This window comes from Callorhinchus milii, unplaced genomic scaffold (assembly GCF_018977255.1).
Source record: "Callorhinchus milii isolate IMCB2004 unplaced genomic scaffold, IMCB_Cmil_1.0 Scaffold6, whole genome shotgun sequence".
NCBI lineage: Eukaryota > Metazoa > Chordata > Chondrichthyes > Chimaeriformes > Callorhinchidae > Callorhinchus > Callorhinchus milii.
The window spans coordinates 15435559-15723916 of NW_024704747.1; the positions used below are offsets into that span (position 1 = coordinate 15435559).

At 42.3% G+C, this 288358-nt stretch overlaps 5 protein-coding genes across 12 annotated transcripts in view; all 5 read right to left on the reverse strand.

Moving 5' to 3' along the window:
* The window catches only part of LOC103176853 (UDP-glucuronosyltransferase 1A1), a 15410-nt gene extending 7090 nt beyond the window's left edge, over positions 1 to 8320 (reverse strand). For 2 of the 4 annotated variants that reach the window (XM_007890648.2, XM_042336038.1), the window contains exon 1: positions 1 to 340. This exon is cut by the window's left edge and continues 865 nt beyond it. Coding sequence is in view for 2 of the 4 variants with exons in the window: in XM_007890649.2 (XP_007888840.1) it covers positions 2863 to 3151; positions 4534 to 4753; positions 5443 to 5530; positions 6964 to 7095; positions 7363 to 8208 (1575 nt within the window). In the remaining 2 variants the exon portion in view is untranslated. Of the gene's footprint in view, positions 341 to 2422; positions 3152 to 4533; positions 4754 to 5442; positions 5531 to 6963; positions 7096 to 7362 lie in introns of those variants that run through there. The other 2 variants (XM_007890649.2, XM_007890650.2) reach the window with 2 other exon arrangements.
* A 23072-nt stretch (positions 8321 to 31392) lies between these two features.
* LOC103176851 (disco-interacting protein 2 homolog A) lies at positions 31393 to 153413 on the reverse strand. 4 transcript variants are annotated; one of them, XM_007890642.2, is made up of 40 exons: positions 153124 to 153413; positions 107553 to 107624; positions 102603 to 102653; positions 87718 to 87855; positions 86636 to 86755; positions 82607 to 82816; positions 71049 to 71180; positions 70436 to 70555; positions 69950 to 70147; positions 65835 to 65926; positions 65322 to 65432; positions 63275 to 63398; positions 61775 to 61884; positions 60725 to 60827; positions 60187 to 60251; positions 58014 to 58107; positions 56090 to 56209; positions 55824 to 55938; positions 53901 to 54040; positions 53011 to 53147; positions 52323 to 52403; positions 49977 to 50104; positions 49664 to 49778; positions 49013 to 49214; positions 47564 to 47673; positions 45904 to 45984; positions 45261 to 45384; positions 44349 to 44470; positions 42578 to 42689; positions 42361 to 42470; positions 41853 to 41983; positions 39642 to 39810; positions 39109 to 39279; positions 38193 to 38222; positions 35921 to 35982; positions 35102 to 35159; positions 34625 to 34699; positions 34115 to 34289; positions 33671 to 33794; positions 31393 to 32950 (listed from the first exon to the last, which is right to left on the reverse strand). In XM_007890642.2, the coding sequence occupies exons 1-40, from the start codon at positions 153200 to 153202 to the stop codon at positions 32698 to 32700; spliced, it is 4764 nt and encodes a 1587-aa protein (XP_007888833.1). In that variant the 5' UTR covers positions 153203 to 153413; the 3' UTR covers positions 31393 to 32697. The 4 variants fall into 4 exon arrangements, with proteins under 4 accessions (XP_007888833.1, XP_007888835.1, XP_007888834.1 ...); XM_007890644.2 differs by lacking the exon at positions 102603 to 102653; XM_007890643.2 differs by lacking the exon at positions 38193 to 38222.
* Positions 153414 to 159900: 6487 nt separating this feature from the next.
* On the reverse strand, positions 159901 to 194646 carry LOC103176852 (integrin beta-2). The gene is made up of 16 exons (XM_007890646.2): positions 194562 to 194646; positions 184464 to 184527; positions 183171 to 183265; positions 180311 to 180506; positions 179538 to 179708; positions 178673 to 178914; positions 177385 to 177543; positions 176608 to 176703; positions 175503 to 175592; positions 174774 to 174911; positions 172655 to 172845; positions 171033 to 171265; positions 168226 to 168445; positions 166188 to 166393; positions 162377 to 162543; positions 159901 to 161882 (listed from the first exon to the last, which is right to left on the reverse strand). The coding sequence occupies exons 1-16, from the start codon at positions 194619 to 194621 to the stop codon at positions 161823 to 161825; spliced, it is 2388 nt and encodes a 795-aa protein (XP_007888837.1). The 5' UTR covers positions 194622 to 194646; the 3' UTR covers positions 159901 to 161822.
* Positions 194647 to 201344: 6698 nt separating this feature from the next.
* On the reverse strand, positions 201345 to 217470 carry fastkd2 (FAST kinase domains 2). Of its 2 annotated transcripts, none has more exons than XM_007890639.2 (12): positions 217414 to 217470; positions 214352 to 215205; positions 213973 to 214076; positions 213709 to 213817; positions 213138 to 213261; positions 210738 to 210877; positions 209722 to 209894; positions 207666 to 207829; positions 206795 to 207016; positions 205392 to 205473; positions 204173 to 204287; positions 201345 to 202466 (listed from the first exon to the last, which is right to left on the reverse strand). In XM_007890639.2, the coding sequence occupies exons 2-12, from the start codon at positions 215120 to 215122 to the stop codon at positions 202389 to 202391; spliced, it is 2082 nt and encodes a 693-aa protein (XP_007888830.2). In that variant the 5' UTR covers positions 215123 to 215205; positions 217414 to 217470; the 3' UTR covers positions 201345 to 202388. The 2 variants fall into 2 exon arrangements, with proteins under 2 accessions (XP_007888830.2, XP_007888831.2); XM_007890640.2 differs by having other exon boundaries at positions 217301 to 217455.
* A 6300-nt stretch (positions 217471 to 223770) lies between these two features.
* On the reverse strand, positions 223771 to 254367 carry LOC103176849 (thrombospondin-type laminin G domain and EAR repeat-containing protein). The gene is given in 12 exon segments (XM_042336530.1): positions 223771 to 223924; positions 225320 to 225421; positions 230307 to 230494; positions 236593 to 236822; positions 239505 to 239691; positions 240443 to 240675; positions 243256 to 243387; positions 244532 to 244688; positions 245509 to 245598; positions 247143 to 247370; positions 249546 to 249766; positions 254286 to 254367. Coding segments are annotated over 12 exon segments (2004 nt in total).
* Positions 254368 to 288358: the final 33991 nt, after the last annotated feature.

The following is a 288358-nucleotide window of genomic DNA, read 5'->3' on the forward strand; positions in this document are numbered from 1 at the left end:
GACACTCTCCCGACTCCGGTCCCTCAGCGCTTCGGCTTTTTTTTTTATCGGCTCTCGAGTGCCTCTGTTTTTAAACTCTTCCCCTCTCATGGGATCCGCATCGCGTTTCAGTGCTTTGCATAAACCTGTGACCTTTGGAGCTGTGGCGCTGTTCGGCGGCTCTCGGGGCGGAGCGCGCGGCCGAGCGACTGCTTTCCGCTCCTCTCGATGTGCGCTTCAGCGGTTTGAGGTCTAAGGTTCAGATCTCTGCGGATTACAGGAGCGGTCCCTTTGCCGCCATTTTAGGGGGAAAATGCAATCTGTGCATTTCAAACAACAACCACCACAAGATTTCATTTACAGAGCGCCTTTCACGTCGGGAGGACGTCCCAAGGCGCTGCGCAGTTGGGTCAGGACCCGAGCGTTGGGGGGAAATGGTCAGGGTGAGGGGAGGGAAGGGAGGGGAGGGAGCGAGGAGAGGGGTAGAGAGTCGAGAGCGGAGCTGAAGGACAGTCAAAGAGAAAGGTCTTGAGACCGGCCTTGAAGGAGGAAAGGGAGGAGGCGGCGAAGGCACTGGGGATAGAGTTCCAGAGCCTCGGGGCTGAGAGGCTGAAGGCCACCGATGGTAGGGCGGTTGGGGCGGGGGATGTGGAGCAGACCGGAGCCGGAGGAGCGGAGGGTACGGGCGGGTAGGGAGGGGGGTGGTAGGTCGGAGAGGTAGGAGAAACGCGAAAATACCTCAACATTGGGGACTGTGTCAAAGTCTGAGTTTAGGGGAAGAGGAGAAACCCAATAAGAGACTGAGCTGTTTATCACAACGTGGAACAGAACAGTGATCCGCAATTGATTATGGTAAACAGTGAATTAAGAGTGGCCGATATATACCTCATAACACATTGGGACTTGTCTCATTCTTTTGATAGAAACCTACAGCACGAAAAACCCTTCAGCCCATCCAGTCCTCCTGGGCTCACAGAGCAAAGATATCACCTCAGCCCCTGTTCCATACACCTCTCTCCTTCCCTCTTGAAAGCTAAAATGGAACTGTATCCATCAACCAACTTGGAGGGGGTTCCACATCCTAACGTCTGTCCCTCTGGGGGAGGACATTTCTCCTTGGTTATTGTCTCACTATTGTGATTATTTGTAGAAATATGAGCCCTGGTTACATATCAATGGAATCTTCCATCTCAGATGATCAGTTTCCAACAGACCAAGGTTTAGACTTGACAGGATATTTTGTGGCTGAAATGTGGTAACCGATTATGCACCAATAGCTGATGGCCAATTATAGCCATCGGCTATAATACTCCAATCTTCTGTGAACTCTCTTCCCAAAACCTCTGTGCCTCACTTTCTCTCTCATTGCCTTCCAAACGGTCCTAAAACACATTAGTAACCGTGCCCTGTGTTAGCATCCTTAATTCTCACTTCAGACCTTCAAAACAGTTACGCACTTTGCTGCATTCATTCTGCTGAAAGGTGCACATCATTGCTGATTCTGTGCAGACGAGCTTTTCAACTGACCTCTTAACAGCAATTCCCTCAGATAGATGTGGCTCTCCATCCAAGTTAACCTGTTCCAAGTCACATGGGATCTAATGCTTTATTTCTAGAACAATGAGTGTGAGTGTTTCTTGTGCGTACAGGCTGGCGACAGTGTTATATAATATCTGAAAAGCAGAAGAACTCCTGCCTTCTTTGAAGGACCAGTGTAGCCAAAGGGTCCCTTGTTCATCCATGGTAAATCTTTTGGTCTGAAATCGTACAATTCAGAAAAGGCACATGGTCAATTCTTCACAGGTGCCATGTGTTGCTACTTGACAGCAGTCACCTGCACAACAGCAAGCTACTCTGCATTGTTGCCAAACAGGATTCTGACCATCAAACCCTTTTAGTCTTGTCCCTCTCTCACTCCCAATGCAATCCCTTCCAAACTTATCTCCCACTCATACCCTTCTGGACTATTGCTCGTCTGTCACACTTTCAATACCCCCTTCGGTGATTGAGCTTTCCGACTCTATACTCCATTCCACTTGGAACTCTCTTCCAAAATCTCTGTGTCTCACTTTCTCTCTCACTGCTTTCAAAATCCTCCTAAAACACATTTTCAATCATCCTTTCATTTGATACAGTGCCTGATCACGTCTTTGAAAGGTCTCAAAGTGCTTTACAGAATATGCCGTAAAGTGTAGTGACTGTGAGTAAAATGCGGCAGCTAATCAACCACATTTTTCATTGATGTTAATTCTCCCTTCAGCCTATCAAAAAGTTTGCCATATTCATTCTACTCGAAAGATGCACACTTTTCCTGTTATTACTATCAGATATCTATGTTGAGGTACCGTCGTTGTCACCTTGGACTGTTGAGGTACTATGTTGAGGTACTGTTGTTGTTACCTTGTAATATTGTCACTTCGGAGTTTTGAACAGCTGCAACAAATATTGTTCCACNAAAAATGTTTTATTTAAAAACTGAAAACATTCAAAACATTTATGTTGCTGGACACTCCAGTGTTATCAATCATGTGCAAGTAATAATAGTAATAATAATGCATTTGATATAGCATTTTTCACATCTTCTAGACGTCTCAAAACACTTCACAGAATACTGTAAAAATGAATTGACTGTATACTTGTGGGCGAAATGTGACAGCCAATTGTGCACAGTGGTGTCCCACAAACAGTTGTGGATTGAAATCATCAATTTGTTATTTTTTTGATGAATTATTATCAGGCATATGGAGTAAGGAAACTTGCCCAAGGTTTCACCCTGCAGTGAGTCAAATCCAGGTCTCTCATTATCAAGTTATCAAGTTACAACAGTCCAAGGTTATCATCAAACCAAGCCGCTACAAACCCAGGTAATAATTGACATCTGATTTAATCTGATTTATTCCTTTTCACATTCCTCGTTCTGCACAAACACTTCCTACAACAAAATGAGCAACACTTAGCCATGAAACCCACGGAGACCAGCACAATGGCGAGCAGGAACCCACCGACATCCAGACATTGATACTGGATCCAGTTAAGCTCATGGGCTGCTGAGCGTAAATGTTCTGCCCCTTTGTGTTTCATCACAAACTCCACCCAGTGGACAGAGAGGTCCAGGGGCTCCACTGGCCGATCGTTGTGCAGTGACGACAGCCTCATCATATTTTCTTTGTACCTACAAGGGAAATAAAATTAGATCAAAATTGTTGGGAAGAAGATGACCACATGTTGAGAATGGGAGAAGCCTGTGAGTTGTGAGAGGACAGGAACAATGCTAAGTGAATGATGTAGCAGACTTCCTTTGAACCTTCCCCAGAGAATCAGGCATTTCACAGTGTAGTTTTAGGGAGCTCAAAATAACTCAACATGATAACAATGATGAGGCTATCAATAATGTAACAGGCTAGGGATGGACTGAATGGGCCATCAATAGGGCAACATGATAACCCAAGTGAAATAATTGTGGGTTACATTTCTTGAAATAAATATGGCTTGAGTAGGTTCACAGCAAGACTGAGAATTTCATGAAATTCCTGTGCATCAAAATCAGATAGCTTTCAAGAGGGAAGAGGGATATCCTGTATCCTGTACTGAAACAACATCTGATTGTACAGAGCACAGAGTGCCAACCACTTTTGGATCTGGGCAATTAGGCACAGAAATACTGATCCAATCACCTACATGGGGTGACTTTGATCTCAGGCCTATGCTGTTATCATGTTATTGCAGATATTGCAGATTAATTTGGACCTGGATCCTGGCATTGTATCAGATATGCAATAATAAATATAATAATCCTTACATTTGATATAGTGCTTTTCGCGTCTTCAAGACATCTCAAAGCGCTTCATAGAATATACTGTAAAGTGAATTGACTGCATATTTGTTGGCGAAATGTGGCAGCCAATTGCACACAGCAGTGTCCCACAGACAGTCATGGATTGAGTGACCAAATTATTATTTTTTATTTATTTATTCTTGAGAGATTATTATCAGGCGTGTGGAGTAAGGAAACTTGCCCAAGGTTTCGCCCTGCCGGGAATCAAACCCAAGTCTCTCGCTTGCGAGGTGAGTGCTCTAACCACTGACCTACAAGACTCTGTGACACACCTGCCACTGTTAAAGTTACTAATTTATCAACCAGAAGTATTGCTGATGGGCAGCAAAGATGCAGGAGGAAGCCAATGGAGAAACCCAATGGACTATATAATGCCTGAATCTCAGAAAACTTACTTCACACAGGAATCACCACAGCAACAAATAGTAGGCGATAAAGTAATGGCCCAGTCACATCCTTTGAGAATAATTGCTGCAAGCAATGCAGTGGATGTTCAATACCAAATAAACTTGTGTATAGAAGTCACACACTGGGTTGTATCCGAAATCATACTTGAAAAGTTTCAATCAAAATAAAAGTAACATATATCACCTTAGCTTCACACTGCTAGAATTTGGAGCGCTAATATTTTCAGAACAAACGAGATGTATGAAAACATTCAATTCAACCTTAGAAATTTCACACAACCTGGAGTTTGGGGCTGTGCGAGTTTTACTCACCTGGTATCATTGACCACCACATTTATGGCATCAAGTAGATCATCGGAGCTCATCTGATGGATGTTCAGGGCGACACCAGCACCACGATCCACAATATGTGCCACATTATCTGGTTGATCCCCAAACAATGGTACCATTACCATAGGAACACCATTGCAGATGGCCTCATAGATTCCATTGATTCCTCCATGAGAGATAAAGGCTCGTATTTTGGGATGACCTGATTCATAGAAAAATAAAATAAAGCAAATTATTACCAAGAACCAGTGAAATCTTCACGTTCGATTGCACTTGCCACTGAATGGAGGCAGTTAATAGGTGCAATGCAAACCAGAATACAATAGATTTTCATTTAATGCAAAGCCTCTTATGAAAAATATAAATTTCCCCAAACAGGCAGCCACTGGTACGGCAGGTTGCATAATTCTTCATTTCCATGTGAAGAATAGTTTGCTTGGAAAGTTGGAAAGTTATTAAATTGGAATGTTATGAATCTTCTCCCTCCCTGACTTCTGTATATGATCAAATACAAAAATGCTTTGTTGGCCACTGGATTGCATTAGAATCTGACACAACTGTTGATCCATGGGTGGAGAAATCATTAATGATTTCCACAAGCTATAAGAATCAAAATTATGTTCAATAATCAGTTGGTAGCACTGGGTTCTACTATTAACTATTAAATGTTTGATTCAACAGTGTTTACATAATGTACATACTGGATAATCAAACTATTAATCTCTTTCCCAAACACTCAGACTCCCAAAATAATATTGTCATCATCATATATTTTATATATACTGGATATAAGGGACTCTGATCTTCTGCTAGATCTAATTATTGCTAAACAGCTAATTTGATTTTTCCATACAAATAATTGTTACAAATATCACCAAACATAAATCTCACCCAGCAGATCGTTCTGTGGCATCCAGTCTATCAACTTTGTATTTGGGGCCAGTGTGGATGGTTTCTCTCCAGTGTGTCTCCATAGGACCTTTCAAAAGAGGGAAATATTTGTTGTGAGCTAGCAGATCTTCTGGAATATCATGAAAATATTCCAACATTAAATTACTAAATTATTTATTTTATAATAATAATAATCCTTGCATTTGATGTAGTGCTTATCACGCCATTGAGATCTCTCAAAGCGCTTTACAGAATAGATTGTAAAGTGGATTGACGGTGTATTTTGTGAGTGAAACAGCAGCCAATTGCACACAGCAGTGTCCCACAAATAGTCATGGAATAAAACTTACTCCATGCAGCACAAATTGCAGCTAGTAATACAAGATTCTATGCATGTTTACTTGTTTTAGGTATAACATAATTGTGTCCACAAAATGTTTCTTTTAGCTTCACAAACATCACGTTTGCCATTTGTAAATAAGTCATCTGGATTTTAGATTAATTACTGGATATCCTTATGAGCATTACTGGAAATGGACTGCCAATGTTTTAGTTACTAGATATCCTATATAACCATTCAGATTTAATCTGGACAGCGCATAATTGAAGATAATTGCTCAGATGCAAGAACTACAGTTTCTTCATCCAGATTTTAACCATATTTCTCACTTTTTAAGACATTTTTGAAATGGTGTTGTGCATACTAAGTGTGTGTAATAAGTTATTTGATGCCTTCTAAATTTTAAAATGGAAACAAATATTGACCTTAGATGATTTTTTTGCTTTAAGTTCCTATTGCTCAGCATTATATACAATAAATAATGCTTGCATTTGATATTCAAAAGGTCTCAAAGCTAATTACAGACTTAATCCTTCAGATTTAATCAGGGCATTTTAAAATATAAAATACGTTATTTCTTAAGATAATTTACCTGCACCTGTTTAGAGTTATGAAATAGAGTTTTATTCTTTAAGAGAACATGCTAATATTATTGATTTGCTGAAAAATAATTATATTTTCATACTGGCAGCTTACCCACCATGTCAGAATGTCTGTTTTAATCCCAAGAAAGCATTCAGTCACACCCTAATGGAGGTTTAGTCACATTAAAAAGATTAATGTATACAAGTTTTGTACGGAATAAAATATTAATCTTTTGATTTCTATAATAATAATAATCCTTGCATTTGATATAGCGCTTTTCACGTCGGGAGGACGTCCCAAAGCGCTTCACAGAATATACTGTAAAGTGAATTGACTGTATATTTGTGGGCGAACGCGGCAGCCAATTGCGCACAGCAATGTCCCACAAACAGTCGTAGATTGAAAATGACCAATTTATTATTGTTTTTGGTTTTGGAGGGATTATTATTAGGCTCTGTGTGGAGTAAGGAAACTTGCCCAAGGTTTCACCCTCTGCCGGGAATTGAACTCAGGTCTCTCACTTGCAAAGCGAGTGCTCTAACCACTGAGCTACAGGACTCCACAAATCATAAATCATCTTCAGTGTTCCAACTCACCTTCTGGGGGATTTGCCCCAAAGCAGCTGCGATACCATTGGATATCTCAACAGGTAGGTCTGATACCATGGACCCGAGAGAGAAGAGCAAAACCCCGGGATCTCCAGAGCTGTTCACAAACTCTTCAAATTCCTGACAAAGGACAAAAACAAAACGCAACTTCAGACTAATTATATAATAAAAAATGATGAACCTTACATTTGATGTAGTGCCTTATCACATCTTCAAGACATCTTAAAGTGTTTTATAGAAGATATTGTAAACTGTAACGACTGTGTGTTTTGAGGGCTAACGGTAGCAGCCAATGACTGGATCCTTGTTGCTATTTAGAGACATTTGCTCTACATTTTTTTTATTACAAAAGACAGTTAAAATTGGAGAAATGTTCCTGTTAAGTACCTGAGGTAAGGGGTTTCTCTTCTTGCAGTTCATACCCCCCACGAGGATCATGTTTGGCATCAGAGGTCTCGGATACTCGAACACAAAGTCAAACCTCAGTAACCAGATGGCGCCGCGGCTCAGCAGCTCCTTCACCGTCACCTCCTTCTGCAGGAACCTGGCGGCCAACTCGTCAAACGGGGAGTAAATCAAATAGCACAGCAGTGGCTCTGTTACACTCATCAGAAAGTTTGCAGTCCGTTGTAGGAAGTTCATTCGATCGCTATTTCCTGTAAACATTCTGGGAACGTATGAGACCGGTCTGGGACACTGTGCGGACGTGTAATCTAAACCACATGGAAGTCCGCGCAGTATGTGCACAGAGGGCAGTGACAGAGACTCAGCGACGATAGCACCACAAGAGGTGAAAGGATCGGTCAGTAAAGCATCGAACGCGCTCTCCGCCAGTTCCCGCATCAGCCCCGTGTTGTACAGGAGGCTCTCGCAGGTGACCAGAAGGAAGTGTTTGAGTTTATTGACTTTCTTAAAAGTTGTGGTCACTGTGTTATAGAAAGTCTGTTTGACGAGCACGTGCGGTTTGACGGCCTGAATGTCGCTCTGGTTGTAGGGCACCGGGTAAAGCTTCGTGGTGTAGTGCGGTCCGGGACTAATATTCATGTTCACTGCCGGAGCGACCACAACGATGCTGTGGCCTCTTCTCCCGAGTTCTTGTATCAGAGTTCGGATGTTTAACCAGTGACTTCCATCCACGGGCACCACGAGCAGATTCCCACTGTCGGCCACGCTCCACAGCGACGGGAGACAGGCGAGCAGACACACCACGGGATGGTTCAGGCGAAAAGCCATTGGTGCAAAGAGTTGTTCTCCGTCGCGAACTCTCAATGCAAAACACAGCGTTTATTTCAGAGCGCATTGACTTTTGATCAGAAGACAAAGAGTTCAGACTTTGGCACTCGAAGTGTCAGAGGTCAGAGAGTTGCAGTGTCAGCGGGAATCCGACTCCAACATCACTCCGATTGTCTGATTAGATTATCTATTAACACAGCGATTGGTGAACCGCGTGTATTGACACATCCGAACATCAATACTCTGCATTGAAACTTCTGTCTGGAATACAGCGCTCAGCGCCCCCCCGAGTGATGCAACCGCTCACGTATTGTACCGTTTATTTTGCTGAAGGGAATGATATCCTCATTTACAACTTCTGCAGAAAATTTCTCCAGACAGTTGCTGAACTTTTGAATCTTCCGACTCAAGAGCCCAGAGTACTGCAACCTGACCAGGCTTCTGAAAATATAATAAATACAATGGAGAATATAGCAGGAAAGGCCCATTAAATTGAAGCAGAAGAGGAAGAGCCATGTAGGATTGAAAATACTTAGACTGACATATCGAATAGGGAATGCATATGATAGAGAATAGGATCAAGATTGTAAAGAGAGAGAGGCATATACAACTACAACAGTTTACATTTATTTAGTGGCTCTTAAGCTCAGGAGAACCTCTGAGCACTTCACACAGCTGACTAATCTCCGGAGCTGGGGGAGGGAGTGCAGTTTATGCTTGGATTGATATGGCTCCAGTGCCTTGTACACTCGATCTGTCCTCTCTTTCTTCCAGTATCAGAAAATATGCAACTGTTGCAACACACATCTTATAATAATAATAATCCTTGCATTTGATATAGCGCCTTATCATGTCTTCGAGACATTTCAAAACGCTTCACAGGATATACTGTAAAGTGAATTGACTGTATATTTTGTGGGCAAAATGCGGTAGCCAATTGCACACAGCAGTGGTCCCACAAACAGTTGCGGATTGAGTGACCAAATTATTATTACTTTTTATTTTTTAAAGAAATTATTACTCCAGAAAAGTGATCCACCAATTGACTAACAACAGAGGCTTGTAGAGTAATAATAATATAATAATAATAATCCTTGCATTTGATATAGCGCTTTTCACGTCTTCTCGACATCTCAAAGCGCGTAAGGAAAGTTGCCCAACATTTCGCCCCACCAGGAATTGAACCTGGCCAGGTCTCTCGCTTGCGAGACGAGTGCTCTAACCACTGAGCTACAGAACTCCACAAATCTTAACTTTATTTGAAACAGCATGGTAATATGTCATGATGTTGGCCAACAATTCTGAGCCATAAGTTACCCATAAAAAGAAACTCTTACGATGTGAATCTACTTACTTTTGCTGCATTTAAAATGTACAAATTAATGCAAATTGTCTATCAGCAACAAATGCAGTAAGAATATTTACCTCATTTCCCTTTCATTCCACTATTCTCCCTCCAATAAATCCAAATCACCCATTGCATATATGGGTAGAAGTAATTAAATGCAGACCAACCTGGTAACTGACTGACAAACTCCAAACTTTGGCCCACTTTCTAGTGCGTGAGTGGAAGATGACAAACTGCACCCAGATGTTGAACAATTTGTAGTGGAAAGAATTTTAGAAAAACTAGCTGCAACATTCAACATACTTGAGATATTGAACTCATTCACAGACAGCAGTTGCAAAGTAGATCCTGTAATTCCTCCTTTTTACATTCTATTTTCAATTGTTAAGTAAATGAACTTTAACAAAATAATTCAAAAGTTTTGTAAAATCCTGTCCAGTACTCTTTGTTGAGGAGTTTTTCTCCCAAACTATTTTTCATGCCAAGTCTGCTTCTTAAATAATATCATACTTTGACTGCAGCAACTTAGTTGAACTTTATTATGATCTTGTTTTTGTGACTTTTCAGTTCTGCTTATGTTTTCAGAAATGGCAAAGATATACAGATGTTAACAGGGAAACATTTACCGAAATTCTCAAAGTGAAAGGAAAATACAGACAACAGCACAGAAATTACATCCTCCAGTGGCACCTCAAGCCTGCAAGGAGTCATTGAACAAAGGGTCAGCATCTAGGTCATGTTTGAGCTCATCATCAAGAGCTGTAGCCAGGAAGATGTCCAACTTGGTCGTAATTACTGAAGTAATTACTTAAGTCTGAAACATTTTTGTATAAATCTCACAAGATGAGCTCCTCTCCAATAGCACTGGATAAGCCCTTCTGTTACATCATATAACCTTAGCTGACATTGGTCCTTTAGTTGGGTTCAGATAATAGGAAAGAAGGTTGATTTTCGCTTCACACAAAAATTCTTTTGGAAAACCAAGGCTAATGAAATGCTCAGAAATCCACCTGCCTCACACTTTCAAAAGAAATAGAAAAATCTTCAGACATAACAGAAAACAATCTGTATTCACAAGTGGAAACTGAGATATTCCCAAAGTGACAATAAGAACTTGCAATTATATAGCGCTCTTTAGATGGAGCAGCATCTCAGAATGGTGGTGTTTGATGCTGATATGGGGTAAGGTACCCGTAAACACGGTTGAAGAGTAAGGTCTTCAGGTGCGATCTGAAGATAGGCAAGGAGGAGGGCAAAGCAGAGGGTTTGAAGTAAGGAATTTGATGCACGGATCTGTATCAACAGGTGATTGCCACACGGTTCTGCCTCACAGTACAGCAACAGAATTTGTCTGGTCGACAGAGTATTGAATGGATGGGCGACTGTGAAATAGGAGGCATCAGGTTTGTGCATAAAAACAACAGACATCTTGATGCTATCCATAAGTATAATATAATGCAAATTTACATCTATATATTGTTTTTCAATTGGGAGTATGTTTCAAATCGGTTAACAGTACTGGCTGGGCATCTAAGCTATAAAAGTACAGGCTGGCAGCTGAGATGGCGGGGAGGGGAAGATGACTGAAAGCATGGTCACAGAGGTAGGTCTTGAACAAAGTGAATGAATTAACATGAGTAATAGAAGAATATTTGAAGGCAAATAGTCACTGAAATGCTTATGTGCCACTTATGATGCAGTGCAATGATTGGGGGTCCCCTGCGTTATCACTGGACAATTTATTATTTCTCTTCTCTTTCCAGATGAAGATAAGAGTTTCTGGCTTTGGTAGAAGTGCAGTCAATGGACTCAGCTGGACACACTTCCACCACTTGCCTTTTCAAAAGTAAATTCTTACAGTAAAACTCATAAATCTTATCTGTATAAATCATATATTCGCCTAAGTCGTACATCCAACAGTCCCGTTTAATTTCCTATTAAATCCACTTAAATTTATATGCACTAGCCATCTCGTAACTTGTAATGCCACTGTCTCACTTACTAGCTGCCGTGTCTAAACTTTGTTTCCCTAGCTGCCTCAAAAGGAACACTGCACATGCACACCCAACACACTCTATGCCTTCACTCCTGGGGGCGTAACATTAACTTCATTACGCACGCTAGTGGGGGGAGAGGGAGCTATGAGAAAAGAGCGTCACCTGATCAAGTGGTGAGTGAGGAGGTGGGGAATGCTTGATCACATGGAAGACGAAGGGGACCCCTCACTGCATGCCCACTTATCAGCCTTGAATTAGCATGTGCAGTGCTCCATGTGAAACAATTGTGGGAACTTAAGTCCTGACCCGTCATCGCATGTGCACTTACCAGCTACATTGCAGAAGGACTGCATGAGCATTACAGAACAGTGATAAGTACGGAAGACGAGGTTTTGACCAGTCATTGTGGCATACCAGTCATACGTGGATACCCCAACTAAATATATTTAATATATTCTTATAAAACAGATCTGTTTTGAAACTTGTTTAGTTGTGCCATATACATTGTACAGTATATTTTCTGCACGTGAAGTACAGTACTGTACAGTAATGTATGCGGAAAGAATCGGCTACCATGGCTTTAATATACATATGTTAAATATGGTAGAGAAACTTTGCCTTAAGATCACGAGCCAGTACACAGTACTTGTGTATTTGAAATTTGTTAATCATATAAAATCCGACATATACATAACTTTACATATATAATGCAACAAGTTTTCTGTATCTCATACTTTGCATAAGTCATATTAAATGTTATGGTCATATTAAAAATCGGTAAGTTCCTACAACAGTCCTCAGTTGAATGTGTAGAATTGAAGGCTAGGATATCCAGAAAAAACCCTTTCTCTTTTTGAATAATTTCATAGATTCTAATGTACATCTGAGGTCCAGTAGATAGGACCTTATTTTAATATCTAATTTGAAAGGCAATATTTCTCACTATTCAGTCATGGAAGGTTTACCATTCAACCATTTACAGACACAGGGCATGTTACCTTCCAATCAGCTCCAAATCCAAGTATAATTAGCATCCTATTTAATCTTATTTACTTATTTTCATATTCCTCATTCTGAAGAAACACCTCTTACAGCAAAATGAGCCACACTTAGCCATGATGTCCATGGAGACCAGCACAAAGGCGAGCAGGAACCCAGTGACCTCCAGACAGTGATACTGGATCCAGTTAAGCTCATGGGCTGCTGGACCTAAATGTTCTGCCCCTTTGTGTTTCATCACAAACTCCACCCAATGGACAGAGAGGCCCAGGGGCTCCATTGGCCAATCCTTGTGCAGTGACGAGGTCTCATCATATTTTCTCTGTACCTAAAAGAAGAAATAGAAAGAAAATAAAACTGGATCCGAAAGGAAAGGAACATAATGACTGTTTTAGGAACAGAAAATGCAAACAAAAATGGCTAGTAAGAGGACATGATGGAACAATCTTCCTCTGTAAGCCGATATAAGTGAAACATGTCCGATATACCACAGCTGCCAAACAGACAGCCTCACCTCTGAGGCAGTTTTGTCAAGATAAAAAAAAATGGCATAAATGCTTCAGCACTTCCCTACCTCTCTGACTTGCTCAAACTCCAATCCTCTTCATTCAGCTGGCACAGGCCTGACTCCAAAGGTGGCTGAGCCTTCAATGCTCCTAACTTCTGAAACTCACACCTCAATCCCTCTACCTCACCCCCCTCTTTATCCATTTTTAAATCACACCTTAAGACCTACCTCTTTGACTATGCCAGTGATTACCTCCCCCCGTCCTCCCACCTCAGCCTTGTTCAATGTCCACCCCACCACTATACTCTGGTCCAAGATGGTATCCCGCATGAAGGGTGCTATATAAAGGCAAGTTGTTCTAATTACAAGCTGTTATCCTTGTCCAACAAAATCCTTTAAGGAAAGAAAATAAATTTCACACAGACTCAAGTTGGGTGCACATTGTGTTTGCCTCTAGGGTCAGCCTCAATTGTGAGCTCAAAGTTCTGACATAGAGCTTGACCCTTCTGAATTTCATTACTTCATTATTGGAAATAGAGACCACATAACTTAGATAACACAGGTCCACCCATAACCTAACAATAATCAAATATGCACAGTGAAATTAACACTATCCAGAGAGTAATGGATCACCATGGGTTTATGCAATTTATTATATTAATCTCCTAACTGCTTTATTAACCAGATACTAAAACATCTAGTTATAATGGTAAGATTTTTCATCTTGGAATAACTTTTACCACTATAAAGATTAGACATTACATGGCAATATCAGTTCTGAAAATTAGTATATTATTATTATAAATGTTTTATCATCATAGCAAGTGGATTTTTTAAAAAGGCAATATATAAACACCATCTGCACTTATAATAATCCTTGCATTTTGATATAGAGATTTTCACGTCTTCTAGACGTCTCAAAGTGCTTCGCAGAATATACCGTAAAGTGAATTGACTTGATGCTTATGAAAAGTGCTGTATCAAATCCAAGGATGATTAGGACACGTTCACAAAAATATTTACATATACTGTATTTACCTTTTCCTATTAACTTATAAAAGGCAGTTAAAATATGGAAAAAATTTCCTCTGTCAAATACTGTCCATACCTGAGGTAAAGCTTCTCTCTCCTTGCAATTCACTCCTCCTATTGGGTTCATATTTGGCATCAGAGGACTCGGATACTCAAACACAAAGCTAATTAGGAAGGCTAATAGCATGTTAGCATTTATTGCAAAGGGGTTAGAGTACAAGAGTAGGGAAGTTTACTGCAATTGTATAGTGCTTTGGTGAAACTGCACCTGGAATATTGTGTGCAGTTTTGGTCTCCTTATCTAAGAAAGGATATACTGGTCTTAGAGGGGGTGCAACGTTGGGTTCACTAGGTTGGTTCCTGGGATGAAGGGGTTAACCTACGAGGAAAGATTGAGTAGACTAGGCCTATATTCTCGATAATATAGAAGAATTAGAGGTGATCTTATAGAAACCTATAAGATTCTCAAGGGTCTTGACAGGGTAGATATTGTGAGACTTTTTCCTCTGTTTTGGAGAATCTAAAACTGGGGCTCTTAGTCTCAGGACTAAAGGTCAGCCTTTTAGAACTGAGTTGAGAAAACATTTCCTCACTCAGAGGGTAGTGAATTTATGGAATTCTCTACCCCAGAAGGCTGTGGATGCTCAGTCATTGAACATATTCAAGACTGAGGTCAATAAATTTTTAAAAACTAAAGGGATTAAAGGATATGGCGATAGGTTAGGTAAATGGAATTAGGTTAGAAGATCAGCCATGATCTTATTAAATGGTGGGGCAGGCTTGAGGGGTCAAATGGCCTACTCCTGCTATTTCTTATGTTCGTATATTCTTAATATCAGATAGCTTATCAAAGCGATGCTCACCAGAGAGCACTGATCGGGCCGCTTGTCTAACTAAAAACCTATCCATTAGGGCTTTGGCTTTCAGGGTAAACAACAACTTGCATTGATATAGCGCCTTCACGCTGAGTAGCATCTTGAAGTGCTTAACAGTGACGGAGCCTGACGCTGAGCTGAGTGAGAAGAATCCCTGCTCCCATTGACCATATACCACTGTCTTTTGGAAAACAGATAAACATTAGTCTTTTTTTATATGATCAAAAATGACCAATTTCCCATGAATTATTTTGGGTACACACCTGTCTGGAGAGAAACAATGCAAACCGATAGGAAGAAAATTCAAACCCTGGCACTTCCAGTGTTATCAGATTTCAGCAATGGCAGCAATACAAGAACAACTTTACACTTACATAGCACCTTTCACTTTGGGAAAATATTAAAGACCTTCAGAGTCAACTGGGAGCTTGAGCTGGTGGTGGGGAGTTGGGGGGGGGGTGTCTGAGGAAGGTGTGGAGAGGGGGAGGATGGTAACCAAAAGTGCAGTCGAAGGGAAAGGTATTCAGGAATGTTTAAAAGTGGGAGTGAGGGGAATGGAGTTCCAAAGAGCAGGTGCAAAATGGCTGAAAGCTTGCCTACTGAAATAGTAGGGTAGGACAGGCAGGGGACATAGAGCAGGTCAGTGTTTGCTGAGCAGAGGGAGCAGAGATGTAGGTCACAAAGGTAGGGTATGGAAAAGCCATGGAGGGATCTAATCACAAGGATCTGGAATTCAATCCACTGAGGGATGGGATCTAGTGGAACTGAGTGAGAATGGTGTGAATAGGCCCTCAGCCTGATGTGGAAGATGACATGAGCTGCAGAGTTCTGGATGGTCTACATCTTGTGTAGGGAGCAGCTGTCTAGCACAGTCTATGGGTAAATATTATAGCCTACAGAGCATAGAATATTATAACAGGTGGTATAGTCTCTGACATATCTGGGTTCAGTTGGAATACACTACCTGCCAGGTTCTGTGCTCTTGCAATAAATTGATTAGTCTCTGTATTGTGTAGTTATTTTCCTGTATCATAGTCTCTCCTCATATAATTTACCCCCAGGTTCAAAAGTAATTGGTTACTCATTTTCTGATTCGATTCGATAACAGCTTTTGCCGATTCGATTATTTTGGGAGGACAAGTTTGCAGGGCTATGGGGAGAACGCGGAAGAGTGGGATTGAATTGGTTAGCTCTTTTCAAAGAGCCAGCACTGACACAACGGGCCAAATGGTCTCCTTCTGTGTTGTATAATTCTATGATCCCATTGTTGTTTATGAGAGACTGCTGGTGCAGGTTGGCTGCTGCATTTGCCTGTATTGCAACATTCACTTAATTTCTATTTGTTTATGTTTTTTGAGATTTATATAACATGCATTTATATAACACGTGAAAGATGTTGTATAAATGCAAGTCACTATTGCCCATTAACCCATTGTCACAAGGGTTACAATGACAGAATTTTAAAAGATCATATCTGCATCATACTTTAAGCCTCATTCGTTTAAATATGGCAACATGCTATCGAGCAATGAGACCTGCCACACCACTGTATTATTTGAAAGCTTTTGTTTACAGTAGTACATTTCGATTTAAAACTTGTTTTATGATAAACTGCTTCATATGTGTCTTTCAATTTTCTGTTGTCAACCAATAGGCATAGTAATGATTCCATGTAATTTGTAATTTGTAGTCTCATGTGAGCACAGCACCCTCCGGTGGGGAGCATCACCCATATTTTGTTAAGGCACTGGTACTTTCCCCAACATTAAGCTTGCACTCTTCAGAAAACCAAATGCATAATGCAAAAACTTATATTAATTAATCAATAATTGTACAAAGCATGGTCTATTTTTAAGATTTTAGAGTAGGGCATTTCCAAATGACCAGTTTAAAGGGTGTGAAGTTTTCACATTCAACAAATATGCAAATAATTTCTCTTGTACAGTAATGTGCAATGCAATACTCACTTCTTTCAGAGAACTATGACAAGATAATACTGATAATAATATTTTTATAGGGTTTTCTAACAAGGATCTGCTGGCTCACAACAAGCTTGAATATTCCATTAGGAGTGTTGAAATATTTAATAGGATTCGAAGGTTAATCCCAATTAGGGCATATACACTGTGGGTTTCACTATAAATAAATATGAAGCAATCATTTACTCCATCCTCATGGATTGACTGTCAGTTCTTCGTCAGCTGGAGAAATGGACACAGAACATACAAAGCGTTAACCCAATTCTTATGATATAGCAGTCCTTATATATTAATCCAACCTGTGGCATTGACACTCTTCATAACCCCCTTGACTCATCTATTCATGTAAAAGCAGTTGCTAGTAACCTCTGTGGTTATATTTTAGACCTAAACAAAGGAACAATTTGAAGTTTACTTAGACAAACCGCTTTGTCTACCAAGAAGTGGACAAATATACACCTGTGAGAACTGATGCTCTTATAACAGAGTTGCCATGTATTTATTTATAATGAAAAAAAGCAAACTGTTCTGCGCATTTCAACTACAGGGTGACAGAAAAGCTGTGAAGCTACCCTATCATCTAAAAAAAATCATTTCTTTAAGACTTATTAGATATTGTAATAGTATTCTAACTTTTTGATGACCCTGAATTTGCAAAATCTCAGCTGATGATTCAGAGCAAGCAACCTGAACTAAAGAGAATAAAACAATATTCAAAGCAACTCCTGATCATTCAAATAAGACTCAACATTGTAACTATAAGTTTGACATTCACTGGTTAATAGGTATGTCACCAGCATGCAAGAAGGCAGTGGAATTCGTGGAGTCCTGTAGCTCAGTGGTTAGAGCACTCGCTTTGCAAGTGAGAGACCTGAGTTCAACTCCAGGCAGAGGGCGAAACCTTGGGCAGGTTTCCATACTCCACACACCTAATAATAATCCCTCCAAAACCCAAAACAATAATAAATTGGTCATTTTCAATCTACGACTGTTTGTGGGACATTGCTGTGCGCAATTGGCTGCCGCGTTCGCCCACAAATATACAGTCAATTCACTTTACAGTGTGTTCTGTGAAGCGCTTTGGGACGTCCTTCCGACGTGAAAAGCGCTATATCAAATGCAAGGATTATTATTATAATTCCAATAGTCCATCATTTATAGTAGGGAGGATGATGAGGTACAGTAAGGGAAAGAGATTGTGCAATATGTGGATTCAATAAATTCAATGTTTGTGATTAAACAAGATACTGTTTAAAACAGACTCATTTTGTTAAAATATACATTAGAACACACCTTAGATCCACACAGTCACCCCTTTTAAGAACTCCCATTTTTTAAGTGAAATTTCATCAAAAGATCAACAGTATCTCTGGAATTTCAAAATTTCTAATAAGTCATCTTTACTTGATATTCACAATTTTTTCTCATTTCTCTCCAACACTGTTTTGGTGGCAAACTTCACCTCTGTGAATCAGGGAAGTGAAGTGGTATAAGGCTGCCACTCTGACCCAAGGTGTGCTTCTGCTCGCAAAACTATTGTTCTAGAACTGGAGATAGGAGATGCTAATTATAGGATATACTAAATACCTAAATTTGCTGACAAGGCCACTATATTGTGAATCATAAAACATTTCTGGAAGTAGTGTGGAATTTCTTTTGGAATGAGAAAAACATCCAATAATAATAATCCTTGCATTTGATATAGCATCTTATCACGTCTTCCAGATGTCTCAAAGTGCTTCACTGTAAAGTGATTATACTGTAAAGTGAATTGTTTTGTGGGCGAAATGAGGCAGCCAATTGTGCACTACAGTGTCCAACAAACAGTCGTGGATTAAATGACAAAATTATTATCATTATTTTCTTAATTTTATTTTGAAGGGATTATTACCTCTGGAAAAGCAATCTGCCAATCGACTAACAACCGGATTCCTACTTACTGCTAGGTAAACAGAGGCATGTGGAGTAAAGAAACTTGTGACATGGATTAAGTAACCAAATTCTTTTTATATTATTAACAACAAAATTACATTTGTATAGCATCTTTCACGTCGGGAGGATGTCCCAAGTCGCTGGATAATCAGTGTTTCAGACCCGAGCTGGGGGTCGGGAACAGGGAGGGTGGAGGGCAGGAGCGAAGGAGGGTGACTGAAAGCAAAGTCGAAGAAGAGGGTCTTGAGACAAGTCTTGAAGGAGGCAAGGGAGGAGGCGAGGCGAGGGACTGTGGGATGTAGTTCCAGAGGGTGGGGGCAGAATGGCAAAAGGCCCGTCTGCGAATGGTAGGGTGGGCAAAGTGGGGGACGTGAAGCAGGCCGGAGCACGCTGAGTGGAGGAAGCAGGCAGGTTGGTAGGGAGTTAGAAGCAAGCAGAGGTAGGGGGGAGCATGGCCATGGAGGGCTTTGAAGGTGAGGACCAGGATCTTGGAATTGTATCCACTGTGTGATGGGAAGGCAGTCGAGTCAGGCGAGGATAGGGTGAAAGGGTTGCAGAGCCTGGTATGGATCATCTATGTGAAGGCCATCCCTGCAATAACATTGCAAACTCTGCTATAAGCCAATTCTGTAAAGTCTGATCCTTCCTTAAAGATATGCCAAATACAAGTGCAGCATATCTAACAGTACATCATGCAGCTGTTGCAAATCCTTGGCATGACATTTGCATGGTCCTAGCAACTCAGGTACCACATCCACATCATTGAATGATCTGGGTCCACCTATTCCCACTATTCTCAATCCCTTTCCTAAACACATATTTATCCATCTCTTTTCTTAAAATAAAACAATTAACACAGGATTAACTATTCTTTCTGCACATCTACTTCACACATATCCAAAACCCTGTGGAGGGGGAAAGCGAGAGAAATTCTCAAGTTTTCCTGGAGCTATTAGTTTTGCACTCGTAGTCTCAAATTCTTAGGTCGCTGTCCATGACAAATTGGTGTCTTAATCTAACGTATTCATTAATATTTTATAAGAAAATTGGATCATTCCTCTTGTCGATCTACTTTTCAGTTCTGCAAGTCACCTTTTGATCCATCATCATCACTCTTCTCTGAGACCGCTCTAAAGAATGAATTGTAGGCAGGGTGCCACACAGGCTAATCTCTTTGTGATGAAATTAATGCACAGGTCTGCTGGCTGTTCCCTCGCCCAGAATAGATTAGCCAATTAATCTGTGAAGAAAATTACCCTGTCGTGAATCCTCTTCCCATGCCTGTACAATGAAGAATATTGCATTCTACTGCACTATCGTAGTAATGCAGTACATATGGCTGCTCTGGCACATCCTGCGGTGTCACCAATACCAACTTGGAGTATCCTGTACATCATTGTCATGTAACGTGCTACTGTGTTGATGGAAGTACTGCTGCAACTTGAGTTATCAATACTGGATAGAACCTGTTCAAAATTCTCAATGTTAAAGATGCAGAAGTCTTTCACATCATGTGGCCAGATTCCATTGATCTTAGAAAGTGGTTAATGATGGCAAAGGGAGTATTCGTAGTGGCAAGATTTTTATCTTGTTTGCTCAGTAAATGTTTATAGCATGTAGACCATGGAATGACCTGTGCTAGATCCCACTCTAGCACAGGTCATTCCATGGTCTACATGCTATAAACTTCCTCTAATCCTACTTCCCTGCTATATCTCTTCATACATTGACTCTACAAGTATCCTCTTTCCCTTAAATCCCTGAACTGATTTCTTACCCATGGCTTTCTAGGAAAAATATTTTTCCACAATTTGGTCCGAACCTTATTTTAAGGTTATATCCTTTTGAAAAGTCACTCACTGATTATTTTGTCCAGCATTTTCATAATTTTAAACACTTCAATGAAAACATTCCTCAACCTGACCAGCCTTTCACTATTGCTTAGCCACGCGTCCCCACTCCATTCCTGGCATAATTCTCATGAATTTAGCTGCAGGCTTTCCAAACTCAATACAGTAGAAACTCGGTTTGGAGTCACCTCGGTAATCCAGTCACCTCACAATTGAGGGCACATTTTCACAGTCTCTTCCATGGTCTATATTAAAAGACTCCACTACTAACCTGTACAGAGTGTGCTAGGCCTCAGGCTTTTCACACTATTTGCTCAACACTGATACTGTGGGAGGAGTGGGCTCCGGTCCCATAGGCTCGGTGCAGGGAGTGTTGGGATCACAGATGAGTCGCGAGCGGAAAATTGACTTCACCCGGCACCCGCGGCCTATACTGCGCTCCTGCGGCCAATTCTTGGTTAGTGCTGTAAACATGCCATCACGGAATGATTTGTCCTTACATGAGAGATTGGATTTAATCAAAAACAGTGAGGGAAAAAGTTATAGACAGTTAGCTGTGATCTATGGCATTGGCAAAACACAAGTTGGATGCATTCTCAAAAGGAAGGCTGAATACATGACGGCTTTGAAGAAAATCAATAGCCTGATAGAAAATGTGTGTGTTTGAACTCTCAGTATGAGGACATTGATAAACTGACGTGGGAGTGGTTTCAGTGTGCCCGTGGTCTCGACATGCATGTGTCTGGCCCTATGATACAGGAGAAAACACTCAGCTTTGCAGCTTCACTTGGCCAGACTGGCTTCAAGGCATTAAATGGCTGGCTTGGCTGTTTCAAGTCCAGACAGAACATTGGGTCTGCAATTGTATCTGGTGAAAAGGGTGACCTTGAGCTTGCTATCGTTGACAACTGGAAGGAGAAACTCCCTGAGATTACAGCTGGCTATGCACCCAAGGACATCTTTAACATGGATGAATCTGGTTTTGTTTTTACGGCTCTCCCTGACAGGAGCCTTTCAGTTTGTGGTGATGGCTGCACTGGTGGAAGAAATCCAAACACCACATCACCATGTCTTTGACAGTCAACATGGAGGGAGATTTTTAACGGACAGTTGTGATAGGGAAGGCTACCAAGCGCCATGCTTTTAGGAATTTGAACATCAAGACTCAGCTTCCCGTCATGTGGTACAGCAACAAAAAGTCATGGATGACCAGTGCCATTTTTACAGAGTTGCTTTAGACCTTCAAGAGAAAGATGCAGGCACAGCAAGCATGTGCTGCTGTTTCTGGACAATGCCCAGCCCACCCTCACAGCATTTCCCAGCTAACACCACATCCATTCTCCAGTCTCTTAACCAGGGCATCATCAAGAATGTCAAAATGCACTACAGAAGGAGTCTTCTATGCATAGTTCTTGGGGAGAGATGACCTCAGGTGTGCAGGCTTCACAAGTCGCAAAATCCATCAATGTTCTTCATGCAGTCACCTGGATTCATTCAGCAGTCAACATGTTACGTAGATCAACAGTGCAGAAATGCTTTGCCGAAACTGGCTTTAATGTGCATGAGCCTGTGGAGGAGGACCCTGATGCTGATCTGCCTCAATTGTTGTTTCAGGCCAGTCAGTGCCTGTCACTGGACACCCCTATCCTCACTGCCGAGGAGTTATGCAGCCATTGACTGTGAGGACTTGATTGAGGGACGGGAGGAGAGTCTAGTGGAGGAGTTTCTACCTGGGATACTGAGGAACAAGACAGAATAACAACTTGCACTGATATAGCACCCTCCATGCAGGGTAGCTTCTCAGAGTGCACAGGAGAAGGGACAGGAAGACACACAGGAGAAGGAACAACCTACAACATCAAAGCCCCCGCTCCCACTTACTTATGCTGATGCACTGGGTATGTTGGGACAAGCACTTTTGCCTTGCTCATGGACTCCAGGTGTGGCAGACTTTGGCTGATGCTGAGGGTCAGCTGCAGATCAAGGCAGTGCTGGTTAAATCAGCAGCCAGGCAAATAACATTGGACTCTTTCTTCAAGAAATGAACATCTTGTTTGATTTTAACTTCTCATGTGAACTTTAAATAATGAAGCCGAAGATCTGATTTAAATGTGTCAATGCCTTTATTTTAATTGAGATTGCAAAGTTTGGTTGTTGAATGTTTATCACCCTTACCCATCACCATGCCCTAAATGTTACATCAGTGACCTGAATCATCTGACCTGTTTCAGTAATCAGGTTACCTCACTAAGTTGGTCACTTTTGCTCAGGAGTGACCGGATTAGTGAGGTTCTACTGTTCCTGTATTGAGGCACTTACTATTGCTGTAGAGTTAAAACATTATATACATGTTTGTACAAGTTTTATCAGCAGTTATGAAGCAATAGCTATTTTTAAACATGTTTTGGTGAATGTTTAAGCAGGTTTTAATAATCTTATTATATGGGGACAGATATTACAAGGCACATATCACAGTACGGTGCTTGAGTTTGTCAAAATTATGGGACAGACAGTAACTTAGTTAGCATTATGTGGCTGTCATTACTCTATTTGAGAGAATAGGTGTTATTGGTGCAAACACAGCTTGCAATTGAGGAAGTGAGTGTTATATAAAGACATTATTAACTGTCAAAACATGAGTGGTGGATTTTATCAACTGAATATTTAATTCAAAGCAAATCTACTGCGAATTCCAGGGATACTAATACAGTAATTAATCTGGTGTTAATTTTTATGGAGGTTAATTTTTATGGAAGAGAAAGAAGTTTCTCCTAGTGTACTAGGAACAACTCCCCAAAATAAATTTGGTCACTCACTGATGTGGGACACTGCTGGGTCCAATTGGCTGTCACGTTTCGCCCACAAAATACATAGTCAATCCACTTTACAGTATATCCTGTGAAGCACTTTGAGATATCTCAATGACACGATAAAGGTGCTATATCAAATGCAAAGATTATTATTGTTAGGATATAGATGCATTTATTTATCACTGAGCAATTACCAGTTATTGAAATAAACAATTCTTTAAACACAACCCCTTACAGAAGCACAGCTTTAACTGTTAAGACCAGGGAACTAACATTGTTGTAATCTTCACTCACCATTTGAATGTCTTTAGCAGGTCTCACTGTCAGATTCAAGAGCATTTTAAAAGGTTTAACAAACTGGATATTCTCTGCATTGGAGTCCACCTGTCTTGGTAAAATCACCATCTTCAAGTTCAAAATAAATGTATTGAAAAGATTGTGTTTTTATACATTTTAGCATTCACTAATGCTACATACTTATAGTTCTCTACTTCATTAACAAATTGAGATTGTTGGCAGGAAACAACAGAGAATGATAATGCCTATAAACTTTCCTTGCTAGCAGATAACATGTTTTCATTCTGATCCAGCATCAGAAAATAGCAATTAACAGGATTGCTAACAGAAAGTTGCTTGTGGAAAGCCCTGAGTTTCAGCGTTGCAATAAACTGGTCTGTCTCTCTGTCTGCAAACTCCCTCCCGAAGATTGAGAGGCACCTTCAAAGACAGCCACTTTTCTGTGACGACTTTAACAGAGCACAGCATTGCCAGATTCTTCCCAAAATGACAGCAACTCTCAGAACAAGATGCGGTTCAATACACATAAATGACCGATGAAGACAAACGTGTTTTTGAACCCGTTGTTGCAAATCAATCTCGCTCACACCTCTCCCTCCATTCCCTACTCAAACCCCTCCAGTCCGGTTTTCACCCTACCCAAAAAGCACTCATCAAAGTAACAAATGACATCCTCTCTCTCTCTGACCAGAGCTCCCTCTGTCTCCTCATTCTCCCAGATCTCTCCATCGCATTTGACACAGCATCCTCCTCCATTGCCTCTCCTCCCTCACCCACTTTAGTGGGACCGCACTCGCATGGCTTGAGTCCTACCTAACCGACCACCAACACTTCATCTCGGCAAATGTTTTTTCCTCCCACCCCCGCCCTTTCACCTGTGGGGTACCCCAAGGCTCCATCCTTGGCCCTCTTCTTTTCATCATTTACATGCTCCCTCTCGGCGATGTCATCCGTAGACACGGGGTCAACTTCCACACGTATGCGGATGACACCCAAATCTACTTGTCTTCCTCCAGTTGCAACTCTCAGTCCACTGATGTCCGGTCAGCTTGTTTGAAGGATATCAAGGCCTGGATGAGCGCAAATTTCCTGCAGCTGAACGTTGGCAAGACGGAAACCATACTCTTTGGCTTCCATCAACGTCTTCTCTCCTGTGGGTCTGAACTCCTCAACCTCCCTGCATTCTCCCTCACTCACCAAGTCCATGCTCAATTTAGATGTCAGGCTCGATCTCCAGCTTTCCTTTCTACCCCACTGACCAGGACCCCGTTTTTTCACCTCCATCACTTTACCTGTCTCCATCCGTAACTCACAACCAACACATCCAAAACCCTCATCCACATCTTTGTCACTTCTTGCCTGGACTATTCCAATGCCCTCCTTGCTAATCTCCCCAGCTCCACCATACACAAATTTTATTAATTTAAAACTCCGCCGCTCGGATACCAAACCGCACAAAACTCTGTACCCTCATCACACCAGTCCTTGTCAGGCTCCACTGGCTCCCAATTACCATAGGATTGATTTCAAGATCCTCTCACTCATTTTTAAATCCCTTCATGCCCTTGCACCTCCCTACCTGTCCAATTTACTTAACCCCCACTCCCTGGAACTCTCTCCCTCCCTACTTTCAAATCCTGCCTAAAGACCTTTTTGATTGTGCTTATGGTTACCTCCCCCATCCCTCTACCAATGTCAGACACCAGCACTGTCAAGTGCTTTGGGATGCTACAACAGCTACAACAAAATTACATTTATAGAGCGCCTTTCACGTCAGGAGGACGTCCCAAAGCACTCAGCTACCCTGTGTAAAGGGCGCTATATAAATGTGAGTTGTTGTTTGATCAAAAATGCAATGATGGGGAATAATGCAATCAAATGTTAACGTAGGATCAATATGGTAAAATGTAACTTTACTCCCCTAGCAAAATAACAATGAAACGTAGGTAAAGTCTCAGTGAAATCACAAAACCAATAGCAAAAAATAAAGTACAAATAATTTGTGGGGACAAGAAAAACAGCCTCAGGCAACAGACGAGGTCAGCAAGAAATAAAAGATAAATTGAGGTCTTTGTGGAAGCCTCCAGGGAGGCACCAGACTGAGCCTGGTCACAACTCACACATTGAATCCCTTTAATTAAAAGGAGGAAGACAGTGAATTTTCTGTTACTGTAAAAGCTTGGTACGATTTCCAACCATCTTATTACTTTTTATTTCCCAGCATTAAGTATGGCGATCATCAAGGGCATGTCACAAGCTTAACTCTTGAGTGGCAACTTAGCATAAAAGCCTATTGAGTTCCTGTCCAATGAATCAAGGCATGACTGCAGGCAAGAAAGGCCCAACAGGGGTGCCCATCTGATAGCAATGCATTTCAGTAATGTAATTCCATCACAGTGATTTCTGGATTATTTTAAAACTCCCAAGGACACTGCTGCAAAAACTACAGGAATGTTGGTGCTTACTGACATAAGGAACACATGCTGGATACTGACTTTTTAAACTTTTGGACCACAGTGGAGTTGAATACAATTAAAAATATACCCAGTTTTAAAAACAAAATAATGATCACATTTTAGGTTGGCAATTCTGAAGTCTCCCTGCTGGATAAATAACACATTTATTTGTGTCTTATATAAAAGTAACAACTGTACTTTCTATTTTGCATTATTCTGTTATTCTTTAAGCACTATTTTTCTGTAATCTTTCATTATTTTAAATTACTCACTGTAAAAGTTCTAAAAAGTAGTGTTTATCTGCATATTGTGTTCAATACTACATTTACTCAAATAGTTATCTTTTTATTTTATAAAATCCTGCTGTTACTTTTATTCCTCCTTTCATAGAGCCATCCAACACACTACCTGCATAAGGTGTGCTACATAAATGTAATTTGTTGTTGATAGGTGTCAATCTGGCTCAGTGTGTGAAGCACTTTAATAATAATCCTTGATTTCATATAGCTCCTTATCACGTCTTTGAGACTCTCAAAGCGCTTCACAGAATACACTGTAAAGTGAATCGACTGTATACTTTGTGGCTGAAAATCTGCAGCCAATTGCACACAGCAGTGTCTCACAAACAGTCATGGATTGAATGACCAAATTATTGTTTTTTCAAAAATTTTTTTTTGAAGATTGTTACTCTCCCAGAAAAGCAATCCGCCAATCAACTAACAACCAGGTCCTACTAACTGCTAAGTAGGCGCTTACCCAGCGTCTTGGGACGTCCTCCTGACATGAAAGACGCTATACAAATGTAATCTTGTTGTTGTACTGCTAGGTAAACAGAGGCGAGTGGGTTAAGGAAACTTGCCCAATGTTTAGCGCTGCCGGGAATCAAACCCAGGTTCTCTCACTTGCAGGTGAGCGATCTAACCACTAAGCTACAGGACTCTGAAATATTGTAGCATGTGAAAATGCCATGTAAGCATACATTGTTAGTACATTAATTCATGGTAATTTAAAATGCGGAACTAGGGAGTCCTGTAGCTCAGTGTTTAAAGCATTCACCTTGCAAGCCAGATACCTAGGTTCGATTCCCGGCAGGGCGAAATGTTGGGCAAGTTTCCTTACTTCTCACGCCTCTGTTTACCTAGCAATAAGTAGGAACCTGGTTGTTAGTTATTTGGCGGATGGCTTTTCTGGGGATAATAATTCCTAAAAATAAAAATTGGTCACTTCAATCCATGACCGTTAGTGGGACACTGCTGTGCGCAATTGGCTACCACGTTTTGCCCCTAAAATACAGTCAATTCACTTTACAGTATACTCTAAAGCGCTTTGAGATGTCTCGAAGGCATGATAAGGCGCTATATCAATGCAAGGATTATTATATGAGACACAAGTCTGTCTGTACTTCAGGTGGATTTTAATCTTTAATTTTAAATTCAGCTAATGGCTTTTTGTGGGATCTTGCAAATGCTGCTCATCTACAAAAACATTCATTAATTGTGAAGTGACATATGAGGTGACATAAAATTGCAAGATCATACTTACATAGAATTAAGTTAGTGAACAGGACTCAAGTGATATACCTTATTAATATTGCTAGCTAAAGAAGGACTAACTGGTCCCATTTAAGAATACAGAGTATCAATACCAACTGGCACCAACCTATCCCTTGGTGCTAACACCACTCTTCACTGAAGTAGAACTGAAGAGTTAGCTCCAATAAGACTGTGAGTCCAAGTTTCTCATGTTCCACGTTATGTTAAACGTATCAATTACCCAGGACTTAGCACTTCAAGTCTCACTTTTCTTGCAGATAATAATCCTTACATCTGATTGCAGTACCTTTCTTGTTGCAGGATGTTTCAAAACATTTCAAAGGTTTCACTGTTTTGTGATAATTTTTGTATAAAAATATGGCAGCCAATTTGCGCTCAGCAACGTCTCACAAAATTGGACATTCTCTTCATGGCTGTTTATTTAGGAGGATTGTTGGCCAGGACACACTTCTCTTTTTGAAGAGTTTAAAAATTCTCCAAGTCCTTAAAATCCACCTGAAGAACAGACAGAAACTCCCTTTTTTTTGACAAGTGCCCTGGGATCTTCAACAAGACACCTGAGCAGATACAGGGCCCTTTTTAACATCTGATCTGAAGGATGGCACCTCAAATAATGCAACAGTGCAACCTTAACACTATATTGGAGTGTTAACCTAGCCTGTTAATTCAAAGTCATGATGTGGGGCTTGAACCGACAACCTTCTGACTCAGGAGGCGAGTGCTACCTACTGAGCTAGGCTGTGGTCATTCACTGTTGCTTCCATTGCAGACCTGTCAGTACAGATGGAGAAGCCCATGACCAATGGAGTCTGGTACAATATTGGACTTTGAGTCACTGATGGTGATAATGATGAACATTTGTCCACCATCTGAGATTACTTGTAGACTTAACTTCTTGGTTTGAGCACCTAGCCTACACAAGGTAGTTGGAATGTGGGATTACCCACCCACCCAAACGATTTTTGAAGCAGAGTCCATTAATTCTTTTAAAAAGCAATTCATTATATGCTTGAAAAAAAAGTAATATTAAAGGATATGAGAGCAGAGCAGGAAAATGGGACAAGACTGGATAGCTCATGTGGCGAATAACATAAGTACAGACTGGAGGAACTCAAAGGCTGGGTTGTATGTTATTTTTGTTTCTGTGTTGCAGCATTCTACAATTCTGGTTTATGAATGAAACTGGGCCCCCACGTAAATAAGATCGATAAACAAAATTTGTTTTAATTCAATTTTTAATCCTGCACGCACTCAGCCCTGCTCCTTGGCTGGCATTACTGAACTTTGAAATCGGCTTTGCTTAGTCAGTTTCATTGACGAGAGCAATGAACCAAAAGTTCAGAAAATGTTTGTGGTAAATTTAAATTTACAGATTTATGGGAAGTGTGAGTTCCAGTGAAAATAAATTTACCATGAAACAAATTCATTTTGCAGTATAAAGCTTAATTAAATTCTGTGCTTTTAGCTCTTTGAGCATTGTAGGCCTCAAGCAGCAGCAAAATAAGAATGCAAAAAAAAATCAAAACCAAAAATAGTGAACTCCAGAAACTCGACTCTGGCTTAACTCATCATTTCTGTAATAGTCTTAGATTGTTTAAGTTCACTCATTACTTTTAAGTCATCATTTTGTCAATATGCCAGCTATATTTATTTATGCATTTGTATGTATGTATAACTCGCCACTCTAGATAACTCATCACTGAGCCTTTTTCTCTTGAAGTGTCGAGTTATCAGGAGTTTACCATACCTCCAGGTCAGCAAAAGGATTGGGGAGCAAATTGAGTGGAAAATTTGTACCTGAATCTTAAAAAAAAATCATACTTATAACAATTGATATTCATCATTCACACAAATTCACACACAGTATACAGTAAGACGTTTTACAGAAATTCATTCTGTATTAATGTTCTGTATGAATCACTACGACTAACTACCTTGTGGTATTTGCACCTAAGCAGCTCCTAAGATGGTCACCGTGATTCTCCTGTTGTATTTCTATCTTAGCAATTCCTACATGGGCCTCCTTCACTACCATTATTTGATAGTCAGATTGGATGAGATCATTGCTTTAATAGTGTACTGGAACACAGACTGTGGAAACAAAGGGTACAATAATAACTGACTTGATATATGAACACACCAAATCACAGCCTTAAATTTCTCTCAAATACAATCTTATGCTTTAAATGGCTGAATAGCACAGGAATATATACAAATTGTTTTTTTTGAATATGCGTCACTCTGAAGGTCTAAAATAATGTTGAAAAGATTCATATTTATAATTCAGTATATATTTAATATAATTTATATTTGCATTACCATTTTTTCAGCTGGAAAGGGTTCACTATGTCCCACTCCCATCTCATGGATAGTGCAAGGCAATTGTTGCCAAAATTCGCAAGGTAGTGAGAATCATAAAAATTACAGCAAAGAACTCAATGCTAGTTACTCTAATGGAACAAAAAACACTGAACCCAATTCCCCATCTTCTCATCAAACGCTGGTTTTGTTTCTCTTGAAATACTTATCCAATTCCTTTTTACATGTTTTGTATTCTTGGGTTCAATAACTGCTTGCAAAGTATTAAATATTCTAATAACTCACATGCATGTGTTTTTTCTAATTTCCCCCTTAACTCTTCCAATGACAATTCTGAGATTATAGTTATTTACACAGAAGGTGGAAATCTCTGCCACAAACATTTGTTGAAGCAGAGTTCATAAATTGTATCAGGAACTATGTTTTTGAATAAGATGAATATTAAAGAGCATAGAGAGTGTAAAGGAAAGTGGGATTAATTTTGTCAGCTCATGCAGAGAAAAACCCAAGTACAGACTTTGATGGGTTATTTCTATGCTGTAATAGTCTCAGATTGTTTACCTTCCTTGTTACTGTTTACCAACCAACAAGAATTCCTGGTCATTATTTATGCTCAAAGCCATTCAGGATTTTTAACACTATATTATATTATGTGTAACCTGTGTTCAATTGAAAATAGATGGATTTGTAATAGGGAAAATTACACTGCCTTAGTCAGGTTGAAGTAGGGCGAGTCGCAGCTTGCCCCTCTACTATTTTAGTTGTTCCTAACAATTTCTATTAGCTCCAGTACAGTCTCTTGGTTTCTTCCACTCAGTTTTGCCCATAAGTAATCATGTAACTTCTGGGCAAAATCACGGTTCCTGCAGGAGGCCTTTAAAATCCAGGATGTCTCACCATGATAAATCACCAGCCGTACTCCTAGATGTATTGCCATTGTTCAATCTGAACAATGGTCAAACACAGCACATGCAGGGATAAATGGCAAAACGAGTACTTTGACCATCACACATTTAACATTTCTAACGTAATAACCACTATCCCTTTCTAAAGTGCTCAGTAGGCGATACTCATTTATTGTGATAAAGAAGTGAGATAGGGTGAAGTGAATTGGATAGCATAAAAAGTTGAATTTCCAGGGAGGAATCAATAAACCTGATGTGAGATACATGGAACTAATCATAAGCTTTTGTCACATTTGGAATAAAAGGAGTTTAGCAAAATCTGGAAACATTAGCAATAACTTTATTATTTGTCTAATCACCACATTGTGCTGTGTTTTGGGCCCCAGACTGCAAGAAATGCTGTGGTGTGTGAGTGCAAGTTAGCAACAAGATGGAAAATGCAGCAACTGACAGGATTTGTGTTTGGCAATCACATGAAAAGATCTTGGCATCAATTCAGTCATGGTGGGACTTTGATTAAAGCTAGGTCAGACTGCAGGCCCTCTGAAATATTTTTTAAATTGAGAAAGTGACCTTCTTCTACACCCTTGTGACACTTTCAGGCCTTAATCATGAAATTATGCGAGGAAACAGACATTCAATGACAGAGTGCTGCAAACTAATTTTGTGGATGATATGGCAATACTTTATAAAAAGTATCACAACATGTTGATCACAAAAATTACAGTTTACTCGTTTTATTTGCCTAGGAATATAATCTCTGAAGAAAAGGCTTGATCATGAGCTTCTGTTGCTTAGGGTGATTATCATGGTTTCTTCTCAACACAATAGTGATATAGATGACATGATTCTCACTGAATATATTGGTTATACCACTCGTCAGGCTAAGAACTGCCAACATCTCCACTCCTAAATGATTGGGGCACCCATCCAAGTCCAGGATATGACACACACTTGGTCAGGACTATTTCCGTTGCTTCTTGCTCAGGTGAACAGTAAATAAAGCTTCAAAAGGAAGCACAATTGGCCTGACCATTCATCTAGGCGCCAAGGATGAATCCATGCGGTCTGTTCCGAGTTATATCCATTAAGAACAGTTTTGATTTAAAGAACCTCCAAATGCATTGTCACACAAAGATAGTGCGGCTGCAAGAGAAACTTTAAGGACTAGCAGTAATTTATGAAAAATAAAAATGGTGACTCAAACTTTACGATCGATTTGATGTCCATTCAACTGATTCAGCAGATAGTCCGATGCCACACAGTGAAGATACTTTTATCTTGCCCCTTGTATGGTTATGCAGTCTCCCTATGTATCGTGATACAGTGACACTCCTAGAATACTACTTCACATTTAATATGGTGCCAGCAGTATGTGGCAGGCCAGCCCATGGCTTCTGTGATATGGCAGGTGTTGGAGCTATGCAAAACACATCATAAGAAATTGCTGACTAAAGATCATATGCAACAGTGTTGACCTTCAAATACACACCATTCCCAGAATCTGCCTTGTCAGCATGGCTGGTTTTCTTTGCTTTTCTTCCAATTGCAGCATATAAGAACAATACGGACATTCAGGGTGCTGGCGAACACCTTCATTGATTCAGCATTAGTTTCAGAATACTGAGTTCACATATTATAGGCCACATATATAGGATCGAGTTGATCGGCTAGAAAGCCATCTCGAAGGTGCATTCGCTGTTTTTCACCACGCGAGTTAATGGGAATGACCCCAGGGTCCACCACAACTACCACTCCCACAATCAAGTAATGTTCTTCTAACACAACATTAGTAACCAAGGCAACCAGGTCCAGTGCTTCCTGTTCAGAACCATCCAGCTCGACCACCACGACAAGCAGATTAGTCCAAGTGAACACGGCACTGCAGAAGGAAGAGAAAAAACTATTAGTGAGCCAGGAAAACACCTCGGCAACAGAACAGTGCTCAAGATGGAGAACTTCACGCAGCAGAAGTCAATCAGATTATTACAGTGCACAAATGAAAACCTGTCTTGGAAAGTTATTTTGGTGTTGCTGGTGATACATACCAATTGTATTAAATTATTAGTTATGCCATTATTCCTGGCTCTAGAATCACACTGAATACTTATTTTTTCTTGCCTCTATTTACATTCCATAAATTAAAAATTCTAGGAAAGTCTTATTAAATACTTAACAGTCAATAATAATTCCCACCACAAGTTTAGAGATAATTAAATCCCACAACATTCAAAATACAGCCCAAACAAATTTCTCTCTACTATTTCATCAAGCTAAACATTAGATATTATCATATGGACTTTGCTGGAGGGGAACAAGTCTGAAGGTTGGTTGTAATTTATGTTCCAAGTGTTCCCCTAGCTTCTGAAAAATATGAAAGTTACAATATACCTTTAGGGTGAAACAATTATAGTGGCTGGAAAAGCCAGCAGCTCCTGAGCAATCCAAACATCGTTGATGGCTCACAGATCAATAGGAACTTGGGATGCAGACATATTCTCAACCTGAGTTGAAGCCTTTGATGTGCAGAATCATCTTAGCTGGATAATTACCATTTATTATTAATCTTAGAGTTTGGTAATGTAAAGCATGCCGATCTTACCATTCAGCAATACTCTTGTGTGCTCTCAGCACTGAGATCTCAATATCAATTGGGTGGTAACGCATTCCTCTCAACTCCAGTGTTTCATCCAGAGATCCAACCACATACAAGGCATCATGGCGTTCTGCGTGAAAAATGGCAATGAAAAACAGAAAGGTCAATATAAATCTTGCCAACAAAGAGGGGCTGAAAAGCATCACCTGGGAATAGTCCTTGCTTTGCCACTGAAGATTAATCCAATCAACCCCAATGTACAGACATTTGGCATACGTCATGAAAGGCCCTTATAGCACAACACACCTTAAAAATAAATTTCCTCAATAAAATAAAGATTACATTAAATGTTACTATTTTAATAATTGAAACTCAATTTGGAGGTTAATATTAAAAACATAATTAACCAAATGCTATTTTATCTACTTGTTAATATGCGCGACGTCTTACCTCCACTTGCATCAGTCAGCTCTGTTCTACGAAGAAAACCCAGATAACCTGTCCGTGCCCACACAATCTGTGTGTCACCAAAACTAAGCCGAGCATTAAAATGGTCAGCATGTAAGGATTCTTCACCATAAACGGTGTAGTACCCAGTGGCATTGTGCGGACTGCTCACCCAGATCTGTAAAATAGACACGCAACAGTCAATTATAGATTAGTTTTCTCTACATCTTTTGCTCCCAGCCACGAACAAGACTTCTGTATACCCAGGACTCCTGATTTTAATTGTTTTAACCAATAAAACACCTTAGATACAAAAAAAATGAAATGCCCTGTCAATCTATGAAGGATTACTGATTCATGCTCATGGTTATTGCAGGAGTAATCTGATAAATATTGTTCTGAGAATCTGTACCTCCTCTTACAATTTAGGGCCTGCTCTGTTCCCATCATACCTAGTACATATCTAATGGTAGCAATATTGTAATGATGTGTTAAATCACCACAAGAACTCACCTCTCCTAAGTGGGAATCTCCCAGAGGGCCTTTAGTTTCTGGATTTGCTATGATAACCTTTACTCCAGGGAGAATCTGGAAAGCAGATGAAATTTTAAAAAAAGCTGAAGAGCTGTGTAAGGTAGCAGGTTTAACGATTCCTCTATTCCAAAGAATATTATAAGTGGATTAACACTTGTGCACCCGCAATTCCTGGAACAAGTGATACTGTATACAAAATGTAGAACTTACTGCAGTATTTAAATAATCAAAATGATAAATATATAATGTTGGTTTGTCTGTGGCCAGTTGAAACATTCATATTATTTTGTACATACTACAGAAGAAACATTATTACCTTCCTTATACAGACTTTCTATATCCGCTGTGTAGCAACTCTTTGCAAAACAAAATCAGTGTGTGCAAGGCTAAATCTAAATCTGGGAGGTACATTTGTAAAAACATTTTTTCTCCTTTGTGTGCCAATGCCCCACTTACCTTTCCTGACTCAGTTAGTGGAAGACTATGGGGGGAACCTCTCTCCACCAACCGCACCCTAAAACCACAGAAAGAAGAATTATTATGGAACCGATATTGCATATAAGAGAAAATACCAGGAAACAGAAAAATGGATGAGATGTTAATCCAAGGTCCTGACTCTCTGTTCAGCTGGATGTAGATGTTAGGAGAAGGGAGCTTCTCTCTCTCAGTGTCCAAGCCAACAATCCCTCAAAGATAATTGGTAATTTGCTTCATGGCTGTTTGTGGGACATTGCTGGGCACAAATTAACTGCTTCATTTGCCCACAAAACATAAGAACATAAGAATTTGCTAGGTGAAAGAAGAACAAGGTCCAATCTAGTTCACCTTCCACTACCCTGGCAATCACTTGACATGTCCTATCCCAAACTATACACTGTATCCCGAGATATTATTTTCTAGCAGAAATCTATCTAATTTGTTCTTGAAACAAATTAAATTTTCTGCTTCCGCTGTCTCTCTAGGGAGCCTGTATTGAAACTTCCCTGTAGTATTGCACCGGAGAATTATAGTACAATGAGTTGAATGTACAAGTTACAATATTGTGAATCTTTGGTATGCAGTTAAACGGAGACATAGAATGGATGCCCCTGGAGGTGCAGGCGAGTTGATCTAAGCTGCCACTCGTATCTCGGTTGGTGATGGGCTTTCATAGAGCCTTGACCCGAGTCTTGGGCACAGCAGCGATGGTATGGAATGGGATAAATGCATAAAACAGGAAGAATTACCTGACACAAACAGAATGTCATTAATTTCAAAATGGTTGGGTATGCATACCTGTCATGTCGAAGGGCTCTCATATCCACAAACACTGTTGTTGGGTCCGGTCCAGATGTACCCTAAACAAAACAAGCCAATGATGGTCAGTCTCTAAAGATATTATGGTTACACATCCTATTGTTTTCAATTGGATCAATAAAAGATGACAGACAAGACTTTTAGAACAGAATATACAAAATTATTGAGTATTATTAATACAAAATACATGCAAGATTACACAATGGTAAAAAGCATACTATGCACATTTGCCTTTACAGATCACTTGGGTGTGTTTGTTACAAAGTTTCTTCTTTTTTCCCCATGACTTAATTATTTGAGAACGTATTTTTGTGTTTGCTCACAAACAATGGGAAAACTATATAAATTCAAGCATAATCACACTGTGCACAAGAAGGAGCTAAAATGTCTGTCTGGCACCTTTTGTCATATAACCCATGGGAAAATTAAACCAAAGATAGAAAAAGATGAATAATCACCACATTGACGTGTCAGTTACTGTATTAAGAATAAACATTCTCAAGGGAGCAACACATCATGAGGTAGTGAGAATAGTTCAAACTTTGCTACTGCCTTTTATAAACTTTAAAAATTACTTTGTAGCACAGAATATTAATTATTCTTCATATGGCCATATGAAACAGGATGCTGCTGGTGAGCAATGCAATGCAAACAGGAGTCGCACAAAATAACTGAAGGGGTATTAAAGTGATCCATGCTGAAATAAAGAGACATGGTTACAAATATCACATCAGTACAATTACAGGTGTGACATGGACCAGCAACAGCCGGATAGGTTGATGCAAAGCCTGGAGATTCTGATCCATTACGAGACCTCTGCAAATCAGAGGTTCAAAACATCTGCACTATTGTCTAGTTTTACAAGAACATGGAGCGGTTACAATATCTGAATAATACTCACATTTCGAGATAAGATGCAAGGGATGTAGGATTATTTTCTTTTTTTGGTCAGCTGGGTGTCTGACACATGCAGAAACCTATTACCATGCTTAAGAATATCCGAAACGGACAGATTTGCCTGCCCAGGTCCTGCCAAACTGGTCTGCCTTTCAGATCCTGCCAATGAGCTAGGCTGGGTGTGCTGTCATCAGCAGTGCCCTGGAATACTGCAGACCCGCCTGGCTCAGGAATCAGACTACCGAGACGGCCACAGAGGGCTGGCTCGATTCCAACAGTCCATTGCCAGGCATGTCACCCTGGAGCCAGTTCAGTTTCAAGGAAACTGCCCTTACATCCCCCCACTCCCAGGAGGATACAGGATTCTGGTAAGGGCACTTTGCCAATTTACAGAAAGACAGGTTTCAGACTAATTCCTTACCATACCATAGTGCCGTATAATAAGAAAACATTCCCAGGCATTGAACACATTAAGAATTTCCCATCAGATTCACCAGTTCCATTTACTAATTCTAAAACTTAAGTCACAGGGAGCAAGAAATTTTACTATATTTGTAAAGGATATATGAAATTGGTGCACTGGAGTATGATTCCACTTAGCAAGCTGTGTGAGATCATATTGAGAAGGCAGACTTGTACCACTTTGAGTTTGCACAGGTAGTAATATAAATGCTCTTTGCTAACATTAAATAAATTAATCTGCAGTCCGGTACCATGCTTACAGGAAGCGCAATGGTGATCAAGGTTGCACTGCTCCACTAAACCATATAGTTACACAACGCAACAAGGTGAATTTCCAAGATGTCTGCCTCTTGCTGTGTGTGTGTGCAGTAGCAGGCCCCGAGAGGCAGGAAGTGTTGTTCCACTGCAGCCCCGCAGTCAGGACACTGGCGAGCATGCCAAGCAAAGCTGATGTTCAGTGGATCTCTAAGCTTTCAAATGTAGTGCAGGTTGGAAACTGACCATTCGGCCCTTTGGGCCTGCTCCCCCCCACCACCCCCGAGTGGGCCACACAGTTTTTATGAAGAAAGTATTCATTTTTTTTGCAACATCTATTATGTGTTATTTCTTTATCTTTTAATAAAGTGAAAACATGTAGATTAGCAGTAAAATGTGCCTCTCAATAGCACCAATCAACCCCCTGCTTTTTTTCCGCACAATTTGACACCCCTCCCCCGCAATTTTGGCAAATATTTCCACAATTTTTCTATTGGCCCTGTTCATCTCCCTGTTAATTGACACTTTTTTATTCAAGTTAAACAATCATCTTCAGCATTATATTTTAGGTTAAAATAAACATTTAGCCACAAGCTAAGAAAGAAAGTGGGGCAGAATAAGACCGAAATTACTCTACCTGTTCAGCCAGTTTGCCCAGCCTGTGTGGCTGAGAGCACGAGGGAGAAGGAAGCGAGGAATTGAGACGGCAGAGGTCAGCCCAAAGAGAGGAAGGGACAGCCAGATTTAAAGAGACAAGAGGCAAAGGCAAGAGACAAATAGAAACAGCAAAACAGTTACTGGAAACAGTAGCACAGCTTTAGCAAAAATCACATAGCTGAATTTATATAGGGCAACTCAGGAAATCCGAAACAAGGGCATGCTGCATCAAAGCAATTGTTACACAAAGCATAAAGAAATAACTATAGATCACTTTACATCTTTGACTGTTCCCAATTTCAGTTCATCTCAAATACTTCACATTGCTCTCTGGTAAAATATCAACTTTATGCAAAGTACAACGATTTTTCCCCAATCGCTTGCGATATAAAGTGGGCCCTTGTAATTCCAAACGTAAGACTGTAATAATGTGGGCTAAAGTATCAGGTAATTGTCCTAACTTGGTCAGAGTACTGTTCAGGGGAACATTAATGGAAATATTTTATTTATTTATATTCGTTTTACTTATGTGACAGGAATGGTCAAAGACCATTAACACTTAGTTGAAACCCCTAGAGTAAATTAGAGCTATTTTTGGCTTTGCTTTTTTACAATGCCAGCATTTCTGCCAAACATACAATTCTCTCCTCCACTGACAGCAGCAATTAAACACTACCAGTGAAGAAATGCCAGTATCAAAATTCAGCTGGGCACGAGGAAAGGAAAAGAATGAGAATAGAAGAACACAAAGAGAATCAAAGTGAAATAGGAAAGGTTAGTGGCAATGTATTTTATGCTTGTGGAATGTGCAAATATGCAGCACAATTCAAAGAAGGAGAATACTATTTCAATGTTTTGTCATCTTTGAGACAGTTCCCACAGGACAGCACTCTCACCTGTAAACAAATTGCCACATTGACCCTGCAGCCAAAGGTTGTGCTCACTGCCCTCAGTGACAGACCCAGGTCCTTGAACAACTTAGAGAAGGATTGTGTAAGTGCTATTCTTGGTCGCTCCTCTGCCACAACCATGCAGGTCCGTACACAAGACAAGTTCAGGCCTTTTGCCTGAAAAGAAGAAAAATTAAAATATAAAATGAATTCAGAAACAGACTCCTGTAATATATTGAAAAGGAGGGCTGTCTCGAGGACAGCAATCCAGAGACGTTAAAAACAGAAACAATACTAGTTTCACTGTATTCAATGTGTTGCCTCACTTATAATCCTGAATGTTGACAAGGAGCATAGCATTTGAAAAAGAAACATCAAAAATAGTTTTCAGCAAATTAGCAGCTTCAACAACAATAAATTGCATTATATAGCACCTTTTGCGTCAGAAGGAACTTCATGTATATAACCCAGGGTTCCGACTTTACAGTTTCACAGATTACTTCCTCCAGGAATAATGAAGCACACATGGAGCCACTTACCTTGAGTGCCTCTGTCTGTGAGCCAAGTCCTTTGGTGCACATCTCCATCACGGAGTAGGAACAGAAAGTGACACGCACTTTGTACTGGCTGACTGCAGAAAGCCAGAGGGAAACGTTACTCTCCAGCTCAAGTGGAGGAACCAGGATTGACTGGTGTCCTGAGTAAACGCTGGAAAGAATTAAAAAAAATGTAAATGCATATACAATAATAATAATCCTTGCATTTGATGTAGCGCCTCATCACATCTTCAAGACGTCTCAAAGCACTTCACAGGATACGCTATAAAGTGAATTGACTGTGTGTTCTGCAGGCGAAACGCAGCAGCCAATTACACACGCAGGGTCCCACAAACAGTCGTGAATGAAGTGACCAATTTTTTATATTTTTTGAAGGAAAAACAATCCGCTAATTGACTAACAAGCGAGTTCCTACTCACTGCTAGGTAAACAGAGTCGTGTGTGCGTGTGGAGTAAGGAAACTTCCCAAATGTTTCACTCTGTCCCGCCCGGGAATCGAATCCAGGTCCTCTCGCTTGCGAGGGGAGTGCTCTAACCACTGAGTTACAAGACTCCACAAAAACAGCGAGAGAGAGCCAGAGATAGATGGGGAAGGGAGGTGGACAAAACTGCCATTGGATTTAAATGTGCTGGTTACAATCTCTTATATAGGAATGGAATATGTTGAAGAGTGGGCATTTAATGCAATTTACTAGATTAGTGAATAATGCTCAAGGAAATAAATATGAATAAAGTATATGAAGTGAAACAGAAAATAGGAATTTCATTTATCCCTGTTTTTTTGAAAATCCAACAATGCCTTGTAGGATACATCTGTTTAAGAGAGACTACTGAAACATCTGATGCACGATTGTGTTTATAGTGCGCTACAACTTTTATCTTGGAACAGGTTAAATTCCATCGAAGCATTGCTTTGATTCTAACAATGTAGATGTGGCCGTTTCTTACATCATCACCAATATCACTTTGAAACCAGCCCTGAGGGAACTGCAAGAACAGGAATTCTGCAGTGGGAAATAATGTGCATGTGAACCCACATAACACCACATGGCCATGCTGTGCAACAATTCTTACACTTCTGTGCCATGAAATCCCCATATCCCACAATGTTTAATACACTTTAAGTAAAAAATAATCTGAAGAGAGAAAAAAAAATCTACAAATATCTGTCCAAGGAATGAGATAAAAATATCCCATCTCCTCCCCCGCCCCGGTTGAATGAGGATACACTTGGAGCACAGTCCCAGTGCTATAAAGTGTCTGACTTATGTATTATCCAGGTGCTACTGACAGCACTTCTTTTGCTATTGTTAAATTCTGAGGCTGCATAATCCATGTTCTGCATAGGAAGCATAGCTAACATCACTTTTCGAAGTAAGTGATGTCAGCAGTTTCTTGCACATAGCACAGCCTGCAGTTTGTGACTCTTCTTGCATAGGAAGTGATGGTCGAAGATACCAGAAGTCAGCCATTTTTCACTCTTTACTTATAACAAGAGGCCTGAAATAAAGACCTAGACAACTGTGTTATAACAGGATTGCCCTGTAGCATATATGACCATTACCTGAGATTGAAGACAATCATACTACTTGTGAACCACTTGTGAGTCACAACACAATCAAAATACAATGTGCCAGTAATCGCGCATCTTTAACAGATACATTTCCGATTTACAAAGGTAGACATACCAGTCATGACAGTTTTTGTCTCACATACATAATTACCATCTCCACAGATAAATATTGCTTCCAATATTGCTTCCAACCATCCACACTCTTGAGACATTGTGTATGTAGGAGGGGTTGGAAGAGAGAGGAAGAACTAGATTTATACATTATAAATAATAATTCTTGCATTTGATATAGTAGCTTTCATGCTGGAGGGACATCTCAAAGCACTTTACATAAAATGTAGTGACAGTATATTTTGTGGGTGAACCTTATAAGAAGACTAAATAGATCAATATTAAATGCGGAAAACTAAAAACAGAGAACTGTCTGTATAAGTTACTCACAGATTATACAGAAAGTGTATGCACAAAGTGGAACTGGATACAGTCATGTCGATGGAATAAGGTTGAATCTCCTAGAAACTCAAACTTGTGAAATGAATGTATGCTTATGAATGTGCAAGAATGGTCATGGGGTTCAGTTTGTATTGTTAGGATTGATAAGTTTAATAAAACTGTCCTACCTGCAGAGACACCAGAGTGCAAAACCAAGGCCGCAGTAAGGGTCTAGACATATTGCAATCTGTCTGGAAGGGTAGAGCTCACACTGTAGCTTGATAGATCGACACAAGGCACTCGTTGCTGCATGCGACATCTATTAAGACACAAGAACATCGCCTGAGTCAACAGGCATATCTTTGTTTATATCCACTGTCAATTATCTTTTAAAATGATTATGTTTTTCAGTTGCAGTGTTAACAGTCAGGTCTTACTTTCATCCCATTACCAGTTTTGATCAAGTAAATTTGTGAGCAGGCTTGAACTTCTTCAGTCTTGACATGATCATCTGTTGCTTGCTGGATGACTAATGAATTTACCCTACTCATGACAGATGCAGAACTTTGAATTTTTTTTGAGAATGATACGAACGATTGGAAAAATCCATCCAGGGTAAGCAATGCAGTGCAGGAGTCAAACCTGCTATAACCTGCTATAACAGTGCACACAACCGTCACATTATTGACTGCATACCTTCACTCCTGCTAGGATTCCAGTGGTGGATACACTAAAGTCCAAATATGCCAACATTTCAGGTGTTGGTGCTTTGTAAATCTGAGGAGGCTTCCTTCGGGGCAGGTCATCTATTAGAAAGATGACAAAAAAAACAAAAATAAGTAGATTTTGTGAAAACATGGCTGATAAACTTCTAAAGAACAGTAAAACAGTGATTAGTAAAAAACAAATCTACCTGTCTCTAAAACTGTAGGCCAGGTCTTGATATCCACAGCTGCAGCTGCCTCCTTTGACCGGAGCAGTTTCAATATTGCTTGTGTCGTGAGTATACAGACAGATTTGCTTACCTACAATCAAGAGACAAAAGCAACTGGAGCCAGTGACCAGAGGCCAAGCAGAACCAATGTAGACGTTCAATTAGAAGCTTCATGGTTTATGAGCTTGCAGAATTTATGCCACAGGCAGCTCCAAGAAACAAGAAATACAAAATCAGAATAAGCTGTGTACACTCCCACCATTCCAGATCCAGACTCATCCACTCACTGAGCATTTTTCGTCTTCACAATTTAGTTTTAGTGTATTTGTTACATAAAAGATACAGTAATATAATCCAGATGTGTACATCTATTGGCAAAACCTATCTTTCTATTAATTTGCTGTAGCAAAGACATAAGGAAGCTAAGGTGCAGGATATTGAGTCAGAGAGTAAAAGCATGGAATTCTTAGGGTCTGCCTAACAATATAACTCTTCAATAACCATAATCCTAGTGATAAAATCCATCTCTGGTTTGTGATCTGAGTAACTATTTGAATGCAGAATCTGACACATTTAGAGTTGCAAAAATAATCAAGATTATTTTTGCTATTATAGCTATGGTACAAGACGCATGATAACCCAGCCCCTTCAGCAAAGAAGTAATCTTGAAATCAAACTGTTAAAATATTATCTGGCAAAAGATGCTTTTATCCACTTCAGATGCTAGTTTGTGAGATATCTCCGTTTAATAATTACAATAATAATAATCCTTGCATTTGATATAGCGCTTTTCACGTCGGGAGGACGTCCCAAAGCGCTTCACAGAACACACTGTAAAGTGAATTGACTGTATATTTGTGGGCGAACGCGGCAGCCAATTGAGCACAGCAATATCCCACAAACAGTCGTAGATTGAAAATGACCAATTTTTATTATTGTTTTTGGAGGGATTATTATTAGGCTCTGTGTGGAGTAAGGAAACTTGCCCAAGGTTTCGCCCTCTGCCTGGAATTGAACTCAGGTCTCTCGCTTGCAAAGCGAGTGCTCTAACTACTGAGCTACAGGACTCCACAACAGTATAGATATAGCTCGGAGCCTTTATATGAGAACCTGGATTAAGCAGTTAGCTGATGTAACCTGGACCACAGCATTGGATTTGTACATCAATAACATGAAGGTGGCTGGCACATCACAAGCTGTCCCATATAGGTTTTCCCACCACCCTGAAGGAGATGTCTGCCAAATAGCTGATTAGGAAACTGAGGCTTGGGATGACGGCTGCTGAACAGGGCTACCTGGAGTCTGGGTTCATGAACACACAATCCTACATCAATGGCTTGGTATCTGCCTTGATTCATATGCAAAGTGGTAAGCGACTGCTACTCAAGCGCTGTATTTCCAACTGATGGAACATTGCTGCTGATAACAGCCATCCTAGTTTGTTTGCAGGACATGGAGCAGCAGACCAGTCCCACTTTGCTCCTCTTTCGCCCACAAGACATACAGTCAATTCACTTTACAGTATATTCTTTGAGATAACTCAACGACGTGATAAGTAAGACACTATATCAAATGCAAAAATTATTATTATTATTAACCTTGCAAGCCAAAGTCCTAACGGGTGGGGTGGTCCTACCCGAACAAGCACCCAGATAAAATCATACAGTACAGGATCATAGCTCAAAAGAAGTCGATTGGGATCACCAAATTCTACAAAAGTAAAGAACTTAAAACAGTTTGAGTATCATACCTCGACAATCATCTTGACAGTGGGTAAAGTAGTGGCAAGGTTCTGAGGGTGAGGTGGTCGGACAGTGACAGGAACACAGCCTGCATACAGACAGCCATAGAAGGTCACTATGAGGTCAACGCCTTTGAGGGAAACAAACACGAAGCATTTGTTGTAATACCATGATTCACGGGGGTACGTTTAATAATCTGCATGCCTCAAGGATAGAGAAATCACCCCTTATGTAAAAAAAAACTCCACAAGGATTAAACTTGGTTAACCAATTGATTCAACAGACAAATTGACTTTGAATTCAACTAAATTTGTCCTTTAAATGTCTACACTGATTCAGCAAAAGTTGGTCAGCAAAAACATTTAAGTTAGTCCTTTGGGTAAAATAACAATCAATAGAATTTACTGCCTTTTTTGAATCTGAACCGCAATCCATCAATCTGATCTATTCACAATCACCCCAACACACAGTGCTTTTCAGATATGTCCTTTCCACCTTGACAGGATATTACTGCGCAAAATCGCTAATAACCTCAAAGATCATTTGTGCTTCTCAAACTAAATCTGAAGACTATTCACGTGAATCTTTCATAATCTCAAAACAGAGCAAATAAATTACATTTAATAAAAAAGCTAATTTACCAGCATCAGTTCCAGAATAAAGAGTTAGCATGAGGCATTATTACCTTAATAACTCCCTACAGCTGTCAATTTACAACCACTGTGAAATTGGAGTCAAATTAATTCAAAAGCAGCCCTGCTCTTTTAAAAAAGCCCTGTTCTTTCTCCAAAAATCCCTGACTGTCCAGCGCCCTTTGACATGAAGGGCACTATACAAGTGTAATTTGTTGTTGTTGCTCTTACTAAACAGGTTAGTTCATATAAAGAATTTCAAACAAATGTCGTTCTATCCTTTTTTACCTGGTGGATAAACCAAGGCCACATGGTCTCCAGTGTTGAGACGTGCTTTTTCTAACAAGGCCGCAGCTATCCTTTCTGCCCGCTTATGCAGTTGTATACATGTCGCAGTATTGACAACAGTGCCCTATTTGTAGGGGAAGAGAAAAAAAATACTTAGTATTCATAAAACTCAATCATTTCATACATTTAATACTAAAACTAAAATATATTACATCTACGTCTTACCCCGAAAGCAACAGGATGATCTAATTTCCTATATCACATCATTCTATAGGGTCCATTTCCCCACACTCACAACTTATCACAAGGGTTCAAGATTCTTCATAGGGTTCACACCGTCTATTGGTGGTGCGTACATGTGCCACCCGGGTGAGATTAGGCTCGGCTGTGATGCTTCCTAGACAAGTGGCTTATTCACACTCAAATAAGTACCCTAGAGCGGAGTACTAGAGAGTAACCAGCATCTGTGGATCCGCAACGAGCTGAAGAGGCTGGGGACCAGGAACAAAGGCATACAGCAATGGGGAGAAACATCAAAAAGAATTGGACACTTTTTAAAAAAAATGCATTTAAATACATTTTTATATATATATATAAAAAAAATAAACCTTTTTCTGGCAATCTGGCTCACTGTTTAACCTACCTTGGCATTGAGAAGAAGAAAAAGAGGGTGGTCTGGTGTGGTCTGAGCCCGCCAAAATAGAACATCTGCCAAGAATAGAAACTGAAAAAAGAAGATGAAATCTAATTAATAAGCCCAAGTTCAAGGAAGGATGAATTTACTTACCAGGAGGTAATTGAACCATCTCCTTCCCCCAACATACTTCTTAAATGATACTTAGAAACATAGGCTGAAAAGATTATTGAGTCCATCTGGCTGGTCTAAAAGTAAAAAAAAACACTAAACTATCTTTATATCCTTCAATCGATTTGTCGAATAACGATTTAATTCTTGAATTTACCTACAATATACTGCATTAGTCAGCAAAGAGAAGTACCAGTTGCAAAACAATTTGCATAGAGATTTTAGGTCACCGAGAAACAGAACAAACTAGTGCAATCAACACAATCAACTGGTATCCTTCTATGTTGGGGCTAAAATTAATGACCTGTCTAAAGCAAGAGGAATAATAAAAATAATTCTTGCATATGATATTGTACCTTACAGTCAGGAGGACATGTCAAACCGCTTCATAGAATTCACTGTAAAATCTAGTGCCTGCAGCAGCCAGTCAATTCTCTCCATTAGTATTAGCTCACTGATGGGCAAAGTACACAGTTAAACTAGAAATTAAATTCTTTATTAAACAAATCACTTTCAGTAGTTGGGGATATTACACTGACTTTACTAAGTCCCTGAGGGGACATCTTTGTTGACATTCTTCATTTTCTCTTACAAAACAAACACTAGCTCTGAGGTTCTCAGAGGCCAAAGCCACCTCTGAGTCTCACTGTTAGAGATGGTTTAGATTGAGGCAACAACTGCTCCCAAGAAAATCACCAAGAATTAGAATCAATTTCTATATATTTTTAAAAAAATGCTGTATGGAAACATCTTTTGTACAGAGGAAAATCAGTTACAGCTGATAAAGTTACTTTAAGGACCAACTCCTGCCTTTATTTTAAACCTTTGCACTTAATAAAAAAAGATAAATCATGTTTAGTGCAAAGTTCTTTGAGGATAGTACTGCTTAAATCAGTTCCCCTTGTTAACGGCAAAAGATCTATCTGCACATGGATGTGGAACAAACGATGAACTAGTAGAGTTTTCTAGGGGGTTAGTAGTTACTGATTCTGTTGAAATAACATTTAATTTCAACTTATTTATTATATTTAATATTTGAAAACATACAGAATTTCTAGAGGGTTTCATTAATTCCAATCAGCGCCCGTCAATGGGATATTAGCATCAAATAAAATACAACTCTACAGATTAGTTAATGGATGCTTCAGTGTTTGGTAAAGATTGACTGTGAAATTTAGTTTAAACCAACGTTTTTGAAACAATAAGAAATAATTTAATACTTGCAATTCACCCTTGGAGGAGTCCTGTATTGAAAAAGGTGTTTTTTTTTAAATGCTCTTTGTAGTTTCTTTACACCACCCACACAGAAACTGCAAAACTGTTATAAATAGTTCTCAATACAATTACATGGTATATACCTCAAAAGATCTTGTTGTCAACTAGCTTTCTAACTATACAATGCGGCACAGCATAATGTTCCATAACAAGTTCAGGAATAAAAGCAACATCTAAAAGTATTATTAAATCATTTATGTTGCAATATATAGAACGGTCATACCTTCCGAGCCTGATCATTGTCTTCAAACTGTGAGATGTCCCTCCCTGAAGCTTGTGCAATTCGCTTTCCTGCCACCAGGTTCCCTACTATCATGGAAGCAGGTCCCACTTCTGCAATGAACAGAAAATAGATGGGGCAAGTGAAAGGAAAGGTTCGGTTCGTTTGTTGAGTTCCACACTTCAGGACGTCTGTGACAGCATGTTGGCTCAACCTTGTTTTCAAACTGTTCACCAACCCATTCTTCCGCCTTGGCTCCTTTTAACCCTGGAAGCCAAATCCCCTATCAGGTAGGGTGGGCGTCTGATAGACAGACAGCAGGCCGCTGTCTCAATTCTCAATCACAAACCATACAGTTTTAGATGTTTTAAATCCAGCAGTTATCCAATTGCACTTTGGGGCCCCCAATCCTTGACACTCGCCAACATGTGCCTAATAATCTCCGGAATTACGTAAAAGGGTGTGTTCCTCCAGGGAGACAGTGTGAACTGTAGATGTACAGAAATTTCCACATGTAGATTTATGCACACATATGGATTCTGTCTGATTTAGATTCTCTTAAGCATGGTGATGGATATTTGCCTGCATCACCACATCTGGCTATCAAACATCCCATTAATTTAACTGATAATCTCCAGTAGCTAGGAAGAAACGGATAATAAGAGTAAAATTCAATCTAGGAATACATTTATTCCAATAACAGCATTTCAGAACATACAGAATTTGGCACATTCTTAAATATAACATTAATTTTGAAGCCTTTTTTCAGAATTAAAGATTCAAAGTTAAGACTGAATTCAATAATTGCACAAAGTCTGGAATCTCTGAAATGCCTCGTAAAATAGAGTGACTCTAGACCGTGGTGGAATTTTGCCTCAAATGATAATAATCCTTGCATTTGATATAGCACCTTACCAAGTCTTCGAGACGTCTGAAAGCACTTCACAGAATACATTGTAAAGTGAATTGACTGTCTATTTTGTGGGCGAAACGCGGCAACCAATTGCGCACAGCGGTGTCCCACAAATAGTCGTGGATTAAATGACCAAATTATCATCATTATTATCATTATTTTCTTAATTTTATTACCCCCGAAAAGCAATCTGCCAATCGACTAACAACCGGGTTCCTACTTACTGCTAGGTAAACAGAAGCATGTGGTGTAAGGAAACTTGCCTAACGTTTTGCCCTGCCAGGGAATCGAACCCAGGGCCTCTCGCTTGTGAGGTGAGTGCTCTAGCCAAGAGGCTACAGGACTCCATATATCAAAGGAGTACTACTCACAATAAGACAGGCAGGTATACAACTTGGGAGAATTTGCATTCAATAAAACACCCACATGTTTAATAGGAGGCTTATTAAGATGAAGAAGGATAGAACGCCATTTGGACAAACCAGCTTCAATTGACAAGTCCTGGTCATACACCTGGCTGCTACAAATCTCATACTCACCTGGTTGTTTCTGCCTAGGCTTTGGGAGGTTGGTGACACAGGTGTGGGGGCACATTAAGACATTGCACGGGTGCAGCATGCCCTCCAGAAAGCGTTGTTTGGTCTCAGACAGGTGGATGCCACCCAGTGGAGTCTTGGGTAGTGTGTTAGCAGGTACCAGTGCCAGGCAGTAAACTCCTACCTGATGAATACTGTCGATAGCCTGGGAGAGAACAGCAAAAGATTATTATATTGGAAATCTGAAGGCTCATCACAATAAATCTTCAGTAGAATTGGAAACATTTCATTTATTGGCTTTGAACCACATTTCAATTTGTATTCCATTCTATATCAGCAGAATGTGTCAATATTCCACAACTAAATGAAGAATCCAACAATGTAACTTCCAATACTATATTCAAATTAAGGTTTAACAGGAAGGAAATAAGAACAAAATACAGTATGAGAACTGTGGAGTCTGTACTTAATTTGGTATGGATCCCAAAGAATCAGTTACTTCAGCAACATCTCCCATTGCCTTAATTAGATAAGCACAGCATATTCAAAACATGAATCATGATTTGGGTTTCAATATTCTTCACATGGAATTAAACTTTGTAACAAGTAAAATAATCACTTCAAGACACATCCTAACCATAACCCTTTGTTTACCTGAAGGACTCGACTCATCCACTGAAAACTGTCCTCCTCAGAAGCATCTGGTCGCTGTTCTGCCACCAACACAATACGCTCATCATGGAGTACATTCACTGAGAATACAGCTATCCTAAAATAGAATAAAGGAAATCTAATCTGAAGGTTCATTACAGAATACAAAATTGACACAAGTCTCTTCCCTGTGTAAAGGGATGTATAGCATCTGAATCATAAATGGGGACAGTGGAATTTAGAGAGATTAAGAAGTTCAAAAGTGGTCTTGCAACTTTAATCAAAGGCACAGCTATGTTATCTGTCATTTACGCACCTCCCTCTGTACACAAACTTCATTGGTTCCACCGCTAAGGCTGTTGCCACAACATCATCTGCATTGTGTCTCCGTCCGCTCACCACCATCAGTCCATCCATCTTGCCCACAACAAATACTTGCTTTCCCTTAGGCAAGAAGAGTAAAATTAAAACAAATCTTCATCAACAGCTATTAGTCAGAAATAGTGTAGCTCAAATGCATATTTCTGGGATTTATCACCTATTACAGTTTTGGGTTTGCACAAACAGCTTTGTTACAAAAACACTCCACTGAGTATTACATTTATATCTCTAATATTAACCTCCCATTCCTCTCCAAGGTCCTGGAACGAGTCGTCGTGTCCCAACTTTGCTCCTTTCTTTCTCGCCATTCCCTCTTTGAACCCCTCCAATCCGGCTTCTGCGCTGCCCACAGCACGGGAACAGCCCTGGTCAAAGTCACTAATGACATTCTGAACATCTGTGATCAGGGCTCCCTCTGCCTCCTTGTCCTCCTCGACTCTCTGCCACCTTCAACACTGTCGACCACTCCATCCTCATACACCGCCTCTCCTCCTTACTTAATCTTCGCAGACCTGCCCTTGCCTGGTTCAATTCCTATATCTCTCACAGTCTCCACTTTGTTGCCTCTAACAGTTTCTCCTCCAGTCCCCGCACTGTCACGTCTGGTTCCCCCTGGGCTCTGTCCTTGGCCCTCCCCTCTTTAATATCTAAATGCTCTCCCTTGGTGACATCATCCGCAGACATGGGGTCAACTTCCACATATATGCGGATGACACCCAACTCTATCTTTCTGCCTCCACCTCTACTCCAGGACCACTGCTGTCCTAACAGACTGCCTGTCGGACATCAAGTCCCGAATGAGGGCAAATTTCCTACAGTTGAATGTGAACAAGACTGAGGCCCTTCTGATTGGCTCTGCACCTCAAGCAGTATCAACCTCCATGGTCACCAAGCCAGTCAGGAAACTAGGTGTCTTGTTCGACCCTCAACTGTCTTCTTCCCCACATCCAAGTCATGACCCGCTCTGCCTTCCCTCAGCTCTGTAACATTGCCCGATTCTGCCACTACCTCACCCCTCAGGCCGCTGAAACTCTTATTCATGCCTTGATCATCTCCAGGCTCGACTATGCAAACGCCCTGCTTGTTGGCCTTCCCAACTCCTCCCTCCACAGGCTGCAGATAATCCAGAACTCTGCAGCCCGTGTCCTCTCCCGCACCAAACTCCATGACTCCATCTCCCCCAGTCTCGCCCGACTCCATTGGCTTCCTATCCTTCAGAGGATCCAGTTCAAGATCCTGGTCCTCACATACAAAGCCCTCCATGGCCTCACCCCACCCTACCTCTGCGACCTCCTAACCCCCTAGCAACCCGCCCGCTCCCTCCGCTCAGCCGGCTCTGGCCTGCTCCACGTCCCCTGACCCACCCGCCCCACCATTGGCAGGAGAGCCTTCAGTCACTCTCCTCCCAACCTCTGGAATTCCATCCCCCAATCACTCCGCCTCACCCCCTCTTTAGTCTCCTTCAAGTCCTGCCTCAAGATCCTCCTCTTTGACCACCCCTTCCCCTCCCCTCCCTTCTCCCCCCGACCCCAGCTCGGGTCTGAAATGCTGTACACTGTCCAGTGCCTTGGGACATCCTCCCGACATGAAAGGCGCTATACAAATGTAATCTGTTGTTGTTGTTGTATATGCCCCAAACAGGCTCAGAAATTAGAATCTCCTGCCCTCATTATAACAATCACAATCACCAATAGACAAAGCATAAATAATCGAGACCAGTGGGAATTCAAGTTTACTTCCCTCACAAGAAAATCCGTTTAATGGTGACAACAACTTGCATTTATATAGCGCCCTTCACATAAGGTAACATCTTGGAATGCTGTACATTGGTGGGGCTGGACGCCGAGCAAGGGAGAAGGGTAAGGGCAAGGTGACCATAGGCATGATCGAAGAGGTAGGTTTTCAGGTGAGATTTAAAGATAGATAAAGAAGAGGCAAAACAGATGGATTGAAGCAGTGAATTCCAAAGATTACTGGTGTAATGGCTGAAGGCCTGGCCACTGATGGTGGTGTGGAGGTGACGGGGATGCGCAGCAGGCCTGTGTTAACTGAGCAATGGGGGGTGGGGGGCAGAGGAGTGAGGTACGAGCAGGTTGGAGAGATAGGGAGTTCTGTGCTTGGGGTGAAAGGATATGTATATGAGAAAGTATGTGACAAAATCATGCGCGAGTTACAATGGTCTTCGTGAATGGAATAAAATCTGTATCCCACAATTCCTCAGTTAGTATCCCAAAGATTAAATCAAAGTAACAGACACTGTAAATCAAATAGGTTTCCTTACAGATCCAAGGAAGCCAAGTAAGTTAGTCCTGGTGAAGACATCTTCGCTGATGGGGACTCCTCCAGTATTCACTGGCACAGCCTGAAAACACAGCATATATTAACCAAATACCATACAAAAAACCCTACCATACATAAAGCAAATCCATAATCTGGAAAATTCAAAATAACAAGAAAAAGCTTGGAAATTTGACTCAACTCTCAATAAACTGAATGCAATACATGCTCAACATAAAAACTAATGCTGCTGAAGCAATTATAACACAGATCAAAAAGGCCTCTAAATGCTGAACCCTAGCATTGAGCATTGATATGGGCACTTCCATAAGTGCTAAATATAATACTGTCACTCAAATATTACTGCGCTCTAACATATTCCCTCAAATTACTCATCAACTACATTACTGCTGCCAGAGGGAAACATTTTGGCTCCCAGTAGTTCAACAATGTGCAGTGGAAAAATAGACATACACTCCCCATTCCATATTACTGTGAAACGTGGCCAAAAAAAGGCAACTCATTGAGGCATTCTGCACATCTGCACAAAACTGCTTTTCAAAAGCTGCTTGTGGGAATAGAAGGAATTCCTACTCTTAAGTGAAATGAATGTGGAAGAATAAAAATATAATCTTTATTCAATTTGCTGAACAACTCTCATAGTGCATTTCAAATCATTTCTGCACACTTACTTCAAACACAGTCTTTGTCATTCCTGGGAGCCCATAGTACGATGTCCCTGATGCTGGCGAGCTCACACAGATCTCACCAATCTCATCTGTCTTGCAGAGATGTGGGACGCCTTCAAACTTTACAACACATACCAGCGCTAAAGTGGGGCAAAGAGGGCAGAGAGAAAAGTAAAAAAAGTATACCAATTCAGAAAGACAGATGTGACAAAATCATGCGCGAGTTACAATGGTCTTCGTGAATGTATTGCAATGGGAACAAACAGCATGGAAAGTTAATGGTCAAATGACAAGATTTTTTAAACTAAATCTTGTTGTTCCCATGTTACCATTAGGCCATTGAGACTGATCTCATGCATGCAAGGCAGCCCTTCATCAATCAATCCCATTGCAATACATTTAAATAGGATTCTGATAAACAAGCAGATAATTTGGTTTCTAGATTACATCAAATGTTTTTCAACATGTATTGTATTATTACAATTGGTTAAGAGGTGGTGCATTTATTCCCCTATTTCTTTTTACATTTCCTTCAGTTAGGGCCCCACCATGCCTACTTCACTTTGTTTAGTTGAATGGACGGATATCTGAATAACTCTATTGTTGTGTGCTGAGTTAACTGATCTCAACTAGCAGAAGGAATGATTCTGATTGCTATCCAGTCACTTCTGCTGCAAAGTATGTGTGTGAGGATGTTGGATGGAAATAGGACTGGGCTTGGCTATAGCCTGGTAATCATTTGCAAAATAATAAGCTTATATATATGTCCCAGTTAAGCAACTAGAAATAAATGTGCAAAGATAAGCATCCAAATAAAAGACACCTGAAATTAAAGAGATGTGCTGGACTCTGGAGATTCATATTAATGAATAGAATTAGTAGAAAAGTCCTACCTCCAGGCATAACAGCGCCAACATCTTGCACTGTCAAAACAGTGAGCTTCTCCTCTGTATCCATGCGCAGCACTCCATAACTTAAGCCGTTCATGGACAACACCATTTTCCCTGGAGAAGGCCCTCCCAAGTCACTATGTCTGCAATGAAGTGAAGCCATTAATGTCATCAAGCTCTACAGGGACACTGTTTTACTTTGAATGAGATGTTAAATTAAAGCTCTTTTTTTAAAAAACAAACTCTCACTATTAGAAAGAGATGGGAGTTTCTTCCATGTCCTGTCCAACAATCCAGAGAAAATTGGACATTTAGTTCATGGCTATTTGTGGGACATTACTGTGTACAGTCCATGGCGCTGAACGCACCTGGACTAAATCAAACCTAACAGTCCATCGGCAGATCAGGCTTCTCCACATTAAGACTTACCACTCTACCCTTGCTTCTGCCAAATCATTCTTTTACTCCAAGATAATCTTGGAGACCAAGGACAATCCCAAGCTCCTCTTCTCCACCACCTTCTCCGTTAACCTTCCTGCACCTCGCACATCCTCTCCTCTAATTCCAACTGCGAGATGTTGGACTTCCTGTCTCACAACGCAGGCAACCGAGACCCTCATACACACATTCACAACATCTAGGCTTGACTACCCAAACTCCCAGCTTGTCGGCCTCCCCAATTCCTTCCTCCGTAGACGTCAGATCATTCAGAACTCTGCAGCCCGTGTCCTCTCAAACACCAGGCTCCGCAACCCTATCACCCCCACCCGACTCCACTGACTTCCCATCACACAGAGAATATAGTTCAAGATTCTGGTCCTCATCTTCAAAGCCCTCCATGGCCTTACCCCCCCTTACCTCTGTGACCCCCTAAGAACCTGCTCACTCTGTTCATTCAGCCTGCTTCAGGTACCCCACCTTGCATGCCCCACCATCCGGTAGGCGGGCCTTCAGCCACTCTGTGTCCACCCTCTGGAACTCCATTCTGCAGTTCCACCACCTTGCTCCCTCCCTTGCCCTCCTTTCAAGACCTGTCTCAAGACCCTTCTCTTCGACTGTGCCTTCGGTCACCCTCCTTCCCCCCCTGCCCTCTACCCTCCCCGATCCCTAGCTCGGGTCCGAAATACTGATTGTCCAGCGCCTTGGGATATCCTCCCGACTTGAAAGGCGCTATACAAATGTAATGTTGTTGTACAAATTAGCTCTTGCGTTGGTCTGCAAAATAGTCACCACACTTCACATTAAATTCTATGAGGTGCTTTGAGATCGACATAAGGCTTTACATCAAATACCAGGATTATTAATACAATTTCAATAGTATTCATGGCACTTTGCACAATTTTGCAGAGTTCACACTAAAACAATGAACTATATATTCAACAACAGGTCTGCCAATATATTCCAGAAATATCAGCATAGAATGCGAAATGGATAAAGAAATCCAATGTCAAAACAACTCTATTGGGAACCAGTGATTTCAAGATTCTCATTGTGGGAAGAGTACTTTACCTTGATCCTTCTCTCTCCCCAAAAAGCTATTCTAAACTATTCATTCAACTGTGCTTGTTAGTCAGCATTAAAATGCATTTAATAATAATAATTATAATAATAATCCTTAGATTTGATATAGCACTTTTCACGTCTTCTAGATGTCTCAAAGCGCTTCACAGAATGTACTGTAAAGTGAATTGACTGTATATTTGTGGGCGAAATGCGGCAGCCAATTGTGCACAGCAATGTCCTACAAACAGTCGTGGATTGAAAATGACCAATTTATTATTTTTTTTTGGAGAGATTATTACTCCCTGTTCCTTACCCACCAGTATATTTGTCAAGCACCTTGAGATATTTTTAGGTGAAGGACTATATAACAACAATTTGCATTTCATACGGAGTAATGTCTCGGATGCTCTTAATATACTGTACCTGCGAATAGCCACTGTCATGGCTTCTGATGAACTCGCACATGGGCAGATCACCTCAGGGCGCAAACCACGTGATTGAAACACATTCACAAACGCATCACAAGAGGATATTGACCCTGAAACAAAATACGCCATTTTAACAAGTGCAGAATCAGCGCACGTAAATTTTATAACCTTTTTACATAGGTAAAGAATCCCCATTTGACCATTATCATTGAGAAACAGTTACTATCGGTAGTCAAAGGCATAAACTAGCTCCATACTTACAAGGATTTGCACCATCTGCTACAATCAGCATTCGTAGAGAGCTGAGGTTTACATCTCTTTGATCCCGCTGAGCTAAGAGAGACCAGTGCATGTCCCGAGACTTTACCACAGCAACATGGGCTGCAAGGAAACAACAGATTTTTTGTTTACACTCTACTGGTAAAAAAATCTCTTGAAATAACATTTTATAAATGATTGGACTTTGTTACAATTGATGGTGGAAGAAATGGGATGCGTTCCAAACAGTGGAGCATACATCTCAGAACTCTGATCACAAGTCTGGTGGCAGCTGCAAATGTAGGTGTTTAAGGAGACCAAGAAAACAACTTGCTTCTTTGGAGGGAATTACACATGGTTATTCACTCCCCTCAAAGATTAAATGAATTAGGGAGGATGCACTTACGTGAAAATGGAATTAAAATGAATAGCTTTTCAAAGGAGGAGGTGTGGCACTATTCAAACACATCATTATTGAGTCACAAATAAGACAGGATATAAAAAAGGAAAGGGCAGATACAGAATCACTTTGGGTAGAATTAAACAATTGTAAAGCTATGTGGTAGATTGCAAAGCTGAACAAGATAGGTTACAGGAGGATTTGAACATACTTGGGAATTGGGCAGATCGGTGGCAGATGAAATTCAATGTGGAGAAATATAAAGTACTTCACATGGGGACTAAAAATCCTGGAAGGGACTTAATATTTCAGAAAGATAACAATATGTATGAAAACTGAAAAGGATCTGGGGGTACTGATTGACAATGAATTGAAGCTCTTGCAACAATGCTCTGTGGCAGTGAATAAAGCAAACCAAATGTTAGGATGTATCAAAAGATCAATAGAAAGCCAAAATAGTGGGCTCATCCTGCCACTGTATAAATCATTAGTGAGATTGTACTTAAGAGTACCGCGTACAGTTCTGGTCACCGCAGTACAAAAATAATCAAGAGGATCCAGAGGAGGGCAACCAGGATGATTGAGGGAATGATGGGACTGGACAGGAAAGACTAAGTAAATTGGGTTTGTTCAGCCTGGAAAAGAGAAATTTGAGAGGAGATATGATTGCTTTCTTTAACATTTTAAAGGGTTGGACAATATAGATCATTACAGGCTGTTTCAACTAGTTCAAAATAGTAAAACCAGAGGAAACGGCCTGAGATTGAAGGGGCGGTAAATTCAGAATGAGTCTACGGAAACACTATTTCGTTGAGCGAATAGTAAACCTGTGGAACAGGCTCCCTAGGGAGATGGTTGAATCAGGAAATGTTGAAACACTGATTAGATAGTTTTCTTTTAGGAAATAAGATCATGGGATATAGTATATAGGTAGTTTGGGATATATGTGCATGCGACTACCAGGCAGGTGGAAGGCGAACTAGATGGACCTTGGTCTTTTTTCACCGAGTATGTCTTATGTTCTTATAACTGATTTTGTTTTTTCTCAGACAGGTGGATATCCATCACAATGCTTAAGATTATACAACCAGACACAGTTCCACATATATGTCACCTACGTATCAACATTTCTTTCTGTCTGACTCGAGGACCCTAGAGTGCATTTTGGAGTACTGCTGGAGTTTAATCAGCTAAAACCACCTTAATATGCAGAGCAATGTCTAGGAAGCTTCCTGCTCCTTGTCCAACTTGGACCACCTGACCCGATAGGGCTTGTAGGGCTCAGAGGAGCCAAGAGGGAAAAATTCCTGCCCCCAGTGTAGTCTGCCCTGACAAGCTTGGCTAGCTGGTCTATCAGCAGTGCCTTGGAGTATGCAACCTCAGTTCTGAGAGAGTCCTACTTACCTGATTCTCCAATACCCCAGTTTACCAGCATATTCATCTACCTCCCTCTTATATATTTCAATTGACTCATCATTGCCTTGAAATAATCTTTTTTTATTTCATGCTATATTCAAAAAACGTTACCTTTGTAGGCGTAAACTTTCTGTATCCATGAAAGAGGATTCACCTTCATCAATGAATATGGGATGTTGATCACATGCATCCGGTTCATGACACTCTGTCAATGAGATGCACAAAGAATTGGTGACAACAGCAGCAACAAAATTACATTTATAGAGCGCCTTTCACGTCGGGAGGACATCCCAAGGCGCTGGACAGTCAGGGGTCAGGACCCGAGCATGAGGGAGGGGTGGGGTAGGGGTGAGGGAAGGAGGAGAGGTGGGAGAGCGATTGAAGGCATGATCGAAGAGAGGGTCTTGAGAGCGGCCTTGAAGGAGGCAAGGGAGGAAGCGAGGCGAGGAGACCGTGGGATGGAGTTCCAGAGTGTGGGGGTAGAGAGGCTGAAAGCCCGGCCACCAATGGTAGGACGGATTGGGCAGGAGACATGGAGCAAGCCGGAGCCTGCCGAACAGAGGGAGCGGGCAGGTTGGTAGGTAGTCAGCAGGTCAGAGAGGTAGGAGGGAGCAAGGTCATGGATGGCTTTGAAAGTGAGGACAAGGATCCTGAATTCGATCCTGAGGGATGGGGAGCCAGTGGAGTCGGGCGAGGGTGGGAGTGATGGGGTTGCAGAGCCTGGTGCGCGAGTGTACACGAGCTGCAGAGTTTTGGATGATCTGCAGCTTGTGAAGTGAAGAGTTGGGAAGGCCGATGAGGGTGTTTCCATAATCGAGCCTTGATGTGATGAATGTATGGGTGAGGGTTTCGGCAGCCTGAGGGATGAGGCAATGGTGGAGTCTGGCAATGTTGTGGAAGTGGTGGTAGCCATTGCCGGTCATGGCACGGATGTGGGGGAGAAAGGACAGCTCAGGGTCAAACAAGACACCCAGGTTCCTGACTGGCTTAGTGACAAATAATTAATAGTTTAGCTACACTTTTCCTAACAATTGAGGCAGAGCTGAAAAATAGTTATAGTTATCTTGTAGATTTTTTGAATGATGGCATCATCCATCAATTGGTGAGCCAGAACAGGTACAGGAAAAAACACACTTGCATTTTGACATATTTTGATCCTGATGATTTCAATGCCCATCAATTTTGCACAACATAAATAAGCAAAGACTGTCATCTCAAGACATTTCATACTGTTGCGGTCACCCCTATTTTATATCTTCACCTTGTGTTAAAAATGCCCTTATTTGTTTTTGTATTGTTAAAAGCTTCTAATAAATCAGTGTGCTATTACAGGCTTGATGTTCTGTAACATCAAATCTGTAACATTTTGGTTACACTTAATTCACTGCCACTTCTCTTCTAGGAATGCCTACCTTGAAAACTTCTGCTCTTCTCTTCGACCTGACTTTCGTTCTTCCCTTTTACCCTGCTCATCTTCTTTCCTACCTGTTTCCCTTCTTGGGTTTGATGATGTGTTCACTAAAACCCACTTTCATAGCCACATCTCTTTCCTCAGTAACTATTTTGCGTTATGGCTATCTAGTGTTTTGCACTCACCAGCAAGTGGAAACAGTCTATTAATGTCCACCTTATTAAATCTTTTCATAATTTTAAACACCTCCATTGGGTCACCACTTGATCATCTCATCTTGAGAGAAAAGATCTAACCTTCCTTGGCTAATCTACAACACACTCACTCCATTATTACAATATCCTTCCTGTAGTACCAGCAACCAGAACTGGATCCAGTACCTCAAATAAGTACTAACCAAGGTTTTATCTAAATTTAACTGGGGCTAGAATCTAACAGGTGAATCAAGTTTGGCAACAGTAAAGTAGAAACATAAAGCAACTTTAATAGTCAAATCTCTCCACAGAAATGGTCAGCAAGATTTCTTTATTATTACATTTTTTGTGGCATTTACATAATCTTCACTTTCATTATAGTCATTCTATTTAATGGTCTATTCTGTAAAGCGCTTTGGGATTTTCCCTGCCATGAAAAGCTCCATATCAAATGTAAAGATTATTATTGTGATAAGATCGAAGGCCACATTTACAAAAAAAATCACAGCTGGAAAGGTTTGTGTGAAGTGAAAACACTATAGGCAGACACCAAGAGGAGAACAATAAGTTGTGGACATAATGAGTTCCTCATTCTGCATGGATGTTACATTTGCTTTACATGCAAAGAGTGCCATTGTTACTCAAAAAGTGAACAAACCTATAATCAATAATTACTCACGGTTAAAATTCCATGCCAGAGCCCAGCATCTCTCTTAAAGTCCAAAACATTTGTTACCATCTCCCCTGAAATGTAAATATAGAATAAATATCACTGCTCAGGCTGGTCGACTATAATCTGTACACTACCTCTTACTGATATTGTGTTAATCTCACTGTAATAAGTGTAATAAGTGTTAAGAAGTACAGTACAAGCCTTTTCTAAGGCACCCCCTTATAGTGTTTGTTTGCTTACAAGATCCCAAAGGATTTAGTTTAAGCAATGACCAGTTGGCTACACTTGCAGGAAGCAACATTAGTGATGACTTGATGGCTCCAATTTTAGCCTTTGCCACCCAGGAAGCCCCATATGCATGCCATCTCTGCTCATGTGTTTAGTGAAATAACCAGTGATTACGCCCCATTATAAAGCAAGTGAGAGGTTTTATGGACCCCTTCCCCAACTACTGCTTCATCATGGAGTTATGTTGTAATTCTTTTATATAAATAAATGTTGGTTAGAATAATAGGTGAACAGCAGTTCAACTTAACTAACTCACCTTCAGTGTAACCACAAGCTTGGGTCAGGGCATGACAATGTGCAAGCATGGCAGTCTGAGATACAGTGATGCCCATTGAACTGCCCTCTTTGCTGGTCTTATACTGAAACAGGAACAAATCAGAAGAGTTGAATGTACTCAAAAATCTAAAAATCTACACATTTCAACCTCAACTGACACGCCCAAATAAATTTGAGGTCAGATATGATTCTGACTGTTTTCAGCTAGAATCCACAGTTAAGACTTTCCGACAGATTGAGATAATATTCAGTTTGGGTCCTGACTGATGCTCCAGGTCAGTTTCTCTAAGGATGATGTCATGGATTAATGCTGACCGGAATATCAGCCGATAAATGAATATAAGACTGAATTCAGTTTTCGTGCTTAATGTTTGAATAACCTAACTTAAGTAAGCTAAAAATGTAGCTCCCTTGAAACTGTACCCCAGAGCCTTCAAGAGTGGGGAGCCAATAGAACTCACCCCCTTCTCAACTCCCCACCCCCCGGAAAACTTTCTTCGGAAAGGTCTTTACACCAGTGTACAGAACATATAATAATAGTTCTTGCATTTGTTATAGCGCCTTACCACGTCTTCAACACTTCACAGAATATACTGTAAAGTGGATTGACTGTACATTTTGTGGCCAAAACTTTACACCATAGTACAATTTTGGACCAAGTTATGCCACTTGACTCTACTCCTATGAGCTGCAAAACTACTTCAGATCCTAAAGAAAATTGACAAAAAGAAATTGAAATTTTAAAAATCCAATGGACTAAATCCTTGGTGCTACTTGCTGCATCCATAGTCATTTGATGTGATTGCATCATGAATGTAGCTGAAGACAGCGCCTTGGGTTGTCATCCCGACGTGAAAGGAGCTATACACATGTAATTTGTTGTTGTTGAAGACGACTCATGTATTACTTTCGTATAAAGTATTATTTGCAATTTGCTGAACCAATAAAAAATATATGAACTAATACATGTTGGTCAGACAAAATTGAAGGCCAGTAAAGCATTAAATGGTGGAATTAGTTTAGAACATACCTCAATGTAAGCAATATTGTTGATGGCATCTCTAATCACAGGGTACCAATCTTTAGGAGGTTTCGATAAATGTTTAACGTCTGTAACAAACCAACTCAGTCGAGGCCAACCTAAAATTAGAATAAACAGTTTTGTTGAGAATTATAGAATGTTCCAGCACATAAACAAGCCATTCAAGACCATCAATTCTGCATTGGTGTATTCAAAATCTAATCCCACTCTACTGCTTGTTCCCTGTATTCCTCCTCTAAAAAACCTTTAATTTATTTTTTTAACAACAACAAAATTATATTTGTATAGAGCCTTTCACATTGGGAGGATGTCCCAAGCTGCTGGACAATCAGTGTTTTGGAACCGAGCTGGGGGTCGGGATTGGGGAGTGTAGAGGGCGGGAGGGGGTCGAAGGAGGGTGATTGAAGGCACGGTCGAAGAGGACGGTCTTGAGATGGGTCTTGAAGGAGGCAAACGAGGGGGCAAGGTGGAGGAACTGCGAGATGGAATTCCAGATGCTGGGTATAGTGGCTGAAGGCCCATCCGCCAACGGTGGGGCGGGTTCGGCAGGCGATGTGAAGCAGGCTGGAGCCGCTGAGCAAAGGGAGCGAGCAGGTTGGTAGGGGTTTAGGAGGTCGCAGAGTTAGGGGGGAGCAAGACCATGTAGGGGTTTGAAGGTGAGGACCAGGATCTTGAACTGTATCCTCTGTGTGATGGGAAGCCAGTGGAGTCGGGCGAGGATAATAATAATAATCCTTGCATTTGATATAGCGCTTTTCACGTCTTCTAGACGTCCCAAAGCGCTTCACAGAATATACTGTAAAGTGAATTGACTGTATATTTGTGGGCGAACGCGGCAGCCAATTGCGCACAGCAATGTCCCACAAACAGTTGTAGATTGAAAATGACCACTTTATTATTTTTTTTTTGTTTTTGGAGGATTATTAGGCATATGAGTAAGGAAACTTGCCCAAGATTTCGCCCTGCCTGGAATTAAACTCAGGTCTCTCACTTGCAAAGCGACTGCTCTAACCACTGAGCTACAGGACTCCAGGATGGGGGTGATAGGGTCATGGAGCTTGGTGCAGGAGAGGATACGGGCTGCAGAGTTCTGGGTGATCTGCAGCCTATGGAGGGAGGAATTGGGGAAGCCGACAAGCCTGGATGTTATGAATAAAAGTTTGTTTTGTAACCTGCCCTTTAGTTTTACTTTTTTGATTATTTTAACATTTATTTAATGAATGGTCAGCCAATGAAAATAATGTTGGTTTACCCTATCAGAACACTGAAAACCTCTACCAGCGCTTCAGGTTCATATTCCTAAAAACTGCCAAAAATTCTCAAGCCTCTCTTCATAACAGGAAACCCTTCATTCTTGGTAATATCCCAATCTAATAATGTAGTCTCTTCAAAAGGGTTCAAACATTTATCACATTGACAGATTTAAAGATAAAATCAGGTATTTTGCTCACCAAACCATTGGTTTTCTATCAATTATTCCGATATTACCTTTAAACTGAACCACTTCCCCAGTTTGGGCTTTTGGTAATCCTTTGTGACAAGCGTCACAAGTGAGAGCAACCGATACGCCACAGCTGCCAAGTAGGAAGCCAATCTGCTGACTGCCAGCATCCTACCAAAAGCAAAAAGAATGTTAACATTTTCAATGAGAAAAGCCAGGTAATGTCATGAAATCGGTCTCAATATTCAATACTGGTTTATACCATGTTGCCACTGCATGAAGAGTGCCACAAACGTGGCAATGCTGCGAACTCTTTGCGTTGTCATAGGCTGGGCCAATAGAGAATTGCGGAAATATTTGCCACAAATTGCAGGGAAATTTGAAACTTTGCGGGGGATTGTGGGGAATTTGACAAATGTTGCAGAAAATTGCAGGGAGTTGGTTGGTGCTATTGAGATACATTTTAGCGCAAACTTACATTTTTTTTCATTTTATTGATAAAATTTAAACATGAGAAAATAACACATTAGGCTATTGGAATTTGTTAAAATTAATTTCTTCTTTAACAAAATCTGGGGGGGGGGGGGGGAGAGAAACACACTAGCGCAGGCCCAAAGGGCCTGGAGATCTGTCAAAAAATAGACACTCAGGACCAGTGTCCTGTCTGCGGGACTAACAGGAACTCACTACCTTCTGCATCTCAGGGCCCAGCACCACACAGACAGATAGAGACCCAGAGAGAGACACAAACACACTCAGAGACACAGAAGGAGAGACACATACTCAGACACAGAGACACAGAAGGAGAGACACATACTCACATTCTCAAGAGAGAGAGAGAAACACAGACACACACACACAGAGGAAACACACATACATATTCACAGAGACCACTTCATAAACACAAACACATAGAAGAGACAGACACATTCACAAACATACATACATAGAGGAGAGACATAGACACACTCACACAGAGAATCACAAACAGACATATATACAGAGGAGACAAACTCTCAGACACTCACAAACACACAGAAAGAGACACAGACACACAAACACATGCAGAAGAGAGAGACACTCAAACACATAGAGAGAGCCAGACAGACACACACACACACACACACAATCTCACCAGCGGAGCCTTCGAGGCGAGTGAAGCCCATTTCCGCACCGCACATACGCAGCTGCTCAACCAACAGTAACAGCAGGTAAACAGAGTGAGAGGCCTGGGACCTGCAACTTCATTTTTTAAGTGGGTGTATAGCGGACTCCGCTGTGTATAGCGGATTCCGCAGATGAATTGCAGCCTCACGTTTCTATTGGCCCAGGTCATAGGTCTTACATTTTAAAAAAAGCAGCTCTTTGCTGGCCTTGGTTCTACACGTACAAAGAATCATCGATTAATGTGATGACACTTTGTTCAACTGAATTTGTTGGAAATTTACCCAATGAGCTAAAAAAAAGCCATATATAAATATCAGGTGATTTTGCTCCCAGCTTTTTTCCAATTTTAAGTAAAGGCTATTGCTTTCTGTATTTGGCCAGGCATCTTACATCATCAAGCACCCCACTTCACAGAATCTTGATATAGTCCCCCTTCCATCCCACCAGCCTCCACGTTCAACAGATAATCCTCTGCCATTTCCACCAATTTCCAGGGTGGTCCCAGCACAAAACGCATTTTTCCCTCCCCACTCAGCATTCCAAAGGGACCGTTCCCTCCGTGACTCCCTGGTCCACTCCTCCATCACCACTAACACCTGCTCTTCTTCTCCTGGCACCTTCCTATGCCAGCGCACAAGATGCGACACCTGCCCATTCACCTCCTCCCATAACACTGCCCAGGGACCCAAACACTGTTCACCTACATTTGCACAGAATCCATCAACTTAAGCTGTTCAGTTATCAACAGTAAAAATGGTAAGTGAATCCATTAAAACATATCCAGCAGTAGAACTGGTTCGGGTGCGAGCACTTCAACCCAGCATCAGTATCATAAAGACAATCTTAGTGACAATTCATTAACCTGAGACAGGTGCTGCAGAAGCTGTGCCATCTGGGTTCGAAGATTTAGATGGAGTTTGGTATTACCTTTCTGGTTAGTGGTACTTCAATGGGCACAGGGACAAGCTCTGCTAAAAGACAGCCATAAAATGCAACAATGAATGCCACAGGGTCGTTGTTTGGATACACCAAGGCCACCTGCAAGTGGACAGATAGACATCATTTGAAAATAATCTCTGAAATACATTTGATGAAATCTCTGAACCTGTATCCGCATTACCAAGTCTGAATAATTTAAATAATGCAGTTGACAAAGGAGCCCTGACTATTTGTGTTTTTAAGGTCAGAGCTGTCTCTCACTGGGGAAGTAAAATGTCATCATTTTGTAGGACACCACTGCACTCATCTATTTGCCAAGATTTTGAATGTTTTATGTTTTTGTCAGCTGTTTCATCTTTACAGGAGTAAAACTCAAAACATGAGACATTTTCCCGCCATCAAAAACTCAAGTAGTGCTATGAAGGAAAGACAGATCCATTAGTGTTTATTCAATCCTTTTAAATATTTTTGATTTGCTAGTCTCAGGTAAATGTGACATACTCTGTCGCCAGGTTTCAGCAGAGGTTCATTCCTTGTGCTCAGTTTGTTGAGGAGTGTGTAGGCCAGTTTGAGGCTCCGAGTCCACAGCTTGCCTAAAAGAGAATTTGAAGTGTTCAACTATTTAGGACGTATACTGAAGATCAAACAGTTCATTGCTAAATTCTCCATATGAATCCTAGAATCAGAATTATATGGCACAGAAGGAGGCCATTCGGCCCATTGTGTCCGCGTCGGCTCTTTGAAAGAGCTATCCAAATTAATCCCATTCCCCCGCTCTCTCCCTACAAATATCTATCTTGAAAGCTGTTATCGAATTGACTTCCACCACCCTTTCAGGCAATGCATCCAAACAACTCGCCATGTGAAAAAAAATTCCTCACCTCCCCTCTGGTCCTTTTAGCAATTATTTTAAAATCTGAGTTCTCGGATTACCGCCCACCCACCCCGCCAGGAGAAACAGTTTTTCCCTGTTCACCCTATCAAATCCCCTCATAATTTTGAAAACCTATTAATTCTCTGCTTAACATTCTCTGCTCCAAGGAGAATAATCCTAGCTTCTCTACCCTCTCTTCATAACTGAAGTCCCTTATTCTTGATACCAACCTGGTAAATCTCCTTTGCACCCTCTCCAATGCCTTGGCATCTTTGGGGCCCAGAACTAAACACAGTCTCTAGCTGAGGCCTAACCAGTGTTTTATAAATTTTTATCATAACCTCCTTACTTTTGTATTCTATGCCCTTATTTATAAAGCCGAGTATCCTGTATGCTATTGTTTTAAAAAAAGCTTTATCTACCTGTCCTGCCACCTTCAAAGATTTGCTTACGTGGATCCCCAGGACTCTGTTCCTTCACCCCTTTAAGATTGTATCATCAGCGAATGTCGCCTCTCCTCATTCTTCCTCCAAAAATGCATCACTTCACATTTCTCCGCTTTAAATTTAATCTGCCCATTTTACCAGTCTGTCTATATCCTCTTGCAGTCTGGCACTATCCTCCTCACAATTTACTACATTTCCTAGCTTTGTATCATCTGCAAACTTGGAAACTGTACTCCCTATATCCAAGTTATTTACATGGATCAAAAAGAGAGGTGGTCCTAATACCGACTCCTGGGGGACACCACTGTATACTTCCCTCCAATCAGAGAAACAACCGTTAGCACTACACTGTTTTCTGTCTCCCAGCCAGTTTTGTATCTATGTTGCTACTGTCCCTTTAATACTGTGGACTTCAACTTTTCTAACAAGTCTATTATATGGCACTTTATCAAAAACCTTATGAAAATCCATATATATACACCATCCACCCCGTTGCTTCATCAAAAACCTCTATCAGGTTTGTAAGACATGATTTGCCTTTAACAAATCCTTGTTGGCTGTCCTTTATTAACCCATATTTTTCTAACTGGCCTATTCCTTGTCCCCCCGAGTCCTCCGCTCCGCTATCGGCAGCCGTGCCTTCAGTCACTATGCCCCGAGGCTCTGGAACTCCCTTCACCTCGCCCCCTCTCTTCCTATTTTCAGGTCTCGGCTGAAGACCTTTCTTTTTGACCTTTCTTTTTGGTCACCTTCCTCGGCCCCGGGATCCGTTACTGTGAAGCGCTCTGAGACGCTGTCCGGGTGGAGGATGCTATATAAATCCAAGTTGTTGTTAACTGAAAATTTATTTTGTCCCGGATTATCGTCTCTAGAAGTTTCACCTTTGCTCCTTGTCCCTTTCCATAAGTATTCCAAACCTAATGATGTTGTGATCACTATTATCCAGATGCTCTCCCACTGAAACCTGCTCCACTTGCCCCAATTCAATCCCTAGGACTGCTTCCTTTCTCGTTGGACAGGAAAAAACAGCTGAGAAGCTGAAGGCCCGGCCACCGATGGTAGGGCTGTTGGGGCGGGGGATGTGGAGCAGACCGGAGCCAGAGGAACGGAGGGTACGGGCAGGTAAGTAGGGGGATAGTAGGTTGGAGAGGTAGGAGGGAGCAAGGCCGTGAATGACCTTGTAGGTGAGGATGAGGATCTTGAATTCGATCCTCTGGGGGATGGGAAGCCAGTGGAGGCGAGCGAGGGTGGGAGTGATGTGGTCACGAAGCCTGGTGCGGGATAGTACACGAGCTGCAGAGTTCTGAATGACCTGCAGCTTGTGGAGGGAGGTGCCGGGAAGGCCTGCGAGGAGAGAGTTCCCATAGTCCAGCCTTGAGGTGATAAAGGCGTGGACCAGAGTTTCAGCAGTGTGAGGGGTAGTTGTTGCCATAGTCTGGCGATGTTTCGGAGGTGATGGAAGGCGGTGCCAATTGTGGCGCGGATATGAGGGAGAAAGGACAGCTCAGGGTCGAACAGAACGCCGAGGTTCCTGACTGGCTTTGAGAGGTGGAGAGTGCAGCCTTGGATGCTAATGCTGTCAGCGCCTGAGGTGCGGAGGCGCTGACACCAACCAATCAGGAGGGCCTCAGTTTTGCGCACGTTGAGCTGAAGAAAGTTGTCTCTCGTCCAGGACTCGATGTCGGACAGGCAGCTGTCAGGACATCGGTTGTCGTGGAGTTGAGGGTAGAGGAGGAAAGGTAGAGTTGGGTGTCATCCGCATACATGTGGAAGTTAACCCCATGTCTGCGGATGATGTCACCAAGGGGGAGCATATAGAGGGTGAAGAGGAGGGGACTGAGGACAGAGCCCTGAGGGATACCGCAAGAGACAGTGCGGGGGCTGGAGGAAAAGCCGTTTGTGGAAACAAAATGAAGACGGTGCGAGAGGTATGACCTAAACCACTCAAGGACAGGGCCTTGAAGGTTGAGGTGGGAGGACAAGCGGTGGAGGAGGATAGCGTGGTCGACCGTATCGAATGCTGCCGATAGGTCGAGGAGGACGAGGAGGCAGAGGGAGCCCTGGTCACAGATGGTCAGGATATCATTGGTGACCTTGACCAGGGCAGTTTCTGTGCTATGGGCAGCACGGAAACCTGACTGAAGGGGTTCGAAAAGAGAATGGGTGGAAAGGAAAGAGCGCAGTTGGGAGGCGACAACTCTTTCCAGGACCTTGGAGAGAAAGGGGAGGTTGGAGATGGGCCGGTAGCTTGATAGCTGCGACGCATCAAGGGAGGGTTTTTTCAGGTGGGCGTGATGGTGGCAGTTTTTAAGGGAATGGGGACAGAGCCAGAGGAGAGGGACAGGTTGATGATGTCTGTGATATGTGGGGCAAGAAAGTGGAGCTGGGAGATAAGGAGTGGAGTGGGGATGGGGTCAAGGGAGCAGGTGGTTGGTTTTAGGGATAGGATGAGGTTGGTAACAGAGGGTGGGGAAACGGGTTCGAAGGTGTGTAGGGATGGGTAGGAGTCGGAGTGTGGGAGGGAAGGGGTGGGGGTGGGTGGAAGTTGGAGGGGCAGTGACCGCGGAGCGGATTCCCTTAATTTTGGATTCAAGGAAATCCAGCATCTCCTCGCAGTGAAGGTTAGAGGAGATGACCTGCGCGGGGTGGCGGGGGGGACGGAGGAGTCGAGATGTGATAGAGAACAGAAACCTGGGGTTGTTCTTCGCCTCCAGGATTATCCTGGAGGAAGAGGACGACTTGGCCGAGGCTAGAGTGGAGCGGTTGGTTTTGAGGAGGTCCAGCCAGATTTGCCGGTGGACCGTTAGGCCAGATTTGAGGCAGGTGCGTTCATAGGCCCACACCTGGCCCTTCAGTGAGTAGAGGTGGGTGGTGAACCAGGGGGAGGAGCGACAGTAAGAGACAGTACGGGAGGTGATGGGGGCAAGAGTGTCGAGTGTGGAGGAGAGGGTGTTGTGGAGGAGGGTGAGAGCAGAAGAGGGGTCAGTGAGGGATGAAGGCTAGAGGTATGCTGAGCAGGGGAGAAGACGGAGGCTACCGTAGGCACCATCAAAAAGGTAGGTCTTAAGGTAGGATTTGAAGATAAAGAGGGGGCGAGGTGGAGGGAAGGCATGGAGTATGCACAGCAGGCCTATGTTAACTGAATGAAGGAGGCAGGGAGAGGAGTATATCTGAATATGTCAGAGAGGTAGGGAGGTGTTAGGGTGAGAAAGTTTTTTTTAAATATGAGGGCGACGATCTTGATCTTTGAGATAGGGAGCCAATGGAGCCTGGAGAGGATTGTGACAGGTACTTACCATAAGTGAGTGTATAAACTGGTTTCCCTGTAGTATCCAGTGAGGTTAGACAGGAGGCTTTGGGCTGCATGGTCCCCCACCTTTGCACAGCAGCTAGCAGCGATGGAGGCCAATTTGTCACCACTCCTAGCGGCTCTCCCACTGTTGGTGTCATATGTAAGCCTTCCGGCTTTGGCTGGTTTGGATCTGGTTGTGAAACTAAAATAGAAATCGGATTATGTAGGGAAAAGAAATCAAATTTAGATAACTCACAAGAGGTGTGGTAAACTTAATTTTTTTCAAATGAAACTGTACTCTAAACTGTACAGTTTAGTCCTGGTGGGGACAAGAAGACTTAGATTGTTCCAAATTTTCTGAATGGCTGGTAATGTACATTGGTGAGAAATTTAGAAATCTGATGTCGTAGTGAGAGAACTGGATTGAGTGAAACAGAAATAACACTCCCTTTCACGATAAACTGTTGCACCTTCCTCTTGGCTTGTATACCTTCCAACTGTTCTTCAAAATCATCCACAAAGAATTCTTTTAGTGGTGGCCTCTTGGGTCGCTTAAGCGTGTTAAGGAGCTGCTGAATTTTTGAGGATACTCTGCTATTTACAGGTACACCTGTGAAGTATACAAAGGGTTATATGTCAGAATTATATATTGTTTGTGGTTTGACACACAATCTTAATTTCTTCGGACATTAGGTCAATTGAGTGTTAGCCTGGCTCAGTTGGTCACACTCTCTCCTTTGAGTCAAAAAGTTGTGAGTTCAAGTTCCACATCAGGACTTCAATCTCAATCTAGGCTAACACACCAATACAATTTACATGTATGCACATTGTCATTATGAAAACTATTTGGTATGGTCACTACTTGCCCAGAGAGTATTCTATTCCACAAAATCTTTAATCTTTATGAGCAGAAAAATTCTGCTTGAAGAAAAAATTGTAGAAAACAATATTGCTGTATGTAAATTGCTGAATTGGATGCAGATTACGCTCATCATGTTCTGAAGCACAAGATTACAAGAACAAATGTTTCTTAAGTTGTCACTTTAAAAGGACAAAGGCAGAGTTTTGAACACAAGCACAAATAAAGCTGATTAATAACTCACCATCAGCTGTTTCCATTACACTACTGTTGAAGCCACGAGGAACCCCACGGACTGAGGAAACCTGCGGCCGTTCAAAGTGGTGAGGACGCTCTGAAGCACCAGTGGTTACATCTGGCGGGGCAGAGTGGTTATCTGAATGGAAGAAAGAGAAGCTTAAAAACTAGTTTACTGTCGCAGAACAGAAAACATCAGGAAATGATGATTTATGAACGACCCTGAGGTACATTCAGATCCTTACAAGTAGGAAATAAGCCACTTGTTTTATATTCTATTTAACGTTCTATTAACCTCTGGAATTCCATCCCCCAATCACTCCGCCCTGCCCCCTTAGCCTCCTTCAAGTCCAGCCTCAAGACCCTCCTCTTCGACCATACCATCGGCCACCCCCCTTCCCCTCCCCTCTCCCTCCCTGACCCCAGCTCGGGTCTGAAATGCTGTACACTGTCCAGTGCCTTGGGACTTCCTCCTGACGTGAAAGGCGCTATACAAATGTAATGTTGTTGTTGTTGTTGTTCCTGCACACATTTAAAACAGTATTTCAGCTGATTTGAGACCTGTCGCAAAACTGGACATGGGTAGAAGAATCAGCAGTATGTTTACAAACTTAGGTTTCCACCTCTTTCTCCTTTCAAAAAATGCATTCCAACTAGAATTCTAGAATTATCAAAGTTAATAGAAAAACAGAGATAAAACTATTCTGTGGGTGGCCACATTCACAACCATAATAATCCTTGCATTTAATATAGCGCTTTATCACATCTTCGAGACATCTCAATACGTTTCAAAGAATATACTTTAAAGAGAATTGACTGTATATATTGTGGGCGAAACGCGGTAGCCAATTGCACATAGCAGTGTCCCAGAAACAATCGTGGATTGAGTGACCAAGTTATTATTTTTTTTAAAAAGGGATTTTTACACCTGGAAAAGCGAGCTGCTAATCGACTAATAGCCGGGTTCCTACTTACTGCTTGGTAAACAGAGGCTTGTGGAATAAGGAAATGTGTACCACGTTTCGCCCACAAATCTTTGCTTTGATTTCTGAGAGGTTTCTACACCAGCACGAACATTTATATTCTTGTGCACCATCAAGCTCAACACTATTAGAATTGTTGCCTAATCGCTATTTGAAATGCTACTCACATTCTCTTCATGGCCACTGAGCACTCTGTGCTCAATCCTTTCATTTGGAATTGTAGTCAATACACGCTTCACAAATAGAACTTCAAGCATTTTGTGTTTATTTATAACATGAAAACAGCAACAACTGCAGTGCAATGTCATATAACTATCAACAACCCCCAAAATATTACCTCATCTGGCTGTTAGCATATACAATCAATTCTGCAGTATGCAAGGACAGTATGAGGGGAAATCCTCCAAAAGCTAAAGTAAAGCCAAAGTCAATCTGTTGTGAAATTCAAAGGAGGGGCTCAATGGCTAAGGCAGGACTCTACAGCATCATAATTTGTGCTTCAGTACACATTGGTACTGGGAACATCAAGTACCTGAAAAGTGGTTTGAACAGGGACTTTTTCTTCTCCTCAAATGGCCTCTCCCAGCAGCCAGAGTCTCCTTCCTCAGCTGGAAAAGGGCATGAATGCCATTTTTTTTACAATTATATCTGGCATCACAACTTCTCTCACAATCCTTGCATTTAATATCATGTTGGGACGGATGTCTCAAAACACATTCCTGGATTTATTGCAAAGGGTAGTGACTGCTATTTTTTTTACTAAAAAAAGCGATCAGAATTTGTTTTGGTCAGCCCGGTGTTTGACATATGCAGAAACCTACCTTCAGGAAAAAACAGTAAACATTCCATAAGATGATGCAATTCTCTTACTTATTTTTATCCTTTTGTTATTAATTCTACATTTTTCAAGAGGCAGAGATGGAATTTAGTAATGAAAGCTACTCGCTGTGTTCTAAAGAATTCTCAGAGTAATTGCATCCAGAAAATCGACAAGAAGCTTAGGCTACTGTAATTTAAGGTGTCCATATTTTGTAAACCAAATCTAGGGACAAACAAAAAAATGAACTCACCACAATTCCTGATGTTAGCAGTACTGGAGAAGCTTGGTGGATCAATGGCTGTATTTCTCTGAGAGTATTTGTTTTAGAGTTTTATTGTTCTCAGTTTGTTGCTGAACTCAAGTCATGACAAATTTGACACAATATCTCATCTGACTATCCTCCGGAAATTGGAGATGTATGGTCAGAAGTTTCTACACAAGCTACTACAGAAAATAACATCAGTTCCTCTTTCCTGTGCATCAACTAGCACCTTTTCACTTGGTGATGTGTGAATTATACAGAAATAGTATTAATTTCATTGTGAAGTTGACCGTTTAATTTGGTGTGTTTAGCTTTGAGTGGGAATGTAAAACAAAAGCAGTCTGTCATTCAAGCCAAATGAAAATGTCCTTTGACATTTTTGATTGATGAGTATTCATTTTGGGTTTTTCCACAAAATTACCAGTGCAGATTTCCTCACAAAATAGACCATTGTTGCATAATTAATACATTTTGCCCCTATTTTTGTTGACAGGAAAGAGAGAAATTCAAAAAGTGGTTGTGGCCTCTACCAAAATTATAGCCAAAAATACCTATAAACAAGGTAAAATAATCTAAAGCATATTTGGAGAGAAATTCCACCTATGTCTAAACTTGCATTATTGTTCTTAGTATTCAGTGTGCAGAACATGACAAATTCTAAATTAGTCTTAATTTTGAAACCTTGGTCCTTGAGTGTACAGAAAATTGGTTTTGAAATGAAGATTGGATGGGGTATCACCCTGGGTTCAAGGATAGCACTCATCTAGGAGTTACGATTTTGAGCTCATAGCCAAGGCTTCAATACACTTGGGGAGCACTGAATTGTTGAATGTGCCAACCATCGGATGAAATATTAAAGTGGATGTTAAAGATCCAATAGCACTATTTAAAAAGAGAAATGAGTTTCTCCTGGTGCCCTGGCCAACAATCCCCCAGCAAAATTTATCACAGCTGTTTGTGAAGCATTGTTGAGTGCAAGTATTTTTTTGCACACAACAGCCAATCGTCTCATTCAACAACCAATACAAATAACAAGTTGTATTTATATAGCGCCCTTCACACAGGATAGCTTCTCGGAGTGCTTAACAATGCCAGAGCCTGACTCCGAGCCAGGGGGAGGTAATCATAGGTTTGGTCGAAGAGCAAGGTGTTCAGGTATGATCTGAAAATGGGAAACGAGGTGGAAAAACCCAGAGGGATTGAGGTAGAGAGTTCCAAAGTTTCGGGCGTAGTGGCTGAAAGCCCGGATGCTGTTGGTGGAGCGTAGAGGACAAGGCTCAGGCAAATAGCCGGAGCAGCCGAACGGAAGCGGTTATTATTATAGTGAAGTGGGGAGTAAGCAGGTCGAAGGTAAAAAATACATCTAAAACAAAGCCTTTTGAAAGTTAGCCAATAACACAATTACTATTTAACAGAAAATTCACTCTATGAGTCACTATGGGCATATTCGCCACAGCAATACTAATTAGAACCACATTGCACACAAATCGTAAAATGACATTCACCTAGTGAAGGAGGGATACATGTCAACCTTTCACACAATAATGATGATACCTTGAAGGACATGATTTTTTTTAAAGCACATCAAACAATAGTCACAGTACATTAATTTTAACATAATAGGAGCAACCCTCATCCCAATAACACAAAACACTTTTTGTTCCATTACATTTGCTTCATGACTGCAAATTCACAATTATAGGAGCCATAATAGATGTACATATTTTACAGCAAAACTGCCTGCAGGAAGCACACTACACTTACTTCATGAGTAAACCCAAGATGTCAAGGGCTTGAATCAGTTGGCCTGGCTGGCTAGACATCTGTGGGCACTTAAGATTAGAAACAAAAGGCTGACTCCTAATTTGCGACAAGATCTCATGAAATGGGACACAGAAAGCTTGTGAAAGTGACAAGTCGGAGAAAAGAATCCTGATATGGATCTATGAGACAGTACATCTCAGGAGGAGCAACTGTTTAAAGTGTGGATCTTGTGTCTGGCCTTTACAAGGGAGAATATTACCTGCCTGTCTGCCACACAGACCGCATCACAGAAGGTATCCAAACTATATTTGTAATTCCACTTAAAGGTAACTACACTGAAACCTGCGATGTCAAACCACAGGACTTGCCCTCATGATTTTATACCTTGGTAGGCTCTCCCACATAGATTTTGGTTCCCTCAACTACCATCTCAAAATAAAATGTTCTACGCATTTTTGAAATATGCATTAATCACCACAGGGAAAGAAGAGGTTGAATTAAAATGTAAATTGGAAAATTGATGGATCCTGGAGAACTGTTCTCAAGTTACTGAAATTATTCACACAATTCCTATTACGTAAGTTTATAAAAGATATTTTGTAATAGCTCTACTGCTCTGCATTTTAACTGTCTTTTTAGCTTTCAAACACTGAGGGGAAAAGTGCTATTTAAAGCCGTTTCCAAACAAAACACTTTAAATGGACATCAAGATTTACACAAGATTGCACAAGTACCTGGAAGGAGGTTCTAATCTGCCTTTAGCATTTCCTATAGCTACTCCAAAACAATTTACTGTCTGATCTGATTCTATTTATTGACCTGTAGTGCATTATTAGATGTGAACCTAGCTCAGTTGGCAATATTCTTGCCTCAGATTCAGAAGGTTGTGAATTCAAGACCCACATCAGGACTTTGGGTTCAAAGTCTAGGCTGTGATTACAATATTTTGCTGGGAGTGTGCTACATTGTTGGAAGTGCTGTCCTTTGGATGAGAGGTGATACCCATCTGCCTGTGCAGAAGGACATTAAAGATCTCATTATTATTATTATCGCCCAAGGCGTCCAGTCATCCGAACCCCATTCATTTTCACTTAGATTTCTTTGCACTACTCGTGTTAATCACCTCTTAACTTGTAATGCCGCTCCTCTATCCTCCTTTACTCCCGCACTTACCAGCTACATGAATCGGGGGAGATGATGTCTCGACCCGTTGATGCATGCGCACTTACTAGGCAGTTGCACAGAATCATGGGAAACTGAGTCTTGATCCGTCAACACATGCGCAGAAGAACTTCATTTTTCTTGACTCAACGCAATTCCAATCCTTGCCAGTAAGTTTGAAAGCGGCAACGACGAGTGAAGATGCATTGAATCGTAGGAATTGTAGCACCTTGACCAGCGCCTCAAATGCGGACTTACCGGCTGCATTGATACTTACCAGCTTCATTGCATTATGCATGTGTAATGTAGATTATCAATTAAATCAGATTTATACAGTTTGTCAGCAACTAGGACTTCATGTAAGTCATATTAAATATTATGGTCCCGACTGATGCAATGTATGCAAGTTTTACTGTATCACATTTTGTACAGGGGGATTTCTCACCCATTTCTTGACTTGGTAGCAGTAAATCAAATCTTAAATCCATCTATCTCTTTAAATGTCCTTATGTGTCATGAACAGAACCACAAGTTGTTTTCCACAAAACAGTGGTCTGATCAAACTTCACCAAAAGAACTCAACTACACTTTTAGTAATCAAAATAGATTTTCAAACTAAATTCTGATTGCATTATGTATAACATTAGTTGTTGATTCGGACCTGTAGTGATGTAAGTCGGAATTGGGCGATTCAAGCTGTGGTCATGCATCATCCAGATTTGCCTGTATTATTCTGGGTTACTTAGCGTGCAACACAGATTTAATTTGCTATCCTCGGCTCCTAAAGGTCTGATATGATATGCTGTGATTTCAAGCTGTGTGCTATGTAATACTAATTTGTTCTGTTATTCTGGGCTATGCAACACAAATTTGGCACATTATTTTGTCATGCTGAATTAAACATGAATCAGGCAGGCACGCAGTTCTCCATCAATTTGCTGGTATGGGATAAAGATCCATGGTTTGTGGAGATAATCAAAACTATAGAAACAAGCAAGCACTCTCCTAAAATAATTTATAGAAAAACTCACTAGTATTAGAGTTTATAGGGATAATAGAAACGATGATAGAAAGACTTACCCAGTTTACGTTATACATAATGAAATTCATAGTATATTTCACAACCCAAATATATCAGTACCAAATCCCCTGAACAGAATCTTACCACTGGGTGGCACTGCATTAAAATTAAACATTTAAATTGTACAGTAGTCCCAGACTCCTACCACTGAGCAGCACTGTGAGGAAATTAAATACTGTATTGAAAGCTATACTGTGATGCTATTAATTAATTCCAAGAATGCTATTATGTAAAAGAGGACCACAAAACATCTAGATCTCTATTGCGAAAAGAATAATAATAATATTTGTATTTGATAATAGCGCCTTTCAAATCAAGAGGATCTCAAAACACTTCACAGGATATACTGTTAAGTGTAGCTATTGTGTATTTTGTAGGTGAACATGGCAGCCAATTTGCACATTACAAAGAGCCATGAAGTGAACAAGCAATTTTGTTGGGGCAATGTTGGCCAGGACACTGGGAGAAGCTCTCTTCTGAATCGTGGGATGAAGACTTAGGACTCAGTGGTAAGAATGCTACCAACTGTACACAATCAAAATTAAAACAAATGGAATGGGAAGCAGATAAAAATAGAAAATTTAAATTGAAGCTTTGGTAAAGCAAATGGAGAAAAAAAAATACAAGATGCTGGAGCAGCAATGGGATAATCTTTGTTAGCCCTTAAAAGCCTCTCCCTCCCAACATGCCCCAGTTCTGATGAAGGGTTGTGGACCCGAAACGTTGACTCATTTTCCTTTCTCCTTAGATGCTGTCTGACCTACTGAGTGTTCCCAGCGACTTCTGTTTTTGTTTCAGATTTCCAGCATCTGCAGTATTTTGCGTTTTGTTTATACTTAATTGCCACTTCTTTTCTAGGAATGCCTATCTTGAAGAAGTTCTGCTCTTCTCTTTGATCTGACTTTTGTTCTTCCCTTTTACCCTGCTCACCTTCTTTGCTATCTGTTTCCCTTGTGTTTGATGATGTGTTCACTAAAATCCGTTTTCAGTCATATCTCTTTCCTCAGTAACTGTCTTAAGCTGCAACTAATTTCATATGGATTCCATCTTAAATTCCACCCTTCTTGCTTTCAATCCACCCACGATCACAGATACCTCCGTGAAATTCAGCGCTCTTCTGATCACTGCTCTCACCACCTCATGAGATCCACCGTCTCCAGCATGCACTGACACATGCATACTCTCGACCTTTTCCTTCAGCAGCCACAGCACACTTTATCTCAGAAATGCCCTCATCCTCAACTCTATTTTATCCTTCGTCTCATTCAGCACAAAAAACAGTTTTTCTTTCTTTTAGATGTCAAGGATCACAAACTTCAATGACTCATGGATGCCAACCCCTCTCCTGACCCCTCCTCCCCTTTGCCTTCCTCTGACCCCATCCCTCCCCTCAATCCCACTCCTTGCAGTATCTTCACTATCCCCTCTGACCTCGAACGATCTGCCCTCAGTAAAGGCCCCAATGAACTAATCTCCTCATATCTGGACTCCATTTTTGCTCCTCTTGTCCAGGTCCCACCAACCTACATCCATGACTCTTCTGATGTCCTCCGCCATTTCAACAATTTCCAGTTCCCTGGCCCTGACCGTCTCCTATTTACAATGGATATTCAGTCCCTCTACATCTCCATCCCCCACAAGGATAGGTTGTAGACACTCTGCTTCCACCTCAAACAGCAGCCCAACTAGTCTCCATCTACCAGGCTGAACTTGTTCTGACGTTGAACAACTCCAACCACTTCCTCCAAGTAAAAGGTGTCGCTATGGGAACCTGCATGGGTCCCAGCTACGCCTGCCTATTTGTTGGCCACCTGGAACACTCTTTGTTCCGGGTCTACTCAGTTCCGATCGCTGACCTGTTCCTCAGTTACATTGACGACTGTGTTGCGGCTGCTTCCTGCTCTCGCAGTGAGCTGGAAAAATTCACCAATTTCGCTTCCACCTTCCATGCCTCCATAACATTCACATGATCTATCTCTGACTCTTCCCTTCCTCGACTTCACCATTTCCATCTTGGGGCATAGATTATCAACAGATATCTTCACAAGCCCACCAACTCCCACAGTTACCTAGACTACACCTCCTCCCACCCCATTCCCTTTGCCCAGATCTCCAGCCTCCGCCGCATCTGCTCTGACGATGCCACCTTTCACGCCAGAGCAGCTGAAATGTCTTCCTTTTTGCTAGACCGAGGATTCCCATCCACTGTGGTAGGCAGGGCCCTTGACTGTGTCCACCCTATTTCCCTGGTTCATTCCTCCATCACCACCAACACTTATCCTCCCCCCGGCATCTTCCCACACCAGCGCGGTAGATGCAATACCTGCCCTTTCATCTACTCCCATATCACTGTCCAGGGCCCAAACACAGATTTCAAGTGAAACAGCGATTTACATGCACTACCACCAATGTAGTTTACTGCATTCGCTGCTCATGATGCGGTCTCCTCTACATTGGAGAGGCGAAACGCAGATTGGGCGACCGATTTGGCGAACATCTCCATTCTATCTGCAAGCACAACCCTGAGCTTCCGGTTTCTTGCCACTTCAACTCTCCCTCCCACTCGCACTCTGACCTCTCTATCCACGGTCTCCTACGCTGTTCCAATGTTCCAAGAAACAGCACCTCATCTATCTGCTACAACCTTACAACCCTCTAACCTCAATATTGATTTCAACAATTTCAGACTATAGCAGTTCACCTTCCCCTCCCCTGTGACCATTACCACATCATCTGGATTCCAGACACACCTTTTTTCTCTCTGGTCTGTCTGTTTTGTTGCAACGCCCCCCACCCTTTGTTTTGCATCATTAACACCTCTTTAACCCATCATCCCCTGTCCTCTAACCCCATTTTCTCCTTTGTCTTCCTTGCCCTGCCTCCCCCTTCTCTGTTAGCCCTTAAAAGCCTCTCCCTCCCAATATGCCCCAGGTCCGACGAAGGGTTGTGGACCCGAAATGTTGACTCACTTTCCTTTCTCCATAGATGCTGCCTGACCTGCTGAGTGTTCCCAGCGACTTCTATTTTTGTTTCAGATTTCCAACATCTGCTGTATTTTGCATTTTATGGGATAATCTTTCCTTTTCTTGCAACTTGGCGACCCCATTGACCATGAAGTCAGGACCGGCAGCCTCAGGACGCGTGGCCCTAACTTAGTGAGAAATAAGTAATTACAGTGATTATTTAAGTGATTATGGCCAATGAGAGATAGTGTGGAACAGTTATTTAGGGAGTGAACAAAGAAAAAAAGGTCGCTCAATTATTCATTTCCTTTCAAATAACATGATTATGTTTACTCACAGGATTTCTTTCACTACTTTGAAGCAGTCAACATTTGTCCCAGACTCAGACAAGAGAGGCTCCCACCAAGATTAAAAATACTGTTAAATGCACGCAGAAATTCCACTGCATACTCTGGTGACAGAACATTGGTAACAGATCCTGTGAATCGGGATATTTTTCACCCTTCAAGCAGCTACGAGCTAATTGCAAGAGAGCACTTCTTTATCCCGCCAGGCTGAAACCTTGGGCAAGTTTCCTTATTCCACACGCCTGATAATAATCTCTCAAGAAACAAACAATAATAAAGTGGTCACTTCAATCAACAACCGTTTGTGGGACACTGCCGTGCACAATTGGCTGCTGCGTTTCGCCCACAAATATACAGTCAATTCACTTTACGGTCTATTCTGTGAAGCGCTTTGAGACATCTAGAAGACATGAAAAGCGCTATATCAAATGCAAGGATTATTATTATTATGATGTGCACTGCTTGCTTCCCCGAGGTGCACAGTTGAGTTACACAAGCATGTGGAATGGTAGCCAAGTCATCCGCTATAATTTTTGAAAATTTACAGCAGATAATTGTGAAGATAATCAAAGCTAAACTGGTTACTAGTTAAAATAATAATAATCCTTGCATTATTATTATGATTAGTGCTTGTAGAAAGTTGTTCAACTATTTTCCCCATACCTATTGTAGGCAACAGGGATGTTGTAGGATGGCCAACACAAATTATTCCCCGGGACAGAGTGCCATTTAATTCATCAGCAACTACTGAACTAATAATACTGAAAATCTGGCACAAAAGTACCTTCTAAACATACAAATAAGAAACACAAATACTGTATCAAGCAATTGAATAGATTGGGAGGTGTGGAAAAACAAAGGGCATGACAAAATGAACACAATTTACATTTATACAGCAGCTTTCACGCCTGGAGGATATTTCAAAATACTTCACTTCTGGTGTGGTACCTGAGCTGGGGAGGGGAAAGATGATTGAAAGCGCAGTCAAAGAAGAAAATTGTTAGGTGGACTTTGAATGTGGGGAGGGACGGGGCAAGTAAGAGGGAATCCAGGATGCAGTTCCAGAGATTGGGGTCGAATGGCTGAAAACTTGGCCGTCAACGGTGGGGCAGATGAAAAATGAGATAGGAAGCAGGCCAGTGTTCACTGAGTAAAGGACGTGACTGGGTCGATAGATTTGTAGGAGGTCATAGAGATCGGGTGGTGCAAGAATTCGAGAATTTAAGGATGAAAATTAAGATCTTAAATTTGATCTGCTGTAGCATACAGAGGCAGCAGAACCAAGTAAATAAACAACAACAAAATTACATTTATAGAACGCCTTTTACGTCGGGAGGACGTCCCAAAGCGTTGGACAGTCAGGGGTCAGGACCCGACCATGGGGGAGGGGTGGGATAGGGGTGAGGGAAGGCAGAGAGGTGGGAGGGTGACTGAAGGCATGATCAAAGAGGAGGGTCTTGAGACCGGTCTTGAAGGCAAGGGAGGAAGCGAGGCGAAGGGACTGTGGGATGGAGTTCCAGAGCGTGGGGGCAGAGAGTCTGAAAGCCCAGCCACCGATGGTAGGGTGGGTCGGGCGGGAGACATGGAGCAGGCCGGAGCCCGCTGAACGGAGAGAGCAAGCAGGTGATAGGCTTCCAGAGCCTTGTGCGGAGAGAACATGCTGCAGTTCTGGATAGTGTGCAGGGTGCGTAGGCAAGAGTTGGTGGGTCCAATAAACAGGACATTGGCAAAGTCAAGCCTGGATGTAATGGAATATGAATCAGCTTCTTGGCAACTCAAGGGAGAGGAAATGGCAGATATTACAGTGGTGAGAAAAAGAAGTTTCATGCCCAATATAGCTTCAATTTGCAAACCAGTGCTAAGATTTGGTGATCAGGTGATAAACATATATATGCTCTCTCCCCTAACTTTTTCCAAGCATGCTTCTTCTGCATCAAACAATTTTGTTTGAGCAGCCACCATCAGACTATATTATATGCATTCCATCTGAGTCTTATGACAGCAAATTTTTCTTGCACCCCAGTCTCTTCTTGACTTTCCACTCCCCCAAACACTGCATTTTTCAGTTGTGATTGAGAACAGTTATGACAATTAAGACGATACCCCTGGATATTTGTCAAGTGTTTACTAAGGAGGTTTATTTTCCATCATGCTACAGAGAAAATAAAATGAAGGTTTACTGACCTAAATGGGTATGCGCCATGAGGTCAGCGAGTGAAGCAGTAGGTTTCCCTCCTACATGGGATGAGGTGGACGATGCAGAGGATGAGGTGGAGGAGCTCTGGATAACCTTGTTAAGCCAGTGCTCTACGTTCAAATGGCCCTGCTTTGGAGTGGAGGTGATCCGGCCCTGGCGACGCAGTGAGCCTTCATCTTCCGATGCTGAAGATGTGTCTGTATTCAATACAACACTGATGTTAGGACAGTGCAGAATCTAATCTATTAAACCCTGCAACATAGACACTCAAGAGTACCTCTATCCATGCAGTGTAAAAACCAATAACTTGCATTTATATAGCGCCCTTTACACGGGGTAGCATCCTGAAGCTAGTGGCAGAGTCTGACCCCGAGCCAGGGGGAGAGGGAAGTGGGAGGTGACCGTAAGCACATTCCAAAAGGAAAGTCTTTAGACGGGATTTGAAAGTGGGGAAGGAGAAGGTTAAGGATTGAGGGGGTGAAAGCATGGGAGGTAAGCAAATTGGATAGGTAGGGAGGTGGGAGGGCATGAAGGGATTTGAAAACAAGTAAGAGGATCTTGTAGTAGATCCATTCAGTAATTGGGAACCAGTGCAGCCAGGAAACAACTGGTGTCAGGATACAAACTGCATCCCATGAGCAAGGTGATATGATAAATAGAATTCAATCTTTATTTCTACAGATCTCAGTTTATACCATGAATTAGGTACGGAAATTGTATATAATTTCATAAATTACGACCTGTAAAGAAGAAGAATGCAAAGTAGTCCACAGTGAGTGAAACATTTTTCCACAGGGTAATTTTTTTCTCCACTAGATCACTTCCATTAAATATTTAGATAGTTCTTTTAAAAGAGCCGGCACAGACACGATGGGCTGAATGGCCTCCTTCTGTGCTATATAATTCTATGAAACACAAATATAGTTAATGATGATAATGTCAACTCATGTGATTAACTAGATTCAAGAAGTGAAGGTATCAAAATATGTTGGGATTAATCCTCAATTTTGTCTCCTTGTTCAAAGAAAATGGTGTACCTCTCTTAAATGAGTACAACATGCATCATTTTGAAAGTTTCTATCAGATTTATTATTATCTTGTTGGTTTCAGCCCAAACAGTCCCAACTTTTAAAGTCCGTCCCCACAAGTATATCCTCAAATCCTAGATATTCTCTTCTGTATCCTTTCAATTGCTATATCTTTTTTGAAATGAAATGTCTAAAATTTTACACAATGCTCTATCTGCAGCTAAATCAATTCCTTGTACAAATTTATCATTGTATCCACTGTGTTGTAATTTAGTGCCCAAATAAAACCTAGAATTTAGTTTTTATTAAAAAAAGTTACTGTCCACTTGCATTCTTACTTTTAAAAGCCTGTAGTCTGTATTCCTATGTCTTTCTGCTCGTTCACTGTGTTAGGAAAGTTTCCCTTTAGAGGTGATTTACTTGCTCTTTTTCCCCAAAATGCACTTATTCATACTTTTTTACTTTGAATTCCATTTGCCATTTTATCTACTCACTCCTCCAACCTGTCGATACCCACCTGCAGTTTTCTGAGTTCTCCAGCTTGCCATGTCCCCTAAGGTAGTGTAGGCAAGAGCCAGGGAGTCTAATACGCAATTTTGAATTAGCAGTAAATTAAGATACTTTGTCCTCAAAGTCCTAGCTGGAACTATTATTCATAAAAAAATAAGAGAGCCTAATGTAATCTGCTCACAACTACTCACTACCCTCAGCTCCCACTCTCCGCTTGGATGCCAAGCCAGCCTTGTAAGCGCCTTGGGATGTCCTCCCAACGTGAAAGGCTCTATATAAATGTAAATATGTACTGGAAAACATTGGGGGCCCATCATCACATGGTACTCTTCTGCAACTCCAAACCATCAGCTCAATGGTATCATTAATGGAGGAACAAGAGAAAAAAGCATCAATTTTCTTGACCAGGATGCATTGCTTTCCCAGAGGAAAAACAATATATAGAGGAAGGAGATGTAACATTTTAAAAAAACATGTTCAAACCAGAATTTATAGAATGGAGGAACCCAGTACATTTAAGCCCCAGGACTGCATCATTGAAGTCCATATTTTATAGTCAGAGTATTCATATCAATTCTGACCAAGTCCAAAGTATGTTTCAACACAATGCATCAGACAAACATATTGAGAGGAGTTTCAAATGGCAACAAATCAGACATTTTCTAGTTATCATTATTATATAGAGTCTCAGTGGACCTTTCCATTTCCAATTCACTGTCAAAAAGTAATTTGTTTGATGTATCGGATCTTCCCGATTACCCCGTCCCAGTTACTTACAATATAGGTCAGAATACTCTATGTCGGATTATAAAATATGATACATCACCAAAATTGAGAAAACAGTAACACAAGTTTATAGAATGCTTCCATTGTTGTTTTTGAAGTATAGAGATTTGAAACATTTTGGGTGCTCAGAACTGGTGCTATATTAGACTTTTTACTACATGGAGCGTCTATTTCATCAACAGTATAAATTAAAGTCATGCTATGTGCATGCCAATCAGTAATTAGATTACATTCAAGTTTCATTTGCATCGTTCACTCTTGAAAACAATATATCTTAAGACACATGCTCATCATACAAAACACAGCTACAGCATACACATGACGCACTCATAGTATAAATTATACTGGAAGACAATGTTAGCCATCTCTCTCCACACACATGTACACACAATATATGAGTCTTCACAAACACCCAAATGAACAATGAAATGTGAATACCTGCTCATATAATATAGTATGCAAAATGTAACCAGATTATGTTCGAAGGGCATTACAAACTCTAGGATCATTCCTTCTTCGCATCCATAGGAAATGAAACGGCAATACCCAAGATCCCAAATTTATGGGAATATGAGTTACATGCAGCATTAGTCTACACAGATCCCTGCCACGTGCTGTGATTGTACAATTACACTAAATCCTTTGCTCAGGTTTTTTTTCGGGGAGTGGGGGTGGGGTGGGTGAGAGAGAAGAAAGCGGGTGCCTGATCAAATTCAAGACGCGTTGTGGTTGGATAATAATATTCCTTGCATTTGGACAAGTGTTAATGCCAATAATAAGCTCCTGATTTCAATCATGATTTTTGAAGAAATTACTGGACAAATACTACACAAGAAAAAAAAGGAAAACATAGAGTCCATCAACACGTGGTACTCTTATACAGCTCCAACCTGTCAGCTCAATAGCATCATTAATGGAGGCCTAAGGGAAACAATGCATACATTTTCTTGGCCAGGATGCATTGCTTTCCCAGGGAAAAAATAAAAAAGGGAAGATGTAACAGTTTTAAAAACCCATTTCTAATGTTTTTCTTTCGATTGATGTATACCATTACTTGGTGATGGCCTGCCTGAGTCAATCTACAACCAGGCCTCTGCTAGTTCCATTAATGTATCAGCCATCAAATAGGTGAGGAATTCCATCACCCATTAATTCCATTTTATGAACTCCTATTGCGATTGGCCATCACTCATGGTAATTGTAACATATTCCAAATTAGATTTTTTCTCATCATTCCTGAATTTAGAAATGAAATAGGAGTCTATCAAATCTACTGGTTACTACCCCGTCCACTGTAGTTAACTACACTAAATTCCTTGCTCTTTATTCATATATGTTCAGATTGTTCCTCTCAAAATGTATCCAATTTCCTTATAAATGTTATGGGGTCAGCCCGAATAGTCATTTATTGCAAAGCATTCCATATTCTGATAATCTGTGTGAAACAGTTTCTTCTACTCTCCCTCTCAATTCCTCCACCAGAGTAACTTCTTCTCACGTAATGCAAACATACATCTTCTCTATTTTGGGTGAGCAATGCAAAATAGAACTACTACTTGAAAGCCCATTCCATCTAGAGCAAGTTTACCAGTCAGTGGAAGATAATGTATCAAGTGTACTGATAGAATTAACTGTAGAATTCACAAAGACTTTCTTAACAATAGCAGGTCTGCTATCCTGAAATCTGTGTACCTGGTGGAGTATACGCATCTAGCGATGAATGTACAAGCACAGATCGCCTCTTTGAAGGCATCGGCATTTTTCTCTCTTTGTATTTGGCAAGTGCTGCTTGGACTGCTTCAGTGTGCAAATCTGTGGAGAATAGGAAGACCAAGAAGCAATATCATGAAACATGCATCGGAAAACTACCATCAGAATAGAATCAAATGGCTTAAAGGACATTTCATTTGCTAGAATGAAGGCATAGTGGTTCAACACAACAGCACATAGAGTCCTTGAATGGTGGAACAAAGGCATAATCCTATAATTAACTAAGTTCTCACCTTCATGTTACATTGCTTTGGAGAGGTAAAGGACCAGGTCCATCCTGCTTTCTAAGTCAATTCAACTTTGAGACGTCTCGAAGACGTGATAAGGAGCTTTATCACATGCAAGGATTATTTATTATTAACCCAATAGAGATTGTGCTAAACTGGTATCCCTCATTGGTCACATCTCTCTTTTCCACCATCAAGAGGAAGAGAAACAACAACAACAAGATTACATTTGTATAGCCTTTCACATCAGGAGGACGTCCCAGGGCGCTGGACAATGTACAGCATTTCAGACCCAAGTGAACTGTGAGGAGCACGTAAAACTACTTTTGTTCTAGGAGTTGGCAGATTATAGGTTTAACGGACCGTTTCTTGGCCTTAATTGTGGCAAAACCCATGTGTTTTGGGACTTTCTTAAGATTATGTTATTAATTTAGTCAATTGCTGTGTGGAATATCCAAGGTCATCCTATCCAGAAGAAAGGCAGTGGGGAAGAACCTAAGGACACCATACATTAGGGCCTTACACAGGGTCAGAGGAAGGAGTGTGGAAGAAAAGGCCTGGACAATTCCAAAGAGAGGGAAGTGACCTGAAAGTGAAGGTTAAAAAAAATTGTTTGATAAATTAATTTATTGATGAGTTAGTTTATGTACTCTTTTTGCAGCCGACAATTGTTAAAATATGCAGGAAATTTCTGGATTAATGGTATCTTGTCAAACACAGACACACCTTCAATGGTTAATACTAGATCAGAAAACATTACATTCCTATTTCACTTACCTGATCGATAGCGCTCATCCCTGGAGTTGGAGGAACGGGATTTTGGCTGTCTGGATGCAGCAGAAAAAGCAGCAGGGGAAGAAGAAGGTTGTAGGGGAACCTGAAGTCTGGTCTCAATCTGAAAAGAGGGATCTACACCTGTTTTTTTTAAAAAAAAGATTTAATCTTTAAACACTTGTCTGTGCTAAAATGTATGCAATTCCTGTTATTCAACATGCTACAGTAAGGGACACTCACTATTCAAATGAGTTGCATTTTACTTAGCAGTAAAAATATTGAAGTTAAGATTCAAGTTAATGCATCGGCCCTTGATTCTTAATTTTTTTTCAAGCTTGAAGTAGTACTATTTTGACCATATAAGCTGCACCTAATATTAAAACCAGGTTTTTAGTCTCTTGTTACAAGTATGGCATGACTGAAGATATATTAAAAAAGTCATAACTCTGGAGATGAAATGACTTCATCCAATTCAACTGAAGCATTCTATTGAATATCCATTTAATACTAAAACTTGACTGCTATCAACTAAGTAATGGTTATTCAGTTCCCTTCATGGCAGTAACATCTTGAAGGGCTAAAATATACCCCTGTAAATTCACCTAGGCCTGAACACTGTGCTATCTATTGCTGTCTTTAAATGATATCCATTAATTTAACTACCCTGAGAAATGTCCGATGTCTGACATAAACCACAATTACAGTATAAAGAACAGTGACTTTAACCATGGCACCACCCATATTTCTGATATGTTTGTGAAACTTGATCTAGACAATGTCTACATAAAATAGCTGCCTTGACCCCCCTCCCCACCCAGCTACTGGTCGCTCAACTCCCCCTCCTCTGCCCATTGCTGGCAGACAAGATACATCAGCCCTTCTCCTCAGGATCAATACTACTCCCATTCAAAACAGCTGTCATCATTCCTTTCCTTAAAAAAACGCAAATTTCCTGCAGCTGAATGTTGGCAAGAGGGAAGCCATACTCTTTGGCTCCCATCAACGTCTTCTCTCTTGCGGGTCTGAATTCCTCAAACTCCCTGGGCTCTCCCTCATACTCTTCAAACCCGTGCGCAACTTAGGAGTCAGGTTCGATACCCAGCTTTCCTTTCAACCACACATCCGTTCATTGACCAGGACTCCTTTTTTCCACCTCTGCCACATTGCCTGTATCCGTCCATACCTCACAACCGACACAGCTGAAACCCTCATCCACGCCTTCGTCAATTCCTGGCTGGACAATTCCAATGCTCTCTTCGCTGGTCTCCCAAGCTCCACCATACACAAAATTCAATTAATTCAAAACTCCGCCACCCGGATACTCACCTGCCTGAAACTCCGTACCCCCATCACATACGTCCTCGCCAGGCTTCCTAGCTCCCAATCACCGAACGGATCGATTTCAAGATCCTCTCACTCATTTTCAAATCACTTCATTCTCTTGCACCTCCCTACCTATCCAACCTGCTTACGCCGCACTCCATCACCAGCTGTCTCCGTGCGGTTGCTCCAGCCTCATATTTGTCCCTCATGCCCTCCATTCCACCATTGGTGGCCATGCCTTCAGCCACTATGACCCAAAACTCTCTCTCTCAATTTCTCCACCTTGCCCCCTCGCTCCCACCTTCAAATCCCGCCTTAACACCTTTGTTTTTGATCGTGCTTATGGTCACCTCCACCCTCCCTCTGGCTCATTGTCAGACTCTGCCACTGCTGAACAACAACAACAACAAGATTCCATTTATAAAGCGCCTTTCACGTCAGGAGGACGTCCCAAGGCGCTGCACAGTTGGGTCATGACCCGAGCAGGGGGGAAATGGTCAGGGTGAGGGGAGGGAGCGAGGAGGGGGGAAATGGTCAGGGTGAGGGAAGGGATGAGAGGGAGCGAGAAGGGGGAAGAGAGTCGAGAGGGGAGCTGAAGGCTCGGTCAAAGAGAAAGGTTTTGAGACCGGCCTTGAAGGAGGAGAGGGAGGAAGCAAGGCGAAGGCACTGGGGGATAGAGTTCCAGAGCCTCGGGGCTGAGAGGCTGAAGGCCCGACCACCGATGGTAGGGCGATTGGGGCGGGGGACGTGGAGCAGACCGGAGCCAGAGGAACGGAGGGTACGGGCAGGTAGGTAGGGGGATAGTAGGTTGGAGAGGTAGGAGGGAGCAAGGCCGTGAATGGCCTTGTAGGTGAGGATGAGGATCTTGAAATCAATCCTCTGGGGGATGGGGAGCCAGTGGAGGCGAGCGAGGGTGGGAGTGATGTGGTCCCGAAGCCTGGTGCGGGACAGTACACGAGCTGCAGAGTTCTGAATGACCTGCAGCTTGTGGAGGGAGGTGGCGGGAAGGCCGGCGAGGAGAGAGTTCCCATAGTCCAGCCTTGAGGTGACAAAGGCGTGGACCAGGGTTTCAGCAGCGTGAGGGGTGAGTTGGTGCCGTAGTCTGGCGATGTTCCGGAGGTGATGGAAGGCGGTGCCAGTTGTGGTGCGGATGTGAGGGAGAAAGGACAGCTCAGGGTCGAACAAAACGCCGAGGTTCCTGACTGGCTTTGAGAGGTGGAGAGTGCAGCCTTGGATGCTGATGGTGTCAGCGCCTGAGGTGCGGAGGCGCTGACGTGAGCCAATCAGGAGGGCCTCGGTTTTTCGCACGTTGAGCTGAAGAAAGTTGTCTCTCGTCCAGGACTCGATGTCGGACAGGCAGCTGTCAGGACATCGGTGGTCGTGGAGTTGAGAGTAGAGGAGGAAAGGTAGAGTTGGGTGTCATCCGCATACATGTGGAAGTTAACTCCATGTCTGCGGATGATGTCACCAAGGGGGAGCATATAGAGGGTGAAGAGGAGGGGACCGAGGACAGAGCCCTGAGGGACACCACATGAGACAGTACGGGGGGTGGAGAAGCCATTCGTCGAGACAAAGTGAAGACGGTGAGAAAGGTACGACCTAAACCATTCAAGGACAGTGCCTTGAAGGTTGAGGTGGGAGGACAAGCGGTGGAGTAGGATAGCGTGGTCGACCGTATCGAATGCTGCCGATAGGTCGAGGAGGACGAGGAGGCAGAGGGAGCCCTGGTCACAGATGGTCAGGATATCATTGGTGACCTTGACCAGGGCAGTTTCTGTGCTATGGGCAGCACGGAAACCTGACTGAAGGGGTTCGAAAAGAGAATGGGTGGAAAGGAAAGAGCGCAGTTGGGAGGCGACAACTCTTTCCAAGACCTTGGAGAGAAAGGGGAGGTTGGAGATGGGCCGGTAGCTTGATAGCTGCGACGCATCAAGGGAGGGTTTTTTCAGGGTGGGCGTGATGGTGGCAGTTTTTAAGGGAATGGGGACAGAGCCAGAGGAGAGGGACAGGTTGATGATGTCAGTGATATGTGGGGCAAGAAAGTGGAGCTGGGAGATAAGGAGTGGAGTGGGGATGGGGTCAAGGGAGCAGGTGGTTGGTTTTAGGGATAGGATGAGTTCAGTGACAGAGGGTGGGGAAACGGGTACAAAGTGAGTAGGGGAGGATGGGTAGCAGTCGGAGTGTGGGAGGAGGGGGTGGTGGGTTGGTGGATGTTGGAGGGGAAGTGACCGCGGAGCGAATTCCCTTGATCTTGGATTCAAGGAAATCCAGCATCTCCTCGCAGTGAAGGTTGGAGGAGATGACCTGCGCGGGGTGGCGGGGGGGACGGAGGAGTCGGGTTGTGGTGGAAAACAGTAGCCTGGGGTTGTTCTTCGCCTCCAGGATTATCCTGGAGTAGAAGGACGACTTGGCCGAGGCTAGAGTGGAGCGGTAAATTTTGAGGAGGTCCAGCCAGATTTGTCGGTGGACCGTTAGGCCAGATTTGACACAGGTGCGTTCAGCAGCCCGCACCTGGCTTTTCAGTGAGCGGAGGTGGGTGGTGTACCAGGGGGAGGAGCGGGAGTAGGAGACAGTGCGGGAAGTGATGGGGGCAAGAGTATCGAGTGTGGAGGAGAGGGTATTGTGGAGGAGGGAGAGAGGAGAAGAGGGGTCAGTGAGGGTTGAAGGCCAGAGGGAGAGGAGTTCAAGGCGTCAGGGATTGTGGGGGTAACTTCTTCCAAGCGTTCCAGGACTGCACCCCGCGTGAAGGGTGCTATATAAATGCAAGTTGTTGCAGTTGTTGACACAAATTTGCATTTCCAGATAATAAAAGGAATCAGAACAGCTATTCCACTATGGGATTGAATGCCTTTGCTCAGTGAGTGTTCCAGGTTCCAGTTGTATTTTTACACTGGAATAAAGAATTATAGGATTTTAACACAACCGATGGTTTACTCCAAACCCAGAATGAAAGGTCACTCTGCCCTGATTGAGGTCATGCTTCTCCATCGTCCATTCAGTCCATGGTGTCAATTTAATCAGAGCTTATTGATTACACTCATCTTGAAAATTGAGTACAATTTGTAGATACAATGACAGGTAAAATGGAAATATCCTACTATGGGTCAAAATTAATGTTACAAAGGAGTTCTAAAAAGAGGTCCTAGGAAATATGAAGCCATTTGTGAGATTGGATACCAATTGCTATCAGATAACATTTTTCTGTTTAAATCCTTTTTTATTTATAAACTAATTAAATCCAACACCAATAATTAAACTATATAGTGTAACACTTTAATAGTAACTGACACAAAGTACATTTGAGAATATAATTTCTGTTTAGCACTTGTACAAAGTGATTGCCTTCAAGTAAAATGACCAAATCAAATTACACAGCTGCTATTTAAAAAAATATATTTTTTAAATAAAACATTGTTGGTGCTTTGATTTGCTGTGTAATATTAAAATATTTCTGGTCAGGACATCCATAAAGAATCGGCCACAGATATAATTCTAAACATAATGAAGTATGAATCTCGTATTGATTCGAAGGTGGTAGTTGAAATAAAGGGGTTCAGACACAGAATTGACCCTGAACAGCCCAGATCTTAGCATTGCATTCCTTTCCCTGCAGTTCATTACTCTGATCTTAGACTTTTTTTTCCCCAAACATACTACAAACATTTCCACCAGACTTCCTCTATCTAGTAATGCCTATCCTTCCATCAATGATCATGAAGAGAACAGTATGGAGAAACAGCACACCCAAACCATCAACTGACTGGTTCATGACACAAAAAGTACTAAGTTGCAATGATGATTCAATTCAATAGAGAAGGTCTGTAGAACATTTCTAATCAAAGGCCCAGTGACTATGCAAGGGAAAATCAGGTTTATAAACAGATCAAACTATAGCAACAAAATTGCTCTCTGTTGTCCAGTTCATAATGTGTGTTGTTTCAATTGAATGTGGACCTTCTACTAATTTTCAGTTTATACATTGCACCATCATGTCATCATGGTCAACATTGTTCATGTCCACATTGAAGTATCCAATTACTAAACAATTCCTAATGGAATATTTGAAAAAATGATGTACAACTGATTAAAGCAATTCTAATTGTTAGATATATTTCAATGTTCTGTAAAAATATTTTGACCTATATTTTCTAGCTACTCCTTTCTCTGACAAAACTGAATAATTTTACTTGTCACAACGAATGTGAATACTATATTTTGGAACATTTATTATATGTTCTTGCACATAAATGATCATTAAATATTTAAATCAAATCAGATAAGTTCTTTGATTCATTTAAAATACAACATTGGCATGAGGTTATATATGTTGATGGAAAACATTTTTCACTCACAAAATAAACAGTCACTACACTTTACAGTATATCCTGTGAAGTGCTTTGAGACGGTCTTGAAGATGTGATAAGGTGCTACATCAAATGCAAGGATTATTATAATAAAACAAGTGGATAATTTAGTAATTAGGCTTCAATTTTGGGTTTGATAAGATATTTAAACTCAAATTGGAAGTTTCCACCTGCTTTTGAGTTCACTGACACTATCAGATGAAAGCAGCTTCAGGTACCACAAAAGCTTTGCATTTTTGTTAAGGTTGAATTGCAACATACAGTAGAGGAATTGTGTATTGCACTGAATGTTGTGGCCCAATGGTGTGCAGTCATAATAATATCATAATTTATCACCAGTCAGGGTGAGGATCTATGCAACCAGTGATCTGTTTAGTGATGTTGAATCTCTGATATTACTCTTTGTAATTTTATCACTCAATTTTGGACTCAAGTCAAGACAAAGTCAGAAATGAAGTCAATGTTTCAAAATAGAGATACTAGTAATTTTAGTAGTAATGTGAATTATTTTTTTTTGAAAAAGAAGGCAATGTCAACTAGTTTTCCAGATGCTGTTCTTCCTCCAAGCAATATGTACGTTAATCATTCTTTTCAAAATACTAATGTACTAGGATCAAACGCATTCGGAGCATTCTGGCTGTGTATGTGTCAACAAAGAGTAATATCAGAGATTCAACATCACTAAACAGATCACTGACAACCTGTGCCAGTTTGGACTAAAGGAAATCCAAAGATTATAAGCTATAAGTACTGTAGTTAGTGATCCTCAGTAAAATGCACTTCATGACATCTCTAAATATGCAAATTAATATGTTCAAGAAGGTTCTTGCATAGCTCAGTAACCATTTTAATGGAGTCACTGATGCTTCATGCTTTTACTGCTTAATATAGCTCACATTGGAAAATTGGGCCAGATTTGATTTTGAACAATGGTGTCATGCAATGATGTCCCATATACATGCGAAAACCCCTGGGACTAATTGGATGGGGGGGGTGGGGGGTAGTCAAGCCAGAATTTCTGGCTAAGTGTAATTGCAACACCAGGACTTGCATTGACTGGCCNTTTTTTTACTGCCGAAAAATGCCAATACTGGCATTGTAATTCTTTGAATCCCGTGAGCAGAAGATAATGAAAAAGCTTCTGCTAGCAGGATTCAAACCGAGTCAAAGTCAAAACCCCTGGCCATTGTGAGGATAGATCGCTGGGGTGCATCCATCAAGTATGGTTTGAGTGCTCACTAGGTTGATAGCAGGCACCAGAAACTACCTGTAAACGTCCTGGTGAGCAGCTCAGCATGAAATGCACAAGAGCACTGCCACCATCCTTTTGTCCACAGCTTGAACACACATCCCTACTCATTGAACAATTCCTACAAGCCACACTTCCAGAGAGAGAAAAAAAATCAGGCAGAGTTTTAAGTTGCAGGCGTACAAACCCAGATGGAAACAGTGAATAACTACTGAAACCGAGGTGTGTTTGGACCAGCATCGCCTTTCTTCCTGGCACCATGTGGTGAAACAGTCAAGACCATATGTCAGTACTTTCAATCACCATCTGAATCTATTTAAATTCCTCATAAAGCCTGCAACATCATGGCTACACATAGGCTCAATATTTCCTTTAAAATTATTGGTTGTAATAATACTCAAGTGATAATTGAACAGTTACATACATTATGCCTCTTATTATTAAAGGATATTCTCAATCAACTCCCAGCAAATGTCACTTCCAATCATTTTGCTTTCTCTTACTTTCTTCCTTCCCCATTAACTTTGCATCAAGTGCATAAAGTTCTCCTGTTCAAATTCCTTCTTTCACTCTCAGTAGTTTCTTTCTGGCTTAATGTTTAACAACTAAAATATCTGATTCCAGTACAGGCCCTCACTATTTCCAGCAGAACATATGTTGGTGGATTTAAAGTAGACCAATTTGACATTTACAGAAAGCAAATTTGTGACAAGATATACAGAGGGAAATCTAGAATATTTATGTAGTTTCTGCTCAGTAAATAGAAGACATCCCTGCAATTTTGACTCCCATATTCTGTAGTATCAAACAGATCCTTGTAGTCTAGCGTTCCTAACTGCAATTAACTCAATATGCTAAACAATTAAAATTAATTCAATAAGTAGTGCAACACTATTATTTCATTCAATTGCACTAGATGTGAATTTAAATATATGTTCACTTCGTATATATAATATACTTACACAAGTTAATTTGATTTATTACACACAAAGTTGACATACTAACTCAAGAAAAAGCACCATAGTACTGATTCAATGCCTGAAATAGGAGCAGGAACATAGGTGTGTGTCTCTCTCTCTGTATTTGTGAGTGTCTGTGTGTCTCTCTCTCTCTTTGTATTTGTGAGTGTGTGTGTGTCTCTCTCCTTGTATTTGTGAGTGTGTCTCTCTCTCTGTGTTTGTGAGTGTGTCTCTCTCTCTTTGTATTTGTGAGTGTGTGTCTCTCTTTGTATTTGTGAGTGTGTGTGTCTTTCTCTCTCTTTGTATTCGTGAGTGTGTGTGTCTTTCTCTCTCTTTGTATTTGTGAATGTGTGTCTCTGTGTTTGTGTGTCTCTCTCTCTGTGTTTGTACAAGTGTGTCTCTCTCTCTGTGTTTGTACAAGTGTGTGTCTCTCGCTCTGTGTTTGTGAGTGCGTGTCTCTCTGTTTTTGAGTGTGTCTCTCTGTGTGTGTGTGTTTGTGAATCTCTCTCTCTGTGCTTGTGAGTGTCTGGGTCTCTGTGCTTGTGAGTGTCTGGGTCTCTGTGCTTGTGAGTGTCTCTCTGTTTGTGAGTGTCTCTGTTTGTGAGTGTCTCTCTCTGTTTGTGAGTATCTCTCTCCCTCTCTGTTTGTGTCTCCCTCTCTCCCTCTGTGTTTGTGTCTCCCTCTCTCCCGCTCTGTGTTTGTGTCTCCCTCTCTCCCGCTCTGTGTTTGTGTCTCCCTCTCTCCCGCTCTGTGTTTGTGTCTCCCTCTCTCCCGCTCTGTGTTTGTGTCTCCCTCTCTCCCGCTCTGTGTTTGTGTCTCCCTCTCTCCCGCTCTGTGTTTGTGTCTCCCTCTCTCCCGCTCTGTGTTTGTGTCTCCCTCTCTCCCGCTCTGTGTTTGTGTCTCCCTCTCTCCCTCTGTGTTTGTGTCTCCCTCTCTCCCTCTGTGTTTGTGTCTCCCTCTCTCCCTCTGTGTTTGTGTCTCCCTCTCTCCCTCTGTGTTTGTGTCTCCCTCTCTCCCTGTGTTTGTGCCTCCCTCTCTCCCGCTCTGTGTTTGTGCCTCCCTCTCTCCCGCTCTGTGTTTGTGTCTCCCTCTCTGTTTGTGTCTCCCTCTCTCCCTCTGTGTTTGTGTCTCCCTCTCTCCCTCTGTCTTTGTGTCTCCCTCTCTCCCGCTCTGTGTTTGTGTCTCCCTCTCTCCCTCTGTGTTTGTGTCTCCCTCTCTCCCTCTGTGTTTGTGTCTCCCTCTCTCCCTCTGTGTTTGTGCCTCCCTCTCTCCCTCTGTGTTTGTGCCTCCCTCTCTCCCGCTCTGTGTTTGTGTCTCCCTCTCTCCCTCTGTCTTTGTGTCTCCCTCTCTCCCTCTGTGTTTGTGTCTCCCTCTGTGTTTGTGTCTCTCTCTCCCGCTCTGTGTTGGTGCCCGTCTCTCTCTCTCTCTCTCTGTTGGTGCCCGTCTCTCTCTCTCTCTCTCTCTCTATCTGTTGGTGCCCGTCTCTCTCTCTCTCTTGGTGCATGTCTCTCTCTTTCTCTCTCTGTTGGTGCGTGTCTCTCTCTCTCTCTCTCTCTCTGTTGGTGCGTGTCTCTCTCTCTCTCTCTCTCTCTGTGTTTGTGTGTCTCTCTGTTTTTGTGAGTGTGTGTCTCTCTCTCTTTGTGTTTGTAAGTGTGTCTCTCTCTTTGTGTGAATGTGTGTGACTCTGTGTGTCTCGCTTTCTCTCTCTGCGTTTTTGAGTGTCTGTGTGTCTCTCTGTGTTTGCGAGTGTCTATGTGTGTGTATCTCTCTCTCTGCGTTTGTGAATGTGTGCGTGCGTCTCTCTCCCTGCATTTGTGAGTGTCTGTGTGTGTCTCTCTCTCTGTGTTCGTCTCTCTCTCTCTGTGTTTGTGAGAGTCTCCGTGTGTGTGTGTGTTTGTGAGTCTCTCTCTGTGTTTGTGTGTCTCTCTCTCTCTCTCTCTGTGTTTGTGTCTCTCTCTCTCTCTCTGTGTTTGTGAGTGTCGATGTGTGTCTCTCTCTGTTTGTGAGTGTCTGTGTGTCTCTGTGTGTGTCTCTTTCTCTGTGTTTGTGAGAGTCTCTCTCTGTGTTTGTCTCTCTCTCTGTGTTTGTGAGTGTGTATCTGTGTTTGTGAGAGTCTCTCTCTCTGTGTGCTTGTGAGTGTCTCTTTCTCTCTCTGTGTTTGTGAGTGTGTGTCTCTCTTTGTGTTTGTGAGTCTCTCTCTCTCTGTGTTTGTATGTCTCTCTCTGTGTTTGTGTGCGTCTCTCTCTCTCTGTGTGAGTGTTTGACTCTGTGTGTGTCTCTCTCTCTCTCTCTCTCTCTGTGTTTGTGAGTGTCTATATGTGTGTGTGCCTCTCTGTTTGTGAGTGTCTGTGTGTGTCTCTCTCTCTCTCGGTGTGTGCCTGCGCGCGTCCCTCGCTCCGTGTGCCTGCGCGCGTCCCTCGCTCCGTGTGCCTGCGCGCGTCCCTCGCTCCGTGTGCCTGCGCGCGTCCCTCGCTCCGTGTGCCTGCGCGCGTCCCTCGCTCCGTGTGCCTGCGCGCGTCCTCGCTCCGTGTGCCTGCGCGCGTCCCTCGCTCCGTGTGCCTGCGCGCGTCCTCGCTCCGTGTGCCTGCGCGCGTCCCTCGCTCCGTGTGCCTGCGCGCGTCCCTCGCTCCGTGTGCCTGCGCGCGTCCCTCGCTCCGTGTGCCTGCGCGCGTCCCTCGCTCCGTGTGCCTGCGCGCGTCCCTCGCTCCGTGTGCCTGCGCGCGTCCCTCGCTCCGTGTGCCTGCGCGCGTCCCTCGCTCCGTGTGCCTGCGCGCGTCCCTCGCTCCGTGTGCCTGCGCGCGTCCCTCGCTCCGTGTTCGTGCGCGCGTCCCTCGCTCCGTGTTCGTGCGCGCGTCCTCGCTCTGTGTTTGTGCGTGTCTATGTGTATCTATTTATGAGTGTGTGTGTCTCTATCGCTTAGGTGTTTGAGTGCGTATGTCTATCTCTATGTGAGTGCATTTGAGTATGTGTCTCCCTATATGAGTTTGTGAGTGCCTGAGTGAGTGTGTCTGCATATCTTTCTTCTGTATGTATGTTTGTGAGTGTGTTTCCATGTGTCTGTGTGTGTATATATATATATCTGAGAACACGTACCAGGCGGCACCCCGCCCCGAGAATGCATCTCGCTCTCTGTGTCTGCGTCTCTCTCTCTCTGGGTCAACTTCCACATGTATGCGGATGACACCCAACTCTACCTCTCTGCCCCACCCTTGACTCCAGGACCACTGCTGTGCTGACAGAAGGTCTGTCAGACATCAAGTCTTGGATGAGAGCTAATTTTATTCAGTTGAACGTAAACAAAACCGAGGCTCTCCTGATTGGCTCCGGTCAGTGCCCCCTCACCTCAGGCGCAGATAGCATCACCATCCATGGTTGCACACTCCACCTTGCTAAGCCAGTCCGGAACCTTGGCATCTTGTTTGACTCTCAACTATCCTTTCTACCCCACATCTGCGCCATGACGCGCTGTACCTTCGCCCAGCTCCGCCACTGTCTCACATCGCAGGACTCCGAAACCTTCATACATGCTTTCATTATATCGAGCCTTGACTATTAAACTCATTGCTTGTCGACCTCCCAACTCCTCCCTCCATAGGCTGCAGATCATCCAGAACTCTGCAGCCTGCGTGCTCTACCACACCAGGCTTCGTAAGCCTATCAACCCCATCCTGGCCTGACTCCACTGGCTTCCCATCACACAGACGATACAGTTCAAGATCCTGGTCCTCACCCTAAAGCCCTCCATGGTCTTGCTACCCCCTACCTCTGGGACCTTCTAACCCCTACCAGCCTGCTCGCTCCCTCCACTCAGCGGGCTCCAGCCTACTTCATGGTCACCTCCAGAGTACCCGAACAATCTATCCTCTCCTATTTGTCATCTATGTGAAAGCTGTCAAGTCCTGTAGCTTAGTGGTTAGAGCACTTGCCTCGCAAGACCTGGTTTTGATTCCTAGCAGTGTAAAATGTTGGGCAAGTTTCCTTACTCCACATGTCTCTGTTTACCTAGCAATAAGAAGGAACCTGGGTGTTACCCAACTGGAGGATCGCTTTTCCAGGATAATAATTCCTTCCAAAAAATAGTTATAATAAATTGGTCAATTCAATCCATACCTGTTTGTGGGACACTGCTGTGCGCAATTGGCTGCCGCGTTTCGCCCACAAAATATACAGTCAATTCACTATATTCTGTGAAGTGCTCACGAAGACGTGATAAGGCACTATATCAAATGCAAGGATTATTTTTATTATATGATGCCCATTGGCATCATCCACAAGCATCGAGTTCAGTTACATATGTACCAGGAGAAACAACTCAACTTATCTTCTGCCACTCTTATTTGATTGTTTGCCTGACTTCATCAAGTATTAGATGACCCACAACTTTCTGCAGCTGAACATCAACAAGATTGAAGCCATGCTACTTGGCATCTGGAGGCACCCATCTCAGATTCTACTAACCTTTCTGGTTGCTGTCTCAGACCAAAGTGGGTCTGCTTGACCTTAAATTAAATTTTAAACGCCACAAATATTCCCTCACCAAGATAATTCTTCCACATGTAATACAATATAATCCTTGCAGAATACACTATAAAGTGAATTGACTGTATATTTGTAGTCAAAACGCAGCAGCCAACAAACAGTAGTATCAACAGTGCCAACAGTTGTAGTGCCAACAGCAGTATCCCACAAACAGTCGTGGATTGAGTGACCAAATTATCATTGTTTTTTTCTTGAGGGATTATTATCAGGCTTGTGGAGTAAGGAAACCTGTTCATAGTTTCGCCCTGCCGAGAATCGAACCCAGGTCTCTCGCTTGAGAGGCGAGTGCTCTAACCACCGAGCAAACACTACCTGCATTCTTCTTCGCCCCATCCATGCTTTCAGTATATTGATAGGCATTGGATTCTTTCCTGAACTCTCATGCTCTGCTCTTCAATAACTTCGATCCATAACACAGCACTACAAGTTCTTTCCTGCACAAGACTGCATATTCATTACCCCCACATACATGAAGCTTCCTTGACAACTACTACCTCAAATGATTCAATTCAAGACCTTTGGAACTATTCATTCAAAACCACTTTGCCTCACAATTTCTCAGCCTCAAAAACCTCCTAGATATTTATTTGTGCTTTTTTTTCAATAGATTGGTCAACTCTCCCTGCTTGATGTGAACATTTATAAAGTTTTTTTTTGTAAATGGTGATATAAAAATACAAGTTGATATAAACTGTACATTCTTAGCTACTAAAGTCACCAAATGTCAAAAGGCTGGTGACAACATTTGGCCTGCTTAGCTCTGGGAAAGGTCAACAGAAAAGGAGTCCAGTTGTTTTAACTGGACAAGAACAAATAGCACTTTTTTTATGAAGGTGGTCAATTGTGAGCAAAAAGCTAAGACTCCATAATAACTGAAATGTCTGAAAATCACATTACAAAGCAATCCGTTCAGTTATCAACATTCCTTCATGACCTCATCTGGATATGTAAACCTCACATAAGAACACCAACATTATGCATCACCCTCAAGGAATTTTCACAATGCCATCTTCAAAGAAACTACCACTTTGATGGCATGCTTCTTAGTAATGATTTAAATATTTAACCATCTCTCAGCACTATACGTCATTTTCCCTTAATTGTTTGCTGAGGATTGCTTTTCACAATGCCTAAATCTAAGCAATACTTTTCAGAATGCAGAAACGTGGTTAAAAAAAACACATCCTAACCTTTTTAGTTCTATTTAATTTCAGCGTCTGCACCACACGTTAGGTAATGAAACAATGGGTTTCATCTGATGAACAGGCAAACTGTTTTGTGAACAGGACTGCAGAAAACCCTGAAACTATTTGGGGTCATCTTATTATAATTGGCATAAATTATTAAAATAAATGTTGACCAACCTCATACTAATTCCTACAATTCTGACAAGTACAAGCGAACCCAGATACAACATGCTAGCTTGAGGGGGATGGGGAGGGAACATAAAATCCCAACAGGCCTCATAACCAGGCACAATCTTTGGTTAGTGCTTCTGAAGCCAGTCAAAGATCCACATAAGGTCCTACCTTATTAGATAGCCCTGTTATAACAGCACTTTACTGAATTTTAAACCTCATCAGAAAATACTGAAATATTTACATTTCAGTCAAAGTAAAGTCACAACAGGGGAACTTGCTTATATAATACAGGATTATTGACTCCTGCCAGCTCACTTTTAACTCCCACCTCCGCCTCACCGTCCTTGCTGGCCTTCAGTGGCCAGGGATATCAACTTTGAAACAGGATTGAATACCGCGAACAGAATATAGCTTATTCACTATCATCTACTTGTAGAATTGAAGAAATTACAATGCCAGTACCGACATTTTTCAGCACTGAGAAAAGCTGGCGCCAAAAAATGCCGGTATTGGCAATGTAATTACACTTTAGAAATTTTGGCTCGCAAGACCAGATTTCCTCCCCACCCCCCAATTGGTCTTGACAGCGCAGGATTTAGTGTAGTGGGAAGAGTTGCTCTGAAGTGTGGAATCATATTATAATGATTTTTGCATTTGATATAATGTCTATCATTGAAAAGTCTCAAAGCACTTCGCAGGTAAATTGCTTTAAAGTGAACATTTATCGTCAAATGCTGATTTTGTCAATTTGTTTGGAAGACATCAGAATAAACTTCCTTCTCTTTTCAAATAAGGGAATTTCTCCAAGTGTCCTAGCCAACAATCCCTAAAATAAAAAATGACTGTTTGTGGGAACATTGCTGCACACAAATTGGTTATCGAGTTGTCCTACAAATTACACATTCATTACACTTTACAGAATATCCTGTGCAATTCTTTGAGATGTCCTCTTAACATGAAAGGATTATTTTATTTAAATAAGCTTCATAGGATCTTTAAAATCCTTCTAAACAGTTTAGGTCTCATCCAAAGGACAGCAACCGACAATGCAGCTCTCCCCCAGGACAGATTATGAGCTCGGTGAAAAAGTCACCTGATAAGCATGCCTTGATCAAATTATCCCTCTGTAGCTCCTTGATTATGTCTATGTTGGGGAGGAAAAGGGGGAGAAAGAGAAATGACAATGTTAAACATCTTTTGTTGATTTATATTGGCAACAAGGTCATTTTGGATTCTGTTATTTATTCCTTTTTTAGACTAAACAAATTGTTCCACTTTCATGGCATTCTGGAGGAGAGAAAATGCTAAAATTATAACAGCAGTAAAGCACAACAACAATGATTTAATGTTCACTTAGCTAAAAAGAAACTACTACGAAACTGGAGTATGATTTTGTTTGAAACAGATCATTGAATTGCTGCATTCGCCCACAAAATATACAGTCAATTCCCTTTACAGTATATTCTGTGAAGCGCTTTGAGAAGTCTCAAAGACGTGATAAGGCGCTATACCAAATCAAGGATTATTATTCTCAACCAGTATAAATAAATCAATTTGCATTTATTAACAAATGTCGAACCACTTTGAAATAGGTTAAATATCAGAAAGAAACTGGACGTAAATAAAATTTGAAATAATCTTCCAAACTTTGCAAGATGATCACTTTTCACAATGTTATTTGTAGATCCAATAGAAAGTTATTACATTTGTTCGGATATAAATATTTTATGAAGAATGTCAAAATCAGACAACCCAATGTAATTTCATTTATACATTAGGATAACATTCATGAGGATATTATTAATAACAACTTTCACTATTTATATAGCACCTTTCAATTAAGATGAACATCTTGAAGTACTTCACAAAAACGATGCAGATCTCAATAGCAGGAAAGAAAGTCAGGGAAATTTAAGGCAGTTGATCAAAGGTAAAATCATCAAGCAACGTTTTAACAGGGTTTTTCAGGCAGAAGAAGGTGCAAGATTAGCACTTTTGGGAAAGAATTCCAGAGGCGGGGAAATATTGTCTGAAGACCTGGCCATCGATGGGACTAAGGGAGTAAAGAATGAACAGTAAACAAGAATTAGAAGTGCTACAAGCATGAGTAGGAGAGTATGGCTGGAGATTGCAAAGCTTGGGAGGGGCAAGATCATGAAGGAATATGATGGTGTCAGAATGAGAAATTTGAAACTGATGCCCTTGGAGTCAGTGAATTGGGAGCCAGTGCAGCCTGATAAGATGGCGTAATAGATATGCAAAATCTAGCTGGGGGAGTGGAGGGGGGAAAAAAACAGAGAATTTACAGAGTGCAGACTTAGATGAAGAATGTCAGGTGTTATCAACTCACAAAGGGCTTTCCAAAGACTGCATTATCTGTAAAAAAAAATTCCATCCGCATTCACTTTCTTTCAATAGCTGCAAAGTTATAAGCATAGTACTTTTTAAAAAGTCTTTTCTTAGAATTCAAAATGGTTACAAGTTGTACGTACTATTCTGCTGTAGAGAATTTAAGGACGTTAAATCACACCTTTGATCTTTATCCTCAATGTTGTTATTTGCTTTCAATTGAGTTCTGTAGTTAATTGAAGAACTTAATGCCTTCTAAGCAACGCAGGGCACGTCTATGAATATAAGTGGGAATGAGTAAAAATAGAGGGGAATTTTGAAAAGCTTCCTGTCATTGGAGGACACCAGGAATCTGCACATCAATGAAAACTATAATGTAAAGCAGGTTCACATTAGTGATGCACAAAATCCAGCACAAGGTCATAAAAAAAATTAATAAGATCCACCAAGCAGACCTGCTGACACAACATTAGTGGTCAGTGATGAACAAGTTAAATAAGGAAGAAAATCTGAAAATGTGGTGAATTTACTTGTGTAGTGTTTAATAGCAGTGGCAGCACATGAAAGCAAATCAGCAGGAACCTTTTTTTTAAAGAAAATGAAGCAATATCACAAAGGAAATCAAACGTAACATTCAGCTAGTTTACTCTGGACTGCTAGACAGCAGTGGAGGTGCGCCAGTGTAACTTGTGTTATCAATTTGCTGACAAAGACGATGCTGGGCCAGAATAATTTTTACCAATACAATCAACCTTATTTGAATTTGGACACGATAATAGCAGGTAGGTTACAGCATACAGGGTTTTGTCAGAAATAGAAGACACAGGACTGAAAATGTTCAAAGAACTTGATGCATGTCATGAAATCAGAGCCTGATACTTAAATAAAACAAGGAAAAGTATCATAATAGTAATCCTTGTATTTGATATACAGTCTTATCAAATCGTCGAGACATCTCAAAGCGCATCACAGAATAATACTGTAAAGTGGAGTGACTGTGTATTCTGTGGGCAAAACGCGACAGCCAATTGTGCACAGTAGTGTCCCACAAACAGTCATGGATTGAGTGACCAAATTCATTCCTTTTTTTTGGAAGGGATTATTACCCACAGAAAGCAATCTGCCAATTGACTAAAGGCTGGTTGCTACATACGGCTAGCTAAACAGAGGTATGTGGAGTAAGGAAACTTGCCTAAAGTTTCGCCCCTTCCACATGCAACACAACATAAATCTAGAGAAGCAGTTTGTAGTTGAAGATCAAGGGTAAGAACCAGAAATCCCCAATGCTTTTATTTTGTCTACACCCAAGAGGACTTCTCTAAATTCAAAATATCTTAGAAGTGTTTTTTTCTGTAACTCTCCCCATTAACATTTATTATCCTACTGGCATATGAAGGATGAAGGATGCATTGTAGCTGTGGGATTTGTATTGCATCATCAGCCCTCAAGGACTGGAAGATTGACCCTGAACAAGCAGTGAGGACAAATACTTTAGAGAACAGCAAGATCATCAAATAGAACCTTGTGTTACACTCACACAAATAAAATCAGTTTTACTTTGAATTGTTCCATTTTAGATAGATGCTTTCTACAGAGACGTTAATCCATAACTGAAGGAAGGAAGCAAGTCTGGATTAGCCAATCAAGATAGTATGAATGTATATAAAAGTTGTGATCACTCAACGCATATTAGCTCCTTTTGAATACTTGTCATGAAATTTTATCCAGTCACTACCCATTCACAGTGTATCCTGTGAAGCAATTTGAGATGTCCTCTTGACATGAAAGGCGTTATATCAAACATAAGGATTATCTTCAGGCAACCCTGTCATAGACCACTGGGCTGTCTGCAGTAAAATATTGTACACGTGATTGTACTTTATCCTTGCTCAAACCATTTGCTCCACTCACTTAAAGCACAGGTGCATGCCGCTGAACACACCTGGCTTAAATCAAACTTAACAGTCCATCGGCAGATCTGGTTGGACCTTAACAAATCTTACCGCTCTGTCCTCGCCTCCGCTAAATCATCGTTCTACTCCAAGACAATCTTGGAGGCCAAGGACAACCCCAGGCTCCTCTTCTCCATCACCAACCAGCTCCTCTGCCCACCCTCTTACGCCTTGCCCATCCTCACCTCAAATGCCAACTGTGAGGCGATGATGGACTTCCTTGAATCCAAAGTTGAGGGGATCCGCTCAGCTGCCACTGCCATTCCGTCTGCCCCACCCTTCCCATCTCCCCGGCCCCTACCCATCTCTCCCTTCACACCTTTGAACCTGTCTCTCACTCCTCTCTCACCACGACTAAAACCTGCATGAAACCGACCACCCTCAACGCCATCGCTAACCCTCTCCTTACCTCCCAGCTCCACCTCCGTGCCCCTCTACACAGACATCATAAACCTCTCCCTGTCCACTGATCCTGTTCCGATCTCATTAAAAAACACCGTCATCACTCCTATCCTTAAAAAGCCCTCCCTGCCATCTCTACTCTCAAACTACTGCCCCATCTCAAACCTCCCATTCCTCTCCAAGGTGCTGGAACAAGTTGTTGCTTCCCAGCTTCATCTCCCACCATTCCCTTCATGTTCCCCCCCAATCGGGTTTCGACAGTACACAGCACAGAAATAGTCCTGGTCAAAGTGCAAAATGACGTTCCGTCCATCTGCGACCAGAGCTCCCTCTGTCGCGTCATCCTCCTTGACCTTTCTGCTGACTGTGACACTGTCGACCACTCTATCCTCATCCACCACATCTCAACCTTCACAGCTCTGTCCTTGACTGGTTCAGATTGTACCTCTCACACCGCTTCCACTTCATCTCCACAAAAGGCTTCTCCTCTAGCCCTCGCACGATCTTGTGCAGCGTTCCTCAGGGCTCTGTCCTTGGTCCCCTCCTCTTCAATATCTACATGTTCCCTCTTGGTGACATCATCCGCAGACATGGAGTCAACTTCCACATATATGCGGATAATATCCAACTCTATCTCTCTTTCAAAGCTCTCCATAGTCTTGCTCCCCACTACCTCTGTGACCTCCTAACACCCTACCATCCTGCTCGGTCTCTCCGCTCAGTGGGCTCCGGCCTGCTTCACGTCCCCCGCCTCGCTTGCCTCACTACTGGCAGGTGGGCCTTCTGCCACTCTGCCCCCACTCTCTGGAACTCAATCCCGCAGTCCCTCCACCTCGCCCCCTCCCTTGCCTCCTTGAAGACTCATCTAAAGACACTCTGCTTCGACCGCTTTCGATCACCCGGCTTCCTCCACTGTCCTCCACCCTCCCCAATTCCGACCTCCAGCTCGGGTCCGAAACTCTGTCTGTCCAGTGCCTTGAGACGTCCTCCCAACGTGAATGGCGCTATACAAATGGAATTTTGTTGTTGCTGCAATATTCTATACCTAGTTAGGTTCAACGTCAATGCTATAGCTACACACATCCAAACAGATGGGGCTGAACTCCTTCCCTAGTTATGTTTCTAAATAGGGATGCTCTTGATCCAGAAATATGCCAATTTAGGACAGACTTTTCTATGGAATAACAGCAAATTATCTATACTATTCAACACTCTTCATGCAATCCTAGAAAATACAGTGGAAATGCTTAATCCCACTTATTTTTCCACTGTTCAAGTGCCTGGATTTCAAAGGTAATGAATTATACTCTCAACATTTCTGCTGATCATGTTCACCTTACCTACAGTCTGTGGGATGTATGGAGCCAGAAGCTTGGCCCTTTTCTTTTCATAGCCTTTCTGAGTGATATCACCTGAAAAGAAAGAAAACAGTGTTGGTGGAACAATAACAATATTCTATCAGTAAACCTTATACTCAGAGAATAACATAGCAGTCCTGGTAATCACCGTACAGTAATGAACTTGGGGGACTGGATTGATTGGCTACATAGTTGACCAGCACATCCAGAGTTCACGTTCACTGTGTACTTGGGACTGCAAAGCAGCATCAGATCTCAACAGCAGACTCAATGGTGTTATCACAATGACACCCGTCACAAGCCCGAAGATTCTTACGGCAAGTCCCGGAACAGTTGAAAGGTTTAACAGGGAACTTTGATTACTTCAGCCAGCGATCGGACAAGTACCCAATAACACAGACACAGTTCAAGTTTTCCTTTGAGATGGAATTCATGGGCAAGCTAGGAGGCCCAAGGTCACTTTCTGGGGAGCAAAGGAGAAGTTTTAATCTATACCTGATCAGGTTCGTCCTACATCTGATCTTGGACAATTCAATATTGACCCTAGATAAACAATGTGCAATGAGATCCCAATTCTCCAGAAGTGACATTGAATTTTAAAAAGGATGTAAATCACCGACATGTTAAATCAGATCTGACAGGCCATTCGCATGCCAATGTAAGTTGCGATAGTATTAAATATACCCATTTCTCTGTAGTAAGCAAAGTCACAAAATGCAGTTGATCACTGCCATTCCAATCACATAAGATAGTAAATAGGAACCTATGATTTGCAATGAGGTTTACTAAAAAAAGGTCAAAATGGAATAAAACTTGCACAATTTGAAGCAGCAACACTGGGATTCAAATTACAATCATTAAAATGTTTGAACTTCCCTATATAGTGATGAGATCACTTGAACATCCAGGTTTGTTATTGCTTTGCAACATATTCCAACATAAATCTTGTCCTATATATAAAACTGATTGACTTATAATTAAAGATCTTGGGTATATTTCAGCTAGTGTTATAACTGAAAGCTTATAGAGGATTGGGCGTAGTTAAAATTAAAGGCTTTCAGAGCCAGACCAAAGACAAGTTACTTATTTTATTCAGTCAAGAAATGGTGAAACATAAGAAAAAAAAATACTTGCATTACCACAAGGCAGCAAAATGGATGTGCCAGTCATTCAATAGACATTCACAATTGGATCTGGTTATGGCGCATTGCTGGTCATTAACATTTAAATGAATTACTCAAAGCTTCAAAGTCTATTTCAAACAAAGTCAAATTACCATCTACCACCAGTGTTACATAGAATTTAGTAGTGTGCAATATTAGTAACAGATTTAACAACCAAAAACCTTAATTGGATGAATGGTGACTTCTCCAGTAAACATCGACATTGGTCTCCCATACTTCCTTCTCAGAAAGTAAAGGCTATAGATATCTATGTTCCAATATGAACAGTCCTCTAAATATTGAAATCGTGAGGCGCCAATTAAAACTGTGCAAACAGAACTGCAAGATCAACCAGATTCACGTACCATTTTTTAATCCACCAATCTGATCCACAGAGAAACCAGTTAATGCATTATTTTTACAAAGGCAGTGGGAGGGAAGTGGTTTGATTGGAGTAAATTGAAACATGTTACACTAAGTAAATATAGACATACACCACTATGAGAATACCCAACAAGGGTATAACTAATTTTTGGCTGATGTGCAGCAAATAGTGTCTATGCCATTCACCTTTAGGAAACCACAACCTCAGGAAATCTTCAATATTTTGTACATCTTAAATGTGAAATACGATATGAATACAAACCTCCCCAGCCATCACCCACTCGAAAGTCAGTCACCACACCCATGGTGACAGAAGGCTTGAGTGAGATGTCAAGCCAACCATCCAGATACTCAAGACTTGATGCTCACATGCCTCTGTGTTGCTGCTACTATTTATGTATTAGGACTATTTGCACTCGGTATAAGTAATAATAATAATAATCCTTGCATTTGATATAGCGCTTTTCACGTCGGGAGGACGTCCCAAAGCGCTTCACAGAACACTCTGAATTGCCTGTATATCTGTGGGCGAACGCGGCAGCCAATTGCACACAGCAATGTCCCACAAACAGTCGTAGATTAAAAATGACCAATTTATTATTGTTTTGGGTTTTGGAGGGATTATTAATAGGTTCTGTGTGGAGTAAGCAAACTTGCCCAAGGTTTCGCCCTCTGCCTGGAATTGAACTCAGGTCTCTCGCTTGCAAAGCGAGTGCTCTAACCATTGAGCTATAGGACTCCAACATAGATATCTATAGCCTTTATTTTCTGAGAAGTAAATGGTCCTTTGTAACTGGGTACAATATTGCACATGTAATAGCACAAAATTAAGTCTTTTTTTTATCCCGTCATGCTAAACGATTTGACACATTCTCTTATGGGAAAAGTGCTACATCAAGTGAAAGGATTATTATTAACAATAAGAGTGAGTAAAAGGATAGAGAGACAATATTAAAGGAGATTAAATGTGAATCAGATAAATATATATATTACACAGAGAGACAAAGAGAGAGAGAAAGAGTGAAAGTTATAGTTAGAGAGAGCAGGGTTGGCACAGTGGTACTGTACAGATAGTATAACTCCCGATGGCAGAATGTTTTAGTTTGCACTGTAGTCAATTTGTATAATGACCAATTATCAGCACTGTTTGCTTATCCACAAAGGGGCCGGTATCAATTAGTATGTTTAAGTGGCTCTTCAAAGTACTGCAAGGAAGTTGCATTTTACACATCTACTGTAACACAGTAAAATACATTTCATGATGAAGATCACTATCCACAATAAAAATATCTTTCAACATTTTGAAAAAAAAAGCTATTTCTAGTCAGCTCCAGTCAGTCAATACTAACAAATTGTGAAGAAGTGTATTTACAAAAGGATACCAGACCCAGCAAATTTTATATCCAACAACCTGAACGTGTTTTGGTTCCAGTGCTTGAAAGGATCTAAATGCAACACACACAGCATCTCTCAGAGTGGAAAATCGGGTGAATTACACAAGTCCCATAGCACGCNTTTTTTTAAACCTGATTCTCATTCCACAAAGGAGAATTTAATTGAAAGTCTTAAAATACTCTTCACTGAAATTCTAATGATCTGCTCCCCAAATGTCTCCTGACAAACGCAAGGAAATTTTAGCCAGTCGAAAAATCATCTTGTGTCTGTATTTCACCAGCAATCTTTCCAACCTAGAGCAGATGGGTCTGCTGCTACATTAACCCTTGAACATCACAGATTGTTGGCACACAGACTGTAGCAAAATTCTACATATTTACATAATAGCAGAATTAAACATATGACATCTTGAGGCTGTCTTAGCAGATGTAGTGATGGAACACTTCACTCTTCTTGAGAGTCAGTGTACAAACGGAAGCCTTAACTAAGAGTTCAACCTCCTCTGCTTTGCAGGTATCAATCAGTAAAATAAAAAGCTAGTAACAATTTGATTTATTAATTGGTTAATAAAATGACTTATCAAAGTCAAAAGACTTCAATGTTTTCACTCAAGGAATGATTTGAAATAATTTATAGGGACTGGGCAGAAAACAAATGCAGAAAACTAGCTTAATCAGATTAAAGATCATTTGAACGAGTCAGTGAAATAGCATAGAACAAAGTAACATATACAAGGCCCAAATCAAAGCAGATAAAGAGTTTTTTGTGAAGGGTTGAAGAGTGGACAAGTATAGAAGCCTTGCAAACAAATCTTCAACCTGTGGGAGTTTATTGCAAATGTACATAGCAACTGCTTGGAAAATAAATTGTTCAGTTAAGGGTACAATTCAATTGCCATGAAAGATGGGGGGGTGGGGGGAGAATGACAATTCTTACCAAAATTTACTTTACAGTAATTCAAAGTTAATAGAAAATTAAGCGATGTTGAACATTTATTTAATTATAAGATTGCTCCACTTTGCCAGCTGGTTAAACTGTGGCATCACAAGAAGTTTCATATCACAGACATGCCAGAAATGTAAAGAATATATACCAAATGGAATAAGAGCATTTAAAAGTATAAATTCTTTTCAAAGCAACACCCTATTAGAAATCAGGAGGCTCACAGGAAAAACACACATTTCATCCAAGCTTACACTATTGCTACAACTGGACACAAAGGCAGCTTCCCATACCTTATTGCGTTGTTTAAAGTTCAATGAATATCTTGTCAATATCCCCAGAATTCCTTGTTGCAAACAGTCGATTGTCAAAATCAAGAATCAAAATAAAGCAGGTAATAGTAACTGATAACCAGATTTTTCATATAGATTTAAATGTCATTGAAAGAGCAACAGGCACAACATGACAGAAAGCTAGGGCTTTGGAGGATTTTCTTTTTTAAAAATAATAAAGAATAAGGTACACTAAGAAGCAGTAGCAAGGCAACCTCTGTCAGTCAGCCAGTGAGAGACTTAAAGTCAACGGTTTGGATGTGGAGCTTGGATCAGTCAATACCATTCAGTGTGCTCAGACAGTACAGAGCCGAGCCTCTTTGTTTCCAGTTTCAAAAGCTCAGAGGCTGAATCTGTGCCATGCAATTATTCCTAAAAAACAAAGCATTATAACAGCCTCTGGGATCAGAACGTCAAGCAGCCTGCCTGGAACCCCCCTCCTCAACTTATCCACGTCCTCTTGCCACATCTGGTGCACTTGGGTAAGCAGCTGCTGACACTCAACTCAGCTTTCAGGGGTCTATTAGATGCGACAAAGGCAGTCTGATACCTCTTCCTCCCTCGCCTAACTGAGGACACAACTGCATGAGGCAACAACAGCTGAGCCACAGGGTTTAGGAGGTCAGAAGTAACCGAGGACTGATAATTTATGCTGTTCCGCTCCAGGGCTATTGGTCCTTCACGTGCCTCTCATACGCACAGCTCAATTGCATTTCAATTTGCACTGAAGCAGTTACCAGTGAATCTGCTATGAATTTTAGTCCTGGATGTCACAAGCAGAGGCACACAAAAAACAACCCATACTGCCTCATCATATAATGGTCACATGTGCAGAAGTGAAACAGCAACTAATTATTTTCATATCTTGAACAGCAAGTTATAATAATCCTTGTATTTGATACAGCTCTTTATGTCATCGATGTGTCTCAAAGCACTTCACAGTATTTACTGTAAAGTGTTGTGACTTTATGTTTTGTAGGCAAACGTAGAAGCAAATTTCTGCACGGAAATGTCTCACAAACAGGCATGAAGTGAATACACTTTACAGTAAAATCCTGTGAATGATTATTATTACTGGTGTGCTTGACAAAAGTGCACCTACATCCAGTAAATTTGACAATAACATTTGATCAGAATTAGAGGTGACAGAGACTTGCAGAGTCTGCCCTTAAATTACCACTTAGGATTGTCAAGGACTGTGAGTAACGCATAGCAAACAAGTCTCTAATTTTCAGGCAAATAGAGCAATGCTTCAGTTACTTGTAAAATTAAACCACTGCAAATTTCCAATGATCACACCAGCTTTTACAATCATTCAGTACTCACAAAGGGTTATCGTGGCAGTTCCCGGTGAAAGCTAACCTAAATCCTTCCAACTTTCATCTGTATTGTTCTGATAATTAGCCCAATAACCCTTTCACCACATACAGTATTGATTAACTGTATTTTCAACAATACGGGTACTTCAGTTAGGTCTCGGGACAACACATACTGTATATGAAAACAATGTTCACTGCGCAAAGAAAAAAAGCTGCTGAATTTGATGATGGATGTTGGTAATTCCCTTAGCTCATCAACAAATCAAGTGCAGTAATTAAAACTGCAGAAAGAGATATTCCCTGACTCTCAACTAATTGGTCAGACAATGCAGCATAACTGTAGAACCATAGAAATTTAGAGCACAGAAGGTGGTCATTTGGCCCCATCGTGTCTGTGCTGGACATGTCCATGGCTGGCAGCAATACCACTCTGATTGATTCAATAACAACTTTCCTTTATATAGCACCCTTCATGCAGGGTAACATCCCGGAACTATCTAGAAAGAGAGATGAGCAGTGCACCTCAACGATCACTAAAAATGTATTCACCAATCAATTGGCCTAGCTGAAAACAATTGTTGAATAAAGATGTTTGAACAGTTAAAGACCACAATTAATAACATCTTTTGTGTCCCTTCCAGAAAATGAGCTACAAAGAATAAACAGTCAGTTAAATTTTTTAAAATTGTTGTTACATTATCTGTACAGTACTCAGGCAATGATACAACAACAAAGAACACAATAGACATGGATTCCAACCTTCCCAGTACCTTAATTACGTTGGATGTCAGCTTTTGGAATACATGTGAATACAAAATCAGAATTCATGAGAAATATTGTTCCAGTGCTAATTTGCTAAATCACACAAAATGGAATTAAAGAAATGCATCAGAAGAAAGTCATGAGAATCCACTTCCCATCCAAATCCAGCACTAGCCAAAATCCATGACCAATCACATTATACATTATTCATACATTATTCCCTGAATTTATTTTTTTAAATGTTTTGCTGTTGTGAAATTCTTATTACAATGCTAGGGGGAGGAGGGCAGTTAAATTAAAGACAAAGGGATAACCACTATCCTTCTGCCTGGTTTACTGTCCCATGCTTGTGTTACCTCATCCATGCCACTCTACCTTTGACATACTTTAATTTTCCAAATTCTGTCACTGTTACAACCAGATAAATTAGGATTTAGGGCCGTTGCCTGATCATTGACTTATAAACAATTAAACAAAATTTTCTGCTGAGCTGATAATTTGCACCTCCTAGATGGATATTATGATTAGGAAATCCCTCTCCATTTGCTGTAGTCAATCAGTCAAGCAATGATACTTAAGATCTGTAAATCCCAAAGATGCTCAATGTTCCTCTCCTGGTCACATGATGTACTACTGCAGCGCCAACCCAGCTTCTCCTGCATTTTAACAATGACTGCAGTGCACAGAGTCCCTCCCCATTCACAAGCCGGCCAAACCCGCACAGCCAGCCTCTTCATACAACAGGCCAGTGTTTAAGAGACAGCATAAAAATGGCACTAGCATTTAGGGCAAAAGGAAAAGGCGAACAATTATTTAATCCAAACTAAATCACATTATTCGCCACTGGTCCCAGTGTAGCAAAAACACTGCTACAAATACAATTTTTGGTATTTTTCTCCCCCAAATACAATTTTCCACCTTTTCAGACAAGAAGCCAAGAAATAAACCTCACTGCAGAAATATTTTGGGCTCAGATCCAACAAAGAGAACAATGATACACAAGCAGCTGTTAGGATGTTCATGTTCTGGCAACAGTGCTCCTGCACTGGAGACCAGAATTAATATTCTCATGTGAAGTAACCTGGTAATGCTACAGCACGGCAGAGACTGCAGCAATTCTCAAACAGGAAACTTGAGATTCTGAATATCCAAGTGGAGCACTGAACCCTATGTAGAGAGATTCAAGTTCAATGCATAGCCTCGGGGCTGCAAATGACCCATGAACATTAGGCCCGACAAAAAAATCTGAGTCCCATATTCAATCGCATTGAGCAGGCTTTCTAGTTTCAAACAAATCACACGGGGGGGGGGGGGGGGGGGAGGGGCTGGAAAACGACGTGTGTGTATGAGAGAGGATTTTAGTTTTTATTGCATGCCTCTGAGTGACTCTAAAGAACTCAAGTGACAGAGACTATAGGGATATCTGTAACCAGATTATCCTCATCTCTCAACATGGTATCACTCTTATGTTGATCAATATCGTGAAAGTCTCATGAAGAAACTGGAAGCCATGGGAGTAAATGGCCAAATCCTAGATTTTATCTGAAATATGTATTGCAGCTCCAAGATCCATTTAAGGGTCATCAGTGGACTCAATGAGCCCATCCCTCTGGAAAGGGGGTAAGGTAAGGCTGGACATTGTCACCCACCCTGTTCGATGTGTTCATCAACAACGCGTTTGATGGCTTTGAGAGGGAAGGAATTGGTTAATTTGTTTTAGGCCTCTCTGACAGGATTACAGCATCTTTGTTTGTGGATGATATTGTGCTGCTGGTGGACTCCCCTGGGGACCTTCAGCGCTGCACCCACCATTTTGCACACTGGGTCACCCGGTGGGACACAGTGATAAGTGCCCCCAAATCCAGAATCATGGTTCTGCATGGACCAAGGGAAGACATTGAGAGAATGGATTGGAAGATACAGGGGGCATCAGTCTCAAACGCTGGTTCTTATCAGTACTTCACGGTGGACACCAACTTCAGCCTTCACCCTCCTGAAGGACCGCCCTGAGAAGGGGCAAAGGGCAATCTGGTTCTGCTCATCCCTCTTTAAGGACACCAAGGTTCCAATGCAGGTCAAGTTTGTACGATTCAAGACCTATGTGCAAACAGTCCTTTATGAATCCGAGCTCCTGGGGATGAAGCGGAGAGGCTTCCTTGGATCCATCGAACAGAGAGGTGGATGTGTGCCAAACATGGGAAGCGACTGCAGGAATGGAGGGCTCCGTCCTACACTGATCTGTCGTTAAGCACCCTGGAGGCAGAGGTGGCTTCACAGTGGGCACGCCTATTTGACAAGGCACCTCGCATGAGGACCTGGATTAAGCAGCTGGTGCAGAGTAAGCCTGGTACACGATATTGCACTTGGACAAGTTGTCCTGTAAAGGTCCTCTCACTATGCTGAAAGCAGTTGTCTGCCAGATAGCAGATGAGGAAACTCCAAGACTTGGGGCGACAGCTGCTGGAAAGTGTTACCTGGAGTCCGTGTTCGTGAACACACGTTCATACATGCAGCGCCTGGAATGCACCATGACTGGCTGGCAGAGAGGCACTGCCGCTTATACAGTGGCCTTCACAAAATGCAGCATCTTGGTGCTTTTAAAGGTGGTGAAGCCTGACGCCGAGCTTGTCCGATGTAGAGAGACCAATTACTAACTATTCTCCCGGTGGTGGGGAGGAGGAAGAGAGGTAAATCGGGTGTCCTTGGAGCTGAAATCATCTTGGTAATCCAGTTCCTGGCTCATCGGCAAGATTTGGAACGGCAGACTCAGTGACTGAGTGCAGGGAAAGTGCAACGTCCGATGGTGGGGCAGAGGGCGCAAGGGACAAGCAGGAGGCTGGTGCCAGTCGAGCCGGGGCACCGGGTGGTGGATTAGGGAGTGAGGAGGTCAGAGAGATATCAGAGCGAAAGGATTTGAACAGAAGTGTTAGGATCCTGAAGTCGATCCGTTCGGTGATGGGGAACCAGTAGAGCCTGGCCAGAACTGGCAAGATATGGGTACGGAGTTTGGTGCAGTTAAGTATGCTGACGGCAGAGTTCTGAATGAGCTGGATCTTTTGAATAGTGGAGCTGGGAAGACCAGCGAGGAACGTGTTTGAGTATTCCAAGCGGGAGGTGACAAACATATGCACAAGCTTTTCAGCTGCATTTGGGGTAAGGTACGGTTGGAGGCAGGCAATGCAGTGATGAAGTTGGAAGAAGGCAGTCCTGGTCAGATGTGGGGGAGGAAGGACAGCTGGAGGTTGTACCAGGACCCTAGATTGCACACTGGTTCTGCAGGAGCGAAGACCTTGACAGGAGCCAAGGAGTATGGCTTCCGTCTTCTCCACAGCTGCAGGAAGTTTGCACTCATCCAGGACCTGATGTCTGCCAGACAAGCTGATAGAACATCGGCAGACCTGGAGTCGGTATTGAAGGAGGCAAAGTAGATTGTGTGTGCACACATGTGGAAGTTTGCCCCGTGATTGCAGACATCACCACCCAGTGGGAGCATTTAGATAAGGAAAAGAAGAGGGCCAAGGATGGAGCCCTGGTGTACCCCACAGGTGACCGGGCAGGGGCGGGAGGAGAAACCCATTTGCCGAGATGAAATGGAGGGGGTTGGTTAAGTAGGACTTGAACCATGTGAGTGCGGTCCGACTAAGGTAGATGAGGGAGGAGAGGCGGTGGAAGAGGATGGCGTGGTCAACTGTGTCGAATGCGGTAGAGAGATCCAGCAGGACAAGGTGACAGAGGGAGCCCTGATCATGGATAGCGAGGATGTCATTTGTGATTTTGACAAGCGCTGTCTCTGTGCGGTGGGGAGGGCGAAAACCAGACTGCAGGGAGGGAGTGGAGGGAGGGCTGTGACCAAAGTTGACCTGCAACAATGCATTCCAGGTCTTTGGCAAGAAAGGGTAGGTTGGAGATGAGACAGTATTGTGAGAAGCAGAGTGCGTCCCTCCAGGGAGAGAGTGTGCATTCCATTCCAACAATCTATCTCAGGAATTTCCATGTGTAAGTGGGATGCATGGAATTCTCAGCTTGGGTTGGATACTCTTAAACACGGTGATGAGTTTCCGCATGTGTCAGACACCCAGCTGACCAAAAAAAACAAGAGAGATAGCAGATGATGGCAACACCTTCATATATAAAGGTTCCATTGTTCAAGTAATTTTCTAAACTAACATAGCAGTCACGTTTAGCATCTGGAAATTACAGGAATCTTAGTAAAATATTCTGAGGATCCTCAATTAGTCAGAAAAGATACTAGTCATAGTGTCACTGTGCAGCAGACCTTACTATTCATAATGGTAAATGCCCATATTAAAAATTATGAATGTGTCATATCATTTGTGAACACTGGAAAGTAATGTTAATGTACTATTGAATATTCTCAGAACACAAAAAGGGCATTACATCGGTAAATATCAGATTGCAATCATTGGACAGTTTGAACATTCAGTGAAAAGCAAAGAAAATCCCATAGGCCAAATACTATCTGCAAACATGAGCAAAGCAAATGTTAGAATTAGTGTTCACATTCAATCAGAACATAACTAGTGCTTTTCTTTGGATACATGTTTATTTAAATTTTGGTTAACTGGCATAATTATCATACAATACATTCGTAATTTTACATTTGTGCTGAACAGTCAGCAATTAGGACCCCAGCGGGAGGGACAGAGGAGGAGTAGGGATCAGGGAGGGTGGAGGGCAGAAGGGAGGCCGAAGAGAAGAGTCTTGAGGCGTGCCTTGAAGGAGGCAAGTGAGGGAGCGAGGCGAAGGGAGTACGGGATGGAGTTCCAGATGGTGGGGGCAGAGAGGCTGAAGGCCAGCCACCGATGGTGGGGCGGGCTGGGCAGGGGACATGGAGCAGGCTGGAGCTGGGAGCGGACAGGTTGATAAGGGTTCAGTAGGTCAGAGAGGGCAAGGCCATGCAGGGCCTTGAAGGCGAGGACAAGAATTTTGAACTCGATCCTCTGAGGGATGGAGAGCCAGTGGAGCCGGGCAAGGGTGGGTGTGATGGGGTCACAAAGCTTGGTGTAGGAGAGGACATGAGCTCCTGAGTTCTGGATGATCTGCAACTTGTGGAGGGAAGAGTTAGGAAGGTCTACAAGCAGGGTGTTGGCATAGTCGAGCCCGGTTATAATAAAGGCATGTACGAGGGTTTCGGCGGCCTGAGGTGTGAGATAGTGGCAGAGTTGGGCAATGTTGTGGAAGTGGGGGAAGGCAGAGCAGGTCATGGCACGGATGTGAAGGAGAAATATAGTTTCTCCAATAGAAATGCACTTTACCCGGAAGACAACATTTAAAAGGTATAATATGCAATTTGGAGAGTTAAGGATACAATTATCTTTATTCCTTAATTCAGAATGTTGAGAAAGTTTGGATAGAAAATGATGCCAAGGCTCATCTCCACCAGAGGAAGATCTTAATGCTGGCTGTAGTCTTTGTGCCTTTCACTCAGTCAGTGAGAAGCAACATTAGTCCACCATGTTTCTTATTAGTAATCAATCACATTTATAGGTAATGACAGACACTGTCTAACAAATGGTTGGTATGTGAATCTTGAATAAATAGTTTCATAAAGGTCTCTTGCATTGTCAGAACAGCAAAATCTCAGTTTAACCCTCCAATGTCACAACATAATACTGTATTGACAGTTACCCTTCTAAAGGGAAAGATGAAAAAAGAGACAAAGAGAAAGTGAGTAAGAGGGAAAATAACGAAAACCTTGCAAATTGTCTGACATTGGGCTCTTCACATCCATTATTGCCATGTGACCATGGTGCACTTCTTCCCAAATACTGCAGCAAATCAATCATTGTCCTGACCTTCAAATCCTTTCCCGATCTTATACCTATCTAACTAGGCAGTCTCCTGCAATCCTAATGCCCACACATCCTCTCACTCAGCATACTAACTTCATGGTTGTTTGTCGGGTCTTGCTGTGCAAACATTGGCAACATTGCCTTGTTTATTGCTGTCTGAGTCAACTAACATCCCTATATCTCTTTCAGCTTCCCCCTTGGTAAATTCAATCCCATTCATGGAGTACTTGAGATTCCTATTCTTGGATCCTATATGTAGTTCCTTGCATTTACCAGTAGTAAATATTATTTGCCAGTTATCGGCCAACGTGCATACCCTATCAAGCTCTCTTTGTTGCTTCCTCTGATTCCAGTTTACCCTCTACCCCCACCAAAAAAAATCTTGGTGTCATCTGCAAATGTAGCTATCTTACACTGGGTCTGCAAATCTAGGTCATTAATATATACAAGAAACAGAAGTGGTCCTGTTTAGCACCCGCTTTGTACCTCTCCCCATTTTGACCTAGCTCTCGTAAAAAGACTCTCTGCTTCCTTCCCTTCAGCCAATTCTGAATCTATGTCCATGTCTTAGTCTTGATACCCAATCACCAGAGTTTGTGGAGGAGTCTTCAAGTATACTTTATCAAACACCTTTTGGAAGTCTGGGTAAACTGCATCATAGTACATCATTACAACAGTCAATTTAGGCTGTCATCTCCTAAAAAAAAATCTTTGAAATTGGTCAAAGACCTACCCTTTCTGAACCCATGATGGTTGTCAATTATTAGGTTGTTTTTTTTAATATAGGTAATCTTCCACCTTCTTTCTGATGACTGACCGCATAATGTTTCCTAATGTTGAGGTCAGGCTAATGGATCTTTATTTGCCAGGTTTAGATTTAACTGGACAAGCAGCAGGAAAGCTTGCCAGACAGCAATATCAATGGCAAGCTATTCAGTTTTCTCTAGTTAGACTCCAGCAATACCCCAACACACACGCTGGGGACCCCAAGCCTTGGCTCTTGCCAATATGCACCTAATACTTTTCGGCATTAACAGGATGCCTCCCTCCTGGGAATGAGTGTGCATTCCATTCCAACAACCTATCTTTGGAATTTCCACGTAAATGTGAGATGCATGAAATTCTCAGTTTGGTTTGGATACTCTTAAGCATGGTGATGGATTTCTGCATGTGTCAGACACCCGCTGATCAGCCAAAAAAATTACTACTTTATAATCCTTGTTATTTACCTAAAACAATATTATCTGAACGGTTGCAAAAAGAGTGTTCCAATTGGTTGCAGTTAGCAGATAGAAATAACAAAAGCTCAATAGGACACAAATTACTTTGAGGAAAAGCATCAGTAGTTGCTCTAACAGAAGAAACCCAATTACAACAACCCTGCTCTCCACATCAAATCATCAAAATCAAGAAATACAGGTTTTACAGGATGCTCAGACATTTCCTGTGCTGAAGCTATCCTGAATGGACTGTAGAAAGTACTTCTGCAAAGGCAAATACTTGCACCACTTACCAAGATCTATCAAGTAAGCAAAAAAAGGAAGGAAACAAAAAGGTATCCAACATAAGCATGATCAAACAACAATGGAGTTCCAGAAAAAAAATTTGCTTGTGTAGAACAAAAAGCACATTAACTGAAAGTATCCTCAATAATGCCATAACACTGAATCATGATGTACTACTGAATTTAATTGCAAATGCGGGGGATTCTTTGACTAGCCCAGTAACATGGTGAAGAGGTTTTTTTGGTCAGCTGGGTGTCTGATATATACGGAAACACTTCACTATCTTAAGAGTATCCAAACCAAATTGAGAATTCCATGCATCCCACCTTTACCATGGAAATTCTAGAGAGATTGTTGGAACAGAATGCACATTCTCTCCCTCGCGGAACACACCCTGCTTAGCTAATTCCAAAAAGTATTAGGTGCAGGTTGGCATTAGCCAAGGCTTGAGGACCCCAGAGTACTATTGAGGTACTGCTGGAGTCTAACTAGCTAAAATCGCATAGCTCACCCTGGTACAACAGTCATCTCCCCTCCCTCAAAACACAAACCCAGACGCTCGAGCGCAGTTGGCAGAAATCCAGCCTCACGATTCACCGCCAGCTGTGGCTCAAGCACCTCCGCACTGACCACCTCTCCCTTTCTCAGGCCAAAACGGGCTTTTACTCTAAAGTCATCCTGGAGGCAAACAACAATCCAAAGACTCCCTCCACCACGGCTCCTGCCACTCCCCAATCCTTACACTCCTTTGCCCCTATTTCTCCCTGCTGCCTCAACCACAATCACCCGAATGGCGGTCGCCACCCAGCTGCTGGTCATTCAACTCACCCTCAACCTTGTCTTCCGACACGGTCAACCAGTCTCTCTCCTCAGACTCTGTTCCACTCCCCCTGACAACCGCTGTTATCACACCCCTCCTTAAAAAACCCACCCTCAATCCCTCCAATCTCTCACACTACCATCCCATTTCCAACCTACTCTTCCTTGCCAAGGTACTAGAACGAATTGTTGCAGGTCACCTTCGGTCACATTTCCCTCCATTCCCTCCTCGAGCCCTTGCAGGCTGGTTATTGCCCTGACACCTGCCTCCTGCTCGTCCCTCGCACCCTCCGCCCTACCATCGGAGGACGCACTTTCAGGCACTACGCCCCAAAACTCTGGAAAACTCTCCCTCAATCCCCCCACTTTGCTCCCTCACTTCCCTTTTTCAAGTCCTGCCTGACAATCTTCCTATTCAACCGTGCTTACGGCCACCTGCTCCCACCCCGGCTCAGAGTCCGGCTCTGCCACTATTAAGCGCTCTGAGATGCTACCCTGCGTGGGGGGGCTATATAAGTTAAGTTGTTGTTGCATCACGTGACATTGGTATCATTGTCTGGCAAGCTTTCCCACTGCTTGTCCAATTAGGACCACCCCACCTATTAAGCCTTTGGTTTGCAGGGTTAACAGGAGCTGAGTGGAATGATTCCCTGCCCCCAAAGACTGGTCTGTCCTTCCAAGTCCTGATAATGATGAGCCAGGCTTCCTGTGCTATCATTGCAGTGCCCTGGAGTACAGCAGATCTGCCTAGTACTAGAACCCGACTTCTGAGGCCACTGCAGAGGGCTAGCTCGATTCCGACATTCCATTGCCAAAACAAGTCACTTTGGAGCCAGCTCAGCTCCACGGAGACCCCACCTCAGTGAAGAGGTCTGAGTGAAATTAGGTAAAGTTATTTGATTTATTCTCTCATTTTTTAAAAAAAAAATTACATTTAGGCGCATTTATTTTATCTGGATCAGGTGGGAGAAGTCAGGTTTCTTTCTCCAGCTGATCCGCACTGGAAAAAAGGTCTTCACGTGTGCAAATCAATTCGAAGACCAGGTCTGATTTCACCCCTCAGTCAAATAGCTTGTCAACACCCAATATTTTAGATCATACATAGCCATTTCTGCCAAGTACCAGAGAACTGATGCTCCCCATAGAACTGTACACCAGCAAGAGACTGCACTCTTAAAAGAGAGAAATGGGGGAGAAGAGCAGAAACCCTTGGTAGCTGCAGCTAAATTTGTGGTCTTCAATCTTGAAAATAAAGGCAGCTACTGTATTCATTTTACACTTACTGGTTTTACCCTTTATCTTCAAATAACGGACATATTATAGCAAATGTGTCTGTAATATCTCAGAAACATTCTATTTGTAATTGTATTTTTATCAGCTTCAAAACCTAGCCTATGCACTTTCAGAAACATCACACAAACAGCTTGTATATAATGGGGCAGTTTAGTGTAAGCTGCTAAGCACATTTTTCCCTATTTCCTGTCTTGTATTTTATCTATAACACCACATGTATGCTGGAGCCAATGAGAAACATGATTGGATATGCTGCAAGGTTTCCTCACAGGCAGGAAACCTCACATCTCATACTTTCAAGGACAAAGCCCACAACACCGTGTGAAACAATCAGATATTATTTTGGCTGCATTTACTTGAAGCAGCACTTCCTCTGTGCTCATTGACATGCCCCCACCTTCATCTTCTTTTAAGCCTTACTCTGCATTAATCATGCTAAACAAATGCTAAAGTGCTTCATGTTATTTCTGTGTAAGAACGTAGAAAAAAGGTTTTATTCTTGAGAACTGGTAATAAGTTAACCCTCATTTTCATGAAAGATTGTTAATTCCAAACTACATTAGAATTTTAAATAACCCAAACGTTAATGCATGGGCAGCAAATTACTGAATGACCAGCTTCATTATTTTTATACACAATTAAAATATTTATAATTCATTTATATTAATTAATATTAAATGTGAAAGACTTCTAATAATATATTGACTACATTATGCTCTATCCAGCTGGTTATTGATGGGAGTCGAGCAAAAAATTGATTAGAATTCTAACAATTCTTCCTGCAAAAAAATCTGTACTATACATAGAACTGTATCATTTCTAATGCACAAGGATGCTAATGGACAATAAATCCAACCCAATAAAGAAATCCGATTCAGCACTTGCTTTCAAACTTAGTTGACACAAACAAGAAATGTAAAATGTATGCACTTTACATTTCGGAGGTCAAGAGATTTTCATATCTTATTTGAATGTTTTACAATACCTACTGTTACACAATCTACACCCCAAACAGGATTTACTTTTAGGCCAATCGGAATCAGTATCATGAGATGTGATCACAAAGCCTTCTTTCTGGCAGCTACCCATCTGGCAAGATTTTCACAGGCTAATCCAAGTCGCAGATCCATCTGTTTGACATGCAGCCTCAAAGACAGGGGATTCCTATGAAATAGTTAGCATTCCTATAGTACACTGCTCATTATTTACAAAACCACATCTTAGCAACCAAAAAAAAATCAATCAAACTGGCTCCACACAATTACCTACTAAATCATTGATATACCAACTTGCTATAAATACCCAATTGATTCCAAGAACATTTTAGGAACCAAATATCTTAACATCCAATCCCAAATATTGCACTTCAGGTTATCATCAGATTCTATTCTGATAGCTAAATTATGTTAATGAACGTCTATCAATATTTTAAGAACCCAGCTGTAGCCTTCCCTGGAGTAACCACCACTGGCTCTCATAAACCAACAGTCACAGCTGGATTGTTAACAAAAAAATCTTCATTAGTAAATGAATGTATCTGGTTCCTGCATGTAGGAGTTTACATTTATTTTGGGCATTAAGCCAAGAGACTGCAGCACAAGCTCATTCAAAGTGTATGACAAAATGACTCGACTCATTCTAGCAAATCACTTTAAAATGATACATGTGCAATAATGCATTTTAAAACCTGTTTAACAGGAAATAATGCAAAGCAAAACATTTTATGACTAGTTTTTGCTTCTTCAGCAAGATAAGACCAACACTTTTTAAAGCAGTGTAACAATATTTAGCCAATTCAAGGGTCTTTCACGCTCTTCTGAAAAGATCATTTCATCAGCAAGTTCAATGCAAACAGCCCAGGCTAAAGTGTTATAGTGACATGTCTCTATTTAAAGCACACGTATACCATGGAAAAATTTCTCTTATACCAAAGATATTACAATGTACAATTTGCTTCCTCACAAAATGTAACCACCATTCTACCTCACAGATTTCAAATTAAGTTAATTGTAACAAAATCACATTAGAACACAAAATTTAAAGTTAGATTCTACCATATTATATCTGTATTATATTTGCAATTTGTTCTGTTCTGTGCAGGAACCCACTACAAACAAGCTGTCAAGTATTACTTGATATTCATTGAAAACATTCAGTCAGACTACATTGCATATCAAATACCTTCAACAGTAACGTGCTGCTGTTCCAGTTCAATTACTGTATTGTTATGTTTCGGTCAATACATACATTGTTAGCTTAACTAATAAGCTAAGAAGTTTAAAACGTTTCAGTATTTACTTAATTTTGGAAACTGTGCGCCAAGATCTTCCACAGAACCAAATGATGAAATCTTCTGATATAAACACTTTCTATAATGCAGAAATGGATAGCTAGATGAACGTACAGAATCACCTCCACAACAGTTGGCACTAACATCCCTCATCAAACAGATATGCTGGATATGAAACAATGAATGCAGGCTATCAAAAATCAACTGCTTTTGCAAGCATTCTATTATCCCAAGTAACCCAGGCACAAGTAGCTGCTTATCATGGCAGTTGGAGGTGCTTGTATTACAAAAGAAAGAAAATATGACTAAATTCATTAAACAATAGCATATACCTGCCTCCACAAACAATACAGGTGTCTGGAGAGAAGTTCCATCTTTAGCTCGGGAATACAATTGCACAAGTAGGACCCAAGAATGACTTTGAATGAGCTTGTACTGCAGTCTCTTGGCTTAATGCCCAAAACAAATGTAAACTCCCACATGCAGGGTAACCAGATACATTCACTTACTGAGAGTTAATGGACAGATGTTTTTGAATAAATTGTAGTCCATCTGATACCAGACCAAAACTTTATGTGGGACAATAGGAATTCCCAAATTCTCAGCCTTAAATTTTCATTACCAGCAGCAATAAAAAGTCGGTGATTATTTTACAGGGGACACAACTTCATTTTGGCATACAGTTCAAATATTATTTTTTCCTTCACATATGGATAGCTATGGTAGACAAATGCCATAACTCACTTGTTCTCTGTGTTGGATTTATAAGAAAGGGCATTATGTAGCTCTAAAAACAGCTATATTTCAGAGAAATAAAACAAATTGAATTTATTCCAATTTCAACAATTATTATAATGCTGTCCAAATACCAGTCTGAGAAGCTTTTATATAAGGATACATATATTTCTTCATTGTAACCAACATAATTAACTGGTATTAAATTCTCCAAGTTATTCCAGTAATGCCAAGCTTCCCCAATATCTGAGTGAGGGAAGTAATAAAAGTAGATCATTACTGATCCCAGAGAATCATATACAGCTGTGGGTCTGTGGTCTTTTCATCTTTGAGGAATTACCATCAAATAATATCACTAATCTTATCCCTCCTAATAGTACATGCTAATCAAGGAATTTTCCGTAAGGCCATCTCCTAATGCACTCCAATTCTATGCAGTGTACAGATGCTCATACACTCATTCATAACATCCAGGCTCGACTACGCAAACTCCCCGTTTGTAGGCCTCCCCAACTAGGCTGCAGATCATCCAGAACTCTGAAGCCCGTGTCCACTCCAGCACCAAGCTCCACAACCCTATCACCCCCATTCTCGCCTGACTCCACTCGTTTTCCATCACACAGAGGATACAGTTCAAGAACCTGGTACTCACCTTCAAAACCCTCCATAGCCTTGCTCTCCCTTACCTCTGCAACCTTCTAACCCCCTACCAACCTGCTTGCTTCCTCCGCTCAGTGGCTTCCGGCTTGCTTGGGATGTCCTCCCAACAAGAAAGGCGCTATACAAATGTAATTTTGTTGTTGCAGTGATCAAAGTTCTCAATCACTGCCTTATAACACTCATTTTAGTTAATAAAATACCAATTTTATACATACAGCATCCTGGTTAGACTTCAAAAAAACATTTTAGCAAAGATAGAACTGGATTTTCTTTTGACAAAAATTGAAGAGCAAGATCTTTCAAACTTTTTTCTGATTATAATAGAAACTCTTCCAGCAATTTCCTACAGATACTTGGTCAGTAAATGAATCTCACTGTTCCACTCTTCCATTGCAGGTAGCTAATGTTTGCTGTTTGTACAAAGATATGCCTTTAGTTATTTCCTTGGTGATTGACATTCTATATAATAGGAATCCATCACCTTATTGAAATATTTTGCTTAATTCAAATGGACATCAATGTGAAGTACAGCTAAGTGATTACATTTCTATGAATCAGCTGACTTGAACCTCAAGGGCATAAGCAGCTGTCGTATTACATGTGAGCAAAGTCATCAAGATATTTCTGCATGGGTGTGACTGCACATATAGGTGTGACCTTACATTAAATATCTGGATAGGACCATGTTGCATACCATGAAAATGAAATCCAGATATTTATCTCTAAACTGGATAAAGAAAAGGAATGTGGTGGTGACCTTCTTCATAATGCCACTAAGGTTAGTAAATACAAAAGTGCAGTACTGATAAAGCTCTGTGAAGAAGATACAGAACCTTAAATTGAATCTTAAATACAGTTTGGGTTTCAATTTATCCTTTACTTCCACATTCTGTCAATTCTTCCATAAAGGAAAGCAGGATTAGAACAAAAGGCTGTTCAACCTAGAAGACACTGTCAACATAGTAATAATAATAATCCTTGCATTTGATATAGCGCTTTTCATGTCTTCTAGACGTCTCAAAGCGCTTCACAGAATATGTTATAAAGTGAATTGACTGTACATTTGTGGGCAAAATATATAGTGGTTTGATATTCAAAGATCTGTTGTACATCTAGGCCATTGCCCCAGTGCAGAAAGTGCCGAGCATTTATCTTAATAAATTACCCTGACCCATTGACTTCAAGAAACATTTCCAGATTAGTTATGGAAACAATTGTTTCAGTATCTCAATTACCAAAATAGTCTGCAGTAGTGGTCTGATGTCCAGGATCACAGAACAATTTATCTTCAGTACATACAGTGGTGATTTAGTTGATTGAGGAGAAAAAACAAGTGTGTGTTGACGGAGGGGGTTAATTCTTTTTTCCCCCCATATAATCATAATTTAAAAAATGAAGATATTGTACATTATGCATCTGCTTTTCTAAGTGCTTCACAAAAAACTTCACAGGATATATTGTAAAGTGAATTGCCACTGTAATTTGGGAGCTTCTTGCATTTGATACAGGACCTTGTCACATTGTCGAAAGGTCTCAAGGCACTTCACAAAATTTACTGCAAGTGACTGTGCATTTGCATTTGCAAGTGAACACCAATTTGCCCATAGCAATATCCCACAAGCAGCCACAAAGTGAATGACCAATTTTATCTGGGGAATCGTTGGCAAGTAGGCAAAACTCCCTTCTTTGCAAGTATGGTCAAGGGATCTTTAATGGCCACCATCGCTTAATGTCTCAGCTGAAGTACGGAAACTCTGACAAAGCATCAGATGTCCCGATATAGGGCTTGAACCCCTGTCAGCCTTAAAGTTTCAACTCAGAGATGAGAGAGCCAGGCTGACAAATGGTTTCAAAACAACTCACATGTGTATAGCACCTTTAACATTGGGAAAAGTCACTGGACAGTCAGGAAACCTGCAACATACCTTGCCTATTACACAATAGGTGAATACCATGAGAACATACTCTCTGAACATATAAATGCAGATATTGATATGATATCACAGATGTGAGAATCCTGTGATTATTCAAGATAATTGTGAACAGACAAACCACAGTACAATGCATCCTTAGCTAAACCCTGAAACACAGCCATTCTTAAGTAAACAAAGATGAATGGGTCTGGCAGTTCAGTGAACCAACTGGCACTACTAAAGTCTTGTATCAACAGAGAACATTTTCTTTCTATATCATCCATTATTTTGTTACCCATCAGGAGATTTTTACTTGGACTTAAAATTATTTTGTAGAAGTCACCAAAGTTTGAACAAGGTGGCTTTCTTGCCCCAATCTGTTCTGCAATTATAAAGCATTTCTTCAACCACCAAAACTGGACTTCCACAACATTAACTCGGCATTTCAAATGCTCAGAAACACACCAAACTATTTTGTCCATAAGCATCTCACCACGGCTCAGTTGGTAGCTATCTTGCCTGAGTCAGAAATAAAGGTTGTGGGTTCAAACTCCACGTTGCAACTTAAATAGTCTGACAGTCAAATTTAAATAGTCTATCTGACAGTGCTGAGGGAACACTGCATTGTAGGTGGTGTCGTACATCAGATGAGATGTTAAACTGAGGTCCTGCCTGCCTGTTCAGATGTTAACGATCCCTTGGTACTATTCAAAAAGAGAAGGGAGACTTCCCCAGGTTCCTGGTCAACGATTCCCCTAAATAAAAAAAATGATCATTCACTTCATAGCTTCATGAGTTGTGAGACATTTAATGTGTGCAAACTGGCTGCTGCATTCACCTACAAATACACAGTCATCGAACTTTACAGTAAGAAAGAAAATCCAGCAGTGTCTGCTCCTTATCACTATCCAAAATACCCTAGTGGAAAGTACTGGGACAAAAACAGAAAAGGGGCTCATTCTCCACATATCTTGGACACACAAAGCAAGGTCACTTATGGAGGCGATACAAGAGGGCTGCTGGATCCTAGAATTAAAGTGCATGTGTGGGGGTGGGTGGGGTGGTGGTTCTGCGAAAACAAACACCGTCTCCTGCTGATTTTATGTCTTTTCTTTACCCTTCTCCTACTATATCCAACATTCAAAATTATGACCAAAGAACCACTGATCATAAGGACCAGGAAATAAGTGTTCTACTAAGGTAATAGAAAGTAAAACACACAGAATCATGCAGCTGTTTGCTGGAAACAATATTGTAAAAAAATGCTGCACTGGAAGCTTCTCCTTGTATACAAGTACAAAGCATTGAAATGTGTGCTGGTGTTGTTTCACTGGGGCCAGCTTCAAATGCTGACTTCCAAAAGTACCAGTAATCACATTTCAAATTTGTTTCATCAGCTTTAACCTAAAGCAGCAGCAATGACCAATGGGGAAGATAAAAAAAATCTACTTTTCTGTATTTGACTATCTTCCCTGCATTTACTGTACATTATCAGTTCTGTATTATTTGTTGAGTTGCCAGATCTTTGAGCATTGAGTTTATATTGCAAGTGAACACCATTGAGCCACATAAAAGCTCCAGAAGCAAATTTTACGAACTGAAAATTAAAATTAAGACAATTTATGAATTTCCAAAAATCTCGCACAATTTTAAATTTTAGACAACAACAAGATTACATTTGTATAGCACCTTTCACATCGGGAGGATGTCCCAAGGCCCTGGACAGAGTACAGCATTTCAGACCCGAGCTGGGGTCGGGGGGTGGGGGTGGGGGTGGTGAGAGAGAAACCAAGGGGGGTGGCCGATCGCATGGTCGAAGAGGGGGGTCTTGAGGCAGGACTTAAAGGAGGCGGTGAGGCGGAGTGACTGGGGAATAGAATTCCAGAGGTTGGGGGCAGAGTGGCTGAAGGCTCTCCCGCCAATGGTGGGCGGGTGGGGTCGTGGGACGTGGAGAAGGCCAGAGCCGGCTGAGAGGAGGGAACGGGCGGGTTGGTAGGGGGTTAGGAGGTCGCAGACAGTGATTTCAAGCACAAAACAATAAGAAACTTTAGACTTCAGGTGGGCCAGGTGCATAATAGCCATAAGCAATAAATTATATCTCTGACCTGCAAAGACAGTGAGTCAACCATTTGGGGTTTGGCAGCCAGAAAAATGCTTAATGTTTCATCAGGAGGCATTAGTAAAAGCCACAACTTTAAGGTTTGAAGTTTCCAAAGGTACCAGTACCTTCTCATTTGAAGCATTTTGCAGTAGAATCACCGACATTAGGGCCTGGTATCAACAGTAATCTTTACAATAAAAGCAACATTAAATTTTCAGCTTTAATATGCGTAATCAACATAATCCACATCTTGTATGTGCATGATTTTTTTTATCCGGGCCACAAGTTTAACCAGAGAAATGTTTTGCCTTTGTCACAGGCATGTCAAACTCAGCAGCCCTTTTTGTCAACACTTTCTCCCCTTCAAAACAACTGGTCGTTATGCATATCTCCAAACAACTGGCTACTATGCAATACTTTTGCCATACGAAATGCTGCTAGTCAGCTGCCTGGGTGGCAGGTTGAAGGATGAAGCACACAGCTGTATTTATGAATGAACTGCACAAGTGCCAGTTGGGATTTTTTATAGGAAGGAAAATAAGAACAATGTAGACTATTAAATAGATTGTTTTTCATATCTAGAAAGATGCTTATGACTTTGATTATAAAATACATTTTAAAAATTTGCTCTGGACATTATTCATTTTGCTTGCTTATAAAGCTGCCATAGTAGCTTTGAAGATTTGACACAGCATAAAATAGACAGCTGAGGTTTAAAAATAGGGGGATTGAATTTAAACATTAATATTCGAAAACAAGAGATGGTAATAAATGAATTTGTAGAAAATGTAATTTTGATAAGCCACATGTACAGCAAGGTGCTGGTTTATTCAGCTTGCTATGACTATCCTTTGTCAGTTTCTAATGAACAAGCAGTAGCAAGAATCCTCTGCAGCAGAGATTCGGGCTTTTCAGGAAGTGAAATCAACCTACGTCAGCATCTGCAGAAAAAACAGCAGTCAGAATCCTCTGCGGCAAAGAGCTAAGATTTTCAGAAAGCACAGCAAACCTGAATTAGCACCTTGGCAGATCACACCTAGTTGACCTCAACAACAGGATTAAAATTAAACAGGATTAAATTAAACAGAAAGGAGTTGGAAGTACCATGATTTGGTATATTATTTACAAAAGGCTCTAAAGGAAAGATCAAGGCAAGTCATCAATCTCAATGTAAAGTGGCAACATGGTGTTATAAACACCCCTTTCTGAACGTTAAATAATGGAATCAATTCAAACAAATGCTTAACTTCAACAAACACATAGCATCAAACAGAATAGACCACATAAACAACTGCCAAGACCAACATTTGCAACCACAGCCACAGATAAAGCTTCTCTGCAGTGATGGTCTCATTAAGTCAAAGCTGCTGTCCCACACAAATTTACCCAAAGAACACCTCACACTGAAACAGCACAAAAAGTCAAATCATAAGTTATAAATTTAATGAAAGGAGGTGGTACGACCTCCTAGATTTATCCAATCAGTTTAAAGGCTTTCGTCCATGGATCAATGGCAGTTTATCAGTGAACAGTTACTTTTGTCCATCTGATAAGTTCATATCTAATCTAAACTAATAAAGACGAAATGTCTGTCTGCCAAGAACACAATGACCGATTGACGTAGAACAACAACTTGCATTGATATAGCGCCCTCCATGTCGAGCAGCGTCTCAGAGCACTTAACAATGGCGGAGCCCAAGGCCGAGCCATGGGGAGTGGGAAGGTGACCATAGGTGTATGAGACATGATTTATACCTCATCGGAAAGGTCTTGCACAAGCATTTTTTTGTGGGGGGGGTTCACAGAGTCATAGTCACAGAGGTCACACACCCTTCTAGAGGGATACATCGATACTAATATAATTATACTAATCAAGAGAAAATGTCTGTCTGTCTAACCAATTGATGTGAGACATGATTTATACTTCATCAGAAAGGTCTTGTATGGGGGAGTATCATGGGCATANTTTTTGTAGGGTGGAGGGGAGGGGGCGGAATCTCCTATCGTGACCTAAACAAGCTCATCACACATGTGCGGACTTCAACCACGAGTCCTCCCAACCAGGATGTGTGCAAATATGTGAACAAGGGATGTTAACCAGTTCAATAGCAAATTTTCCTAATCTTAAGGGATAAATATGCTTAAGAAACAAAGATCAAGCCTTTCAAGGACAAATAAAAACACCAGGCGAAAGAGAGAAGGCTGTTTAAATTAAACTGGATGCAAACATAGCTGCAATGGGGACAGCTAGTATATGAATAAAAGAGAAAAAAACTGCAGATGTTGCAAATCTGAAATAAAAACAGAAGTCGCTGAGAACAATCAGCAGGTCTGGCAGCATCTATGGAGAGAGGAAAGTGACAAAAGGTTATCAACCTGAAACATTAAGTCAGTTCTTTGAACAAATTCCTATGGGACAGCAGCTTTGACTTAATAAGACCATTACTGCAGAGAAGTTTTATTTGTCACAAATTTTGGTCTTGGTAGTTGTTTTACTGGTCCCTGACGAAAGGTCATCAATCTGAAACTTTTCTCACTTTTCTCTCTCCATAGATGCTGGCTGACCTGCTGACCCAACTGTCCAGCGCCTTGGGACGTCCTCCCGACGTGAAAGGCGCTCTATAAATGGAATCTTGTTGTTGTTGAGTGTTCCCAGCGACTTCTGTTTTTATTTCTAATATATGAATGTTCATCATCCATGTGCATCTTTAAAATCCATTCCAAATGGAAAGTAGGCTAAGCAGCCTGGCTGAATTGGGAGCACTCTCGTCTCCGTATCAGAAGATTCAGGTACCGAGACCTTGAACTTATTCTAGAGTCCAGTGCAGTGCTGGGGATGGGAGTGTCAGAGGTGCCAACCTTCAAATGAGATGTTAAACAGTGTTCTAGTCTGCCTGTTCAGGTCGACATTTCTCCCGGTGTCCTGGCCAACAATCGCCAGATTTTTTTTAAAAAATGGTCATTCACTTTGTGGCTGTTTGTGGAACATTGCTACATGCAAATTGGCTGCTGTGTTCACGTACAAAATATATACAGTCATTACATTTTACAGTGCTTTGAGATTGCTTGACAACATGATAATGTATTACATCAATGCAAGGATTATTTATAAAAACCAAATACAGTAAATCTGATTGAATACATAATAGCAATGGAAACAGTCCTGAAATGGGTCCTTTTTAGTAGCACAAAGGCTCCAAAAACCTGATAGTCCAGTAAATTGGTGCAAAAACATTCTTTGACACGGTTTTCAGACAACGGCCCACACTCGTCAACTCACAAATGCCAAGATCTTGTTCTCAGCAAGAACAGATACCACACATTTCCACAAAAGAACAGGGAACAATTAATAGCAAAATTACCTGCTTGATTTCTTGGCTATGGAACTGGGTATGTAATTATAGCTAAAATAGTACAGCAGCATGATGAACATTTACTCAATTCCATCTGACACAAAAGCCAACAACAACATTCAGCAGCAATAGCGCTAGTTAAGCGGCTTTAAGAGTCTTAATCCACAGCAATGTCTTACCTGCAAGGATAGTTAGGGAAACCAAAATAGAAAATACAATAGTTGTACAGTAATATCAATAAAAAATCAAGTTAATTTTTTGCTGCTATTTCAATAACTTTCCTTCCACTAAATAAATTACGGCAGCAATATGTTCAGCACTTAGAATATTCTCCCAATCAAGACAGTTTTATCCTCCAAAATGATGCACAAAATCTTAAAATTAATTTCTCGCTAACCCCTACAGGACCCAATACAACACTATCTTCATTCACTTAAATGCACAGCCACAGAAATCCAAAGTATCCTGACCAAGCTAACGCACTTGAGCGCCTTTGCTTTGCCTGACACACAGGTCTACAATGCACTCCTCAGGCTTTGCAACTCCGAACCTGCAATACCCATCCCCCACCCACCCACCACCACACTACAAGAGCGGATTATGACATTAGTGAGAGTGTTTCACAATACTATGGTGCTCCACATACTATTGTAGTCTTTTGGCTGCTAGTCAATATCACTAGATAGTTAAAGCTAACTGTTGGAATGTGACGACTTTAGTGAGAAATACCAGAACTAATTGTGTAGTCAGTAACAATAGGATTCCACATTCCTGCCAACAATGACAGACATTTCTCTAACCTTTTAAACACAAAATATACATTAACTGTATTGCAAATCACAATTAAAAGAAAGTTTTGACATTTGATTTGATTGTTTTGAGAATCGCTGTATACGGTTCAACAGATGTGTTTGTATTATTGATGAACCAAACTCAGTGGTCTAAATAATTCTAATAAAACAATCTTGCTTTTCCATAACAACAACAAAATTACATTTATATAGCACCTTTCACGTCGGAAGGACGTCCCAAGGTGATACTGTCCGCGCCTGAGGTGAGGAGGCGCTGACGGGAACCAATCAGGAGAGCCTCGGTCTTGTTGACGTTTTTGTTGAAGAAAGTTAGCTCTTATCCAGGACTTGATGTCTGACAGACATTGTGTCAGGTCAGCAGTGGTCCTGGTGTCAAGGTAGCGGCAGAGAGGTAGAGTTGGGTGTCATCCACATAAATGTGGAAGTTGACCCCATGTCTGCAGATGATGTCACCAAGAGGGAGCATATAGATATTGAAGAAGAGGGGACCAAGGACAGAGCTCTGAGGAATGCCGCACGAGACAGTTCTGGGGCTAAAGGAGAAGCCATTTGAGGAGATGAAATGCAGGCGGTGTGAGAGGTATGATCTGAACCAATCAAGGACAGCGCCGTGGAGGTTGAGGTGAGAGGAGAGGCGGTGGATGAGGATAGAGTGGTTGACGGTGTCGAAAGCAGCAAAGAGGTCAAGGAGGACGACGAGGCAGAGGGAGCCCTGGTCGCAGGTGGAGAGGATATCATTAGACACTTTGACCAGGGCAGTTTCTGTGCTGTGGGCAGCACGGAAGCCCAATTGGAGGGGTTCGAGAAGGGAGTGGCGGGAGAGGAAGGAGCGAAGCTGAGAAGCAACAACTCACAACATAGTTAAAACACCTCAAAACCATTTACATCAAATACTTTCAAGTTTAATTTCAGTAAAATATGGCAAATGAAAGTTAAAAATAACTGTACATTAACATTCAAAAAATTACTAACCAATATAGATTTGGCATTATGCATTATAGTTACGAGGAAAGCTAATGAAGTGGTAATTTGAAGCATAGTATACAGCAGTTGTGCAGTAGAGTACACTCCTGATACAGGAAAATCCCTATTTGCCTTTTTTCTTCTCTCTTTCCAAATTTTACTCAAACATGACACTTAGTTTAGATAAGTAGTACAGTTATCAACTATAGAAAGGAAGCCAGCTACTCCAGAAAGAAAGCTTAGTTTGTGCAACAACCTGATCTGAAACTCAGCTCCAAACTGCCACGTTGGCTGAAATCACATTTATACTCCAAAATGCTGCAATTGAAATACAGATTTCAGACTTCTAATTTTACATTCAATGTTTAATTTAAAGATTTTATTACCAGAAGTATCAACAGTAAAACTTCAACAACAAGAACTTGCATTTATGTTGCACCCTTCACGCAAGATAGTGCCTCTGAACACTGTTTTATATGTTTACAGCGTCTTACAAGGGCTTGCATTCTAGGGAATGGACCTTTAAAACAAATTTCATATTTTACAAACGTAATACCTACATAATTAAAAATGGTCAATTTGTTATGCAACGAGAATATAAAAAGGCAATTTCAAAGTAACACAGGTAATGTACCAAACAATTATTTATAATCTCCTCTGCAGAATTAAACTCATCCTCACCTTACTTACAACCTTTACCCACTTAAATAGCGTAAAAGAGAGATAAGAAGGGAAAAACATCAGTTGTAACAAAGAGCATTGTTTGTTTGGGTTTGAATGGCAGACTGTGTTCCAGGTGGAGTCACTGAAGGCAGGAAGCAGTCACAAAAATAGGAAGAGGCTCAGGTTTAAACGAGACGTGTTAACAGGAACTACAGCCAAAATACAAAGAGAAACGGAAATACTAATTGCAGTATTTCAAGTGCATGAATCATAGAATTATACAGCACAGAAAGAGACCATTCGGCCCTTCGTGTCTGGGCCGGCTCTTTGAAAAGAGCTATCCAAATCAATCCCACTCCCCCGCTCTCTCACCTTAGCCCTGCAAACTTGTCCTCCCCAAATGAACAACACGAAGAATTCAGCATACACCAATGCACCATTTTCATCATTACCAGGACATCCTCCCTTGCCTTGTAACCCCTCCTCCATGTTACTTCTTACTGGGGTGAGAAAAAGCCCAGAAATCTTTGTGTACTGGACGCATTGAATACATAAGCATTTTAATTCCCCAAATCTTTTTAATTTTTAAAAGTATATTACACCTGATAGAAATGAAGTCTGTACAAATGAATCAAGCTGTACAAATGAATGAGGGAACAGCAAGCATAGCAACAAACGTGTTCCATCATTAGCAGTTATGATTTGACACAGCTTTTCCTCCATACTGGAGAATATTGTCAAAGTTTGACATTTAGAGGGTACATATTTGATGACAAAGGATGTTTTTTAAAAAAAAATCAAAGATACTCTGAGGAGTGATTCCAGATCAATCTACAACAAAAAAATCATTTTCAATTTCAAACTTTCCACATCAAAGCTCAAAGAACTTCACAAGCGACAGGTATAAAATGTAGCAATTGATTTTGTAGGCAAACATGATAATGATTTGAACAGGTGAGATAAATGATCAATTTATAACAAATAAATACATTTGTACAACACTTTTCAGCATCCCAATTCAGTCAGGGATTTGGACCTGAGCAGAGAGTTGAGAGGGGTGGAGAGCAGGGAGGGTAGTGGTAGCGGGGTGACTAAAGGCATGGTCGAAGAGGAGGGGCTTGAGACATTCCTTGAAGGAGGCAAGGGAGTGAGCAAGGCAAAGGGACTGTGGGAGAGAGTTCTAGAGGTTAAAGGCCTGACCGCCGACGGTCGAGCAGAGGATGTGGAGCAGGCCGGAGCCTTCAGAGTGGAGAGAGTGGGTGGGTTGATATAGCAGGTTAGCTGATCACAGAGGTATGAAGGAGCAAGGCTGTGGAGGGCTTTGAAGGTGAAGAGGAGGATTTTGAACTCTACCTTCTTGGGGATGGGGAGCTGAGTAAACATCTCAGCCAAAAAAGTATATCTCTAACAAAGCAGCACTTCCCAGGCTGCGAGGAAATTTCCTTCTTCAGAAATGCTCCAGACTTAGATTCAAATTAAAAAAACAAGACAAGTGACAATTTCATAACACGACAGGCATGTTCACAGATCAGCTCAAGGTCCGCCAATCAAACAAAGCTATCATTCCAGTAATTGCAATTAGTTCAGAACACACTAAAAATCATCAGTATTCAACATATAGATGATATTTAGTGTCAACCTGACTCATCTGGTAGCCTTCTCAACTCTATGTCAGAAGATTCTGGGATCAAGCTCCACATTGGGACTTTAAGCTCATAGGTAAGGCTGACACTCCAATGCAGTGCCACGGAGCGCTGCTTTATTGGATTTGCCGCATTTTGGATGACAAGCCTGCTTAAGTGGATTTAAAAAAATGAATTGGACAATTCAAAGTGAAGGGAGTTTTCCCAGTGTCTTAACCAACAATCATACAAATAAAAATGGGTTATTTACTTCATGTCTATTTGTGCAAATTTGCTGTGTAAAATTTGGCTGCTGTATTTGCCTGCAAATGTACAGTCACGGCACTTTACAATAAAAAAAATCTTTGAAGTGCTTTAAAACATTTTGATGGTGTGTTAAGGTTATTATTGGCAAGAAAATTCAATAACTTGCAAATTATCCACTTTGTTCTTCCATCCCTACCAAAATGGTACAAATTAAAAATATCAACATTGGCATGTTATCCTAGCAAACTACTGACTTTTCAATTTCCTGGTGCTCACACGCAATTTGAGAGGCAAGCCATCTGTATAGCCTGGTCACCATACCACTATTCTTAATCCACCTTAAATATCTCACACATGGCACAAAATCTCCTCCTAAAGAGCACAAGATTTTTTAGAGTTATCAATGAGACACACACAAACATACACAAGAGTCTTTTTGTGGCGATGGAAGAGAAATTAAACTAGTCTCTACTTGTCTGAACAAAACTGCACTGTTTCTTTTCCAGCTGTTAGGGCAAAAAGGCCAGATTTTAGATGCTGCTGGAGGAGAAATAATTTCATTGAGCATTCTCCAAATTTTCTGACACAGCCACATTCAATAATTGTGTTCAAGGAGAATGAAGATACACAAAAATATTCATAAGTCAGAATTCATAGCCTTGACTGCTTCCTGGAAAAATTGGTAGAGGAAGGTCAAAAGGGCTTCAAAAACTTAAATTCACTTGGTATGAGCTCAAACAATTGGTGATGACCAGGTCAAGAATATTTAAGACCACTAATAAGTCATGAAGTTCAAAAAGTAAAGGGAGGCAGTAACAAGCAAGTTAAATGCTATATCTACCATTAAAAGACGACAATAAAAAAACACGAATGTTTGAACTGAAACTGAAGGTTCACTGACCAAAAGAAACCACCAGCAGAAAAAAAACGCAACACATTCCAACTTTGAAGGATGCAGAAAATATTCAGCTCTCGCTTTTGTTTTTTTATTAATACAGTAGAATTTGACAGCAACATGTTACCTTTATAAATGTAGTAAATGTTTTTATAAATTCGGTGAATACAATAACTTACTGTTTTTCATTAATGTAGAATTGTGTTTATCTGTGGGGCTTTCTTGATGTTTCATTATTTTTTAATTTCCATTTTTCCACAATTTATCCACAGATCCTATGACACGTACATCCAGCACATACCACTATAAAATGAATTGCAAATCACTGCTTAGATCCGCTACACACAGCACTAGTCTAGTATAAGCAATGAGGAAATTGAATTGGACAGACTCGCTGGAGGTTGCCGGGAGCAGACAATTGAGCAGCAAAATCTGGATCCGGATATTAGTGAGCAAATCATCAAGACAACAGGAAAGACCAAGATATTCACCAAGGACCAAATCACCACATTTTTAAAATAGGTCAAAGATTAAATAATCTTAAAGGGTTCTTCTTTGATCTGCAGGGAATGCAAGTCCACTGTCACATGCCAATATCAAAACATTTAACAAAAGAACTTGAAGTTTTAAACCACCTTCTCTTATCAAAAGTCTCAAACATCATAGGAAATTAATATAAAATGTTAGCAAATTGGCAGCCATTTTGCATCAACAGATTACACAAACAGCCATGAAATGAACCACCACTTTATCAGGAGGGCTGCTGGCCAGATCACTGGGAGAAACTCCTTTCTCTTTTTTGTTTGTGTAAAGGTCCTGAACAGGCAGATGGAACCTCAGTTGAACGTCTCATTTAAAGTCTGACATTGCAGCATTGCTGCTGTACTGAACTAGAATATCAACTTAGTCTGTGAGCTCAAAGGATCTCTGCTCTGTGGCAGAAAGTTGAAGACCCATGTTGGTGGATGGAACTCATGCGCTGGAAATTTGCTGCATTAGTGGATGGGCCATCCTATGAATTAGAAGTTAAAACAATAATATTAGATGTTAAACCAATAATAATCCTTGCACTTGATATAGCTCCTTATATCAAATGCAATATTATTATTATTATGCAATCTGCCGGTTCAGGTGCGCATTAAAGATTCTGTGGCACTATTTGAAAATAAAGGGAATTTCTCCCGGTTTCCTGATCAATGATCCCCCAGATAAAATTGGTCATTCACTTCATGGCTGTTTGTGGGACATTGCTATGAGTAAATTAGCTGCCGTGTTCACATAAAAATCACAGTCACTACTTTACAGTATATCCTGTGAAGTATTTTGAAATATCCTCTTGATGTTCAAGATAATATATCACATGTAAAGATTATTATAAAGGCATAAAGTGGGGCTTTGAACTCATGACTTTCCGATGCCAAGGCGAGACTGCTTTCGCCTGAACCAATCTGAACTTCCCCAAGTCATCAGGGGTACTCTCACTTTCTATATGTTTATTGGGTTGTGAAACAAACTAAGGTACCATCTAAATAACCAAGACCTCAACATCTTTTATTCCATTGCTCCAAACCCATGCTCAATAACTCCCATCATTCATTTATAATTGTAAATATGCTCAGTTTAATTTTGTGAGATTTAAATAGGTGTCACATGCCATCATTTTAATATTCACCCTTGGTCTTTCAATAGCTATGCTTGCAAACCGTTATCCTGCTTGAATAATGCTGACACAAACTATTTAGAGAATGAACGAATCATGCGTGGAACCAGGGAATCCAGCGGTAATCAGCAAAATGTCCTGTTCCCCTACCTACATGTTAGTGAATGGAATCCCTCTGATTAATGCACAAAATTGGATTTTAGAAGGGGCCCATGCCTTAATATGGTGCAGACAACCACACTCAGCACTTTTTGAAATCAAGTTATTGCTTAGAGTTTTTTTTTTGCTATCTTAACATCATTTTTCATTTGTTTTTGAAAAATGTATGAAGCATGTGGTGTGAAAGGTGCAGCTTGACAACTTCCATAACCTCCTGCATTCAATTTGACCTTGTATTCTGTGAAGTGTCAGCAGTCTCCTTCAGGACCTTGAAAGGCCATATGGCAAAAAAAATCAGCAGTACCGTGACTTTTCACTGCCAAAAGAATACCAGTAACAGTCACTGGAACACTAACAAGTCATCTCACTGGAATGATCTCCCTGGTAATCTGAGCTTTTTGAAAATGCTTTTGAGATAAGCAAAATAATTAGCTTCTAACTTCTTTAATCAGCTTAAGTTCTTCTAGATCAGCATCTCTCTGTGCTCAGGCTCCTTATAGTGGTCCCAAAGATAGGCTGCATAATGATAACAAGACGTTTCCTAGCAGTTTATGAACATGATAGAATTTCACTGCACACCTGCCAGAAGCCTATAAATCAATCATACTGAACAAAATCTAAACATATCACCTTCCAAATATGTATCTAAATCTGTGGTTTGGTACTTTGTCATGCAGAAAATATCTTCCATAAAATATCTACTAAAGGTTTTACCAAACTGCCTTGCAGAAATTAAGCAGTGAACTTACCTGCAAACTACCCCATCCCACAATTATTTGAAAGTTAAATGAACTAGTAATTTGTTCTCCCACCTTTGCCCTCCATGCCCTTGGTACACAAGTCCAACATTTTTTACCATGATTAAGCATAAAATCCACAGTACTACCATAATCTACGCTGCAGTACTTTATTCCATCACTGTGACTGACCTACCCAGTCTGCCACAGTGGGTTGACTCGATTTCGACATTCCTTTGTCAACCCTTGGAGCTAACTCAGCTGACAAAACATGAGAGTAGAAAACATGTTCTTGCTATTTTCCTAAAGCACGCTTCCACATTTTTAAGAAATGGATTGCTAATGATAATGAAACATGGTTTAAACAATCCAACAGCATACCTCAAGCATTGCTCAGGGCTACAATAATAATTCTTGTTACATTGCTTGTGGTTTCAGTGCCTCTTGCAATAAGAACCAAGTTTCTTCCCCACCCACCCGAACACTCAAGTAACACAACCCCTTGGGCTACTTAAAACCTTACGATTCTGAAGCTCAATTGATCATGAAACTTCATATGAAAACTTCATACTTAACAAATCACAGTCCACACCATCTCACTACTATACTTTCTCCATGTCTCCCCCCAAACGCGCCCCCCCACCCACAAAAAATACATTTTACAAAAACCAATGTGAAGCACCCAGCTATAATCTGCCATGGCTGCACATCATGTTTGAACTCCGAGCACTATGTGAGAATTGAGGGCCCAAGACCGATTCAGAATCTCACATACGGGAGAGTGGCCAAGTAAACTTGGCCAACAGCATGATCCCTGAGCTCTTCAAGCACACATGCTTAGAAACCATTCAACATAGCACAGGAGGAAGCCAGAGAATAAAAATGAAGGAGAAGAGAAGAGAGCGTTTAATTTCTTTTTTAAAAAAACTATTAATGGTAGTTTGATGTTGCCTACCAATATAATAATTGCATTTGATATAGCACCTTTGACGTCAGGGTGACATATCAAAGTGCATTGGAGGATATAATGCAAGGTATAATGACCATTCTGTAAGCAAATGTCACTCCTGGAGAATGGTAGATTCTATTATACTTTTGCTCTACTCAGTGGACCAAAGTAATACTTACTCTTACTGCACCTGTGGTATAACAACAACAAGATTCCATTTATAGAGCGCCTTTCACGTCGGGAGGACGTCCCAAGGCGCTGTACAGTTGGGTCAGGACCCAAGCAAGGGGGAAATGGTCAGGGTGAGGGTAGGGAAGGGAGGGAGCGAGGAGGCGGTAGAGAGTCGAGAGGGGAGCTGAAGGCACGGTCAAAGAGAAAGGTCTTGAGACCGGCCTTGAAGGAGGAAAGGGAGGAAGCAAGGCAAAGGCACTGGGGGATAGAGTTACAGAGCCTAGGAGCTGAAGGCCCGGCCACCGATGGTAGGGCGGTTGGGGCAGGGGATGTGGAGCAGATGTGGATGTGGAGCCAGAGGAACGGAGGGTACGGGCGGGTAGGGAGGGGGATAGTAGGTCAGAGAGGTAGGAGGGAGCAAGGCCGTGAATGGCCTTGTAGGTGAGGATGAGGATCTTGAATTCGATCCTCTGGGGGATGGGGAGCCAGTGGAGGCGAGCGAGGGTGGGAGTGATGTGGTCCCGAAGCCTGGTGCGGGACAGTACACGAGCTGCAGAGTTCTGAATGACCTGCAGCTTGTGGAGGGAATATAATAAAATAATATAAATTTGGTTACTCAATCCACAACTGTTTGTAGGACACTGCTGTGCGCAATTGCCTGCCATATTTCGTTCACAAAATAGTCATACGGTCAATTCACTTCATAGTATATTCAGCGAAGCGCTTTGAGACGCCTTGATAAGGTGCTATATCAAATGCAAGAATTATAATTATTATCTATACTAACAAAGACAAAATGTCTGTCTGTGTGTCTGCCATGAACACAATAACCGATTGACGTAGAGACACGATTTATACCTCATCAGAAAGATCTTGCATGGGGGAGCGCCATGGCATATTTCTGGGTTATTGGATCTTTTTTTCTGGGATCTCCTATCGTTTGATGAGCTTTATTAAAAAAATGCTTTAAGCCCCCAAAAAGGTATGCATGGTATTCTGCAACAAAGTAGCAACAGAGGTCACACACCATTCTACTAATAAAGACAAAATGTCTGTCAGCGTGTTAGGAGTACTCTCACGGAGTCCTCCCAGTTGGACTCCTCCCAAAAGGATATGTATGCAAATATGTGAACATGGGATGCTAATGAGTTCAATAGCACATTTTCTTAATCTTAAAGGATAGAGATGCCTAAAAAGCAAAGACCAAGCTTTTCAAGGGCAAATAAAAATGCCAAACGAAAGAGAAGACCTATTAAATGAAACTGATCGCAAGAGTAGCTGCAAAGGGTACAGCTAGTTATTATAAGGATTGAAACTGTGAATGCTATGCCAACCAGAGCTTAACTCTGGGTTTGTGTGCTGTGGAATCTGAGCTGAAACTGTTGTATGGTAGGAAAGAAAATGGCAGGCGTTTTAAAATTATTCTTCATGAATATAATCTTTACATTTGGCAAGTGTCATATTATCGAAATGTCTCAAAACGCTTCATGGGATTCACTGTAACGGACAGTGACTATGTATTTGCAGTCAACCCCACAGCCAATTTATGCAAAATATGTCCCATTAGCAGAAAGGAAGTGAACATCCAATTTTATCTGGAGGATTTTTGCTTGGGAACTCCCTTCTCTTTCAAATAGTGCCATGAGGTCTTCAACCTTGGTTTAATTTCTCATCCGAAGGATAGCACCTCTGACAATGCAGCACTCCCACAGCTCTGGGGTATCAGGCTACACTACGAGCTTAAAGTCCTCACGGGGAGTTTGAATCCACAAAGTTCTGACTCAAAAGTCAAGATTGCTACTAACAGACAGGTGTACAGCCAGCATGGACCAATTCCACATCCATTCAATGGAAATGGAAAAGTAATGGAAAAGTTAGAAACTTAAGTTTTGAATGTGTACAGACACCTGGATCGTTGGGATAGACACCTAACATGAGGAAAGAAATAGAAGTATCCCTGAAAAGTATCTCAAAATCTACCAATAGACTGTCTACACCAGAGGACTGGAGGATATCTAGTGTAATTTGGTCTCAATATTAAAATCACAAGTTATTATTTTTAAAAACTTCGACATTCATCGAAAAAATAACTGATTAATTGAATAAGGAGAATCTCATACACATAATTTACTTGATTTTACTAGTTTTAGAAACAATTGAGAAAAAACATCTGAAGTTTGTAATTAAAAATTTGTGGCATGGATTTGGTAGCAAATTGGCTTAACATAAGAAAACATATGATTAGAAAATGCAATAACACAGGAACACTGGAATTTTGTATTTCTAGATATATTCACGTTAGATTCCTGCTCTATGGTCTATTCACAAAGTAGATAAAATAATACATTGATTGCAATCAATTGTTAACAACAATTAATAACTCCTTTAAAAATTGAAGGGGCATCTTGTTAACAGAAATATATTATGAGAAGATAACAAACTAATAAAATATTTTACAAAACAATAGTCTTTGTAGGACAACTGATCCATCTGTGGAATGCAGCTAGTCTTGGTGAAATAAAATAAATTGGAATTTTAGTTTGGCAGCCTAAATTTATTGTGACTTCAGCCAATTTCCTGCCTTGACGACATTGTCAGAAAATATTTGGAAAGAACGCATTAAATTTCTTTCTGACAATTCATCCTTTTTAATTAAAAAGAACACCAAAAACTTCCATCCAATATCTTTACATTGTTATCGCAATGAAACTCTCTCAACCTGTAAGTAGATAATTGGTTTGAAATTAGAAAAACATAAGAAAAACATATTAAGCCAAACAAAGAAATTACTTGAAAATTTGAGTGGATGTGCCCATCGTTGTGCTTCACTAACTTCCAACTAAAAACCAAGATATACATTTTTGTCTATTGGTTGCATGTCTGACGTAATCGGTTAGTCCAATGAGCCACGTATGAAGCCATTCAAAATTAGATTCAATCAGTTATTCGCTCTCTCAGCTCTGGGTTAAAACTTTGTGGGTTGTGCCCTAAATGAAAACTTGAACGTATAGACTAGCCTCCAAATTCGAAGTCCAACAACATAGAATTATACAGCACAGAAGGAGGCCATTCGGCCCAGCGCGCCCGTGCCAGCTCTTTGGAAAAGCTATCAAACTAGTCCCACTCCCTCACTCTTAACCCTGCAAATGTTTCCTTTTCAAGTACCGATCCAATTCTCTTTTGAAAGCTAGTATCGAGTCTGCTTCCAACACCTTTTCAGGAAATCCATCCCAGATATTAACAACTCTCCCGATAAAAAAATTTTCCTGGTCTCCCCTCTGGTTCTTTTGCCAATTATGTTAAATCTGTGTCCTCTGGTTACCGACCACCCCCCAGAGGAAACAGTTTCTACTTTTCTTTATCAAAGCCCCTCATAATCAAGTCTTCCTTAACCTTCTCTGCTCTAAGGATAACAAGCCCAGACTCTTGAGTCTCTCCACTTAACTTAGATCTCTCATCCTTTGTATCATTCTGGTAAGTTTCCTTTGCACGTTTTCCAAGGCCCTGACATCCTGCCTAAAGTGTGGTGCACAGAATTGGACACAATACTCCAGCTGATGCCTAACAATGCAACTCATATATAAAAATGTCATGGGTTCACACATGTACAAACTAAAACCAAAAGGGAGCAAGCATTTTCTAAGCAAAAAGGTGACATATTAACGATGCAGTACCTTTCGATATCCTCCTGACTTGAAAGATACTATATAAATGTAGATTTCTTGTTGCTGTCATGGTACCCCACCATCAACAACTTCATTTAAAGCGCTCTTCTTATGATCAGAATCAATTCAACCCTGTGTGGCGGGCTCGATAATCCAGGCAGGTTGCGGTACTCCAAGGCCCTAGTGATAACAGAACAGCCTGCCTAGCTTGTCAGCAGGTTTTGGAGAAACACACTAGTCACTGGGGGCAGGGATTCTTCCCTTTTGACTTCTGTTGATTCTGCAAAGCAAAGCCCTAAATGGGTAGGATGATCTGAGCAGGACAAACAGCAAAAGCTTGCCAGACAATGTTCTCAATGGCAAGTCATGAGGTTTTAGCTAGTTCAGAACCAGCAGTACCCCAATGCACACTCTGGGGTCCCCCAGCCTTGGCTCTTGCAAAATCTGCACTCAATACTTTTGAGAAGTCAGAAAGCAGGGTTCGTCCTTCCTGGAAGAAAGTGCACTTTTCCTTCCAAGTATAGGAAAATTCCTAGGTGTAGATGGCACACATATTTAATGGCCTTGTTTGGATACTAGTAAGAATAGTTTCTGCATGTGTGACACCCAGTTGACAAACAAAACAAACTTACTCACATGCTCAGAAGTATCACTGGATACTTCATTCACTGAAGTATCAAAAATGTTGATGGTCTAACACTTATGGATCTGCAAAGTAGGATTGCTCTCGGATTTGATCCATGTATGAGTATCATCTGAACTTGAACTTCACACTAATATCCCTTTTGAACTTTGATGAGCAAAGACATTTGAAATCCCTCAATAGCCCCATATTGTGGGCTTGTTGGTGAACAAATGTCCACCTATGTGATACCAACCTTTTGTTTAAAAAAAAGCACCAAGTTGTGAAATGACTACTCAACAGTTTTGTAAGCCGAACGTTTTTTTAAAAAAAACAGGAACTTGTATTTATAGAGTCCCTCCTGGATAGAATCCCAGAGCGCTTGAAAGATATTTAAAATACATTTTAAAATAAATAAAACAGCATTCTCTGCTGTTTCTGGTCTAGCCTGCTAGTTAGCTACTCAATATTTCCAGTAGCTGTCCAGTTATTCATAACTGGAAAATCATGTTTTTCTTGACCGTTCTCCACACACATGTTTACATTAATTATGTTAATCATGCTGATCACATTCCATTGGACTCCCAAAGGCATCAAAACCAATGAACTGAAACCATTGCAAGAATTGATAAAATTCTTTTTGGAATGGTTCTTGAAGGAATTCATATCTGTCTCAATTTCTGTATTCAATTCTCACTGGTAAACCAATAGCAATGCTGTATGGGTAACCCAATTAACAGCCATCCTTGTGCAATGAACACTTCAATGGCAAATTAATTTCAAGTGCAGGATATCCTATATAAGAATAAGGCTTATGGAGAGAAAAACATCCAACAACAATTTACATTTATATAGCGCCCCTCACGCAGGGTATCATCCCGGAACTTTTGACAGTGGCGGAGCATGATGCCGAGCCGGGGTAAGGTGACCATAGGCACAGCTGAAGAAGAAGATTTTCAGGCGTGACCTGAAAATGGAGAAGGAGGGGGCAGGCAGAGGGATGGAGGAGTACTCCAGAGATTCGGGCGTAGTTGCTGAAAGTGTGGCCGCCAATGGTGAAATGGATTGCATGATGGACAAACAGGAGTCCAGGGCCAGTCAAGCAGAGCCCCGGGTTGGGGAAAAAAGGTTGGAGAGGTAGGGAAGTGGAATCCTGTAGCTCAGTGGTTAGAACACATGCTTCGCAAGTTTGAATCCTGGCAAGACAAAACGTTGGGCAGGTTTTCTTATTCCACACGCCTCTGTTTACCTAGAAGTAAGTAGTAATCCGGTTGTTAGTCAATTGGCAGATCGCTTTTCCTGGGCTAATAATTCCTTCAAAAAGAAAAAAAATTTGGTCACTCAATCCACAACTGTTTCCGGGACACGGCTGTGCACAATTAGCTACAGCGTTTTGCCACAAAACATAGTCAATTTACTTTACAGTATATGCTGTGAAACATGTTGAGACTTCTCGAAGACGTGATAAGGCACTATATCAAATGCAAAGATTATTGTTATTACATTAATATTGCGTAACTGGGGCAGGGATTCTTCCCACTCAGCTGTTGTTAACCCTGCAAGCTAAAGCCCTAATGGGCAGTCCTAGCTGGACAAACAACAGGAAGCTTGCCAGACAGTGCATTCAAAGGCAAGCTATGTGGTTTTAGCTGGTTAAACTCAGGAGTACATCAACTCACACTCTAGAGTGCTCAGGCCTCAGCTCTTGCCAACCTGTGTCTAAAACTCTCCAGAATTAGGTAAGCAGGATGTGCATTCCATTCCAAACACGGGAATTTCCATGTGTAGGTAGCATGCATTGAACTTCGTCTGCTGTGGAAAATCTTAAGCATGGAAATGAGTTACTGCATGTGTCAGCCAGGTGTTCAACCCCACAAAAAATATTGAATAGATCAATCTGTTTGACTCCACTCAAATCCTTCATATGAGCAATCAGTGACCAAGGTGCTCCTCAACATTTGATTCCCAGGTGGAATAAGTTGGTTGTCAAGGCCCCACAGCATGAATTAAAAGTGTAACCAGCTAAACTCACGTATCATGGTTCTGTGAACATTGTCTGACAAGCTTACAATTGCTTTTCTAGCTATAACCAAACTATCGGTTATGGTTTTTGCTTGAAGGTTAACAGGAGCCAAGCAGGAAGAATTCTTGCAGGTCTGTCTCTCTAAGACCTTACGACACATCAGGACTGGATAGTATGTGATCAACAGTGTCATGGAGCACTAGCGGCCCACGTGGCTCAGAAATTAAATGAATGAGACCACCACAAAGTATCAACTTGATTTCGATATTCCATTGCCAGGCATGTCACAACATGGAGCCATCTGAGCCCTAAGGAAACCTACCTACCTCACCTCCAGGATAGTCACTAGTTGGGCATTAGACATCCAATAAGCATAGGTTTGAGCTCTCACTAAGTCTACAGTGGATAGCAGGTACCAGGAACTCGGTGCAAGCCTTTTGGTGAGCCGCATAACTTAACACAAATTGGGTGACATTGTCGGCAGGACCATCGCCCCGTCCAGCAACTCATCCATCAAGAAATAGTCCCACTAGTTGGAAGTTATGTCGCCTTCAAACAATTAGTGTCATGGTTAACTAAAGCAAAGAGCAATACATTTATGATGATATCTACATAAACAATTTCCACTTAACAAATTGATTCTCAATATATCTGCATCATTTGCAGTGTACCCATCAATCCACCAATGTCACCACAACCCATGCAGTCAATAGTCACATTAAACAACAGAGGTTTCCAACCAACAACAAAATTACATTTGTATAGCACATTTCATGTTTCGCCCACAAATATACAGTCAATTCACTTTACAGCATATTCTGTGAAGCACTTTGAGACATCTAGAAGATGTGAAAAGCGCTATGTCAAATGCAAGGATTATAGTATGTCAGGAGGATGTCCCAAGGCACTGGACAATACAGTCAAACTGAAAACACAGTAAACTGTGCCTGCATTAAGAAAATCATACTATGACAGTAATAGCAAACCTATGGCATCCCAAAATGGCACATAAAGTCACTTTGGGGTAGCCTCCAGGACTACAGTCCATTGAGCGGTAGTTTGCCTCCATGAATGCCTCATTCAAACTGGTAGACCATTCATTTTTTATTAAATAAAGTTTTCACATTTGTTTATTCATGACAGCACAAAACATAACAACTGATCAGGTTTTATTCCTTTTTGGTATAGAAGTATTAAAAACAACAGTCAATGATTTTAAGTCAGTAATCAAGTCTTGGGGGGGTGGGGCGGGGGTTGGAAGGGTGAGAAATCAGATCATTCAGTTTGGTTCAGTGTCAAACTGCTGCTTGAATAGCTGCCAAATCGTTTATTAAGCTTATTTAACTCATTCTCCTGTGTCCATTGTTCTATTACAAAGAGCAAGTTTGCACTGAATGTGTCTCTTTTCTTACAGCAATTGATGGTCTCAGGTGGAAAAACTGCAATTTTAATTCATCTTATTATTTCAAAACTTCTAAAAGCTCTTCACAGATAAGGAAATTCGGTCATGGCCATTTAACAGGGATTTTATTCTTGCTTGAATCAGATCACAGAAAACATGATTGAAACAATATTTGGCTCCTCTACCTATTCTCTCACACCTCACCTATCCTCCCTTCTAATTCCAACTGTGAGGAGATGCTGGATTTCCTTGAGACCAAAATCAAGGGGATCCACTCTTGGTGACATCATCCACAGACATGGGGTCAACTTCCACATGTGTGCGGATGACACCCAACTCTATCCTTCTGCCTCCACCCTCAACTCCAGGATCGCTGCTATCCTGACAGAATGTCTGTCAGACATGAAGTTCTGGATGAGAGCTAACTTTCTAAAGTTGAACGTCAACAAGACTGAGATTCTCCTGATTAGCTCCACATCAGCGACTCTACACCTCAGGCACTCGCACCATCCATCTATCTCATTGAGCCAGTCCCTCTGCTCAGCAGACTCCAGCCTGCTCTGTGTTCCCCGCTCGGCCCACCCCACCATCCGCCTCTCTGCCCTCACCCTTTGGAACTCCATTTCCTTGCCTCCTTCAAGGCACATCTTAAGATCCTCCTTTTCAACAGTGCCTTCAGCCACCCTCCTATCCTGCTCCCTGCCCCGGTCCAAATCCCTGACTGTCCAGTGCCTTGGGACATCCTCCCGACCCGAATTTAATCTTATAATGTATTTGATCTTAAGCATTCTGCAAGGTAAGGTATACTTAGTATGCAACTTAGGTGTCAGGTTGGATCGCCAGTTATCCTTTCTTCCACCTCCGCCACATTGCCTGTCTCCAACAATACTGCCCCAAAAGCTGCCGAAACCCTTGTCCATGCCTTTGTCACCTCTCGGACAGACTACTCTAACGCCCTACTTGCCGGTCTCCTCATCTCCACTATTCACAAAATTCAGCTCATTCAAAACTCCACCTCCTGCATTCTCACCCGCACCAAACTTCATAAATCGATTACTTCAGTCCTTGCCAAATTCTACTGCTTCGCTGTCACAGAGCAGACTGACTTCACGATCCTCACTATAGTGTTTAAATCCCTCCATTCCTTGGCACCTTCCTATCACTCTAACTTACTCTCTCCTCACAGCAGTACCCACTGCCTCCACTCTATTGGGTCCAGTCTCCTCCATATCCCCCGAATGCTCTGCTCCACCATTGGTGGCCGTGCCTTCAGCCACTATGCCTCGAAATTTTGGAACTCCCTCCCTCAACCCTCTTTCCCCATCTTCAGGGCGTGGAAGGTGCTGTATAAATGCAAGTTGCTGTATAAAATCTGAAAATTCATACCGACAGCTTTTCAGATTTTTCCATGCAATTGTTTTTGACTGATATAGATACCAGCAGAGGTTGTGATGTATAAAATGGTATGAAACTACATTGAATAATTCCCATTATTTTATAGACAGCTATATAAGAGACCAATTTACATTCTATTTTGGAACTTACTGCCCGCAAAGGCAAAATAACTGGACATTTAACATCAATTGCCATCTTATGCCGTCCTTTTAACACTCATTCCATCATAATGACACATGTTGCATTTATGGACATAACTTGGGTAGGTCACAACATCATTTGATACGAACAAACCCACGTTTGAGGCAGGGAACCTCCTGAGTGTTGTCACACGTTCAGTAACCGAACACTTGTCGGAAGCTAAATGAGGGAAGCCCGGTATCTGGCAGGGAAAGCCGCCCGTCTTCATTAAAACTCAACACCAATTGCACACTTACCCCGCACGCAAGTTGCTTCCCCAACGCATACGCGTATCGCAACTTGTCATTCCCCTTCCTCTGCTCCTCCTTCCTCCTCCATCTCGACATGTCCTTTAGGCACCCGCTTCCCCGGCGTTAAACACACGTAGGAATACAAGAGAAAACGAGCCGAGACGGGCCAGTGGGACATACCCTCTCCCACTGAATCAGCTGCTTTTATACTCGGTTTGCACCGATTTCCTCTCCGTCTCGCGGAAGCTCGCGACGCCGGGTGTCGGCCACACAAAACTGGGCATCTCCCGGTCTCCTTCCCCCGCCCCTCCTCCTCCCCGTTTCCCACTCCTTCTTACCTTCGGAGAGCTCGAGTTCGAGCTCGGCAAGTTTGAGCCTCACGTCGGCAGGGAGGCTGGGCGCTTCCATGCTGGCCATACCCACTCCCCTCGCTGACTCGCGTCTTTCGGCGACCCTCCGTCTCTCACGCTAACCTTGGTGCTGCCATAGCCCAGCACGCGCTTTCCCCTCCGCCCACTACTTGCGCGCGCTCGTGCGTGCGCCAATCAGTCAGGCAGTGCAGCTGACCAACCGCCCTCCGCGCGCCACAGCTCGAGCTCGACCTGTCCAACCGTCGCACGCGCGCCTCCCCTGCATCTCCGCAGCGCTTCTCTGATTGGCACCCGCCCCTCCCCCGAACAACCCGCCCCTGGATCAGCTGATGAAAAAGGACGCCTTCCCATTGGCTGGTTTATATAAAACTGCCCCGCCCTCGATTGCTGCCCAGACAAACGTGCCGGTGACCTGGGCGTCCGGTCTCTGGTGCAGAGACGTTTAAAAAGGCTGATGTGCGCTACCTCAGGCTGAGGTAAGATAGTCGGTCAAATGAACAATTTCTCACAGTACCCGTCAGAAAGAATAGGTACTGAGATTCCCTTCCAATGAGAAGGTTGTGGGTCAAAGCTCTCCCCCCCCCCCCGCCATCGGGTCTTGGCTTTGAGCTCACACAGTTCAGGCTGACTCCCCAGTGCTGTGCTGGGGGAGCACTGTGTTGTTGGAAGTGCTGCCCTTTGGTTAAGACATTAAACTGAGGTCCCGTCTACCAGTTCGAAGTGGATGTTAATAATAATGTTAATGATCCCATGATACTATTTGAAAAGAGAAGAAAGTTTCTCTTGGTGCCCTGGATAACAGTTGCCTGGATCACATTAGTCATTTGTCATTAGTCATTGGTGAGTAAGGACTGTGGCCAGGGCTGAAGACATTAGTTAAGTGTTTTAGCATACCAGGTGGGTTTGAAAAGTAGTTTGAAGATGTGGTGTTCTGGCTGATCTGGAGCGTGTGGAGGGTAGAGCTGTGGAGGTCAGCAAGCAAAGCATTGGAAAAGTTGAAACTGTAGGTGATGGGATGTGGGCTTCACCTGTGTGTGGGGTAAGAGAATGGTGGAGATGGGCAATGTTGGGTAGTTGGAGGAGGTGAATGGCTTGAAGTTGAAAACAAAAACAAAAGTCGCTGGGAACACTCAGCAGGTCAGGTAACATCTATGGAGAAAGGAAAGTGAGTCAACGTTTTGGGTCCACGCCCCTTCGTCAGAACTGGGACATGTTGGGAGGGAGAGGCTTTAAGGGGCAAATAGAGAGGGGAGGCAGGGCAAGGAAGACGAAGGAGAAAATAAGGTGGAGGACACGGTATGATGGATTAAAGAAGTGTTAATGATGCAGAACAAAGGGGGGATTGGATGGGTGCCCAGTGCCTTTTGTTTTCAGATTTCCATTATCTGCAGTACTTTGTTTTGGGCTTGAAGTTGAGTTGAATTTATTGAGTTTATTATTGATATCAGGTTTTGCTTCTTGGGGTAAACTTCTGTAGTCCCTGCAAATGCAGATCCGAGAAATGTAAGTGCAATAAATAAAACCAGTAGAGAAGCTAATGATACCCAAATTGCTGAAGGAACAGCAAGGAAGCTGATAATATTATATGATATCCTCTTGACTAGAGAAATAACAGGTTGGAGACGCTGGTGATTTTTAAAATATTTTACATAGACTGGGTTGGCTAAGTGGGCTGTTTCCATGCTATATGATCTTTGTAAATATGAAATGTATATTTAAGAATACAATTGAAAGTAGGAATATATTTCAAGATTCACATAAACAAATTTAATAATCTAAATCCTTTAATTAACTGGTGTTGTAATACTCTGAGCTTCCAAGGCAAATCAAATTGACGTGTATCTGATGCTAAACTGGCATTCATAGAATGAAGGTATGTAAACAACAATGATCAAAACATTGCTTAGCAAACCATAGTCAGAAGACTACCCACACCTATTCCTTCTGCATGTGATCTGTACTGTTGTAAATTCTTCTCAATTTATACAAAGGAGAGATAAGCAACTTACAAGTAATTACTGAAATAAGCTTTGCGACTGAAAACGAAATAAAAACGTATATGTTGTTGAACCCAACCAGCAGCAATCCTGAGATGACATTTTAACCATCTGACTATGATAGACAGCAACAATGCAGTTTCTTGGAAAATTAATTATCTGTTATACTCATCATTGAAAACTTCAATAATTAATCAACATTCATTAACCACATGTTTGATCACTGCCTCTTCAACAAACCCTTGATATGAGTATTTTCTATGTCCCCATTAGGTAAAATACTTGAGACAAACAACGCACAGTTCATATTACTGTGCACTTTTTTTTCTTGTAGAAATACTTAAAGCATGATCTCTGAGCTATTCAAGCATAGATGCTTGGAAACCATTCAAAATAGCACAGGAAGAAGCTGGATAGAGAAATGGGGCAGGAGGGGAAGAGAATAGGACATTTAATCTCTTTTTAAAAATAAGTAAAGTGTAGTTTAATGTTGCCTACCAATATAATAATTACATTTGATATAGAACCTTTCACGTCAGAGTGACGTCTCAAAATATAATGTAAGGTGTAATGACTATTGAGGAGTCCTGTAGCTCAGTGGTTAGAGCACTCGCTTTGCGTTCATTTCCAGGCAGGGTGAAACCTTGGGCAAGTTTCCTTACTCCACACACCTAATAATAATCCCTCCAAAACAAAAAACAATAATAAATTGGTCATTTTCAATCCATGACTGTTTGTGGGACACTGCTGTGTGCAATTGGCTGCTGCGTTCGCCCACAAATATACAGTCAATTCACTTTACAGTATATTCTGTGAAGCACTTTGGGACGTCTAGAAGACATGAAAAACGCTATATCAAAATGCAAGGATTATTATTACTATTGTGTAAGCAAGTGTCACTGCTGGAGAATGGTGGATTCTAAGATACTTCTGCTCCAATCAGTGCACCAATGTAATATTTTCTCTTATTTGCCCCTGTAGTATAAATAAAATAGTAATAATTTGGTCGCTCAATCCATGACTGTTTGTGGGCTATGTCCAATTGGCTGCTGTGTTTCACCCACAAAATGTACAGCCAACTCACTTTCCAGTATATTATGTGAAGTACTTTGAGACGTCTCATCGACATGATAAGGCAGTATATCAAATCCAGGGATTATTATTATTAGGTACTAGAATTTAAGTTGCTATATGTAGCAGTCTGCATGAAAATTAACAAAAATCCTTCAAATGTATCTCATCCCAGCTAGGTTCTGAAAATGGCAAATTTATGTTTCCAATACAGTGGAGACGGATGCTGGATAATTTGAACAAGACGCTGGGCCCCCGATTCATTTGTATTCTTACCTGTTTTAAATATGCCGGTTGATTCAGACAAATATCCGGTTTATCCGGTCAAAATGCGCGTTGATCTCCGCTGTATGTAATTATTCGTGTCTCGAGCGGCTCCATTCAGCCACGAGGTAAGATCGATTGACAGCAGACTCCAACCAGTTGGACTGTCAGTCAGTGAGGGTCCGGAGGAACAGCGAAGAACAAGGGAGGGAATGGGAGGAATCAAATCACAGTTGATTGACAGTTTGAACTGCTTCTAAATGGGTGGAGTGCCCAAAGAGAGAGGGAGGACTTTTGAATTAAGTACAAATGCATTCTAGAATATCCTGTGAAGTATGTTGATAAAGTCTCGATGATGTGATAAGAGGCTATATCAAATGCAAGGATTATTATAAGAAAATCTTAAGGGAGCCAAAGAAAATCTCATGACCCATACTGACCAGAATCTTGGTTCACCAGCACCCGACATCTGAATGTAAGGTGAGCCCTCAGAAATTCTAAAACAAATTGCATTTTTTTCTCACAATCTCCATCAGTAATTTGTAGCACCCAAAAGATGCTCATAGAACTATTAAAAAAATCAAATTGTGAGACATTATTAGAATTAATACATTGTGGTGCATATGCACTTGAAGTCAATAATGGGTTTAAATGCTGCACTTTGATGAAAAAATTAAAATATAATCTAATTATTCTGTACAATTCTGGGCGCCACACTTTAGGAAGGATGTCAGGGCCTTGGAGAGGGTGCAGATGAGATTTACAAGAATGATACCAAAGATGAGGGACTACTGGAATTATTCTCCTTGGAGCAAAAAAGGTTGAGGGGAGATTTAATAGAGGTGTTCAAAATTGTGAGGGGTTTTGATAGAGTAGATAGGGAGAAACTGTTTACTCTGGCAAGTGGTTTGGTAACTAGAATACACAGATTTAAGATAATTGGCAAAAGAACCAGAGGGGAGATGACAAGAATTTTTTTACGCAGAGAGTTGTTGCGGTCTGGAATACACCGCCTGAAAGGATGGGGGAATGGGACTAGTTTGTTGATAGCTCTTTCAAAGAGCCGGCACAGGCATGATGGGCTGAATGGCCTCCTCCTGTACTGTAAGATTCTACTTGAGTGTATAGAATGCCCGAATTGGCTTGATTGGTTCACACTTCCATTGATGTTTTAGTTATAAATATCCAAAAACAACCTGATCCCTGGAAAAACAAACCTTATTAAGGTTAAGACTACATTTTCTATTCTTGGGTCTCTCCAAACCAAATATTATCTGCAGCTAAGACAGACAGCAAGGCAAGTTCCTAACTGTTGGAGCTTGTAACTGACGAGAAGAGAGTTAGAGATGTCTAATAATATCTGGCCTGAAGATGCCAAAAGTATGTACTCCAATTGTCCAGTCAAGGTCTATGTTGCTTTAGAATATAGTATGACCATTTCCTTTTACAATACAAATTTACATTTAACAGTCTGAAACTTTGTTCCCCAAGAGTTAAAAGTACAATTCAGTGAATCAGACAGCCTGTCCTACAGCACCATCTAGTGCCAGTAGAATGGAGCGAAAAGTGAAGAAAATCAATGATTGAGCAATGTTGAGTTCCACCACTTAAAATAAATGCACATCATTTGTTTGCTAGCTCTCTTCAAAATGAAGGTTGCTTCATGCACCTCCTAGAGTTTTGATTAACAAACCTCCAGATAAATTTCTTATTCACTTAATGCTGTTTGTAAGGCACATTTGTCCAAATTACCTGCTTTAATACCTATAAATACAGCCACTGTACTTCACAGCAATTACCTATGAAGTGTTGATTTTTGTTGTAAGTGCTTTATTAAGATTATTACATTGATAGTCACTTTGCCAAAGATCTGGCTATCATATTGTCACTATCACCATAATAATTATACACTCATCTTATTTTTAAAAAATCATTTGATTGCTTTTATACTTGTCAGGCACAAAGCAATGTGCTTAATTAGGATAGACCACTGCTGAAATACTGAATGAAAAGCTTCCGTAATGAGCTTTTTCTGCTATTTTTAGATAGATCTTGGTAGTAATATTTTAATTGTTTTTCCCTGCCTTTTCTTCATTTCTCTTAATAGCCTTTTGCAACTATTTACCAATCTAACTTTTAAATGCCCTAATCAATTCTTTCTAGGCCTGTGCATTCCATATTCTCAAACCTTTTTGTGAAGAAATACTTTCTTATTTTACTTTTAACTAATTTAGCTTTAATTTATCAGCAGTCCCCATCAGTATTTGACCTTAGTACACAAACATGTTACACTATAGTGCAGGCTGGTGAGTTGACAATTTCAGCTGGGCAAAGAATCCTGGAACAGGACTGCCTTATACTTGGATCTATATTTACAAGATGGCGCTGTGATTCTGTAGCATCTCAGCTTATTCAACACTTTAAGAATTGTAGACTAAACAAAGGTTGTGCAAAACTTTCAATATTTTTGTTTATTAAGAAAAATGACTTGTCCAATAATCCAGATATTTCAGTCTTATTTTTTCATAATATACAAGTTGAGTATCACAGAAAAATATTTTTGCAACTATTACTCAAGAGCAAATAGCATATCTTGAAAGGTACCACTGAGAATGTTTTTGAACTGAAAAAGATAAATATGTGCTTTCTTACACTAATAAGAATTAATAATAATCCTTGCATTTGATATAGTGCCTTATCACATATTTGATCTGCCTCCAAGTGTTTTGGAGGATTTACTGTAAAGTGAATTGACTGTGTATTGTAGGCGAAACATGGCAGCCAATTGCGCACAGCAGTTTCCCACAAACAGCCATGGATTGATTGACCAAATTATTATTATTTTTTTTGAAGGGATTATTACCCCTAGAAAAGCGATCTGCGAACGACTACATCCAGGTTCCTACTTACTGCTGGGTAAACAGAGGTGCTTGGAGTAAGGAAACTTGCCCAACATTTCGCCCTGCTGGGAATCAAACCCAATTCTTTGGCTTGCGAGGCGAGTGCTCTAACCACTGAGCTACAGGACTCAGACTAAGAGTTAAACTTCTGTTCAGAGTTTTCAGCAATGAAATAAGAATCTCACCATCTTTCCCTCGTGTTATTTGATAATTGCATTTCTGAGATGATATAAAATCATATCCTTCCTCTGGAAATCCATGTTTCTGGAGTTATCTGTCAGAGCAGTAATTTCCCTCCCAAGCACCACAGTTACTATAATGTTCAAACTGCAGATGATTACACTAACAGCAGTTAGCCACAGAAAAGAAACAGAAAACTAAAGCAAGAGGAGCTTTTATTTGACCAGACTTCAATAAAATATTGATCTTATCCATATGTGACCAATTCAAGCAATTTAGTTGCTACCTAAATTAGGGATAAAAAGCAAAACCACAAAACAGAAGGACAAATGTAGACGCATTGTTAGACTTTACTGAATTAAGCACCTTTCCCAGTGACACACCAAAAATATTCAGCCACAAGTATTGACAAGGAGTTGAGCAGTTGAAGCTCACAGAAAAGTTTATACTGGTAGTTTAGTGGCAATGCCTAAAACCTAGACAACAGACATCAGCTATTGGTTTGCATTCTATCTTGTCATTTTTCATGAGTTACACAAGAAACAAAAACCTCCAGACACCACATACAACACATTTACATTTATATAGTGCTTTTCACATCAGAAGGACGTCCCAATGAACTGGACATTTAAAGGTTTGCACTGAGCTGGGGGTTGGAATCAAGAGGGTTCGAGGGTATGGGGGTGGCTGAAAGCACGACCAAAGAGGAAAGTCTTGAGACGGGCCTTGAAGGAGGCAAGGGAGAAGGTGAGGCTGTGAGATTCAGGGATATAGACCCAGATTGTGCGGCAGAAAACAATCTTGGCTTGGACATTATGCATTATGCAGGCCAGTACCCACTGAGCAGACAGGTTGGTATTGTACATCAGCAAAAATACAAATGTATACTATATAATGAAACCACTCAGTTGCAATGAATTATCAGGACAAACAAAGGAATTGTGTGCTGATCAGGATATAGCCTCCTAAATTCTGAGACCTTTGCAGATTAGAGAGAAGGTTTCAGAATGTAGGAGACAAACAATTTCTGTATTTGATTCTTAGAAAACAGGAGTCATTTAGGAAACCAGAGTTTCAATCCAATGTTAATGAGTGGATGTAAAATTGTGTACAAGATGTTTATTAACAATTTGTAACCTTCGTATTTAAAATGAGTCAGTAACTGACATGCGATTTAACAAATGAAACACAAAACAGGAATAAAATTAAATAGGATTGCATAGATGATGTAAAGATATCTACCACCTGTCTGCTTTTATAGATTCTGACTAAGTGGAAGAGGCAAGTTTCAGGAGGTGATATGTATATCAGACCAAGTATTGTAATTTGGGGAGTAAATTTGCAGTAGTATTGGATACCAATTACACAATATCTCTACCATTGATTTGGGGCCCAAGGATAAACTCCCAGTTGTCCCTGAAATCACCATTACTTTATACAAAATCTATAGTCATTCTAGTTTATTAGTTTATTGTTTATTGATAGAAAATGGACAAACATTTGGGGTTTATAAAAAGAACATAACTAGAAGATCATATTCAAGAATACAAGATATAATCTGTATAGCTTCAGTCTCTTTTTGGTAAAACCGTCAAAAGATCATCAAAGATTTGTGCATCTGAACCCATCGAAGGGAAACCCTGCAACTAGAATTTATAAAATATCATCTGACATTTTGGCACTGATGTCAAAACTTGTATCTACAGTTATCTCCTGATAACAAAGGAAAAAAGCTCAGTGACAAGTTATCTGGAGTGGCGAGTTAGGCATATGTATAAATACATAAATAAATGTGGCTGGGATATTGACAACATTATGACTTAAGTGGTTGTGACAAGTTAAGCCAGGGTTGAGCTATAGGGAATTTACTGTAAAACCAAGCACTGGGAGTTTGGGTGAGTTAGCTAGTATTTTGACATTGATACTGGTATCAGTATTGGGCACTAATTTTGGGTACTAATAGTTTGTTCGTCATAATTTTGCATTGGCATTCAATTGCCAACACCTCAAATGTGCAAAAAGTACTAAGCGTTCACCCTGATTATTAATATATAACTTTCAGAGGATCCATTATTGCACCTAATGAAATGTATGGTCTCTTCTGATAATGTATCTTGTAAATGCTCATTTTGCAAATTAAAAACAGAAACTAAGCAATGAAGGAAATTCATTAAAATACATTTTGAATATTCAAATATTGCATGGCTTGATTGAGGCGCAGCAGGCTAAACAAATCTCAGCTCCATCAAAATCTCTAGTTATTGAGGGGGTTTATGACTGTGGTAGTTGCTGTCTGAAACAGGGGGTTGTCACCCTATGGAAAACACACAAACGGGTTGTAGTTAATTAGATGAATACAATTAACATTTGATAGATGTTATCTGGATCTACACTTGACTAAGTCAACTCACTGCTTGTTGGCTTTCCCAACTCTTGCCTCCACAAGCTGCAGATCATCCAGAACTCTGCAGCTTGTGTCCTCTCCCGCATCAGGATCCGTGACCCTATCATCTCTTCCCTCGCCCGGCTCCACTTGCTCCCCATCCCCCAAAGGATAGTTCAAAACACTGCTCCCCCGCTTCCCGCCCCACCTGCCCCGCCCTCCCACCCGCTGCCGCCTGCCTGGCCAGGTGATATTTTATTGGGACAACTCAAACCCAATTGCTGACAGGTCCACCAACGTTGGTAAAACTGGAACTGTTAAATTTGTTCCATCCTAATCTGGCTCATTTCCAATTAACAATGACCCAATTTTCTTTTAAAATGCATATTGCAGTTGCACACATTGAAATTGAGGATAGTACATACATCTTGCCACTTTGCTTTCGTTTTCTCCTGCTCAAATCTGCGGAATTCCTTTCTGTCATACAATTCAGTAATTAGTTTCCATATCAGAAGAATTGCCAATCCAATGAGCAACACTCCACTGACTCCCCCACCAATTATCGCAGCAATATTTGGAGGCTTGGGACAATCTGAAATACAATGGAAGAACTTTAAAACAGAGAAAGAATTAAACCTATTGCAAGAATTTGTGGAAAGAAAACAAGTTCCATTTCAGGATTGGGGTTCCACATACTGAAGTTCCACAGACGACGAGGCAGTGAGGCTGACCATCGATGGTGGAGTGATCAGGGAAGGTGACGTGAAGCAGGCAAATGCCTGCCAAGCTGAGGGAACGGCCGGTTGATAGGACTATGGAGGGTTATAAAAATGAAGAAGAGCATCGTGAACTTGATCGTCTGAGGCATGGGGAGCCAATGGAGATGAGCAAGAATGTAGGCTGGTAAAGGAGGGAGGCAAATGGCTCACGGAGCTTAGTGCAAGAGAGAAACTCGACCTACATAGTTCTGAATGGCCTGCAGCTTGTGGAGGGAAGATTTGGGAAGTCTGGCAAGCAGAGAGATGGTATATTCAAGCTGGCCATGAAAGCAGCATGGATAGGGGGTCAGCGGCACCAGGTGATGGCAGAGGCGGGCAATGTTGCAGAAGTGCGGGAAAGCTAAGCGGGTCTAGGCACAGGTGTGGGAATTTAAGGACACTTGAGAGTCTTAACAAGTCATAAAAGTTCTGCATCGGCTCCATGAGGTGGAGTGTGCATCCATGTAGACTGATGATATCAGTGCCTGAAGTGAGAAGGTGCTGACTGGAGCCAAGCAGGAGAGCCTCTGTCTTACTGACATTCAACTGGAGAAAGAAGTTGAACCAAGGATAGAGCCCTGAGAAATGCTGCATATGACAGTGTGGGGGTGGGAGGAAAAACATTGACAGATATGAAGTGGAGACATTGGGAGACAACTAGGCAAGGACAGAACAGTGAAGGTGGAACTGAAAGGAAAAGCAGTGGAGAAGAATAGGATGGTCGACAGTGTCAAAGGCAGCAGAGAGGTCAAGAGGAGGCAGAGAAAGACCTGGTCACAGATGCAGAGAATGTCATTTGTGACTTTGAACCAAGTAGTCTCGGTACTGTGGGCAGCGCAGAAGCTGGATTGGAGGGGTTCATGCAGGGAGTGGGAAGAGCAAAGCTTGGAAGTAGAGACTCATTCTAGTACCTTGAAGAAAAAAGAGAGGTTGGAGAGGAAAGATGTTGGAGATGGTAGTTAGGGAACAGGGATGTGTCGAGGGAAGTTTTTGAGAAACAGATGTTTCACTGGACAAAGAGGTTGACGATGTAGGTTAGCAGGGCGGGGGGGCAAGGAGGTGGAGCTGGGAGGTCAGGAAAGGGTTAGGGATGGGGTCAAAGGAGCGTGTGGTAACTTAATTCGGGAGATGGAGGAGAAAGAAGAGGGAAGAGAGAAGATTGGGAGGGATGGGTGGAGAAGTGAACTTGTTAGTCAGTTGTTCCTTCTTTGTTAATTGTTGATGTATTGTTTTAATCAGAGGCAGCCTTGCCCACCCCGGCCAGCCTGATCGGCCTGATTAAACAGTTTCAGTTGGGTGAAGCTATATGGACCTGCATGTATCAGCCGTATGTGAATACAAAGATGTAAAAGGATAGCTGAGCTACACTTCTATCAATCCGAGTTGTCAGTTTGAGTTTGTGAGAGAGCAAGTAACTTCTGGTTTTTTTTTTTGCATCTCCAGCAAGTCAGAACTTCTACCCAAGGTTCTGTGACTCAAGCGACTCAAATGTCCAAGGTGCCAGTAACATCGAAGAAGAAAGAACAGACTTTGACAACAAAAGAACTCGACTGCAAGACCTCCAAAGCCCGCTATTAGCAGCATCCCCAAGCAAGAGATCCGCTGTCTATGATATTGTCACTATAGTGACATGTTATATGTGAGCATAATAGCAAAATAATGTCTACTGTAAGCCTGTTTATTGAATCAATGTGTTTTTTTTGCCTTAGTATGTAAATGATCTATTAAGCATAAAATACAAGTGACTTTGGTTCCTCTGTTTTCAATGTTATATTTTGGCTAATCAGAATAACCTGATCTTTTCTGGCCACACTTTTTGTCCAGCCGTCAACAAAACGGTTAATTCAACTGCCGGCCCCATTTTGCAGCACTAACTATAATAATCTACATACAGAGTACTCTGAGATGCTTTATATTTTAAAACATCTCAACTATTTGCTTCAATTTCATCCCAAAATAATATAGTATTTGATTACATTTTTACATTGTTCATACCTCTCACTCCACCTCTTTTCCTGTCGCTCTCTGCACTGCCTTGTGCCTCTTATATACTAAGGAGAAGAGCACGAAGAGTGACAGGAAGGTGGCGGTCCCTCTAAAAGCTCACGTCTGCAGTTTGGGAACCCGTGTTCTCGTAGACTATTACAAAGAGAAATGTTGAATGTATTCTGAACCAGTTGTTTTGGTTGTTTACCGAAAAATGGTGTAATACCAGCTATTCCTGGCAGGTGGAGCGCTAGCCAAACAAAGTTCAGTCAATTCTTGAATCTTAGCCTCTTCTGGCTCCTAGGTGACATGTTTGGCAACAGAATGTCAGAATCGAGCCCAACCTCTGTGGTGGTCTCGGTAGTCCAGTTCCTGAGCCAGGGAAACCTGCGGTATTCCAGGGCATGTCTGATCAACAGGACCAGGAAAGGCAGAATAATCACTGGGGCAGGAACTGTTCCCACTCAGATCCTGGTAAGCCTGCAAGCCCAAACCCTAACAGTAGATGGTCCTAGCTGGATGAGCAATGATGTAGCTTGCTATCCATTGCTCACAATAGCAAGTTGTAAGGTTTTAGCTGGTTAGACTCCAGCAGTGCCCCAATGCACACTTAGATCCTCAAGCCTTGGCTCTTGCCAATGTGTACCAAATACTTTCAGGAATTAGGTAAGCAGGATGCATCCCTCCAGGGAGAGAGTGTGCTTCCATAAAATCTCTAGAATTTCCATTTGTAGGTGGAACTCTGTTTGGTTTGGATACTCTTAAACATGGGTTTTCTACATTTGTCAGACCGCTGCCTGACCAAAAACAATTCCTCTTCTGTTATTGAATTCAGACCAGAGCATTTTTACTCATTATCATTAGGAATAAAAATAGTTTTTGTTTAAAATTACCTCAGTTTTACTACAGACATAACTATGTCTAAATGAGTTTGTAAACCATGCTACTCTTTTTAAAAATGTTACTGGATTACAAATGTCATGTCAAAGGATGTACACAACCACTTTTGACTTAGGACACTATCTTTTTACCTCTAGGATCTAATACAATGTACCCTGTCCCTTTGAGAGAGAAAAACTTTTTTCTCTGACAATCGTGGATATGAACCCAGATCTCAAAGGTAAAAAACAAAATCAGTCATCAAACATGGCATCTCAATAAAAACAAATAACCTTGCCATGTTCTCCTAAAAATATGTGTCTACCATATTGCATTCACTTAAGGAAAATTTGGAGAAATACCAGGCCTAACTCATCTTTTGATATTAGGTTGGAGAAGAACAACAACTTCTGTTTATATTTTGCCCTTCAAGTGGGGTAACATCTTAAAGCACGTCATAGGTTTGAAACCAAGCAAAGGAGAGGGGGAGTGGGAGGTGGCCATAGGTGCATTTGAGGCAGAAGGAAAGTGGTGGAGTGGCAGATGGTGGAATTCCAGAGGTTCAACATATTTGTGTTTACTCTGTAGTTTTCTTAAACAAAGTTACACAAACCTTGCTCCTTACGGATGACCACCTCATACTGTGAAACTCCATCTAATTCCGTCATTGAGAAAATTATCCAGCAATCCTTGGAGCTTTTCTCTTTACAGGGCTTCTGCTTCACTGTGCCTGTTTTATTGTGTTTTATATTTGTACAGGATGCAGTGCAGTTGTCCTTGTATGGCCCAGAGTCAAATCCAAGACATTCCACACAATGTCTGAAAAAAAGTAATGTGTTGGTAATCAAACACTTGCACCACAAATTGTCCACTACACCCATCTGTCTGGAATGTTTGAATCTAATTGAGTTAAACACAATAATCTAAAATACTGTAATCCTTATGAAATAGCAAAGGCCTCCACCCCCTATTATCTTGACTAGATTCAAACTCAGGTACCAGGTTTCAAAGATAACAGAACTGAATTCAGTATATATGCTGTCCAATCCTTCATTACAATTTCTTATTGTTAAATTGTAATGAAGTTGGGTAAGAACCTTAAGAACCCCAACTTAAAAAGGAACTTCACTCTTGTGTCCCATGTTTTTCAACTTGTGGAGTCCTGTAGCTCAGTGGTTAGAGCACTCGCCTCGCAAGCGAGAGACCTGGGTTCGATCCCTGGTAGGGCGAAATGCTGGGCAAGTTTCCTTACTCCACACACCCCAGTTTACCTAGCAGTAAGTAGGAACCCAGTTGTTAGTCGATTGGCGGATTGCTTTTCTAGGGGTAATAATTCCTTCAACAAAAAATAACAATAAATTGGTCACTCAATCCATGACTGTTTATGGGACTCTGCTGTGTGCAATTGGCTACTGCATTTTGCCAACAAAATTTACAGTCAATTCACTTTAGAGTATATTCTGTAAAGTGCTTTGAGATGTCGCAAAGACTTGATAAGGCACTATATCAAATACAAGTATTATTATGTTATTTGTTTGAACCATAAGAATTTAAGACCCATTCAACTCATTGTATTAATTTTGCATTCACACACGGTAATGAATTAAGCAATTAAGCAAATTCCATGCTCTTTCCATGTACCCTTGGATACCCTTGCTCTACATGTGCTTATCTAATTCCATTTTAAATGGGACTCTGGTCCAGCTGCTATCCTGATGAATTATTCCATATTCTGATAAGCCTCTTGAAGAAAAAAAGTCTTTCTAATTTTGCCTGTCATGCTTCTAGTTACTATCTTAAATTCATGCCCTCTTGTCCTTGCGTCACCTATCAGCGGAAACTGTCTCTTATCATTTATCTCCTCAAACTGTTTCGTTAGCTTTAGTCAGAGTGACTTATGGTGGTCACAGTTCACAAGTTTGGTTGAAGAAGCCCCTTTGGCCCATTTGATTTCTTATTAGTGGAATACCCACCCTGCCATTCTTCTATAAGATTATCACATTTTCTTAAATGTATCCAGCACTTGGCTTTAGCTACCCTTCCTGGTAACCTGTTCACTCATTACTCATCTTTTGAGTAAACAAATACTTCCTAGTGTCTGTCTATAAATTGCTCTTTGAAACCCAGAACCTGAGCCCTCTTATTCTGCTGCCTTGGGATTTCTGAAAGTATTGTTTTTGGTTTACTCAACCATTTAGAATATTGTATAGTTCTATAAGGTGTTCTGAGGAGCCACTGATTTGGAAAGCCCAAGCTTAGCTACTCGTTTTACAGAGCTCCTGCAACACTAGATCTTCCTCATTGTTCTCCTCTGAACTGACTCTATTTCTCCTTGTTGGACGTATTGTATTGACCTTAGGTTGAGAGTTGAACCCTAATTTCTGATAATAGGCTACATCAGCTATATCATACAATCAACTGAAAACTATTACTTCCACGCACATGGAATTCTATGTTTGATCATAGAAGTAATTAAATGCCCTCAATTCTTTTGATAATGTGCACAGATGAAGCAGAATGCTTGGAGACAGGTCTCCAAGTGGTCTCTGAGATATACAGTGCAATACTGTACTATAAGGGTGCAGGATCAGAACATTGATTATAATGAGAAAGTTTTCTCAGAAGTGTATAGCTCTCAAGTGGGTACTTACATGTATTTTGGGCATGGGGATGGACATGCTGGACATTCTTTGCAATGTGGAGGTTCATAACCTGTATTACATTTGCACTGGTTACACTCGCATGTTCCTCTTCCACTGCAGATTCGGCCATTATTGTTCTTGCAGCGTTGATCAGACTGCGGACACTGGCAAGCACTTCCACTGAAGCCTGAATTACATTTGCATGTTCCACAATCACATGTTCCGTGCCCTACAATAGAAATAAGAATGATTCATTACAATATCTCGACAGCCTTTAATCATAGTTGCAGCTCAACTACAACTGGTGCTGCACAAACTATCAACTAAGGCACATCAGCTATTCCATATGGTACAAATGATGATCAGGTGATACCACGTTAAAATGTCACCCTGTAGCAGAAAGCAGATACAGCATAAACACTGATAACATTGCAGTAGACTTCAAACATTGGCAAAATAACAATCATGCTACAGAGTGGAGAGAAAATATGTTACATAACTAAAACTGACCAGGTGTCAGCGTGGCTCACTTAGTAGACTCTCACCTCGGAGTCAGATGTCTATGGGATCAAGATAGAAGTATCCTCTGCCTTTTTAGGAGGACATTAAAGGTGGCATTTCACTGTTCAAAAAGAGAAAGGAGTCTCTCAAATCCTGGTCAATAATCCCCCAGATTAAAAAAAAGACATTTCTTCATGGCTGTTTGTGGGGTAATGAATGCTATGGGCACATTGACTGCTACAATTACCTTGAAATTACTCAGTTCAATTTACAGGTAACTCTGAAGCACCTTTGAGATGTAATATTAGGATATATTTCTATGTTTTTTGATCAAAGTAGAATCAGACATGACACAATGCAAACTCTAGGACACGCATCGATCAGATTCATAGAATCGTAGAGCACAGAAGGAAGCGATTCGGTCCATTGTGCCTGTACCTTTGGAAGAGCTACCCAATCAGTCCCATTCCCCTGCTCTTCCACATAGCCCTGCAAATTTTTCCTTTTCAAGTACCTATTCCCTTTTGAAAGTTGTTATTGAATCTGTTTCCACAACCCTTTCAGGCAGTGCATTCCAGACCGTAACAACTCTATGTTCTCCTCATCCCCACGTTTGCCAATTATCTTAAATCTATATGCCCTGATTACTGACCCACTCGCCAGTGGAAATAGTTTCTCGCTATCTACTCTAACAAAACCCCTCATAATTTTGAACACCTCTATTAAATCTCCCCTTATCCTTCACTGCTCTAAGAAGAACAATCCCAGATTCTCTAGTCTCTCCACATAATTGAAGTCCCTCATCCCTGATACAATTCTGGTAAATCTCTGTACCCTCTCCAAGGCCTTGATATTCTTCGACACAATACTCCAGCTGAGGCCTAACCAATAACTTATAAAAGTTTAGCAGAACTTCCTCACTTTCGTACTCTTATGCCTCTATTTATACAGCCAAGGATCCTGTATGCTTTTTTTAACAGCTCTATCAACCTGTCCTGCCACCTTCAAACACCTGTGTATGTGACCCCCAGGTCTCTCTGTTCCTGTACCCACTTTAAAATTGAACCATTTATTGTATATTGCCTCTCTTCATTCATCCTCCCAAAATGCATCATTCTATGTCTGTTCTCAATTAAAAAAAACATTCAGTATACATTCATCATGTGCAAAAGGTTACTAATTGGATATTGCATCTGTTCACATTGGAGCAACAAGGTGCAAGTTGGATTCTGCATGTTTTTAATATTTACATGCTCCGACTCAGTGAAATCATCTGCAGGAATGGGGTTAACTACCACATGTATGCAGATGATCCCCAACTCTATCTCCAACTTCGATTCCAGGATCACTTGATGGATTGCCTGTTAGCCATTAAATCCCGGATGAGAGCCAACTTTCTCCAGCCGGCTCTACTCAGTAAGCCAGTGAAGATGACTAAGCAGAGAACCCATTCTTGTTATCATTACTTTGAGGGAAAGCTGGTGGTGGGGTCTTATTAAAAAGGAATTATACCTATAATGTATTTGGAGGCACCAATTTGTCATGGAGTATGCCTTGAATTTCTTCTCATTGTTTCAGCAGCAGTGTAGCTTGCCTCTGAGTTAAATGGTTGTAAGTTCAAGCCCCATATTGGGACTTTCAACTTAGTTTAGCCTGACACTCAGTTCAGTGTTGGGGGAATGCTGAATTGGTGATTCACTTAATAGTTACTTGTGGGACATTGGTCTATGCAAATTAGCTGCTGGTTTGCCTACAAAATACACAGTCACTGCAATTTAGAGTGAAATCCTGTGAAGTGATTTGAGACATCCTTCTGACATGAAAGGTGCTATATAAAGAATTATTACTATAATTACTAGAGGAAAGGGAAATTGGGAAATTCAAATAATCACTACTGCTGACAGATCAGCCAACCTGGCTCATCAGCAGCCTAACTTGTCACTGGGAGCAGGGATTCTTCTCACTTGGCTCCCTTTAACCCTGCAAGCCAAAGTCCAACAGGGAGAAGTAGTCCTTGCTAGACAAGCAGCAGAAAGTTTGCCAGACAGTGCTCTCAGTGGCGAGCTATATCTTTTTGCTTGGTTAAATGCTAACAATGCCCCCAATACATATTTGGGGATTCCTAAGCTTGGCTCCTGCCAGCTTGCGTTTAATACTCCAAAAGTAGGAAAGCACAGTCGGTTCCATTCCAGGTCAGTAAATTTCTACCAGTAAATGGCGTATATGTGGAACTCAGTCTGGTTTGTACACTTTTAAACATTGTGATGGGTTTCCTGTGGCAGTGGCCTGCAGTATTTCCAATAAGATTTACTCACCACCGCACAGTTTGCCCAAGTTCAGCTCACAGTTCACGTTATCACATTCACAAAACTGGCCATAAATCTTCTTTTTGGGGCTCGTATGACATGTGCACCTCCCGCAGAAACAGTCTCCTTGGTTGCTGCAGCTGGCTGAGCTGTTGTCCCTGTGACAGGCTGTAACCAGCTCCTGAGTGGACTGCTGTCCAGGGTCACACTCACAAAACTGACCAATCCGGTTATTAGTACAGCTGCACCAAGAAACAAAAATGAGTCTCAACTCCTCCAATGAGTTACAAGGAACAGAGATTAGAATATGCCTGATCATGTGGGCGTTACAGAATCCATTTCTATTCTGAAAGAGAATGGAGCATTTCCCTTGTCATGGCCAATATTCCTCTGGATAATTGGTCACTCACCTCATGGATGCTTTTGGGAACTTGACGATCACTGCAAATTTTTTTATTAAAAAAACTTGACAATAATTACTTGTAACATTTTTTGAGATGTTTTGAAATGTTAACATGTTAGAAAAATGCAAATTTTATTTTCTTTCTTACTTTACATCTTACGTGTAAGTCTACTTCCTTTTGCATGATATTCTCCATCAGCTGGCTCTGGTGTCCTGCTCATCCCTCGTCCCCTATTCTCTACCACCAGTGGCCATGTTTTTAGCTGCTACGCCCCAAAGCTTTGGAAGTCTTCTTCAATTCCTCTGCCTTGCCCCCTCCTTTCCCTTTTTAGATCACAACTGAAGACCTTCATCTTCGATCTACTAAGTCACCTCCTCCCTCTCCCAGTTTGGCATCAGCCACTGTTTAGCGCTCTGAGACGCTGCCCCATGTGAAGGCGCTATATAAATCCAACTTGTTTTTGACACTTCATGGTCCCTGCAGCTGAAGAACCATCATGTTCGCAAAAATCAATCACTTCAATCTGTACTCAAACTTATTATCACTCCCAACTATTTTCCTAATCTATTTATCTTTTCCCCCCAAAAAAAAAGTTTTAAAAATCTTACATAGATTTTCTGGGAATCAATTCCTCATATTCACAATGCAAAGAAAAATATTTTCTATGTTCTGTCTCACACTCAGTCAAAGCTAAATAACCTGTTTTCATCTCTATGATCCATTTCTCTCGGCATTTTAAAACAACTTGAATTATATTATTAATAAATTATCTCAGCACTCCGAATAACAATATCTGAGAAGTCAGGCTTGTGGCATTGGTTATCTAGCTGTGGATCACTGCATATAATTGCCAGTTAACACAATTCTGAATTCTTTGTTCAGTAAAAACCTCCAATCACGCAAATCAGCAGTCACATTGTGCATATTTGTTATCATGCACTTGGCTTCTTGAATGTTTTCATTGTGCCTTCAGTACATTCAATGCAATAAATATGAAATTTACAACTATTGATCTTATTATTGCCTATTGGTTCTCCTCCTTCCTGAATCGCATTCCTGGCTCACAAAGGTATCTCTGTTGTATTATTGTGGGCAGCTCTGGAACAGAGGCCAGCACTTTTCCTAGATAGGAAAGGGAAACTTGAGGGACTCTTAAATGCAGATAAGGTCTGTCCCATTTATAACCTGTGGTCGAGGTAATATGTTAAGAATTTCCAGTGATCTTACCTGCATATTCCACATTTGATGCTACCATGTTTGTTGCAGTGTTCAGCCATTTCAAAACTGTCATCGCAATTGCAGTTGCACTCTGTCCGTAATTCAATCTCCAGCTTGTCTGTGAAGCCCAGGGGTCTGATCTCAAATGTATATGTTTTGTCCAAGCATTTTTCTGCAGTTATTGTGACAATAAATTCTACCTGAAAAACATTTTTTTTTGTATGGGTGACAACAATTTAGGAGACAATAAACTCTTCAATGATTCCCTCCCCCCAAATGAAATGATACGTGGACTATCTGCCACCATCACTGAAATGGGGTCAGTTGAGATGTTCAATTGTTTCCTGATTTTCAGACTCAAGAACCAATCATCATATTGTTAGTGTGCTACACTGTGATTAATACCGCTCATCTCATTCTAACTTCAGTGTGTGTTGAGTACAAGTACGTACTCTCTGATGATGTTTAATGATTTGGTGATTTACATCTACACATTCTATTTTATGAGGAATACAAAATGGTCAAAGGTGCAATTTCTAGTATGGAAACTCTTTCATTACCCAGCAATAATTTTAGTCAATGATAATAATAATCCTTGCATTTGATATAGCGCCTTTTCATGTCTTCGAGACGTCTCAAAGCCCTTCACAGAATATACTATAAAGTGAATTGACTGTTTATTTTGTTAGTGAAACGCGGCAGCCAATTGGGCACAGCAGTGTCCCGCAAACAGTTGAAGTGACCAATTTATTATTTTTTTTTAAGCAATTATTACCCCCGGAAAAGCGATCCTCCATTCGACTAACAACCAGATTCCTACTTACTGCTAGGTAAACCGGGGTGTGTGGACTAAGGAAACTTGCCCAAAATTTCGCCCTACCGGGAATCGAAACCAAGTCTCTCGCTTGAGAGGCGAATGCTCTAACCACTGAGCTATAGGACTCCATAATATATCAGGCAAATATATTCGGCCATTAACACTGGAATTTGGAACTGTGGGCACAGTTCAGTTCTTTTATAGCCCTAATTGGTATATCAGGTTTTTTTGATAATAAAAAAAAGGAATATATCATTCAAATAGACCTGTCTGCTGCAAAAAAAATTAGAATATCAATGTATAATTTTACCTCCTACGATTTATTTCAATAAATTCTTACTATCATCAACAAAAATTTGCACTCAGCAACTTTTATGTAGGAAAATGTTTAAAATTCTTCTACAGAGACAGAGTGGGAGCCTAAGCAGAGTGGGAGATAGGTGGAAGGGTTAGGAGGGAGGTGGCTGAAGGCAAAATTAAAAGATTAAATTTATAGATGGACTTTGAGAGTTCCAGATAGTGGGGCAAAATGGTTGAAAGCTTGCCCACCAATGTTGGGGAGTAGGAAGGCAAGAAATCACAGAAATAATAATAATACTTGCATTTGGTACAGCGCCTTATCGCGTGGAAAAAATGTCTCAAAACTCTTCACAGGAATTACTGTGAAATGGAATGACTGTATTCGTAGGCAAACCCAGCAGCACAATTGCACACAGCAATATCCCACAAACAGCCATGAAATGAGTGACAAATTTTACTCAGGAAATGTTGGCCAGAATACCGGGAGAAACTCCCATCTCTTTTCGAAGTGCCATGTGGCTTTGACATCCATCTGAATAGGCAGATGGGACCTCAATTTAACGTCTCATCCGAAGGACGGCACCTCCAACAATGGAACACACCTCTCGGGTTGCATTGGAGTGTCACCTTAGACTATTTGAGTTCAAGTTCCGACCTTCTGACTCAGGTGAGAGTGCTAACAGAGAGCCAAGGTGGCAAATAGTGTGGAGTAAGGGCATGGGGGCTTTTGAAAGTTAAACTGGGATCTTAAAAAGTTAATCCGCTGGTGAATATGGAACCATTGCATTATGGCAAGGTTAGGGTTAACAGCTCATGAAGCCTCATGTGAGATATAATAGGAGCTTCTGAATGAGCTTATGCAAGGCTGAGCAAGGAACGCCAACAAGTGGGGCATTAGAGAAATCAAGTTTGGCGGTGACAAAGGTGGGGCTCTGCAGTGAAGAATTTGGTGTAAAGACAGGCATCAGTTTCAACTCCTGGAGTAAGGAGAGAGTCTTGATAAAACCTCACCTCCTCTCCAATCTTCACATTCGAGCAGGTTCCATTTTTGTCATTCACATTTTCTCCATCACTGCATTTTGACTTATACTCGATCCTGACCCCATCAGGCAAATTGTTGTGCTTCATTATAACCTTGGATGATAGATTCTGGTAAACACAAAAAATAAATTCATATTATGCAAGTGTACACTTTGCAAGGGAGTCTTTGTGCATGCGAACTTGTGTATACATGAATCTTTGAAGTGAGTTAGAATATTCTTCAGTTTGTGTTCAACGTCATTATCAAGAACTTAAACCTTTATATATGATTCTCTCCCGTGATATAAATGCAGTCTTGATTACGGCCTGCAACTCATGTTCTATAAAGGTGTGAGGCAGCACAGTAAAATTTAAGGTTGTAACTAGTACTAGGTAAAAGGTTGTTTATTGGGATAGTTTTATATACTGAGGCGCCAATTTTTACTGAGATTTTTATACTGGTAGTTAACGCTGTTAATTATTTAGTGATTTTTCACTTCCCATACAAACTGAGCAGCTGGACTGACTATTTTACAGATCTAGGGAATAAAGTAAGGGCAGCCTTGGGTTTGAGTCGCAAAGATATGTCCTTCACTGCAAAATGATGTCATGACACAATCTATGGTACAGCATGTAGGTTGCTAACCACTTCCCTTCATAGATTCTTTACATTATGCTGAAACAGCAAAGGGACTGAACATTTTACCAAACAGAACGTACATTATATGCATCCTTTATCAACTGAACCACATTACTGGAGTCTTCCTTCAATTCACCTACTGCAGATTTTGGAATCATTTTACTAAGCTCCTGAAATAAAACAGAAAGAGAAAAATGAACCAGTTTCGTTCCACCTGTGCCACTTCAATGGAGATAGAACACAAAATGTGCATTAATACACACTTTACAATAGATTCTGTGAAGCTCTTTGAGATGTTTCAATTGTGTGATTCGGTGCTATAATGAAATGCAAGGATTATTATTATTAATAAAATAAATAACCAGCAGGAAGGGGTAGTGACTTAGGATGCTAGAAGACAAGAAAGGCTATTTTGATATTTCAGTATGGCGAGGGAAACAGAAAATCAAAAGGCCAAGTGTCTTGGTTACTTGATTACCTAAGGGCAACAACAACAACAACAAGATTACATTTGTACGGCGCCTTTCACATCGGTAGGACATCCCAAGGCGCTGGACAGTGTACAGCATTTCAGACCTGAGCTGGGGTCAGGGAGGGGGAGGGGATGGGAAGGGCAGGAAGATTTCTGCATTTCCCGTTTCTTAAGCAAAGGTTATCTGAGATTGTTCATTTCCCACAGGAGACAAAATCACCCATGAAATGCACAAATACAGACTTTTGTAAGAAGTAGGTTTGATGGGTTGTGGATCTTTTCCTATGCAATGTTTTTATGCAATGGAATTATGATAATATTTTCACATCATAAACTGGGCTATTGTTAATGATTACCTACTAGTTTGCCAGTTTACTGTGAATGGGCCTGTTGTGAATGGCAAGTTAGTACAGAGCACAGTTCCATGAACAGTAAGCTAATATTGAGTATTATTCTGTGAACGGATATAGGTTCTGTAATCACTTTTGATTAGATATTCAGTATGGAGCCATGTTGTCAGTGGTGGTCAACTTAGGTGGCATATTGGTGTGATTCTCCGAATGTTTACAATACCAGGTGAGGATGCACTGCTCTATGGCAGTGGTCAGTAACAAATGCAAGTAACAAATTTTGTGAAGTGCTTTCAGACACCTCGACAACATGATAAGGCGCTATATCAAATGCAAGGATTATTGTTATTTGTAGATAGTTACCTGGTATATAGGCATTATCTTTGATGTGACTGCAAAAATTGGTTGAATGTTGTTTTCGGCTAATTTTTGAGCTAACTCAGCAATGGAAGGATAGTCCTGAAAAATAAAAGTGAGAATAGAAAAGGTTTTTATTTCAAAATGTCTACCAACAGCACAGGAAACAGCAATTACTGCAGCATGAGGCGTGTTTGGATAGTTATCTGAATAAAACCAGTAGGAAATTTTTCACTAGTCTTGATGTGCTGGTCACCTGTTGAATCTCATTCAATCGGAATTTAGCCATCCTGATCTTTTATTTGAGGTCAAATGAAAGGCAATTCTCCCATTGCCTTCAAAATCATACTGTAATGGGTAAATTTAGTCTACTGAATTGCCCCATAATCTCAAATAAATACAAGAGAAACAGCTGTACACTTAAATGGCACCTGCCAATCACTACTCATTGAGCTGTCCTCCCCCCTAGAATGGCTGGTTGCTATTTTGTGTAACACTCCACCTTTGTGACAGAGTGAAAGACCCTGGTCCAATGAGAGCACGGTGCATTTTGGACTGCTTTCTTCAGGATGATTAATTCAACTTAAAACATCGCTACTAAATATATTTTTAAATATACAGCAAATGGATGAAGTAATAAAACACAGTATCAGTACTCTTGTATACTCTTGTATTACTAGCTTTACACAACTCACAGTGAGCAGGGTGGCATATGTTTCTACACTTACTCGGTATAGAAAGATTATAAATTATAAATACAATGAGTAGGAAAGATAAACTTACATATTTATGGCTATCTTCATAAAAGCCAAGGCTGTTAAGATGACATTTACCATCATTGGGATTTAGAATTGCTCCAAGCTTGCCATCTCCAGCAAAATGGAATCCATCATCTGAGGTGTATACAAGTAGACGAGTGACATTCCGCCAGCCAATTATGTCCTGTAGGAAACAAAGCGGAATCAGAGGTTTTCTCGTTGGTATTACAAACCAATTACCATTTGAAAGAAACATGGACTCTCCAACCTGCTTACTCCCCAATCCACTAACCGCTACCTTCACTCAACTGGCTCCATACTCCTGCTTTTTCCTCGTGCTCTCCGTTCCACCATTTCAGCCACTATGGCCTGAAACTCCGGAACGTTCTCCCTCAATCCCTCCACCTTACCCCTTCCTTCCATATCTGCAGGTCGCACTTGACGACCTTCTTCTTCAACCGTGCTTACGGTCACACCCTCCCTCCGGATCGGTGTCAGGCTTCGCCACTGTCAAGCGCTCTGAGATGCTACCCTGGGTGAGGGCTGCTATATAAATGCAAGTTAATATTGTACCCTATACTTTGGGATTCAAGCATGTTTTGACACGTGGTGCAATAAAAACTTGAAGATTTATATTTCATATAAATCTATTGGAGCTGCTTACCTGGTATTAAATCATTTGTCAAAATATACGAATTAAATGTATTCCACATTTGTCATTATTTTACATCAACTGGGCATTGTAATCATAGATGGTGCTTTAAATAAAGCATACAAATCCTAAAATCCTTTTACGATATAGCAGTGAATCCTACTGAAGCCATTACATTTGTATAAATAGAACATCTTTTTATGTCAAAGAATGTTATTAAGCAAATCACAAAATGAGAATTAGAATTGAGTATCATTCTGCAGGCGAATAGGCAGCCAATTTGCCTTTGTAGTGTTCCACAAATATTACTGTCGCAAACTAATCACAATTTTTCATGAATTTGATGCGTGAAGGTTATTAGCCAGAACTGGAAGAAACTCACCACTTGGAAAGGTAACAGAGCATTCTTTCACATTCACTTGAATCACAAGGCAGACAGGACCACAGTTTAACAACTTTCTAAAAAGGGACTATGATCTGGACTCAGTAAATAATACATGGAGACTCTATAACAATGACTCCCTCCCCCATTTTAATGTAGTTTTGCTGATAGCCCTGGTGTCCAATGGACCCACTCTCCTGGAAGCACAGTGTGCTCGGCTTCCATAGCTGACGACTCACGCTAAAAGACAGCTGACATCCAGGTTAGCACTAGCCTTACCCCACACACTGCTGCCTGCATCATGGCATCCAAGCCTGCCTCTGGAGGATCCAGATTTCCAGAAATGTGTTGCTTTTGAACCTCCGTATTGAAGGTGTCCGCATTGTTTGTTAGTTTGAGGACATGCTTAAAATCAAACGGAGGTTGACATTTCTGAGATTTAGTAGGACACGGATTCTTCATTTTTTCCTTGTTTGTATTTACAAATGGCAGCACAGTCTTATCTACAAAGGAACCAAAACCTGCAGAAGAAAGACGTGTCAGAATGCGTTAGATTAACATAAGACGATACTAGAATGGGTTTTATTTATCATTCATGTTAGTTCAATTTTTTTAAACTGTTTTGAGAAAGAAACAGATCCAGCAATAACCCAAACAATATCTGAATTATATTTTGTGATTGAAAGACAATATTAATGGTTCTTATACATTGGTGATGAATTGGGATATTCAAAGTCACATGGTATTAATTAAGAACTTCTATAATGACCTGCAACTTATCCCCATGTTTACACAGATGGTGGTATTTTAGTACAAAACCAGTTGGACTTGGACTCAGTTTCATGAACTAGGAAAGATAAGAGAAAAGTAAAGACGTGATCATTGGTGCCTACTATTCAACGCCTTGAAAGTGCCTTCTTCCCTATTAAAACTAATGAATAACCAGCACTTCCTTTTGTAAAATAACTGCTTGTACTATACATGGCATTTAAGTAAGCAGGATTTTATCCAAAGCAAGGTAGTAGTACACCCAGCTATCCCAGAGTAAGAGAATGATTTGACCAAGTCATACCCTGATTATTGAACGGTATGGCCTCCACAAGTCATTGGTTTCAATAATGTACAATAAGCAAAATGATCTCACCTATCTGAATGGACTTTGTGACACTAGTCAGTGCATCAAGAAGCTGTTTCCCCAGACTCTTCACTTTTTCCAAATCATCTTTCATGGAGTAGGAGAGGTCCATAAGATAGTACAGGTCGATAGGGTAACCTTCCGCACGCTTAAATTTGAACGCTATCTCCTTGGGAAGGCCTGAAATATATGGTATTGTTTGTTAATGGTTTACAAAAAAAATTTCAACAGTTTCCTTCTGGTTTTATCTCTTATACATCCTGCCTAGCAACACATTTAATGTACAGCTGTGAGAAAGTGAATCTTCAAAAGGTGTCTCAATGCTACTCAGGTATCAAAATACCTCATTATATGATCTTGTTTTGTATTTTGATTGCAATTGATTTAGTGCTTTTCATTTTGTTATAGCCATTCCTTGGGTGTTGACTTAATTTGTCTAGATCCCTTTGAAAGCTTTAATCTTCCCTACCTGGTCACCTGGCCTCTTAACTTGATACCATCAGCATGTTTCACAATATTACACTTTGTTTTAACAGCATAAACAACAAAAGGACACAACTAAAGTCAGACCTTTGCACCCCAGAATGAGCTTTTCATCATCCCTTTGTTCCTTGTATTCTTGCATCCCAGAGTGTGAAGAGTTCTCTGCTCCCTATCATCTTTGCTCTCTGCTCCCTATCATCTTTGTTTTCTGCTCTCTATCATCTTTGTTCAGTGTTCTATGTCCTTGAATCTCAAGTATTTTCAAAAGCATGTAGAAAAAAAGCAACTCGGGTACTCACCTCGTCGAAGAGCAAGGCGGATTTTCTGAGGCTTTATCTGAATCACATTGTCCTTACGAATCTGAAATGGATCATTCACTATTTCGGAAAGTTCACTTTGGGGGTTGATTATGTCCTGTCTCTTGCACTTTCTCGCTATTAGGTTGCTTAGTGAGTCACATCGTGATGAACTCGTCTCTCCTTCCTTGCTGAAATTCTGCAAGAAGAGAAACACAGTGAATGGAAGTCTACAACGGCTGTAACTTTCTTAGTAAAATGCACATTAATGGGAACAACCTCCAGTGTTTGAGGAAGAAACGTCATTGTGTTGGTGTAAATACATACAAGGAACAATGCATGTATACAGGATGAATCAGAAGTCCTTACTCATAGAGTTTTTAATTATTAATTATGTTCTTTTTTTAAAAGACAATATTCATAGAGAGTGTACAGCTATTACAGGAGATTCTTTTCATCGCGTTCGTGAAAGTATTTGTCATCAAGTTGATATGTGTAAATGTCTACATGGCATGCAATTTGATATATCCATGAGTTGGGCCAATGGAAAAGTGCGGAAATATGTGCCCAAAATTGCGGAGAGATTAGCAAATTGTGGGGGGTTGATTGGTGGTATTGAGGTACATTTTATTGCCAACGTACATTTTTCCACTTTATTGATAAAAGCTAAACATAAGTAATCAACACATATTAGATTGTTGCAAAAAAAATTAATTACTTTGTTAACATAAACTGGGTGGCCCTTATTTTGTGGGGATGGGTGGGGAGGGGACGTCAGCGAGGCTACAGGAGGTCACCACCTCCTGCCTCCCAGGGCCAGCACTGCATACAGCCCCAGAGCCCCAGAGAGACACTTACACAGTCACAGAGAGACACACGTTCTCACAGAGAGATACACACACACACTCATAGGTACAGAGATGTACACACACACAGACAGAGGAGAGGCATGCATACACATTCACACAATCAGAAACACACACACATACAAAGGAGAGAGACACACACTCGCACACATGGAGAGAGACACTCACACAGACACTGACAAACACATAGAGACACACACAGACACTCACAATCACACAAATACACAGACAATCACAACAGTGGGGGCTCCAAGTGAAGCCCATTTGCCGCTTGCACCGCATGGCGTGTGTCTGGAGCCGTACTGCCCACAGTGACATCAAGTGATCAGCTAGCGGCCTGCAGGCCAGAAACTTGTAGGGAGAGTTAGTTTTTTTAGGCAGAATTTGTTAGAGGGTGAAGTTGAAGGAGTAGAGAGAGAGTTAATAATAATAATAATAATTCTTGCATTTGATATAGCACTTTTCACGTCTTCTACACGTCTCAAAGCACTTCACAGAATATACTGTAAAGTGAATTGACCGTATATTTGTGGGCGTTACAGAGGTTAGGGTGTAGGTGCTGAAGGCTTGACTACCAATGCGGAGGGGCAGGGAATGCAGGATTAGATAAGGGTGGAGGCTCATGCCTGCATCCGTGAAAGTATTTGTCACTGAGTTGATATGTGTAACATCTATATGGCATGCAGTTTCAACATCTCACGTATATCAGTTCGTGTCAGCATGGGTCAGTTAGCTATCACAGGCATTACAACCTCATACTGCCAAACAGACTGGACTATTTTCAAGAACCACCTCCTTCTTCTGTCCTCTTCTCAAAATGTTGGCTTTTCCATCAACAATACAATTGAAACAATAGGTACCACAACATTGTGATTTCAAACAGCAAGAACAACTTGGATTTATATAGCACCCTCCACACCGGACAGCGTCTCAGAGCGCTTCACAGTAATGGATCCCGGGACCGAGCCAGGGGGAGGGGGAGGAAGATGACCAAAGGCGTGGTCGAAAAGAAAGGTCTTCAGCAGAGACCTGCAAATAGGAAGGGAGGGAGCGAGGCGAAGGGAGTGAGGAAGAGAGTTTCAGAGCCTCGGGGCATAGTGGCTGAAGGCACGGCCACCGAGGGTGGAGCGGAGGACTCGGGGGATGAGGAGGAGGCCAGACCCGGAGGAACAAAGGCAACGTGTATTGTTTTGAGGAGAGAGGAGGTCAGAGAGGTAGGGGGGGTGCAGAGGAGTGCAGGGACTTGAAAACAAGGGTGAGGATCTTGAAATCAATCCTCTCTGGGATAGGCAGCCAGTTCAGTCTGGCAAGAACAGGGGTGATCGGGGAATGGAGTTTTGTGCGGGTGAGAATGCGGGCGGCAGAGTTTTGAATGATCTGAATTTTATGGATAGTAGTGGATGGGAGAAGGGCATTAGAGTAGTCCAGCCGAGAGGTGACAAAGGCATGGACCAGGGTTTCAGCGGCTTTTGGGGAGAGATATTGGTGGAGACGGCCGATGTGTCGGAGGTGGAAGAAAGCGGTGCTGGTGAGGGACTGGATGTGGGGGAGGAAGGATAATTGGGGGTCGAACCTGATGCCTAGGTTGCGTACGGGTTCGGAGAGTTTTAGTGGGAGGTCGGGTAGGTGGAGGAGGTGAGAGCCATGAGATTTTAGACGTTGACGAGAGCCAAAGAGTATGGCTTCTGTTTTGTCAACGTTCAGCTGAAGGAAATTTGCGCTCATCCAGCCCCTGAGATCTGACAGGCAGGCTGACAGAACAACAGGGGACTGGGGATCGCAAAGAGAGGTGGAAAAATAGAGTTGGGTGTCGTCTTCATACATGTGGAAGTGTACCCCATGTCTGCGGATGACATCCCCAATCATATAGCTTGTAGCCAGTCTCCAATACCATCTCCTTTAGCCCCATCTGTAAACCAGCATATTCCATTCTCAGATGTGGTTGACTGTACCATTATGAATTGTTCCTGTAAACACAATGACTAACCGAGTCTTACCATTTGCTTACACCAGGCACATCCGGGTCCTGAATTGATGCATTCGTTGCATGTTGTTTCTGCTTTGGTCGGATTGCATGGAAATTGAGAAGACTCTAAATAAAATAGAAAGAAACACGACTCTGTTACCAAAGATGCTCCATTCCAATGATTCCACATAAAAAGGAATAACTAGAAATGCTAGAAATATAAGAGCACACACAAATACACCACCGAGGAGTATTATTATTATTATTAAGAAATGTGAGTGCTGCAACGTTCACAAACACCATCACTTTCACCGCTAAATAAGGGAGGACCACAGAAATTAAAACCATCTTTCATTCGGTATTACGCATTTTACATTGGGAGAGTAAATGGCGAGAGTGCAACCAATTGAAAGTACCAGATCAAACTGACCCATGATAATAATAACAATCTTTGCTTTTTTTTAGATCCTTATCAGATTGTTTAGATATCTCAAAGTGCTTCACAGGATATACTGTGGTAAAGTGACAGTATTTTGTGGTTAAACAGAATTGAGAAACTGAATAAAGATGTGCACACATATTTGCGCACATTTGTTCGACAGTTAATAATATAGGATTCTTGTATGGCAGCTCACATTGATGTTCACTGGGGGCAGGGATTATTCCCATTCAGCTCCCATCAACCCTGCAAGCCAAAGCCCTATTGAGTAGGGTGGTCCTGGCTGGACAAGCAGCAGGAAGCTTGCCAGGTGATGCCCTCAATGGCAAGCTATTCTCTGGAACTGGATAAGCAGGATGCATCCCTTCAGGTATCATGCATGGAACTCTCAGTCTAGCTTGGATACTCTTAAGCACGGGAATGGGTTTCCACATGCGTCAATCACACAGGCGACCAACACAAAAATTGCCGTTGATCCCACGTATATTGGAGTCGGTTGGAAGCACTCTGGGCTCTAGCATTGTGGGTTCAAGCACCATGTTGGTCTTTGAACTCACTTTCTAGGCCAAAACTCCAATAAAGTCATTCAGATAAGATGTTTAACTGATATGGGGCAAACAGATACATAATTGAGAGAAACCTAAATGGATAATGTGCAAAGTTATTTTTAACAGTATCATAACCATAAATCTAATATCATTAGAAGAATCATTTCACGTAGTTCATGACTTTTAGGATTAATAGTCAAACCAGCACAGCCTAATCTCAGTGTTCAACCTCTCACTAAATTTACACATGAGGGAGGCCGTTTCTGAACACAGGCCGTTTACCATCTATTCAAAGAAGGTGTACCTTCATTGTGAAACACAGCAGAATTTCACTCACCAGCTCTTGTTGACCCCAGCATGAAAGCAAACACCAGCTGGTAGAGGAACCACATAGTCATTTCCTGTGTGAGAAAAATAGGGTGTTAGATACTTGGTAAATGTCTTTATAATTAAATTGTATTTTATACTGACAAGAGCACTGTCTGCAGATATCACAACAGCAGTTGGATAATTAAAATTGATTCAGACAAGAGTACACCTCTTGGGTCATTTCTGGTGGGGAACATAGGGAATTATAAACATATGTGTATATTGAGATGAACAAATACAAATAGCTGTTTTGCTCCTAGGGCTGGGTGGAGTAAGAAATGTGCATTGATTGCTAGATATCAAATGCTGTTGACTGCATCCAATGTTTGAGGTATTAAAGCAGCAAAGAGATTGAAATGCAGAGTCTCAATCAAACCTAGTAACACTAAACTATTACATTCCAACTCAGAAGTTCAGTGTTTGATAATCAATCCTGGGCTTGCACAAGCATAATGTAGTGTTAAACAAATGGGTTTGGCTTTTATTATTTTCAGATATGTTCTCACTGTTGTCAGATGGTCACTGATTCTAGCCAACCAGTGAATTTGCAAAGTGTCCTGCTGGAGTCAAGGAATGAGCGAAAAATGTTCAAGATACCGAATATGACAAAGATGCCTGAATGGTCAAAGCTAAGTCAATGTCAGTATGATCCCAGAAAGAGAGCACGGCTTCTCGCAACATTGGTATTGCAACCTCCTCAATGTACAATACAATTTTGCATTATATAGTGCCTTTCACATTGGCTGATGTCCCAGAGTGCTTAACACTGGATTTTCTGACAATACATGACAAAGAATCAGTCACTCCACACCCACATATATTATATATATATATGCTTGAAGGGTCACATTTTAGGAATTTTCATAAGTTGTGTGAAGCACAGGTTCAGTACTTTGGACAGGTGTAAAATAGCTTATTAAATTCATTTTTTGAGACATTTGATCTGTCTAGCTTACTTGTTTAAGGTGTTTCTGGAGTTGGCTCTGGAACTCTATCCCCCAGTGCCTTCGCCTTACCTCCTCCCTTTCCTCCTTCAAGGCCGGTCTCAAGACCTTTCTCTTTGACTGTGCCTTCAGCTCCCCTCTCGACTCTCTACCCCCTCCTCGCTCCCTCCCTTCCCTCCCCTCACCCTGACCATTTCCCCCCTCCTCGCTCCCTCCCTTCCCTCCCCTCACCCTGACCATTTCCCCCTTGCTCGGGTCCTGACCCAACTGTACAGCACCTTGGGACGTCCTCCCGACGTGAAAGGCGCTCAAAAGGCGCTCAGGACATCCTTCACACAATTAGTAAAACGTCTCTTTCTCACACGTTTTAACTTGCTCTGTATTTGGCTTTGTTTGTGCTGTAAGCTTTCCATAATTCTATCTTGGTATTGGCCTTGGGTGGTGCACCACACATATTGCTCCATATTTGTCTCTGCGCTTTGATAATTTCCTGCAGTTGTTTTTAAATTTTTGTTTCCGTCAGCAACAATTTAAATTTATACAGAGACATTCACATTAAGGAAAATCTTGTTCATTCACATTTGCTATAAGAAACATGAGGACAGAAATACAGAGCAAGTTAAAAAATCTGAGAAAGAGAAGTTTTACTAATTGTGTGAAGGATGTTCTGAGATGCTTCCTGCAAGAAATGTTATTGTTGCTGTAATATGTATGTGAGTATTAAGAATTAGATGCTTCTGCACCAGGAAATTCAAGTTTTGAATAGTTTCATGTTTCTTCCTTAAAACTCGCTCACAAAATACACACAGTGACATCATTTGACAGTACGTCTTGTGAAGTGCTTTGAGAAGTCTCAATGTTGTGGTAAGGCTGATATCAAATGCAATGAATATTATATTATTAAGTATTAACTTTTTCATATCATTTTGAAATGTTTTTGTTCTGAAAAAAAGATGTCAGCCTGGCTCAGTAAGTTGGGTTTTCTCAGGCTGCTCATCCAAAAATCCATCTCTAACCACTAACAACAACAAAATTACATTTGTATAGTGCCTTTCATGTTGGGTAAGCTACAGTGTAGCATCTGGTTGACAGACTTGAGATTTCCCAATTTGTGGCTGGTCTTCATTTCCTGAAACTGTTCACAGTTCCGATACACCATTGCTCAACATGAATCAATATCTTGACAAAATATGGTCAACAAGCACTACTGATTGAACAATTGCTATTTTATGCCAGAATAGTATTAGATTCATTCAGCTTACATCTTCTGCGCTCTCCTGCCTGCGAATATCACCTTCTCGATTGCAATAAACTGAACTTGACTGAAATTAACAATTGGACAACAGCATTTAGTATTTCATCACTTACCATATTCAGTTACAGATCCAAATGTGTCCTATTTGCGCTGCTATCGCAACAGTCAACATGTTACTTATTCAGGAAATCCAACCAACTCAAACCCCACTACAAATGTAACTCTGATCTCTCTCTTGAATCAAAGCTGTCCAAAATTGCATGGGGTGGAAACTGATAGGTTCCAACTGACAGGCCTTACACAGTCTGTGCACCGGGCTGAACTGAGAAGACTCCACAGGAGAACAAAAACAGCGTGGAAACATCTGTGGGTGTAGAGCCTTGTTCATTACCATCACAGAGAGCGAGCGAGAGAAATACGTGATAGTCTATATAACCTCATATCCTGTTGCTGCTCTGAAACATTTAACAAGTATTCCAGTTGTTCCGATGCTTTAAGCAACTATTCCACCTGTTCCTTGATCCAGGAGAGCTAAATGTTATGGAAAAAAACTTGTGTATATATAGCGCAGGAGTACTTCAGTGAAAACTAATCAGCAATATTTTTTTCCAAGCAAAGTGCATTTTCTTATGGGGTTATTGCTTATCAAGAGTAAAAAGCCTAATATTGCAACAAAACCGAACAGCTAAATCAAGCAACAACTTATATCAAATAATAATAATCCTTCCATTTAATTTAGCGCCTTATCACATCATTGAGATATCTCAAAGGGTTTTCAGGATATTACTTTGAAGTACAATGAGTGTATTTGAAGGTGAATGCAGCAGCCAATCTGAACACAGCAATTATCCTACAAACAGCCATGAAGTGAATGACCAATTTTATTTGGGAGTTTGTCATGAGAAACTCCCTTCTCTTTTAAAATTGTGCAGTGGGATCTTTAATGTCCATCTGACTCAAGAGGCGAGAGTGTGACCACTGCGCCAGGCTGACTTCACACGTCACACCTTCTTTACATTCAAACTCCTCATTCAATTAGGGAAGCAAGGTAACTCAGTCCTATCGTATGCTTTCAATGCAACTCACAGAATGTTTCATGGGACCGGAAGCTGCCGTCTGGCACTTGTAGTAAGCAGATGGATGAACAGAGTATCATATACTTATGTAAAAAAACGCAAAATATTGCAATTGCTGGAAATATGAAACAAAATCAGAAATCGCTGGGAACACTCAGCAGGTCAGGCAGCATCTATAATAATAAATAATAATCCTTGCATTTCATATAGCACTTTTCATATCTTCTAGACGTCTCAAAGCACTTCACAGAATATGCTGTAAAGTGAATTGACTGTATATTTGTGGGCGAACGCAGCAGCCAATTGCGCACAGCAATGTCCCACAAACAGTCGTGGATTAAAAATGACCAATTTATTATTGTTTTTGTTTTTAGAGGGATTATTATTAGGCTCTGTGTGGAGTAAGGAAACTTGTCCAAGGTTTCGCCCAGCCAGGAAGTGAACCCAGGTGTCTCGCTTGCAAGGCGAGTGCTCTAACCACTGAGCTACAGGACTCCGGAGAAAGGGAATGAGTCAACATTTCGGGACCACGATGCTTTGACAGAACTGGGGCATTTGGGAGGGAGAGGCTTTTCAGGGCTAACAGAGGCTAACAGGAGGCAGAGCAAGGAAGACAAAGGAGAAAATGGGGTAGAGAACAGGGCTGTTAATAATCCAAAACAAAGGTAGGGGGGGTGAGAAATTGCAACAAAATAGGCAGACCAGAGAGAGAAAAGGTGTGTCTAGGACACAGGTGATGTGGTAATGGTTCCCAGAAGAGGGGGAGGGCAAAAGTGATTATGGTCTGAAATTGTTGAAATCAATATTGAAACCAGAGGGTCTAAGGTCCCTAGCAGATAAATGAGGTGCTGTTCCTCGAGCTTGCGCTGTGGCTCATTGGAACAGCGTAGGAGACCATGGATGCGAGAGGTTAGGGTGCGAGTGGGAGAGAGAGTTGAAATGAGTTGAGAGTTGTGCATATACCTTGCACAATAATGCCTTGCACTGTTATAGCATCTTTCACAAGAGTAATGGTTTCACTGCACTTCACACAGTTAGAGTGAAAACCTGAGCAGGGTAGGAGAACAGTGGTTGGTTGTGACTCATAAAGAATGAGACAACAGTTATATGATTAAGACTAAGACTTAAGGAGAGGGAATGAGGGAGGGGCAGAGAGAGAGAGAAACAACAAGTAAGAGATAGTGAGATACACTTATGTGATAGTTAGTGGGAAACAGAAACAATGAAAGAACTGGTGTTTTTATGACATTTTTGATGTTACCTTACATTAAAAAAATATTAAAAAATGCTTTAAGCTCCCCAAAAGATATGCAAGGTATTCTGGAACAAAGTAGTGATAGAGATACATTATACTAATAAAATCGAAATGTGTCTGTCTAACCAACTGACGTAGTAGACATGATTCATACCTCATCAGAAAGGTCTTGTATGGGGTGGTGTCATGGGCATATTATTTTATTTTTGGGGATCTCCTATCGTGACCTAAACAAGCTCATCAAACATGTATGGACTCCAACAAGGAATCCTCCCAACAGGAGTCCTACCAAAGGAATCCTCCCAACTAGGAGTCCTCCCACAAAAGTCCTCCCAACTAGGAGTCCTCCCACTGAGGCCTCCCAACAGGAGTCCTTCCACTGAGTCTTCCCACTGAGTCCTCCCAACAGTTCTCCCACTGAGTCTTCTCCTGACATGAATGAGCAATTCTTGCTCAGAGAGTAAGGACACAAGATTTTAAAAAATGACAGAACAAAAAGAACAGCAAATAGACAACAACAACATTACATTTGTATAGCGCCTTTTATGTTGGGAAGCGCTGGGCAGTGTACAGCATTTCAGAACCGAGCTGGGGTCAGGGAGGGAGAAGGGAGGGGAAGGGAAGGGGGATGACCGATGGCATGGCCGAAGAGGAGGGTCTTGAGGCGGAACTTGAAGGAGGCTAAGGAAGGGCTGAGGCGGAGTGATTGGGGGATGGAATTCCAGAGTTTGGGGGCAGAGTAGCTAAAGGCTCTCCCGCCAATGGTGGAACAACCCTGCAACAGTGTCTCAGCCCAATTGGAACAGGAAAAGGAAACAAATAGAATTATTTTTAAAATGCATTATGACAGAACAACATAAAACTTAATACAAAATTGTAATTTATTGACATCAGATTCAGAGGAGAATAAATGTTTCACTTTAGCAAAAAGAGATGAAAGTTTTGCAATTGAAAGTGCTGCCTCTGAAGTGAAGTTTAGAGAGCCAATCTGGTATTGTTAGGTAGCACTACCACAGGGTGCAGTTAACTTGAAACTGAAAACCACGTGAGCAAGGGTAATTATAAAAATAATAATTGCATTTGATGTCTCAATGCGGTTCACAGATTATATTCTAAAATGGATTGACTGTGAATTTTGTGGGTGAAATGCAGCAACCAATTTCACAGCAATTGCAGAGTACACAGGATGAGGAGATAGCTGCTGGCTTGAAAGATGATGGAAAGATCCAGACCACACTGAACTGTGAAGGCTGCTCTGCTTCCGAGTTCAAGAATATGCAGAATTGCTGCAAAACTGAAGTGTCATATTTGTCCTATTTTCTGAACAAAAATGAATCAACAATGTAGACACTTGTAGCAATTTATTTCCTTCCCTTCCGCCACGCTTTGTCATTGAAGCGTTTTGTACAGTAGCTGGGTTTGGTTTATCTGGAATCAGATGTGTCTGAGCCCAAATTCACTGGAACTACTAAACTGATTAGCAAGATCCTCTTTAAACCCCAATATGGTTTCACAGAAATTAGAAATGAGATCAGCCACATGGAGCCACAGCGGAACACAGTTCAAGTGAATTTTAAGGATGAGTGACTCTAAAGGACCAAGAGAGAAATAAAGTAATTTCATGAGAAATTAGATCTCAACATGAGAGCAGCTTTTCTCAGGGTACATGCAGCGCACCTCTCTTGCAATCTTATACTGGTTTATACCATTTCTTTCCAATTGTACTATATTTGCAGCAAGTAAGAAGAGAAAAAAGCCACTCCTCCTCTTCAACCGTACCCTTGGTCACCCTCTTACCCCTACCTTAATAATAATAATCCTTGCATTTGATATAGCGCTTTTCATGTCGGGAGGACGTCCCAAAGCGCTTCACAGAACACATTGTAAAGTGAATTTACTATATATTTGTGGGCGAACGCGGCAGCCAATTGCGCACAGCAATGTCCCACAAACAGTCGTAGATTGAAAATGACCAATTTATTATTGTTTTGGGTTTTTGGAGGGATTATTATTAGGCGTGTGGAGTAAGGAAACTTGCCCAAGGTTTCGCCCTGCCTGGAATTGAACTTAGGTCTCTCGCTTGCAAAGCGAGTGCTCTAACCACTGAGCTACAGGATTCCGGGGACCTTCCCTGCCCTCCACCCCTCCTGATCCCAAACCTCAGCTCAGATCCAAATCCATGACTGTACAGCACTTTGGGACATCCTCCCGACTTGAAAGACCAAATACAAATGTAATTTGTTGTTGTTGTTTATCATGAACAATGTGTGGACTAAATGATTTTATGCCAAAAAAGTAGTCAAAGATCAGCTTACACACTATAAAGTTGGAATGCTGACACAGCATTTCAAAATTATTTTTAATGTGGTCAATATGTCTGAGGCTAATTTGAGGACATATTTTCCAGGGAATTGTTCATTGATTATTATTATTGACAAGTAATTGGAACACATCACCACCAGATTAAGAATAATAATAATCCTTACATTGTGTGGACATCCCAAAGTGCTTCACAGGATATACTTAAAATGGTGTGACTGTGTTTTGAGGGTGATTGCAGCAGCCAGTTTTATGCACAGTAATGTCTCACAAACTGCCATGGAATAAATGACCAATTTTATTTGGAGGATTGTTGTTAGGACAGTAGGAGAAAAACCCTTCTTTTTTCGGAATCCTGTAGCTGAGTGGTTAGAGCACTCACCTCGCAAGTGAGAGACCTGGGTTTGATTACCAGCAGGGCGAAATGTTCGGTAAGTTTCTTTACTCCACACGCCTCTGTTTACCTAGCAGTAAGTAGGAACCCAGGTGTTAATCGATTGGCGGATTGCTTTTCCGGGGATAATAATCCCTCAAGNAAAAAATAATAATTTGGTCACTCATTCCATGACTGTCTGTGGGACACTGCTGTGTGCAATCATCTGCTGCGTTTCGCCCACATGTATATGGTCAATTCACTTTATATTCTGTGAAGCGCTTTGAGACATCTAGAAGACATGAAAAGCGCTATATCAAATGCAAGGATTATTAAATAATAAGAAGAATCTTTAACTTCCACCATCCCCGATCACAACATCAAACTGTCTTTTTAAATGATTCAGATCCACTTGTATTTTAATGACTAGGGGATGGGACCTTAGTATTATACAATACAACAATGCATTTGTAAAGTGTCTTTCAAGTCTGGAGGACGTCCCATGGCGCTGAACAGTCAGGGATTAGGACCCGAGCTGGGGTGGGGGTTGGGATCAGGCCAGAGGATGGCCGAAGGCTCAGTTGAAGAGGAGGATCTTGAGGCGTGCTTTGAAGGAGGCAAGGGAAGGAGCAAGGTGAATGGAATGTGAGTGGAGTTCCAGAGGGTGGGGGCGGAGAGGCTGAAGGCCCGATTGCTGATGGTGGAGTAAGCCAGGTGGGACACATGGAGCAGGCCGGAGTGTGCTGAGCGGAAGGAGCGGACAAGTTGATAGGGGGTTAGCAACTCGAACAAGACGCCTAAGTTCCTGACTGGCTTGGTGAGATGGATGGCATGTGCATCCTTGGATGCTGATGCTTGCCACTCCCTGAGGTGTGGAGGCACTGATGGGAGCAAATCAGGAGAGCCTCGGTCTTGCTGACATTCAACTCTAGAAAGTTGGCTCTCATCCAGGACTTGATGACTGATGGGCAGTCTGTCAGGGCATCAGTGGTCTTGGGGTCGAGGGTGGAGGTTAAGATATAGAGTTGGGTATCATCCATATGACCCCATTATGCTTATTATGCTATACCTGCTGTACAAAGTGGATTGGCTGTGTACTTGTAGGCAAAATACGGCGGCCAATTGTGTACAGCATAGTCATGGATTCAGTGACTCATTTTCTTTTTTAAGCAGAAAGCAATCTTCCAATCGACAAACAACCAGGTTCCGACTTACTGCTGCGAGGCGAGTGAAATAAGAAAATTTGCATAAGATTTTGCCTCACCCAGGAATCAAACTCTCTCTTGCGAGGCGAGTGCTCTAACCACTCTGAGATGTCCATCAGACCAGAAATGGTTTATGAACTATTAAAAGTTGTATTTGGATCCAGCTATAAATACCATTCCACTTGTTAGCAAGTCGAAAACGAGGAGCATAGATAGGGGCAAGTCAAAAAGAAGGAACTTCTTCATGCAGAGGGTAGTGAAAATGTGAAACTCACAACTGGAAGCTGTGGTTGCAGCAAAAAGCACAAACACATTTAACAGGAAACTTGATGCAAACCCTAAATTGACTTTCTGAAAAATCTAATATCAGGTATCTATGTAGTTTGTGGTCAACAATGCAATTTCATAAAAAATTCTAATTAAAAATTTCCCCCCACATACACATGTTCACAAAAGAGGTTCAGATGAAGAAAGTCCTCTGACCCATTTAATCTCAACCTTCCGACCACCCACCCAGGGGAGGTTACATTAAATTAAATGTCATGTGGTTTCATTTAAGGAAAGAGGTGGGGTGTCGGGGTGGGGGTGTGCCGTAAACATTTTATTTTTTTGATCTGCTACTTGTATTAATACCAATCATGGAGAGTAGTTCATCCTGCTAAAAAAAGAAATGGTTTTAATGAATAAATTGAACTAGATGGAATTGATACTAAATTACTAGGATATCGTTTCTCCATTACCAAAATCTAGTGTCACTCAGGCAGCAGCTCTGCATCCATTAAATGGCCATGAACTTAACATCCAACTCTCACACATACACTCAGACAAAACAAAGGCACCCTCCCTCAGTAACTACACTGGAGTATCAGCTGAGACTACAACCTCAAAATCCCTTCATGGAGCTTGAATCCACAACCTTCTGACTCAGAGGCAGGAGTGCTACTTGCTGAGCGTGAGGCTGACACCTAATAAAACCCAACAGTATTTTATTTCTAAATCAGCCTTTTCCTCCCAACACTAACTCATAACTGTCCACAGAAGCCAGAGCCGGGAAATACATAAGAACATTTTGATTTAAATGGACACTTTGGGAGAATTTCCTGAATCTGTACTAGTCAACAGAAATGTTCCCATATTTCCAGGCTTTAACAAGATTACTTTGTTCTGTCAATAGGGACATGGAATTTTAACAACCTTACAGTTCAGATTAGATCTTCTTTGATCATTTTAAAGTTGATTACTGGATTCCATGCTAATTTTAGTTATGAATGACGCTTTGCCCAATCCGCTATCTGGAATTGTCTGTGATCAGAGCACTGTTCAATAGTATATCATACGAAGCACTTTGAGACGTTTTGAAGACGTGATAAGGCACTATATCAAATGCAGGGATTATTATTATTCACAAAGGTAAGTTTTTCCGTAAATAGGAGTGAGCATTGAAGGGCACTGGCGCCAATACTGAACACACACGGGAGCTGTCACTAAAACTTGTTACAGCTGGGAACAAATCCCCAAATTCACAAAGACAAAAGCTATCTGGGCAACACAAGGGAATCAAAGAGAAAGGACTCGAAAACGTACCCTTAGGTACACCATGACAAAGAGAGCACAGAACAATAAAGATTTCACTACTCACATAACTTGAACCTTGCAGGCAGACAGCAGGACTTTTGAGTGTTTGCAAGACCGTTTGCATTGCTGTTTCACTTTACACTAACCCACCCACTTCCTTTTTACAGTTTAAAAAAAGAACGATTGCAAAAGCAAGCACACAGCAGCCTAGAAAATTTGAGAAAGTGAAAAACCAGTCCTCAGAAGCTGTCCTTTCCCAAGAAATACCAGCAATATCAGCTCAAAGGAATCAGGAAAACAGAAGAGCTAATATCCTCCAGATAGCGGTCTGGCCTTCAGTCAAAAATCGAGTGAGGCAGCCCACCTATGTTATTTTAATGCACCCCAAGCAGCCATTCTTCTACAACTACCACTGTGAGAAGGGGCAGAGTTGCTCATCCCATGCTGATAATCACCATCAATACTGAGAACCAAACCAATAGCACCCTGGAGTCCACACCAACACAATTCCCACCACAGCATCCAAGCAAAGATACTACTAATTTTATATCAGTCTCAAAAAATATTGATCAGGTCTCTTTAATAGGCCAGTTCATCAATGTTAACTACTTGAGCTCCAACCCATATGCCACTGCCATTAAAACACTAAGTTAAAACAAATTTTTTCTAATCTTCAATTGAGCTCAAACTTTGTGAATTGTCTATTTCTGTCTTCTTGACAGACTATTTATAAAAGCTAAAATAAAGGGAAAATGGACCTGCACAACTGGGTGAAAACACAATTCATTGTTGAAGGAAGCAGAGGATCATCTATCTATTCCTTTGGGTTAATCAGTATATGGTGGCCTCAATCCTATTCCGGCAACATCAGGGTGCCCACAATCGCAGTTCTGAACTTTTAGCACAAACCTTCAGCTTTGCATTTCAGCAATTTGACTCTTAAACTTATCCACCCAGATCAAACAGAATTCATTTGAGGGGGCCTCTCCTTTCATAATTCGCAACATCAACTGAATCTGAAGTGAAACTCTCTTTGATGCTAAGAAACCCTTTGATAACCAGAGGGCACTTTATCATATGACTGTCAAATACCAATGGATTTGGTGACAATTTGAGAGGATTTAAGCTCCAAGATATTATCTTATGTGAAGGGCATTATGTATATATATGTATATATACACACAAACTGCTGTGTTTATTGTCTTTTGTATTGCAGTCCTATCCTGCTACCATTGGAGAGATACAAATAGGCCATCAGTCTCCCAGGGGAGCTATACCAAACCTCCACCCCAGTATACACAATACAAGATACATTTAACACAATATTACCTAAACCTTCATTATCAATTTACAGATAGTCAAGATTATCAGCAGTAAACATACAACTCATCCTGTAATGTCACTTGTAATGATATCTCTTGCATGCATAAGTTCAAATGCAGCATTAAAGATCAATTTGAGTTCTTGGCGAACATATTGGCCTGTTAGAAACATGCTTTCCATGACCACACTGTGGGCATTTGCTCTTTTAATCTGAAACAAGTCACAGAATTTGTCTCCAACACTTATATGATTCATGGGTCATAGTAGATGGTTAATTCAGGATGTGTGAATGAAACTTTTATCGTGCTTGTAAAAGGCACTTCACAGTAATTAATGTCACATAACACACATCAGTCTGGCTCAGTGGGGAGCACTATCACTTTTGAAGGGTTGGGTTCAAGTGCCATGCCAGGACTTTGAAGTCATAGTCTAGGCTGATACTCCAATACAATGGTGTGCAGCAATGTTGGAGATGCCATCCTCCACATGAGATAGTGAACTGAGATCCCATCTGTTTGTTAAAGATCCCACGGTTCTACAAAAAGAAAAGGGCGTCCCTCTGAGTGAAACTGACAATCCCTAGGTAACAATCCCCCAGATTAAATTGGTTATTTCACTTTGTGGCTGTTCATGGGACATTACTGAATGCAAATTGACTGTTGTGTTCACCTCCAGAATATAGTCACTTTAAAATGTGCGATGTTTTCTAAGAAGCCCTGCTGACATGAAAGATGCCATATCAATTGGAAACATTATTGTTAACTGTCTTTTGCAGACAAATGCAGCTGCTGTTTTGGGCACAAAACTAAAAATCAGCCAATCTCTCTTCTAATTATGAAATAGTCACAGGAACTTTAACTGAAGAACAGACTCAATTTAATGTCTAAACTGAATGAAACATGAAAAGGCAGTGCTCTCCCAACATTGTACTGAAATGTCAGGATGGATTATCCTGATGTGGGCTTGAACCTGTATCCTTCTAAAACCAGTGGCAAGAATTCTACTGACTGAGTCACCATGTTGGACTGTCAATAACTCATGTCTGACTTAGGATTTTGTAAGATCTCCAGAGAGGATATTTTGGCAGAAATAGCAAAATTATAGTTATATACAATCTTGTCCGAAAATAAATGTTTATTAAATCAGAATGGTAACACTGCCCATCCCTGCCGCTTCCCCCAGGCCGCTAACCCTAATGAGCCTTTATCACATCCAGACTGAACTAAATCAACATTCTGTTCACCAGTCTCCCCAGTTCTTCCCTACACAAGCTGCGGGATATCCAGAACTCTGGATAGTCCAGCCCATGTCCTCTCCCACACCAGGGCTCCACGAGCCTATCACCCCCATTATTGCCAAGCTTCATTGGCTCCCCATCCCCCAGCGGATCAAGTTCAAGATCCTCGTTCTTTAGCTTTAAATCTCTCCATGGTCTCGCCCAACCTTACCTCTGCAACCTCCTTGAACCCTACCGACCCCACTGCTCCCTTCCTCAGTGGTCACTGGCTTGCTTCATATACCTCGTCTTATCTTCCCCACCATCAACAAGCGGGCTTTCAGCTATTCTGTCTCTGAACAGTAGAACCAGAGGACACAGCCTGCGATGGAACAACAACAAGATTACATTTGTATAGAGCCTTTCACATCGGGAGGACGTCCCAAGGCGCTGGACGGTGTACAGCATTTCAGACCTGAGCTACAGCCTCAGATACCAGCCTACCTCAAGACTGAGAAACAAGACTGTGCAAAACAGCCTGCGAAGGTGTGGGCTATCTCTGTGACAAGGGGAGGTGGAGTTAGAAACACATAAAAGATGTAACTTTGAAATATTTGGTTGTGTAGAGGGTCAGCACACTTCCCAGGGGAATCAATATCAATTCTACTGTATCTACATATATGTATAGGGGGTGAGGGAATTTATCTCCAGTAAGAAAGTGACCATTAAAAGTGAAAGAGGAGTGGCTGGCAGCACACGTGAGGTGCTGGGCTAAGAACTAATTGTTTCTGTTGAGTTACAGGATCCACTTTCTGTGACTCTGTATTATAGTTCTGTGATCTCTCCAGTGTATGTCAAGGTGTGAGTCAGTTGTCTCTGAAGGGTAATTCCAGTGGCTGATCTCTTGGAGGCTCGTCAAAGTGTAGTCTCAGGTACTGTTTGTCTGGAGTACGAAGTGACGCCCAGACAGAGAATTCCAGATTTCTACCACCCTTTGAGTGAAAAAATGCTTCCTGATTTCACTCTTAAATGGCCTGGTTCTAATTTTAAGACTATGCCCCTTGTTTTGGACTCCCCCACCAGAGGAAATAGCTTCTCTCTACTCTATCGAATCCCTTTATCATCTTAAATACCTGAATCAAATCACCCCTCAACCTTCTAAACTCAAGGGAATACAATCCTAAGTTTATGCAGCCTTTCCTCGTAACTTAACCCTTTTAGGTCTGGTAACATTCTGGTGAACCTGCGCTGCACCTCCAGGGCCAATATTTCCTTCCTGAGGTGTGATGCCCAAAACTGAACGCAGTACTCCAGATGGGGTCTGACTAAGGCTCTATTCAGCTGAAGCACCATCTTTCCCCTCTGTATTCCAGACCCCTCGAGATAAAGGCCAACATTCCATTCGCCTTTTTGATTACTTTCTGCAACTGGGAATTAGGTTTTAGAGGTTTGTTGATATGGACACCCAAATCTCTTTGCTCCTCCAGTTCTTAATCTCTCCCCAATAAGAAAATAATCTGCTTTATCTTTTTTCGGTCCATAGTGGATGACCTCACACTTGCCATAGCTTTGCGCACTCACTTAATCTAAGTCAATTTGTAACTTCCTACTCCCATCTACACAATTTATCGAGCCTCCTAACTTCATGTCGTCTGCAAACTTGGATATAAAACTTTCTATTGCTTCATCCAAGTCATTTAAAATGATTCCACCCCCACCAAATTTTTAGCATGATAGCAACAAAAAAAAGAATGGTAGCACGTAACTTCCTACATTATCTACTTTCCAGTGGCACTGTATTAAGCTGATTGAAAAACACAGAAGCTGCAATTACGTCAGTGACTTCCAGTTGGGAAATATCACATTTTCAGCCTCATTATTCTTTGCAAGAAGAATGTTTTCATCATCTCAGCCATACTCACTCCTAATAATAATCCTAACATTTGATATAGTGCCTTTGAAGCCAGGAAGATGCCTCAAAGAGCTTCACAAGATTTCCTGTAAAGTGTAATGACTTTGTATAATGTAGGCAAGCCTGGCTGCCAATGTGCGCACAGCAATGTCTTACAACCATGATAATAATAATCCTTAATAATAATCCTTGCATTTGATATAGCGCTTTTCACGTCGGGAGGACGTCCCAAAGCGCTTCACAGAACACACTGTGATGTGAATGACCAACTTTATTTTTATCTTGTTTTGTCTTGTTGGACAGGTTTTCCTGAAAACCAGAGTGACCAATTTTCACACAGCAATTTCCCACAAACAGCCTTCAAGTGATTCTAAAAATAAATCAGTCACCAACAAGTTCTCAAGAATACTTCACAATTTTGCACCACATCTGTTAATTGAAAATACTTTAAGTTCTCTCCCTGGAAGCCCGAATAACCTCAACAATCTAAGGAACAGGTTTCGGTTCCTGAAAGCTGTACAGAACTGGGGCAAAAATGGTGTTGGGAAACTTCCTCATTTAGTCATAACCAGATCACTGTACAATTTAAAGAACTTGGAACAACTGACTGCTGCAAATTCAGAGTGGGCAACCCCAACCTTTCCCGAAATTAAAACATAGACACTGCACAGCGATTTCATCACAGAGAACAATGTTCCAATCAGGTTTATGCTCCACGTCTATCAGTTAATGGAACATGTTCTAAAGAAATTCACTTCATGATCAACAATCTGCACCAGAACGTATGAGTGAAGCCAGAAATCCACACACTGTGCTCTGGGGCTACTCGCCATAATGTCACCTTCTATTCAGCCTATAGGCTCTTCTTCATGGGAAAGAATGTACATGTCATCTACAGCGTAAAATACTAAGACTTCCCCAGCAGTTCAGCATGGCCACAAATGCAAGATCAGTAGGACAACAATGACCCACGGTTCTAAAACCCTCCCAGGGGTTGGGGGGGTAAGCTGGGTCAAGATGGCTCCAAGGTGCCATGCTTGGCAACAAAGGAATGTTGGAACCATGTTAACTTTCTGAGGCAATCTTGGTTGTCTATTCCTGAGCCAGGCAGGTCTGAAGTACTCCAGGACAATGTTGATGATAGGCCAGCCAACCCGGCTTGTCAGCAGGTCTTGAAGGGGCAGACCCTTCAAGTCTGACAGCAGGGATTCTTCCAACTCGGCTTCTGTTAACCCTGTAAACCAGCTAAAAAAGCAGCAGGAATCTTGCCAGAGATTGCTCTGAATGGCAAGCTATGTGGTTTTTGGTTGGTTAAATTCCAGCAGTACCCCAAAATACTCTGCCCCCGCCCCCCCCCCCACGCCTTTGGAACCTGCAATACGTTACTTATTGTAATACTTTCCAGAATGAGCTCTGCAGGGCGAGACTTCCAAGGAGAGTGCACGTTCCATTCCAGACACAGGGAAATTTCCATGTGTAGATGGCATACATATGCGGAACTCTCCGACTTGGATACTCTTAAGCATGTTGATGGATTTCCGAATGTGTCAGACACCCAGATGACCAAACAACAAAAACTTGAAAAGCTAGATTCCACTGTTTGAGATATTAAGTTCCATTCTCAAATGTTCAGGTCACCGGTCAACTGCTCCGAGACGCTACAAACATGGAGGGTGGTAAATAAATGCAACTTGTTGCTGTTCTGATTGTAGAAAAGCTACCAATGTTAGATCCCTTTACAAAGATGAGCTCAATGCACTATCCCAATTTCACTTACCATTGCAGTGATCCATGTCAGGGGACACCCCAGGAGTGAGCATATACTCTGACATCCATGAAATATCCTCAAAGCTCGACAAATTTTGTGACCAAAACATAGTTGGGAGTCGTAGATTGATGGCGAAAGAGTTACTAATAGGAAGTGAAACTGAGAAAAGCTTCAGCAACACAAAAGATAATAAGATTAATCCTTATGTTTAAGATAGCGCCTCGCAAATCACTTCACAGGATACACTGCAAAGTGAAGTGATCGCGTGGCGTGTATGAAAGCAACACAGCAGCCAATTTGCATGCAGCAATGTCTCACGAACAGCCATAAAGTGAATGATCAATTTTACTTGGAGGATTGTTGGCCAGCACACTGGGAGAAACTCTTCTCTTTTCAAATGGCACCACGTGATCTTTAATGTCCACCTGAACAAGCTGATGGGACCTTGGTTTAACATCTCATCTGAAGTACGGCACCTCACTTCTGACTCAGAGGTAAGCCAGGCTGACAGATAGGACAAACTCTAAAATTATGAATAACGTTTAATGTTGGGTCGGTTAAATTCATTACTTTTTTTTAAAAAAAGGCCACACAATTGAATCAGGGAGTCTTACGTTTCATAAACTTATTTTTCAAAATGTTTTTTTATTTTTCCATAAGTCTGGGAACTTGCAATATTTTCACGTAATATTCTTTTTATTGGCCCACATCCACGCTGAGTACCAAGCATGGAAACAAGTCTGCCTGCCCTACCTTAACATGGTAGTGACTCAGTAACACAGGTATCTGTATCTCCACCAAATGGTCACATGATTGGAGTTCGGCAATTTTCCATGATGAACACGCTTCCAACGACTATTTCCCCGTGCTGTCAGTGCTTTTCACTGTCCTGGGCTCAAAGTTTGCCTGTTAAATAGTGCACTGGGCTGAGAGTAGAAGAACAGATTTACTAGATAATTAGCAAATTGGAGAGTAAAATTTTCACTGACCATAGGTTATACAGGCTACTGGGCATGACTTTCCCTAAGATGGGCGATAATGCATTGCTGACCCTTAATCCTTGTTCTTTTCCAGAGCCCTGCCACCGGCTCCCCATCACTGGCAACCACAGTTATAAAACAAGAGATGATAACCCATGGAGAGAGTAGAATCTCTGGAGGGATCCATGGTAAAGTGTCTGTTGAAGGGAGTGTGGAGCTGATTCACAGCCAGCTCTGTCCTGGGCTCAGATATTGGTTACCTGAACCAGGCAGTTCTGCAGGACTCCATGCCACTGAGAGTTATTTACCTGCCTCACCAATGAGGAAGAAAACACATTATTGGGAGAATTATTCCCAATCCTAATCATAACAAAAGGTGCAAAGGTAGTTTGCCTGATTAAACCTAATTGTACCATTACACCCAAATGGAAACTTGTATTTTTGCTCTCAAGTGTGAGAAATCATGCCTGGCAACAGGCTGGAGGACAGAGAGCAATGAATTGTAGACAGGTTGAGTCAGACTAATAGCCTTGTTAAATGAGAGACAATACATCCCTTGCTGTCAATTCAGATACGATCAGAATCTGTAAATTAGGTTCCAAGTCTGTAGTGCAGGGGTGCCAGAGGCCTGGTGACACCAGGAGCAGAATCCTCTCTCTTTACTTTATTCAGCACTGATCCTCAAAGCCTTCTCATTCTGCAAAGATCATGCTCCTCAAGAACGTGAACCTCTCATCTTCCGACAGCTTTCCAAACTTGTGTTCCGGAACCTGGAATAAAGTGTGGAGAAAATCCCTCAAACAACACTGATACAGCATTGGGAGATGATCCATTAGATATACTGACAACATGCATGCAGAGAGAGAGATTGAGAGAGAGACAAATACACATGGCTGTACCCCTACACTGTGGCACAGTGCTCCCAGTCCTCACCCCTCTGTTCTTTCGGACAGTTGAGTGTCTGACGCTTGTGGAAACCCGTTGTCATGTTAAAGAGAATCCAAATCAGAATGAGTTCCACATACGCAGCAAGTGTGCACTCTGGGGGGACGGATGATAATAATAATAATAATCCTTGCATTTGATATAGCGCTTTTCACGTCGGGAGGATGTCCCAAAGCGCTTCACAGAACACACTGTAAAGTGAATTGACTGTATATTTGTGGGCGAACGCGGCAGCCAATTGCGCACAGCAATGTCCCACAAACAGTCGTAGATTGAAAATGACCAATTTATTATTGTTTTTGGTTTTGGAGGGATTATTATTAGGCTCTGTGTGGAGTAAGGAAACTTGCCCAAGGTTTCGCCCTCTGCCTGGAATTGAACTCAGGTCTCTCACTTGCAAAGCGAGTGCTCTAACCACTGAGCTACAGGACACTGAGGATGGGGGAACATGGAGTAGAAACATAAGAACATAAGAAATAGGAGCAAGAGTAGGCCATTCAGCCCCTCGAGCCTGCCCCGCCATTTAATAAAATCATGGCTGATCTTCTAACCTAATTCTATTTACCTGCCTTAACCCCATATCCCTTAATTTCTTAATTCCTTTAGTTTTTAAAAATCTATCGATCTCAGTTTTGAGCATGTTCAATGACTGACCATCCACAGCCTTCTGGGGTAGAGAATTCCATAAATTCACTACCCTCTGAGTGAAGAAATGTTTTCTCAACTCTGTTTGGAACAGAGAACACACTCTGGATGGTTGGGGGGAGGTTGAGAACACATCCTGAGACAAGCAGAGACCACTGCACCAAAAGGGGGTTCCTCAACCCTTCAGCTTGAGGGCAGCAAACAGAATTTAACAGAAACGTGAATAAAATGTTAAAAAATAAAAAATGTTTTCAGCCAGGAAACTGCTGGAAGAGGTCACAAGTCCTGGTACTTTAAGTGCAATTACTATTAGGCATTAAATAAGGCCACATCCCGAATATTGTCCAGATTACGTACACATCAGAATGGACTGATTTAATGACTCAACAGATTCAACGACTGCCTTTAGTTGTCAGACCATTCTCAATGCAGTTTCTTAAAATTAACAATAATAATAATCCTTGTATTTGATATGTGGCCTTTTCATGTCTTCGAGACATCTTGACCCGAGCTGCTAAAAGTGCTTCACAGAATATATTGCAAAGTGAATTAACTGTATATTTTGTGGGCGAACACATGGAATGTTTGTGCCAATCCTATCCTCACTCATCAATATAAATCCAAGAGGAGTCAGAAGTCAGCAATCCGGAAGCGAAACCCTGGCTATTTATTGCAAGGAGAGTGAAATTAATTGTATCATCGTCTCCACTATGCTGGATCAACCAATATTGCATAGATCAAGTGTATTAACTTGAATAAAGTTTTTTTAAAAAAATAAGCTGCTTTTCTCCTAAACATTTGTAACAGTGGTAGATTTTACACCAGCAACAAGCATTCCCAAGCTGGTGACAAAGGGCAACCCAAAATTTACACTGTGAATGCTCACCACCGCAATGTGATACCCCAGTGCCTCCAGGTGTCGGATCTTCATGGCCAGCTTGTCCTTTGGGTGGGTTGTACCAAGACAAAAGGCAGAGATGGGAGCACAAAGCACAGCCACTCTGCAAAATAAATCATGGTCATTATTACAAAGACAGAATGATCCCCTGGCACTAGGTCCAAGCTAAAGTAAATTAGTTTCCCCACAATTTATTTGTTGTTGGCAAAATTACCACCAAAAGAGAGACAGACAGGAACATGTGAAAGTTTGGATTGTAATGGTATTTGGCCTAAGTCCCCCTGGCTTGGTGGGGGGAGTCAGCCACTGTTCCCACTCTATCTGGAGAATGCAAATACACGGACATCAGATGAAGACAGACTGAGCTCACTTGTCTAGTAATTGAACGAACCTGCCAACATACTCAGGGTGCCATTACCGGCTGAAGTATCGGAGGTCACCTGTAGACTATGCCTCAGCATAAGTCAGAATCTTCAGCACAGAAGGGAAGCAAATAGTCTGCTAAAAGCGGGTTGTGTTGGATACTCCTTTAAGAGTAAATTGACAATTACCAAAAAGGGCCAATAAGAAGAAGGGCAAAAAGTACAAAAAGGACACGAGGAGTGGGACAAAATATAATAATAATAATAATCCTTGCATTTGATATAGCACTTTTCACGTCGGGAGGACGTCCCAAAGCGCTTCACAGAACACACTGTAAAGTGAATTGACTGTATTTTTTGTGGGCGAACGCGGCAGCCAATTGCGCACAGCAATGTCCCACAAACAGTCGCAGATTGAAAATTACCAATTTATTATTGTTTTTGGTTTTGGAGGGATTATTATTAGGCGTGTGGAGTAAGGAAACTTGCCCAAGGTTTCGCCCTGCCGGGAATTGAACTCAGGTCTCTCGCTTGCAAAGCGAGTGCTCTAACCACTGAGCTACAGGACTCCAAAATGTGGTTGAGTGGTGGATTTATGAGTGTTTTGATTGACAAATAAAGAAACTTCCTCACACACCATTGGATTGAGTTGTTACAGGTTGAACTCCATGGAACTTATCTTCCTGCCTACCCACATAATTTTCTTTTAGACTCATTTCATCAACCTCAACAGGTCACTGTCAACTGATGCTCAAGTAATAAGAGGTGCCTGGGATGTTAAGAACAGCCATTAAGGAAATTGATGAACAGACTCAGAATAAGGTTCAGAGCTGCAGTCACCTTACCTCCGTACATCATGCCGGATATCCTCGTTCTGAGGCAGAGAGATCACATTCTTTCTTTCCTGGTCCAAAGTGATTTCAAAATCTTAAAGAGGACAGAAATAGAGGTCGTGAAAGCAACCTTGGGCGAGGTGCTGAGATGATATGCCAAATGGCTCACATCATGAAATAAAAACCGAAAACTGGACTTTCGTTTCAAATTCAAACTAACAATAAATGCTTTCATTTATCTGCTTCCAATTATGTAAATGAGGAAGTGAATGTCCTACTGATCCCGCTCCAGAGTTTCCGCATGCGTTTTAACGATGTTGTGCATTGGTAGACAATATTAATCCTTGCATTTGATATAGCGCCTTAACGCATCTTCAAGACATCTTAAAGCGCCTTCACAGAATATACTGTAAAGTGAATGACTGTACATTTTGTGAGCGAAATGCGACAGCCAATTGCGCACAACAGTGTCCTACAAACAGTCATAGATTGAAGTGACTAATTTATTATTATTATTTTCTTGAAGGAATTATTACCCCCAGAAAAATGATCCTCAAATCAACTAACAAACTGGTTCTTACATGCTGCTAGGTAAATAGAGGCGTGCGGAGTAAGACAACTTGCCCAACATTTTGCGCTGCCAGGAATCAAACCCAGGTCTCTCGCTTGCAAGGCAAGTGCTTTGGATGAGGGGGTAAGTAACAAAGCATTTCCTGACTATTCATTAACTCGTGTTGAGTAAATCACCAGACTGGATAGGCTGAAAGGTCAGTTTCTGAGATGTACTTCCTATGAGTCAAATAAACCATGAAACTTTCAAGCTCAGTTCTTGATTTGGTCAGAGTTAGCTGACTTCACCCAGTGCAGTCATGGGCGGCATTAAAATAGGTCTATGAAGTGCATGGGGAAGAAGGGGGTGGGGAAACCCTCCAAGGATCTGAGTGCTTGATCAACATCTCGTGATCCAGAAATGTAAAGTATGTGGAATCGTGGGTAAATAGCATCTGAATTGGCCCTGGTGTTCCTCCTGCCCACATTGCCCAGACTCACACATGAAGAACAGATGCATCTTAGGAAACAGTCAGAGCTTGCAGTACCCGGGCCAAGTCAACCCTCTCAGCAGAGGAAAGGAGAACAGTTTCAGGGAATGAGAAACGCTCATTGAGGAAGTCAACTCTCCCCAAGTGAGTTTGTCACGTCCGCTTGTGAAATGATTCAGCCATACATGATTAATGTTACATACATCCTCTGCCTCTCCCTTCATGGAAAAAAATAGCAACAAAAACTCACCATGTGGAGACTGCAGAATTAAGCCAATAGCCCGCCACTACACTGCTCAGAGCGATGGTTGTCATGTACTTGACAAAAAATGCATATTTTCACAAGTAAATCTTTTTTATATACAAGTGAAATACCTATAAAATACTCATTTTTCAAAACCAACCCCTGCTGGTAAAGGCTGCTGTCTCCCAGGATACCATACACTGCCCTCTGGACCTCTGAGTTCACACAAACTTTACGGTCTGAGGGTTTCTCAAGACTAGAGTCAGCCAGCCTGGGATGAGAAGGATGGTCCAACTCCAGACAGAGATTGATGTGTTGAAGTAACTGTGTGTTCCTCTCTCGGTATGGATTGGCTGTCATGAGGAAGGAAAAAAAACAGCAAAATTAGAGCACATTTAAAACTGGAAAGACACACCTTGTTCTCCAACTTACAACTTAGCTCCTTATCACGTTATCAAACACTTCACAGGCTTTGGGTCCACGACCCTTCACACGACCTTCATCGGACCGAATCTGGTGAAGGGTCATGGACCCGAAACGTTGACTCACTTTCCTTTCTCCATAGATGCTGCCTAACCTGCTGAGTTTTCCCAGCTCTCTCCATTTTTGCTTCAGATTCCAGCATCTGCAGTATTTTGTGTTTTACTTCACAGGATTTAACTGGAAACTATAGTGACTGTATATTTTGTAGGTGAAAACAGCAACCAATGCAAAGCAATGTCCTAAAAAAAAGCCGTGAAGTGAATGACCAACTTTACCTAAAAGATTGTTGGCCAAAATACTGGGAGAAACTCCCTTGTCTTTTCAAGTAGTGCCATGGGATCTTTAACATCCATCCGCAAAGGCAAGTAGGACCTTGGTTCAACATCTCATCCAAAGGATGACACCTTGGGCAATACAGCACTGCCCTGCCCTGGACCAAACTCAAAATCTTAACATGTTACTAACCAAGCCACTTGTTGTGTAAATGCTACAGAACAATTCAAAGTGACAACAACTGACCTGTGGAGTGGAGCTCACTTAGGACATCCTCTTCAAAAAGTTTCCTCAGAGCAGCCTTAGGAACATTTCCCATCAGACACAAGTGGTGGACTCCACGGAGGAGATCCAGTGGAGTAAGCCTTGGCAAGTAGGACTCGAACATGCCAGTTAGAATGTCCAAGAATCTAGGACAGAGAGAAAAATACTGCAACTTTTACCAATTTAATTATTTATAACAGTTATCCAACAGTAGTCAATGACGATTTACTCAGATCAAATAATGCCCATAAAAACTGAAAGTTTCTTCCACTCACCTGGAGAAAAGTAGCTAACTGGCACCCACCACTTTACATTTGCCCCCTTATTTCATTCCTCCATACTGTATACCTTAGCCAATTTAAGGATAAGAGGGAATATTCCATAGCGTAGTGGTTAGCATGCTTGCCTTGCAAGCAAGGGAACCAGGCTGGGCAAAACCTTAGGCAAATTTCCTTACTCCACACACCTCTGTTTACCTAGCAGTAAGTAGGAACCCGCTTGTTAGTCGACTGGCGGATCACTTTCCGGGGGTAATAATTCGATCACTCAATTCACAACTGTTTGTTGTGCTGTGCGCAACTGACTGCCAAGTTTCGCTCACAAAATATAGTTAATTCACTTTACAGTATATCCTTGAAGTGTTTTGAGACATCTCAACGACGTGATAAGGCAAATGCAAGGATTATTATTATAATAAGACAGGTTGCTTGACTGTTGGGTGCTGAACAAAACCAGTCTAAGGTGACTGCCCTACACCCTGCACGTTCGGTCACTTTCCTCTTCCCCACCCCGCTCAGTTCCCACCCCCAGCTTGGGTGCCAAGTCAGGACTATTTAATGCCTTGGGATGTCCTCCTGGCATGAAAGACCTACATAAATGTAAATTTATTTTGTTTTACGTAAATCTAATTTATGTTGTCTCACAAAGGGTCTATCCACCAAGACAGTGCGCAGATCGTGAACTAATCATTGTTAAATGAGGGAAAGTGTCTTTGAGAAGTCAGAACTAATTACTGTTCGTGAATCGGAGATGACTTTAAATGATTCGCCAGGATAAATGAGGTTGCAATGGACAGAATCAAATTGTGTACCCACAAGCAAATGAACATGGTCAATTTTGCATAAACTTGCTTGTTTCACCAGAGCAAGTTCTCTTACCAAAGCTACTAATAAAACATTTACCACAGTGTTTTAACAGGAAGGGAGAGAGAGGAAGTCAACCATGGAAGTAGCAGTTACCATGTTGAAAAAAAACTGAAGCTCAGTTTTTGCAATTTCCCCACAGCACTAGTCCCTCCTTAAACTCAAGAAACCACACAACAGCTTGGGCCAAGGCCTCTCATAGTGTTCTGAGAACCCCAGGTTGAGGAGTAAGGCTGTAGAGCCACATATTAACAATGGTTTCTAGGAGAGAATCTGAGAATGCTGTGTAGTGGCAGGATTGGACCCAGAACAAGGGATAAGGGGGAGGTGACCATAGGTACAGTCAAAGAAGTCTTCAGGTGGGATTCAAAGATAGACAGAGGGGGCAAGGTAGAGGTATTTTGACTCCACGCAGCTCAATGTGCTGCAGTGAGTCAGCAAGTCCCTCTTAAGCTGAGGGGAAAGCAAACGGGTCTCTTTACCAACCTCCGGCTCCTACCGCTGCCATGAGAGGGCGGTTCGCCGTGGAGAGGGAGCGGGCGACCTGAAGTTGGAAATGGTCCTCGGGCCAGACGAAAACATTCCCCGGGCCAGAAGCGGCCTGCAGGCCACCAGTTGGACCACCCTGGCCTAGTCTTATGTTCCCTTCTTCCCTGTAGGGTGGGTACCAGCTTGTGCTCAGCAGCTTTGTAGGGAAGGTACTAACCTGTGCTCAGCTTCTTCCTGTAGGAAAAGCAGCAGCTAAAACACCATCTTCCTGCCCCACCATTCAGTGCACCTCATGAATCAAACGTGCTGCGGCTCCCAGTGAAGGGGCACTTTGCATAAAGTGAGTGGACTATTTAAATGTATTGCTTGTAGATAAAGAACCAACTGTGCTTGGCACCAAGACTTACTGTTCTCTGTGTCTCTTGGGCTGATGGTTGACCTGGGAATACGCGCGCAGTGTATACAGCACATCTTTCAGGGTCAGTGATTCTGAGACTGGCAGCACCTTCTCTATGTATGCGTCCATCAGCTCCACATGGCGATATCCCAGATCCCCAAACAGCAATAGGAACGTAATCAGCTAAAACAGAAAAGAAAATGCTATGAGAAGGGAGGACGAAGAAGCCCCTTTGAACCATTTAGTAGTGATAATAATAGTAATCCTTGTATTTGATATCGTCCCACATCACGTCATTCAGACATCTCAAAACGTTTTCACAGAATATATTGTAAAGTGGAATGACTGTGTATTTTTGTGGGTGAAACGCAGCACCCAATTACAAATAGTAGAGTCCCACAAGGGTTTGGATTTATTGTTGGAGAAATTATTAATAATTCTTATTATTACTAAATAATATTAGTCAATTACTACTGCTACTAATTCCTATATTTGGTATAGCGCCTTTCACGACAGACGTTTCAAAGCGCTTCACAGGATTCACTGTATTCTGTGGCCAACCCCAGCAGCCAATTTATGCACAGCAATGTCCAACAAACTGCCATGAAAACTTTTTCTTATTTTGAGGGATTGCTGGCCAGCACACTGGGAGAAGCTCTCTTCTCCTTTCAAATCATGCCATGGGATCTTTAATGTATACCCGAACAGGCAGATTTGACCTCGGCTTAACTTCTCATACGAAGAACAGCACCTCCAGAGGAATGTCAGCCTGGACTATATGATTTTCAGGTGTTGACATGAGTATTCTACCCACAAGGCGAGAGTGCAACCAGCTGAGCCAGCTTGACACGTACTAATAATAATCCTTGCATATGATATAGTTTTCACGTCTTCTAAATGTCTCAAAGCACTTCATAGAATATATTGTAAAGTGAATTGACTGCATATTATGTGAGCGAAACGCGGCAGCCAATTTTGCACAGCAGTGTCCCACAAACAGCAATGTTTGTCAAGCTGGAAATTTACCTGTTTAAGTTGCCAGATGTCCAAGTTGGAAGCCAGGTGATCCCCTATGGCCTGAAGTAGAGATGGATCCCGGTACTGAAGATCCTTACAGGACTGCAAAATGTGAACCAAACGCCAATACGGGATACAGTGGATGTTCTCTGGAACACAATCACATTGTATGGACATTGTGTCACTGACTGTGGTTTTCTAGGTGGCCGGAGGGGGATAGGGGACCAGATGGGCCAGGCGAGGTGGGTGATGGGTTTGCAGTACCCATTGAAGGAGAGGTAATGGGCTGCAGAGTTCTATATGATCTAGAATTTGTAGCAGATGAAACTTGCTAGACTGGCAATCAGAGCATTCTAAAAGTGAAGTTTAGAGCTTATAACAACAACGACGTGCTTCATGCAAGGAAGTGTCTCAGAGCGCTTAACAGTGGTGGAGCCCGACTCCTAGTCCGGGGGAGGTGGCCGTAAGCACTGTTGGAGAGGAAAGTTTTCAGATGGGATTTGAAAGAGGGGAGAGGGAGAGTGTTCCAGAGTTTTAGGGCATAGCAGCTGAAAGTGCGACCTCCAATGATGGGGCGGAGGGTGCGAGGGTCGAGCAGGAGGCCAGTGTCAGCCGAGCAGAGGCGCCGGGTGGTGGATTGGGAAGAAGGGAGATCGGAGAGGTAGGGAGGTGCCAGGGAGTGAATGGATTTGAACACAAGTGTGAGGATCTTGAAGTCGATCCGTTCGGTGATAGGGAGCCAGAGGAGCATGGTCAGAACTGGTGAGATGTTGGTACGGAGTTTGGTTCAGGTAGCAGAGCTTTGAATGAGCTGGATCTTTTGAATGTTGGAGCTGGGGAGACTAGCGAAGAGTGTATTGGAGTAATCCAAGCAGTAGGTGACAAACGCATGCACGGGGGTTTCAGTTGCATTTGGGATAAGGTACAGTCGGAGTTGGGCAATGTGGAGGAGGTGCAAGAAGACGGTCTTGGTCAGGGTCCAGATGTGGGGGAGGAAAGGCAGCTGGTGGTCGAACCGAGCCTAGGTTGCGCACTGGTTCAGTGAGTCTGAGGGAGAGCCCAGGGAGGTTGAAGAATTTAGATCCACAGGAGTGATGACATTGACGGGAGTCAAGGAGTATGGCTTGCGTCATGTCCGTATTCAGCTGCAGGAAGTTTGCACTCCTCCAGGCCCCAATGTCTGCCAGACAAGCTGATAGAACATTGGCGGACCTGGAGTTGGTACTGGAGGAGGCAAAGTAGATTTGTGTGTCATCTGCACACATGTGGAAGTTTACCCCGTATTTGTGGATGACATCGCCTAGAAGGAGCATATAGATAAGGAAAAGAAGAGAGCTGGGATGGTAGTGTGAGAGATTAGAGAGGTCGAGGGTGGTCTTTTCGAGGAGGGGTGTGATGACAGCAGTTTTCAAGGGGAGTGGAACACAGCCTGAGAAGAGAGACTGGTTGAACGTGTTGGCCAGCAGGGAAGAGAGAAGGGGAAGCTGAGTGGCCAGCAACTGGGTGGGGAGGGGGTCAAGGTAGCAGGTGGTGAACTTCATCCGAGTGAATGTGGTTGAGAGGGAGAAATGGGGGCAAAGGAGTGTAAGGGGTGGGGGGGGGGGAGTGGCAGGAGCCATGGCGGAGGGAGAAGGTGGTGTAGATGGTCTGGATGGGGTGGAAGGAAACATGGGGGGGTTGGACAATGCAGCCAAGCATGTGTCAATGGTCACATTTAAATTTTTGCGGCGAAGAAGTTTAGGAACTCTTTGCACTTGGAGTTTGATGTGAAGGCATAGATGAGGGTTTCAGCTGGATTGAGGGTAAGACAGCAGCAAGGCTGGGTAAAGGGAAGATTGAGGAAAATGGACTTGGTCACACAGATAATAATAATAATCCTTGCATTTGATATAGCCCTTTTCACATCTTCTAGACGTCCCAAAGTGCTTCACAGAATATACTGTAAAGTGAATTGACTGTATATTTGTGGGCGAACGCGGCAGCCAATTGCGCACAGCAATGTCCCACAAACAGTGATGGATTGAAAATGACCAATTTATTATTGGTTTTTTTTGGAGGGATTATTATTAGGCTCTGTGTGGAGTAAGGAAACTTGCCCAAGGTTTCGCCCTCTGCCTGGAATTGAACTCAGGTCTCTCACTTGCAAAGGAGTGCTCTAACTACTGAGCTACAGGACTCCACATTCGCACTTCTGTACATAGACATAGTCATTCCTTGACTTCCTGTAGTTTAGTGTTCCTGGACATAGATAGACAGTGTGACTTGCTGATGGCAATGTGTGATTACTCATCACCAGACACTATTGAGAAAAGGACAGGAGAAAATCAGAAGAGAGAAAAAGTGACTTTGGAATCACTAACTGAAGGATTCCCAAGAGGGATAATGACAGCTGGGAAGCGAGTTACTCACCCACAACCTTGTTGGTGCAAGCCTTTAGGAGCAAGTGTGAGCGATGGCCCATGGCAGCAAGTGTGCCGAACATGTGCTGGGCATTTGGAAGAGTAAACTCACTCACCAAAGAGAGAGCTTTCCTCTGCCAAACAAAAAAATGAGAACGTGTAAATGATAAATAATAAAATTACATATTACAATAATAATAATCCTTGCATTTGATATAGCACCTTATCATGTCTTCGAGACATCTCAAAGCACTTCACAGAATATACAGTAAAGTAAATTGCCTCTATATTTTGTGGGCGAAACGCGGCAGCCAATTGTACGCAGCGGTGTCCCACAAACAATCGTGTGACCAATGTTTTTTAAAAAAGGAATTATTACCCCCGGAAAAGCGATCCGGCAATCGACTAACGACTGGATTTCTACTTACTGCTAGATAAACAGAGCCGTGTCGAGTAAGGAAACTTGTCCAACATTTCACCCAGCCGGAAATCGAACCAAGGTCTCTCGCTTGCGAGGCGTGCTCTAACCACTGATCTATAGGACTCCATATTATTATTATTACAGTTCCATTATTTCCTACCTCAAGCTTCTTCTTTAGAGGCAGAGGAGCATCTTTTCCAACACAACGCATAGTGGTCTGTAAGGCGATTACTGTCTTGATCTCTGGGACCCGCTGCTCCATCAGCAGCCTGCCAACACATAACAATCACAATCGTTCTTATGCAGGGATACCACGATAGACTATAGAGATAACCCAATCCTCACTCTGTGCCACTACTGCAGGTGGGGGGGAGGTAGTGTTAACTCAATTTGCAGCTAGTAAATTCTCGTGCCACCAGTTTACCTCAAGCCCCCTCGTAATGCCTCCACGTTCTTGCAACTTTCCATCTGCTGCAGACAGTTGGCCAGCACGGACAGAGCCCTCTCATCAAACTCATTCAGACGCTCCTGTAAGGCAAAGACATTCCAGGCAGCCAATTATACCACGAGACAGTGGAAAGGGCCATCTATAACTACACAACAGAAGGTGGAGATTCAATGGTCACATTTCATACAAGACCAAACCTCGAGGCACAATACGTTCTGGAGGTTTGAACCTACAACCTTCTGACTCAAAGGCGAGAGTACAACCAGCTGACACACTTCTATTCTTTTGTTGTAACCAGGACCAGGAGACAGAGCTACCAAAGCTTTACCAAATTAAAGTGTGGAGCTTTATTTACCTGGGTAACTCTGAGCAGCGTCTGGACCAGCCGGCTACGCTGTGACACTCCTATCTTTACCAAGGCCAGGAGACTGTATGACAAATCGATAAACTTCATGAAACGAGCTTCTCGCATCGCCTCCTGGCACATCTTCTCAAAGACCGGGTGCTCGAACATCAGCCGCCGCTCATAGTGCTTCTGATCCTCCGACATCTTCTTAGTTGTTTCCCACATGGTGGTCAGAGAGTTGCTGATCATTTTCCAGGTCAGTGTGCTTTCCGAGACCAAATCCAGCACATCACTGGGGGAGTTGCACTTGCTTAGCTGCTCAAAGAACATCTCCTGAGATGACCTCTTGGTTGGTGACACGTTGTCCCACTCAGCATTAAAATTCTCAACAGGCAGCTCTAACTGGTGGGATCTCCCAGTTTCAACTGACTGACTGAAGTGAGGCGCCAATAATACGCTGAGATCCTCATTTCTTCCTGTATGGGTATTCCAGTCTTCTGCCTGATTCTCCACAGCTGCCTTTGGTCTCCGTCTCTGGATCTTTCCGGAGTACAAACGGATTGATACTAAACACATGCGTCTTTCTGGCCAAGTATTTAATAAACTGCTTGAGAGACAATACTGAGGACCATTCCTCTTCTTTAGTGATGTTAATATATATATACAGGTTGCTGACCTGCAGCTCTTAACAGTATGCCCTGTCCATCTCCGCAAGGGATGGGTGCTCAGACACAGCCTCAAGTTCTTAATAAGATGATTCCCAACTGAATTGATAATCATAATGAGATGAGAACAGGCAGTGTGCAGACAGCTTGAATCAGCTTTGCATCAGTTCAGTGCAGCTCAGAAGTCATTATATTACTCTGCAGGACAAAAAGAGAAAACACACTGTAACCACCTAAATCCCAACATAATTCTGAACCAATGCATAATTACTGAGGCTCTCAAACCTTCAACTGTTCTCCTCCAGTCAAGTTTTTTTTGAAGTTTTATAAGGGTTAGTCAGGAACAAAGATAATACAATTTTGGATGCTGACAAATAAAGAAACTCTGCCCCCTTTGGAAGTGAGTGGTGTAGCAGGTGACCACACAGCCCTTGCCACACCTCAAAGTGCATCCGAACTCAGCTCAAGCTGACAAGATGCAAGTCTCCTCTCTGCCTACTGGCGAGCTGAAAAAGGACCAATGCAACATGAGTCTGGGTAGTTTTAACTCAGCTCCGAGTATGCACAAAAACACTTTATTTGCACAGGTCAGCTACTGAGTGAAATGGAAGATATAATGCTAGTGCAGGATGTGGGAGGTGCTTTTCTGAGGTTGAGAAAAGTAGTTTCGTTCCTCACCTAATGCCTAATTTATGTTATATACATTGTCAAATCTTTACAAATGAAGCACAAGTTACATATTCAGAATATTCACACTGCAGCTACCCTGTCAAAACCACATCAGAGTTGATTTAATTAGGGCATCAATTCCCAAACCTGCAGTAGAAATGCAGGTAGTTAACTTTACCCAACCTTTGGTTTAAAATGGTGCCAAATTGTTTTTTTCATCAGCTGTGTGTCTTAACACCCTTCTCTTTTTAGATAGTGCCATGGGATCGTTAGTGCTGCAATGGAGTATCAGCTTAGACTACATGAATCCAAAGTCCTGACAATGCAGCTTGAACCCACAACCTTCTGATTCAGAGGAGACAACAAATTACATTTGTATAGTGCCTTTCACATCAGGAGGACGTCCCAAGGCGCTGGACAGTCAGGATTCTGTACCCAAGCTGGTGGTTGGGATCAGGAGGGTTGGAGGCTGGGGAGTGATAAGAGACCGACTAAGCCAAGCTGACACCTGTGCATGCCATCTACATACAGAACTGTCCCTATGTCTGGAATAGAATGTGCATCGTCTCCCCACGTCCTAGTTACCCAATTATAGAGTATTAAATGCAGATTGGCAAGACTCAAGGCTTGGGGAATCCTAGTGTGTTAAGACTACTGCTGGAGTTCAACCAGCAAATAGCTCGCTATTAAAAGCATTGTCTGGCAAGCTTCCCGCTGCTTTTCAAGCTTTGGCTTTGAGAGCTAACAAGAGATGAATGTGAAGATTCCTTTTTTTCTTAAGTTCACCCATTAGGGAGTGTAGGCTCTGCACTATTTTCTGTATTCGTGGCTCAGAGTCTATGGGGAGAATTTCAGTCTGTAGCTCCGAGTCCTGCTGTTCAACCAGGCTGGCTGGACTCTCCTCAGGGGAGCCCCAGATACTTGCAGATCCGCCTGGTCAGGGGCTGGATGGACTACCAAGATCACCATATAGGATTCACTCAATTGAGACATTCGGTTGGCAAGCGTGTTATATTATACCGAGTTCGGCTCCAAGAGAACATGCTTTCCTTCCACCCACACAGTGTGTTAGTCTGGCTCAGTGGTATGAGGCTTATTGGGCTTTTATTAGGCTTATTATTTTTATTAGGCTTATTGAGATCAAGCGTTAATCACTCGACTAATCACAGGATTCAACACAGACTGCAAACATATGACCAGAGACTGAGGTCGGGTGAAGGTTTTGGAAGATATATTCTAAAAATCTATCAAAACTGTGATATGAGACTATGGAGGAACTCCATCTATGTTACAGAAGACGCTGCACCGAACAGGTCCACAAATCATCATCTGGGATGAAAACCCGGCGGTGAGCGCACACCAATCCTCTGGACGTCTGGAGATGTCTAAATACAGTGAGAACACGTACACTGAACACAATTAAGTACTTCTAAATACAATTATCGCCATTCTTCCACATGTTCCATTTGTTGGGTCAGTGCACTGCGGACCCCACCCCCCACCCCCCGGGACTGCGGACACCTCGTGTGTGAAAGGCGGTGATGACCGCCGCTGCGGCTCATCTCGAGCGGCTTCACAGAGCGGGAGCTCAGAGCTCAGAGGCGGCTGTTAATCAGCCCCTTACCTCCTTTTGCCATTGTTTAGGGTATATGCGCGCGCCCGACATCTCCAGTCCTCGCCGGGAGTCGCCGAGTCTCGCGGTGTGAGGTGAGGAGGCAGAGCCCGTCCACAACTCACCCACTCCCACGGCACCGCCGCCATCTTTATCCCATCCCGGCGCCGCGCGAGGTGACCAGGTTGGGCGGGTTCACGCCCAATTGGGCGAGTTGTTGCTGTCCTGCGCGCGGGGGGGGGGGGCGAGTTTCTAAATTTTAATTTAAACCTGAAAATGTTTTCTTCCCACAGTGTCAAAAGCAACTAAACCGACCACTGTTCTGTCCATCACAGGAGGAGACGCAAAACATTGGGCTACTTTTTGGCCAATTTGGGGGCCTTTGGGCTACAAATGGCTTTGAATTTCTGGCGCAATCTGAGCCCTTCCCACCAAACGTCATATCCGCTCAGATCAGCGCCACTTCCTGTTGGGCCGCGATGGGGGAACGTCCACTGTTTACTCGCAGTGCTGCCAACTCTTCACGTGCTGTACCGCCCACCGCCCACCGCCAGGGTGTACCCCCCTCCCAACCGCCAGGGTGTACCCCCCCCTCCCAACCGCCAGGGTGTACCCCCCTCCCAACCGCCAGGGTGTACCCCCCCCCTCCCAACCGCCAGGGTGTACCCCCCCCCCTCCCAACCGCCAGCGTGTACCCCCCTCCCCCCCACCGCCAGGGTGTACCCCCCCCTCCCAACCGCCAGCGTGTACCCCCCTCCCCCCCACCGCCAGGGTGTACCCCCCTCCCCCCACCGCCAGGGTGTACCCCCCTCCCCCCCACCGCCAGGGTGTACCCCCCACCGCCAGGGTGTACCCCCCCACCGCCAGGGTGTACCCCCTCCCCCCACCGCCAGGGTGTACCCCCCACCGCCAGGGTGTACCCCCCTTCCCCCCACCGCCAGGGTGTACCCCCCTTCCCCCCCACCGCCAGGGTGTGAGTGATGCTGTACCGCCCTCACAGGTTGTGAGTAATGATATCCCCAGTGCCTTCGCCGCCTCCTCCCTTTCCTCCTTCAAGGCCGGTCTCAAGACCTTTCTCTTTGACTGTGCCTTCAGCTCCCCTCTCGACTCTCTACCCCCTCCTCGCTCCCTCCCTTCCCTCCCCTCACCATTTCCCCCCTCCTCGCTCCCTCCCTTCCCTCACCCTGACCATTTCCCCCCTCCTCGCTCCCTCCCTTCCCTCCCCTGACCATTTCCCCCTCCTCGCTCCCTCCCTTCCCTCCCCTCACCATTTCCCCCCTGCTCGGGTCCTGACCCAACTGTAGAGCGCCTTGGGACGTCCTCCTGACGTGAAAGGCGCTCAATAAATGGAATCTTGTTGTTGTAATGCTGCCCCCCCCCCACTTCCACAGGGTGTGAGTGATGCTGAAACCCCCCCCACACACGGGATGTGAGTGATGCTGTACCCCCCCCCCTTCCCACAGGGTGTGAGTGATGCTGAACCCCCCACACACACACACACGGTATGAGTGATGCGGTACTCCTTCCCTCCCCCCCACACTGAGTGTGAGTGACGCTCTACCCCCCCACCCCCGATGTGAGTGCTGCTGTACAGTCACATTTAAAATCAACAAAATGCACTGATGAAAAATGACCATTTTATTGCATATATATATATTAATACGGAATATGAGACACCTTAGAAAAATAGCAACAATTTAGCAAATATAAACTAGTGTTACAGGAGATTGTGTCAATGTTAAAATCAAGGGACTCATACAATATATTTTTGAAAAATAATTATAAATCACTTATACACATATTTTAAGAAATTAATTTTTTAAAAGAAAATACACAATTAGAAAATTTGGTCAAATAATACATATTTCCTGATGGTCCCAGACATGAGTTTCTGCTGTATGGTGCGCATAGTTGTGTTGAACCTCTGCACCTCTTTACTGGTAACAAGCTCATGAACCCTGTTGGAAACTGCCTGAAGAGACACAGAATTTGGCTCAGCTGTACCATCACGGTCAATGGCAACAATATAGCATTCTTCTGGTAGATGAAACCTTGAAATGCTTCACAAATACAGCAACAGATGCCATGCAAGGGAGGAGGGAATGGGGAAGTGACCTGGGTACAGTCAAAGAAAGGTCATTTTAGACAGAATTTAAAGACAGATATAGAGGAAGCAAGATGGAGGGATAGAGGGAAAAAGTTCCAGAGATGAGGGGTGCAATAACTGAAGGCTCAGCCACCAATGGAGGCACAGCGGGTCCGGGGGTTGCATAGCAGATCTAAGTTTGTTTGGTCTCTTCATAGTACTGGAGGGAACACAATGATGTGATGATACTATCATGTCATTTGTCATGCAAAACAAGATGAGAAACAACAGCCTAGTCTACGATTGGATTTTTGACCAAAATCCATTGACTGCACAGTGCAATGCATTCAAAAACTGAACTGTGTATATTGAAACACTCAGTTCGCCACGTATAAATGTAAATAATAATAATCTGCATATCTGCAGGAGATGGCTTGTGTTGACTGGGCAAAGGGAACAACAGTCCCTGTGGTGTGAAGAGATACATTGGAAACAAATTGTCTGGGACAATCACGATCACCCAAACTACATAAATACCATAGTAGCACCATGTTCAAGTACAAACCACACAAAAATGATGAGGTTGCAGAATCCCTCTTGGACAGTGCTTCACATTTAAGGACACATCCACTTTCTACAGGAAACCTTTCCAAAGCCACCAGAGAGGGATACTCAAGCTCGAATTATTTCTTAAAGGAAATGTTATAAAGAGAATTCTTCATCTGCTTCCCTGTGATGGACCCAAACACAATGAAATGGTTTCTCTGCATTATTTTTTAATGATGAAGCTAACAAATGTAAGCCCACATTGTCTTTTGGTCCAGCAATCCAACTTGAGTTCATGCTCTAGGCGTTTGTCTGTCTCGACTTATCTTTTGATTTTATTTTGGTCGACTGGGTGCTGACACATGTGGAAACCCATCACCATGTTTAGAAGTATCCAAACTAAGCTGAGATTTCCATGCATCCCACCGACACATGAAAATCCCAGAGAAAGATCGTTGGAATGCGTACTCTTTCCCTGGAGAGATGCATCCTGCTTACTTAATTCCAGAAAGTATTAGGCACAGGTTGGCAAGAACCAAGGCTCGGGGACCCCAGTGTGCATTGGGGTATTGCTGGAGTCTAACCAGCTAAAACTGTGATTGATATTGCTGTCTAGCAAGCTTTCCTGCTACTTGTCCAGCTAGGACCACACTTCCCGTTAGGGCTTTATCTTACAGGGTTAACAATAGCTGAGTGGGATGACTACCTGCCCTCAATACCTGGTCTGCCCTTCCAGGTCCTGCTATTATGCCAGGTTGGCTGTGCTGTCATCAGCAATACCCTGGAATATTGCACACCCGCCTGACTCAGGATGACCAAGACTGTCACAGAGGTCTGGCTCAATTCTGACATTCCATTGCCAAGCATGTTACGTTGGAGTCAGTTCAGCACCAAGGAGACCCCATTTCTGACAGTGTTTTCGGTCATCTTTCTCCCCACCCCCATCATTTCCCACCCACAGCTCAGGTGCCAAGCCATTATTGTTAAGGCACCTTGGATGTCCTGCCAACACGAAGGGTGCTGTATACATGTAAATTTGTTGAAAGGCCCTTGTGCACAGTAAGCTCCTTTCAGTCCCCGTACTCCCCATCCCCAAAGGCATATTGTGTCTTGGGATCCTATCCTTTCGAGATGAAACTCAGTTCGGTTTAAATTCTTCATGTGGAAGCTGTTTTTCTTATAGAGAATTGGCTTCTAAATTAGGACTTATTTGAATTTTTCATCATTCGGCAGGATCGTAAAAACAAAGTGCTAAAGCTAGGTGAAATTTGTGGGCTGTAATTTCTGGATTAAGTTCCTATTTACACTGCCAATCTTTTCCATTGTTTTATCTGCTCCTCACCAAAACAACACAGGGAAACCGGAAGCAGGAATTTAAGAAAATATTTTTAAGTTGATATTTATCTTATTAGAAACATATTTTTCATATATATTATATATTATATACACACACACACTATATAAACTTTCTTACCCACAATTGCATAGCACCTTAAATAGCACCAAATAAAGAATTATTGGCTATGACACCCGGTGAAATCCCCTTCTTTTTTGAGGAATGTCATGGGATCACCTGAACAGATGAACGGGACTTTGGATAAATCAAATGACAATACTTCCAACAATGCAGTGGTCCCCCAATACTGCGCTGGAATGCCAGCCATGATGAGAAGCTCAAGTTCCATCGTAGGGGTTTGAGCCCACATCCATTTGACTCAGAACCGAGAGTTATACAAACTGAGCCAGGCTGACACAAACTGTGGGAAGTGATGTCATTATACGTTGCACAAAGATGTAATGGCATACTACAAGGAAAAATACAGAATTTCTAGCTAGATAACTCAGCCATAGAGAAACACATTATTCCGGGCATTTGATCTAGCAGAGCATTACGTTGGTGTGTAAACAGCAAAAATATCTCTAAATAAATAAGTCATCAATTGCCAAATATTACTTGAATGACAGAGAAGAGATGTATATATATATATACATATACACACAGACACATATAAAGAGAGAGACATACAGACAGAGTGGGAGAGAGAAATAGTCACAGAGACAGCTATAACAAACAGAAAGGATAAAGAAGCAATGAAACATCAGTGGGACAGGCAATCACCATATGTGCTCAGAGTTCAGCACATTCTTTAAAATAATAAGAAATGGAGGCACAGTTAAACTAAAACCTACATACCATCCTTCATTCTTAAGCATATTCAACTTGAGAAATGTAACTTATCTTGGGGCCAACGTCTAGAGTTGTCTTTATTGCAAATTGGAACAATGATTAGGTATGTTCCAATCTAAGCATGATAGAGCAGCAATGATGTCCTTCTGTCTCACATCTTGCATTCTCTTGTACTAACTGTCATTTCTCTTTCGTACAAATTAAAGACACACTGAGGATGGAAAGACTTATACAAGTCAAAGGCACTTGTTGCATTCTTTTCACATCACTGTACTCCAGCTACCAGAACCCACTCCAGAAATGATCGTCTGACCATTCAAACAATAAACCCAAGATATTTTAATCCTATTGTAGGAGTGTGTGAACGACATGACTTCACGGTCATTACGAGGGCCAATATCACAAAGCAAATTGGCTCTCACTAGGAATGAGCTGTTGGCATAGATTTAAAATTGACTAATTAAGCAGTATTCCTTATGCAGGTCCCACTGGAGAGATAATGTTAGTGTCTAATCACAGTTTACTTTTGACAGTTTCAAAATATATTTTAACAGCCTTGTCTATTGGATGTAATGTTGTGACAATCTATCACATGGTTTGGTTGGTCACTGCACTGAACAGCACCACCATCTGAAGCTCTATTGCCATTGGTAATTGGCTGAGCATTGAGTCTTAATAATAATAATTCTTGCATTTGATATAGTGCCTTATCACCTCATTGAGATGTCTCAAAGCACTTCACAGAATATATTGTAATATGAATTAACTATGCATTTTGTGAGCAAAACGTGGCAGCCAATTGCGCGTAGCAGTGTCCCATAATCAATGGATTGAGAGTTCAAATTATTATTTTTTTTTAGAGGGATTTATTAATCCCGGAAAGCGATTCACCAATTGACTAACAACCAAGTTCCTACTGACTGCTCTGTAATCAGAGCTGTGTGGAGTAAGGAAACTCAAATCCGAGTCCTCTCGCTAACCACTATGCTGTGGGACTCCACATATATTTATATAAGTCTTGTGAAAAAGTTGAAGCTGTTGTGAAAAGTTGTCTGCGGTCTGTGTTGGCAAGGCCAGCTCACCCACTCTTCCATCTGTAGGTGTAGCCACAATCCAACACTGTTCCTCCATTTATTCTAGCAGTGGACATGTTGGGAGAAGGAGGAGGGGAAGTAATATTAAAAAAAATGTATATATAACTAAAAGAACGCTTACTGCATCATTTCCTTGCCCACCATGTGCATCCCCAGAGGAGCATTGCCATTCACTTATTCCACATAGGATGTGGCATCAGCTATTCCTTCCTATGTAAGTAACACAGCTTAAAAGAATGTAAAAAAAATCCCCCAGCAATTCTATTTGCTTGTTCAACAAAACTGTCTCTAGGAACTAGCCATCCTCAACCAAAACATCCTTCAATACTTTCTTTCTGCACAGTTACTACAGTCATATCAATGAGGTTTTCGATAAAAAGGCCTCTTCAATAATACAATTTGATACATAAATTGATACGTAAATTAGCTATTGTTTTACAAAGTTCAGTAGCTTCCGTTATATATTTTGTATATATATAGCATGAAAAGTGCTATATCAAATGCAAGTATTATTACATCTAATCCTATTTTGTGCCAGTCACCTCTACTGCTTATGCAATTACCTCGCTCAGTAGGTTTTCAGTCTGAGCACCTTAGAAATGTGTTCCTTCGCGCTGGAGTAAATGAGGTATGAGCCTTCTGCGGTGTTGAACTGCTCCCAGTCTGTGCAGCCGTAGGTCGGTAGCTGGTGGACAGGGACAAAGCTCTCATAACCCTGCCACCTACAAGGAAAGAAAGAGAGAGGAGAAACATCTGTCAGAAATTGTCCATTATATATACTCTTCGTTTCTGTGCTCACTAAGATCAGTGATGACAGAAATAAATGGAAAGTTGTTGCTTTTCAGTTTGGGACAGAATCGAGCAGTCTTGGCCCAGGCTACATCCAATGTATAATATCCTCTATACAGCACCATCACCCATTCTCTGGTCAGATGTATCACCGATCACAATAACAATAACGTGCTTTATATAGTGCTTTTCACGGGGTGGTGGTGGGGATCTCAGAGTGCTATGCCCCCCGCCCCCCCGTGAAGTGGCTGAGCTTTGATGCCAAGCTGGGGGGAGGTGACAAAAGGGCCAGTCAAAGAGGAAGGCCTTCAGGGTGTGACGTGAAGTCAGGGAAGGAAGTGGCAAGTTGGAGGGACCATAGTTTTGGGGTGAGTTCCATCTTTTGGGGTGTATTGGCTGAAAGCACAGCCACCAATGGAGGAGCGGAGGGGACAAGGGATGTGCAGAAGGCTGTTGCTAGCTGAGTGGAGGTAGTGGGTGGTGAACTAGGGAGTAAGCAGGACGGAAAAGTAGGCAGGTTCCAGAGCATGCCGTCATTTGTAAACAGTGGAGCCTGGCAAGGACTGGGTGATATGGAGGGGTGGGGGTGGGCGGTGGAGTTTGATGTGGGTGAGAATAGAAAATATTGGCGGTGGACTTTTGAATCAGTTGGATTTTGTGAATGGTGAAACTGGGGAGACCTGTGAGAAGAACAATAGAATAATCGAGGAGGAAGGTGACAAATGCATGGATGAGGGTTTCGGTTGGGTTGGGTGTGAGGTACGGTTGGAACAACAACAACAACAACAAGATTCCATTTATAAAGCGCCTTTCACGTCAGGAGGACGTCCCAAGGCGCTGCACAGTTGGGTCATGACCCGAGCACGGGGGAAATGGTCAGGGTGAGGGGAGGGAAGGGAGCGAGGAGGGGGGAAATGGTCAGGGTGAGGGGAGGGAAGGGAGGGAGCGAGGAGGGGGAAGAGAGTCGAGAGGGGAGCTGAAGGCACGGCAATGTGACAGAGGTGGAGGAAAGCAGTCCTGTCAGGGACTGGATATGCGGTAGATCTGGTCAAATATAATGCAAAGCTTCCACCAGGGGTAGGCTCAACACAAGGGATTCGCTCAATAACATGGTTAGGTTCAACAGGGTTAATGGCCTCTTATGTGCTGTAATTTCTAGAATTCTAGAAAAAAAAGGCACTGATGAGTCTCTGTACAGATACAGCCAAACATGGGGATGGAAGGTCTGGTTTATATCTCAGCAGTGTTCTTTCATCACTGAGACATTTCCATTATTTAAGTAACATTGTGGCATCAGTAACAATAAACTGACTCTTAGACATCCTCACCTGTAAATAACACTGTTTAAAAAAAACTTTGAGCCATCAAAAGAGTTTGCCACAACCAAGAAGCTGTCATCACCCACAGTAAAGAATTCCCAGTCAACTGCACTAAAACAAAGAGAAAACACAATTAATGAGACTATAACTCAATGAGATGAACACAGGGAACCACCAGTCAATAAAACAGAGAGATCAGCACTAGATATTAAATCAGAGTAAAGGGAAGAACTGGTCCATGGAACGTAAATGAAAGCAAATGAAAAGGGGTTTGTTCCATTAGTACCGTACGACTGGGTGTGTATGGAAAGGTGTTTGAACTATTGAGATTGTACACTTTGAATCAAATATGTATTTATTTTTTTGCCAATAATTAGTGGATTTGATGAACCATTCTTGGTTAAATTCTCATTGCAACATCTCTAAGGAATGTTAGTGAGTGCTTCACCACTTTCAGTGCTCATTTCCTATCACCAGAGTCAGTGCTCCTTTCCTAGGCAGTTGCCACATACTCCCATTTATTTCCGTTCTTCGGAAGAGATGATAAAGTGAGGCCCATCTGCTTGTCCAAATGAACGTTAAAGTTCCCATGGTATGGCACTATTCAAATAGAGAATTGTGTCCTGGTGTCCCAGATAATATTGGTCATTCAATTCAAACTTTGTGGCCGTTTGTGAGTCTTTGCCGAGCTTTAGACATCTTCACCTGTGCATATCCTCACTTGCTCCAGCTGAGTAAAGTGGCTGGAACGTTTGCCTACAAATACACAGTCACGACAATCAATCCTGCTTTGAAACGTTTCAATGATGTGTTAAGGCGCTATGTCTAGGGCACGAATTATTATTATTATTGGCATTCACTAAAGCTTCACTGCCTGCAAAGACTGAGTGCAAAATGGAAAGGAGCTGAGGAACTATTGCCATTAGATGGCGATGTTGCTTCCAAACTCACACCTGTAAGCAGAATTCCTATACGGTTTGATAGACCCAGTGGACTCTTCCACAATTGTACAGAGAAGAGCAAAGTCTAAATAACAGTTTATTCAATGCTGTAAACATCTGTGTACTCATCACTGAAGTAATATGCAGATTCAAGCCTCAACATCATACCATTAGTATTTAATACTGTACTAATGGATTCACCTTATATAGTCAGTGAATTTGTAACTGTGATATCCTACCTTTTCAAACTGAATGGCCAAGAGGCCATTGAGTATCACCAGAGGTAGAAGGAGTAGAGAGAAGTCAAGATAAGTTGAGACTTAATGGTTTGGTGAGGCCAAGCTTGTATTTTAGAAGGACTGAATTAGTTAAAAAGATTTTAAACACAAATTCTAACTTCCGAAGAGCTTAAAGGAGATTGAGGGCAGGAAAATGCTGGGATGCCACTGCATTCCTGGCTAAGGATAATGACCGGCTGGTTAGGTAGCAGGTACAGAATGTTTAAGCAAAGAGTTCACACAGGCACATGGCAATGAAGGACCATGGCTCGTTTGACCTGAGGGTTGGAAAAACTGTAATTATGTTCTGTACAGAAATGTAGGATATCCATGAACAGCAGCTGAAGACTTTTCTCTTTGACAGTATCTATTGTCACCTTGTTTTTTTGCGCTCTCCCTCCCCCCCCCCCAATTGACCTGCACCTTGATTCAGCACATGAGATGCTACCCCCAGAGAAGGGCTATATAAATACAAGTTGTTGGTGTGTATGCCACTGCTGAATTTATTGATACTATAGTGGATGCCAACAAAGATAGTTGATACTGCACCAATTGGCTTCTTCAGAAGAAAATTGAACATGCTTTTGCTTGGGAACAACATTGGAGAATATAAGGACAGGTGCAGACTGAAACGGACAAATACACAGACACAATGGTTTGGAGACAGAGAGAAGTGATGTTTATGGAGGAAAGAAGATTAGATTCAAACAGTGATGATGTAGGGATGAACGAGCAATGTGAACTGCTTGTTCGAGTAGCTTTAAGGATTAGGGAGTTTCTACACAGAAGATTCGCCAGAGGAAGATGTGGTGAAGTCCACATAAGGTAGGTTTTTGTGATCTGTGGAAAGAGCAGATTCAACAACAACATTACATTTGTAAAGCGCCTTTCAAATCAGGAGGATATCCCAAGGCGCTAAACAGTCAGGGATCAGGACCCGAGCGTAGGGTTGGGATGAGGGAGCGCAGAGGGGGTAGGAGGGCGGCTGAAGGAGGGTCAAGAAGGAGGGTCTTGAGTCGTGCCTTGAAGGAAGCAAGAGAGGGAGCAAGGTGAAGGGATTGTAGGATGGAGTTCCAAAGATTGGGGGCAGAAAGGCTGAAAGCCGGCCGCTGATGGTAGGGCAGTTCAGGCGGGAGACCTGGAGCAGGCCGGAGCCTACTGACCAGACGGTGCGGACCAGTTGATGTAGGAGGGGGCAAGGCCTTGATGGGCCTTGAAAGTAGGACGAAGATTTTGAATTCTATCCTCTGAGAGATGGGGAGCCAGTGGAGCCGAACGAGGATGGGGGTGATGGGGTCACTGAGCCTGGTGCGGGAGAGGACATGAGCTGCAGAGTTCTGGATGATCTGCACCTTGTGGAAGGAAGAGTTGGGGAGGGAGTTTCCGTAGTCGAACCTTGAAGTGACAAATGTGTGTATGAGGGTTTCAGCTGCCTGAGGGGTGAGGCAGTGGTGGAGTTGGGCAATGTTGCGGAGGTGGGGAAAGGCAGAGAAGGTCATGGCATGGATATGGTGGTAAAAGGACAGTTGAACAAGACGCCCAAGTTCCTAACTGGCTTGGTGCACAACCGTGGATGCTGATGCTGCCAGTGCTTGAGGTGCTGAGGCACTGGCGCATGCCAATCGAGAAGGTCTCAGTCTTACTGACATTCAGCTGTAGAAAGTTGGTTTTCATCCAGGACTTGATGTCAGACAGACAAGTCTGTCAGGACCTCAGTTGTCCTGGAATTGAGGGTGGAGGCAGAGAGATAAAAATTGGGTGTCTTCTGCATACATGTGGAATTTGACTCCGTGTCTGCGGATGATGCCACCAATGGCGAGGATGTAGAGGTTGAAGAGGAGGGGACCGAGGACAGAGCCCTGAGGAAGAGAAAACTATGGCGGAGACAAATTGGAGACAGTGTGAGAGAAATCTTGTTGTTGTTGAGAGACAAGACATGAACCATTCAAGAACAGAGCCTTGAAGGTTGAGATGAGAGGAGAGGCAGTGGAGGAGGATGGAGTGGTCCACGGTATGAAAGGCAGCAGAGAGGTCGAGGAGGATGAGGAGACAGAGGGAGCCCTGGTCACAGATGGACAAAATGTCATTTGTCACCTTGACGAGAGCAATTTCCGTGCTGTGAGCAATTGGAGAGGCTCGAGAAGGGAGTGGTAGTTGAAGATTGAGTGAAGCTGGGAAGCAACAAATCTTTCAAGGACCTTTGAAAGAAAAAGAAGGTTGGAGATGGGGGGTAGTTAGAAGGCAGAGATGGATCCAGGGAAGATTTTTCAGGATGCAAGTGATTGTAGCTTTTTAGGGGGGGTGGGAAATGTGCCAGATGAAAGGGAGAGATTGATGATGTCGGAGAGTAGAGGGGCAAGGAGGTGGAGCTCGGAGGTAAGGCGAGGGGTGGGGATGGGGTCAAGGGAGACGGTGGTGTGTTTCATGCTGCATACGGTGGTGATGAGAGGAGGGGGAGACGGGTTTGAAAATGTGGAGGGAGGGATGCGTAAGGGTTGGAGTGTGAGGAGGAAATGGGGAGAGAGTGGCGGTTGGATTGCCAGATTCAATGACTTTCTCTCAATCCATGCGTTCTGTGTTCTTAAAGGATATCAACCATGCAATAAGGTTCAAAACTGTCAAACTAGGAGATAGATACTGATAGTTACTGGAGACAGGCCTGAACATGTGGCCCAACCTTATTTACTTACACAGAGGTTTGGGCTGTATTCATAATAATATATTAATCCTTGCATTTGATACAGCGCATTATCACATTATTGAGACGTCTCAAAATGCTTCACAGAATGTACTGTAAAGTGATGGGGCTGTGTGTATTTTGTGGGAGAAATGCTTTGCTGAGATCAATAGATTATCAGAAGTTTATCTCAGCACAACCAAAGGTCCAAGTAATAACAACATCTTAGTCCTTTAGCCACAAACCCGCCAATTTTCCATAGGTTTTACTTGGTCTGAGGAGGTTCTGCACTGTTGCTAAGAGGAAATTGAGTCTCACAGTTAGATGGTTATGGAGAATACAACAGTGCCAGTCTGTGATGAACATCATGAGCACCTTACTCATATGGGAGTTAACCTTGGTCTCACACTGTAAAGACACTTATGTGTCATTCTCACACTCTCGTTGTTATTTGAATGAAATATTTGGTGCTCATCAAATTGAGGGATGGGTATTGCCAGGGAAAGGAATATTATCCCACACAGTCTCATCAGGAAGCATTAACAGGTCAAGTTCAACACAATTTTACATAAAATATACAGCACGCAAACAGACCACTTGGCCTAACCGTCCTTACTCCCTCCGTAGCCCTTATTTCCCCTCTCATCCCTTACTTTGAGGCAGAATGAAATACATTCTGTAAAAAAGTGTTTTATTCCTCTTTTGAAAAGCATAAAATGTACTCTTTATTTCTCAATCCTCTTTGTGCATGAGTATGTGTGGGTGCGTGCATGTGCGCCATTTTACATGTGTGTTTCTGTCCTTGCACTTTTGTGTTTCTGCCTCTACCTTTTGGAACTCTAACCCAAACTCTTCTTCTCGCTCCCTCTCTTGCCTCCTTCAAGGCACGTCTCAAGACCCTCCTCTCCGACAGCAGCTTTGGTCACCCTCCTGATCCTAACTCCCAGCTCGGGTCCAAATCCCTGGCTATCCAGTGCCTTGGGATGTTCTCCTGACGTGAAATGTGTTATATAAGTGTAATTTGTTGTTATTATTGTTTGTGTGTCTCTGCATGTGTGTTCGTGGTATGCACATGAGTGTGAGCACAAGTACAAACTTACCTATATGTAGGAATATCCTGAAACTTAACAAACATCTGTGCAGTGATATTGAGTTCGTAGATTGTAGAGTTTATGTTGAAAGGATTGATTTCAGCTGGGGCACCAGTCTCATAGCTCTGGCTGTTTGCAACTGCAAGGAACACTCTCTCTTGAACCTGGAATACTTCCCAGTCTGTAGCACCATATGTCTGGAAAAAGGGAGAAATCTTGATTTCAATCAAGTAAGAAAATCACAATATACAAACTAATCTGTTGTTAAAGGCATATGATAGCCGAGTACTTAAGGCAAGCTAGTTCCTGCATCCAAGCAAACCAAGTTGCAAGAGTTTGGTGGCCGCCAATGTTTTGAATGTCAAAGACTGCAGACCAGAAATTGCTTGCTGCTGAATCGTCAGATAAGATATCAGTTATTTTACTGAACTCATCACATTTGGATAGCACCAGGATCACAAATCCTTTATGACAGTTGATTATATTATTCTACATTGCTGCCCACATAAGTTACCCACCAGCCTAACTGAGGGTAGAGGACATCTAGAACTCGTTCCCCCAAAAGGCTGTGGATGCTGGATCTATTCACATCTTCAAGACTGAGGGGGATAGACATTTGTTAGGTCAGGGTATTAAGGGATATGGGGCATAATTGAGGTACAGATTAGCCATGATCTTATAGAATCATATAAGTTGATACTTGGCAGGATAAGTTGTCTGTATGGAATGCTCAGAGTGTAAGTCTGACTACAATTGCGTAAAGAGGTCATCTAACTACTAATCTGCCATGTATGTCAGACTGGTGCAGTTGTAGGGTAGCACTATAGCCTACGAGTTAGAAGATTGTGGGTCCAATATCAGGATTTTGAATCACATAGCCCTCCTCGCCAGTCTCCCCTCCACTGCCATTCATAAAATCCAGGTCATCCAGAACTCTGCCGCCCGCATTTTTATCCGTACCAAACTCTGCTCCCCGATTACCCCAGTCCTTGCCAGACTGCACTGGCTGCCTGTCCCAGAGAGGATCAACTTCAAGATCCTCACTCTTGTCTTCAAATCCCTCCACTCCTCTGCACCCCCCCACCTCTCTGACCTCCTCTATCCTCACAACAGTGCCCGTTGCCTTTCCTCCACCGGTCTGGCCTCCTCTTTGTCCCCTGATTCCTCTGCTCCACCATTGGCGACCGTGTCTTCAGCCACTCCGCCCAAGGCTCTGGAACTGCATTCCTCACTCACTTTGCCTCGCCCCCTCTCTTTCTATTTTCAGGTCTCGGTTGAAGAGCTTTCTTTTCGACCGCGATTTGGTCACCTTCCTCCCCCTCCCCCTGGCTCGGCCCCAGGATCCGTTACTGTGAAGCGCTCTGAGACGCCGTCTGGCGTGGAGGGCGCTACATAAATCCAAGTTGTAAATCGAGGTCCCATCTGTCTGTTCAAGTGGATATTAACAATTCATTGGCACTATCCGAAAAGAGAAGGGATTTTTTCTGTCCAACAATCCCAATTGGTCAAACACTCAAATTGGTCACTTACTCCTTGGCTGTTTGTGGAATATTGCTGTATGGAACCGTCTGCTGCACAAAATACACAGTCAATCCACTTTACAGCTTTGATGTGATAAGGTGCTGTATCAAATGCAAGAATTATTATTATTAATAAAATAAATAACCAGCAGAAAGGGGCAGTGACTTAGGATGCTAGAAGACATGAAGGCTATTTTGATATTTCAGTATGGTGAGGGAAACAGAAAATCAAAAGGCCAAGTGTCTTGGTTACTTGATTACCTAAGGGCAGGGAAGATTTCTGCATTTTCCTTTACGTTAAGGTCTACACCAACATCTTACAATTTCACAGTTGGTCCATCACTTTAGCTGCAGGCACATCCAGGAAGCTGGATCACTCACAGTGGGTAAGAATTATGTTACCAATGTGAGGATGACTGGTGAAGTAAGTACTGGTCAACATCTGCATTGAGCCAAAGTAAGTGGGCATAAATGTAAATGGTGAATGAGAGGATTAGGGAAGAAGCAGACTCATAGGGTGGAGTGGGCAAGAGACCATTGAGTCAATTTACTAATCCACTCACCACTAGCATGACGTCTGCAAAACCCAATCTTTTCTTACTCATTCTATAATTCACCTGTCTGCCAACTTGGGTATGAATGACAGTTTCCTTCCAACTTGCTTCAAACCTGACACATCAAGAGATTCTCCTAAAATTTTGAAAACATTTGGATGCCTTAGATCCTTTGGATAACACACTAAAATGAGACCCTGTTAGCTTGCCATAGCTGTTCAGGTGGGGAGGTTAAAGATCCAATGACACTATTTTGAAGAGCTTTCCAAATAAAACAAAACACAGGCTCCATCTGGTTATTTATCTTATTCATTGCTGTTTGCTGGGGGAAGATTAGTTACATAACAATAGTCACTACACTTCAAAGTGACGCACTGTTTCAAGTGCCTGGAGATGTTTTGATGAGGTAAGGGTGAAACTGAATGCAAGTAATACGCGTGCAGGTGGTTTCAATCACCTCGAAGAGTTAATCCCTCAATTTGATTCACTTCAGATACAAGCTGATTCTGTGAATATATTGCACAACATCCCTGAGTGTGGGAGAACAGGGTCCCACATTGGAATTCCCCACCTATAATGTTTGAGGTATTGTGTCTCTGCCAAATTTGTTTGTGCAAACATCAAAGCAATGGTTTAAAGTGGATTTTAATAACAATTATCCTTTCTGCAATCTCATCACAGAAATTACCTCATCCTATGACTCCAATGTACACCTGGGTTAAATTAGGCTTTATATGTCGTCTCATCAAATACTTACTTAACTCTTCGAGGATGACCCTATTAATCTGGGTAAGAGTTGGCAATTGATTTTCACTGGTATGGCTTATGTAGGTCTCTATGGCAGCTCTTGTTGACAAATTTGACCCATCATAGTAGATAAGGATTGTGGAGTCCCGTGGCATGGTGGTTAGCATACTCGCCTTGCCAGTGAGAGGACCCGGGTTCGATTCCCGGATGAGGCAAAACCTTAGGCAAGTTTCCTTACTCCACATGCCTCTGCTTACCCAGCAGTAAGTAGTAGCCGGTTGTTAGTCAATTGGTGGATCGCTTTCCAAGGGTAATAATCCCTCCAAGGAAAGAAAAATGGTCACTGTGTTTGCAATAGACAAGCAGGTATATTTTGGTTTGCATTTCAGACTGTTTAATTACAAATTCCCACCCCACTCAACTCCTCTCCCGAATGTGGTGGATTGTGCTGGCATATAGTGTCTAAGATGTTGGAAGTTTTCAGGTCTCTGCTCCAGTGATACATTTGTGAACCTAAACAGTGAGTATTGAAGATTATTCAATTGTGTGAGGTATCATTACAGTCCTGATCCTGTCCTCACCCAAAATTCAATTGTACAGTAGTGTTAAAGTGCCAGCTGGCCAACATATCGGAGATTAATATAGTATCACCAGTGACGCCGGTATTGTATCATCACTGTACTATAGTATTAATACAGCTCCAGCCTCATACTGTACCATGCTTCTAAAGCAGCCCTCACATTTCTGGAGAATTCCACTTACATATTTGGCCTTGGATTATGTGTGGTATCTGTGCTTCTACAGTCAATGCAATTCACTGGACCCCATACTTCTGACAGAAATGCATCACCAACTGTTTATTATTTCTGATATTCTGCTCACAGCAGCGTAGATAGCCTCAATGCCCGACCTCCAACTCTGGTGGTCTTTGTAGTTTGAAATCATTGGGTTAAGCCTTTGTCAACGAATCTCCGTGCACCACATGGTGATAACTCAACCCCTTGTCATCCACAGCGAGGGTCACACTGATGAGAACGGGCGTGCAGAGCATGTATATCCTTGGGCAGTGTGGCTCAGATAAGCAGACTGCTTAATCATCAAAGCAGAAACAGTCTGGGGGAAGAGGGCTGGGGAAGCAAGGCCCTGTCATTAATTTCCATGGAACAGTTAGCGCGGAAACAGCTTGGAGCTGGAAATGAAGCCTTTAATCCCTTCACACTTATTTGGTAACATTTCTGTGACACTCACATCATATTTACTTTACAGTGCATCCGTCCCTAATCTCTTTGGGTGCTATTCTCCTTCGCTGTGCAAGGAGGAGGGGAAATCCAGGCTTCAGTGATTGTTTCCCATTTTAACTTGGTTTGAACTCAAGAAAACCTGGGACACCACTCAGCAATTCAGCTCATTCTGTCCACAAGCGGATGTTCAATCCATTCCACCAAATAAGCTGCCCAATTCCACTTAATTCTCCTGAAGAAAGCTTCTCCCTACCTCCTGCACTGTTAAGGTCATTCTCAAATGTACTTTTCAGGGTATGCTTCTTCACACGGATCCTATTTAACAGCTAGAATTGGTTACCAGGAAGGGAGGAGGTCAGACCCATTTAACCACCAGTTTTATCACATCTTCCCATATTCTGATCTCCTCATATCCCACTCCTCTGCCTGATCCCTTCACTCAATTAACACAGACCTGCTACATGTCCCCTGCCTCCTCTGCTCCACCATCAGTGGCCAAGCATTCAACCCCCAATCTCTGGAACTCCCTGCCTCTACCCTCCTCGTCTCTATCTTCAAATCCCATTTCAAACCTCTATGGTCATCTCTTGCTCCCCCACTTCCTGTTTGAGGGCATCCACCTCCACCACTGTGAAGAGCTCCATGACATTATCCAATGTGAAGGGTGCTATAGAAATGCAAGTCGTTGTTGTAGGGTAGATATTCTGGAAGTATGAGATCAAGCAGGCCAAAGGCTCTTCTCCCAAATCTCTGTTGTGAACAGTCCTTACATCTACCATAGCTCTTCCTTTACACAATACATCCAGAAGAGTGATTATATTGCACATGTTCTCACAACAGTCACTCCCCCTCTGGCCAAATAAACAAAGCTGTTAAGAAAAGCGAGTGATTTAAGAACCTAAAAACCATGATGGGAGAGCTTGCACATGCTTGCAGGAAGCACAGCAAGCAAGTGCAATGTACAAGTGGCTTGCTGGATTTACCAGACTTCACAGCTAATCCCCCGTCCCCAGGCAAAGTTAAAGAGATTTTCTGATCTTATGCTAAGTGAATAAAATGCTTCTCAATTGCCCCTCAAAATAGGCGTTCACTTAGAAAAATCTGTTAACAGCAAATGTTTTCTCTTTTAAATGAAAATAATGGGAATTATTTTTCCCCCCAACATTCTCTTTGAGGGTGCTGACTCACACTGCACCACTGATCCAAGAGGTGCCAGCAGGTCCCCACTGTCTCACCCCAGTGACCACCCTGTGTGTCAGCCTGTCCAATCAACATTACCAGGTTACTACAGCTTGGGGGGCGGTGGGGGTGGGGGCTGCATTACAGCTGAGCCTGATGTTGTACTTTACAGAACTGCACATGGGTTTAAGCAGATTAGACAATGATTAGGAGGAGCAACTCTGAGCGATTTCTTCCTCCCTTGTTCAGGTCACTGAAGTCATTTATATCAGTAGGTTTAAGACTTTTCACAGGACTGGCTGTTTGACTAGTCACAGGACTGGCTGTATGACTGACTACATTATCAGCTGCAAAATCGTCCATACAACTGACTGTTTTATTGATGTTCACAGACCGTTACCAATGTAATACTAAGATGAAGTTCCATTGCAGTATGCGGAGGAGAGTTGCATTGTCTTCCTGTCCAGGTTAAAGATCCCATGACACTGCTCGAAAGGAGAAGGGAATTGCTCCTAGTGTTTTGGCCAAAACTCCCCCACATAAATTGGTTGTTTGTGGGACATTGTCATGCACAAAGTTACTGTGCACAATGTGTCTGCCATATTTCCCTATGAGTTCACAGTCACTGCACTTGGCTGCAATTACATGTGAAGTACTTAAAGATGTTTTCACATGATAGGTGCAAAATGAAATTCAAGGATTATTATTATTTGTAAACTCAATCAGAAGGCAATCAGAACTGTGGTCCTGTTGCCATTTCACAAGTTAGGTGGAAGCCTGGAAACTATTTAAAGGAATGGAGGAGGAAGATTTTAAGGAATGATTGAAGGGATAGTAGAGGATAAGGTAGCTCAGAATGCTACCTACCTAACTCACTGCACTTCCAATCTGAAAACCACTTTGTACAAACAAAATGCAACTATAGGCATATAGACCAGTATTAAGTGGTCCTGTAATGTTCTGTAATAGTACACTATGAGATAGCTTCACAGGCTCCTGTAATATTACACTGATGGGATATTTTCACATTTATTCAAGACTTTTATTCACTTACCGGGATTGACTGGAAAAGTCGGAACATTCCACCCAGTTGGATATAAATCCGTGAATATATCCTGGTCGATGTGCCATTGAATGTGTTTGCAACAACTAGAAAAGCATATGGTCCGATGGTGAAGAATTCCCAGTCATAGGCTCCGGAGGTAGCGATGGTCTGGTTTGTTTGAAAGCGACGTGTGTCTGGGTTCCACTTGTAAATGATACTGTCAATGTTGTGGTCGTCTCCTTAAAGATAAAAGCAAAAGACAGTGAGATTTGAGAATAGTTTCCGAGTCACCCTCTCCACAGGGTCTCTTGGATCAGATCATTTAATCTCATTCTTCCACAATCTCAATCCTACTGTCTTTCCATTAAAATTACTGTATTATGTGGGTGATGATAGGAATAATGATGTTATGACTTTCAACTCATATGGTCTAGGCTGACAGTCCAATGTAGTACTGGACATTATTATTATTATTAAAGATCCCTTCTCGCTATACGAAAATAGAAGGGAGCTTCTCCCAGCTCTTCTGACCAAAAATCTCCCCGGCTAAAATTTGTCATTCCCTTCAGGCTATTTGTGGGACATTGCTGGATGTAAACTGCGATCTGCTACAAAAACACAGACACATTTTCAGTTCTTGTTGAATATCCTTACTTAAGAGTTAAATAACTGAGTATATTTGAGAGTGTACAGAATTAAGTGTATTTACAATCAATGCGCTTGTTATTTTTATTTTAATGGAACAGTGACAGCACCAGAGACTTCACAGAACAGCTCCTCCCCCTGTGAGCTCAAATGAGTGGAACATGAAGGCTGACATAAGCAGCAGGTTCAAAGACTTTTAGCAGGTTTTGTCCTGACTTGTTCTTTGTCTGTGTTTGTCAGGAGCTGCATGGATTGAAATGGCCATTCCCCCATGTGTTGAAGCTCAGCATCACTGTATCACAGCACCTGAGTGCAAGAATGTACTATTTTCCATTCGCCAACAGCCAATGTAGGAGGTGGGACTGCTTTCTGTAAGGGGAGCGAAGCAACAACTTTCACTTACAATAAACTCCTGATAACTCGACCCTAACTTAACTTGTCACAACCACATAAGTCATCATGCTGTCAATATCCCAGCCGCATTTATTTATGTATTTGTACATATGCCTAACTTTACCACTGGATAACTTGTCACTGAACCCTTTCCCCTTGGAGTGATGAGTTATCAGGAGTTTACTGTATATAGCATCTTCCACATAGGATCAACATTTGAAGACCTTTACAAAGATGATGGGGATCACTGAGACAGGGGGAGGGAAAGTTTGTGGTATGACCAAAAGTACGGCCAAAGAGGTACATTGGGAAGGAGAGAAAGCAAGAATATTTTGAGAGAGTTCTTGAGAGAGTGGGGCATTAGATTGAAGCGTGGGCCACTGATAATGGGATGGAGGTAGTGAGGAACAAATACAGTTGGAAAGTAGAGTAGGAGAATCGGGCTGAAGAAGACTGCAAAGGAAGGAGTAGCAAGACCGTGGAGGGATTTTAAAATTGGGTTGACAAAAAGTTAAGATGCTGTGTTACAAGGAGTCAGCAGAGCCTGGCAATGACGGAGTTTGTGAAGTCTGGTGTGGGAGAGAATCTGAGTTGCAGAGTTTTAGATTAGTTAGATCCTGAGTTTATAAAGGGTGTAGTTCGGGAGGAAAATAAGGAGTCTGTGATCAGAGGTACAGTGAAGTTTATGGTGAACTATTGTGACCTGTAGCACCTGGGGACAATCCCAAACCATATTTGACAGAACTCTGTGTCCAGATTTTATTGTCCAATCCCAGTGGTCCTGAATACACTCACATACACTCAACACTGACCAATACATAACCAGAACCCAGAGCAAACGATTTATAGCCTTCACGGTTCATTCAAAACCTGGAGTCTGGGATTACCTTAAGGTCATTGCCCACTGTTTTAAGTGGAAATAGTATAATTTTTCTTTGTGTGAATTCTTATGCTCCACAAAGTGGGGGATTGTTGGGAAATGGAACACTTTTCGACTTCAGAGATTTACAGCTCTCTCAAAGATGCAATAGTTCTCTCAAAGATGCAATAGTTCTCTCAAATATGCAATAGTTCTCTCACTGCTCTCTCAAAGATGCAAAAGTTTTAGCTATCTGATCAGGAGCTTGATATGTGAGGAACAATGAGTATAAACCTCCATCCAACACCCCGTGGTGCAGGGTAGTGAAGCTCCCCGAGTATGGCCCTCAAGAACAAGGGGGTATGGACTCAAGCTCAGAAAAGGGAAAGTGAATAGACAGTTCAGGTTTCATTACTTCACACAGAAGCTCTGAGCTTAAGTCCAATGTGAGGTTTGAACCCACAGCTACTGAACCTAGAATGTTACTAACTGAACCAGGCGGACACCAGTTAGTTAATTGAGCCTTATTGTGCACGTCTGCTTTGAGAGAAATGATTATTCAAGGTCAATACAATATAGGATCCCAAAAACAAGCGCCCTTTACACGGGGCAGTTTCTCTGAGTGCTAAAAAGGTGATATTTTTCAGTTGTGTGTATGTGTGTGCTGCTGACTGTCTCTTTGACAGAGAAGAAGCTAAGAAGCAGGAACTACTGCTCAGAGGCCACTCTTCACTAAATGGGAAGTGAGAGATTTAGAGACCCTCCCTTATTGTTCAGTCTCATCCTTCAAGCAGATGAGTCAACTGATCAGGCTCAGACCATCCTCTGATGGTTTGTGCAGATGTAAGCCTCATTATATTAGTCACAGCACATCAGTCACATTCAGTCTTGCCTCATCTTTATCGGCTGTGCAAACCCTGCCCTGCTGCCCTCAACCCCTGGCTGGCAGGTGGCAAGGCGTCTTTTTCTGAAACATTGAGGGGCACAGGGAAAAGATGCAATAACAAGCAGCCCATGTCATTACCTTCACGATGATTGGCAACAGCTAAGAAGGTCTCCCCGTTGATGTGGAAGGCCTCCCAGTCCCTCGCACTGTGGGTCTTCAACCTCTGGTGCAAAACAAATTGCAGCTTCCTTTTGCTCCATCTGTAGATGACAGAATACTCCTGGTTGCGGTCATTCTTCTCAAAGTTAGCCACTGCCAAGAAGACCTGTAAAGACACATCGTTAATAGAAGCAGCCCTGCAGAGGGACCCTGTTCTGTGAGTGATGGGAGCTGTATACATCGATAATTGGAATCAATCCCCATTCTCAATGGAAAATGGGAAACATCAAATAGGTGCAGTTAAAACGAGGAAACTTATGGATTGAATATAACTATACCACAGACTTCTCTCATGGGATACGATTCAACAGGAGCTAGAAGCTCTCCAGTATGTAGTCCCAAATGGCCATTATTCAAGTGCAAGTCTCAAATGTGAGTGTCGGCAGAAAATTTGAGAACAAGCGGGCGTTACAGCTGAGCCTGATCCTATCCTCACCCAACGTCAAGAGTTTGTGAGTTGGTGATCATATTTTGATATGGTCCAATTTCTCTTAAGCTGGGAAAGAATGAGAGAGGAAAAAAAACGGAATCCCTTAGAGCAACAACTGACCCAAGACTGTGCACATACTTGCAAGAGGGGAAGGGAGCAGGGTGTTTCCAGAAGGTGACGAGAAGCAAGAATACCCTGGCTGATCACACCTTCCTGAAACCAAGGGATCTGAGGCTAATTGTAGCCTGACTGCTGCCTGAGTAACATCAGCTAACCTCGCCATACCAGGATTCATAACTCACACTCTCCAAACCCTATGGTTTATTGATGGGAGGATGTGTACAGCTTCTACACTAGTCATTTATAGAAACGGGGTCCTAAACCCACTTGGGGAATACATGTTTGGGCTTCATTGGAGCAGCTTTACCTCAGTGCCAATACGGAAATGCTTCCAGGCCTGAGCTTCGTACGTTGTGATATTCTGGTATGGCTCAAACCTCCCTTCCAACCATTTAAAAATGGTGGACCCAGGCTGAGGCTTCTTATTGGCTGTGGCAGCAAACAGGCCGATGTCTGGGATCTCAAAGATCTCAACGTCGAGAGTCTCTGAGTAGGTGACCAGATTCTGATATTCCTCCACATAGTCCAGTCTTTCTTTAGCTGTGAAAGAATCAGAGAGGAAAACATGTAAACTTCTTAGAGCATCAAATCTGCCACGACTGTGTTCTGTTTCTCTGCCTCAAATGAATCAGCCCCAGTTGGAAGGTGACTGCTATAGTTCTACAAACAGGACTTTGCAACCACGAGTGTCTTGGTCATTGTGCCATCCTCTTTTAGGATCAAATTGATGAAGGTAATACCTATTGAATATGTGGATAAAGGGCTTTCCATTGTGAGACACCCTTTATAAAAGCATTGTCATTTGTGACTGTCCCTTGAAGGTGGTGTTGCAAAGAAGTGGTTGAATCCCACCGAAAATGCATTGCAACATCATTGATTGAGTGAATGAATATTATCTCATAAACAAAGTTCAGCAACTATGCAGTAATAATAACACTGGCATTTTGATAATAGCGACTTATTACGTCTTTGAGATGTCTCAAAGTACTTCATAGAATATACTGTAAAGTGAATTGACTGTATATTTTGTGGGCAAAGCGCAGCAGCCAATTGCTCACAGCAGTGTCCCACAAACAGTCATGGATTGAGTGACCAATTTATTATAATTTTTTTTGAAGGTATTATTACCCCTGGAAAAGCGATCCGCCAATCAACTAGCAAACGGGTTCCTACTTACTGCAGATAAGTAGAGGTGTGTGGAGTAAGGAAACTTGCCCAACGTTTCGCCCCGCCAAGAAGCGAACTGAGGTCTCTCACTTGCGAGGCGAGTGCTCTAATCACTGAGCTATAGGAGTGAGTAGTATAACATCTACTTGAGCAAACCCCTGGTTTTGTCTCCCATGCCCTGGCTTCCCATGTGGTCTTATATTCCTGCTCAGTCAGAAAGCTTTACCACAATCCACAAACTAGTGGTTGGAAATCAAGACTTCAAAGCAAGACTTAAATCTGCTGACATTTGTGCAAATACCACATAATCAGAGAGATCCACACTTTAAAGCCTGGTTACAAAATGCAAAACTCCCAAAGCCCAAAATATCATAGTTTTTTTACCTTTAAGACTATTCATTGTCTTTGGATTGTTTATCCAAATTATGGCAAATTCTGAAATTTGGTCTTAATTTGGGAGCCAGGTTTTTGTAATTACCAAAAAACCTGGAAAAAAAACTTCAGAAGTAAGACCAAATTTAAGAATTCACCAAATTTCTATAGGATCCAAAATAATCTTCAGGCTAAAACCAGGTGGAATTTCTGACTCCAGGAACAGAGTCTTAAATCTTGCTGCAGCCGAAAAGAGTAATGATTTTCAGGCTTCGGCATCACGCCCATTTCACGTCAAGTTCTTGACACATGATGTACTCTCAGTAAGTCGGGTAAATAAAGAGAGGCCAGTCTTGACATGCTGCTAACTGTTTAGCACGTTTCATCAGCACCCCTTTTGTCCTCACAGTCGGAACTGTGGAAAGATTTACACTGTGATTCCTGCTGTCTGTATACAGGGCTACATTCATCAGTTCATTGTATAATTTGTAGCCACTGTTTTGGAAACAGCTGGAAATAATTTGTATTTGATATAGCGCTTGTAATGTACATGCTCCACATTATAAATATTCTACCTCATACATATTACACAATACAATACAAAATTACATTTGTAAAGCGCCTTTCACGTCAGGAGGACGTTCCAAGGCGCTGAACAGTCAGGGATTAGGGATTAGGCCCGGAGCGGGGTGGGGTTGGGGGGTTGGCAGCAGGGAGGGTGGAGGGCAGACAGGGTAGGAAGTTGGCCAAAGGTACGGATGAGAGGGTGGGGGCAGAGAGGCTGAAGGCCCAACTGCCGATGGGAGGGGACAGGGAGCAGGCCAGAGTCTGCTGAGTGGAAGGAACGGACAGGTTGATAAGGGGTTAGCAGGTTGAAAAGATAGGAGGGGGCAAGGCCATGGAGGGCCTTGAAGGTGAGGATGAGGATTTTGAACTCGATAACCTGAGAGATGGGGAGCCAGTGGAGCCGAGCAAGGGTGGGTGTGATGGGGTAATAGAGCCTGATGTGGGAAAGGACATGAGCTGCAGAGTTCTGGATTATCTGCAGCCTGTGGAGGGGAGAGTTGAGAAGGCTGACGAGCAGGGAATTGGCATAGATGAGCCTAGATGTAATGAAGACATGTATGAGGGTTTCGGTGGCCTGAGGGGTGAGGCAGTGGCGCAGTCTGGCAATGTTGCAGAGGTGGGGGAAGGCAGAGTGGGTTATAGCATGAATGTGGGGAAGAAAGGACAATTGAAGGTCAAACAAGACGCCAAGGTTCCTGACTGGCTTGGTGAGGTGGTGTGTGCATCCATGGATGCTGATGCTGCCAGCGCCTGAGGCGTGGAGGCGCTAGCGCGAGCCAATCAGGAGAGCCTCAGTCTTGCTGATGTTCAACTGTAGAAAGTTGGTGCTCATCCAGCACTTGATGTCTGACAGGCAGTCTGTCAGGACGTTAGTGGTCCTGGATTATATATTACCATTCATGTTCCACAGTAAACATGATCTATAAAATACCTAAACCCAAAGCCATTGCTATCTATCAGGGAGCAAATACTATAAGCAATGCTTCTTTATCTGAATTTCTATCTTCATTTTACCTTTTAACATGGACACCCAGGTCTTGCCATCACAGATAAACAGGCCTCTTCGGAAGACATCAAACCAGAGACGCCCGGCTTCAGTTTGAGTGCAGGGTGGGTGGCTTCCTAAGGTCACCTTGACTTCAGCTTCTAAACTCAACACAGAGAGATGGAGGAGGGGGGTGGGGTGTCACAACAGTAAGGGGGGAAATAATGATAACAATAATAATCCTTCCATTTGATATAACGCCTTATCGTGTCTTCGAGATGTCTCAAAACCCCCTCATAGAATATACTGTAAAGTGAATTGACTGTATATTTTGTGGCAAAATGAATAACATTCACAGTCTAAGCAGGACAGGAAGCAGATAGAACACACTACTGGAAGAGGATCTACATATGTCCAATCCCGACATTACTTTCCATCAGGAGCCATTCATGGTGTAGGACATACTTTCTGCCTTTATCCTCCTGTCCTAGAACCATAAAAATTTGCAGCATAAAAGAAGGCTATTTGGCCCATCGTGCCTGTGACGGCTCCCTCAAAAGCAATCCTTTCAGTCCCACTGACGACACCCCTATAATCTGAATTTTTTTAGGTATTCTAGGTCCTAAATGCAATGACTGCAGCAGGCATTGATAGCCCTTCCCAAGTGCCTATTATTCATGTGCAAGTCAAGGCAGTGATTTAAGCAAGCCACTTAACCATGGAACGTATCAGTAGTGAGCCCAACATTACTCTCATTTTGTCTTCAAACACGCCCTTTCATCAGGGTTCGCCGGATAGTTAACAACAACACTATGATAGCAACCTTCACAAGACCGTATGAGGCAGAAGAGTTTTGGGAGAGTTCCAGAGAGCAGGATCTATTTTTTTTCTCTTCCTCCTTAGCTTAAGGGATTCAGAGACCAGCTGTAGTGCCCACACAGTAACAGACCAGAGACCATTCTGACTTGTGTGACCCTGTACCCTTAACAATTTGAAGGATGACATTTCCCCCTCAGTTTCCAACACAGATACTTTTAATTTAATATTATTTATTGCCTCCATTTGACCCAATTTCACTGTCTTGCTGCCTGTGTGAGGGGAGATATAAACATTTATGTAAGAATGGTCACAGCTAGGGTTCCCATTAGCTCACTTAGTAAGAGCACTACTCACTGTGATACCGAACCACAGACAACATAGATTTGAGGTTCAATCTCCACCTGCTGTGGCACTGAAATTGGCCTCAGTACTCCTGGTCTTTGAAGGTGGAGAATCAGTAAGTCAATATGAGAATGGAAGCCTTACCATACGGATACTTCAATACATCGTTCTCTGTTGGCTTGACCGGCAGCTCTGATAAAATGGTGGGTACAGAGAGTGTGGCTAATCTGGGATTGGGGCTGGGACACATTTTCCTCATAGCGTCCGATCCTGGCAGCAACACAAGCTGCCTCAGCAGGCCCTGCAACACATCACGTGAGAGACAGCTTCACAACATTACTCAGATTGTATACTTCTCTCCCCTACTCATATGGAGTCTTGTGGAGTTCCGTAGCATAGTGGCTTAGCTCGCCTCACAAGCCAGAGGACCCGAGTTTGATTCCCGGCAAGGCGAAACCTTAGGCAAGTTTCCTTACTGCATACGCTCCTGTTTAGCTGGCAGTAAGTAGGAACTTGGCTGATCGGCTAACCCTAACCCATCAGAATGGACTGCTTCAAATCCAGGAAGTGGAACAAATGTCATTTGACTAAGGAGATCTGCCCACTGACTATCACCTGCTGTCTGCCCTGGAAGCAAATAGAGAATCTGGTTTTATACAAGCAATAATTACTGGAATCAGGCCTACAAAATACACAGACACTACACTTTATAGTATATCCTGCGAAATGCTTCGAGGACAAGAGGGAATGAAGTCCAGGCTGTAACTAAAGGAGTAAAAGGAGAGAATCAGAGAAGCAATTTTGAGTGGGTATCAGAGTGCAGAACAGTGATCTCTGATCTGGGATGAAGTATCTGAGTTATGTGTCCTGAAAATGCTCACTGCTCGAGAAATGTTTCATCACCCTCCACCAAGATTCATCTCAATGAATTGGTTACAGTTATATTTCCCCCATCCAGTGTAACGTGTGCTGAGTAAGAGAGTGTCACCCTGTCCTCTCTTTCTCTTTCCCCAGTGTAAATTGTGCTTATGAAGACCCACATGAATGTAACATCCATTATCCAGACATAGTTGATCAGATTCACCCTGTTTGTACTCAACCTCATTTCCCCAAATACTTACTGAAAATAATCCCTTCTGCCTCCTTCTGTTCCCAATGTAGAATCTTGATCTTCCTACGTCTAGAGCTTCAGGGAAGGGATATCCAAAATCCTGCAAACGGTACAATTTCATTTTAAATACACACATCAAAACTCAGCAATTTCCTGGACATGGAAAACCACAAATTCCAATTATAAATGTACAATTCTTTGATCTTATTAAACGCAGAATTCATTCCTGTAATGAATAGAGAAAAGTAAAAAATATTTTCTTCATCCAATTATCACGTCCGCTCTCTTACAGGCGTTGCCTTGTGCTGAGGTAGTATCAGGGATGGCAGTCACCCTCCAGCACCTCACCATGAGTCTATTCTATGTGGCCAGACACTATTGTTGGCTGCTATGCCATGCTGGCTACACACAGGCAAGCCTGATCCTTCCACCACTTGACACTCTTGGTGTGATCTACCAGAGGGCCACTGGACAGTACCTCTTGACGTTTCTTTCTGTCTAACTTGGGGCAATAGGGTGGAGTCCCGTAGTGTTGTGGTTATGGCACCCACCTTGCAAAAGGGAGGACCCGGGTTTGATTCCTGGGCGGGGCGAAACCATAGGCACTGCTGTGCACAATTGCCTGCTGTGTTTTGCCCACAAAATACACAGTCAATCCACTTTTCAATATTTTCTGTGAAGCGCTTTGAGAAGTCTCAATATGTGATAAGGCGCTTTATCAAATGCAAGGAATATTATTATTTTTATACACTGATGGCTAAAAATAGCAAAGCAAAGAGTTCAGCGTAAGAAAGATACTATTGAGGCCGAATACAGGAGTGCCATTCCATCCCTGCAGAGATCAATCAACCCAGCTCACAATAGTGATTGAATCATGACACCAAGCATTGCATTTACCAATAATCATCCTTGCATTTGATAAAGAGCCTATAATGTTGAAAAAAAAATTGGCCGCCACATTTGTCTACAAATACACAGTCACTACACTTTACGGTATATCCTGTGAAGTACTTTGAGACGTTTCAGTAACGTGATCAGGCACTCTGTCAAATGCAAAGACTTCTGTCTGGTCTAGTAGTAGCATTCTCGCTACTGCCACCGATGATGGAATGAAGTCCCCAAAGGACCTGCAGGAGGCAGGAGTCGTGGGTTGGGGAGTAAGCAGGTTGGAGACGTAGTGAGGTCCTGGAACATGAAGGAAGATTCTCCCAGTGTTCTGGTCAACAATTCCCCCAAATAAAATTGGTCACTCATTCCATGACTGTTAGAGGGACATAATTGTGCGCAACTGGGAACTGCGTTTCACTCACAAAATACACAGCCTTACGCTTTACAGTATATTCTGTGAAGCGCTATATCAAATGCAAGGCTTATTATTTATTATTATTATAAGATAATTTTTAGAGGACACTTGAAAAACAAGGTTGTAAAATACAGTTCTGGGGTAGCAGCACTTTGCAATGCAACATACCACCACCCGCTGCTTCGCTATTTCCTTCCTGATTCTACACACGGTGAAGTGTTTAGAGAGGCACTTAACCTTCAGACAAAGTCTATTTAACGCTCGAATGTGCTGCACTCCTGTCTACACCGCCGCTAAGTCATACCTCACTCCATCATGGCTGAGGAGAAGCGGAGAATTACTCACACTTCCACGGGCTGACAGCAGTCCACCGACAGTGATGCAAAATCCCCAGATATGGCCAGCACCGCTGTATGCCAGCGTCGATCTGCCAAGCGGACACCCCGGAATGTGACCTGTTTCCTCAGGCCGGAGGAAAACTCAAAGTGGAGCTTGTCTTCGGAGAACCTCAGTCCCAGCAGCATGTGGCTGGTGCCCTCCTTGAGCAAAGTGAAGACATATTCATTCCTCTGCAATGTAAATGGAGGAAGTTAGTAATACTATAGAGTGACGCCTCTTCAAAAGCCTGCTGGTCATGTTGAATAACTTTTACATTTGATATAGCGTCTATAACAATGCAGTGCCTGAAAGCATTTCATACCTAATTGCTGCCAAGTATAGTGACTGCAGCTGTTGGCAAACTCAACAGCTAATTTGTTCCTAGCAATATCTCACAAACAGGCATAAGGTGCATGAAATATTCACCTAGAGGGCTGTTAGCCAGGTCTTGGAAAATCTCTCTTTGCCTTTTGAAAGTGTCTTTAATATCCACCTGAACAGGCAGATAATATTAACAACAATAATAATAATTCTTGCATTTGATATAGTGCCTTATCGTGTCACTGAGACGTCTCAAAGCGCTTCACAGAATATTGTATAAAGTGGAGTGACTGTATGTTTTGTGGGCGAAACATTGCAGCCAATTAGATACAACAGTGTCCCACAAACAGTCGTGGAAGAGTGACCAAATTATTTATTTATTTGATGAAGGAATTATTATTCCCGGAGGCAATCCGCCAATCGACTAACAACCGGTTTCCTACTTATTGCTAGGTAAGCAGAGGCATGTGGAGTAAGGAAACATGTCTAAGGTTTTGCCCTGCCCGGGAATCAAACCCAGGTCCTCTCACTTGTGAGGGGAGTGCTCTAACCAATACTCTACATGATTACAGGGCAACCAGCAGCATCTGTGAAAGGAAAACCCAGCATCTCATCTGGAAGCAAATCTGTTTAGCAGGCCTGCTTTTGGGAAATCCCATTTGGCCCATCTCTTTAAAGGCGTGTTGAAGCTGGGAATTCCCATGTGACATAGCCCTTCCTTCATAAAGGGAACTTATGTGCCCGGCTGATTCAAAACTCTGCCACCTGTATCCTCACCCATACCAAACTCCACACCCCCATCACCTCAGACCTTGTCGTGCTCCATTTGCTCCCATCAAAAACTCATCTACTGATCAATTCATGCCCTGACACCTCCCTACCTCTCCGACCTGCTCATAGCCCACTCCTCTACCTGTGCTATTTGTTCACCTGCCTTGGGCTTCCTGCACATCCCTCAACCCCTCCAATCCACCATTGGCGGCCTTACTGTCAGCCACTAATCTCTGAAATGCCCTGAATCTGCGTCAGGCTGTCACACTGATACTCTACAGTCTCGCTTAATACTATATCATTGACACTGTATACATAAATGCTTCCCTGGTACTTTACATGTAACCAATGAAGAGGGTTTCAGTGGTATCACACCGGCAATGTTTTATGTTACAGATACACTTTCAATCGGTATCACATCACAGAACAAGTTATATTACAATGTCACTATTTAAAGGCTTTTTAATTACTACAGTTGCATGACAATGGTATTATTGCACCCTTCAATTGTACCCCATACACGTATTCATAACATCCAAGCTTGACTATCCAAACTCCTTGCTTGTCGGCCTCCCCAATTCCTCCCTCCATAGACTGCAGATCATCCAGAATTCTGCAGCCCGTGTCCTCTCCCACACCAGGCTCTGTGGCCCTATCACCCCCATCCTCGCCCGACTCCACTGGCTTCCCATCACACAGAGGATACAGTTCAAGATACTGGTCCTCACCTTCAAAGCCCTCCATGGTCTCGATTTCCCACTACCTCCATGACCTCCTAGCTCCCTCTCGGCTCAGCAGGCTCCGGCCTGCTTCATGTGCCCCACTTTGCCCGCGCCACCAATGGGGCTGTGCGTTCTACCACTCTGCCCCCACCCTCTGGAACTCCATCCCGCAGTCCCTCTGCCTCGACCCCTTCCTTGCCTCCTTCAAGACCCATTTCAAGACCCTCCTCTTTGACCGTGCTTTCAATCACCCCGCTTCCCCCCCTGCCCTCCATCCTCCCCAATCCCAACCCCCAGCTCGGGTCCGAAACACTGACTGTTTAGCTCCTTGGGATGTCCTCCCGACGTCAAAGGCGCTATACAAATGTAATTTTTGTTGTTGTTCAATGATTCTATGCTGTAGTCTATCTGAGAAACATCAAACCATTACCAATAACACCACAGGGTCATATATCCTCAAACAACACAATCTTCAGTAATATCCCTGCACAGATTGAGCTCAGTTACAGACCCATATTGTAGCCTAAAGGCACACTCTTGTTTTGACAGTACCTTTGGTGCAATGCTATTGACTTTGAGCGTGATTACTATGGAGAATTCGGCTGGGAAGTGGTTGCAAACTTTAAAGATGTGAGAGGCTGAGAAGCTGATTGCCTTCAGATCCTTACCGAGGCGCAAGCCTCGGGCTCCCTGCGCCTGGACGATCCCCATTCCAATCAGGCGTCCCCCACGGTCTTCAGTTATTTCAGAGAGAAGGTCCAGTGGCTGCAAATCTAAATATATCAACAGAAAATAATCCACCCGATCACAGTGAAAATCCCACTCACAATAATAATAATCCTTGTATACAGCGCCTTATCACGTATTTGAGACATTTCAAAGCGCTTCACAGAATCCACTGTAAAGTGTATTACTGTGTATTTTGTGGGCAAAACACAGCAGCCAATTGCGCACAGCAGTTTCCCATAAACAGTGGTTAGAGTGACCAAATTATTATTACTTTTTTGAAGGGATTATTACCCCAAGAAAGGAATCCGACAATCGACTAACAATCATGTTCCAACTTGAGGCGTGTGGAGGAAGGAAACTTGCCTAAGGTTTCACCCCGCCTGGAATTGAGCCCTGGTCCTCGAAGCAAGTGCTATAGCCTATACACTATAGGTTCTGCTGAAAGCGGCAGAGCGATCGAGGAGGCAAAAAAGCTCTGGTCGCAGACAGAGAGGATGTCATTAGGACTCTAGCCAGAGCTGTGGGCGGGGAAGAATCCAGATCAAAGTTACTCGTACAGAGAGAGATGGGAAGGAGAGAACCTGGGAGGTGACAGTGCATTCCAGTACCTTGGAGAAGAAGGGCACGTCGGAGATGGGGTGATAACTTGAGAGTTTGAAGGAGTCCACAGAACCACAAAAAATTACAGCACAGAAGAAGGCTATTCAGAACATGTTCAATGGTTTTTTTTTGAGAAAGGGATATTAATAGTGGTTTTGAAGAGAGGGGTTACTATAGCCCAGCATAGGGGGAAAAAAGGCTTTGTGTGAGAATAGGGCACAGGGGAAGGCCCGTTATCCACATACCACTTCTTTCATTATTTCCATTTAATCCTGTAATCCCTGGATTGATGTAAATGCTGAAAAACCAGCACTTTAAAAAACAGTCTCACCTCTAACTACAGAGCTGAACAGTGTTCAAACAGAGAAGAAATGCCGAATAACAGTGGGTCAAGGTGGAAGCTGCCAAACCATTGTGAAGAGCTGTGTGGAAGCCACAATTACAATTGTAAACTTAGCCCACTAAATGAGCACCGTGGGGTTTCAGGCTGCGATACCCATCAATAATAACTAAAGTAGAAGAATGAAACATGGGATTTGTGTGCTGAGAACAGCCAGACCACTAAGTTGTTTAGCTTCTACAGCAAGTTTTATACAGTCAGACTGTTATACATCCACTGCACCTCATTTGGATCCTGAAAATAGCAAAGCGTACCTTATGACGGCTGCCGTCACCTATAAAATACAGTCACTACGCTTCACAGTAAATCCTGAAAAGCACTTTGAGATGCCTCGACAATGTCATCAGGCGTGTTATCAAATGCAAGAATTATTATTATTATGTCTTCCAATTGTTAAATATGAAAATGTTTCAATTCTTCCACTGCATTTTCTGTGACTGAACTAAAAGTTAAAAAGTCAAAATACAGTCAAACCTGTTGAACACAGGCGAAAGTGTCCTTTGTATAAGGGTGGCCTCTGAGTTGGTGTGCGAACCGGACTGTCCAGGTTGTCCTAGGGTGGTTGTGCACATAGGGTGATTGCTGATTGGAGATGGTTGCTTGAACAGGTTTGACTGTAATGACTTTTCCAATTCCGCCCCATTTCTCCTCTGACACACATGGAATCATTGTTGCCTTGCTGCTAAACAGTAGTGACGAACCTTCTGTGCTGACTCATTCTCTGTCTGATCTGTGCTATCTGAACAGGCGTATTTCCTCTGAACCAAGAGGAAACACTCAGGTCAATTGCAGAGAATTAAAATCACGCATGTTCAGAAATCTCTCTTCTCTGATCAAGCTTCAGGCAAAATTTCCGACACCATCTGGATCAGATAATAATTATTTTATATTAATAATTATGAAGATTAGATACCAGCTTCTAATTCACTCCCGCTATCCATCATTCTATGTAACGCCCGACCCACCCTACCATCGCTGGCCAAGCTTTCAGCATCTCTGCCTGGGGAACTCCCTTTGGAACTCCATCTCACAAACCCTGCATCTTGCTCCATCTCTTGCTTCCTTCAAGGCACGACTCAAGACCCTCCTTTTCGACCACCCCTTCAGCCGCCCTCCTATCTCTCCGCCCTCCCTCATCCCAACTCTGCCCCCCTGCTACGCTCGGGTTCTGATCCCTGACTGTTCAACGCCTTGGGATGTCCTCCCGACTTGAAAGGCGCTTTACAATTTTGTTGTTATTGTATAAATAACTTGAACTATTGAATTAGATTCCAGCCTGTAACTCACTCATAGGGATTCATTATTCTTATGTAAATTATTTACTGAATTAAAAAATATTTTCAATTATTAGCTAATTTCCGAGTCAGGGATTCCCCTGCAACTTTTCAAAATTCACACAGAGTCAGTCCACAAGACAGGTCTGTCCTGTAAAGGTGTTGAGCATGTGTGACAATTAGTTCTGAAATGCACAACAATAATAATCTTAAATTTGATACAGCGCCTTATCCCGTCGTCAAAATGTCTCAGGATATACTGTAAAGTGTAGTGACTGTGTATTTGTAGGCAAACGTACACAATGTAAGTATTACTAAAAACTAGTCAATTGTTTGCAGATTAGGGGTTGTATGTGTGTGAAAGGAATGATTTCTGAGTTACAGAGTCTCTCAGTAAATATGTCAGCGCACAGGGATGTTAACACTGTGTTTTTAATCTTCCATTCTTTCAGATCTGACATTTCAATATATACGTTTGTTTACCACAGCTAAATTGTGAGCTGGACCATGCTCTATAAACATGGTGTCTTTAAGTATAAAATAACCATTTTGTCTTCATTTAGAAACTATTACTTCAGTAGATGCAGTTAAGAATGACATCAATTTGGTTACAATTCATCACTGCAGTAAAAGTTGGATTAAAATCCATAGTTATTCAGATTTGTATTGTTTTCTTTGTTTATGTCAATGCTGATTTTCCTTCTCTATCACAACCATCGATCGACCTGCGCTATATATTTCTCAATCTCTTGCCTGGGGCACCTCAGTGGCTCATAATTGTACAATCTTTATCCAGTCTCTGTCCTTGCAGTGTCCCTGGACACTATCCTGTGTGAAGGGCGCTTTGTAAATGCAAGTTGTTGTCCTCCTGTTCAACACTGATTGCAAAATTATTCATATTCCAACGCCATTGTTCAACCCCATTAAGTCTCTCCTGTCTGTTCAGAATCACGTTTTATTCTGGACCCTCTATCTAACCTGCACAGCCTCTCACACTTAAGTTTTTTTATCCATCAGCCCCGCACCTTCCAAAGCGACTTCTCATATGTAGAATCTTTTTTAAAAAAAAACAATAAAGACCTTGATTTTCTTTCATGGCTACAAAACAGCTTACCACAAAATCTGCCAATCTGAACAGCAATTCCTGAGTTAGACTTAGAATCGTGCGTTACACCTCTTGTACAGGCTCTGATTTCTTGTTTGTCTGGTCCCACTGGCAGCATCTCTCTCTCATCTGGACAGGTGAGGTTTATCTGCACAATATTCCTCTCGCACGGTCTCGATCACAGTTTCTTTTTTAAAAAAGTCCATCTTTCTCCACTTCACAACTCATCGCTCACCTTTGAATATTCATGCAATTTCTCCTGCTCACTAACCTGTGTGGGTCTGGGCACGAAGTTCACAGCCTCACCTGTCCTCTCACCTTCTCCTCTCACAGCCTCACCTGTCCTCTCACCTTGTGCTCTCACAGCCTCACCTGTCCTCTCACCTTGTGCTCTCACAGTCTCACCTGTCCTCTCACCTTCTTCTCTCACAGCCTCACCTGTCCTCTCACCTTGTGCTCTCACAGCCTCACCTGTCCTCTCACCTTCTCCTCTCACAGCCTCACCTGTCCTCTCACCTTGTGCTCTCACAGTCTCACCTGTCCTCTCACCTTCTCCTCTCAGAGCCTCACCTGTCCTCTCACCTTCTCCTCTCACAGCCTCACCTGTCCTCTCACCTTGTGCTCTCACAGCCTCACCTGTCCTCTCACCTTGTGCTCTCACAGCCTCACCTGTCCTCTCACCTTCTCCTCTCACAGCCTCACCTGTCCTCTCACCTTGTGCTCTCACAGCCTCACCTGTCCTCTCACCTTCTCCTCTCACAGCCTCACCTGTCCTCTCACCTTCTCCTCTCACAGCCTCACCTGTCCTCTCACCTTCTCCTCTCACAGCCTCACCTGTCCTCTCACCTTCTCCTCTCACAGCCTCACCTGTCCTCTCACCTTGTGCTCTCACAGCCTCACCTGTCCTCTCACCTTGTGCTCTCACAGCCTCACCTGTCCTCTCACCTTGTGCTCTCACAGCCTCACCTGTCCTCTCACCTTGTGCTCTCACAGCCTCACCTGTCCTCTCACCTTGTGCTCTCACAGCCTCACCTGTCCTCTCACCTTGTGCTCTCACAGCCTCACCTGTCCTCTCACCTTCTCCTCTCACAGCCTCACCTGTCCTCTCACCTTGTGCTCTCACAGCCTCACCTGTCCTCTCACCTTGTGCTCTCACAGCCTCACCTGTCCTCCCACAGCCTCACCTGTGCACGCGGGGTGTCCCCTCACCGGGCTGCTGGTGATGCCGAGGTGCAGGAGCGCACAGAGCAGCAGGAGAGCAGACATCGGGAGCTCTCAGTCACATCCATCCAGAGGAACCCTCGTCTCCAACCTCCCGAATGTGCTCCGGGGAAAGCCCAGAGCCCGTGAGAAAGCGAAACCCCTCTCCCGTCTCCTTCATCCCGGGACAGGATCCCAACCCACAGCAAGTGCCCCCCCCCACAGACAGCCTGTCCCCAGCCCGGCTCAGGGGCTGCGCTACTGGTCGATCTGTGCTGGACCGCGCACAACCATCCCCGGGCAACAGGGGAGGGTGTGGGGGCAGTGAGTGTGGGTGGGGGGGAGGTGGGTGGGTGGGTGGGGGGTTGCAGTTGACTGATTTTCCTGCAAAAAACCCTCCCCTGATCAGGGAGAGAATCTGCCTCCACCCCCTGTTTTTTCAAGGTCCACGTTACAGGGAGACCTGTGGTGAGGAACTCTCTCTCTCTCTCTTTCTCCTTTTTTTTAAAAAAAAAGGATGCGCTCAACCTGGAAAAGGCGGAATGGGTTTCGAACTGCCTCCAGATCGCCAGTGACATCAGCCCCGCAATTAGCTCGCAGTCAAATCAGAGCGAGTTAGTTCCCTGGCACCACAAGCTCCCGGTGCATTGACTGACACACAGTGTCTCAGTGGAGCCCCCAAAGAAACCTGATCCTTTCATCTCTTGCCAGTCCCTCAGACTGCAAACCAGAGGAATTTCCCCCATTTAAATGCTCCTTATATATACTGTGTGTTTATATATATGTATATATATATATATATACACATAAGCCTTCTGCAGCTATATAACTTCTGAAATATTTCCAGCCACAATCATAACTTGTCTTAAGATTTGTAAACTCCCTCAACCCTCCGCAAACACGAACGTGCCTTTTCGTTCTGAGACTGTGTGAAACTTCCCCCCCCGGGGCGCCATGCATCACTTTAAATGTTGCAGGAGTTGGAAGATTTTAAGGGCGACTCCTCACCCTGCCAACGCTCAGCCAAGTTTTCCTTTGTCGGTTCCTCCAAACTCTGAGTCATCAGGTTAGTGAGGACTGTTTCTGTCCCCGAGTTCTTCAAGCAATTCTGCTTTCAGTTGCAGCGCATCGAAAAATGAGAGACCAACATCCAGCTTGACCCAGCATTGGTGCACCTTAAGGCCATCCATGGCCTTGCCCCCTCCTACCTCTCTGACCTGCTGACTCCCTACCAACCTGCCCGCTTCCTCCGTTCAGCGGGCTCCAGTCTGCTCCATGTCTCCCGCCCAACCTATCATTGGGCTTTCAGCCTCTCTGCCCCCACACTCAAGGAACTCCATCCCACGGTCTCTTCACCTCGCTTCCTCCCTTGTCTCCTTCAAGGCCAGTCTCAAGACCCTTCTCTTCGACCGTGTCTTTGGTCTCCCTCCCACCTCTTTGCCTTCCCTCACCCGTACACCACCTCTCCCCCATGCTCGGGTCCCGACACCTAACTGTTCAGTGCTTTGGAACCTCCTCCCGACGTGAAAGGCGCTCTATAAATGTAATTTTGTTGTTGTTGTGTTCCTTAGCGTGTTACTCTGATGTCTCATGTGGAGACTTTAAAAAAACGTCAGCTACAGGGGTATGGGGAAAATGCAGGTAAGTGGGACTGAAAGGATTACACAATGGGCTAAAATGGTCTTCTTCTGTGCCATAATGGTTCAATCCTAGTGAACGAGCTCTTTAGCCAGCCTTCAAGAGGAGATCACCATAACTGGATACAATACAAATTTACATTTGTATGGCACCTTTCACGTTGGGAGGACGTCCCAAGATGCTTAAATCTTGAGACAGCTCCACATCTTTACCCCATAGCTGACCACTTCAACCCTGGAATACTATCACACCTCTCATACATAGGGCAGGACTCTTCCCAAGGACTCACTGTTTTACTGAACCAGGTTACAAAGCTGTGGTGCCTCACCAAGGGTCACACAGCTTGGATCGCAATCTATTCTCACCATTGTGAGCATCTGCAAGAATAAGAAACAAAAACCTTCGAAATCGGACAAGATTTTTAAGGCAGGACATGTTTTCAGAATTGACAATCCTGCAGGCTGTGCCTCCGACCAATAGCTGGGCTGTACTTATTGCTGGTAGCCAGCAGCGAGTTGCTGTGCTTTCATATGCTGGATGAATGCTGCCAAACATGCAATCGGCTTTGCTCAGCATCTTTAGTTTTGTAGCAATTTACACTGAACATTTGCCCTCAAAGTACAGATCATTGACTGCTTCAACACATTGGTTGCTGGTGCAAGACACTGGCACCAGTGTCTTCATGAGTTCCCAAGTCTGCTGGTATGTTGGTAACAGTTTCCACTACCTTCCTCACCTCCTCCCATTCAAATTTTTTGTATCATCAAAAGGCAGCATTGTCAATCAGACACAATTACAAAGACTGTGGTTTCCCACAGCATAGGCTGTGAGCTGAAGACTGGCAGTGGCACTGCAAACTCCTACTTTTTTAGGCCGTAGCTTATACACTTAATATACAACAAGTGTGGCCCATTGATCTGGAAGTACAATTTTATGACTATTTCCAGTGGTCTTGCTTTCTGGGAGCACAGGCTAAGAAAGGTTTAACATCTATGTGTGAGGAAACATTCCAGCTGCTAAGTTTTATCTTCAAAACCCAATTCAATAGGACCTTTTTATCCAAGACCTGGGCATAAGCAGATCGCCCTAATGTGCAAGAGAGTGTATAATTACAGACATATCTTAACCAAGTGAGAACAATATGTGATCAGAATGGCAACTTTTGCAACAGTTCATCATTGTCATTTATCTCATCCATCTACAGAGCCAAGCATTTGCCAGGAACAGATCCGGTGTGCATGTTCTGATGAAGGAGATGAAACAATCCAGGACAAATACCATGACTCCACCAATTTGCGATGTAATAAAAGTCAGAGAACAGAGGTACTATGAACTGATAGACCTTGTGCCAAGCTAAGTATCCCCTGAAGTCGGGGCCACGACAGACACTTCCAATGAAAACAGCATCTTGTGGTCTCCTGCATTAAAACTTCTAAACTGCATTACCTCAACAGATGATGTTTGCCTTCCTTCAGATTCCCCATCACCTCTCTTGGGAGATCTGTCTACAAGACATCATCCCATTCGCTCCAAGATGATTATATGGGGTGCGTTTCACAATCTCTTTGGTTCGGTGCAGTTTCAATGTTATGAATAATAATCCTTGTATTTGCTATAGTGCCTTACCATATGATCAAGTGGTAAGGCGCTATATGTCACATGATATACTGTAAAGTGGATTGACTATGGATATGGGCAAAATGTGGAAGCCAATTGCATACAGCAATGTCCCACAAACAGTCATTTTATTTTCAGCAACTGAATGTTGTAATAACATCACGTACACCGATTAGAATCATAGAATTAGAAGGAGGCCATTCATCCCATTGTGTCTGTGCCGGCTCTTTGAAAGGAGCTATCGAAATCAATCCCGCTCCCCCACTCTCTCCCCATAGCCCTGCAAACTTGTCCTCCCCAAATAATTATCTACTTCTCTCTTAAAAGTTGTTATCAAATCGGTCTCCACTGCCTTTTCAGGCAATGCATTCCAGATCCAAACAACTCACTGTGTGAAAACATTTCTCCTCACCTTCCCTCTGTTTCTTTTAACAAATTGGTGTCCTCGGGTTACCAACCCACCCCCATTGGAAATAATTTCTCCTTGTTCACCCTGACGAATCATCTCATAATTTTGAAAATTTCTATTAAGTCTCCTCTTAACCTCCTCTGCTGCAAGGAGAATAATCCTAGCTTCTCTAGGCTCTCCTGATAACTGAAGTCCCTCATTCCCGGTACCATCCTGGTAAATCTCCTTTGCATCCTCTCCAATGCCTTGACATCCTTCCTAAAGTGTGGTGCTCAGAACTGTACACAATACTCTAGCTGAGGCCTAACCAATATTTTATAAAAATTAAATTGGATTATATACCATTTTGCAAATATATCACATGAAACAATAAACAGTAAGATGTAAGAGAAAAATTACTAAGGGAGCTAAACCATAATTTATCATATTTCCTGTGTGCTCCTTGTGTATTAAATACCCTTAGGTGTAAATGAAAAATGTTCAATTGTTGAGACTGAATATGCTTGTTCGTGGAACAAGTTTAAACTAGGGAAATTCACATAAGGTAGAAAATAACCACATCAGCCCCATTCACCCCCATATTGTCTCAGTGCATGAGCTGAAGTACTCTTTGCAAGAGTTATGTTAAGTACTTTTCTGTGTGAAGTTACATTCCGTGAAGGAAGATCAGACCTTAACAAAGTTCTCCGGGAGTAAAAGGAGTCTGAAAACACTCATGGAATCTAGATCCAGACAGCCTGCAAAGGAAGTCAACCTGGAGGCATGCAACAAAGGGCCACCTACTCTGACTGCAATGAAGATATCACTTCATTCTCCCGAGTATTGGTTCTTCAATGACAATACCAACATGAAAGTTACTATATAAATGCGAATTGCATTGTAATTCTATTGCATTGTGTGTGAGACATCAGGATTAATTCCATATTGTCCACTACACTATCATATTTGTAGATTTGATCATGCCCTTTTAAGATAGGAGGAACAAGAGTGTGCCTTATATAATTTCCTAAGGAATGGCCTATTCCTGGGAAATTCCCTGTTGGGAGTTGTAAGATTGCCCAAGATTAAAAAAAAACACGACAGAGAATGTTAATCCAATTAATCTAACAGATATAAGGCAAATATTTAAAAGCATTTTACATGACACTTTCAACGTTCATCAGAAAACAATCCAGACAGGAAAATGTGGATTTAAAAGCCATTGGACATGCCAAACAAATCTACTGAAATTCCTATAGGATTTAATTATACTGGTGGATTATTTTTGATCTGTCACACACAGAAACCCATCAGAATGCTTAAGAATATCAAAACCAGACAGAGTTCCACATATCAAAGTCACCTACACATGGAAATTGAGCGTCTGGAAATTAAATGGGCACACTCTCCCTGGAGGGATGGACTCTGCTTACCGAATTACAAAGAATATCAGACACAGGTGGTTTGGTGAATGCCAATGCTTGGAGACTCCAATGTTTAACCACCAAAAAAGAAATACAGCATGCCATTCAGAGTACTGTTTAGCAAGCTTTCTGTAGCTTGTCCAGATGTATTAGGGTTTGGGCTTGCAGGGGTAATAGGAACTGAGTAGGAAGAAATCCTCAAACCCCAATCTGTCAGCAGTGCTCTAGAGATCTGCGGAATTAGCCTGGGTTCCGGACTACCAAGAGATTTAATTCTCGTCTGACGTTCCATTGTCAGCTCAGCTCAAAGGAGCTCACCTTAGCTCCTCCTCAAGAAGAGTCACTAGTAGGTCATTTGACATCTGAAGAGCGCAGGATCAGGATTATGGCACTGGAAAATTAAACACCTTGTGTTAGTACAAACACTGAGCTCAGGCTGGACACAGAGTAGAGCTCTTTCTTCTTTACCCCATCTACTACTGCAGTGGGATGATGCTTCCCCATATCTTTCAGATTCAAATTCCCAATTGCATTGCTAATTGGTGATGAAATAAAAGTAGGTTTGAACTGTGAGCCCTCATCAGCTAGTCGCTGGACTGAGCCTCATTTCTCAAAGGATCCTTAACGTGACCAATGATTTTTATTCCATCATTCAGGGCTAAATTGGAGTCCTGTGGAATAGTGATTTATGCACTCATCTCACAAACGAGAAAACCCGGGTTTGATTCATGGGTGGGGCAAACCTTAGGCAAGTTTTGTTACACCACACGGCTTTGTTTACCTAGCAGTAAGTAGGTACCCGGTTGTTAGTCAATTGGCAGATCGCTTTCTGCGGGTAATAATCCCTTCCCACCCAAAAAAATGTGGTCATGTTTGTGGGACACTGCTGTGTACAATTGGCTGCTGCGTTTCACCCACAAAATACAGTCAATTCACTTTGCACAATATATTCTGTGAAACGCTTTGGGATGTCTCAACAACGTGATAAGGTGCTATATCAAATGAAAGTATTATTATTATTTCTGAATTCAAACTAAAAATGATAATTGCTCAAGAAAGGGGTTAGTGACGATGAAAAGCAGATGAGAAGGTCAGTAAAACATAGCAAATTGCAAGCTGGTAAGAAAGGAAAGTGTAACATCAAAGATGCATTTGACAGTGAGATTCTTAAAAGTCAAAGAGTCCGCTTAAAAGTACATTAAGGACAACAAATAGTTGGCAGAGATCTTAAGCACTGAGGAGGAGCTGAATGCCATTGAGATGGAGATCAGAGAAAAGAACCATAAATGAACGTCTCACTCCACCCGCTATCAGCTGGGGCCAAGCAGAGCTCTGTGCAGTTCAACTGAACACACATGCAGATCTCCGAAAGGAACACAACACCCTTTGTTAATAATAATTATAATAATTACAATAATAATAATAATTCTTACATTTGATATAACTCAACCCTTATGATGTCATTGCGACATCTCAAATTGCTTTGCAGGGTATGTTGTAAAGTGCATTGACTGTATACTTGTGGGCGAAACACAGCAGCCAATTACGCACAGCAGCATTCTACAAACAGTCATGAATTGAATGAGCAATTTTCTTTTGAAGGATGATTAAAAGATGGAATGTGATCCGCCAATCAACTAACAACCATTTTCCTACATGCTACTAGGTAAACAGAGGTGTCTGGAATAAAGAAACTTGCCTAAGGTTTTGCCCTGCTCGTCAATCAAACTCAGATTCTTTCCTCACTTGTTGTTCTCAAGAGCCGGTTATTCAACCTTCCCTTTAAGAACATTAAAAAAATTTCAGGTGTCATGCCATTAGAAACAATTTTAAAGGCTCTTCAAAATACACACCACAAGAAGGATATTATAGCAATTGAGAGAGTGCATTGATTCCATTTCTGAAACCATCTCAGAAACCATCTGGGGAGCTTTAAGTCGTTGGTTCACAGAATGGTATTAATGCCTATGGGTTATAGTCAAATTAACATGAAAACTGCGTCAAACTAACTCTTGTGGGTGTGGTATAAAGTACATCAACCAACATAATATCCCCTGTCTAACTCGGATAAACTTCAGGGATAGTGGCTGGAAAAAAAAGGAATTGGCATACAGACAGGTACTCCTGGACTAAAGACCCATCGATGGAGCAGATGAGGGACCTTTGCTCTCCGTCTAAGCCATTCTCCCAATCCTTACTGCTGTGGACACTAGGTGCAAACATTCAAGTGGTGGCATTGCATCACCACATTGTGGAGCAGAAGCTGCATGCAGACAGTGTCTGAAGATATAACCTGGGCAGACCGGTCACTGGGGGCAGGGAGTCATCCCACTCAGCTCCTGTTAACACTGCAAGCCAAAGAACCTAATGGCAGGATGGTCCTAGTTTGACAAGCAATGGGAAAGCTTGTCAGACAGCGATATCAATGGCAAGCTGTGCGGTTATGGCTGGTTAGATTCCAGCAGTTACCCCAACACACCTTCTGGGGTCCCCAAGCTTTGGTTCTTGCCAACCTGCTCCTAATAGTTTCCAGAATTAGGTAAGCAGGATGTATCCCTCCCAGGAGAGAGTGCATTCCATTCCAACAATCTCTCTCTCTGGAATTGTAAGTGTAGCTGGGATGCATGGAATTCTCAGCTTGGTTTGGATACTCTTAAGCATGGCAATGAGTTTTGCACGTGTCAGACACCCAGCTGACCCAAAAAAAGTTACAGCCTGGGAGGTCAACACTGGCGATCGCTATGTGTGGCCAGTACAATAGCTTCTAAGCATGGCTATTGGTGGGGAGGAAAGAGACTATTGAAACTCCTCATTAAAACACCCAAACATAGAGGGAGGAGAGTGGGGGAGAGGCACTTTGCCAATAAAAGTCAACATCAAACAAAACTTCAGAGTGACCTGAAACCAGCTCAACATAAAGAGTATGATGAGTCAGCGAGATTTCAGTGTGAATCAGATGTGGTCTTTTCAAACTCTCAGTAAATACCTGACAAACATCAAGCTCTAAATTACCTCAAATGGACAGAACTATTCACGGCTTGCAGAGAGAATTAATGTCTGAAGTGCACTTTGCCACAAGTATGTCAGAGTGTAAAAATAAAACATTTGAAATGAACAGAAGCACGGAATGTCCGAGACCTCTCGTTGAAGCTGATGCCTTTGAGGGCAGTATGGAAATAGGGATTTACACAAAACTACATTTAAAAGCCTTTACTGTTCTTGGTGACGAAAAATGAAGCAAAAGATTGTTTCAAAACCCTACAGTTTTAATAAGCTGCTCTTTCTGTCTCTCGGCTTCCAGTGGACTTCTGAAGTCCAGCGAGCGAGGTTTTGAAAGGTGTAAATCTCAGGTGTGAGTGCAATCCAGTTACCGATACCCACAGGAGCAGAAACAACATCTCGAGATGCAAAAGTGAAGGGAAGACGAGGAACTAATTAACAACACAGGCCTGAACAGTGCCAAAAGAGCCAAACTGATTTAAAACACACACTTCAAAACATTACAAAGTGCCGGATTCATCAGGAGCACAAAAACCTATAATTAAAGCCGGAGCTTGAAACCTCTGCACTGGGTGTGATCAAGGAGGCCTCATTAAAGAACCCTCTCTATTTATCTTGCAATCTTTGGGAAGAAAGCACTTATTTATAGCCTCATCGTTCCAATTATATTAATATTCCCTTTGATGCAACACCCATATGAAGAACAGAAGAAAAGTTAAAGTGCACCGCTCTCTTGCTCAGATGCACCCACATCTAGGCAGGGTGGTTTCACCATCAGCTGGAGTGCTTTGTTGACCCTGGTTTCTTCCTTTGATGCAGGTGCATGCTTGGTTAAACAGCTTCAAGAATATAAAAAGGGGGCGGCCCGTTTCAGCAAGGCACAAGAGGGAAGTATCCATCGCAATCTGTTTTTAAAATCTTTAAAAGGAAAACCGCTTCGGTGTAAGAAAGAGAGAGAGAAAAAAATCAGCACCACAGCAAATGGTTTCAATCAAAGTCAATTTGAGGGTGCTGTATCTGTGAAGCTCTAAGTCTATTTCATTACAGCTGGTGCAGCGTAAATTAGCCGGCTGCTAACATTCCCATTGAGCTCCACATTGCCGAGATGATTCACTTCTCTCTCAATTCAGTGCATGTTGGATAGCGGGAACTTTTTTAGTCGTTTCGCCCACAAGATACACAGTCAATCCACTTTACAATATATTCTGTGAAGCGCTTTGAGATGTCTCAATGATGTGATAAGGAGATATCAAATGCAAGGATTATTATTATTATTTGCATGAGCAATCTCCAATGGTTCACTGGGTGAATACAATGCATGGCACACCACTTAGTTACATAAGGCAGGCAGGTCTCGGGTTCGATTCCTTTCAATCAAATTGCTACCACAACTCACCAATTAGGGTCACACCATGAAGAACAGTCACTTGGGCAAAGTACTGGAGGGCCCCTGATGTCTGTGCATCCATATCCCAAGAGAAGGCATCATCTTTGAGAAAGGAAGATAGGAAAGTGAGGGAGGAAGGAATGAACTGTACTCAGAATATCTTTGTAATATTACTGTAGTTTGAGATGTTTTTCTTTCTATTTCTTTTTTGCACAATACCTCACAGTGTTATTTACAGTGCATTGTAGAGATGTTCAGATGATCGTTTGTTCTGGACTCCCTTTCAACCTTCATATGCTCTTTTATCATTCTAACACTGCAATAGTTCAACAAGAATTGGGATCATGTTTCTATTCAAATAAAAGGTCTTTAAAGCAGCGATTTTCTTTATTTATTTCTGATATGGCTTTAGATTCACCATCTCTTCTCCCACCCAGGGGCTTTGGAAATAAAAACCTTTGCAAAACTCCACAAAAACGGTACTTTACTCACAGTGAAACAAAACAGTATTGACTTACTATCACCTGCTCCTGGTACATGATGTCCCTCCTTCATCGAGACATGTCTATGAAGAATTGGAATGGCACTGCAAGTGCCCTCAACGACCCATGGATGAGTGAGTAACAATATACCTCAAGATTCCAGCTCCTTATCACAATCCATTGATCCCATCTGTGTGTATATTTTATATAATACGCATACATTAGGTTTCAACAGGATCACACTCTGTTATATGTGTCAAATACCCTGTCAACAATCACTACCTCAATCCACGTATAATAATTACTGCATTTCATATAGTGTCTTATTGTGCCATTCAGAAATCTCCAAGCACTTGATATGAATTACTGTACAATGCACTGAGTGTGTATTTGTAGGTGAACACAGCAGGCAATTTGTGTACAGCAACGTTCTCAAGCTACCGGCCCATCTCCAACCTCCCCTTCCTATCCAAGGTCCTGGAACGAGTTGTCGCCTCCCAGCTGCGCTCTTTCCTCTCCAACCATTCACTATTCAAACCCCTTCAATCGGGTTTCCGTGCTGCCCATAGCACAGAAACTGCCCTGGTCAAGGTCACCAATGACATCCTGACCATCTGTGACCAGGGCTCCCTCTGCCTCCTCGTCCTCCTCGACCTATCGGCAGCATTCGATACGGTTGACCATGCTATCCTCCTCCACCGCTTGTCCTCCCACCTCAACCTTCAAGGCCCTGTCCTTGAGTGGTTTAGGTCGTACCTCTCCCACCGTCTTCACTTTATCTCCTCAAATGGTTTTTCCCCCAGCCCCCACACTGTCTCGTGCAGTGTCCCTCAAGGCTCTGTCCTCGGTCCCCTCCTCTTCACCCTCTACATGCTCCCCCTTAGTGACATCATCCGCAGACATGGGGTTAACTTCCACATGTATGCGGATGACACCCAACTCTACCTTTCCTCCTCTACCCTCAACTCCACGACCACCGATGTCCTGACAGCCTGCCTGTCCGACATCGAGTCCTGGACGAGAGATAACTTTCTCCAGCTCAACGTACGCAAAACTGAGGCCCTCCTGATTGGCTCGCGTCAGCGCCTCCGCACCTCAGGCGCTGACAGCATCAGCATCCAAGGCTGCACTCTCCACCTCTCAAAGCCGGTCAGGAACCTCGGGGTTCTGTTCGACCCTGAGCTGTCCTTTCTCCCCCATATCCGCGCCACAACTGGCACCGCCTTCCATCACCTCCGGAATGTCGCCAGACTACGGCACTACCTCACCCCTCACGCTGCTGAAACTCTGGTCCACGCCTTTATCACCTCAAGGCTGGACTATGGGAACTCTCTCCTCGCCGGCCTTCCCGGCACCTCCCTCCACAAGCTGCAGGTCATTCAGAACTCTGCAGCTCGTGTACTGTCCCGCACCAGGCTTCAGGACCACATCACTCACACCCTCGCTCGCCTCCACTGGCTCCCCATCCCCCAGAGGATCGAATTCAAGATCCTCACCCTCACCTACAAGGCCATTCTCGGCCTCGCTCCCTCCTACCTCTCCGACCTACTATCCCCCTACCTACCCGCCCGTACCCTCCGTTCCTCTGGCTCCGGTCTGCTCCACATCCCCCGCTCCAACCGCCCTACCATCGGTGGCCGGGCCTTCAGCCTCTCAGCCCCTAGGCTCTGGAACTCTATCCCCCAGTGCCTTCGCCGCCTCCTCCCTTTCCTCCTTCAAGGCCGGTCTCAAGACCTTTCTCTTTGACCGTGCCTTCAGCTCCCCTCTCAACTCGCCACCCCCTCCTCGCTCCCTCCCTTCCCTCCCCTCACCCTGACCATTTCCCCCCGGCTCGGGTCCTGACCCAACTGTACAGCGCCTTGGGACGTCCTCCCGACGTGAAAGGCGCTCAATAAATGGAATCTTGTTGTTGTTGTTCCACAAACAACCATTAAGTGAATGACAAATTATGTCAGGTCAGTTTAACGTCTCATCTGAAGGACAACAATGCAATGATCCCGCAGCATTGTATTGGAGCGTCAGCCTAGACTATGAACTCAAAGACCCAATTTGGGGCTTGAACCCACAACTATCAGAGGTGAGAGTGCTGCCAACTGAGCCAAGCTGACACCTACATATGGGCATTTGGATGAGATATTGGAATGCGCTTGACACCTGCAAAACTGCACCCTAGTACAAGTCACCACTTTCCGGACAGGAGGGAACAAATTAAAGAGGGTTTTTTTCAAAAGAAAGGATACAAAGGGACCATTATCATGCATATTGTGTGTGCTGCACACACCTGGGGGACTGAACAGTATAGAGGAGTTGATGGCATTTAAGAGCTCTTGCCCAAAAACAGTCAAACTTTACTTTGCAGGTTAAACAGTAGAGAAAGCTTTACTCTGCATGTAAGCTATGGTGCATCTGAACTGAGCATCTGATGGGATACAGTAGACATAGTAACTCCGCATCAAACCAGAGGACTGCAGACTGTAACTGAGCCACAATTCAGGGTCAGGGTTTTTCACTGTTATACATTACTAATAAAATTGTAATAATAATAATAATCCTTGTATTTGATATAGTGCCTTATCATATCGTCAAGATGTGTCAATGCACTTCACAGGATTTATTGTAAAGTGGTTTCTCTATATATTTTGTAGGCAGCCAGTTGCGCACAGCAATGTCCCACAAACAGCCATGGAGTGAATGACCAATATTATTTGGGGGATTGTTTGTCAGAGCACTGGGAAGACTGCCTCCTCTTTTCAAATCGTGCCACGGGATCTTTTAACGTCCACCAGGACAGGCAGACTTGGTTTAATGTCTCATCAGAAGGAAGGCACCTCTGATAATACAACACAACCCTAGCACTGCATTGGAGTGTCAGTTTAGACTATGTGATTCTAATTCCCAATGTGGGGTGTGAACCCACAATCTTCTGACTCAGAGGCAAGTGTGCTACCACTGAGTCAGACTGATGAACCAGGGTTATTTACACCTTCTAAATTTATAACTGTTTTTGCATAGAACAACTCCAGCTAGATCTAAAAATCCTCCTACTTGCAACCCTCATTCTTGGGTATACGATTTATCAACAATTGTGTACTAGACCCAAATGGAAAAGTGTCAATAGAAATGCAACAAGGGAGCCATCAGAGTGGAGATGGAGTGTGGCGAACTATTGTGAAGTCTATGGCTTGACTGTTTACAATGAATGATTTTGTATGAAACCCTCTTCAGCTGGTGTGTCCCAAACTACTGGTGGATTAATGTCACATTGATTATAGGACATACCATAGCTAATGTTAATGAATAATACAATGCATCCCTGCGATTAAGATGACTCACAAAGTCAGCAACGAATTATATAATTCATTTCTGTGCTCTTGAGACTCTACCCAGTGTGACGGGCACTCTATAAATGCAAGTTGTTGTTGCAATCCATTATCAGCATTGCTTGTGAGCAGCTAATGGATACTTAAATTCTGATTCACTTCTGGTTAAAAATTAAAAGCAAGAGCAGTGTCGAAAGCACGAAGAGAAGAGACAAACGTTCAGACTGAAAGGCAATGAGGAAGTCTAGACACTTTACTCACTGTCCCAGCTCTGAAGCCACAGAAATCACAACAAAATTAGTCAGCCAAGAGCCTGACCACTTGAAGTCAGTAATAGTTAAGAGATCCAAGAATACATGTACAAGTGGGGGAGTGCTCCAAGACAAGGAGACAGACACAGGTGGAATTTTGAAGCAGGCAAGTGACATCTCATATCATCCAAGGTTCAAAGCTTTGTCATGAGTTTAATACATGAATGCGAATCTGACAGTATTCCTTTTGAATTTACTATTCTTAGATAGTATAAACTACGTTGGTAGGTAATACACTAAACACAGTTAATCCACACTCAAGTGCAATTAATACACATCAGGGAGTAAGTGTTGCCAGACCGCCCCCCCCTCCCCAGTCTCGGCATTTCCTGCATCTTCTCTCATGTGATTCCAGACCGTCCTTCTCTCACTTTGCACTCTGTTGCTAGTGGCTGGTAAGTGTGGACATTGATTCATAAGAGAGGCAGTGGTTAGCTTGGTTCTGATCCAAATTCAAGGTTTAGAGTCATTCCAGTTTGCATTGAGAGTTACACTTTATAACCTGACCACTAGATGGCGAAGTTCATTATGGTGGAAAGCTCAAATAAAAATTACAATCCATAATACAGTACTTTGCAGCAGTAAACCCACCTTCTAATGAATAATAGTGGTACCAGGTTGCCCTAATCTCCTGCCAGATGGTGGCTGCATGATGCAACTAGGTTACAGTTAGGAACTAAAGGTAAAGGAGTGAAATCAGGAACATTTCCCAGGGACGCCCTTTGATGAAAGTATGAAGTTGACGTACAGAATCCTGCTCTTTCCTTTGACAGCCAAATAGACCGTCCTTTAGACTTGGGAGGTTAGTAATAATAAATAATAACCTTTGCATTTGATATAGCACTTTTCACATTTTCCAGGAGTCTCAAAGTGCTTCACAGAATATACTGTAAAGTGAATTGACTGTGAATTTGTGGGCAAAGTATCTCTCAATGTAAACTGAAGCATCCCACAACCTGTATAAACAGGACCAATATAGTCCTGAAACAGAAATTGGAAATTATGAATCAGTTTAGGGACTGGAAGTGATTTATTGGTGTAATGCAGACAAGGGCAGAATATTACTCAACACCTGGCTTTTAGGCTTAAAAAAAAGCGAAAAAAAGAAAAATACATTTAAAAAAAGTATTGACTGTAGGCAGGCAAAAGTTTCAAACAGATTTTTGTGCAAAATATGAAAACAATCCCCAGCACTTTTGGTAGAGAAGGCATCTCACATGAATCACTGAGGCTTGGATGTTCCTTTCAATTTTCAATATTTCACAAGGTTTTTGTGGTCACCTCCTTGCAATCAATACAGATGTATCCCAGGTCTACAGCCTCTGTACCTGAGATAATAATAATAATAATCTGTGCATTTGATATATCGTCTTATCACGTTATTGAGACATCTCAAAGCGCTTCACAGAATGTACTGTAGAGTGAATTGTCTGTATATTTTGTGGGTGAAACGTGGCAGTCGAGTATTTTTTTAAAAAAGTACTTATATGCTTTACATAAACGTAAACTGATTTGTATCTCAAAAGTATATCAAATAGCAACCGCTTAATGACTTGTACTCCAGTCAATACCAGCTTTGAAATACAGCCAAATTGAACGGCACTCAGCAAGCCAGTTGCCACTCAAACTATGATAGGAATCAAAACATCAACATAAACACAACAATTTTATGTCATGTTCTGGCCACAAAGAACATAGGCCATCTGACATAGAGCTTGACAAGGAAGGTGCCAACATAGTAGCCATTAAATTACTTTGCGGTTGCTCAGGACTTTGTTAGCCCTTGGCTATGTGTGCTACTTAACTCTGCATTTCAAGCCAGACTTGTAAACTAACATGACGCTATTAATCATCAGATTGGTCCCTTCCAGCCCATTAACGTGTATTTAGCCATCACAGAGTTTGTAGTTAAGTGTACTTTTTTTTCAAAACAATTTCCCCACAGCCAAAGATTGATGTTTTATTTGCAAACCCCCTGTAGCCTTATCATTGGCACTTGCCATTCAGAGCTCAGCTCCTTAACCCTTTCAGAACATGAAATTGTTTATATTGTTCATAGTTCGTAGAAAGAAATGCAGCTTCCAAATGCAGGGCGAAGTGAAGAATTTTCCAAAATTCAGCATGAATCCTTCTGTTTTAGGCTAATGGTCTTAAAGCTACAATACAATATTACATTTGTAAAGGGCCTTTCAACAACAACAACAACAAGATTCCATTTATAAAGCGCCTTTCACGTCGGGAGGACGTCCCAAGGCACTGCACAGTCAAGGATTAGGACCCAAGCGGGTGGGGGGGGGAGTATTGGGATTGGGGATGGTGGAGGGCAAAGAGGGTAGAAGGGTGGCCGAAGGCACGGTCGAAGAGGAAGCAAGGGAGGGAGCGAGGTGAAGGGAATGTGGGATGGAGTTCCAGAGGGTGGGGGCAGAGAGGCTAAAGGCCCGACTACTGATGGTGGGGCCGGCCAGGCAGAAGACATAGAGCAGGTCAGAGAGCTGGGAGGGGGCAAGGCCATGGAGGACCTTGAAGCTAAGGATGAGAATTTTGAACTCGACCCTCTGAGGGATGGGGAGCCAGTGGAGCCGGGCGAGGGTGGGAGCGATGGGGTCACGGAACCTGGTGTAGGAGAGAACACGAACTGCAGAGTTTTGGATGATCTGCAGCTTGTGGAGGGAAGAGTTGGGAAGACCGACAAGCAGAGTGTTCGGATAGTTGAGCCGGGTTGTAATGAAGGCACGTATGAGGGTTTTGGCGGCCTGAGGGGTGAGGCAGTGTCGGAGTCTGGCATTGTTGCAGAAATGGGGGAAGGCAGAGATAGTCATGGCACGGATGTGGGGGAGAAAGGACAGTTGAGGGTTGAACAAGTCACCCAGGTTCCTAACTGGCTTGGTGAGGTGGAGTGTGCAACCGTGGATGCTGATGTTGCCAGTGTATGAGGTGCGGAGGCGCTGGCATGAGCTAATCTTGCTGACATTCAACTGTCAGGCTAAGAGCATCAGAAATATCAGGCTGAAACAGGTTCCAAAACAGGCCAACAAAAACATAATTAAGTTTAACGGTAACCAGAATACAGTAAGTACAACACAATTAATGAAGGTTGAGGAACAAGCAAATGCTGAAACTCACAAGGATTTCATGGTTGATTATTTTTCTGAATTTGTTAAACACAGTTAAACACTTGTACTGAATACAATTAAGGACTTCTAAACGCAATTATCATCATTCCTTCACACGTTTCAGTTGTTGTTGCACTGGGGGTTGGGAGGAGTGGGGGAAAGAGTAGCAGAACTTTGTGGACACACTGTACACTATGGGAGACAACCCAACCCATTCTGGTCACAAAGAATCAACAAAACCTTCTACAACAAATTGCCAATCATATTTTCTATTCATGTTCATCAAAATTCTGATAACTTAACCCTGGTTTAACTTGTCATAAGCACTTAAGTCATCAGGCTGCCAATATCTCTGCCACATTTCATAAAATCATAGAATAGAATCATAGAATTGTACAGAAAAGGAGACCATTCGACCCATCATGTCTTTGTCGGCTCTTTGAAAGAGCTATCCAAATTAATCCCACTCTCTGCACTCTCCCCATAGCACTGCAAATTTGTCCTCCCCAAATATCTTATCTTCTCTCTTGAAAGTTGTTATCGAATCGGCTTCCACCACCCTTTCCGGCAATGCATTCCAGATCTGAACAAATCGCTGTGTGAACACATTTCTCCTCACATCCCATCTGGTTCTTTTGGCAACTATTTTAAATCTGTATCCTTTGTTTACCGACCCACCCGCCAGTGGAAACAGTTTCTCCTTGTTCACCCTATCGAATCCCCTCAGAATTTTTAATATCTCTCTTAAATCTCCCCTTAACCTTCTCTGCTCCAAGGAAAACAATCCTGGCTTATTTAGCCTCTCCTGATAACTGAAGTCCCTCAGTCCTGGTAGCATCCTGGTAAATGTCCTTTGCACCATCCCCAAGGCTTTGACATCCTTCCTAAAGTGTGGTGCCCAGAACTGAACACAGTCTCTAGCTGAGGCCTAACCAGTGTTTTATAAAGGTTCATCATAATCTCCTTAATTTTGTATTCTATGCCCCTATTTATAAAGCCTAGTATCCAGTATGCTTTTTTAACAGCTTTATCTACCTGTCCTGCCACCTTCAGGGATTTACTTACTTACTTTACTCCCAAAATGCGTCACTTCACATTTCTCCGCATTAAATTTAATCTGCCACTCGCCTCTCTGGATAACTCAGCACTGAGCCCTTTTCCCCTGCAGTGACGAATTATAATAATAATGCATTTGGTATAGAGCCTTGTCACGTCAGAGGTATGTCTCAAAGCGTACATGGCCTAATACCATTCACATTCTCTTGCGTCTAATTATCCTGTCATTTCCAAATCTCTTGCAGCCTCCCTTTATCTATTAAATTGCTGCTCTTACCTCATCAGAGGTGGAGGAGCTCTCAATCAAACAATCAAACACAACAGCTCCACTCATCTATTAATTTATTATCACCCCCACCCTTGCCCAGCTCCACTGGCTCCCCACCCGGCAGAGGATAGAGTTCAAAATCCTCGTTCTCACCTTCAAGTCCATCCATGGCCTTGTTCCTTCCTACCTCTGTGATTTGCTAACCCCATGTAAATCTGTACGTTCCCTCCACTCAGCAGGCTCAGCCTGCTCCACGTACCCCATCCCACCATCGGCAGTCGGGTGTTCAGCATTTCTGTCCCTTCACCTTGTTCCCTCCCTTGGCTCTTTCAAGGCATGTCTCAAGACACTCCTCTTCAACCACGCCTTCAACCACGCCTTCAGCCACCCTCCTACCCCTATCCTCCCTCCCTTCCACACACCCTGATCCCAACCCCCTGCTCCGGTCCAAAACCTGACTGTCCAGCAACTTGGGATGTCCTCCCAATGGGAAAGGTGCTATACAAATTTAATTTGTTGTTGTTGTGGCCATAACACTGGCAGCAGGATTCATACAGCATCGAGGTAGCCCGATACAAAACAACTGGCATTTATATAACTCCCCTCATGTAGGGTATAGTCCGAGAGTGCTTGACAGTGGCGGAGCATGACCCCGAGCCGGGGGAAGGGGAAGGTGACCTCAGGTACGATCGAATAGGAAGGTCTTCAGGAGCCATCTGAAGATGGGGAAGGAAGGGGCAAGGTGGAGGGATAGAGGAAAAGTGTTCCAGAGTTTTGGGGCGTAGTGGCTGAAAATACAGCTGCCAATGGTGGAAAGTAGGGCACGAGAAATATGCAGGAGACCAGAGCCAGTTGAGTGGAGGCAGCGGGTAGTGGGTTGGGGAGTAAGCAGGTTGGAGAGGTAGGGAGCTGCCAGGGCACAAAGCAATTTGAAAACGAGTGTGAGGATCTTGCAATCAATCCATTAGTCGATAGGGAGCCAGTGGAGCCTAGCGAGAACTGGTGTGATGGTGTATGGAGTTTAGTATGGGTAATTATGCAGGTGATGGAGTTTTGTATCAGCTGGATTTTGTGGATGGTGGAGCTGGGGAGACCTGTGAGGAGGGCATTAGGAAAGCCAACGCAGGAGATGATGAATACATGGATGAGGTAAGGTACGGTCGGAGGCAGGTAATGTGTCGGAAGTGGAGGAAGGTGGTCCTGGTCAGGGGATGTGGGGTAGGAAGGACAGCTGTCAGTTGAACCTGACACCTAGGTTACGCACAGGTTCGGTGAGTCTGAGGGATAATAATAATAATAATCCTTGCATTTGATATAGTGCTTTTCACATCGGGAGGACGTCCCAAAATGCTTCACAGAACACACTGTAAAGTGAATTGACTGTATATTTGTGGGCGAACGCGGCAGCCAATTGCGCACTGCATTGTCCCACAAAAAGTCGTAGATTGATAATGACCAATTTATTATTGTTTTTGGTTTTGGAGGGATTATTATTAGGCGTGTGGAGTAAGGAAACTTGCTCAAGGTTTCGCCCTGCCTGGAATTGAACTCAGGTCTCTCGCTTGCAAAGCGAGTGCTCTAACCACTGAGCTACAGGACTCCACAGGCCGCAGAGGTTGAGGAGGTCAGAGCCGCAGGACAGAAGACGTTGATGGGAGCTAAGGAATATGGCATCCATCTTGTCGACGTTTAGTTACAAGACCATTGCAAGACTTCTCCATCGTGCAAGACATTCTACATCACTAGTGAGAAATTGCTCAGAATCTGGGAAAAGGAAGAGAATGCTTATAGAGCGGGACATCAAATAGTCTCACTGGATACAAAAACAAATTAACATAAAACGCCTTTCACGTTGTTTACACCACATTTCTGAGCTGCGTTCAACAGGGCTGTGTCATTCTATTAGTTAAGAATGTAACTGTGAAATAAGATGAGGATTGTTCTCAGGATCCCCAGTCTCCATTGGTTTCTTTCTCCAAGTGCTTGGAGACATTGATCCAACGTGAAAGGTGCTGCACGATTGCCTATCAATAGTAAGAAGCAGGCGCTTGAAACTAACCATTGGACCCTTGTTCACCTCCCTGTTCACAAACCGAACCGTCCCACACTCTTTCAGCTTGTCCCCTATTAACATATTCCTTTCAAACGAAGCAAGCTTCACTGGTTCCATTCAGCTACACAGGAATGAGCAGGCCTGGGCTGGGGGGCGGAGGTGGGGGGGTCGGGCGTGGAGGAGCTCTTGCTACAGTCCTTCTCCACTTTCTCTAGATTGCTCCTTTTTCCATCTTTCAATGAAGCACAGAGCAAATGTTTCTGTGGGAGCCACTCGTGACACTAAGAGCCCCAATCAGACAGATAAAAAGGAAAGGGATAAAAGATGACTAGCTTTTGGAAGGTATTGTTCAGAGAATGGTTATCATGTTATACAGGAATAAACAGGACCAGAAAGGTCAATACCAAGGCTGTTGTCCACTCCAGCCTGAATGTATTATTGCAAGGTGTTTCTTGATAACCTAGCAGTAATAATAATAATCCTTGCATTTGATTTAGCACCTTTTCACATCGTTGAGACATCTCAAAGCGCTCCACAGAAATATACAGAAAAGTGAATTGACTGTATAGCTGATAGGTGAAATGTTCTTCTGCCATTTACACAATAATAACACTCTACTGGATCTATCACTTGAGGGGGAACAGGCTTTGATAGAAAATGGTGCGCAGACTGCTCGGAGATTGCACTTAGCAAAGTAATTACCTTTGGAACAAGTAACAGTTCTGGTTAGTGCGCCCGAGGGAAGAGCAGCTACTCGCCAAGAGTTGATTGATACACACTTGGCCTGTTTTCAAACAGCAGGGAGGGCAGAGATTGCCTGCTCTTGTCCAGGATCCCCTGGAAATCCAAAGACGAGCACAGTAATTCATCCTCAACATGAAGGTTCACTGTCATGATTCTCTACATAAATGGAATCCAACTATGTATCCATGACAGGGAAGTTCCCAGCCCACCTGAGAAGGGGAAAGAAATGCACTTGGTTTATTCCGAGTCAAGTAGCAACAACCTCATACATCATCCATGTCAAGTATACCCTATTATTCTGTTTAATGCAATGTTATTGATTGCACCTGTAATACATTTGTATACTGTTGCAGAAAATTACTAGTTTGTGGCTTTATTTTCAACACAGTCACTGAAAATAGTTAATAATCTTATGGATTGATAGTGGTGCTGAGTTAGTAGACTTTTGTGTTCTATTTGATGCAGGTACGAATAAATGGTTAGTGCATGTCTAGCTCAGAGCATGAGATTGGAGTTGTAGATGTGTCCTGAACAGTGCAAGCTGTCACGGTTACTTGCAGTATTTTGTAATGTGTAAATAACATATATAACTATATATTATTTAAGGGAAATGGGCAAGCCCGCTCCTTTAAATGGGTTCTTTAAGATTCCAAGTTGCAGAAGCTGCTTACAGGACAGAGTTAGCAGCAGCCCACACGAGTTTACAACAAAGTACAGATCCAGGGCTGCTTGATGAACAGTCAATTAACAAGCAGCCGCAGAGTAAAATAACACGTGGGCGCCAGTGCGGGAAAAGCCATCGCATTCGCATCATACACTGGGAGGAGCCACACGTGGATATAAGGCAATGCTCGGCGCTCCTTGTGATCGCTATCTAATGGTCGTCATCCGGTACATACTGACGTGTACAGGACTATTGTACAATCAGCGTTGATTTCATGTTCCTTCACTGATGCAGTATTGTGCTGACAGTTGTTATAGTTATGTGTGATCGTTATGTTTACTCCCATTGTTGTATATCTTCCATTGTTGTGTAGCCTCGAGTGACTAGGTTTTAATAAACAGCCATTGTTTCTACCGAATGTATCCTTGAGTCTCTGTAGTATTCTAGACAAGAAAAGGAGTAAGCACTTCGGAGGGTAGTTTGTATGAAAACGTTAATAAAATTTGCACGTACATCAAGGGGTGAGAACCGTCGCTAAGCCAAAGCCGTCAAAAGGTAGGATGGTCTCAATTAGACATGAACAGTGACCAGTGTTCGGCAGTGAATAGCTGTGGCAATTAGCCATTCTGACCTCTCTTCTCCCCCTGCTCACCCATGACCATCTGCTCATATTGACTGCTACACTGAGGATTGAAGCTACGCCTGTTTGTGTTTTTTATCTGTTGGGAGGGATGGGTTGTCAGGTCCGAACAGGACTGGCATTTTGGAGTCTCTCCAGAATATTAAAATACACCAGGTTTGGCTCACTTCTAATTAGTAGTTAGAACCATATTCTCTTCTCATTCAACTGAATAAATCCTCGCAAACCTTCCTGGAACAGCTAAACCTGTCAAAAGGAAAGTGAGCGTCAGACATATTGATGAAGCTTCTATAAGTGCTCTGCTCAGGCCACACCTAAAATAATGCTTATCTTCCTGCCTGCTCTATCATAAGGGGTTGAATTACCCAGGCCCTGGAGACAGTTGAGAGGAGAGCAAAGGGGCTGGCTTTCCATCTTAAAGAGATGAACAATGGGAGCGACACAAGAAACTAATGCTCTTCAGGCTCAGAAAAAGATGTCTCAATGAACACCTTGGAGAGATGCATTTGATGCTAATCCATATTGAGAAAGTCAGCCGCAGAACAATACTTTCACATATACCAAGAAGCCTGACTAAAGATTGTGAAGGGCATTTTTTGGTGTGACACCAGGGTGTGTTTTTTCACAGATTGAGTAACAGGTGAAACCAGTTAACAGGTAGGGTGAAAGTCACCAGGACAAAAAATCTTGACACTGAAATGAAAGGACAACAGTGTGAGATATTCTGGAAGGATGAATCCATATGAACTGAAACGATTTTCTTCACCTGAATCTTTATTGTGACTTCTTAAATATCTTAATCCAATGGGTTCACCTGTAATTCTCCTTACTCTATCCATGTACTTCTCTCATAAGATCCATTAAAAAATGCTTTCCGGGGGTAATAATCCCTCCCTCCAAAAATTAAAAAATTATAATTTGATCATTCAATCCACAATTGTTTGTGGAATACTGCTGTGAGCAACTGGCTGCTACGTTTCACTCACAAAATATACAATCAGTTCACTTTACGATACATTCTGTGAAGCACTTTGAGACGTCTCAACAACATGATAAAGCGCTATATCAAATGCAAGGATTATTATTATTATTATAATTGCGACATCAGCTAAGTCTGAGATCAGAATCAGGCGAGGAAGGGATTGTACTCCAAAAAACTTCCAACTAAGCTGCAGCCTGGGCTGCCTCTTGGGAACCAGAACAAACACTAGTGCAAAATTTAGCCAAAGTTAATGATCAGAAACATTTCACTATTATAATGCTGTGAAGGCCACAAACAATCTGAGGTGTAGGCTGAGTCTTCATTTATTGATTCTTAAACTGGTGTCTAGTAGAACACTAACTTTGCCAGCTCCTCGCTCCATCTCTCTTTCGCCTTCTTCCACGATTCTCATCCCCAGTCAGTTAGCAGGTCAGTGTCCCAAGTATTCCACACACAAAATACACAGTCAATTCACTTTACAGTATATCCTGTGAAGTGCTATGAGACATTTTAACAACATGATATGGTGCTGTATCAAATGCAAGGATTATTATTAAGTGGGATACATTAAGACTTCTCCTTCAGACTGCTCGCAGGCTGAAAACTTGCATTTAATTTTCAACTCCAGAAACGTATTGAAGTTAAGTAAAATTTAGATTTACTGATTTTGAAATCTGCCTACAAAATAGGATCACTATACTTCACAGTATATCCTGTGAAGAGCTTTGAGACCGTCTAATGGTCAAATGCAAGTACTATTTTGTTATGGTGGAGAAGGAATTAAGAGAGCTTAATAATAATCCTTGTATTTGATATAGTGCCTTATCATGCCTTCGAGATGTCTCAAAGCGCTTCACAGAATATACTGTAAAGTGAATTTACTATATATTTTGTGGGCAAAATGTGGCAGCCAATTGCACACAGCAGTGTCCCACAAAGAGATGGTGATTGAGTGTCCATTTGTTTTGAAGGAATTAATATATAACATAATTCAACCCAACAATTCCCTAGGCCATCATTGAATTCAGCTCAAATCCTTTATACTTCCACATTATAGATCATTGCATCCTGAATTTATAACAGTAAAATTAATAGAGGGTAAATCAGATAACCCTGCTGTTAACTTTAGTTTATGTTCAAGGTTAAGGATATCAGCATGAGAAGGTGAATTATATATATCATACGGATGAAGGATTTCAGTTATGTGGAGAGACGAGAGAAGCTGGGATCGTTCTCCTTAGAACAGAGACGGTTAAGGAGAGATTTAATAGTGGTGTTCAAAATTTTGAGGGATTTTGATAGAGTAAATAAGGAGAAATGCCCCTATAGTATGGGTGAGTAACCAGAGGACACAGATCATAGAATCATAGAATTATACAGCACAGAAGGAGAGGATTCAGCCCATCTTGTCTATGCCGGCTCTTTGAAAAGAGTTATTCAAATCAATCCCACTCCGCCGCTCTCTCTCCATAGCACTGCAAACTTGTCCTCCCCAAATAATTAAGTTTGATAGGCCTTTAACAAATCCGTGTTGGCCGTCCTTTATCAACACTTATTTTTCTAAGTGAAAATTTATATTGGCCCAGATTATAGTCTCCAGCTGACATAGGTTGACTGGCCTATAGTTCCCAGGTTTATTCTTCTGCCCCTTTTTGTATAGGGGAGTAACATTTTCTAGGACGGCTCTACCAGCTGAGGGTTTGAGTTGCAGGATCTGGGTGAGAAGAACCCCTGCACCAACTGATTGGTCTACAGCTCCAAATCTTGCCAATAAGACAGGCTGGTCTGTGATCAGCAGTGCCCCGGAATACTGCAAATCCATCATTCTGCTCCCAAGCCTATCACCTTGGAACCAGCTCAGCACCTGAGGAAACCCCACTCACCTTCACTCCCTACCCCACTCCACCCCTGGAAGTGAGTTTTGAAGTGAGGATTAGATACTTTATCTAAAGTCTTCGAAACAAGTGACAAACATCACTGCTTGATGGCGCCAAATGAAGGTGAAATTATCATGTCTATCCATCCTTTGGATGAGACGTTTAAACCAAGGCCCCATCTGCCTGTTCAGGTAGATGTTAAAGATTCCATAGCACTATTCGAAAAGAGAAGGGAGCTTCTCCTGTTGTCCTGGCCAACAATCCTTCTAATAAAATTGGTCATTCACTCCATAGCTGTTTGTGGGCCATTGCTGTGCACAACTGGCTGCCACGTTTCACCCACAAAATACACAATCATTCTACTTTACAGTGTATCATGTGAAGTGTTCTGAGACTTGCTGATGATATGATAAGGCGCTACATCAAATGCAAGGATTATTATTTGTATAACATCCTTTCAGGTCACTTCTAGCTCCCTATCTTATGGACACAGTTGTAGGCTTCATTAGTTTCTTCCTTGCACATTTTAAAACAGGCACCTATGAAATATTAATGACCTGTTCCGAGTTACGTGTGGCTGCGTTGTGGCGAATGCCAGATGTAACATTGCAACTAATTTGGTGGGGAGGAAAAAGAGTGTGATACAATAGTTTTTCCCTCTTTCACTGTATTTCAGCCACTTTGAAATCACAGAGCTGTGTTACCGCATTATTTCCTTCTTTCTGAATCCTACTATATTATTACATTTCTGAATCACAGTAGCTCAGTGGTAATCTCCAGGCACAAAATCTCTGTGTCTTCTGCAGAACTCTCAGCATCTAGGGGATTTCTGTGCCCTTGGCTGTAATTAAATCTGCCAGTCCCAAGGTTTCAGACAATATAAATTGACAGCAAACTGTGACTTAACACAGTGCAGTCACGCCTGACAACAGTCGATATCATATTGCCTGCTCGAATGATCACAGGCTTCTTATCCACTTTTCTCCGGCTCAAGCAGATTGTACTTGTGCTGCACAAGAAAAGAAAAATACATTGTTAAGTCTGAAACATAAAACATTTCAAATCAATGTAATAACACACAGCAGACTCTGCGGTTCCCAAAGCTGTAACACACTGAGGTGCCACCATGGTTAAGAATGAATAAAGCACAGAATTATTTAATTCTTCTCATTGAGCCTGTGTTCGTTCTCACTCTTTTGCCCATTCTCTCTCTTCCACTGGAGTTTAAAACTATTCTAATCCCATTCCTCTAGTCTTGTCCTGGAATCTTTTTAGTTTGACTTTCAGATAGGGTATTTAAAATCAATTTCAGTTTCTCTTCAAATACTGAAATATTTCATGTTCTAAGACATTTCAGAGAGAGAGAGGGATGTATTTCTGCCTTGGAGCTCACCCAGAGACAACCTTATTCTGTACAATTTATACGGTGCCCACTGATGACGACAACATCATTCCCGGTGAAACTGTCCGAGCCACTATGTCAGGGGAAGATTTCACCAAATATCTGTAACTTTCACCAATAGCTCAGCTCATTAGTGTCAACATACACATACACACACACACAAACCCTCCCTGCACACTACTGAATACACACTGCATACCGATGCAAATCCACACACAGATACATACATCCACATAGATACACACAGGTACATACAGAGATACACACATAAAGATCCGAACGTACACATCTCAATGAGACACACGCAGAAAAACAAGAGGACATTCCAGTAGGCTTTTCTTCCAGGCTTAAAGAGCACAAGTGGTGCCTGGGTGTTACCTGTTCACCTACATCTGTAAAGGCGAAACTTTCACTTTTGGAACAAGCAATTAAATTGGAACAAGCAATTAAACAAATCTGAGTAAAACAGCTGGTTAAATAGAGCAAATAAATGCAAATAGCTCTGGGCTGCTGCATTAGTATTGTTCAATCCTATTTAATCCCTGTATCAAAGGTAAATATAACCTAGAATTATCATTTCTAATGGAGCCAGCAATCAGAACTTTAATTACTAAGAAGCGTGGAACCTGTTTTAAGTAAAACTAAAACATTCCTGAACTGGGTTTCATTTAATGTGATTGATAATGAGTCATTCAGGTTTTACATCTATAAACTGATTAATCTAACAGAATATTTATAATTCAGTTATGGTCTAATTGGTTTGTAGTTTCCCGTTTCCTGCACCCTCAGTGTTACAGTACAATTTGCATTTATATAGTGCATTTTACATCGGGAGTACGTCTCAAATGGCTTCACAATGGAAGATGGGAGCTGAGGAGGGGTGTGGGAGCTGAGGAGGGGTGGGAGCTGAGGGGATGGAGTCAGGTGGGGAGGAGCCGAGGATTGGGGAGCCGAGGGGTGGGGGGGTGCAACTGGGGGGGAGGCCGAAGGTGGGATGCCTGGGGGTGAGGGGGTATCCCAGGGAGGGAGGGGGTAGCCCAGGGGGAGGGAGGGGGTAGGGAAGAGTGAGGTGGAGCTGAGGTGGGGAAGGGGAGCTGAGGGGGGAGCTGAGGAAGTGGAGCTGAGTGGGGTGGTGGAGCTGGGACACTATTGTGAAGGGTCCTATATTGTCGTTGAAAGATGACAGAAAGGGCAGTTGAAGAGAACTCAGAACCCTTTGCACTGGCTCACCTGATGAAGTGGTGCGTGTGACAGTCTATAATCTGGCCCTAATTCTGCCAGTATGATATCACAAGAAGCTCAAGCTCATCATTAAAATGAGTCTTCTTCCCTCTGAAGCAGCAGTATAGTTTTCATATGGTAAAATCGGACGTACCATATGGGGTACGTCCGAACTGTAAGGATGAACACCTTAAAATTAAATACCCTATCTACAGGTCGCATGTGAGAAACACGCTCTATGAAATCCCTTGAGCATAACTCTAAACAGAGCTGAGTGGTTGCTGAGTTAGCCAAGTTGTCCTGTTTCACTGCTCATACTGAACCACAATATGTTTCCAGCAATATTGCCTCACTGCGTATGGACTGCAAGTATCCAAAACACGGTGCAAAAGATGTGGTTCCTTCAACAACATTTTACCAAGAAAACCACAAGCTGGATAAAATGTGGAGGACTTATTTCACTGGCCAGCTCACAGATCTCTGACTCAACACACCCAGCAAGTAATAATTATACTAGACATGCACTGAACAACTGCCAGACAACAGGAGGGGAATGCTTCATCACTCTTGGGGCAAACAGCAGGGTCCACGGATATGAATCAGATATGGGGAAGAGGGGATAGTAGGTAAAATACTGCCTTGCTGACTGTAGTAATTATTTTTGTACAGCTAGCACCAAACACAACAAAAAAATTCTCATAGCCAACTAAACATTTTTTTTAAAAAATCTTAAAATTCCTAGGTTGCTCTGCAGAATCTGTAGTACAACCTCTGTTCTGCAGCTTTGCAGCAAGCTGTGTGTGTGCTGCCCAGAACAGTTTACAGCTGGTAGTGATTTAAAAGGTGAATCAATAGCTAAAATCTATTAACTTTTGAAGACCACTAAAAGAACAATTTAATTCAATTAAGTGGGTTGACTTTTCACTGTAAAAATGTTTAAGCTAATTCTTCTTTCTTCTTTGAACTCCAATCTCCCACACCACAATTACCTTTGGGTCTCAGACAGCTTTACTGTTTTTAGAAGCTTTACTGGTTGTTATTCACTTCCCTCAGGAGATAAAATAAGTAAAGAAGAGTCCAAGACAGTGCGTGCTGTTTGATGTGATAGTTCAAGCCTTTCTTCTTAATGGTTTCCAGTGTACAGCAAATTATGAGGGGTTCAAATGATCAGGCCCTTCGGCTCATTTCATCTCATCTGTCCAGAATATCCACTCTACCATCTTCCCATTACTGAATTAAACAGTTTTGTCAATCATTCCAGTGTCCTGGTCTCAGATACCCTTCTCAGTGACCTATTTCAGCTGTTGATTATCCTCTGTACCTGGATATACTTCCTGGTGTCTGCCCTAAATGCCCTTTGCAACTCTAAACCTACACACTTTATTCTACTGGCTTGGCATAGCTGAAAGTGTTAGAACTTGATCCTAAAAATGACCCAAGAACAGAATACACTGTACAGGTTGCACGCAAAATCCTGTTTACCCCCACATTTTTTCCGACCAACAACTGAAACATATGGAAGAATGATGATAATTGTATTTAGAAGTAGTTAGTTGTAGAGTATATGAGTAACATGACTTTGTGGATGCCTTGTACAGTGTAAATCCATATAGGATTTAACTCAAGCCAGTTCTCTCACTTCCACCACCTGAATCTGACTGCTCCATGTAGCACAGGGTGACCAAAAAGTTGTGATACAATTAAATTTCTAATAAGTCTTAAAGAAATTATGATTTTTTTTAGATAATAGGGTAGTTATCACAACTTTTTGGTCATCCCCCTGCATTTAACTGGAGCCCACAATGCTCTCATTACACAAAACTGTCATGACTGCTTCATATAGAATTTTACAAGAGCCGCAATGTTCTTATTTGTGGTAATTAGTCTAGAGGTCTAGTATAAGTATCCCAATTATATTTTTTACTCATAAAGTCTCAGCCTGTATCCCCTGACGGAGAGTTTGCAAAAGTAACTAATACCCAGATCTTTGATGGCCTTCTCTATAATTGTGACCAGATACACAAAATCATCTCAAACTGAACAGAGGTGAGACAAGGCACTTGATGTGCGCAAAATGCCTGAACACATCCAAGGCTCAGCGAGTATACCAGCACACTGTTTCCTGGAGGGTCACACCATTTCTTAGGTAGCCTGAGGCTCAATATCAGAATTCAATTAATCACAAGTATTCCACTTTCCCACAATGACATGAGGAAGATGAATTCAAGCCAACTCGGTTCTGACCCAACGCAGCATCTTGGCTTAGCTCTGAATCAAAAGGAGGCTGTGGGTTCAAGCCCCATAAATTGAGCTCATAGTCCTGGCCTTGTCATTCCAGAGATGGATTGCATTTTCTGCCTGATTTCAGGTGGATGTTAAAGATCCTGTGGCATCATTCAAAAGGAGAGTAAGTTTCTCTCAATGCCAAACCAACAGATTATTTGGCCATTCACTTCATATTTCTTATAGAATAAAGGGTTGCTATGTTTGCATCCCAAAAAAAGTCATTACACTTGACAATAGTTGCCTGTGAAGTTCTTTGAGAAACTTCAATGAGAAAAAGTTCTTTCTTATCAGAGGGGTTAATCAGCCTGGAGTAAAACGTTATTAGATGGGATTCTTATTGACATTCTTTATGCAGCAAATGGAAATTCCCACCTGGGTGACATTGTGCTAAGAAGGCATTTTCAATCCAGACTTTGCCTGAGTAATTTTCATCATTCAAATTAATAATTAACAGATATTCTTCAAACAGATTCCGTCATCAGGCATAGATGCTCTGCTGAGAACCGTGACTGCCTCATGACTGGCCAAAGGGTTAAGATCCATTTTCATGTTTGTTTCAACAATCAATCCATCCATCTCGTTGAAACTCTGATGGCTTTGCTCCGTTACACTTGCAATTTCCTTCCCACAGACACCCTCAGTTGCCTGGGGCTGGAGGAACCTGTGCAGGTGAAGCATTCAGACAACCATGCCTGCTTCTCCAAGCAACCTGAGTTATGGGTCATATATAAAGGAATGCTCCAGCCACATTACTCTACATCAAGAAGAGTGAAACAAGGGAGCAAATCTTATTCTGCACAATGCATCCAAGTGCAAAGCTCTTGCATCAGTCAGTTCAGCTTAATGCTTTACTATGAGAAGCAAAGTCTAATAACAACAACAAAATTACATTTGTAAAGCACCATTCACGTCGGAAGGATATCACAAGGCACTGGGACAAGGCTAGTAAAGACATTAATGTCACCGACTAGGGCTCAGCGTCACTACTTTCTAGTGCACAATATAATCACAGGCTAGAATAAATTTGCGAACGGAAAGCATCTTTTGGGCAGCTATTCCCACTATAAACAACGCAACAACAACTTGTATTTATACAGTGCCCTTGATTTCTTAAGCAATCCACAAACAGCTCATGTTCTCCCCTCGCTGCCTGTACGCCAACCTGTTTAAGTTGTGGTTTGATTCTGGAAAGGAGTAAGATGAGGATCTAATACACTGCCTACCCAAGTACTCAAAATGTACTAAAAGATGGAGTGCTTGTCTATAACCTCAGCTATCCTGGTAATGATCACTTACATTTTTGTAGCACCTGGCCATGTTGAATTGGTCCAAAGCACCACTGTGAAGTGTGGTGACCACTGGACACAAACACAGCAAGGTCCCCTACATAGCAATCAAATGAATAACTATTTTTTACCTGAAGGATTGATGATCAGGACACTTGGAGAAATAGTCTTCTCTTTCTGAATAGTGTATAATACTGTATAAATTGTTATATACAAAAACAATTTGTCGTGGGATTGTTTATGTCCACCTTGAGAACAGAAAGACATGGTTTAACATCTCATCTGAAGGACTGCATTGCCAACAATACAGCAACAACAACAACAAGATTCCATTTATAAAGCGCCTTTCACGTCAGGAGGACGTCCCAAGGCGCTGCACAGTTGGGTCATGACCCGAGCAGGGGGGAAATGGTCAGGGTGAGGGGAGGGAAGGGAGGGAGCGAGGAGGGGGGAAATGGTCAGGGTGAGGGGAGGGAAGGGAGGGAGCGAGGAGGGGGAAATGGTCAGGGTGAGGGGAGGGAAGGGAGGGAGCGAGGAGGGGGAAGAGAGTCGAGAGGGGAGCTGAAGGCACGGTCAAAGAGAAAGGTTTTGAGACCGGCCTTGAAGGAGGAAAGGGAGGAAGCAAGGCGAAGGCACTGGGGGATGGAGTTCCAGAGCCTGGGGGCTGAGAGGCTGAAGGCCCGACCACCGATGGTAGGGCGGTTGGGGCGGGGGACGTGGAGCAGACCGGAGCCAGAGGAACGGAGGGTACGGGCAGGTAGGTAGGGGGATAGTAGGTTGGAGAGGTAGGAGGGAGCAAGGCCGTGAATGGCCTTGTAGGTGAGGATGAGGATCTTGAAATCAATCCTCTGGGGGATGGGGAGCCAGTGGAGGCGAGCGAGGGTGGGAGTGATGTGGTCGTGAAGCCTGGTGCGGGACAGTACACGAGCTGCAGAGTTCTGAATGACCTGCAGCTTGTGGAGGGAGGTGGCGGGAAGGCCGGCGAGGAGAGAGTTCCCATAGTCCAGCCTTGAGGTGACAAAGGCGTGAACCAGGGTTTCAGCAGCGTGAGGGGTGAGGTAGTGCCGTAGTCTGGCGATGTTCCGGAGGTGATGGAAGGCGGTGCCAGTTGTGGTGCGGATGTGAGGGAGAAAGGACAGCTCAGGGTCGAACAAAACGCCGAGGTTCCTGACTGGCTTTGAGAGGTGGAGAGTGCAGCCTTGGATGCTGATGGTGTCAGCGCCTGAGGTGCGGAGGCGCTGACGTGAGCCAATCAGGAGGGCCTCGGTTTTTCGCACGTTGAGCTGAAGAAAGTTGTCTCTCGTCCAGGACTCGATGTCGGACAGGCAGCTGTCAGGACATCGGTGGTCGTGGAGTTGAGAGTAGAGGAGGAAAGGTAGAGTTGGGTGTCATCCGCATACATGTGGAAGTTAACTCCATGTCTGCGGATGATGTCACCAAGGGGGAGCATATAGAGGGTGAAGAGGAGGGGACCGAGGACAGAGCCCTGAGGGACACCACATGAGACAGTGCGGGGGGTGGAGGAGAAGCCATTCGTCGAGACAAAGTGAAGACGGTGAGAAAGGTACGACCTAAACCATTCAAGGACAGTGCCTTGAAGGTTGAGGTGGGAGGACAAGCGGTGGAGTAGGATAGCGTGGTCGACCGTATCGAATGCTGCCGATAGGTCGAGGAGGACGAGGAGACAGAGGGAGCCCTGGTCACAGATGGTCAGGATATCATTGGTGACCTTGACCAGGGCAGTTTCTGTGCTATGGGCAGCACGGAAACCTGACTGAAGGGGTTCGAAAAGAGAATGGGTGGAAAGGAAAGAGCGCAGTTGGGAGGCGACAACTCTTTCCAAGACCTTGGAGAGAAAGGGGAGGTTGGAGATGGGCCGGTAGCTTGATAGCTGCGACGCATCAAGGGAGGGTTTTTTCAGGGTGGGCGTGATGATGGCAGTTTTTAATGGAATGGGGACAGAGCCAGAGGAGAGGGACAGGTTGATGATGTCAGTGATATGTGGGGCAAGAAAGTGGAGCTGGGAGATAAGGAGTGGAGTGGGGATGGGGTCAAGGGAGCAGGTGGTTGGTTTTAGGGATAGGATGAGTTCAGTGACAGAGGGTGGGGAAACGGGTACGAAGGTGTGTAGGGGAGGATGGGTAGGAGTCGGAGTGTGGGAGGGAAGGGGTGGGTGGTGGGTGGAAGTTGGAGGGGAAGTGACCGCGGAGCGGATTCCCTTGATCTTGGATTCAAGGAAATCCAGCATCTCCTCGCAGTGAAGGTTGGAGGAGATGACCTGCGCGGGGTGGCGGGGGGGACGGAGGAGTCGGGTTGTGGTGGAAAACAGTAGCCTGGGGTTGTTCTTCGCCTCCAGGATTATCCTGGAGTAGAAGGACGACTTGGCCGAGGCTAGAGTGGAGCGGTAAATTTTGAGGAGGTCCAGCCAGATTTGTCGGTGGACCGTTAGGCCAGATTTGACAAAGCAGGCCTTCTGGTATGCAATGGTCGTTGGTGGATTGAGCTCGATAGACAAAATGGCCTTCTCTCTTCCGAATTTCCAATCCCCATAATATTTGAGTGCATTATACAGACTGGATCACATACTACAAAGCAAACACGGGAAGTGAGTATTCAATGCACAATGGCATTTAGATCAAAAACATTGTTTCAAACTATTTGAGTGAAACCACAATCATTGTAAATGACTTGTATAAAAGCTGAACCATGGAGAGTGCCGTCCAAATCTTTGAAGTCGTGCATTTTTCCAGAGCCCAGATTGAAAGGGGAGATCGCGGCTTCTCAGAGTGTAATTTTAAGTACTGGATTGTTTTCTTTCCTTGTGTAAATTTCGGCTTCAGATTAAAGGTCGCAGTTTAAGTACCCTCATACTCTTAACCACTTCTGCAGTGGCTCATG

What these genes read in the sequence shown, in the direction of transcription:
- LOC103176851 (XM_007890642.2), bottom strand. Translation starts at nt 153,202, where the DNA reads ATGGCCAGCATGGAAGCGCCCAGCCTCCCTGCCGACGTGAGGCTCAAA. An exon ending in GGCCTTGGTTTATCCACCAG is followed by an intron (nt 44,471 to 45,260) that starts GTAAAAAAGGAT and finishes TTTCCCTCAAAG; the next exon opens with GCGTTGACCTCATAGTGACC. An exon ending in CACAGACAGAGGCACTCAAG is followed by an intron (nt 39,280 to 39,641) that starts GTAAGTGGCTCC and finishes TCTTCTTTTCAG; the next exon opens with GCAAAAGGCCTGAACTTGTC.
- fastkd2 (XM_007890639.2), bottom strand. Translation starts at nt 215,122, where the DNA reads ATGATTATCAATTCAGTTGGGAATCATCTTATTAAGAACTTGAGGCTG. An exon ending in ACATCTGGCAACTTAAACAG is followed by an intron (nt 209,895 to 210,737) that starts GTAAATTTCCAG and finishes TTTCTGTTTTAG; the next exon opens with CTGATTACGTTCCTATTGCT. An exon ending in CCCAAGAGACACAGAGAACA is followed by an intron (nt 207,830 to 209,721) that starts GTAAGTCTTGGT and finishes TCTCTGTCCTAG; the next exon opens with ATTCTTGGACATTCTAACTG.
- LOC103176852 (XM_007890646.2), bottom strand. Translation starts at nt 194,621, where the DNA reads ATGCAAACGGTCTTGCAAACACTCAAAAGTCCTGCTGTCTGCCTGCAA. An exon ending in TGATAAAGGATGCATATAAT is followed by an intron (nt 174,912 to 175,502) that starts GTACGTTCTGTT and finishes TGTGTTTACCAG; the next exon opens with AATCTATCATCCAAGGTTAT. An exon ending in ATCAAATGTGGAATATGCAG is followed by an intron (nt 171,266 to 172,654) that starts GTAAGATCACTG and finishes TTCTTGGTGCAG; the next exon opens with CTGTACTAATAACCGGATTG.